The sequence below is a fragment of the Carcharhinus amblyrhynchos genome, chromosome 33 (assembly GCF_965287045.1).
Source record: "Carcharhinus amblyrhynchos chromosome 33, sCarAmb.v2.hapA, whole genome shotgun sequence".
NCBI lineage: Eukaryota > Metazoa > Chordata > Chondrichthyes > Carcharhiniformes > Carcharhinidae > Carcharhinus > Carcharhinus amblyrhynchos.
In genome coordinates, this window is record NC_137356.1 from 1,874,871 (window position 1) to 2,085,530 (window position 210,660).

The window sequence follows — 210,660 nt, forward strand, 5'->3', positions numbered from 1 at the left end:
GTTTCCATTCAGAAAGACCCAGCTGCTCCCCCTGGTTGCACCCTGTGTTTCTCCAGTGATTCCGAGGTTATTCTGGTGCTCTCCATCCGCAATCCCTCGGTTTCCAGTGGAATTCAGTGAAAGTGCCAAGTGCAGGGAGTTGAAATTGAACGGAACTGCCCAAACTCAAAAGCTGAGAGCACTCACACTCAGCTGAGAAAGGATCATTTCGCTGCCTGGACTAAATATAATCGATTGCTGAGGGAGCCATAGTGAACGGTGAGAGAGCAATTCTGGGATGAAGCAGTTTAAAGGGTCAACAGGGAGAGCAAGAGTGTGAACCTGAGAGAATCTGGGTGCAGAGTGTCAGAACATTTATAGCAGCAGCTCCCTGGGAGTAGCCTCAATCAGAGAACCAAGATAAGCAGGTGTGAGGGACGAGGATCAGTGAGGGAGGTTAAAAGGAAAGTAAGACCAATGCAAAGGGGAGCAGCCATTTGGTGAATGATTTCCCTTGTTCACAGCAGGACATGTGTTAATTTCTGGTGCATTTAGATAGTAAACTAATAGATACAGACTTAGCAGAGAACTCCAGTCCCATTGAATGTACATCCTGTTTCATGTGGGAACTCCAGGATGCTTCTCATATCCAGGGCAAACACACGCATGCTGTATGTTCCGCTCTGATCAGTATTCAGTTCTATCAGGGGTGATGATTCTATTGTGGACTATGCCTAGAGTCAAATCTTTGGCACCATGGATAGTTTGAGCTGCCCTTGCTGGAGGGTGGGGTAGGGTATCAGAGGATCAGAAAAGCAATCAGGATACAAAATCCATCAGTCAGGGGAACAGACAAGTGTTTCTGCAGCCATTCTTGTGATGCTAGGATGGCACATTGGCTGTTCTTATTGCACTATACATTGCGTATACCCCTGTACTACTGTACACACTGTCAGAATGAATACCCTGTAGTGTACCCACTGTCAGAATGGATAGACCCTTATACAGTACCCACTGTCAAAACAGATACACCATGCAATCTACATACTCCAGAATGGATAGACCCTGTACTGTACACACTGTCAGACGGGATTTTTATTGAAGATTAATTTGATTTTGCTGTGGCCTGGCTCTCTGGTTTCCGCTGCGTCACAGTGATAAAGATTAAAGACCAAGGTGATAAGAAACATCCTGAGACTTTCTGTGCCGAGTATGGCAATCTATTGAAGCATCTGAAACATTGCTTGCGGAAAACATGTCTGTGCTCACTGAAGGTTCTAATGCGGGCATTGCATCGTACTACACCACAGTCCAGATCTTTGCATTGTGCAGTGACAGGATCTATCAGGACTGAAATACATATGAATCACGCAGCTGTGCGTGCAGTACCTGTGCCCTTTATGTAATCTTGGTATTATGGAATAAGGGAGTTATATAACAGAGCAACAGCTAGTGACACGAGTCTATGCTGTGACTGTGGCTCAGCTGCGACTGGGTGAATGGCATTGGTGAATGAAGTACTGCAGATATAGTCACATGACATAGAATAGGCAGCACAGAAAGAGGCCATTTAGCCCAGCTGCTCCAAGCAGGGTGTTTCTGCTCCACACGAGCACACACTACATCAGTTTACCCATCAGCACAACCTCCTAGTGCTTTCCCCTCACAAACTCACTTCACTTTCTGTTCAATACATATTCACTTCACACACTCCCTGTGCTAATGAGTTCCACATTCACACCAAACTTTCTCTGGCTAAAGGAGTTCTGAATCTCTGATAAGTGAAGGATGATGGTTATACTCTGGCTTTACTCTGCACAATCCTAACTCCAAGGTCGATGTGTATGGCTCTTTCCCATTCTGTCAGTTATCACAAGTAAACATTTCCAAATCAGTTGCAACATGTCCGAAGGCCAGTACAGACTGTAATGCAAATAATCCACACACACTGACACCAAATACTGGCTTAACAGCAGAAACCCCAGCAGTGCCTGAGCTGCTGGCTTAACCCTATCACTGCTAGTATAACCCTAGCTCTGTCAGTTTAACCCTATATCTGCCAGTTTAACCCTATACCTATCAGTTTAACCCTATTTCTGTCAGTTTAATCCTATCTCTGCCAGTTTAACCCTATATCTGCCAATTTAACTCTATTCCTGTCAGTTTAACCCAACTCTGCCAGTTTAACCATATCTCTGTCAGTTTACACCTATCGTTGCCAGTTTAACTTCGCCTCTGCCAATTTAACCCTATTCCTGTCAGTTTAACCTTGTATCTGCCAGTTTAACCCTATTGCTGTCAGTTTAACCCTATCACTGAAGGTTTAACCTGATTTCTGTCAGTGTAACCCTATCTCTGCCAGTTTAACCCTATCTCTGTCTGTTTAATCCTATTCCTGCCAGTTTACCCCATCTCTATTAGTTTAACCCTATCTCTGCCAGTTTAACCCTATTCCTGTCAGTTTAACCCTATCTCTGTCACTTTAATCCTATTCCTATCAGTTTATATAAAGAAGAAGAGACTGGCTAGAGTGAATGTTGGACCCTTGGAGGACGAGAGGGGGGATTTAGTGGTGGGCGATGAGGAAATGGCTGAGGCTTTAAATAAGTTTTTTGTGTCGGTCTTCATGGAGAAGGACACAAATAGTTTGCCAGATATTAAAGATAGAAGGATGGTAGGAGATGAGGTCCTTAATGCGATTATTGTCACTAGAGAGGTAGTGCTTGATAGACTAAAGGGACTGAAGGTAGACAAGTCCCCTGGACTGGATGGAATGCATCCCAGGTTTCTGAGAGAAATGGCAGAGGTGATAGTGGATGCCTTAGTGATTATTTATCAAAATTCGCTGGAGTCCGGGGAAGTGCCGGAAGATTGGAAAACGCCTAATGTTACTCTGCTGTTTAAAAAAGGTAGCAGACAAAAGGCAGGGAATTATAGGCCGGTTAGTTTAACACCTGTAGTTGGAAAAATGCTAGAATCCGTCATCAAAGAAGAAATAGCGAGGCACCTAGAAAAGAACAGTTTGACAGAGCAGACGCAGCACGGATTTGTTAAGGGGAAGTCGTGTTTGATGAATTTATTGGATTTCTATGAGGATGTGACTAGTGTGGTAGACGGGAACCGGTGGATGTGGTGTTTTTAGGTTTCCAAAAGGCGTTTCATAAGGTGCCTCACAAAAGGTTGCTGCAAAAGGTTAGGGTGCACGGAGTTGGGGGTAAGGTGTTAGCGTGGATAGAGGATTGGTTGTCTAATAGGAAGCAGAGAGTTGGAATCAATGGGTGCTATTCTGGTTGGCAGCTGGTGACTAGTGGAGTGCCGCAGGGATCGGTGCTGGGGCCTCAGCTATTTACCATTTACATAGATGATCTGGAGGAGGGAGCTGAGTGTAGGGTTATGAAATTTGCTGATGACAAAAAGATGAGTGGAAAAGTAAATTGCACGGAGGGTGTGGAAAGTCTGCAGAGGGATCTGGATAGGCTGAGTGAGTGGGCGAGGATCTGGCAGATGGAGTATAATGTTAGCAAGTGTGAGGTTATCCACTTTGGTAGAAATAATAGTAGGAGGGATTATTATTTAAATGGCGAAAAGCTGCAGCATGCTACAGTGCAGAGGGACCTGGGGGTCCTTGTGCACGAGTCGCAAAAACCCAGTCTGCAGGTGCAGCAGGTGATCAAGAAGGCGAATGGGATGCTGGCCTTTATAGCGAGGGGGATAGAATATAAAAGTAGGGAAGTCTTGCTGCAACTGTACAGGGTACTGGTGAGGCTGCAACTGAAGTACTGTGTGCAGTTTTGGTCGCCGCACTTGCGCAAGGATATATTGGCCTTGGAGGGAGTGCAGAGAAGGTTCACTTGGCTGATACTGGAGATGAGAGGGTTAGCTTTTGAAGAGAGACTAAATAGACTGGGTCTGTACTCGTTGGAGTTTAGAAGGCAGAGGGGGGATCTTATAGAGACATATAAGATAATGAAGGGGATGGATAGGGTAGAGGTAGAGAGATTCTTCCCACTTAGAAAGGACAGCAGGACTAGAGGGCACAGCCTCAAGATAAGGGGCGGGGGCAGTTTAGGTTGGAGTTGAGGAGGAACTTCTTCACTCAAAGCGTGGTAAATCTCCGGAATTCTCTGCCCATTGAAGTGGTGGAGGCTACGTCGCTGAATATATTTAAGTCACGGGTAGATAGGTTTTTGATAGACAAGGGAATTAAGGATTATGGGGAGAAAGCGGGAAAGTGGAACTGATCCACTTCAGATCAGCCATGATCTTATTGAATGGCGGGGCAGGCTCGAGGGGCTAGGTGGCCTACTCCTGCTCCTATTTCTTATGTTCTTATGTTCTTACCCCTATTCCTGTCAGTTTAATCCTATATCTGTCAGTTTAATCACAAATCTGCCAGTTTAACCCTATTGCTGCCAGTTTAACCCTATCTCTGTTGGTTTAACCCTATTTCTGTCATTTACCCCGTTCTCTGTCAGTTTAACCTTATTCCTATCAGTTTAATCCTATCTCTGTCTGTTTAATCCTATCTCTGTCAGTTTAACGCCATCACTGCCAGTTTAACCCTATATCTGCCAGTTTAACCCTATCTCTGTCAGGTTAACCCTATATCTGCCAGTTTAACCCTATCTCAGCCAATTAACCCTATTCCTATCAGTTTAACCCTGTATCTGTCAGTTTAACCCTATCTCTGTCAGTTTAATCTATCTCTGTCAGTTTAACCTATCTCTGCCAGTTTAACCTATTTCTGTCAGTTTAACCCTATCCCTGCCAATTTAACTCAATCACTGCCAGTTTAACCCTATCTCTGTCCATTTAACCCTGTTACTGCCAGTTTACCCCTATATCTGTCAGTTTAATTCTATCTCTGTCAGTTTACCTCTATCTCTGCCGCTTTAACCCTATCTCTCTCAGTTTAATCCTATCTCTCTTGGTTTAACCTATATCTGCTAGTGTAACCCCATATCTGCCAGATTAACCCTATCTCTGTACGTTTAACCCAATTTCTGTCATTTTAACCCTATGTCTGCCAAATTTGAGAGCTTCAAGTATTTAGGTGTCCAGATTACCAACAACCTGTCCTGGTCCCCCCATGCTGACACTATAGTTAAGAAAGCACACCAAGCTTCTACTTTCTCAGAAGACGAAGGAAATTTGGCATGTCAGCTACGACTCTCACCAACTTTTACAGATGCACCATAGAAAGCATTCTTTCTGGTTGTATCACAGCTTGGTATGGGCTCCTGCTCTGCCCAAGACCGCAAGGAACTACAAAAGGTCGTGAATGCAACCCAATCCATCACACAAACCAGCCTCCCATCCATTGACTCTGTCTACACTTCCTGCTGTCTTGGCAAAGCAGCCAGCATAATTAAGGACCCCACACACCCTGGACATTCTCTCTTCCACCTTCTTCCTTCAGGAAAAAGATACAGAAGTCTGAGGTCACATACCAATCGACTCAAGAACTGTCTGCTGTCAGACTTTTGAATGGACTTACCTTGCATTAAGTTGATGTTTCTCTATACCTTACCTATGAATGTAACACTTCATTCTGCACTCTCTCCTTTCCTTCTCTATGAATGGTATGTTTTGTCTGTGTAGCACACAAGAAACAATACTTTTCACTGTATGTTAATACATGTGACAATAATAGATCAAATCAAAGATCTTACCCTTAACATCATGGTCACTTAACTTATTTAATAATGTCCAAATGCAACACCTTGTCAAAGGCTTTCTGGAAATCTAAACAAATCACGTCTACTCGTTCTCCTTTATCTAACTTCCTTGTTACCTCCTCAAAGAACTCTTAACAGATTTGTCAGACATGACCTTCTCTTGACAAAGCCGTGCTGACTCAGTCCTACTTTATCATGCACTTCCAAGTACTCTGCGATATCATCTTTAGTAATGAACTCTAAAATCTTGCCTATGACCAAAGTCAGGCTAACCGGTTTATAATTTCCCATCTGCTGCCTCCCTCCCTTCTTAAACAGTGGTGTTACATTAGCTACTTTCCAGTCCTCTAGGACCCTCCCTGCCTCCATTGATTCCTGAAAGATCACCACCAATGTTTCCGCAATTTCCTCAGCTACCTCTTTTAGGACCTTGGGGTATAGTCCATCCAGTCCGGGTGATTTATCCACTTTCAGACCTTTCAGTTTCCCCAGACCCTTCTCCTTAGCGATGGTCATTACACTCACCTATTCCCCCTGACTCTCCTGGAGCTCTGGCATCCCACTGGTGTCTTCCGCCGTGAAGATTGATGCAAAGTAACTATTCACTTCCTCTGCTGTTGCTCTGTTTCCTATTATTACTTTTCCAGCCTCGTTTTCTGCAGGTCCAAAGGCTATTTTTGTCTCTCTGTTACTTTTTATATGTTGGAAAAATCTCTTATCTTTTATATTACTAGCTAGCTTACACTCACATTTCATCTTGTCCCCCCCTTATTGCTTTTTTAGTTGTCCTCTGCTCGCTTTTAAAGACTTCCCAATCCTCTGGCTTGCCACAAATCCTCACCACTTTGTGTGCTTTTTTTGTTTGCTTTTATGCTGACATTGACTTCCCTCGTCAGCCATGGATGCCTCGTCCTCTCCTTAGCATGTTTCTTCCTCCTTGGGATGAATTTCTGTTGTGTTTCCTGAATAATTCTCAAAAACACTGTAACTGTACACTGCAATTGTACACTGTATGGTGAAATTGTACACTGTAAATTGTACACTGTACACTGCAATTGTATACTGTACACTGCAACTGTACACTGTAACTGTACTCTATACACTGCAATTGTATACTGTATGGTGAAATTCTACACTGTAAATTGTACATCGTACACTGCAACTGTACACTATACACTGCAGCTACACTATAAATTGTACATTGTATACTGCAATTGTACACTGCACACTGCAATTGTACACTCTACACTGTAATTGTACACTGTACACTGCAACTGTACATGATTCACTGTAATTGTATATTGTATACTGCAATTGTACACTGTACATTGCAACTGTACACTGAAGTGTAATTGTACACTGTATACTGCAATTGTGCACTGATCATTATACACTGCAATTGTATACAGTACTCTGTAATTGTACATGGTTCACTGTAACTGTACACTGTATACTGCAATTGTACACTGTATATGTAATTATATCGTACAATATAATTGTACATGATTCACTGTAATTGTATATTGTATACTGCAGTTGTACACTGTATGCTGCAGTTGTACACTGTGCATTGTAATTTTAAACGTACACTGTAATTGTAACTTTACACTGCAGTTGTACCATGTATGAGGTGCGGAGTGAGAGGGAGCAGAGTGAAGGCTGAAGGGCTTTGGCTCAACGGGCTTCGGTGTAAACAGGCAGAGGCAGGGTAGGTTCTGTTCTTCATTCTTCCAGTAATTTAAAGAAAGGGGTAATTATGAGTGAGAGGCCAGTTTGTTGCTTTTGGTGTCAGATGTGGGAGTTTGTGGAATCACCCACCCTCCCGAAAGTCCATATCTGTGCCAGGTGCGTCGAACTGCAGCTCCTGAGGGACCGTGTTAGGGAACTGGAGCTGCGGCTCGATGACCTTAGTCTAGTCAGGGAGAATAAGGAATTAATAGAGAGAAGTTACAGGCAGGTAGTCACACCAGGGCCACGGGAGGAAGACAGGTGGGTCACGGTTAGGAAGGGTAAAGGTCACGTACCAGAGAGTACCCTGGTGGCTCTCCCCCTTAACAGTGAGGGCTGGGTGACAGACGGGAGAGGGGAGGGGAGAGAGCAGGCAGTGAAGGGGTCCCTGTGGTTGTCCCCCTCCAAAATAAGTATACCGTTTTGGATACTGTGGGGAGGGATGACCCTCCAGGGGTAAGTCACGGTGACCAGGTCACTGCCATGGAGTCGGGCTCTGTGGCTCCAAAGGGAAAGAGGGGAACTAGGAGAGCAATAGTAGTGGGGGACGCAATAGTTAGAGGCACAGACAGGCGGTTCTGTGGGCGCGAACGAGACTCCAGGATGGTAGTCTGCCTCCCTGGTGCTGGGGTCCTGGATGTCTCTGAGCGGGTAGGAAGCATACTAAAAGGGGAGAGTAATCAGGCAGATGTCATTGTCCACATTGGTGCAAATGACATAGGCAGAAAGAGCAGGGAGGTCCTGCGACAGCAATTCAGGGAGTTGGGTAGTAGGCTAAAAAGCAGGGCCTCTAGGGTAGCAATCTCTGGACTACTCTCAGTGCCACATGCTAGTAAGGCTAGGAACAGGGAGATTGTACAACTGACACGTGGCTAAAGGACTGGTGCAGGAGGGAGGATTTCAGACTCAAGGATCACTGGGAAGTCTTCAAGAGAGGATGGTACCTGTACAAGAAGGACGGGTTACACCTAAACTGGAGGGATACGAATATCCCGGCCGGGAGTTTTGCTATTGTGGTTCGGATTAGTTTAAACTAATGTGGCGGGGAGTTGGGGATCTAAACAATAGGTCAAAAGCATAGAGAATGGGGATGAACTTGGGGCCAGGACAAGGCTATCGAAGAGGAAGAGCATTCTGGGGCAGGATGACCTCAGTGGGCCTGGAGGTCTGGAGTGCATCTGCTTCAATGCAAGGAGCGTAACGGACAAGACAGACAAACTTAGGGCCTTAATGCTTATGCGGAATTTGGATGTGGTTGCAGTGACAGAGACTTGGCTAAAAGGACAGGACTGCAGATGAATATTCCAGGGTATAAGTGTTTTAGGTGAGACAGAGGAGGGGCTAAAAGAGGTGGGGTAGTAGCAATACTGGTTAGGGAGCATATTACAGCGGTGCAGAGGGTGGATAATTTAGAGGGGTCATGTAACAAGTCACTGTAGGTGGAGCTCAGAAACAGGAAGGGCACAGTCACTATGCTGGGGGTATACTACAGTCCTCCCAACAGCCCACAGGAAGCTGAGGAACGGATACGTAAGGAGATTCTGGATAGGTGCAGAAAAAATAGGATTGTTGTAGTGGGAGACTTTAATTTTCCTGGTATAGACTGGAAATCGCTTAGGGCTGAGGGTCTGGATGGGGAGGAATTTGTAAAATGCGTACAGGAAGGTTCTTTGGTACAATATGTAGATAGCCCAACTAGAGAGGGGGCTATACTGGACCTAGTACTGCGAAATGAGCCCAGTCAGGTCGTCAAAGTTTCAGTAGGGGAACATGTGGCAAATAGTGACCACAATTCTGTTAACTTTAGGATAGTAATGGAAAAAGTGTTGTCCTGTGGGTAGGGTGCTGAATTGGGGGAAGGCTAACAACAGCTGGATTAGGCAGGAATTGGTGGCCGTTGATTGGGAGAGGCTGTTCGAGGGTAAATCCACATCAGGCATGTGGGAGTCTTTTAAGGAACAGTTGATAGGAGTGCAGGACAGGCATGTGCCTGTAAAGAGGAAGGACAGGAAAGGTAGGATTCAAGAGCAATGGATAACCAGAGAAATTGTGGGTCTAATCAAAAAGAAAAAAGAGGCATAAATAAGGTCCAGGCAGCTAAAATCAGATGGAGCACTGGAGGAATACAGAGAAAGTAGAAAAGAACTCAAAAAGGGAGTTAGAAGGGCAAAAAGGCGTCACGAAATGTCTTTGGCAGACAGGATTAAGGAGAATCCTAAGGCATTTTATACATAGGGTAGGAACAAAAGAGTTGTCAGGGAAAAAAAAAATCTGACCTCTTAGAGACAAAGGAGGTGAATTATGCTTAGAACCAAAGGAAGTAGGTGAGATCCTAAACAAATACTTTGCATCAGTATTCACAAAGGAGGGGGATGTGTTGACTGGGAGAACTCTCCATTCACCTGACAAAGGGGCTAACCCGAAAGCTGGTAAGCTTATTATCAAATAAATCGGTTGGACTGAAACCTGGTGTTGTCAGACTTTTGACTGGGAGTGTCTGAGGGATAGAACATAAGAACATAAGAAATAGGAGCAGGAGTAGGCCATCTAGCCCTTCGAGCCTGCCCCGCCATTCAATAAGATCATGGCTGATCTGTCGTGGCTCAGTTCCACTTTCCCGCTTTCTCCCCATAACCCTTAATCCCCTCACTTATCAAAAACCCATCAACCCGCTTCTTAAAAATATTTAGCGAGGCAGCCTCCACCACTTCAACGGGCAGAGAATTCCAGAGATTCACCACCCTTTGAGTGAAGAAGTTCCTCCTCAACTCCGTTCTAAACCGCACCCCCCTTTATCTTGAGGCTGTGCCCTCTAGTCCTACTGTCCTTTCTGAGCGGGAAGAGTCTCTCCACCTCTATCCTATCCATCCCATTCATCATCTTATATGTCTCAATGAGATCTCCCCTCATTCTTCTAAACTCTAACGAGTTGCCTTCTTCAACACCCTCTCCACCTGTGCTGCCACCTTTAAGGATCTGTGGACTTGCACACCCGGGTCCCTCAGTGTATCTATACTCCTCATGGTTCTGCCATTTATTGTTTAGCTCCCCCCTACATTAGATCTATCAAAATGCATCACTTTGCATTTATCTGGATTAAATTTTATCCACCATTTCTCCACCCAATTTTCCAGCCTATCGATATCCTGCTCTGTTCCTTCACTCGTCTGCTCCAGCAAACAATGGAAGGCTTCAGCGTGTGACCACCTGATAATTAAAGCCTGCTCCCCCACAACTCCTTGCTAAGCACTCCCTTAGAATTCTTAAAGCGGTAAATACAAAAAGCCCGCAAAAATGCTTTTAAATGATTTAAACAGAACTTACCTTGTAGAACTGTTTAAATCATTTAAAAGCATTTTTGCGGGCTTTTTGTATTCACCGCTTTAAGAATTCTAAGGGAGTGCTTAGCAAGGAGTTGTGGGGGAGCAGGCTTTAATTATCAGGTGGTCACATGCTGAAGCCTTCCATTGTTTGCTGGAGCAGACGAGTGAAGGAACAGAGCAGGATATCGATAGGCTGGAAAATTGGGTGGAGAAATGGTGGATAAAATTTAATCCAGATAAATGCAAAGTGATGCATTTTGATAGATCTAATGTAGGGGGGAGCTAAACAATAAATGGCAGAACCATGAGGAGTATAGATACACTGAGGGACCCGGGTGTGCAAGTCCACAGATCCTTAAAGGTGGCAGCACAGGTGGAGAGGGTGTTGAAGAAGGCAAATGGCAAGCTTGCCTTTACAGGATGGGGCATAGAGTATAAAAGTTGGATATGATGTTGCAGCTATATAGAGCGTTGGTTCGGCCACATTTGGAATACTGCGTCCAGTTCTGGTCACCACACTACCAGAAGGACGTGGAGGCTTTGTAGAGAGTACAGAAAAGGTTTACCAAGGTGTTGCCTGGTATGGAGAGTATTAGGTATGAGGAGAGGTTGGGTAGACTGGGGTTGTTCTCCCTGGAAAGACGGAGAATGAGGGGCGACCTAATAGAAGTTTATAAAATTATGAAGGGTATAGATAGGGTGAACAGTGGGAAGCTTTTTCCCAGGTCGGAGGTGACGAACACAAGGGGTCACAAGTTCAAGGTGACAGGGGCAAGGTTCAACACAGATATCAGAGGGACGTATTTTACACAGAGGGTAGTGGGGGCCTGGAATGCAAGCAAGGTGGTTGAGGCGGACACGCTGGGATCGTTTAAGACTTATCTAGATAGCCACATGAACAGACTGGGAATGGAGGGATACAAACAGATGATCTAGTTAGGAACGCATGATCGGTGCAGACTTGGAGGGCTGAAGGGCCTGTTCCTGTGCTGTATTATTCTTTGTTTGTTGCAAATGTACATGGTACACTGCAATTGTACACTACACATTTCAAATTGTACACAGTGCATTGTGCACTGTACATTTTAGATTGTACAATCTATGCTGTAATTGTATAGTGCACTGTACACTGTAAATTGTACACTGTAACTGTACTCAGTGCACTGTACATTGTACAGCTGTGCACTGACAGTAATGACACACTCGCTCACCAGAGGGAGCTTGAGCTACATCTCCAATCTCCTGCTGTTCCCTGAAACTATTTCAGATGAAAAGATGGGATTTGACAGGCAACATTTGTGCCCTTGTGTCTGAGTGAATGACATTCTCATATCAACAGGAAATATAAACATAAATAATATCAATGAACAATGGACCACAAGACTCAACAAACACCTCCCTAAATGGTAGATCCCCCTACTCCTCGTCCACACATACTCCTCAATTCCATGCATCCAGAGAACATCCAGTTGGATATATTTCATTGTATAGATTGTATGGTTGTATACATTTATATTGTCTACTTCAATATCCTTCCTCGGTAACTATTCAGTAAATGGATTATCATTAAGAGGAGGTATTATCGCTAGGCTATTAATCCAAAAACTCACAGTAATAAGTCTCACACAGGTTAAAGTCCAACTGGTTTACTTGGAATCATAAGCTTTTGGAGTGCTGTTCCTTGACTCATCCGATGAAGGAAAGCTTGTGATTCCAAATAAACCAGTTGGACTTTAACCTGGGGTTGTGAGACTACTTATTGTGCCCACCCCAGTCCAACGCCAGCATCTCCACATCCGGAAACTCAGCTAATGTTCTGGAGACCTGGATTCGAATCCTGCCATGGCAGACGGTGGAATTTAAATTCAGTAAAAAAATCTGGAAGAATCTATTGATGACCATGAAACCATTATCGATTGTCGGAAAAACCCATCTGGGCCACTAATGTCCCTATAGGGAAGGAAATCTGCCGTCCTTACCCGGTCTGGCCTACATGTGACTCCAGAGCCACAGCAATGTGGTTGAATCTAAACTGCCCTCCATAGCCCAACTAGGGATGGGGAATAAATGCTGACCAGCCAGCGACGCCCGTGTCCCACCAATGAATAAAAAAAGGAGGAAAAAACCTTAGCTGTGGTGAGATGGGATTCTTATAAATCGACCTTAAGTCTGGTCATAATATACCTACAATGCCCTTAAAAAAGGTACTGACAATCTACCCTCAACATTTACTGCTTGTAGATTTTGTGTGGGACGAAGGGTAAGCCCTGAAAACTTTAGCAGCTTAGAGCAACAATATAGCGTGCTTCACAGGAGTGTCAGAGAGTCAAGGCAGCTAAACACTTGAGGCCAGGCTCTGGGAAACATCACAGCTGAATTTTATCTTGTAATAAGCTGACATTTCAAAACCTGCATTTCCAACAGGGGTCAAGAGTGATCAGGCTGATGCTTCCCCCATCCTCTCAATTAATTAAGAAGCACAAATGCCTCCCCTGCCTTAAACTATTTGACACAGCTGAAACCAGAGGCTAACACTGTGAGATTTTAATAGGAGTGACTGCTGCATGGAGGTTGACACATAACGGAATAGAGAACCTTCCGAGGCAGCATGATTTATTTCTGGGAACTTCTCAGTTTTACAAAGTTCTTCATCAGTTTCATGAGGGTGATTAAAGTTCAGCATGGGCCTTGTTTACCAGCAGGAAAGAATTGGCACAATACCATGGTCAGCTTGGGACCTTTCATCGCAATTCAAAGCACATGATTTCCAGCAAATTAACCAGCAAGTCACAAAATCAAATTGCTAACAAATAAATCCAAAACAGCAGGGTAACAAAGGGCTGAGCAGTTAACATCAAACCTGAGTTCTTTCAGGGCCCACTACTAATGAAACCCACTTTCATTTGAAATTACCAGATTTATTTCTCCAAATTTATATTCCTAAAGCTGTCCTATGCTGTAGTAAAATCAAAAAACAGTACTTAGATATAGCTTCTCAATTGTTAATCCAGCGGCTATGTGAGGCTGTATTGTGTGTGTGTGTGTGTGTGTGTGTGTGTTTGTATGTGTGTGTGTGACAGGCTGTATTATATCAGTGTGTGTGTGTGAGGCTGTATTATATCAGTGTGTGTGTGTGAGGCTGTATTATATCCTAAGACACAGGGCTGGTGAGCCTGGTTTCAGAGTTGCTTTGGCAACGTTTTGCAAGGGATGCCTGGTGGTGCCTGCCGCTGTGCCTAATGCACACTGAGGACTCTTTCTCTTTAATTGGGATAAAGTCTTGCTGAGTTTTTGGGCCCAACTGTTTGATTAGCTGCAGTGCTCATCTCCTGGTCTGCATCTTAGCTGGTTTACCCAGCTCACCTTACTCAACTCCTCCCCCACACCATCGGAGCATTATCCTGGGTTACTCGATTATGATCCAAGTGATGCTATCACTGACCCCACTACCTCCCCATTTTGAGTAATATTAGAATTCCCCTAGTGCACTGAAAGGGCAGACTAATTTAGGTTGAATGAGAGTTTATCTTTAGCAAAGAGAGAAGCAACTATAAGCATGGGTATTTCCACTAACTGACCTGTTGTTTAATCATGGTCACTTACTCAGTGGTATCATGGGAGAAATTACTGACAAAGCAAAACTCCAGTTTTTCACAATCAGAGAATACATTCACAGCGTTGATCCAGTTGATGTGGAACACAGCTGGATTTTGTGCTGTACATGTTTGGACAAGCTGAATAGAATCATTTCTTTCTCAGATAAAACATTCCACTGAAATATTACAAACTGTGAAAACGTCGATCTGAGTAATCAGTTAGGGAGGAAATATTTGGCAATCCTAAGCTCTGACTTAAAGCAGTCAATCTTTTGGAATATTGCTGCTTAGTTGAAATTTTAATGAGAGTGTAATGCTGTTTTTCAAATCTCTGTGGCGAGGAGGTACTGCTTTTAACATAACAAAGACCACCAGGTGAGAGGGGGGGTGACTCTGTGACCTCTCCATGGCTGGCGCAGATCAGGCTGATGCCAGAAAGAAGCAAGCAGGCTGAAGAATTGGTTTCATATTCAGTGCCAAACAGATTGCAATCATTCCAAAACACAGAACAGACTACACCCAGAAAGGACACAAGGCCCACATGGGAGAGATTAGCTGAATTACAATCTCAATTTCAATGTACGAGTTCCGCACACAGATGACTCTCCTTCTGGAATGGTGCCCCCTTCCTGGCGGGAGATCACCTCTGAGCGAATCGCTACTGATCTCCATCAACACAGAGCCGGCATGATGGAGGCCACTGAAGACCCCAGGGGGAATGCTTATAGTTGCTTTTCTCTTTGCTAAAGATAAACTCTCATTCAACCTAAATTAGTCTGCCCTTTCAGTGCACTGGGGGAATTCTAATATTACTCAAAATGGGGAGGTAGTGGGGTCAGTGATAGCATCACTTGGATCATAATCGAGTAACCCAGGATAATACTCCGATGGTGTGGGGGAGGAGTTGAGTAAGGTGAGCTGGGTAAACCAGCTAAGATGCAGACCAGGAGATGAGCACTGCAGCTAATCAAACAGTTGGGCCCAAAAACTCAGCAAGACTTTATCCCAATCAAAAGGAAGGATTCCACAGGAAAGAGGTAAAATCCATGGTTAACAAAGGAGATCAAGGACAATGTTAAATTGAAAAGCTGGATATACAAAGTGGCAAGGGAGAGTGGGAGATCAGAGATTGGGAAGCTTTTAGAATGCAGCAGCAAAAGATTAAAAAACTCATAAAAGTGGAGAAAATGAACTTTCTGAATGTAAATGAAACAAAAATGTGTCAGCTGGTACAGGAGCTGAAACTTCTGACCAAGTTTCTACAAGCTAAAGTAAAATTTGGATAGATTTGTCAGTTTTCTCCAATATCAATACCTAATTTTACAAATACAACAGGAACAAAGTATCACAGACATTGTGACTTCAGACAGGAAATCGCTTTCATCATTTCACTGTTCAGTTGCTCAACTCTGCTTTAGCTCTGAGGGTTTTTAAAATGTCGGCTATGATATTAGGGGTTCTTAAGGAAAATTGTTCAAATACATCCTATTTTACAAAATGTTTCAGTGACAGCAGACAGTTGTCTCCACAGAGGATTGTTTTAAAAATTAGTGTAAAAAATATTTCATGGGATGCTGTATCTCTGGCTAGGGCAACATTTATTGTCCATCCTTATTTGCCCTTGAAAAGGTGATAGTGAGCTGCTTTCTTGAACTATTGTGTGGTGTAGGTACACCCATAGTGCTATTAGGGAGGGAGTTCCAGAAGTTTGACCCAGTGACAATGAAGTATATTTTCAAGTCAGGATGGTAAGTGGTTTGGAGAGGATCTTGCAAGTGGTGTTGTTATAAGAACATAAGAACATAAGAAATAGGAGCAGGAGTAGGCCATCTAGCCCTTCAAGCCTGCCCTGCCATTCAATAAGATCATGGCTGATCTGTCGTGGCTCAGTTCCACTTTCCCGCCCTCTCCCCATAACCCTTAATCCCCTCGCCTATCAAAAACCTATCAACCCGCGTCTTAAATATATTTAGCGAGGCAGCCTCCACCACTTCAACGGGCAGAGAATTCCAGAGATTCACCACCCTTTGAGTGAAGAAGTTCCTCTTCAACTCCGTTCTAAACCGCCCCCCCTTTATCTTGAGGCTGTGCCCTCTAGTCCTGCTGTCCTTTCTGAGCGGGAAGAGCCTCATGTTGTTCCCATGTATCTGCTGTTCTTGTCCTTCTGGATAGTACAGGTCGTGGGTTTGGAAGGTGCTGTTGAAGGAGCCTTGGTGAGTTACTGCAGTGCATCTTGCAGGTGGTACACACTGCTGCCACTGAGTGTCAGTGGTGGAGGGAGTGAATGTTTGTAGATGGGGTGTCAGTTGAGTAGGTTGCTTTGTCCTGAATGGTGTTGAGTTTCTTGAGTGTTGTTGGAACTACACTCATACAGGCAAGTGGAGAGTATCCCATCACAAACAGTCAGTTTTAAGATTCATGTGTTCTGCAGTTTGGCCGAGATGCTTCCCAGTTTCCTTTGCAGCTACTATCATTGTTAACTTAGTTTATTTCCACAGTCAAAGAGTGAGATACCTCAACAAAACCTTTGCAGGAATGCTGATGCACGCTGGCCTTTCTCCTCAGAGTCACACATATTCTAACACCTCCGACACTAGCTCATACACTCACACCTGGGCCAGCTTTTCAGCTGGTTTTTATCCTTGCCTTAGCACATTCAAGGCAAAATCCAAAAATCTGTCTAGGACATTATATACAAGATATTTCTTGTTGAGATGATACCTATCTTCCATTATCTCCTATTGTCTCCACCAGTGATGGCAATTAGTTCCGTCATCTCTCAGAGAATCTTCCAGCAGCAAACCAGCCAGTGCCTGACTTTCCATCCTTAACCATCTTTGGTTTGTGTATCCATTTTTTTAAAACTCATAAGAACATAAGAAATAGGAGCAGGAGTAGGCCATCCAGCCCTTCGAGCCTGCCCCGCCATTCAATAAGATCATGGCTGATCTGTCGTGTCTCAGTTCCACATTCCCGCCCTCTCCCCATAACCCTTAATCCCCTCTCTTATCAAAAACCCATCAACCCGTGTCTTAAAAATATTTAGCGAGGCAGCCTCCACCACCTCAATGGGCAGAGAATTCCAGAGATTCACCACCCTTTGAGTGAAGAAGTTCCTCCTCAACTCCGTTCTAAACCACACCCCCTTTATCTTGAGGCTGTGCCCCCTAGTCCTACTGTCCTTTCTGAGCGGGAAGAGCCTCTCCACCTCTATCCTATCCAAGTTCAATATGTCTGGGTATAATTCAGTGTTTTTCATTCATTATTATGACAGCTGAATGAAAGGATAGTGAAAGAGATTCAACATTAACGTCAGAACTCCCTCCCTAACAACTCTGTGGGTGTACCTACACCACATGGACTACAGTGGGTGAAGAACACCATATTCTCAGGGGCAATCAGAGATGGACAATACATGCTGGTCTAGACAGTGACACACACGTCCCTTGAATGAATGAAAAAAATGGAGATATACTTGAAGGGAAAAATATTCAGAATGTGGGACTAATTATGTCACTCTACCAGAGAACCAGCAGAGTAGTGAGCAGAAGGGCCTCCTTCTATGCTTTTGGAGACATATCTAAAAGTTCTCACTTCAAACCTATTCAGTATGTTAATTATAGGTGCCTAGTCAAAACAGTTGGATGTTTGATTTGCAATGAGTTATTCTGCAGTGATTTATGTTAATGCTGTCATTCATAAGACCATAAGACATAAGAATTAGACCACTCGGCCCACCGAGTCTGCTCCGCCATTCAATCATGGCTGATATTTTTCTCATCCTCATTGTCCTGCCTTTTCCCCATAATCCCCGGATTCCCTTATTAATCAAGAATCTATCTATCTCTGTCTTAAAGACACTCAATGACCTGGCCTCCACAGCCTTCTGCAGCGAAGAGTTCCACAGATTCACCACACTCTGGCTGAAGAAATTTCTCCTCATCTGTTTTAAAGGATTGTCCCTTTAGCCTGTGGTTGTGCCCTCTGGTTCTAGTTTTTCCTACTAGTGGAAACATCCTCTCTACGCCCACTCTATCCAGGCCTCGCAGTATCCTGTAAGTTTCAATAAGCACCGCCCCCCCCCGCATCCTTCTAAACTTCAATGAGTACAGACCCTGAGTCTTCAATGATCCTAATCTGACAAGTTCTTCATTCCAGGAATCATTCTTATGAACCTCCTCTGGACCCGTTCCAAGACCAGTACATTCTTCCTTAGATATGGTGTCCAAAACTGTTCACAATACTGCAAATGGGGTCTGACCAGAGCCTTATACAGGCTCAGAAGTACATCCCTGCTCTTGTATTCTAACCCTCTCTGCATGAATGCTAATATTACATTTGCTTTCCTAACTGCTGACTGAACCTGTTAACCTTAAGAGAATCTTGAACAAGGACTCCCAAGTCTTTTGTGTTTCTGATTTCCTAAGCATTTTCCCATTTAGAAAACAGTCTATCCTCCATTCCTCCTTCCAAAGTGTATAACCTCACACTTTTCCACATTGAATTCCATTTGCCACTTCTTTGCCCACTCTCCTAACCTGTCCAAGTCCTTCTGCAGCCCCCCTGCTCCCTCAATACTACCTGTACCTCTACCTATCTTTGTACCATCTGCAAACTTAGCAACAGTGCCTTCAGTTCCTTCCTCCAAATCGTTAATGTATATTGTGAAAAGCTGTGGTCCCGGCACTGACCCTGAAGCACACCATGAGTCACTAGCTGCCATCCTGAAAAAGACCCCTTCATCCCCACTCTCTCTGCCTTCTGCCAGTCAGGCAATCCTCTATCCATGCCAGGATCTTACCCTTAACACTGTAGGCACTTAACTTGATTAACAGTCTCCTATGCAGCATCATCATAGAATCATAAAAGCCCTACAGTACAGAAAGAGGCCACTTGGCCCATTGAGTCTGCACTGACCGCAGTCCCACCCTGGCCCTACCCTCATATTTACCCACTAATCCCTCTAATCTATGTATCTCAGGACACTAAGGGGCAATTTTAGCATGGCCAATCAACCCATCCCACACATCTTTGGATCGTGGGAGGAAACTGGAGCACCTGGAGGAAACCCACGCAGACACGAGGAGAATGTGCAAACTCCACACAGACAGTGACCCAACCAGGAATCGAACCCAATTTCCTGGAGCTGTGAAGCAGCAGTGCTAACCACTGTGCTACTGTGCCAGGCCTTTTGGAAATCTAAGTAAATCAAGTCCGCTGGTTCTCCTTTATCAACTTCCTTGTTATTTCCTCAAATAACTCTAACAGATTTGTCAGACACGACCTCCCTTGACAAAGCCATGCTGACTCAGTCCCACTTTGTCATGCACTTCCAAGTAGTCTGTGATCTCATCTTTAATAATGGACTCTAAAATCTTGCCAATGGCTGAAGTCAGGTTATAATTTCCCTTCTGCTGCCTCCTTTCCTTCTTGAACAGCAGTGTCACATTACCAGTCTCCAGTCCTCTGGGACCCTCCTTGCCTCCAGTAATAATACTACATCAGAAGTCAACAACATTATAGCATCCCTGGTCTGCTTTTCGATCACCCCTTCCAACAGTAAGCACTTTGAAGATGATAAGACCTTTAAACGGTTAAACAACTTTTAGAAGCCAGGAAATGATCAGATTATCTGAAATATATCCTGCACAAAATGCCAAGCAGGAACCTTGACCTGAACTGATACTGAAGATTGTGTCTGCTAATTGAGATAAGTGAATGATTTGGTACTCTCTGTTGTGTTCTGTCACTCAGGCAACTCAAGTTTGAACACTTCCTATAATGACCTTTATTGTTAGGAGGAAATTTTGTTTATTAGCAAGACAGGAAGGCACCATTTTTCAACACTTTACCCATAACGTTCCAATGGCTGCAAAGTGAATGTGTTTATTTGTCTAACAGTCCTCTCTCCTGAAGCTACGGGGTGGTAGGATCTAAAATAACATAAATGCTGATTCTTAGCTTCTATCCCCCATTCGGGGTTGTCTTTCTGAAGGGGCTAGGCTGCCTGCTCATTTGGAGCTGGTTGGGAGCCTTGTCAGCCTAATTAAAAGAGGCCAACCAGGATTTTTTTGCTGACTTCTAGGTTCCAGGAGGCAAAGCGAGCCAGTTTAGGAGCCTGGGTGTAGCCTTCCAGTATCAGACAAGGAGGTCCAGTTCTCTGAGCAGACCTAGAGCCTGTCCCTGCCTGTCTGAGTGCAGCAACAGTCATGCCGCACGGCAGAGGTGGTATGGCTCTCATTTCCTAGTTTTGTGTTTAATAAACTCTAAAGAGAAGGTATTTCAAATTAGAGACCCCCTCTCCCTTACTTACGTTCTACTGCCTACTGCTGCTCTTTAGCTAGAAAGTCTCTGAATAGTTCTGGGAGGTTTGAATTATAAGGAGAAGTTGGATAGGTTGGAACTGCCTGTCATCTTTCTATTGATGCCAATCAATGGAATGTCCCTGTGACATTCATGCTAAGTGGCTGCATCCACACTAGCTCCTGGGACACCTGGAAACTATCCCAATCCTGCCCTCAGAGAGAAGATTCATCCCACAATAACATTTGCTTCCAATATCATCTCCTATTCTTCATGTAGGAGCCTTGCTCTTCAGTACTGGTAATGCTGTTTTCATTTGATACCCAGTAGATGCAATTAGATAGTGACAAGGAATGGAATATCCTGTAGATTGCCCTCTCTCTAAATCAGCTGTATTGAAGCTTTGTAATATTCTTACTACTGGGAAATTGCTGGGCCTCCAACAGAAATCTTTGTTTCCTCGTTGGTCTCAGAGGATTGGAGCCAACTTTGTCCTGTTATTTAAGAAGGGTAGCAAGGATAATCCGGGTAATTCTAGGCCAATGAGCTTGCTGTCAGTGATAGTGAAACTTTTGGAGAAGATTCTTAGGGATAAGATTTGTACACATTTGGAACTGAATGGTCTTGTTAGTGACAGACAGCATGGTTTTATATGGGGGGAGGTCATGTCTCACTAATTTGATTGGAGTTTTTTGAGGAGGTGACAGAAATGATTGACGAGGGAAGGGTTGCGGATGTTATCTACAAGGACTTCAGTAAAGCATTTGACAAAGTCCCTCATGGCAGGCTGGTGCAAAAGATTAAATCACACATGATCAAGAGTGAACAAGCTAGATAAATTCAGAAGCAGTTTGGCCATAGAAGACAAGGCAGCGGTGGAAGGGTTCTGAATGGAGGTCTGTAACTATTGGTGTTCCACAGGAATCAGTGCTGGAACCTCTGCTGTTTGTAATTTATATAAATAACTTGGAAGAAAACATAGCTGGCCTGATTAGCAAGTTTGGGGATGATACAAAGATTGCTGGAGTTGTAGATAGCGATGATGATTGTCAGACAATACAACAGGATATAGATAGATTAGAAAATTGGGCAGAGAAATGGCAGATGGAATTTAATCCGGACAAATGTGAGGTGATGCATTTTGGTTGATCCAATTCAGGTGGGAGCTCTAAACTAAATGGCAGAACCATCAGATCTGGGAGTACAGGTCCACAGATCCTTAAAAGTGGCAACACAGGTGGAAAAGGTGGTGAAGAAGGCATACAATGCGCTTGTCTTCATCGGCCGGGGCATTGACTTCTTTGTTAATGATATCCAATTCTATACAGAGCAGAGACTGAAGCAAGGTCCTTCCTTAGCCTCTCATTCGATTCACTTTGAATCACTGATGAGATGATTACTCTTTTATTCCATTTGAATTTCTGCAGGCTATTAGGATCATCCCAGGACATCAATACAAGGACTCCTGGAGGTAATAGGCCCAACTGTCTTCTGCTGCTTTATCTTATTACCTGGTCTCCACCACAAGGTCAGAAGTTGGGAGGTGCACTGATGATTGCACAATGCGCTGCTTCATTCACAACCCCTCAATACCAAAACCATCTGTGACCAGAATGCATGTACCTGAACATCATTCAGGCTTGGGCTGATAAGTGGCAAGATGAGCCAAGCAATGACCATCTCCAATGAGAGACATTCCAACTTTGTTGACATTCTGTGGCATTGCTGAATCCTCCACTATCAGCATCCTGGGGGTTACCATTGACTAGAAACTGAACTGGAGCCATAGAAACACTGAGGCTACAGAAGCAGAGTAAGGAGTCTGACAACACCAGGTTAAACTCCAACAGGTTTATTTGGTAGCACAAGCCACCAAAGGAGTGTTGCCCCTTCATCAGGTGAGTAGGAGTTCTGTTCACAAAGAGGGCATGTAAAGACACAAATTCAATTTACAAAATAATGGTTGGAATGTGAGTTTTTACACGTACTCAAGTCTTATAGGTACAGACAATGTGAGTGGATAGAGGGTTAAGCACAGGTTAAAGAGATGTATATTGTCTCCAGCCAGGACAGTTAGTGAGATGTTGCAAGCCCAGGCAAGTCACGGGGGTTACAGATAGTGTGACATGAACCCAAGATCCCGGTTGAGGCCGTCCTCATGTGTGCAGAACTTGGCTATCAGTCTCTGGCTCAGCAACTCTGCGCTGTCATGTGTCATGAAGGCCGCCTTGGAGAACGTTTACCCGAAGATCAGAGGCCGAACACCCGTGACCACTGAAGTGTTCCCCAACAGGAAGAGAACACTCCTGCCTGGTGATTGTCGAGTGATGTTCGTTCATCCGTTCTTGTAGCGTCTGCATGGTCTTCCCAATGTACCATGCCTCAGGACATCCTTTCCTGCAGCGTACCAGATATGATGTGGATATGCCAGCGTTGGACTGGGGTAAACACAGTGAAAAGTCTTGACAACACCAGGTTTTAGTCCAACCGATTTTTTTGATAGTAAACTCACAAGCTTTCGAGGGGTTTCCCTCTTCTTCAGGTGAATGGAGAGTTCTGGCCTCAGACAGAGCATATAAAGCACAGACAGTTTACAGATTACTGATTAGAATGCGAATCTTTACACCTAACCATGGGAGACCATGCAGACGCTACGACAACGGATGAACATCTGAGCAGATCCTGTGTATACAGAGGGCTTGTCCGTAGGGGATGGCTTCTTAAACGTGTTTAGGGTGGAAGCTGGAGAAATGAAGCATTATGAAGTTATCTGTGGGCTTGCGGTACAATGAGGTGCTGAGGTGACCGTCCTTGATGGAGATGCGTGTGTCCAAGAATGCAACCAATTCTGGAGAATAGTCCATGATGAGTCTGATGGTGGGGTGGAACTTGTTAATGTGAAAGATGGCGACTGACGGGGGATCTAATAGAGGTATATAAGATTATGAAGGGAATAGATAGAGTAAACAGAGGTAAGATATTTCCTATGTTAGAGACACATAGAACGAGGGGCCACGGACTTAGGGTGAGGGGGGAGAGGTATAACACAGATATTAGAGGGAGGTTTTTCACAGAGGGTAGTGGGGGTATGGAATGCTCTGCCAAGTAAGGTGGTGGAGGCAGGCACGCTAGAGTTGTTTAAGAGTAACTTAGACAGGAACATGAGTGGGTTGGAGATGGGAGGATATAGGAGATTGTTTTAAATAAAGTTCATTAGCAGTGGGATGTCCCTGGTAATGTAAAAGGATATGGTATGATAATAATGTTTTTTCTCTTTTAATTCACAGGTTTTAAGTCGGTCCGCCTTGTTGTCCAACGAGGGGCATACACGCGATGGGTCATACTGGGGCTGCTCTTGAATGTTCGAGATTGGCCTAGTGCTTCATGTCGTTAGTGTGTGCTTAAACTGGGACCAGATGCTGGGCAACACGACAGCTCAGTGACTATCACTGTTTGCTGTGCAGACACATGGATTTGGGCCGGTGTCTGTGGGAGTTTGCGCATTCTCCCTGTGCTTGCGTGGGTTTTCTCCGGGTGCTCCAGTTTCCTCCCACACCCCAAAGATGTGCTATTAGGCTGATTGGAAGAAATAAATTGTCCCTAAATTAGTTTCCCTCAATGTGGATTGCCATAAAAACAATAGATAAGGGTCATGGGTGGAGGGGGGGACTGGTAATATTAATATGGCGGCGCTGGCTCGTTGGGCCGAAGGGCCTGTTTCCCAGGCTGTTTTTGTTCTTTTGTTCTTCTTTGTTCTATATAGTTGTTTCAGTGATTGTTCACCATGAGTCCAAAGGAGTCCAGAGTCGCTGAGCAGAGACTGATAGCCAAGTTCCGCACACAAGGACAGCCTCAACTGGGATCTTGGGTTCATGTCACACTATCTGTAACCCCTGTGACTTGCCTGGGCTTGCAAAATCTTGCTAACTGTCCTGGCTGGAGACAATACACATCTCTTTAACCTGTGCTTAACGCTCTCTCCACTCACATTGTCTATACCTTTGAGACTTGATTACCTGTAAAGACTCACATTCCAACCATTATTTTGTAAATTGAGTTTGTGTCTTTAGATGCCCTGTTTGTGAACGGAAATCCCACTCACCTGATGAAGGAGCAGGGCTCTGAAAGCTTGTGGCTTTTACCAAATAAACCTGTTGGACTTTAACTTGGTGTTGTGAGACTTCTTACTGTGTTTACTCCAGTCCAACGCCGGTATCTCCATATCATGGCTACAGAAGCAGGTCAGAGGTTGGGAATCCTGTGGTGAGTGACTCACCTCCTGACTCCACAAGTCAGGAATGTGATGGAATATTCTGCACTTGCCTGGATGGGTGCAGCTCCAACAACACTCAAGAAGCTCAACGTTATGCAAGATAAATAGCCGCTTCATTGCTTCCCACCCACACCTTCAACGTTCACTCCCTCCACCACCAACGTACAGTGGCTGTAATTTGCATATTACAGGAAGCACCACAGCAATCCACTAAGGCTCCTTCAACAGAACTTCCTAAATCAGTGACCACTAACAGCTAGAGGGCCAAGGAAACATCACCACCTGAAAGCTAAGCCACATAACATCCTGACTTGGAACTATATCATTGTTTCTTCACCCTCACTGAATCAAAATCCTGAAGTCCTTTCCTAAGAGCACCTTTACTACACGGACAGCAGTGGTTTCAGAAGGCAGTTCAACACCACTTTATCAAGGACAATTAGGGCTGAGTAATGCGTGCTGGCTTTGCTAGAATGAATACATTTGAAAAGATCTTGTGTTGTGTGTGCTCCGAGTAAATCACTTTTATTTGCACTTAGGGCTGAACTGTCTGTTAATTCTAATAGTTATGCTGGAATGTATCCACCACATGTACTGTATCCTAATTCCATATGCCAGTGCTGCCTCTATATCCTTTTATCCCCTTCTCCATCAATCGTCATCTATCTATTTGACTCTTTTAAATACTTCACAGTTATTCCATTTGAGACGGAAATCTTTAAAATCTGTCATTTAAACCTGTTGATCTTTAAAGAGCTACATCTCAACATGACTCTTGCAATTTAAACGTGTGAGGCAGAAGACAATTGAATTGTACAGTAGGTGAATATTTAATGATGTTCATTGGGGAGATGTTAATTAGGGAGTCACTTCTGCTCCTATTGAAAGGGAGAGCAGGGTTGAGTGCATTACCAACCCTGGGAATGAAACATTAATTTGACAAGTTTCCTTAAGGTTTTGGGTTTTATTATAGTGCCCTTTGAGGGCTGGCTCTTTAGTTAGTAAGATTATTTATTTGATTTCGCTGAAAGAGCAGATTGAGAGTCTAGTTGCTGCTTTCAGGGGTATATGTTTGTGATATCTATTGCTGTGCTTCCCTGCATGGCTTTCTGGGTCACACAAATTGGAGCGTGATTTACCTGTTTTTCAGACATAAGATAGCATTATGGGGGAAATGATCAGTTTTGCGGGATTATGTTCTGCACACTAATAGGTGGAACTGAGCCACGACAGATCAGCCATGATCTTATTGAATGGCGGGGCAGGCTCGAAGGGCTAGATGGCCTACTCCTGCTCCTATTTCTTATGTTAAGATCATTGGTGAAGCCAAAACCACAACATAGAGCTTTTCATTATTGAGAGTATATTAAGTTGTTCAGTCTCACAGCTCTCCTCTCACACAGCCCAGTGTCCCAGCTATCACCTATTTATAGGTGCTGAAAGACAAATAATGCCCATCATCCTGATTCTCTTAACCAGAACAATGCAATCGACCAATATTAATAATGTGATTGACAAGACATTCACAAAAGACACCTGAAATACATTCAACTCCATATTGGATTAGGAGATATTCAAGTTTCTGTGGAAAGCACACAAGCCATGTTTAGTTTCCTTAAGTTAATGAGGTACTTTTTTAGGGTTCCTAGTTCCTGAGGATAGTAGGCAGGAGCATGATCCCATGGAGAATTTCCTGGAATTGTCATGCCCTAGTCAGTAGTCAGCAGCAAATTTCATAGGGTTCCGCAGCACAACTGTGTGTCCCATAAGACCATAAGACACAGGAGCAGAATGAGGCCACTCGACCCATCGCGTCTGCTCCAACAATCAATTATGGCTGATATTTTTCTCGTCCCCATTCTCCTGCCTTTTCCCCATAACCCCTGATCCCCTAATTAATTAATAACCTATCTATCTCTGTCTTAAAGACCACTCAATGACCTGTCCCACCAGTGTTCTTCTCTTGTTTGCCCCACCCCAATTCCCACAAGGATTTACCTGAGGGTTACTGCCTCAAGAGATGTAACAGGCATCAGAAATATACTGATAAGTTCTGAGGCCCAATTTAAGGCTAGTGTTTTGAATGGAAGGTTTTGTGTTAGTATTCATAGATAGATCATAGAATCCCTACAGTGCAGATGGAGGTAACCCAGCCTATTGAGTCTCTGAAAGAGCATTCTACCCAGGCCTTCCCCTCAGCCCCATCCCCATAACCTCACACATTTACCATGGCTAATCCATTTAACCTGTACATCTTTGGAGTGCGGGGAGGAAACCAGAGCAGCCGGAGGAAACCCACACACAATGGGAGAAGGTGAAAACTCCACACTGTCACCCAAGGCCGGAATGGAACCAGGTCCCTGGTGCTGCGAGGAAGTAGTGCTAACCTCTGTGCCACCATCCTGCCCAATGTATTGTTTACATTGTCTTTCTTAACTGAAGGTAAAACACCAGGCCGTGAAAAAGCATGTGGCATGAAATCGCATTGGATTCTGCAGATGATTGTCATGGAGCAAATATCTGAGATCCAGAGTTAAGGAAATCCATATTGCACATCTGAACACAAAAAGAAAGACAGATGTTCTTGCTTTGTGAGAACTAGTGGACTCCCAGCTATCTGGACAGACAAACAGGGTGAGCAGCTGCATGGAAAATATGTTTGTTCTCTGACAGAATGAGGGTGGGAGTACATTCCGTGGTCAAAGAGGTGGAACCTGGGGAAATTTAAGGACATTGAAAGAATTTTCCTGGTGTGGCTGGGGAAGTAATCACCGGAGTGTCCTCTGGAAGCTGTTTTATGATTTCTCAGAAGTCTGAGTGAAAGAACTTGAGACAATCACCAGAAATTACAACTCAGCAAAATAGGAATATGACAGCTTGAGAAAAGCTGGGAGTAATTCCAAAGTGTTTCCTGTAAAGATTGCAGAGAGAATGCAGTAAAATTTAAATGTGGCATGGAATTTTCCACTAATAAGGGACATCTTTTCAGTATTAGGTGTCCACTAAGTAATGTTTGTCAAGGTGGATCTTAATTCACCCCTCACAGTAAAGGACTTAAAATTCGGAAATCTTGGGAGTGATTCCCCATCCCGACCCGCAACTTTTCTGGTGGGTTGGGCTGGGAGATGCGCGTTCAGGGCCTTGTTCTGGGATTTGATCACATGTCCGGGAATGCATCTCTCAGAGCTGGAGAAAAGTCAGAGACCAGACCATGCTGGAAACCGGTGTAAGCACAGGTAAGTAATTTGAAACTTTTTAAAAATGTATTTTAAACATGTTTAACATTTCATTATCGGGAACTTGCCGAGCCCGATTGAATCTCCCACCCCATCAGGAGTACTTCATTCCAGCGGGGTTCAGACTAGCTCCCCATGTTCAGGGAACTAGCGGGAGACCCCGCTGGAATGAAGTGGGGCAACTGGGGCTCTTCCAGGGGGTCAGGAGGCAGGGGGTGGTGCTCCTTGGGCATGGGCAGCCTGGCAGTGCCAGCCTGTGCCCCCTGGTCCTGCCCATGGGGCACCCTGACACTGCCCATCGGGGATCAGGCAGGGTCAAGGGGGTGAGGCCTACTGTGGGTGGGGCCTAAGGGGAGTCCCGCTGCCACTCTGCATGGTGATCAGTCTGGGATGGAGGGAGGGCAGTGATTGGGGCCTGCCTCCCAGATGGGGGAGGAGCTTGCCTCCCAGAGAGTGGGTTGTCTACCGGGGTGTAGAGGGTCTGACCATGAGTGGGGGGGGAGTCAGCAGAGTAGGTGTGCCTGCTGGGGTGAGGGTGGGGTGGAGGGAACGCTACTGTGGTGGGGGGGTGGAGTTAGCTGTACATCAGGGTGCTCTGGGACGGGAGGGATCAGGATCTCGATTTTCAGAAGGCGTTTGATAAGGTGCCGCACAAGAGGTTGTTACAGAAGGTTAGGGGACATGGAGTTGGGGGTAGGGTGTTAGCGTGGATAGAGGATTGGCTGTCAAATAGGAGGCAGAGAGTGGGGGTCAATGGGTGCTATTCGGATTGGCGGTTGGTGACTAGTGGAGTGCCCCAGGGGTCGGTGCTGGGGCCTCAGCTATTTACCATTTATATAGATGATCTGGAGGAGGGAACCGAGTGCAGGGTGTCGAAATTTGCTGATGACACCAAGATTGGTGGAACAGCAAATTGTGCGGAGGGTGTGGAGAGTCTGCAGAGGGATCTAGATAGGCTGAGCGAGTGGGCGAGGACCTGGCAGATGGAATACAATGTTATCAAGTGTGAGGTTGTCCACTTTGGTAGGAATAATGGTAGGAAGGACTACTACTTACATGGCGAAAAACTGCAGCAGGCGACGGTGCAGAGGGACCTGGGGGTCCTTGTGCATGAGTCGCAAAAACCCAGCTTGCAGGTGCAGCAGGTGGTCAGGAAGGCGAATGGGATGCTGACCTTCATAGCGAGGGGGATTGAATATAAAAGTAGGGAGGTCTTGCTGCAGCTGTATAGGGCATTGGTGAGGCCGCAGCTGGAGTACTGTGTGCAGTTTTGGTCGCCGCACTTACGCAAGGATATTTTGGCCTTGGAGGGAGTGCAGAGGAGGTTTACTAGGCTGATGCCGGAGTTGAGGGGGTTGAGCTATGAGGAGAGGCTGAATAAATTAGGCTTGTACTCGTTAGAGTTTAGAAGAATGAGGGGAGATCTCATTGAGACGTATAAGATGATGAATGGGATGGATAGGGTAGAGATGGAGAGGGTCTTCCCGCTCAGAAAGGACAGTAGGACTAGGGGGCACAGCCTCAAGATAAAGGGGGGGCGGTTTAGAACAGAGTTGAGGAGGAACTTCTTCACTCAAAGGGTGGTGAATCTCTGGAATTCTCTGCCCGTTGAAGTGGTGGAGGCTGCCTCGCTAAATATTTTTAAGACGCGGGTTGATGGGTTTTTGATAAGAGAGGGGATTAAGGGTTATGGGGAGAGGGCGGGAATGTGGAACTGAGCAGCGACAGATCAGCCATGATCTTATTGAATGGCGGGGCAGGCTCGAGGCACTAGATGGCCTACTCCTGCTCCCATTTCTTATGTTCTTATTAGGACTGGCCCTGGAATTTCCGTGGGGGCTGCAACCGGGCCATGGGAGGGCTGGAGGGTCAGCACTGCGGGGGTCCCCGCTGGCCAGCAGATGGGGAATCTGACAGGTTGGGGCCACTGCAGAATTCCAGAACTGTCAAACTCCGGTGCGAATAGGCTCTGTCCCCCTGGGGTTTTAATGAAATTCACAATTGGGACCTCTGCAGTGCACAGAGAGCGGAGATTAGAGCGAGGAGCTGAAACTGAGAAAACAGGTGGGATCTAGAATAGCTTTCCTACCAATTCAACACTTTTGGAAGGATCGGTATCCCTTTAAGTTGGTCAGTGGGAATTTAGAGTTTATTTTTAAACTCAGTAGATCTGCAGATGGAGGTTTTAATATTACTCACTCAAGCCTTTGAAGTGTTTCCCAGAATGCTGATTGTTCCATGTCTGAAAAGAAGCCTAATTGAGTTTCTGGGCCTGTGTTTGCATTGACGCAGTTTATCCTGTATTCTGATTCCCTACAAATCAAAAGCTTAATTGAATCCATATTACAAGCAAACAGAGGTCTTTAAATCCTGCCCCAAACACAGACATCATGATTTAAATTCTTGTTTGTCAGCCCATTCCCCTGTAGCCTATGACTGCCAAAGTTGCGCAATTAGAAAGCAACATTGATCAACCTTATAAGGAGAATCTGAGAAATAACAAGATTTCACTGAAGCTTTGCATCGTTCAAAATCTGTCAAAGCAATGTAGTCACTTCCTGTAATTTATTCCCTGATGCGCAATAAATATCCTACAAGTATAAACAAGCCCATTCAGAACATGAAAAACAGACAAATCTGTTTTGTGCTCCTGCTTTCCTCTTTCCAAGATGAATAGCCTACTCCCATCAATCCTATTCCTCTATTACCCCACTGGCTAAATCATTCACTATGCTAAGCTTCCCATCCAGCTTCCTTCTCATCTTCACTAATCTGCATTACCATTCACTACAATCACTATTTTAAACTGAACTCCCACTTGTTCCCCATTATTGTGAAAGTGGTGATGAGGTCGGAATTAAGAAATCTGGCCTCTGAACATACCAGCAATGGGGTTGGGTCACATTTCACACACAGACATTTTGCAGAGGCAGCCAATATAAAGCAGCAGCTACCTTCACTCATGTCTGAATTTGGTGACCTAGGTGTGTGAAACAGGATGGATGGGATTTTCCAGCCACATTCACCCCAAGGCCAGAAGATCTGCTCGAGGTCAGCAGACTTTGCATGGCCCGTGTCCCACCCGCTACGATTCCCGTGCAGGTAGGACTGAAAAATTTCACCTGATGTGTGTAAATTAAGGGGGCTGGCACGGTGGCACAGTGATTAGCACTGCTGTCTCACAGTGCCAGGGACCCAGGGTGGCACGGTGGCACAGTGATTCACACTGCTGTCTCACAGTGCCAGGGACCCAGGGCAGCACTGTGGCACAGTGATTAGCACTGCTGCCTCACAATGCCAGGGACCCAGGACAGCACAGTGGCACAGTGATTAGCAGTGCTGTCTCACAGTGCCAGGGACCCAGGGCAGCACGGTGGCACAGTGATAGCACTGCTGCCTCACAGTGCTGGGGACCTGGTTTCAATTCCCGGCATGAGTCACTGTCTGTGCTGAGTTTGCACATTCTCCTCGTGTCTGTACAGGTTTCCTTCAGATGCTCCGGTGTCCTCCCACAGTCTGAAAGACGTGCTGGTTAAGATGCACTGGCCATGCTAAATTCTCCCTCAGTGTCAGGCGTCAGAGTGTGGCAACTAGGGGATTTTCACAGTAATCTCATCGCAATGTTAATGTAAACCTCCTTATGACTAATAAACAACTTTAACTTTATTTTAACTGATCAGGTTCACAACAAGGCTAATTCAGTCCTTAGACATCTTGGTTTAAAGAAATTGAAAAACTATCTTCCTTTTTCAGCTAATTAAATCGTGTTGTTTACCCCACAAACGAAGATAATCTTTAATGTCAGTTTCAGGAGGTGTTTCTATTCATTTTAAGTGGAAATGAAAAGCAAATATTAACAAACAAAGCTAGATTTACATATAGCTTGTATTTTGTGGGGTAGGGTGCAGAATTCTTTTAAACTTCTCACCTACTTTAGTCAGGGTTTCACAGTTAAATTTAGCACTGTCACCACCCTGTCTTAATTGAGCGAGGGCCAATTACATCCAAATTAGACCAGAGCTGAGGAGTGTGGATGGGGGGGCGGCTATTTGAGGGCAAATCCACGTCAGGCACGTGGGAGACTTTTAAAGCCCAGTTGATTGAAGTGCAGGACAGACACGTTCCCCCAAAATCTGGGATAGAAATGGCAGGATTCAGGAACCATGGATGGCAAGAAAAATTGTAAGCTTAGTCAAATGGGAAAAGGAAGCATATGATAGGTCTCGGCATCTAAAAATGGACAAAGCTCTTGAGAAGTACAGTGAAAGTAGGAAGGAACTTAAATATGGAATTAAGAGAACTAAAAGGGGCCATGAAATATTTAGCAAACAGGGTCAAGGAGAATCCCAAGGCTTTTTATGCACACATTAGGAGCAAGAGGATATCGAGAGAAAGAGTTGACCCACTCAAGGACAATGAAGGGAAGTTATGCATGAAGCCACAGCAAGTAGGTGATATCCTTAATGAATACTTATATTGATATTCACCAAGAGAAGGACATGACGGATGTTGAAGTTAAGGATGGGTGTGTGAATGCTCTAGAAAATATCAATATATCAAAAGAGAATTGCATTAAGGTAGACAAATCCCCAGGGCCGGATAGGATTGATCCCAAGTTACTGCGGGAGGCAAGGGGAGAAGTAGCTGGGGCCTTAAGAGATATATTCATATCCTCTTTGACCACAGGTGAAGTTCCAGAGGACAGGAGAATAGCCAATGTTGTTCCCTGTAAAAGAAAGGAAGCAGGTATAATCCAGGAAATTATAGGCCGGTGAGCCTGATGTCAGTGGTGGGGAAGCTTTTGGAGAAGATATTGAGGGACAGGATATATGCACATTTGGAGGAAAATGGACTAGTTAGTGACAGGCAGCATGGTTTTGTACGAGGAAGGTTCACGTCTCACCAACTTGATTGAGTTTTTGAAGAGATGACGAAAATAATTGATAAGGGAAGGGCTGTGGATGTAGTTTATATGGACTTTACTAAGGGTTTGTCAAGGTCCCACATGGCAGACTGGTACAAAAACTAAAATCACATGGGATTCAGGGTGGCTGGTTAGATGGATACAGAACTAGCTTGGTTATAGAAGATAGAGTAGCAGTGGAAGGGTGTTTTTCAGAATGGAGATCTGTAGCTAGTGGAGTTCCACAGGGGTCAGTGCTGGGACCTCTGTTGTTTGTAATATATGTAAATGATTTGGAGGAAAAATTGGGTGGGCTAATTAGTTAGAGGATACAACCAGATATAGATGGATTAGAGACTTGGGCACAGAAATGGCAGATGGAGCTTACTCCGGACAAATGCAAGGTGATGCATTTTGGAGGATCAAGTTTAGGTATAAATTATACTGTAAACGGCAGAACCCTTAGGAACATTAACATACAGAGGGATCTGGGTGTGCAGGTTCACAGTTCCCCAAAAGTGGTAACAGGTGGCCAAGGTGATAGAAGGCATAGGGCATGCTTCCTTCATCGTCCGGGGCATTGAGTACAGGAGTTGGGAAATCATGTTGCAGCTTTATAAAAGCTTGGCTAGGCTGCATTTGAAATATTCCGTGCAGTTCTAGTCACCACACTATCAGAAAGATGTGGAAGCTTTGGAGAGAGCGCAAAGAAGGTTCACCAGGTTGCTGCCTGGTCTCGAGGGTGTTGACTGTGAGGAGAGGTTGAATAATCTAGGATTGTTTTCACTGAAAAGACAGAGGCTGAGGGGAGACCTGATAGAGGTCTACAAAATTATGAGGATCATAGACAGGTTTGATAGTCAGAGGCTTTTTCCCAGGGTGGATGTGTCAATTACAAGGGGGCACAGGTTCAAGGTGAGAGGGGGAAAGCTTAAGGGGGATGTGCAGGGAGAGGTTTTTCACATGGAGAGTGGTGGGTGCTTGAAGGTGCTGCCAAAGAAGGTGGTGGAAGCAGGCACATTAGCAAGATTTAAGAGGCATCTGGATGAGTACATGAACAGGGGGAGAATAGAGGGACATAGATGAGTAAGGGCAGAAGTTTTCTTTTTTATTCAGGGCAGCATGGTTGGTGCAGGCTTGGAGGGCCGAAGGGTCTAGTTCTTGTGCTATACTTTTCTTTGTTCTTTATCTTTGTTAACTTTTGAAAAAGCCGCAACACAGCACCTTTCAATTTTCTGCATTGAGAACAGATTCAGTTCTGTTAAACTAGACTCGTAACTCAATTTTTTGACTCCCAATGTGAGAATCCAAGAAAAAAGCACTTCTGTAAACAACAGATGTAAAATTTATTCAGGAAATGATGACTTTGAGACGGTTATATGCTTCCTACCCGCTTTACATGTTTCTGGGCTGACGGGAATGGACACCTCCCTCCAGAGTCCTTCTGTGTTCTCTGAAACCTGAACTGCAGTCCATAACATTTCTCAGGAAACCATGTGTTCCTGTGGAAACACAGTAAAAGGCTTTTCTGAGAAGCTTCTTTCTCATGAGGAGCAGCTTAAGTACATCAATCATTACTCCAGAATTCAAAGGAATTATGATAACCAGATGAATGCGTTGTCTCTGCTTTGTGTATATGTTGGCACAGGTGGCTGGAGTCATTGTGAAGTAATGTTTTCTTTGCTTTTTAGAATACGTCAGTATCACATCACAGCAGAATTATTCCAAAACTGAGACACTGGAGTCTCCAATAGTTAAAAACTGCTTTTCAATGATTTAAGATGGAGACTCGGGCAGAGAGATGGCAGATGGGGTTTAAACTGGACAAATGTGAGGTAATGCATTATGGAAGGTCTAATACAGATAGGAAATATACAGTAAATGGCAGAATCTTTAAGAGTATTGACAGGCAGAGGGATCTGGGTATACAGGTACACAGGTCACTGAAAGTGGCAATGCAGGTGGAGAAGGCGTACGGCATGCTTGCCTTCTTTGGGGTATTGAGTTTAAAAATTGGCAAGTCATGTTGCGGCTTTATAGAATCTTAGGCTGCACTTGGAAGATAATGTTCAATTCTGTTCGCCACACTACCAGAAGGATGTGGAGGCTTTGGAGAGGGTACAGAAAAGATTTACCAGGATGTTGCCTGGTATGGAGGGCATTAGCTATGAGGAGAGATTGGAGAAACTTGATTTGTTCTCACTAGAGTGACGGAGATTGAGAGAGACCTGATAGAAATCTACAAGATTATGAGAGGCATGGACAGAGTGGATAGTCAGAAGCTTTTTCCCACGGTGGAAGAATCAATTACTTGGGGGCACAGGTTTAAGGTGCGAAGGACAAGGTTTAAAGGAGATGTACGAGGCAGTTTTTTTACACAGAGAGCAGTGGGTGCCTGGAACTCGTTGCTGGAGGAAGTAGTGGAAGCGGATACAATAGTGACTTTTAAGGGGTGTTTTGACAAGTACATGAATAGGATGGGAATAGAGGGATACGGGCCCCGGAAGGGGAGGGGGTTTTAGTTAAGCCGGGCAGCATGGTCGGTGCAGGTGTGGAGGGCTGGAGGGCTTGTTCCTGTGCTGGAATTTTCTTTGTTCTTTGACACAACAGCATACATTTATACAAAGCCTTGAACATAATAATAACCTTTGGCACTGAGAGACATAAGCTGTTATTAGGGCAGGTGAATAAAAACATGATCAAAGAAGTAGATTTGAAGAAGTGTTTTAAAGGAGGAGAGGTAGAGAGAAGGCTGCCTCACAGTGCCAGGGATTGGGTTCAATTCCGCCCTCAGGTCACTGTTTGTACCGAGTCTGCATGTTTCCCCTGTGCCTGCTGTGGATTTCCTCTTGTTTGCTCCCATAATCCCAAGGTGTGTGGGTTAGGGGGATTAGCGGGGTAAATGTTGAGGGTACGGGGATAGGGCAGAAAGTGGGTCGGATAAGACTTTCTATCGGAGAGTCAGTGCAGATTCGATGGGCCGAACGGCACTGTAAGGACTTTATGATTTTATGCTGAGATGTTTAGGGAGTGAATTTCAGAGTTTAGGCCTCAGGCAGCTAAAGGGATGGTTACCAATGGGGGAGTGATGTTCAAGAGGTCATAATTGGAGGATATGTTGGAGGGCTGGAGCAGATAAATAGAAAGGGATTGGGACAAGAGTAATTTGAAAATCAAGATAATATTCTAAAAATCAAGACAGGAAGTGAAAGTAGGTCAGTGAGCACATGAATAATTAATTGATGGAACTTGGTGTCAGGCAATAAAATTTTGACTAAAGGTTTCAGCCACAAACAAGCTGAGACACGAGGGAAGGGAAGCAATCTTACAGAGCTGTAAACAGATGATCTTGGTGCTGCCACACATTAGCTGGAAGTCATTTCAAAGTTGCAAACATGTTGGGCTGGATTTTGCTATGGGTTTCGGAACGAGGCTCCCAACCCCACACGTCCCTGTAGTTCAGCAATCTTCTGGAAGCTAGCCTGTAATCACAGGGAGAACTGGGTGCTGCTTAGGCAGTCAGGGCAGTTCATATCCACAGGAGACACTCTAAGCAGGGTGCATTGCAATGCAGTAAAGGAGATCTAGGGCAGCAGAATGAGAAACTCTTTTTCAGGCTTGGCTGAGATTGGGGTCTTTCATGCTTACAGATCCATCAATGAGATACGGAACCATCAGATCCAGTGACCACTCATTCAGTCAATGAGAGCTGGAGACTCCGGCTCTAATGGTCACCCATTCTGCAGCAGAGAGGCCTCCTGTATTATGCAAAAATATCAACGTGGCTACAAATTCTCTGCTGATCAGAGATTTAAAGGAATCTGGTTCTGTGAAGCAGACAGCTGATCCGATTCATCCCAGGAATGAAAAAAACCCCATCTTGTTCTTAGGGAAGGGAGTTGGCCTTCCTTATCCATCCATAGAACCACAGAACAGTACCCTGTAAGATGGCTGAGCAAACCACTGCATACAAGTGGCTAACACGTGCAGGCTTTTCAAGCAAAACTCACGTGCCATGAATACACTTAAAAAAGGAAGAGGAATGGAGTTGAGTTTGCATGACTGGGAACTCCAGAATAAATGGTAAAGTGGCACCTCAATTTCTGGTTGCATTTTTGACCCATGCTCCTGATGTAGAGGGTGTGGGCTGGCTCGAGGACCTTTTGCTGCTGGGCCTGCCAAAGGTGGCCAACAGGCAGCGAGTGGATAGCTGAGGTGGTTATAGTTTTTATTCAGTCATGGGACATAGTCGTTTTTGCCCCTGAGAAGGTGGTGGTGAGTTGCCTTCTTGAATCGCTGCAGTCTGCATGCTTGCATGTTTGAAGCAAGGCTGTAATGAGGTCAGGAGCTGAGTGACCCTGGCAGAACCCAAACTGAGCGCCAGCGGGCAGGTGCTGCTTGGTAGCATTGTCGATGACCCCTTCCATCATTTTATTAATGCTCTGTCTGTCTGTCCTTTTTCCATGGGTACATTCGCACTCGATGTCCCTGGAGAAGGAGTACACTGTGTTGATGGAATGCTCAGAGGCCTTCAGCAAAAGTGAGCAGCACAGGAACTGCTGTGCAACATCCGCCCTGGAATTAATGGGCCCAATTCTCCCATCCACGAAACGCAACTTTTCTGGAGGGTCCGGTCAGGGGAATTGCGCCAGTCTTTTTCCAGGTTTGCGCGTGTGCTGGAAACCCATGCGTGTCTCCCAGAGCCAGAGAACAGTTGGAGTCCAGACCAGCCAGAAACCAGCGGAAAGCCAAGTAAGTCATTTGAATATTTTTTAATGTAGTTTAAATACATTTTGCATGTGATTATTGGGAGCTTGCCAGGCCCAATTGAATCTCCCAAGCTGCCAGGAGTATTCCATTCCGGCAGGGTTTAGAATAGCTCCCCACATTTGAGAAATTAAAGGGAGACCCCGTCAGAATGCAGGGGAGGGGGACAATCAGGCACCCCCAGGGGGGTCAGTTAGTGGGGGGGGTGGGAGAGTGGTGTTAGTGCCCTCTGGGCATGGGCACCCTAGCAATGCCAGCCTGTGGCCCTTGGCACTGCCCAAGGGGCAAAGTGCCCATGCTGAGGGGGCACCTTGGCACTGTCCATCAGGCATTGGGCAGTGCCAAGGATACAGGGCCTACTGTGGGTGAGGCCTACTGGGAATTGGTGGGAGTTAGGGGGTCTCATTGTCACTTTGTAGACAGGATCAGTCTGGGCTGGAGGAAGGCTGGGTAGAAATGGTCTGCTGGTGGGGGCCTGCCTCCCGGGGGGTGAGGGTGGGATTGACCCCCAGGGAGCCAGAGGAGGGAAGTCTGTTGGGATGAGGGGCTGAGAAGATCACCACTGCTAGGGGGTGGGCTGGACATCGGGGCACTCCAGGGCTTGACCTGGGAATTGTTGTGGGAGCTGTGATCAGGCCCTGAGGGAGGGCTGAAGGGGGCAGCACTGTGGGGGTCTTGGGCTGGCCAGCAGACGGGGTGTCTGACAGGTCGGGGAGTCACTGCGCATGTGCAGAGTTCCAGAACTGTCAAACTCCTGCATGAATAGGCTCTGCCTTCCCTGGGTTTTTAATGCGACTCACAACTGGGACCTGTGCAGTGCACAGAAAGCGGAGATTTGAGTGAGAAGTTGCATTGCAAAAACAATCATGATCTAGACCAGTTTTCCCACCAATTCAGCATTTCAACATTTCAATCCAATTCACTTTCCATTGGTCGTTTTGTTTTTAGTTACAGGGTTCCTTTAAGGGACTTCCAATGAGTGAATTTGTTCATTTGCAAGAGTATAAATGATGGAGTGAGCCAAGGAGGTGAAGGAAAAACAGCTACTAACTTAATTCAATCTTCTATAATAAACAGGGTGAATAGATTCTGGTGTAATTTCTATGTGTTTTCTATATTAAAATATAAAAATAGAAAATGCATCAGTGAGACAAAAAGTGCCCAGGAATTCCAGAGTATTATTGCAGTGTTGGGTGTGCGGCAGTATCAGACATCTACCCTCCTGTGCCCAACTGTCAAATCCTGACCCCGAAACAGAAAATCTCAGCAGGTCTGACAGCATCTGTGGAGAGAGAATATAATCCGGGAAGGGTCATCCAGACTCAAAAGCTTGGCTCTATCCTCTCTCCACAGATGCTGTCAGACTTGCTGAGATTTTCCAGCATTTTCTGTTTTTGTTTTAGATTCCAGCATCCACAGTATTTTGCTTTTGTCAAATCTTGATTTGATTTGGACAGAACTGGCCACCCATAGCAGAATCATGAGATATTCAAGATTAATGCAACCAGATTTTACTTCTTTACTCAACCCACTATCACACTCTTTAGCCTCAAATACTTATCTTTTTGTAATTTAATCACTCTGTCTCCCTGTCCATCCCACATCATAGAATCCTAGAATCCTACAGTAAAGAAGGAGGCCATTCAGCCCATCAAGCCTGGACTGACAACAATCATACCTTATCCTCATAACCTCACATATTTACCCTGCTATCCCCCCTGAAACTAGGGACAATTTGGCATGGCCAACCAACCTAACCCACACATTTTTGGCATGTGGGAAGAAACCAGGGCACTCGGAGGAAACCCACGCAGACACAGGGAGAACGTGCAAACTCCACACAGACAGTGACCCAAGCCGGGAATTGAACCTGGATCCCTGGTGCTATGAGAGAGCAGTGCTAATTACTGTGCCATGCCACCATGCTGCCCTTGGCAAGACTGGTAAGAGATCTTCTCTTCTATTCTCACCTTCCCACTTCCTCTCATTTGCTTTCAGAAAAGTTTCCAGTTCAGAAGGAAGATCAACAGGAAATGTGGTGTTGGTGTGGGAAGAAATTGACTGGCCCCAAATTGTACTGTCCACTGTTTCTGATTTACATTAAAATGATTTGGATTCTCAAACTCTGTGAGGAGTGGACAAATTTACAAATAATACCAAATGGAGAGAGACAATGAAAGCAGAGGAGGAAGTTCAGAAATTAGAGAATTTGTTGGATACAGTTTGTAAGGGAAGAAAATATAATACAATTTCAGACACATTTCAAATTGAAGAGAATATATGAAGTGAAAAAAAAGTGAAAATAGTTGAGAATTAAACTGAAAAAAACCTTGGCCCCTGAATAGAATTGAAGCTTAATTTTTGAAAGCAATAAAGAGTGATCAACAAGCTGCTTTGAAGCAGTATTTTATGGCTCAGAGGAAGTGGTGATCAAACTGAAAGAGCCCTGGTCAGATTACATTATGGATGATGAAGCACATTTCACAGACAGAGACTCACACACCTCAGCCACAGTATCAGAGCTCAGACACATGGAGAGAGATAAAACAGCCACATCTGATAGAAACTTTGAAAGGTTGCTCTTTGCTTATTCTTTCACAGGATGTGGGTGTCGCTGGCTGGGCCAGCATTTGTTGCCATTCCTAATTACCCTTGAACTGAGTGGCTTGCTTGGCCATTTCAGAGGGTCATTGAGTCATAGAGGGGCACAACACAGAAAGAGGCCCTTCGGCCCATCACATCTGTGTTGGTCAAAGATAAACCACCTAACTATACTAATCCCACTCCCCAGCACTTGGCCTATAGTCTTGCATGCCTTTGCATCACAAGTGCACATCTAAATACTTCTTAAATGTTATGAGGGTCTCTGCCTCCACCATCCTTTCAGACAGTGGGCCCAATTTTACCATTTTCATTCTAAGTGCTGAATCTGAGCGCAATTCAGATCCGACTTGGAAAACTGTTCTCAGGCGCCCCCAAACACACTCAGCCTGAAAAATAATCTCCAGTCTGAATCGCGCCGTGGGTGGGGCTTAGCGCACCCAAAACGATTGGAGCTCTGAACCTTGCATGCGCAGTCAGGAAACAAATTTGAAAATTACGACCCTGTCACATTGCTCCCGGGCCGCAAAAAGCAGATAAAGTGGCCAGGAGGCAATGCCCCCCCGCAGACATTGGCTCACCCCCACAACAAACCTGTCCCTCTTATCCACACACGCCCCCCTGCTACCCAGACTGATCGCGACCCTCTGCCCCCTTTCCCCACCACCGATCGCCTGCAGAATGGCAGCGGCTCCCCCCCCACCGACCTGAGATCCAGCTGGCCTCCTTCCCAGTATATTTCACATCCTCACAGCCGGGTACTTTGACAGTTTCACTCATTAAGTGCACATCCACTATTCTGGCTGTGGAATCCCTTCTCTCTCTGCTTCCTGTTCTTGCAAAATCCACCCAGGTACATATCCAGATCTGTATTGAAGCTGTGTAATGAAACATTTCGGTGCGTGTACAAATAAACATTGCTTGATTCAACAACCTTTAGAATTGTTTACAGCAGCAGCTGACTTGCAGTAAATCCTAACAGCTGCATTTCCAAATTTAGGAGATAATTTGGGATTTGGCAATGATAATTTCTGCTTCTTCTGAATAAAACAACATTTATGGCAAGTGAAATATAATCTAAGTAGCATTTATAACAAGGATGATCAGAATTAGAAATGTAATGGGATAGAATTAATATTCCCCCCCCCGACCAGAGAACGATCAGGCCTCCCTCCCCCCCCCCACCATCCCCCCCCACCCACCAGAGAACGATCAGGCCTCCCTCCTCCCCCCCACCATCCCCCCCCCAACCCACCAGAGAATGATCAGGCCTCCCTCCCCCCCCCCCCCCCACCATCCCCCCCCAACCCCCCCCCCCCACCAGAGAACGATCAGGCCTCCCTCCTCCCCCCCCAACCCCCCCCCCCCAACCCCCACCCACCAGAGAACGATCAGGCCTCCCTCCTCCCCCCCCATCATCCTCCCCAACCCCCCCCACCCACCAGAGAATGATCAGGCCTCCCTCCTCCCCGCCCCACCATCCCCCCCAACCCGCCCCCCCCCCCACCCACCAGAGAATAATTGGGTCTCCCCCTCCCCCCCAAACCAGACAATGATCAGACCCGCTCCCCCTCCCCCCACTAGAGAATGATCTGGCCTGCGCCCCCCCTGCCCCACACCACCACTGATCTGAGTCAGAGAGCTGTTGGAAGCTCTGAATTTACCTCTTCACAAGCTGGAGCTCCTGAAACAGAGCTTTTGCCGAATGTGGATGGGCAAACACAACCACAGCAGTAAAGGGGGAAATGCTAGTAAAGTTGAGCGGGCAGCCCATTAATTCAATTTAAATGCATGTGGCGTGGATCACGTTAATGGCCTTACACCCGACTTTACCAAGTTTTCACACCCGAACTCAGTGGTAAAATCAGGCCCAGTGAGTTCCAGACTCCCATCACCCTTTGGGTGAAAAACTTTATCCTCTAAATCTCCTGCCCCTTAAATCTATGTTCCTTATTCATTAACCCTTCCATCAAGGGGAAACATTCCTTCCTGTCCATTCTGTCAATGCCCCTCATAGTTTTATACATTTCAGTCATGTCATTTTCAGGTCACTTAAGAATCAACCACATTTCTGTGGATCTGGAGTCCCATGCGGACCAGAGCAGATAAGGATGGCAGATTTCATAGAAGCATAGAAACTAGGAGCAGGCCATTCGGCCCTTCGAGCCTGCTCTGCCATTCAATAAGACTATAGTTTATCTTAATCTCATATTCACATTTATTCCCCTTGATGTCATTAAAATCAAAGACAACATGTATCTCTTTCTGTTCAGTAACTTGGCTTGCACAGCTTTCTGTGGCAGAGAGTTCCACAGGTTCACTATCCTTGGAGTGAAGAATTTTTTCCGATCTCAGTCCTAAATGAGCTATCCTGTATCCTGAGACTGTATCCCCCCAGTTCTACATTCCCCAATCAGGAAAATCAGCCAGTCTGTCCAATCCTGTTAGAATTTTACTTTTCAATCTGATCTCCTCTCATTTTTCTAACCTCTAGTGAATGCAGGCCCAGACAAACTAATCTGTCCTCATAGGACAGTTCCACCAACCCTGATATCAGCCTAGTGACCCTCCACTGCACTCCCTCAATGGCAAGTATTCCTTTCTTTTGTAGGGAGTCCAAAACTACACACAATACTCCAGCAATATGGTCTAACCAAGGTGCTGAATTTGCTTGCCTAAAGGATGTTAGTGATCTAGATGGGTGGTTAGAATCATAGAATCCCTACAGTGCAGAAGGAGGCCATTTGGCCCATCGAGTCTGCATTGACTCTCTGACAGAGTATCTCACTCAAGTCCACCCTCTGCCTTATCCCTGTAACTGCGCACATTTACCCCACTAATCCTCCAATCCCACTAAATGTTATAAGAATGTAAATATATATATATACCTTTATATATGGATGTTTGTGTGCAATAAAGAATTTGTGTAAGAACTTTAATGTGTTTTCTTTACTAAATTGGCATTGGTGTGTGAAGTTTCAATACTTGAGTAAAATGCGTCCGTGATGATTATGAATTAGATTAAAGGAAAGTTTAATCAAACAATGGTTTGAGTTGAGATGTCAAAAATAACAACTGTAAAGATACAACTCGTTGAAACGAACCAGCCTTTGCATCACCTTCTTGCAGACTAGCAGGGAGATAACTTGCAGATAACAGACTGAGCTTTCAGGTTACTGAGTTCATCCTCTCTGCTTCAAACAGGTTTTTATTGTGTTTTTATTTAGAGGTAACCGCAAATATAACAACATTTTTAACAGCTTTATTCACTCTGCCCTTTCAGATTCCGTGTCACTGGCCTGGCAGGATTCACTCTGCCCTTTCAGATTCAGTGCCAAAGGACACAAAGAGGCATAGGTTTAATGGAGAGAAGCTATGTGCCACCATATCCTATAAGAGAGAGGACAGTGCGTCAGTGAGTGTGTGACAATCTATCTCACTGAGATGCCTGTCTTGCTGAAGAGCTGAATGTGTGAGCAAGCCTGTGAGATTTGTCTATGAGATTTACAACAGTGTTAGGTGGGATATGGAGAACCAAAGACCACTTTGTAGTAATAATGGGAAACTTCAATTATCCAAATTTCACCCGTGGTAGTAATGGTGTGTAGGACAGAAAGGCTTTCAGAAGTGTGCTTAGGAGAATTTTTATTATGTTTCAAGGCCAATGAGGAAGAAGGCACTTCTGGAACTGGTTCTGGGAAATTAGCTGGTCAAGTGGCTCAGTCGGGGTGTGCACTGCAGGAACTCACCAAGACTCCTTAGGTAGCACCTTCCAAATCCACGACCACTTCCGTCCACAAGGACAAGGGCAGCAGATACAAGAAAACACCACTTAAGTCACTCACCATCCTGACTGGCAATTATATTGACATTCCTTCACTGCCGCTGGGTCAAAACCAGGAACCCCCTCCCTAACAGCACAATGGATGTACCTACACCACGTGGACTGCAGCGGTTAAAGAAGGCAGCTCACCACCACCTTCTCAAGAGCAAATAGGGATGTGCAATGAATGCTGGTCTAACCAGCAAAGCCCACAACCCATGGAAGAATAAAATAAAAAATTGGCAGTCAGTGGTTATTGTATCAGAAGGTTCAGGTTATGTATGGAGAGGCACTAAGAGGAAACAAGAGGAAAAGTAATTAACTGGGGACGGCCAATTTCAGCAGTAGACAGTGGGTGAGAACAGGGAAATTAGAATCATTGGCACGACTCGATTGGAACAATGTGCTACTTTTAATGTGGAGAGAGTTCCCACAAAAGGAAGAGGTAGAGCAACCACGGCTAACCAAGGAAGTTAAAGAGAGTATTAAGTTGAAGAAAAAAGGCAAAGTCGGCGAAAGCCCCAAAAACTCTGATAAAATCAGATTACAGGAAAGGAGGACTAGAAAGATAATAAAGAGAGAGAAAATAAACGAGGAGGGAAAAGTAGCGAGGAATATAAAAACTGACAGTAAGAGCTTCTTTAAATAAATAAAAAGAAAAAAAGTCAAAGTGAACATAGGCCCCTTAGAAAGTGATTCTGGGGAGATAGTTATAATAAGAACATAAGAACATAAGAAATAGGAGCAGGAGTAGGCCATCTGGCCCTTCGAGCCTGCCCCGCCATTCAATAAGATCATGGCTGATCTGTTGTGGCTCAGTTCCACATTCCCACCCTCTCCCCATAACCCTTAATCCCCTCTCCTATCAAAAACCCATCAACCCGCGTCTTAAATATATTTAGCGAGGCAGCCTCCACCACTTCAACGGGCAGAGAATTCCAGAGATTCACCACCCTTTGAGTGAAGGGTTATAACAAAGAAGTTATATTTGATCCCTTTACAACTGATACAAACCCTTAAAAAAAACCTTGTTAAAAATGTTTAAATGATTACGTTTTAAAGAATTGCAAATTTTGCAACTGCCTTCAGGTCAAAGGTCATCACCTATGTGATTATAACAAATACTGATTTTGTTGCTGCATTACTACCATACAACTTGTACAGTCGCAACCTTACTTCAAGCAACATTGAATCTTAAAAGTAACACTTTGAATCAACACACTTGCAAATGAGATTCCAATTTGTCACCTCCCATATTAAGAAAATACATTTTTGAATGCATGAGCAAAAGTTCTATTTGAATTTTCCAATCCATATCACCCAGCCAATAAGTGAGCTTGCAATTTCTGGGTTGTACTCAGATCATGCTGGAGAAAGAAAAGAACAAAATCATACTGCTCAAAGTAACTAAAGTTTGAGAATTCTATTACAACAAGACGGTCACCCCCAAGCTGCTCCAGGTGTGAATAGCTCTTCGGCTGGAATTTCGTACATAAGATCTTAACTCTGGTTGAAATCCACACCAGCTCATGCATTGCTCAACATATAATCGAGGAGCCCAGAGGGAAATCTAAACTATTTACACAAGACTTCCTTTCCCATATCCCAGAATCAAATTTCAAGGTGGTTTCTTTAATTATATTTGCAGTTGTGTCGCACGGAATGTACAGTGCTTTGTCTTAAGGCTTATTACATTCCCATTATGGGGAACAAGGAAATGGCAGAGGAGCTAAACAGATATTTTGCATCAATCTTTTTGGCACAAGATCCTTGGAACATCCCATTAATACTAAAGAATACGGAGGAGGAATTAACTACTATCACCATCACTAGAGAAATCATATTAGACAAACCAACGGGGCTAAAGGCAGATAAATCCCCTGGCCCTGAGGGCTTGCATCCTAGGATCCTAAAAGAAGTAGATGCAGAGAGAGTGGATAGTTGATTGTCATTTCCCAAAAATCCTTCTCTGGGGAAATACCAGAGGATTGGAAAACTGCCAATGTGATTCTCCGATTCAGAAAGGGAAGGAGCAAAACACAGGTAATTATCGGCCAATTAGCCCAACATCTATTGTTGGAAAAATGTTGGAATTAATTATTAAGGAAATAATAGCCGTGCATTTGGAAATTCAGAATCTAATCGTGCAGCATGGCTTCATCATGTCTGACTGATTTATTAGAGTTTTTTGGGGAAGTCTCAACCAGAGTGGATAGAAAAAAACGCAGTGATGTGTTACATTTGGACTTCCAGAAGGTGTTCGACAAGGTACCTCACAAAAGGTTAAATCATAGGATGTATTATATTGGCATGGATAGAGAATTGGCTGATGGGCAGGAAACAATGTCTGGGGATAAGGGGTCCTTCTTCAGGTTGGTGACCTGTAACCAGTGGAGTTCCGCAGGGATCAGTGCTGGGACTGCAACTGTTTACAATAATATATTTCTGACTTGGAGAAAGGAAGTGAATGTATTGCAGCCAAATTTACAAACAATACAAAGCAGGTGGAAAGGCAAGGTATGAGAGTGATACAAACAGTTTACAAAGAGATATTGATAGGTTAAGTAAGTGAGTAAAATGATGGGAAATGGAATATAAGGGGGGAAAATGTGAAGTTGTTCATTTTGGAAGGGAGAACAAAAGAACAGAGTATTATTTAAATGGAGAAAAACTGCAGAAAGCTGCAACACAAAGGGATTCAAAAACAAAACACAGAAAGCTAGCACACAGGTACAGCAGGTAATCAGGAAGGCTAATGGAATGTTGGCCCTTATTCCAAGGGGATTGGAGTGTAAGAGTAGGGAAGTTTTGCTGCAACTGTACAAGGTACAGGTGAGACCACATCTGGAGCACTGTGAGCAGGTTTGATCCCCTTATTTAAGGAAAGATATTATTTCACTGCAGACAGTTCAGAGAAGGTTCACTAGAATGATCTGTGGTATGGAGGGATTGTCTAATAGGGAAAGATTAAACAGGTTGGGATTCTACTCATTGGGATTCAGAAGGATGAGAGGTGATCTCACTGAAACATATAGGGCTCTTCAGGGGCTTGACAGGGTAAATGCTGAGAGGATGTTTCCCCTCATGGGAAGGTCTAGAATCAGAGGGCAGAGTCTCAGAATAAAGAGGTGCCAATTTAAGATGGAGATGATGAGGAATTTCTTCTCTCAGAGAGTGGAGAGTCTTTGGAACTCCTCACCAGAGAGAGCTATGGGGGTACATTCTTTGTGTATATTTAAGGCAGAGATTGATTGATTTTTGATCAGTAAGGGGATCGAGGGTTACGGGGAACAGGCAGGAATGTGGACGTGAGGAATGCTGGATAAGCCAGGATCCTATTGAACGGCAGAGCAAGCTGGAGGGGCCAAATGGCTGGCTCCTGTTCCTATTCCTTATGGTCTTAACCAAATCCAGAACTTCCCAGATGATAACAAAGAAAGAAAAATAGATAAAGGATGACTATGATATGTCAGGTTGAGAATTCCAAATGAGAAACAGACAATATAAAAAACTCCAAGGGGAAGTGGACTAAGAAACATGAGGAGCAAAGAGAGTATGAGAAGAGCAGTAAAGGCAGGGGTGTGCCAATAAAGGGCCAAGAGGAGTTAGACAGCATGGCTGAGATCCAGATTAATATTTTAGATCTGCCAATGAAGGAGATGCTGGCAAAATCAGAATGAAGGAGAAGGTAGCTGAGATACTGGATTGATAAAGACGAGGTATTAGTGAGGTTGCTGGATGTAAAACTGATCATTCACCAAGTTGGAATGCATCAAAATACTGAAGGAAACAGGGTGAGAATTGCAAGTTACTGATCAATAACTTCAAACACTCCTTAGATACAGAGTTGGTGCCAGAGGACTGGAGAATTACAAACATCACAGCCTTTTTCAAAAAAGGAAGTAGGGGTAAGTCCAGCAATTACAGGCCAGTTTGTCCCTCAGAGGTGGGAATATTCTGATAATGGGAACAAAATTAATAATTACTTGAACAAATGTGAATTAATTATGGAAACCCAGCATGGTTTTAATCAACATAAACCAGATTCAACTAACATGATTTCATTTTTTCATGAGATAACAGGGAGAGTCAATGAAGGTAATACAGTTTATATGGTGTACATGGACTTTAAAAAGGCATTTGATAACAGGTTTGTCAGTAAAGTTAAAGGCCATGAAATAGGGAACAGTGGCATTTATACACAGAGCCAACTGAGTGAAGGAAAAACAGACGCATGCGCTGGGATTTTATAATCTCGCTCAGGCGAGGCTTATACAATCCCACCCAAAGCTAACAGAGAATTCTGTTTTGTGAGCCTCGCCTGCCCCGATGCCAGGGTGGTACAGCTGGTAAAATTCCAGCCATGGCAAACGGTTATTTTAAGGCTAACTTTTTATCTATTCGCACATGAAGCTTGTTTTTGATGTGGAATTTGGTGCACTAGCAGTGAGGCTAGTGGTGCAGTTGATGCAAAATGACATTTGAAGATACCATTCACTGCCCTTGACAGCCTGTATGAGGTCAATGAATTCATTTAGATATTCCATCCAGGATATAGGGGCTTCACTCTGCACAGCTGCCTGCTTCTTGGAGGGCCTCCTTGTCCCTGTGTATTGAGGAGCTCTTCCTTCCTGCACCTTCAGTGCTACATCAGAAAACCTTGGGTCCTGGGAGCTGCCATCTGCCGTTTCTGTGTCAAAGTGGTTCCTGGAATAGCTTCAAGCTCCTGTTCCAAAACGTCCTTCCTCCTTAAGAGATGCAAACTAAGTGGTGCAGTTTCACTTCGACAGTTGATCTCTGATGATTTTGCACCCCTTACTCAGACATTCAACACAAACTTTTCATGATGTTTGCATCAGAGCAATGTGCTGCGGGTAAATTGCATCTTGAGATTCCCATGTCCCATTCCTTAATTTTGTCCCTGAAAGGGGCAGCACAGTGGCGCTGTGGATAGCACCAGAGCATCAAAGGCCCAGGTTCAATTCCAGCCTTGGGCGACTGTCTGTGTGGAGTTTGCATGTTCTCCACATGTCTGTGTGGGTTTCCTCTGCATGCAGGTTAGGTGGATTGGCCAAGCTAAGTTGCCCCTTAGTGTTCTAAGATGTGTAGGTAATGGTGAGCATAGGATTAGGAGTAAATGCGTGTAGGAATTGGGTGGAGAAGTCAGCCTGGGCAAGATGCTCTGTCGGTGAGTTGGTGCAGGCTCAATGGGCTGAATGGCCTTGTTCTGCACTGTAGGAATTCTATGATCCTATAAATCTACACTGGATGTTCAATGAAAGAAGCTGCATATTGGCTTGACTGCACCGGTGGAAGACAGCCCTTTCAGGATAGGAACTCTGTAATGGGTATGACTCAAACCACACAAGGTCCTCTCCAGATATTAAGTATTTTTATCCTAAGCATGGATCATACCAAAAATAAAACTTCTATTGAGTTTTAACAGAATGGTTTCTGTCCACAGGAAACTGGGAACTGCCAATTTCCGTTCTCTAAGTGTTAAATGAAACATCAGAATTTTCCGTGAAATTCCATTAATGAAACCCTTATGAGTCACTACAATTCTATCTCAGTTCTAGATACTACACATTAGGAAAGATGTCAAAGGCCTGCTCACTGACTCTCCCATACCCGGAGGGATCTATCTCTCTGCTCACTGACTCTCCCCTAGCCTGGGAGATCTACCTCTCTGCTCACTGACTCTTCCACAGCCTGAGGGATCTATCTCTCCGCTCACTGACTCTCCCCTAGCCTGAGAGATCTACCTCTCTGCTCACTGACTCTCCCCTAGCCTGGGGGATCTATCTCTCTCTGTTCACTGACTCTCCCCTAGCCTCAGGGATCTACCTCTCCGCTCACTGACTCTCCCCTAGCCTGAGGGATCTACCTCTCTGCTCACTGACTCTCTCCTAGCCTGAGGGATCTACTGATCTCACTGATTCTCCCCTAGCCTGAGGGATCTACCTCTCTGCTCACTGACTCTCCCCTAGCCTGAGGGATCTATCTCTCTGCTCACTGACTCTCCCGTAGCCTGGGGGATCTACCTGTCTGCTCACTGACTCACCCCTAGCCTGAGGGATCTACTGATCTCACTGATTCTCCCCTAGCTTGAGGGATCTACCTCTCTGCTCACTGACTCTCCCCTAGCCTGAGGGATCTACCTCTCTGCTCACTGACTCTCCCCTAGCCTGGGAGATCTACCTCTCTGCTCACTGACTCTCCCCTAGCCTGAGGGATCTACCTCTCTGCTCACTGACTCTCCCCTAGCCTGAGGGATCTATCTCTCTGCTCACTGACTCTCCCCTAGCCTGAGGGATCTATCTCTCTGCTCACTGACTCTCCCCTAGCCTGGGGGATCTACCTCTCTGGTCACTGACTCTCCCCTAGCCTGAGGGATCTATCTCTCTGCTCACTGACTCTCCCCTAGCCTGGGGGATCTACCTCTCTGCTCACTGACTCTCCCCTAGCCTGGGGGATCTATCTCTCTCTCTCACTGACTCTCCCCTAGCCTGGGGGATCTACCTCTCACTGACTCTCCCCGAGCCCAGGAGATCCACCTCTCTGCTCACTGATTACATAAGAACATAAGAAATAGGAGCAGGAGTAGGCCATCTAGCCCTTCGAGCCTGCCCCGCCATTCAATAAGATCATGGCTGATCTGTCGTGGCTCAGTTCCACCTTCCCGCCCTCTCCCCATAACCCTTAATCCCCTCACTTATCAAAAACCCATCAACCCGCGTCTTAAAAATATTTAGCGAGGCAGCCTCCACCACTTCAACGGGCAGAGAATTCCAGAGATTCACCACCCTTTGAGTGAAGAAGCTCCTCCTCAACTCCGTTCTAAACTGCCCCCTAGTCCTACTGTCTTTTTTGAGCGGGAAGAGTCTCTCCACCTCTATCCTATCCATCCCATTCATCATCTTATACGTCTCAATGAGATCTCCCCTCATTCTTCTAAACTCTAACGAGTACAAGCCTAGTTTATTCAGCCTCTCCTCATAGCTCAACCCCCTCAACTCCGGTATCAGCCTAGTAAACCTCCTCTGCACTCCCTCCAAGGCCAAAATATCCTTGCATAAGTGCGGCGACCAAAACTGCACACAGTACTCCAGCTGCGGCCTCACCAATGCCCTATACAGCCGCAGCAAGACCTCCCTACTTTTATATTCAATCCCCCTCGCTATGAAGGCCAGCATCCCATTCGCCTTCCTGACCACCTGCTGCACCTGCAAGCTGGGTTTTTGCGACTCATGCACAAGGACCCCGAGGTCCCTCTGCACCGTCGCCTGCTGCAGTTTTTCGCCATGTTAGTAATAGTCCTTCCTACCATTATTCCTACCAAAGTGGACCACCTCGCACTTGCCAACATTAAATTCCATTTGCCATTTCCTGGCCCATTCGCCCAGCCTATCTAGATCCTTCTGCAGACTCTCCACACCCTCCGCGCAATTTGCCATTCCACCAATCTTGGTGTCATCAGCAAATTTCGACACCATACACTCGGTTCCCTCCTCCAGATCATCTATATAAATGGTAAAAAGCTGAGGCCCCAGCACCGATCCCTGGGGCACTCCACTAGTCACCATCCGCCAATCCGAATAGCACTCAATGACCCCCACTCTCTGCCTCCTATTTGACAGCCAATCTCCTATCCACGCTAACACCCTACCCCCAACTCCATGTCCCCTTACCTTCTGCAACTCTCTGCTCACTGACTCTCCCCTAGCCTGGGGGATCTATCTCTCTCTCTCACTGACTCTCCCCTAGCCTGGGGGATCTACCTCTCTCTCTCACTGACTCTCCCCTAGCCTGGGGGATCTGTCTCTCTGCTCACTGACTCTCCCCTAGCCTGAGGGATCTACCTCTCTGCTCACTGACTCTCCCCTAGCCTGGGGGATCTATCTCTCTCTCTCACTGACTCTCCCCTAGCCTGGGGGATCTGTCTCTCTGCTCACTGACTCTCCCCTAGCCTGAGGGATCTACCTCTCTGCTCACTGACTCTCCCCTAGCCTGGGGGATCTACCTCTCTGCTCACTGACTCTCCCCTAGCCTGGGGGATCTATCTCTCTGCTCACTGACTCTCCCCTAGCCTGGGGGATCTATCTCTCTCTCTCTCACTGACTCTCCCCTAGCCTGGGGGATCTATCTCTCTGCTCACTGACTCTCCCCTAGCCTGGGGGATCTACCTCTCTGCTCACTGACTCTCCCCTAGCCTGGGGGATCTATCTCTCTGCTTACTGACTCTCCCCTAGCCTGGGGGATCTATCTCTCTCTGTCACTGACTCTCCCCTAGCCTGGGGGATCTATCTCTCTGCTCACTGATTCTCCCCTAGCCGGGGGGATCTACCTCTCTGCTCACTGACTCTCCCCTAGCCTGGGGGATCTATCTCTCTCTCTCTCACTGACTCTCCCCTAGCCTGGGGGATCTACCTCTCTGCTCACTGACTCTCCCCTAGCCTGGGGGATCTACCTCTCTGCTTACTGACTCTCCCCTAGCCTGGGGGATCTATCTCTCTCTTTCACTGACTCTCCCCTAGCCTGGGGGATCTACCTCTCTGCTCACTGACTCTCCCCTAGCCTGAGGGATCTATCTCTCTGCTCACTGACTCTCCCCTAGCCTGGGGGATCTATCTCTCTCTTTCACTGACTCTCCCCTAGCCTGGGGGATCTATCTCTCTCTCTCACTGACTCTCCCCTAGCCTGGGGGATCTATCTCTCTCTCTCACTGACTCTCCCCTAGCCTGGGGGATCTATCTCTCTGCTCACTGACTCTCCCCTAGCCTGGGGGATCTACCTCTCTGCTCACTGACTCTCCCCTAGCCTGGGGGATCTATCTCTCTCTTTCACTGACTCTCCCCTAGCCTGGGGGATCTATCTCTCTCTCTCACTGACTCTCCCCTAGCCTGGGGGATCTATCTCTCTGCTCACTGACTCTCCCCTAGCCTGGGGGATCTACCTCTCTGCTCACTGACTCTCCCCTAGCCTGGGGGATCTACCTCTCTGCTCACTGACTCTCCCCTAGCCTGGGGGATCTATCTCTCTGCTCACTGACTCTCCCCTAGCCTGGGGGATCTACCTCTCTGCTCACTGACTCTCCCCTAGCCTGGGGGATCTATCTCTCTCTTTCACTGACTCTCCCCTAGCCTGGGGGATCTATCTCTCTCTCTCACTGACTCTCCCCTAGCCTGGGGGATCTATCTCTCTGCTCACTGACTCTCCCCTAGCCTGGGGGATCTACCTCTCTGCTCACTGACTCTCCCCTAGCCTGGGGGATCTACCTCTCTGCTCACTGACTCTCCCCTAGCCTGGGGGATCTATCTCTCTGCTCACTGACTCTCCCCTAGCCTGGGGGATCTATCTCTCTGCTCACTGACTCTCCCCTAGCCTGGGGGATCTACCTCTCTGCTCACTGACTCTCCCCTAGCCTGGGGGATCTACCTCTCTGCTCACTGACTCTCCCCTAGCCTGGGGGATCTATCTCTCTGCTCACTGACTCTCCCCTAGCCTGGGGGATCTACCTCTCTCTTTCACTGACTCTCCCCTAGCCTGGGGGATCTATCTCTCTCTCTCACTGACTCTCCCCTAGCCTGGGGGATCTACCTCTCTGCTCACTGACTCTCCCCTAGCCTGGGGGATCTATCTCTCTCTTTCACTGACTCTCCCCTAGCCTGGGGGATCTATCTCTCTCTCTCTCACTGACTCTCCCCTAGCCTGGGGGATCTATCTCTCTGCTCACTGACTCTCCCCTAGCCTGGGGGATCTATCTCTCTGCTCACTGACTCTCCTGTTGGAACATTATTTTCTCACGTAGCTCCCCCTTTCTCAGAACCCCCTGTCCAGTTTTAACCACATCATTCTCACTGTTACCTATGCGTTTGCCAATGATTTGTTTGTCACAGTGAGAAGCGGCAAGTGTGACAATTCCTACCACAATTCATTATCAAATACCAAGACAGTCAGAATAACTGTGAAATCCGTCCCTCTCACCTCCTTTACTGATCATCTAACTAAAAAATACATGAGTGAGGAATGTTAGAACATTGCTACTGGGAATGTAAATCATAAAGTGTAAAATAATAAGCTGAGTATTTTATAAATTTTACTCCAATATGTGTTCAATAACGCTTTACAATGATAAGTCTTTGCATAGGTAGAAAATAGAAACACATTTGCTGTATTTTCTATTTCAGGATCAGCGGGAGATTACCAAAAACCTGAATTTATTCACTAAGAAACTACATCATTTTGTGCAAAGCAAAATATGGAGCAGCATATTGGCACACTGGGTTAACTGTGCTGTCTCACAGCGCCAGGGACCCGGGTTCGATTCCCGGGGACACGGTGACACAGTGGGTTAACACTGCTGCCTCACAGCGCCAGGGACCCGGGTTCAATTCCCGGGGGAACGGTGACACACTGGGTTAACACTGCTGTCTCACAGTGCCAGGGACCCGGGTTCGATTCCCGGGGACACGGTGACACAGTGGGTTAACACTGCTGCCTCACAGCGCCAGGGACCCGGGTTCGATTCCCGGGGACACGGTGACACAGTGGGTTAACACTGCTGCCTCACAGCGCCAGGGACCCGGGTTCGATTCCCAGGGACACGGTGACACAGTGGGTTAACATCGCTGTCTCACAGCGCCAGGGACCCGGGTTCGATTCCCGGGGGGCATGGTGACACAGTGGGTTAACACTGCTGTCTCACAGAGCCAGGGACCCGGGTTCGATTCCTGGGGGCACGGTGACACACTGGGTTAACACTGCTGTCTCACAGCGCCAGGGACCCGGGTTCGATTCCCGGGGACACGGTGACACAGTGGGTTAACACCGCTGTCTCACAGCGCCAGGGACCCGGGTTCGATTCCCGGGGGGCACGGTGACACAGTGGGTTAACAGTGCTGTCTCACAGTGCCAGGGACCCGGGTTCGATTCCCGGGGACACGGTGATACAGTGGGTTAACACTGCTGTCTCACAGTGCCAGGGACCCGGGTTCGATTCCCGGGGACACGGTGATACAGTGGGTTAACACTGCTGTCTCACAGCCCCAGGGACCCGTGTTCGATTCCCGGGGACACGGTGACACAGTGGGTTAACACTGCTGTCTCACAGCCCCAGGGACCCGTGTTCGATTCCCGGGGACACGGTGATACAGTGGGTTAACACCGCTGCCTCACAGCGCCAGGGACCCGGGTTCGATTCCCGGGGGCACGGTGACACAGTGGGTTAGCACTGCTGTCTCACAGTGCCAGGGACCCAGGTTCGATTCCCGGGGGCACGGTGACACAGTGGGTTAACACTGCTGCCTCACAGCGCCAGGGACCCGGGTTTGATTCCCGGGGACACGGTGACACAGTGGGTTAACACTGCTGCCTCACAGCCCCAGGGACCCGGGTTCGATTCCCGGGGGGCACGGTGACACAGTGGGTTAACACTGCTGTCTCACAGCGCCAGGGACCCGGGTTCGATTCCCAGGGACACGGAAGACGCTGGTGGGTGTCGTCTATAGGCCCCCGAATAATGATCTGGAGGTGGGGCGGGCTGTTAACGTGCAAATAAGTGCGGCGTGCAGGAATGGGACGGCCGTAGTTATGGGAGATTTCAATCTGCATATTGATTGGTCGACCCATGTTGGACGTGGGGGGCTCGAGGAAGAGTTCTTGGAATGCTGCCGGGATAGTTTCCTGGAACAGTGTGTGTTGGAGCCGACGAGGGAGCGAGCTATCTTGGATCTGGTGCTATGTAATGAAGTGGGTAGAATTAGGGACCTTGTGGTGAAGGATCCTCTTGGGGAGAGTGATCATTGTATGGTGGAGTTTCTGGTGCAGATGGAGGAGGAGAAAGTGGGTTCCCAGACACACGTACTTTGTTTGAACAGAGGGGCGTACGGTAGGATGAGAGAAGAATTGGCGAATGTTGACTGGGGGAGCGCATTGGAGGGAGGGTCTGCTGAGGAGCAGTGGAGGATCTTTAAGGAGATCTTTCTTGGTGCTCAACGGAAATTTATTCCAATGGTCAAAAAGGATCGTAGGAGGAGAGGTAATAAGCCGTGGATAACGAAGGAGGTGAAGGAAAGTGTTAAACTAAAAGCGGAGGAATTTAGAGTAGCTAAGAGCAGTGGGCGAGAAGAGGATTGGGAGAGGTTTAAATGTCAACAAAGATTGACAAAGAAGTTGATAAGGAAGGGTAGGAGAAACTATGAAGCTGGGCTAGCGCTTAATATAAAAAAGGATAGCAAGAGTTTTTATAAATATATAAAAAGGAAGAGGCTGGCTAGGGTGAATGTTGGTCCTTTAGAGGATGAGAAAGGGGACCTAGTGGTAGGGGATGGGGAAATGGCTAAGGTATTGAATAACTTTTTTGTTTCTGTCTTCACGGAGGAGGACGTGAATAATTTGCCGGGTGTTAGCGATGGAAAGGTGGTAGGACTGGAGGGTCTCAATGACATTACTGTTACTAGAGAGGCGGTGCTCGACAGACTGGAGGGGCTGATTGTGGACAAGTCCCCAGGACCGGATGGAATGCATCCGAGGGTTCTGAAAGAAATGGCGGAGGTGATAGTGGATGCCTTGGTGGTTATTTTCCAGACGTCGCTGGATTCCGGGGAAGTGCCAGATGATTAGAAAACGGCTAATGTTACGCCGTTGTTTAAGAAGGGTGCCAGGCAAAAGGCGGGGAATTATAGGCCGGTTAGTTTAACGTCTGTGGTAGGTAAAATGTTAGAATCTGTCATTAAGGAGGAAATTGCGAGGCATCTTGAAGGGAATTGCTTGATAGAGCAGACGCAGCACGGTTTCATTAAAGGGAAGTCGTGTCTGACAAATTTACTGGAGTTCTATGAGGATGTGTCTAGGGCGGTGGATAGAGGAGAGCCGGTGGATGTGGTCTTTCTAGATTTTCAGAAGGCGTTTGACAAAGTGCCTCACAAGAGGTTATTGCAGAAGGTCAGGGGACATGGAGTTGGGGGTAGGGTGTTAGCGTGGATAGAGGATTGGTTGTCAAATAGGAGGCAGAGAGTGGGGGTCAACGGGTGCTATTCGGATTGGCGGATGGTGACTAGTGGAGTGCCCCAGGGGTCGGTGCTGGGGCCTCAGCTTTTTACCATTTATATAGATGATCTGGAGGAGGGAACCGAGTGTATGGTGTCGAAATTTGCTGATGACACCAAGATTGGGGGAACAGCAAATTGCGCGGAGGGTGTGGAGAGTCTGCAGAAGGATCTAGATAGGCTGGGCGAATGGGCCAGGAAATGGCAAATGGAATTTAATGTTGGCAAGTGTGAGGTGGTCCACTTTGGTAGGAAGAATGGTAGGAAGGACTATTACTTACGTGGAGAAAAACTGCAGCAGGCAACGGTTCAGAGGGACCTCGGGGTCCTTGTGCATGAGTCGCAAAAACCCAGCTTGCAGGTGCAGCAGGTGGTCAGGAAGGCGAATGGGATGCTGGCCTTCATAGCGAGGGGGATTGCATATAAAAGTAGGGAGGTCTTGCTGCAGCTGTATAGGGCATTGGTGAGGCCGCAGCTGGAGTACTGTGTGCAGTTTTGGGCGCCGCACCTGCGCAAAGATATTTTGGCCTTGGAGGGAGTGCAGAGGAGGTTTACTAGGCTGATACCGGAGTTGAGGGGGTTGAGCTATGAGGAGAGGCTGAATAAACTGGGCTTGTCCTCGTTAGAGTTTAGAAGAATGAGAGGAGATCTCATTGAGACGTATAAGATGATGAATGGGATGGATAGGATAGAGGTGGAAAGACTCTTCCCGCTCAAAAAAGACAATAGGACTAGGGGGCACAGCCTCAAGATAAAAGGGAGGCGGTTTAGAACAGAGTTGAGGAGGAACTTCTTCACTCAAAGGGTGATGAATCTCTGGAATTCTCTGCCCGTTGAAGTGGTGGAGGCTGCCTCGCTAAATATTTTTAAGACGCGGGTTGATGGGTTTTTGATAAGAGAGGGGATTAAGGGTTATGGGGAGAGGGCGGGAAAGTGGAACTGAGCAGCGACAGATCAGCCATGATCTTATTGAATGGCGGGGCAGGCTCGAAGGGCTGGATGGCCTACTCCTGCTCCTATTTCTTATGTTCTTATGTGACACAGTAGGTTAACACCGCTGTCTCACAGCCCCAGGGACCCGAGTTCGATTCCCGGGGACACGGTGACACAGTGGGTTAACACTGCTGTCTCACAGCCCCAGGGACCCGGGTTCGATTCCCGGGGACACGGTGACACAGTGGGTTAACACCGCTGTCTCACAGCGCCAGGGACCCGGGTTCGATTCCCGGGGACACGGTGACACAGTGGGTTAACACCGCTGCCTCACAGTGCCAGGGACCCGGGTTCGATTCCCAGGGGCACGGTGACACAGTGGGTTAACACTGCTGTCTCACAGCGCCAGGGACCCGGGTTCGATTTCCGGGGACACGGTGACACAGTGGGTTAACACTGCTGTCTCACAGCGCCAGGGACCCGGGTTTGATTCCCAGCCTCAGGTCACTGTCTGTGCAGAGTCTGCACATTCTTCCTGGAAACTGTGCTCTGGTTTCCTCCCACAGTCCAAAGGGTTAGGTGGATTGGCCATGCTAAATTGCCCCTTAGTGTGAGGAGGGCTAGCTAGCGTGGGTTACAGAAATAAGCACTGGGTGGGATTGTGGTCTGTGCAGATTCGATAGGCCGAATGGTCTCCTTCTACACTGTATGATTCTATGAGAAGGCCATTTGGCCCATTGAGTCTACACTGTCTCTCTGAAAGAGTATTCTACCTAATCCCACTCCCTTGCATTGTCAGATCTCCTTACAGCCTTGTTCTTTTCCATTTTCTTCATACTCTCTACTAGCACCAGGCTAACTGGGATAGATTTTAAACAGATGTAGCAACTCAAACCTGGGTATCCACAAGGCACTGTGAACCATCAGCAACAGCAGAACTCTATTCATCTACAATCCATAATCTCACAGTGCAGCAAACCCTCACTCTATTATTACCATCAAACTGAGGGAATCAAACCTGGTTCAGTACAGAATGCAGGAGGGCAGTCTGCACTCCTTTCCTTCTCTATGATCGGTATGCTTTGTCTGTATAGCGTGCGAGAAACAATATTTCTCACTGTACATTAATACATATGACAATAATAAATCAAAACAGAAGTAACTCACCTCCTGACTCCCAAAGCCTGTCCACCAGCTACAAGGCACAAGTCAGGAGTGTGATGGGATTTTCTCCACTTGTCTGGGTGGGTGCAGCTCCAACACCATCCAGGACAAAGCAACCCCCGCTAAATTGGCACCTCATTCACAAACCTTCAACATTCACTCTCTCAGTGGCAGCATGTGTAACACCTACAAGATGCCCTACAGCAATTTGTGAAAGAATTTTTAAAAAGGTTTTATCCGTTCACGATTTATAATGCCATTGATATTTGTATAAGATACTGTCCCTCCTTCCCTCCCAGGGAAAAAGAAATAGGCTCTTTGTGGGATGAGGATGACAAAGTGCCAGTGTGGGGAACATACTGCTTCATGTAACTGCAGCCAAAGTAAAAAGTCTTGACAACACCAGGTTTTAGTCCAACTGATTTATTTGATAGTAAACTCACTAGCTTTCGAGGGGTTTCCCTTTTCTTCAGGTGAATGGAGAGTTCTGACCTCAGACAGAGCATATAAAGTACAGACAGTTCAGAGATTACTGATTAGAATGCGAATCTTTACACCTAACCTGCTGTTCAAGACCTGAAGTGGCCGACAATGTGAGTGGAAGGAGCACTGAGCACAGGTTAAAGAGATGTGTATTGTCTCCAGACAGCAGAGTGAGTGAGGTTTTGCAAACCCAGGCAAGTCACGGGGGTTACAGATAGTGCGACATGAACCCAAGATCCCTGTTGAGACCATCCTCATGTGTGCGGAACTTGGCTATCAGTCTCTGTTCAGTGACTCTGCGCTGTCGTGTGTTGCGACGGCCGTCTTGGAGAATGCTTACCCGAAGGTCAGAGGCTGAATGCCCGTGACCACTAAAGTGTTCGCCAACAGGAAGGGAACAGTCTTGCCTGGTGATTGTTGAGCGATGTTCATTCATCCGTTGTTGTAGCATCTGCATGGTCTCCCCAATGTACCATGCTTCGGGACATTCTTTCTTGCAATGTATCAGGTAGACAATGTTGGCTGAGTTGCAAGAGTATTTACCATGTACCTGGTGGATGATGTTCTCACGTGTGATGATGGCATCCGTGTCAATGATCTGGCATGTCTTGCAGAGGTTGCTGTGGCAGGGTTGTGTGGTATTGTGGTCACTGTTCTCCTGAAGGCTGGGTAGTTTGCTGCGGACAATGGTCTGTTTGAGGTTGCGTGGTTGTCTGAAGGCAAGAAATGGGGGTGTGGGGATGGCCCTGGCGAGATGTTCGTCTTCATCAATGATATGTTGAAGACTCCGGAGAAGATGTCGTAGCTTCTCTGCTCCAGGGAAGTACTGGATGATGAAGGGTACTCTGTCCACTGTGTCCTGTGTTTGTCTTCTGAGGAGATCGGTGCGGTTTTTCGCTGTGGTGCATCGGAACAGTCGATCTATGAGTCGAGCGCCATACCCTGTTCTTATGAGGGCATCTTTCAGCGTCTGGAGGTGTCTGTCACTAACCTCCTCATCTGAGCAAATCCTGTGTATACGGAGGGCTTGTCCATAGGGGATGGCTTCTTTAACATGTTTAGGGTGGAAACTGGAGAAGTGGAGCATTGTGAGATTGTCTGTGGGCTTGCGGTACAGTGAGGTGCTGAGGTGACCGTCCTTGATGGAGATGCGTGTGTCCAAGAATGCAACTGATTCTGGGGAATAGTCCATGGTGATTCTGATGGCGGGGTGGAACTTGTTGATGTCATCATATAGTTGTTTCAGTGATTGTTCACCATGAGGCCAAAGGAAGAAAACATCATCGATGTATCTAGTGTATAGCATCGGTTGAAGATTCTGTGCAGTGAAGAAGTCTTGTTCGAACCTGTGCATGAAGATGTTGGCATATTGAGGTGCAAATTTGGTCCCCATGGCTGTTCCGTGTGTCTGGATGAAAAACTGGTTGTTGAAGGTGAAGACATTGTGGTTGAGGATAAAGCGGATGAGTTGTAAAATTGCATCTGGAAACTGGCAGTTGTCAGCATTGAGTACTGAGGCAGTCGCAGCAATGCCATCGTTGTGGGGGATGTTAATGGTAGGAAGGACAATTACTTACGGGGCGAAAAACTGCAGCAGGCGACGGTGCAGAGGGACCTCGGGGTCCTTGTGCATGAGTCGCAAAAACCCAGCCTGCAGGTGCAGCAGGTGGTCAGGAAGGCGAATGGGATGCTGGCCTTCATAGCGAGGGGGATTGAATATAAAAGTAGGGAGGTCTTGCTGCAGCTGTATAGGGCATTGGTGAGGCCGCAGCTGGAGTACTGTGTGCAGTTTTGGGCGCCGCACCTGCGCAAAGATATTTTGGCCTTGGAGGGAGTGCAGACGAGGTTTACTAGGCTGATACCGGAGTTGAGGGGGTTGAGCTATGAGGAGAGGCTGAATAAACTGGGCTTGTACTCGTTAGAGTTTAAAAGAATGAGGGGAGATCTCATTGAGACGTATAAGATGATGAATGGGATGGATAGGATAGAGGTGGAGAGACTCTTCCCGCTCAAAAAAGACAGTAGGACTAGGGGGCACAGCCTCAAGATAAAAGGGGGGCGGTTTAGAACGGAGTTGAGGAGGAACTTCTTCACTCAAAGGGTGGTGAATCTCTGGAATTCTCTGCCCGTTGAAGTGGTGCAGGCTGCCTCGCTAAATATTTTTAAGACGTGGGTTGATGGGTTTTTGATAAGAGAGGGGATTAAGGGTTATGGGGAGAAAGCGGGAAAGTGGAACTGAGCAGCGACAGATCAGCCATGATCTTATTGAATGGCGGGGCAGGCTCGAAGGGCTAGATGGCCTACTCCTGCTCCTATTTCTTATGTTCTTATGTTCTTATGGTGTAGAGCGCCGAGACATCCATTGTGACGAGGAGTGTCCCTGGTTCAACTGCTCCATGTGTGCTGAGTTTCTGTAGGAAGTCCATAGTGTCGCGACAAAAGCTGGGGGTTCTTTGTACAATGGGTTTCAGGATGCCCTCGACGTAGCCCCCACTTCTTGCCTTCAGACAACCACACAACCTCAAACAGACCATTGTTCACAACAAACTACCCAGCCTTCAGGAGAACAGTGACCACAATACCACACAACCCTGCCACAGCAACCTCTGCAAGACATGCCGGATCATCGACACGGATACCATCATCACACGTGAGAACACCATCCACCAGGTACATGGTAAATACTCTTGCAACTCGGCCAACATTGTCTACCTGATACATTGCAAGAAAGGATGTCCCGAAGCATGGTACATTGGGGAGACCATGCAGACGCTACGACAACGGACGAATGAACATCGCTCGACAATCACCAGGCAAGACTGTTCCCTTCCTGTTGGCGAACACTTCAGTGGTCACGGGCATTCAGCCTCTGACCTTCGGGTAAGCATTCTCCAAGGCGGCCTTCACGACACACGACAGCGCAGAGTCGCTGAGCAGAGACTGATAGCCAAGTTCCGCACACATGAGGACGGTCTCAACAGGGATCTTGGGTTCATGTCGCACTATCTGTAACCCCCGTGACTTGCCTGGGTTTGCAAAACCTCACTTACTGTACTGTCTGGAGACAATACACATCTCTTTAACCTGTGATCAGTGCTCCTTCCACTCACATTGTCAGCCACTTCAGGTCTTGAACAGCAGGTTAGGTGTAAGGATTCACATTCTAATCAGTAATCTGTAAACTGTCTGTGCTTTATATGCTCTGTCTGAGGCCAGAACTCTCCATTCACCTGAAGAAGAGGGTAACCTCAAAAGCTAGTGAATTTACTATAAAATAAATCGGTTGGACTAAAACCTGGTGTTGTCAGACTTTTTACTGTGTTTACCCCAGTCCAACACCGGTACATCCACATCATGACAGCAGCCAAAGCCAGATGAATCTGGTCCGCAGCACTTCAGTTAGCTGGAAATATTTTTAAGTAATTAACACCTTCCAGTGAGTTAACTTGTTCAATTTGCGGTGGAAACCGGAAATAACTAAACAATGACTGGCTCTCAGCTCTCATTTCTCCCAGCAGGCAGGGTCTGTCCCAGAATAAAAGGCGCAGTCCGCATAAATCCCCTGTTTGGGACTTTATTTAACGCTCATTGATTCCAGCCCAGTTCGGGGTTTAATATTTCTCTCAAGATTCTGCGCTTGTAACAATCTGACCATGGATTTCAGACTCGCTTCGCGGTTTGGAGATTTCTGCTTTTTTACTTTGCTTTTTACTGTCACAGGTAATTGCATTTTTATTCAGTGTTTATTCAGTCTGTGCTGTTGGGGTTGTTCGCGGTGATACAGCTGGTATAGCAATATCACTGACTGGCAGAGAGTCCTCGCACTGTCTGGGACTGGCCCCACTGAGGCTTGGCTAGTTTTTAAAACGTTTGGTTTTTTAAACTTGGATGGCATCCCTCACATTCCGACTGAAGGCAGGTGAGTTCTCCTCACCTCTTATCCAGTGTCTCATCAAAAATCTCAGCCTGCCGTGGTGTCGGTCCCCACGCTGCCGCTGTGCCGCTTTCCTTTGCTCCGGTTCACCCGGGGGAGTCTCCACACGTTGGGGCACATTTACTGCATGCTGGCTTCACAAGTCTGGTAAGAAGTCTCACAACACCAGGTTAAAGTCCAACAGGTTTATTTGGTAAAAGCCACTAACTTTCAGAGCGCTGCCCCTTCATCAGGTAAGTGGGATTTCTGTTCACAAACAGGGCATATGAAGACACAAACTCAATTTACAAAATAATGGTTGGAGTGTGAGTCTTTACAGGTAATCAAGTTTTAAAGGTACAGACAATGTGAATGGAGAGCGGGTTAAGCACAGGTTAAAGAGATGTGTTTTGACTCCAGACGGGACAGTTAGTGAGATTTTGCAAGCCCAGGCAAGTCGTGGGAGTTACAGACTTGTCCACAAGTCTGACCCATTCAGATTTGGAGTCAGCAGTTTTTAGTAGCGTCAGCCTGGTTGGTGCCATTAACTGTTCAGTCGAGCAAATAACTTCTAATTTTACTGAAATCAGTTGCAAATGAACTATTAAATAAACCAAATTGCCAAAACACCAGGGGAAACTTTTGTTTTAGACAGGAAGTTGTGATGTGGAGAGATCTAGAGATGATGTGGAGATGCCGGTGTTGGACTGGAATAACACAGCAACAAGTCTGACAACACCAGGTTTTAGTCCAACTGATTTATTTGATAGTAAACGCACAAGCTTTCGGGTTAGTCCCTTCGTCAGGTGAATGGAGAGTTCTGGCCTCAGACAGAGCATATAAAGCACAGACAATTCAGAGATTACTGATTAGAATGCGAATCCTTACACCTAACCTGCTGTTCAAGTCCTAAAGTGGCCGATAATGTGAGTGGAAGGAGCACTGATCACAGGTTACAGAGATGTGTATTGTCTCCAGACAGTACAGTAAGTGAGGTTTTGCAAACCCAGGCAAGTCACGGGGGTTACAGATAGTGCGACATGAACCCAAGATCCCTGTTGAGACCGTCCTCATGTGTGCGGAACTTGGCTATCAGTCTCTGGTCAGCGACTCTGTGCTGTCGTGTGTCGTGAAGGCCACCTTGGAGAATGCTTACCCAAAGATCAGAGGCTGAATGCCCGTGACCACTGAAGTGTTCGCCAACAGGAAGGGAACAGTCTTGCCCAGTGTTGTCGAGCGATGTTCATTCATCTGTTGTCATAGCATCTGCATGGTCTCCCCAATGTACCATGCTTTGGGACATCCTTTCTTGCAACGGATGTTCCGAGGCACGGTACATTGGGGAGACATAAGAACATAAGAAATAGGAGCAGGAATAGGCCATCTGGCCCTTGGAGCCTGCCCCGCCATTCAATAAGATCATGGCTGATCTGTCGTGGCTCAGTTCCACATTCCCGCCCTCTCCCCATAACCCTTAATCCCCTCTCTTATCAAAAACCCATCAACCCACGTCTTAAAAATATTTAGCAAGGCAGCCTCCACCACTTCAACGGGCAGAGAATTCCAGAGATTCACCATGCAGACACTACGACAACGGATGAATGAACATCGCTTGACAATCACCAGGCAAGACTGTTCCCTTCCTGTTGGCGAACACTTCAGTGGTCACGGGCATTCAGCCTCTGACCTTCGGGTAAGCGTTCTTCAAGGTGGCCTTCATGACACACGACAGTGCAGAGTCGCTGAGCAGAGACTGATAGCCAAGTTCCGCACACATGAGGACGGTCTCAACAGGGATCTTGGGTTCATGTCGCACTATCTGTAACCCCCGTGACTTGCCTGGGTTTGCAAAACCTCACTCACTGTGCTATCTGGAGACAATACACATCTCTTTAAACTGTGATCAGTGCTCCTTCCACTCATATTGTCGGCCACTTTAGGAATTGAACAGCAGGTTAGGTGTAAAGATTCGCATTCTAATCAGTAATCTGTGAACTGGCTGTGCTTTATATGCTCTGTCTGAGGCCAGAATGCTCCATTCACCTGACGAAGAGTTTAACCTCAAAAGCTTGTGAGTTTACTATCAAATAAATCGGTTGGACTTAAACCTGGTGTTGTCAGACTTCTTACGAGATCTAGAGACACATTCTGAAGGAACTTACCGAGAGAAACAGTGTGTAGTTGATATGCAGAAAGAGCTGGAACAAAGTGAATCTTCCATATTGTCAGCAGGGGGGGATAGCCTCCAGCTGTAAGATTAGGAATTTTTATCAATGTAAATATCTGATTATGTTCATTAGTAAGAAGTCTCACAACACCAGGTTAAAGCCCAACCAGTTTATTTGATAGTAAACTCACTAGCTTTCAGGGTTTGCCCCTTCGTCAGGTGAGTAGAGAGTGAGTGGAGAACTTTCCACTCATGTGACAAAGGTGCAAACCCTGAAAGGTAGTGAGTTTACTATCAAATAAACTGGTTGGACTTTAACCTGGTGTTGTGAGACTTCTTACTGTGTTTACCCCAGCTGGCATCTCCACGTCATGTTCATTAGAACATGAAATACAGGATGAAAGCTGAAAGCACTTGCTGCATTCTCTATGAATCAGACCAGGTTTGGAACCCAGCAGGAGATGCTGAAAGGCCTCTCATCAATTTACTTTTGCAATTTTAATTATCTCATGTATACTCGGTGATATACTGAAGGGGGGCTGCATTATCCAAGAAGCTGATATTAAACTGACACCCTGTCAGGGAAGCAAGACAAGGGAAATAGATATATTTGCCATGAATTTGGAAGAATATGATCAATAAGACACATACAAGAGCAGATCACAAATCTCTCCTGCAGATAATTTCGAGCTAATCCTGAATGATTCAAAGCATCAGACTGAAATGTGAGGTCAGAGTTGAGAAGAGAGTGATAAAATCATTAGCTGAATTTCAGGATCATTGTGCAGCGATGTGAGAAATTGCCTCTACATCTCTGAGAGACAGCAGAGAGTGATCATTGTCCGCTGGAGGAACTTTATCAGCAAAATCAGCATTGAGTTCTTCTTGACGTTTCAGAGTCACGGTGGCGCAGTGGTAGCACTGCTGCCCCACAGCGCCAGGGAACCGGGTTCAATTCCCATGTTGGGTGGAGTCTGCTTGTTCTCCCTGTGTCTGCGTGGGTTTCCTCCGGGTGCTCCGGATTCCTCCCACAGTCTGAAAGACGTGCTGGGTAGGATGCATTGGCCGTGCTAAATTCTGTCTCCATATACCCGAAGAGGCGCCAGAGTGTGGCAACTAGGGGATTTTCACAGTAACTTAATTGCAGTGTTAATATAAGCCTACGTGTGGCACTATCAAATACACTTAAAAAAAAATCTCACCCTGAAATACAAGCCAGGAAGAGAGATGTGATGCTAGAAGATACCGTATATCTGTTATTGCTACAGGAGACAACATAGACAGCTTCAGCAATCAGTCAGTGATATAAATTAGCAAAAACAACAGGACCCCAGCTACACCAGGAAGAACACAGACAACATTGCCTGTGCAGCATGCCAACCAATCACAGCAATGAATCCAAATGTACCAAGTGGAGCATTTTCTTTTGTTGTTTTATAGAGTGTGGGCATCACTCTAGAGGCAACATTTATTGCCAATTCCTAATTGCCCTTGAGAAGGTGTTGGTGAGCTGCCTTCTTGAACACATGGTGTAGGTACAGCCACAGTGCTGTTAGGAAGGGGGTTCCAGGATTTTGACCCAGTAACAGTGAAGGAACAGTCACAGTGGTGTGTAGCTTGGAAGCAAACTTCCAGATGGTGGTGTCCCCATGCATCTGCTGTCCTTGTCCTTCTGGATCATACAGTTCGAGTCAGGAAGGTGTGTTTGGAAGGTGCAGTCGAAGGAGAATTGGTGAATTGCTGCAGTGTATTCTGTAGATGGCACGCCCGGCTGCTATAGTGTGTCATGGTGAAAGGAGTGAATGTTGAAGGTGGTGGATAGGATGCCAATCAAGCAGAGCTGCTTTGTCCTGGATAGTGTTGAGCTTTGTGAGTGCTGTTGGAGCTGCATCCATCCATGAATGTGAAGAGTGTTGTGTCACATTCTTGACTTATGCCTTGTAGATGATGAACTGGCTCTGGGGAGTCAGGAGGTGAGTTACTTGCTACAGGAGTCCCAGCCTCTGACCTGCTCTTGTAGCCTTGGTATTTATATGCTGTCCAGTTCAGTTTCAGGTCCGTGTTGATAGTGGGGTGATTCAGTGAGGGTAATGCCTTTGAAAATGGGAGATGGATTTTGGTACTTGTGTGGTACAGTTGTTCCTTGCAACTTGTCAGCCCCACCTGGAATGTTGCCCAGGTCTTGGTCATGGATTCTAGTGGGAGCATTTCCCATTGACTGCAGTTTGGCTTGCTGATGACACGTCAGTCAAACGCTGCCTTGATGTCAATGGCAGTCACTCTCTCATCTCTTGAATTCAACTTTTTTGTCCATGTTCTCACCAAGAGTTTAATGAGGTCAGGAGTGGAATAGCCCTGTGGAACACAAACGGAGTATCTGTGAGCAGGTTATTATTGTTTAAGAGCTTTTTGACAGCACTGTTAATGACTCCATCACGTTACTGAAGTTCTAGAGTAGCACGATGACTAGACTAATCAAGACAACTTTCGTTAGTTGTTTAATTTTCCACCACCATTCATGACTGGATGTGGCAGGACTACAGAGCTTTGATCTGGTCCATTATTCGTGAGACTGCTGAGCTGTGTCTATCTCATGCTGATTCCTTTGTTTTACACACATGTAGTCCTGTGTTGCAGGTTCAGTAGGTTGACACCTATGCATTGTGCAGCTCCTGGCATGCCCTCCTACACTCTTCTTTGTCTTTTTCCCAGGGTCAAAGGGTCAATTACTCAGAGGCATAGGTTGAAAGTGAGAGCGGGAAAGTTTAAAAGAGACGTAAGAGGCAAGTTTTTCACATAGTGATGAATGCCTCGAACGCACTGCGGGAGGAGGTGGTGGTAGTAGAAGCAGATTCTATAAACAACATTCAAGAGGCATCTGGATAGATACATGAATATGGGTATGCCGGTGTTGGACTGGTGTAAACACACGACACACGACAGCGCAGAGTCGCTGAACAGAGACTGATAGCCAAGTTCCGCACACATGAGGACGGTCTCAACAGGGATCTTGGGTTCATGTCGCACTATCTGTAACCCCCGTGACTTGCCTGGGTTTGCAAAACCTCACTCACTGTGCTGTCTGGAGACAATACACATCTCTGTAACCTGTGCTCAGTGCTCCTTCCACTCACATTATCGGCCACTTCAGGTCTTGAACAGCAGGTTAGGTGTAAGGATTCGCATTCTAATCAGTAATCTCTAAACTGTCTGTGCTTTATATGCTCTGTCTGAGGCCAGAACTCTCCATTCACCTGATGAAGAGACTAACCCCGAAAGCTTGTGAGTTTACTATCAAATAAATCAGTTGGACTTTAACCTGGTGTTGTCAGACTTATTGATGTATGAGAGCAGCAGCCACATGGAGAGCTGTAAGAATTACATTCACTGAAGCTTGAGCATTCTGATTCAAATGTGTGATTATTTTGAACACCTGAGAATGAGAATGAGTGCTATAGAAATGCAAGTCTTTCTTTTAGGAATTTGCTTGTCAGTGTATAAAGACAAAACTCTGCTTGTATTTTTCACTCCATGGCTGTAGCACCCAGCAGCTACTTCTGTCACTGGATCAGTGGAGGAGTGAAGAGCCTCTAAACTTTGTTTCTTGATTTCACAATTCAGAGTTTAATTTTCAGGCCTTTCTCCACCTTGCTTCTTAACTTTGGCCTTCTCTAAATTATCATTTCCTCCTCCTTGTTCAGACCATCTGACTGATATAAAATTCCCACATTCAACAGATCTAAGAAAGCCCACCAATACCTTTACCATCTCAGGAGACTAAGGAAATTTGGCATGTTAGCGACAACTCTCTCCAACTTTTGCAATGCACCAGAGCAAGTGTTCTTTCTGGTTCTGTCGCACTTTGGTGCGGCTCCTGCTCTGCCCAAGACTGTAACGTGCTACAAAGGGTCCTGAAAGAAGCCCAGTCCTATCATTCAAAGCACCCTCTCATCCATTGCTCTGTCTACACTACCCGCTGCCTCGGCAAAGTAGCTAGCATAATTAAGGGTCCCACGCACCTCCGGACATTCTCTCTTCCATCTTCTTCTGTAGGGAAAAAGATACAAAGGTCTGAGGTCATGTTCCAACCGACTCAAGAACAGCTTCTTCCCTGCTACTGTCAGACTTTTGAATGGATCTACCTCATATTAACTTAATCTTTCTCTACACCCTAGCTATGACTGTAACACCACATTCTGCACTCTCTCATATCCTTCTCTGTGAACAGTATGTTTTGTCTGTATAGCGCACAAGAAACATACTTTTTACTGTATGTTAATACATGTGACAATAAGTCAAATCAAGGATCCCTATTCCACTCTCCGCCATTACTCTGGAGGAGGTGATAGAGCAGCACAGGTTTCAGGGCTGAGGAACTGGGCACCATGATGGGAGATATAGCTCAGCAGATATTAACCCTAACAGAGAATTTCAAAGCAGCACAAACCCTGGGAGGACCACAGAAGGGCTCTGTATCAGAAGAGTTCATTTCTCAAAAGGTTTTATTGGCCTTCTCTGTGAAACATTACATAAAGATCTCAAACCCGCTTTTGTTTGTGACACTCACTGTGGCTATAAAATTCACCACTAGCATGAAATTAATTATTTAGACTTTTTTCAAAAGCTACAGGAGAATCTATTATAGGATGGTGAGCAGTAGAGTATGTATTTACCCGGCCAATAAGCAGCACGGTGGCACAGTGGTTAGCACTGCTACCTCCCAGTGCCAGGGATCCGGGTTCGATTCCTGGCTTGGGTCACTGTCTGTGCAGAGACTGCACGTTCTCCCGTGTCTACGTGGGTTTCCTCCAGGTGCTCTGCTTCCTCCCACAGTCCGAAAGACATCTGGTTAGATATATTGGCCGTGCTAAATTCTCCCTCAATATACCTGAACAGGCGCTGGAGTGTGGCAGTAGGAGATTTTCACAGTAACTACATTGCATGGTTAATATAAGTCTACTTGTGACACTAACAAATAACCTTAACTTAAAAACAATACCCTGTAAAGAAAAGAAGACACTTCTTTAGCTTTGTTACATAACCAGACAGCAGAGAGAAAGGGATTCACTGCATTCAAGGGTCTATAGACCATCCTACCAGTGCACTGATGCATACTCTCATCCACAAAAACAGGAAGGAATTCCATGATAACATTTTACAGATGCTCTCTTTCAAATTACTCTCCAGACTAAAACAGGAAATATAAAGCGGCCTGTGCAGCTATCAGACTGATAAATGGAGGAATCGCTGAAATGCTGAAGGCTGGCTTTCAAAGTCTGGGAAACATCATCCCAGGAGTCTGCTCATTTTCTTTGGCTCAAGAAAGATCTGGAGGTTTGGATGAATGATGCTAGCATTCTTCTCCATGGTGCCATGCCTTCTTGCACTCTGGGCACAGATGTCACTTTAAGATAAGAACAAAACAAAGAACAACCCAGCACGGGAAACAGGCCCTTTGGCCCAACGAGCCCACGCCACCGCATCACCCTACACCTACCCCGCCCTGTGTGTATGTGAGTGGAACCCCTAATGTAGCCAGATTCAGGGGAGAATAGTGTCAATTTGTTACACCAATCAGCCTAAGAGCACATCTTTGGGGTGTGGGAGGAAACCGGAGCGCCCGGAGGAAACCCACGCAACCACAGGGAGAATGCGCAAACTCCCACAGACACAGGCCCAAATCCATGTATCTGCACAGCCAGCAGTGCTAGTCACCGAGCTGTTGTGGTGCCCATCTACCAGTCCAGGATCAAGCACACACCGACACGAAGTACTAGGCCACTCCCGGAACCTCCAAGAGCAGCCCACGCACGACCCACCGTGTGCATGCCCCTCGTCTGACAACGAGGTGGACTGACCCTGTGGAATAAAAAGACAAAACATTAACATATAAAACTACATTTCCGGTGTCGTCCCGAGGCTCTGACCCTATTTAATACCCTCTACTATAACCCTCCATCCTTGCTTCACTCATGTGTCTATCTAAGTAAACCTTAAACGAGTCCAACGTTCCTGCCTCCACCACCCTACTCGGTAGTGCGTTCCATACCCCCACGACCCTCTGCGTAAAAAACCTTCCTCTCACATCCAAATTATACCTCTCCCCCCTCACCCTTAGATCGTGACCTCTCGTAATTGTCCCCAATCTAGGGAGCAGCCTATCACTATTGACTCTGTCTATTCCCTTCAGTATTTTATATACTTCTATCATATCCCCCCTTAATCTCCGTCTTTCTAAGGAGAAGAGTCCCAGTTTCTCCAACCTTTCCTCGTAACCCAGCCCCTCCATGCCAGGCAACATCCTGGTAAACCTCCTCTGCACCCTCTCCAGAGTCTCCATGTCCGTCCGGTAGTAAGGTGACCAGAACTGGACGCAGTACTCCAAATGCAGTCTAACCAACGTTCTGTACAACTGAAGCATTAGACGGCAGCTCTTATACTCTATACCCCTTCCTATAAAGGCTAGCATTCCATAAGCTTTCTTCACAACCTTCTCTACCTGTGCCGACACCTTCAGAGAGTTGTGCACCTGCACTCCCAGGTCCCTCTGTATCCCTATACTCTTAATCGGTCTACCTTTTATCACATAACTCCTCCCTGCATTATTCCTTCCAAAATGCATCACCTCGCATTTGTCAGGATTAAATTCCATCTGCCCAATATACCAACCTATCTATATCCTGCTGTGTCACCTGACAGTCCTCCTCAGTATCTGCCAATCCTACCATCTTGGTGTCATCCGCAAATTTGCTGATCACACCACGTACACCCTCTTCCAAGTCGTTTATATATACTACAAAGAGGAGAGGTCCCAGTACTGAGCCCTGCGGCACACCACTGGTCACTGGCCTCCAGCCCGAAAAGGTACCCTCCACAACTACCCTCTGTCTCCTATTGCCCAGCCAGTTCTCAATCCACCTAGCTACCTGACCTCATATCCCATGTGCCTTAACCTTTTCTACCAGCCTACCGTGAGGGACTTTGTCAAACGCCTTACTGAAATCCATATAGATGACATCAACGGCTTGCCCATCGTCAACTGTTTTTGTCACCTCCTCGGAGAACTCCACCAGATTCATAAGGCAAGACCTCCCTCTAACAAAGCCATGTTGCGTATCCCCAATCAGATCGCAACGCTCCAAATGCTCATACATCCTATCCCTAAGAATTTTTTCCAATAATTTTCCTACCACCGATGTTAAACTCACTGGTCTATAATTACCAGGGTTATCCTTACTACCCTTTTTAAATAGCGGTACCACATTAGCTACCCTCCTGTCTTCTGGGACCTCACCTGTGTCCAAAGAAGAGACAAAGAGTCCCAGCAATTTCATCTTTCGCCTCCCTAAGCAGCCTGGGATAAATACCATCAGGCCCCGGAGCTTTATCCGTTTTTATGCTACCTAAAAACCTTAGCACGTCCTCCCTCGTAATGGATATTTCCTTCCACTGATCTACAGCTCCCTCCAAGACACTACACGACACCGATCCCCTCTCCTTCGTGAATACCGACGCAAAGTATTCATTCAGGATCTCACCCATTCCCTCAGTCTCGATACATAGCTCCCCTCCCTTGTCCCTAAGAGGACCAATTTTCCCTCTAACCACTCTCTTGCTCCTAATATAAGAGTAAAATGCCTTAATCCTATCGGTCAAGGCCATTTCATGCCCCCTTTTCGCCCTTCTAACTCCCCTTTTTAGCTCCCTCCTACTCTGTCTATATTCCTCCAGCGCACTCTCCGTTCCCAGTTGTTTCGACCTAACATACGCCTCCCTCTTCTTCCTGACCAAGTCTTCGATACCCCCCGTAATCCACGGCTCCCTAATCCTGCCTTTCCCATCCTTCCTCTTTGCCGGCACATGCCTTTCCTGCAACATTTTCATTTTGCCCTTAAAAACCTCTCACTTACCAACCGTGGACTTGCCAGCTAACAGTCCCTCCCAATCAGTGTCCTGCAGCTCCCTCCTAATCCGGCTATAGCTCGCCTTTCCCCAGTTCAGCACGTTCCCGTTCGGCCGGCACTCGTCCCTTTCCATTTTTATCCTAAAGTAGACGGACTTGTGGTCACTGTTAGCCACATGTTCGCCTACCTCTACCTCAACCACCTGCCCCGGCTCATTACCCAACACTAAATCCAGTATAGCCCCTCCCCTAGTCGGACTAATTACATACTGCTCTAGAGACCCTTCCAAAACACATTTCACAAACTCCTCTCCCTCCGTACCCCCGGCTCTAGGCCCCCCCCCCCAATTCACTCCAGGAAGATTAAAGTCACCCACTACAACCACCCTATTCTTCCTGCACCTATCCAAAATGCCCCTGCAAATGCCTTCCTCCACTGACCTCGGGCTGTTGGGTGGCCTATAGTATACCCCTAGCAACGTAATCTCTCCCTTTTTATTCCTCAACTCCACCCACAGTGACTCAATCCCTATCTCTTCTATATTGTCCTCCCTCTGCACTACTGTGATGTTTTCCTTGACTAACAGTGCCACCCCTCCACCTCTCTTCAACCCTCCTCTGTCACACCTAAAACACTTGTACCCAGGAACATTCAGCTGCCAGTCCTGCCCTTCCCTTAACCATGTCTCCGTTACAGCCACCACATCTAACTGCCTCACAAACATCAAGGCCCTAAGCTCATCCATCTTACCCGTCACACTCCTCACATTGAAACAGACACAGTTCAACCCACCAGTGTCCCTCGGAACCTCCTTCCCCCGGATAATTTTCCTTTCACCCAAACCTACCCTATCACCCAACTCTCTCCCGGCCCCAGTGTCTAATGAGCTATCAGTCACGTCCCCACCCTCCTCCCTATTAGTTTAAACCCTGCCTAAACACACCAGCTAACCTCCCTGCTAAGACATTTGTCCCCCTCCCATTCAAATTTTCCCCATCCCTCCTATACAGTTGCCCTTCTCTCACAAATACCTCCCAGTGGTCTACAAAGGTGAAGCCCTCTACCCTACACCAATCCCTCAACCATGCATTCAGCTGCATGATCTCTTATTCCCAGCCCTGCTGGTACTGGGCAGCAGCCCAGAGAGTGCCACCCTGGAGGTCCTGCTCTTCAGTTTGGACCGCAACTCCCTAAATTGCCTACGTACATCTACCCTACTCCTCCTTCCTACGTCCCTCTCCCCTGCGTGTATTATTACCTCTGCCTGGGTCCCCTCCCCTTTCAAAATTCCCTCTACCCTTTCCGTTATGTCCTGTACCCCTGCTCCAGGGAGGCAGACCACCATCCTGGAGTCATGCCTCTGCCCACAGAACCTCCTGTCGATTCCTTTGACCCTCCCATCCCCTACCACTATCACCTTGCCAGCCCCCTTCTGTCCCTCTAAGTCATTCTGGCCCCCCTGCCTATCCTTTTGTGCCCCTGTTGATGAACCTTGGGGAGCCACTGGGGAGGTCTGAGGACCATGACTATTCTTCTTCCTCTTGACAGTTGTCCACCCATCCTGCTCCTCAGCCCCTGGGACCTCCTTTTGCTCATGGTTCCTAGCCATTAACTCTTCATTTTCCCTGACCAGAAACGCATCCTCTAAACGCCCCTCTAGTTGCCTGACCCGGGCCCTTAACCGCTGCAACTCTAAACACTTAACACAGATGTGGACCCTCGGGAGACGTGACGCCTCGAAGAACTCCCACATGCGGCACCTAACACAGCTTATGTTCCTCCCCATAGCCCCTGCCATGTCCCAACCTCACCTGGGTTTGTGTGTGTCGAAACGCAACCCGGGAAAGATAGAAACTGCAACTCACCTTCTCTAAGCCTGTTCTCGCCTAAACCCAGTGAGCCAAAGCCCTTATAACTCTCACTCAGCTCCCCTCTCACTCAGCTCCCCTCTCACTCAGCTCCCCTCTCACTCAGCTCCCCTCTCACTCAGCTCCCCTCTCACTCAGCTCCCCTCTCACTCTGCTGCCCGCTGTCTATCACTGCCTTCTTTTTATACCCCCTGCTCCCCCTTCCCGACAATCCCCTCGCCAAACTTCCGGTACGGAAGTAAAATACACACACACACAAACCCTGCGAACCGGAAGTGCAGTCAGAAAGTGATTCCAAGTAAATTCAACACTCACCAAAGCCACCAGGTACACTGATCTTACTCGGATTCAGTTTTCTATCCCCACCATATCCCCAAGCCTGTCAAAAGGAGAATTTATTCACTATTGTCCTTGTTCTCAGTGAATTCCAAATTCCTATAATGAGTGTTTTGTTTTGTCGACAGACATTATTGCTGAATTTGAGATGCAGATCGAATCGAACCCCCCAGCTGTGGCATTTGGAGACCCTGTGGTGGTGAACTGCAGTACAACATGTCCTACAGCTACAATAATAACTGAAGGAATAAAAGGAAAGAAAGAATGTAGTGAAAAATGGTGTGCACTTTATTCCTCAAATGTCCAGTCGTGGTCTTTGAAAATGACGTGTGTTGTAAAATGCCAATCAGAGCGTTCCCAACAGGAGATGACTGTGACTGTATACGGTAAGTAACATACAAAAGAAATAGTGGTAAGTAATAAACTTAGGGTTGTACGGGAAGTGTTTGATTCAGGACATTTTAGTATTGCTGTGCTGATAATCTGCAGTGTATTACGAAATTGGATTACACAAAGTGAGGTACTAATCTCAGCTGGGATTATGAAGCACCATCAAATACAGGAGAATGGGTGAAACAGAAGATAGATAAATATCAGTTCATAATGGGGTTATTTATCAAGATGTAGAAATTGGTACCCAGTTGCACCTGTGACATTAAAATACTTCTCATGAATAAATGTTCCCCGTCTCAGTCCATTTCAACAGTTTGGCTTTCAATTTATTAATATTTAAAAGTTGCAAAAAATCATTGCAGCAAATTGAGGGAAAATGTCCACTGAGCAGACTGTGAGCAGAAATTCTTCCTGATGCTCCCACAGACTCTCAAACAAATGAGAAAATCAAAGCAAGTGGGTGTGGAGAGAAGAAATGGATCATCTCTTAGCATCCATCTTAACCTTCTCATGGTCTCAAAAAGGTCAAATAATTACTTACCGATCACTATTGGCATGTGGTGCAGAGTGAGAGTGGAGAAAATACTCGGACTTGGTTTAATGTTACCAGGTATCCAGTTGCTAGAAATCAGAGGGATGAGGTGATGAGGGAATATTTTCAAACAAGAGGGGTGATTCTCTCTCTCAAAATGCTGAATTGTTGGGAAAACTGTTCTAGATCATGACTTGTTTTTCAGTGCAACTTCACACTCGACTCTCTGCACTCTGTGCAATGCAGAGGTCCCAATTGTGAATCTCAGTAAAAATCTGGGGGGGGTGATGTGCTGGAGACTGACAGTTCTGGAAGTCTGTGCGTGCGCAGTGGCCCTGATCTATCAATCTGTCTGCTTGCTGGCCAGCCCGATCACTGGCCAGCCCGATCACTGGCCAGCCCGATCACTGGCCAGCCCGATCACTGGCCAGCCCGATCACTGACCAGCCCGATCACTGGCCAGCCCGATCACTGGCCAGCCCGGGACCCCTGCAGTGCTGCCCCTCTAGCTGCCCCCACAACAGTTCCAGGGCCAGCCCTGACACCCCACCCGCCCCCCCGTCCCAGAACACCCCGATGTCCAGCCCACTCACCTCTTTCTTTTTACCCTCCCCTCCTCCCCCTGCCAGCAGTGGCAATTACTCCCCCTCACCCCAGCAGACCATGATTTCCCCCCACCCCAATCACTGTTCCCCCTCCAGCCCAGAGCAATCCCCACGCAGAATGGCAGTGGGTCCCCTACCCCCAGCAATCGCTCCTAGGTCTCGCCCAGAATAGGCCCCAACTCTTTGGCACTGACTGAAGTGTCCTATGGGCAGTGCCAAGGTGCCCCCCTGGGTATGGGCACTTTGCCCCTTGGGCAGTGCCAGGATACCCATGCCCAGGGGGTACTACCACTGCCCAACCCCTGGGGGGGGGGGTCCAATTTGGCCCCCCCTTCACTGCAGTGTTTCCCACCAGTTCCCTGAATGTGGGGAGCTACTGTAAACCCCACCAGAATGAAGTACTCCTGGCGAGGTGGGAGATTCGATCAGGATCGATAAGTTCTATTCCGGGCTCAATAATCACATTTAAAATATATTAAAAACAGATTTAAATCACTTACCTCCCTTCCTGCAGTTTCCAGCGTGATCCTGACTGTGGCTGGTCCCTGCCTCTGGGAGATGCGCCTGCTTTGGGAACGCACGCGTGGATCCTGCAAAATAGCTGACACCCGATTCTCCCGATTGGACCTGCCAGGAAATTTGCGAGTCGCAGTGGGAGAATTGCCCCCAAAGTTTCTGCACCATTTCTCACTCTGCGACAACAGCTTTCTGCGATAGTGACAGAATTTTAAAATATTTGAACAATATTCTTCACGATCCAGTTTCAATTTGAATCTGAGATCAAATTAACACGAATCCACAATGGGCTCGCTCAACACGGAGGCTGTTTAGGAATTGATTCTCTATACAGTGAAGATGTGCATTGTGAACTGGCTCAGTAGGAAGTGTTTGATCTTAATGTACGCTTTCATTAATGTTATTGATGGTTATGGTGATTTCAGTATCACAATCGGAAGGCCAGGTTTCAGGACATGCTGACTGAACAGTCTCCAAATTAACTCCGTGAGCTGATCCTTAATGAGAGATAATGAACCACAAGGTGCAAGTGTGGTTGGGACAAATCTTTAGTTTGGTGCACACGTTTAGCAATTATCGAGGGATTTGGGCCAATTGGAACTAGCTAAGTTGTTTTAAAAAAAAGGGCGGCGTGGACAAGTTGGGCCGAAGGGCCTGTTTCCGTGCTGTAAACCTCTGTGACTCCATAGTGAGAGTGAATATTTTGGAAGGGATTCCATGGTGCTCAGTACAAAACTCCAGTGAATTCTGTTAACTGTGATTCTCTATTTACAGATCGCGAGATAAACATTACTTCACCTCCGGAAGTGCTGGAAGTTAACAGAACATATAGTCTGGAGTGCATTGGTCCGAGGGTCTATCCAAACAATAAACTCACACTCACATGGCTGAGGGGGAGTGAGATTGTTCAGAGTAATTCCGCAGGAGAAGAAGGTTTTCCAGATGAAGATAAAAGATTGAGGAATGTCTTCAGTTTCACTGCGAGTGTGTCAGATGATGGACAGGTGTACACCTGCTTGGCCGAAGTGGATTTGGGGTCTAACAACAGAAAACTAATCGCAAACTCCTCTGTAACTCTGCAAACTTACTGTAAGTTCCAGGTGAAGCATTTTTAGTTGCTCATATTCTATGTTATTGTTAGAGTGATGATGTGGAGATGCCAGCGTTGGACTGGGGTGGGTACAGTAAGAAATCTCTCAACAGCAGCTTAAAGTCCAACTGGTTTATTTGGAGTCATGAACTTTCAGAGCGTTGGTTCTTCATCAGGTGAGTCAAAAATGAAAAATGTGGGTGGCGTAGTTCCATTGTCTTGTCTGCTTGGCAGTGTCTTGCAGCTGGTCTGTTGAATCCTGAGTGCAAGTTGAGAATATGGACTCTATCTTGGTTTCCAGGTTGCAGCACCTGCTGTTGAGCTGGTGTATGAAATGGTTGAGGAGTGAGAGAGAGGTACGACGGAAGAGTCTTTCAGTGAAGTCTGTGTTGTGGGTCGCCTAGAGTGGATTCATCACCTGTAGTCCTTTTGGGATCTTGTCTGCTTTCTTGCATCTTTATAGAAACTTGATGTCTGTTGATATGCGCGATCTTCTGAGAGATCCTCTCCACTTTGAGCCGGCAGTTTACAATATCCAAGGTAGCCATGATGTGGAGATGCTGGCGTTGTTTGAATGATGAGGCTTTTGTCATTTTTTTTGGATTACACCATAATCATTTTTGAAAGAAATAAGTTAAGAATTAAAAATGAAAAATGTTGGAAATACTCAACTGATCAGAACAGTTGCTGAGTGAAATGTTAATTCTGTTTTTTCCCCTCCACAGATTCTGCCTTAGCTGCCGATCATTTCCAACATATTCAGTTTTCAATTCAGATTTCCAAGATCTGGCCTATTTTGTTTTTGTATCAAGCTATAACTTAACCCCATGGCAATAAGGAGATTGAGAATTTTTACTCGTATGCCATCGAAACAGTGTGGTATTAATTCATTAACTTTGAACTGCGTGTTGCACACAGCTAGGGCTAATAGCTGACTAACTGGTGCTGTGTGATGTGTTATGGAACAGTTGGAGTAAATTGCGTGAAAGTTAGCAGGATTAATTTATGGACAAGCTGAGGAAGAAGATGTACTGGTATCTCTTTATGAAAGTTACACTTGTAAGGCTCTGTTTTCGGTTCAGCTATACAGCCATAGTGTAAGAATGAAATACAGAAGTTGCATTTGTATAGAACCTTTCACATCCCAGCATATCTCAAAGCTCTTCATGGTTTGGTAACTTTTTAAATGTGGTAAACATGTAATATAACCAAATGTGCCAGGCAATTTGTACACAGCAAGTTTTCACAAATGGAAATGAGATGAAGGAATGTTCTGAATGTAACAATGAGTGTGAGACATGCAGAAAGAAAGATGAATAATTACAATGCTGAAAAACTAACATTTGAATACAACAAGCTAGTACAGGTAGCAGCAGCAACACAACCAATGAAATATCTAAATACTTCCTGAAATACAGTTTAACCAGCACCATCTTTCCTTGCTAAATTGAACTCTGGAAGAAGAAACATAACAAAAATATTCAAAACCTTCCCAAGTGGAAGATCATTGAGGAAGACCTTATCAAGAACCAAACACCAAGTAAAATAATATATTTCACAATGTACAATTGCATTTTGTGTATTTGAAATATCTCTAAGAAAGTCCCCATCTTTTGATTTGATTTATTATTGTCACATGTATTAACATACAGTGAAAAGTATTGTTCCTTGCGCACTATATAGACAAAGCATACCGTTCATAGAGAAGGAAAGGAGTGCAAAATGTAGTATTAGTCATAGCTAGGGTGTAGAGAAAGATCAACTTAATGCAAGATAAGTCCATTCAAAAGTCTGATGGCAGCAGGGAAGAAGCTGTTCTTGAGTCGGTTACTATGTGACCTCAGACTTTTGTATCTTTTTCCCGATGGAAGGAGGTGGAAGAGAGAATGAGGTCTTTAATTATGCTGACTGCTTTGCCGAGGCAGTGGGAAGTGTAGACAGAGTCAATGGATGGGAGGCTGGTTTGTGTGATGGACTGGGCTACATTCACAACGTTTTGTAGTTCCTTGCGGTCTTGGGCAGAGCAGGAGCCCAGACCAAGCTGTGATACATCCAGAAAAATGCTTTCTATGGGGCATCTGTAAAAGTTGGCTTTTATAGATTCTTTCAATTTTTCACCACATTCACTCCTCACATCCTAGCAAACCTTCGTGCAATAGCATTACCTTAATCTCATCAAAAGTAATGCCAAGATAGTCATATTTAGGAACATAGAAAATAGGGGCAGAATTAGGCCATTCAGCCCCTCGAACCTGCTCCACCAATCAACATGATCACGGCTGATCCTCTATCTGAATGCCATACTCCAGCACTGTCCCCATATCCCTTCATATCTTTAAAGTCTGGAAAGGTATTACAGTCAGTCTACTTCAGAGTACTTCTAAAAACTTGGAGATATTTATTTAAGATATTCTGAATGATCTAAATGTAGTCTTATTTCATTGATAATATCATTGTGCGTTTCTCCTGTTTGGCCGGATGCTCTGATACAGTTTCAAATTCTAGCAGACTTCAGCAATCTCTCATTTGGAAGATTTGATAGGGAGTTCCCTCTGGCTGTTCTTATACAATGGAAAAAATCTGGGCACAGAATCATTTCTGCGGAAACCTCATGCATCACATGAAATATTTCAATTAAAAGGAGACATTGCTCTTTAACAAAATCAAATAAAGGTAATTTTTCATTTAATTTTACAACATTCTCTTCTTTTACAGATAAGCCTATGGGAACAAACGTGTTAGCAAATAACCAAACAATCTCTGAATCCCCAGTCCACGTCAGTAAAGGAGACAGTATTATATTAACCTGTGACTCTCAAGGAAATCCACGGCCAAATCTGACATGGGAATATCCTAAAGAAAGCAATGTAGTGATGAACTCTTTCGGAGTCCTCCACATTTTAGATGCCACAACAAAAAACAATGGAATGTATAAATGTACAGCCGCGAATAAACTCGGAGCTGATAGGAAAACTGTGAACATTAGTGTGGAAGGTTAGTTGGCAATCTCAATGTTAATTGATTTAAAAATTTAAATTCAATGTAAGCCTGAAACCACAGTTGCAAAGAAAAAAGTTAAGCACTGACTTTTATTCTCTTTACCTTTGTTTCTGCGTCAAAGGATTGTAGCTGCAAAATCAGAGCTATCTTGCTCCCATACTTCGTTCTGACCACCAACACGTTCAACAGTAGTTAATCAGCTTCCTTTACATTTCAGGGAGTATTTTGCTCCACTCTACATATCCACCTGGGTGACCACATCAAGATTATAGTGTTCCAGTTCCGAAGAAGTCATTTGACTCAAAAAGTTAATCATTTCTCTCTCCGCAGACGCTGCCAGAGTTTTTCTGTTTTTATTCAGAATTGCAGTGCCAAAGCATTACAGGAACTCACTTGGCTATCCTTAATCTCGTGCAGTTTAAGAAACATTCTTTTTAATTTTATATTTTCATTCAGCTAGCTGCAAGTGATATTTATAATCAAAATGTTTTAGGACTCAGGTTTTTTCTACTAATCTAGAAGAAAAGCTCAGTTGGCGAAAGAACATTGGATAGAGAATAAATCTACACTTCTATTATTTGCATCCTAGTAACTGTATGAAGAATGGCAACAGTGCAGCAACACAAATGTTGAATCTGATGGATCAAGAGTATCTTCTCACAATAACTTCATCTCTAAAAGTTATAACAAAAAACATCTCAGTGTTCAGAGAAAGCAATGAACAGATGCAAGATTTAGTAGAAAAGTTATGACAAGTGACCACAAGCTTGATCAAAGAGATGGATTTTTGTAGACACTCAAGGATTTTGGACAGTTGGAGAGAGAGAGTGAAAGACAAAAAGAACAGATCATGATATTATTGGCTGATAAATGGTGTAAACATGAACAGCAACTGAATACTGATTAGACCAATTCTATTCAGGCTGACACTGCAGCCATGGTTAGTACTGCTGGTTAACACCTCCTGTCAGTCTCATTACACCAATCTGACCTCTGCTTCACTTGATCCATATTTAATGACTTAGATTTGGGTGTACAGTTACGAAGTTGGATGATGAAACAAAATGTGAAAGTATAGTGAATTGTGAGAACAGTGACAGATGCTGAGAGGACCCAGACAGATTGGTGAAATGGATGGACAGATAACATTTAACACCATGAAAAGCAAAAGATAACTTTGGTAAGAGGAAATAGAGAGTAGAATTCCAAACAAGTAGACCTCAGGTATACGTGCACAAATTGTTGAAGGTGACAGGGCTCTTGTTTGTTGTTCTGTTAGTTTTCAAATTAAATACCCGTTCAGTCGCAGAATTTTGGTCTGCGGATGTGTTTTGTGTGTGTGGTGTGGAGCTCAGTGGGGGAGTTCCACACGGCTGTCAATGGTAAAGTTATGGGCAGAGACACTGTGTGAAAGTCATTGAATGTTTCATTCTCTGCTAGAGAATTCCGGAACAGTTAATAGACTTTAGCTGCTAAACTTATGAAAATACTCTCTGCCAGTTGACCATATAATTGTCAGTGGCTTTAAAACATATAGCTCTGCTTGGACACATGGAGAAAAATGTGTATCTGGCATCAGCAGCTTAAAATCAGATTGTGTTATTTGAAGAATATACATGCAAACAAAGTTTAACAAATCATTTCATTCAACTTCCATTTCTCCCCACAGACAAAACAGCGATTGCAGCTGCAGTAAGTGTCTCAGTGGTGGCTGCACTTGCCCTTACAACAGGAGCCGTCATTTATTACTTGAAAAAGAAATAGAAAACTGGAAAATGCAAGCTACAGATGCGAAGCCTGACAAAAATTCATAAATTCCCAGTGGAAACTCCATATCAGGAATTAAAACCATAACCTGCAAAGGTTAAGATTGTGAAGCAAGATTGGAAATGTTGCTTTTAAATTGACAGCTGGTGTGGGGAAAGGGGTTGAGTTTGTGTGCTGGTTCTCCTGCTAATCCTCTGTGATAGCATCAGATGCACAAATTCAGCCCCAAATCCTCCGGAATGGCTTCTCCCCTCTAACTTCCAGCAGCTATAACTCTGAGATGCTTATGTTGGTCTAAGTCTGGCTTCTTACCATTAACCATTGCATTTCATTCCTTCAGTTCAAAGGAATAGAAAAACAGGAGTAAACCATTTAGCCCCTGGAGCCTGTTACACAATCCACTAGTTGAGATGCTCTGCTCAGAAAGGTACTATATTCAGGATCTAGGTTGATACTCAGGGTCATACTGAAGGAGGGCTGCGTTGTCTAACAAGTTGATGTTAAACTTGAAAGCATGACTAAGCAAATCACTGTAATAGTTGGGAATGTGGAAGAATATGATGAAATGAGACAAGCAGAGAACCAGATCACTAATCTGTCCTGCAGATAGTTTGGAGTTAATCTGAATGATTGCTATCAGACTGAAATGTGAGGTCAGAGTGAAAAAAAACTTAAGAATCCTCTAACTTAGCAAAAGTGTTAGAAAGTTTATCACACCAAAAGTGATAAACAGAATTTCTGGAGTGGGTAATTGAGACCAATGGGCTGAATGGCCTCCTTCAACCTCTATATTGCAACTGCTACATTGTCAGAATGTGTTTTTAGTTTCTTCTCTTTCTGTGGTGATTGAAGTGAGCAGTGTGCAAGACTTCCTGCATTGTTTAGGCTTATTCAATGGTCCTCAGAGCTAAAATTTAATTCCATGCTATTCCAATAATAGCAATAAAGCTCATTACCTCAATGTTAAAGATGATGGTGTTGATACTTTGTATTTTGGAAGAAATTGATCTGGTTTGTATTTGGTCTACCTCACTTTCACTTGAAACCACATGAATAGACATCATTAAATTATATTCCAGTCACATGGTACAAATCAAAGCAAAGATTTTTACTTAGGGTCACTTAGATTCAGATTTATGAGGTAGAATATATTGTATGTTTAATTACATCCTGTGATGGGCATTGACTGGGGATTTAAATGTGCTCATAAATCTAGGATTAATCTGAATCTGTAATAGTTGGTGTGGAGATCCATGATGTACGGTATTTTGTACATTTCTACATTACAACAATGTCTACAATTTTAAGAGACTTCATTGTCTGTAAAGAGCTTTTAAACAATCAATGGTGCTTCATGCAAGGCTTTCTTTCCAAATAAAAGCTTGTAAGTATATAAAGATAAGAGTCTGGTTCTATCCTACACTCCATGTCTATCTGAGTTGTAACTCACTGCTGTCTCTGCTGCTCACTGACTGAGGAAGTTGTGAGTTTTGAAGAGTCGGCAAACTTTGTTTATTGATTCCTGTAATTTGGAAACACTGGGGGCAATTCTTCCATCCCGACCCGCAACTTTCCTGGCGGATCGCAGTGGAAGGTGTGCGTCATTGGCCGTATTCTGGGATTTGCGCTTGTGCTGGGAATGCACGCACATCTCCCAGAGCCAGAGAACAGTCAGACCAGACCACACTGGAAACCCGCTGGATGGCAGGTAAGTTATTTAAATCTTTTTAATGCATTTTAAATGTCACTATTGGAACTTTTCAGGTCCCGATTTGAATCTCCCACCCTGCCAGGAATACTTCACTCCATCGGGGTTTAGAATAGTTCCCCACATTCAGGGAACTGGTGAGAGATCCCATTGGAATGAAGGGGGGGGCAATCGGGGCCCCCAAGGGGGTCATGCAGTGAGGGATAGTGCCCCATAGGCATGGGCACCCTAGCAATACCAGCCTGTGCCCTCCAGCACTGCCCAACGGGCAAAGTGCCCACTGCCCATTGGACAGTGCCAAGGGGTGGGGCCTATTGTGGGCAGGGCCTAGGGGTGATCGGTTGGGGTGGGGGATCCCACTGCCACTCTGCATGGCGATCGATCTGGGATGAAGGGAGGCTAGCTACGGGGAGGCGGGAGGTGGTCTGCCGGGGAGGGGTCTGACCCCTGGTGGGGGGGGGTGACAGTGAGGAGTTGGGGGGTGGAAAGGCTGCACATTGGGGTGCTCTAAGATGGGAGGGGGGGTCAGGACTGGCCTGGGAATTGTTGTGAGGCCACCATCTGGCCATGGGAAGGGCTGGAGGGTCAGCGCTGCGGGGGTCCTGGGCTAACCAGCAAACGGGGAGTCTGACAGGTCGGGGCCACTGCGCACGCGCAGAGTTCCAGAACTGTCAAACTCTGGTGCGAATGGGTCCTGCCTCCCCTGGGTTTTTAATAAGACTCACGATTGGGACCTCTGCAGTGCACAGAGAGCGGAGATTCAAGCGAGAAGTTGAACTGAGAAAACAGTCATGATCGAGAAGAGTTTTCCCACCAATTCAGCATTTTTGGGAGAATTGCCCCCATTCTTTCAAGCTTTTTTTTATGACTGAAAAAAAAGGTCATTCAGCGCTCAGTAAGAAATCACTGTCTCCCCTTTGGTTAGAGCTGCACACACACACATCCCAAACCTTCCCACAGAGAGTCTCCTCAGCTTTCCACTCTGCACCATTCTTATGGAGGAGATGGGGCAGTCTAGTCTACGGTCGCTAATGTGCGCAGGACAGATGTGATTGACATGAAACTTGATAGGATGAAAATTGACATAGCTTCCATACAAGGAACAAGATTTGGTGAGAGTGGATCACAGAAAGATAAACATTACCTGTTCATTAGCAGAAATGTATCAGCAGGGCTCAGCTGCTCCAGATGATAGAGCTTGTCCAAATCATTCAGAATGTGTTCTCTCTATCTACCTCTCAACTCATGCAGGACTCATTAACATCATGAGTGTCCAAGCTGTGATGCTGTCCTTCAGCATAGAGGCAAAAGAAGAACCTGACTCCACCATCAGTGGAATCCATAAGTCAGAATGTCTTTCCCTACTGGGGAATTTCAAAGCAAGTGTGGGAAAGGATCATGAAACATTACCCTACTGCCTTGGACTTCATAGCCTGGGAAATATAAATGAGGCAGACAGAGAATCCTTGAGTCTTTGTGTAATTAACACTTTCATTCAGAACAACCATGCCACAAGTTGTCCAAGATCAGTGCATAGGCACCATCTGGATCTAATCACTGTCAGACACGATTCCTGAACAGCATTCTCAACACACACAGCTTCCATAGTGTTCTCCCTGGTGTGTGCTGGAATGGAAATGCAACCCTTGATGCTTATACATTCAAAGCAGAAATACCAATGTCCTCATATCAATGTCAGCCATACTTTCTATCCAGAAAAGAAAGTACTTTCACAACTCAATTGACAAATGCTTTCCAGATTCACACAGAGTGCAGAAATGTGCTTGGAGACACCATCTACAATACCACACGCTCAACATATGGGAAATGAGCAGAAAAACCCTGACTGGTTAAAGGCCAGCGTCACTGCCATTGAAGCTGAGCGATCCATTCTCACTAATTACAAGAGAGTTCAGAGTGACAAGAATCTGAATATACTGAGAGCTGCTGAACAAAGATTGCAAGGTTGTGTGCCAATGGCTGTTTATTACAACTTGGCCAGAGTGTCCTGATGTCCTTCTGTAGGGAATACTGCAAAACAAAATGCTGTGTTGAAAATAAAAGAGGGGTGGGGATGGGAGAGTCATTACTAACTACAATAAACAGTTGTAGAGATGGGTGGGGAACACTACATTCAGTTATACTCCTGAGAGAACACTATTGCTCTAGACAGCGTAGAAAGTCTGCCTCTCAGGCTCTGATGCAGGGAACTCAAGCGGGAAATAACCAAAACTAATCAGAAACATTCAGTCCTTGCACCATTGGCACACAGTGGCAGCTTGTGTGTTATCTACAAGGTGCACTGCAAGAACTCACCAAGGTTCCTTAGGCAGCACCTTCCATCCCCACAATCATTGTGGGGTAATAGGAGACAGAGGGTAGTTGTGGAGGGGACTTTGTCCGGCTGGAGGCCAGTGACCAGTGGTGTGCCGCAGGGCTCAGTACTGGGACCTCTCCTCTTTGTAGTCTACATAAATGACTTGGAAGAGAGCGTAGGTGGTGTGATCAGCAAGTTTGCTGATGACACCAAGATGGCAGGGGTGGCGGGTACCGAAGTGGATTGTGAGGTGATACAACAGGATATAGATAGGTTGGTGCATTGGGCAGATAGGTGGCAGATGGAATTTAATCCTGACAAATGCGAGGTGATGCATTTTGGAAGGAATAATGTAGAGAGGAGCTATGAGATTAAAGGTAGACAAATTAGGAGTATAGAAACACAGAGGGACCTGGGAGTGCAGGTTCACAAATCCATGAAGGTTGCGACACAAGTGGAGAATGTTGTCAGGAAGGCTTATGGAATGCTAGCCTTTATAGGAAGGGGTATAGAGTTTAAAAGCTGCCGTCTAATGCTTCAGTTGTATAGAACGTTGGTTAGACCGCATTTGGAGTACTGCGTCCAGTTCTGGTCACCTTACTACCGGAAGGACGTGGAGTCTCTGGAAAGGGTGCAGAGGAGGTTTACCAGGATGTTGCCTGGCATGGAGGGGCTGGGTTACGAGGAAAGGTTGGAGAAACTGGGACTGTTCTCCTTGGAAAGACGGAGATTGAGGGGGGACATGATAGAGGTATATAAGATACTGAAGGGAATAGACAGAGTCAATAGTGAGAGACTGCTCCCTAGATTGGTTACAAATACAAGAGGACATGATTTAAGGGTGAGGGGGGAGAGGTATAATTTGGATATGAGAGGAAGGTTCTTTACGTAGAGAGTTGTGGGGGTATGGAACGCGCTACTGAGTAGGGTGGTGGAGGCGGGAACGTTGGACTCATTTAATGTTCAGTTAGATAGGCACATGAGTGAAACGAGGATGGAGGGTTATGGTAGGGGTTATTAAATAAGGGTTAGAACCTTGGGAGACACCGGAAAGGCAGGCTTGTGATTAACGTTTTTGTCTTTTTATTCCGCAGGTGGAGGTCCACCTCGTTGTCAGACGAGGGGCATGCACACGGTGGGTCGTGCGTGGGCTGCTCTTGGAGGTTCCGGGAGTGGCCTAGTACTTCGTGTCGGTGTGTGTGCTTGATCCTGGACCGGTAGACGGGCGTCGCAACAGCTCGGTGACTAGCACTGCTAGCTGTGCAGATACATGGATTTGGGCCTGTGTCTGTGGGAGTTTGTGCATTCTCCCTGTGGATGCGTGGGTTTCCTCCGGGCGCTCCGGTTTCCTCCCACACCCCAAAGATGTGCTCTTAGGCTGATTGGTTTTACCACATTGACACTATTCTCCCCTGAATCTGGCTAAGTCAGGGGTTCTATTCGTAGACACGCAGGGTAGAATAGGTGTAGGGTGATGCGGCGGCGCGGGCTCATTGGGCTGAAGGGCCTGTTTCCCGTGCTGGGTTGTTCTTTGTTCTTTGTAATCATTACCATCCACAAGGACAGAGTCGCCACCTGATTGTTCTCGTCCAAGTCATTCACCATTGTGAATTGGAAATATATCGTCATTCCTTCACTATCACCAGGTCAAAATCCTGGATCTCCAACCCAAATCACAGATGTGGGAGTGCCTACACCTCAGGGACTGCAGCATTCAAGAAGGCAGCTCATCACTGCCTTCTGAAGGGCAACTAGGTGTGGGTAACAACCGCTGGCCTAGTCAGAACTCCCACATCCTAAATGAATAAAAAACCCTGCACATCTGTCCAAGCTCCTGTCTCTGTTGGAGGGAGGAGGCAGTGTCCCAGAATGTGTAATGCAAAGGTTGTGAGTCTATCCAAGAACAACGGTGACGTCAGCAATTGCAGCAACTATCAAGAGATTTCCCTGCAGAGACTAGCGGGGAATGGATTTGCCTTTCTTAGACTGTGAGATCCTGGCCGTAGGCATTGACCCTGAGTCTCAGTGTGGTTTCAGAGTTGGCAGGTCTAGAATTGAGATGATCTTCTCAGTCTGGCTGCTGCAAGGGGAATGCTGTGAGGAAAGTAGGCCATTACATATTGCCTTCAGCTCTCTCAGCAAAGCATTTGGCCATGTGAGTGTAGACAGTCTATTTTAGCTGCTGGAGAAAACTGGCTACTTGCTGAAGCTGCTCGATGCGATCTCCTCTTTCCATGATAACATGATGGGTATCAGCCATGACGGGGCAACATTGGAACCTTTTGAGGTCCACACTGGGATCAAACAGGGCAGCATTTTGGCACATACTTTCTTTGCTATATTCTTCACTTTGCTGCTGTCATGTGTCTTCAGCTCATCTACTGAGGGCTTCTACGTACACATGGGAACCTACAGAAAGCGGTTCAGCCTTTGCTCGCCTGAGACCCAAAACAACGGTTCAATTCCCCTCAGAGATTTGCTTTGTGCTGAGGATGCCACACTAATATTCGGTACTGAGGAATACCTTCAGTGGCAAATGAACAGAATCCAACACATCTGTAAAGAGCTTGACCATCAACGTCAGGACAATAAATCTCATTTTGTACTTATTATTTGTTAAAGGAAGGTGGTGTGGCTTACTAAGCTAACACTTACTTTGACAGGAAAAATATATAATTTTAGAAAATTTATATTGATAAACATTAGAAATAAAAGATAGTTTCAGGTGGGTTTCATTTCATGTTTCAGTGCTTGGAAGGATAGAACCTATCGTTAATGTTGGACAAAGATGTCGGTATATGTGAGGTTAATTTAGTCCAACTGTGGTTCTATTGTGCTTAAAGAGGGCTATGGTGTGAAGTGTAATGAGGTCAGCAGAAATACGCTGGCATTGCTTCACAATTGGAGGCCCTTTTAAGGGAAAAAAAAGCTTTCTTGTTCTTAGTTTTAGCTGGATGTATTGCAGCTGGGGACAGGACACCAGGGAGTGAACATCTTTCTGCATGAAGAAAGAAGGGACAGGACAGGAGCTGCAAAGAGTTTGACTTCCTAGAGAACCAGGTCCAGATCAAATTAACACGAATCCACAATGGGCTCGCTCAACACGGAGGCTGTTTAGGAATTGATTCTCTATACAGTGAAGATGTGCATTGTGAACTGGCTCAGTAGGAAGTGTTTGATCTTAATGTACGCTTTCATTAATGTTATTGATGGTTATGGTGATTTCAGTATCACAATCGGAAGGCCAGGTTTCAGGACATGCTGACTGAACAGTCTCCAAATTAACTCCGTGAGCTGATCCTTAATGAGAGATAATGAACCACAAGGTGCAAGTGTGGTTGGGACAAATCTTTAGTTTGGTGCACACGTTTAGCAATTATCGAGGGATTTGGGCCAATTGGAACTAGCTTAGTTATTTTTAAAAAAAGGGCGGCGTGGACAAGTTGGGCCGAAGGGCCTGTTTCCGTGCTGTAAACCTCTGTGACTCCATAGTGAGAGTGAATATTTTGGAAGGGATTCCATGGTGCTCAGTACAAAACTCCAGTGAATTCTGTTAACTGTGATTCTCTATTTACAGATCGTGAGATAAACATTACTTCACCTCCGGAAGTGCTGGAAGTTAACAGAACATATAGTCTGGAGTGCATTGGTCCGAGAGTCTATCCAAACAATAAACTCACACTCACATGGCTGAGGGGGAGTGAGATTGTTCAGAGTAATTCCGCAGGAGAAGAAGGTTTTCCAGATGAAGATAAAAGATTGAGGAATGTCTTCAGTTTCACTGCGAGTGTGTCAGATGATGGACAGGTGTACACCTGCTTGGCCGAAGTGGATTTGGGCTCTAACAACAGAAAACTAATCGCAAACTCCTCTGTAACTCTGCAAACTTACTGTAAGTTCCAGGTGAACTGTATTTAGTTGTTCTACGTTATAGTTAGAGCGATAAGAGGCTTTTGTCAATAATTGTGTAGATTTCATGACTGTCCTGAAAGGAACAAGCTAAGAATTAAACTTTGAGAATGCTGGAATTCCTCCTCGGGTCATGCTGCTCAGTGAATAGAGGAACAGAGTTGGGCCGGGATTTTCCAGCTGTGATGCGTTGCCGGTGCTGCCAGCGAGGATGGAGAATTTGATGCTCTGTGAAATCTCAGCTCCCTGAAGTGGGAACAGAAACCCTGCTGGTGTGAACAGTGAGAAAATTGCACCCTTGATGTTTCAGATTGTGATGTTTCTTCAGAACAGTCACAAATCTGAAATGTTGGTCGTGATTCTCCCAAAAGATTCTAAATGCTGAATTTGTGAGAAAACTGGTGTAAATCATGGTTGTTTATTCAGTAGGTGTTCACACCAGGATCTCCCACACTCTGTGCAATGCAGAGGTTGTGAATATCATTGAAAGCTCGGGGGTTGGTGGGGCCTATTGACACAGTGGAGCCGAAATTTCAGCCAGCAGTTTGCTGGCCAGCTCGATCATTGGCCAGCCCGGGACCCTCACAGTGCTGCCCCTCCCAACACTCCCACAGCCTGATTGTGGCCCCTATCCATTCATAGGCCAGCCCCGACTTCCCCCCACCCGTCCCAGAGTGCACCCATCTCCAGCCCCTCCCCCACAGCAATGACGACTCCCCCCTCAATAGACACCCACCACTGCAGACCCCCCCTCCACACTGCTCCCCCAGCAGACCACCCCCACTGACCACCCCCCCAGCCCATTCCAATCACTGACCTCCCTATGCAGAGTGGCAGCAGGAACTCCACCCCCACCAGGCTCTGCAGGAAACTGAAAGTCAGCCATGGGTAGTTCTGGAAACATTTGTAGTTTGCTTTTATAGTGCAGGTCGCAATGTTGCTGGTTAAGTGTTTCATTTTAACCTGTATATAAGTTGGGCAGTTCCTAAACCCGAGACACCTGTAGTGTCCCCCACCCTTCCACCTCCTCTAACCTAAAGTGGGTGAGTGAATATCAGGTAAGCTCTTTCTTCTCCTTGTTTTCTCTGCAAGTTATCCAGAGGGGATGGCAGCGAAGGCAGTGCTATGTTCCTCCTGCAGAATGTTTGAGGTGAGGGATGCTCTCAGTGTCCCTGCGGATTTCACCTGTGGGAAGTGCACCCTCAAACACCAGCTCCTCAAACACCGCGTTAGGGAACTGGAGCTGGATGAACTTTGGATCATTCGGGAGGCAGAGGTGGTCATAGATAGAAGCTTCAAGGGATGTAGTTACTCCAAAGAATGTAGATAGATGGGTGATGGTGAGAGAGGCTGGGAAGAAGCAGTCAGTGTGGGGATCCCCTATGGTCGTTCCCCTCAGCAACAAGTAACCGCGTTGGATACTGTTGAGGGGGACGACCTACCAGGGGTAAACCAGAGTGACCGGACATGCAGCACTGAGTCCGTCTATGGCTCAGAAGGGAAGCAGGGAGAACAGGAGAGCAATAGTTATTGGGAACTCGATAGTTAGAGGGACAGATAGGAGGTTCTGCGGCAGCAAAAGAGACTCACGGATGGTATGTTGCCTCCCGGGTGCCAGGGTCTGTGATGTCTCGGCCCGTGTTTCAGGATGCTTAACGGGGAGGGGGGATCAGTCACAGGTCATGGTGCACACCGGTACCAGCGACATCGGTAGGAGAAGGGATGGGGATTTAAAACAGGAATTTAGAGAGCTAGGATGGAAGCTGAGAGCCAGGACAAAGCATATTGTCATCTCTGGATTATTGCCGGTGTCAATTGCGAGCAGTTGAGGAACAGGGAGAGAGAGTGCAGATTAACATGTGGCTGTAGGGATGGTGTGGGAGAGAGGGTTTCAGCGACATGGATAATTGGAGCACATTCTGGGGAAGGTGGGACTTGTACAAACAGGATGGTTTGCACCTGAATCAGGCGGGCACTAATATCCTGGGAGGGAAATTTGCTACGGCTGTTCGGGGGGGGGTTTAAACTAATTTTTCAGGGGGATGGGAAAATGAGCTGTAGTCCAGAAACCAGTGTTGAGGGTAGTGAGGTACTGAGGAAGGTATCAAGGTCACAGGTGGATTGGAGTGTGTCTACTTCAATGCAAGATGCATCTGGAATAAGGTCGGTGAACTTGGAGTGTGGATTGGTGATTGGGACTATGATGTTGTGGCCATTACGGAGACATGGTTAGAACAGGGACAGGAATGGCTGATGGCAGTTCCGGGCTATAGATGTTTCAGTAAGAGTGGGGAAGGAGGTAAAAGAGGTGGAGGAGCAGCATTGTTAATCAAGGATAGTTTAACAGCTGCTGAAAGGTATTTCGAAGGGGATCTGCCTACTGAGGTAATATGGGCTGAAGTTAGAAATAGGAAAGGATCGGTCACGTTGTTAGGAGTTTTCTACAGGCCCCCAAATAATAATAGAGATGTGGAGGAGGAAATGGCAAAGCAGATTATGGATAGGTGTGGATGTCACAGGGTAGTTATCATGGGTGACTTTAACTTTCCAAATGTTGATTGGAACCTTCATAGGTTGAATAGTTTGGATGGGACACTTTTTGTACAGTGTGTGCAGGAGAGTTTCCTGACACAATATGTGGATAAGCCGACAAGAGGTGGGGCCACATTGGACTTGGTACTGGGTAATGAACCGGGCCAAGTGTTAGATTTGTTTGTGGGAGAGCACTTTGGAGATAGTGACCACAATTCAGTGTCCTTCATTATTGCAATGGAGAGGGATAGGGTCACACGGCAGGGCAAGGTTTATAATTGGGGCAGGGGTAATTATGATGTGATTAGGCAAGAATTAGGGAGCATAAGATGGGAGCAGAAACTGTCAGGTATAAATGAAAATGGGACTTGTTCAAGGAACAAATACTTTGTGTTCTTGATAAATACATCCCTGTCAGGCAGGGAGGAAATGGCCGAGTGAGGGAAGCATGGTTCACAAAGGAGGTTGAATGTCTTGTCAAGAGGAAAAGAAAGCGTATGTAAGGATGAGAAAACAAGTTTCAGTTGGGTCGATTGAGGGTTACAAGGTAGCTAGGAATGAGTTAAAGAAAAGGAGAGCTAGAAGGGAGCATGAAAAGTCCTTGGTGGGTCAGATCAAGGAAAACCCCAAATCTTTTTACTCTTTTGTGAGAAATAAAAGAATGACCAGAGTGAGGTTAGAGCCAGTCAAGGATAGTAGTGGGAACTTGTGCATGGAGTCAGAAGAGATGGGAGAGGCGATGAATGAATACTTCAGTGTTCACTAAGGAGAAGGGCCATGTTTTTGAGGATGAGTGTGTGATACAGGCTGATAGGATGGAGGAGGTAGATGTTCTGAGGGAAGATGTATTAGCAATTTTGAAAAACCTGAGGGTCGATAAGTCCCCTGGGCCAGATGGGATACATCCTAGGATACTTTGGGAGGCAAGGGATGAGATTGTGGAGCCTTTCACTTTGATCTTTGGGTCCTCACTGTCCACAGGGATTGTGCCAGAGGACTGGAGAGTGGCGAATGTTGTTCCTGTCTTCAAGAAAGGAAATAGGAATGACCCTGGTAATTATAGGCCAGTTAGTCTTACTTTGGTGGTCTTTAAGTGAAGGGAAAGGGTCCTGAGGGATAGGATTTATGACCATTTGGAAAGATGCAGTTTAATCCGGGATAGTCAGCACGGTTTCGTGAGGGGTAAGTCCTGCCTCTCAAATTTGATTGAATTCTTTGAGGAGGTAACTAAGTGTGTAGATGAAGGTGGAGCAGTTGATTCGTATACATGGATTTTAGTAAGGCGTTTGATAAGGTTCCCCATGGTAGACTCATGAAGAAAGTAAGGAGGTGTGGGATAGAGGGAAATTAGGCCGATTGGATAAGTAACTGGTTGTCTCATAGACAGAGGGTGGTGGTGAATGTAAAATTTTCAGACTGGAGGCCAGTTACCAGCGGTGTACCACAGGGGATCAGTGCTGGGTCCTCTGCTATTTGTGATTTTTATCAATGACTTGGAGGAGGGGGCTGAAGGGTGGGTCAGTAAATTTGCTGATGACACCAAGATTGGAGGAGTAGTGGATGAGGTGAAGGGCTGTTGTAGGCTGCAAAGAGACATTGATAGGATGCAGAGCTGGGCCAAAAAGTGGCAGATGGAGTTTAACCCTGATAAGTGTGGGATGATTCATTTTGATAGAACAAACCTGAATGCGGATTACAGGGTCAACGGCAGGGTTCTGAGGAATGTGGAGGAACAGAGAGATCTTGGGGTTCGTATCCACAGATCTCTGAAGGTTGCCACTCAAGTGGATAGAGCCGTGAAGAAGGCTTTTAGTGTGTTAGCGTTTATTAACAGGGGGTTTGAGTTTAAGAGCCGTCGGGTTATGCTGCATCTATACAGGACCTTGGTGAGACCACATTTGGAATATTGTGTTCAGTTCTGGTCACCTCACTATAAGAAGGATGTGGAAGCATTGGAGAGAGTGCAGAGGAGATTTACCAGGATGCTGCCTGGTTTGGAGGGTAGATCTTATGAGGAAAGGTTGAGGGAGCTGGGGCTTTTCTCTTTGGAGCGGAGGAGGATGAGAGGTTTATAAGATGATGAGGGGGATAGATAGAGTGGACGTGCTGAGACTATTTCCTCAGGTGGATGTAGCTGTTACTCGGGGTTATAACTATAAGGTTCATGGAGGGAGATATAGGAGGGATGTCCGAGATAGATTCTTTACTCAGAGGGAGTGGTTGGGGTGTGGAATGCACTGCCTGCTGTGATAGTGGAGTCGGACACTTTAGGAACTTTCAAGCGGTTATTGGATGGGCACATGGAGCACACCAGAACGATAGGGAGTGGGATCGGTTCGTCTCGGTTTCGGATAAAGCTCAGCACAACATTGAGGGCCGAAGGGCCTGTACTGTGCTGTACTGTTCTATGTTCTATGTTTCCTTGGCACTTCCCATGCCTGGTGGGCAATGCCAAGGTGCCCCTTGGGTTTGGACACTTTGTCCTTTGGGCAGCGCCAGACAGCACAGGCTGGCACTGCCAGGATGTCCATGCCCAGGGAACACCATCCCTCCACCACCCAATCCTCTGGGGGTCCCTAACTGTCCTCCCTTCACACCAGCAGGGTTTTCCTGCTAGTTGCCCGAAAGTAGGTAATGAGTCTGAACCCAGCTGGAATGCAATATTCCTGATGGGGTGGGAGATGCTAGCAGGCCTGGAGAATTCAGTCCCTGGCACACTAATCACATAAAAAGGAGATGTAAAATATATTTAAATGACTTACCCTATGTACCTGCTGGTTTTTAGCGTGGTTCCTGATGGTGCTGGATATCTGTCACTGGGAGATGTGGGTGTGTCAGGAACAGTCGACACGCGATTCTCCCGGCCCAACCTGCTAAAGCAGCAGAATGGGAGAATCACCCCGTTTTCTATCTCCCTGATACTGGCCGGAATTTACCCTCCAAAAAACTGAGGCTGGAATTTTCTGGCTGTTTCCACCAGCTGCCACTGTGAGCACTGACGTCAATTTGACGCTCAGCAAATCTCCATTTGCTGGAGTGGGACCAGAAACCCCCACTGGCATGGATTCCAACCTCAGTAACGGAGAGAAAGCCAGTATGATCCGCGTCAAGCACGCCCGGACTGCATTTGCCCCTCACTTTGTCAGTTTTTGGGAGAGCAGTGAGTCGAACGTGGGGCCTAAAGCCATCAGTCAGCCCGGCTGCAAAGCACTCGGACACCGTTTGGTAAGAGTGCCCTGATCTCAGTGGGAGACCCTCTCCCTCCCAATTCACCCACATCAGCGAATCTTTCCCCACCCCCTCCCTGCCATAGTTGCGAGGAATATATTTCACTCAGCGGCAATTTTTCTTTTGGAAGAAGCAAGATTTGATAGGGAGTTCCCTCTGGCTGTTCTTATACAATGGAAAAATTCTGGGCACAGAATCATTTCTGCGGAAACCTCATGCATCACATGAAATATTTCAATTAAAAGGAGACATTGCTCTTTAACGAAATCAAATAAAGGTAATTTTTCATTTAATTTTACAACATTCTCTTCTTTTACAGATAAGCCTATGGGAACAAACGTGTTAGCAAATAACCAAACAATCTCTGAATCCCCAGTCCACGTCAGTAAAGGAGACAGTATTATATTAACCTGTGACTCTCAAGGGAATCCACGGCCAAATCTGACATGGGAATATCCTAAAGAAAGCAATGTAGTGATGAACTCTTTCGGAGTCCTCCACATTTTAGATGCCACAACAAAAAACAATGGAATGTATAAATGTACAGCCGCGAATAAACTCGGAGCTGATAGGAAAACTGTGAACATTAGTGTGGAAGGTTAGTTGGCAATCTCAATGTTAATTGATTTAAAAGATTTAAGTTTAATGTAAACCTGAAGTCACTACTTTAAAGGAAAATCATCAGCACTGTTGGTGGTTTCAAAATCAATAATTGTCATGTGACAATTATTTTGGAGTCTGAACCAATCTGCTACTTAATGTAGTAAACGCAACATGGTCAAAAGCCATTTTGTGTTGACACTGAGATAAGAAGCAATTTGAAGAATGAACACGGAGCATAGAAAAACTACAGCACAAACAGGCCCTTCGACCCACAAGTTGTGCCAATGATATCCCTACCTACTCAGCTCACCGATAACCCTCAATTCTATTAAGTCCCATGTACTCATCCAGAAGTCTCTCAAAAGTCTATCAAATTTGCCTCCAAAGTTATTAGTATTATATTATTATTAATATTTAAACCAGTTATTGCATCATTGGCAACCAGCCAATCAGTTACACAGAGAGCACTAATTGCGAGGCAATTAAATATTAAGGAATTAATCAATATATCTATTAGTAAGGCTGAAAATACTTGAAACACAATAAGATTATAATGTTTTATAATGATAAATGCTTAGAATGGAGACTAAGAGTACTTGTATTAAATGATGATTGTAAAATGCTATTTTCCCAGGCAGACTGGGAGGATAACATGAATTTTGTTTACTTTGATTGACTGGATGAATAGGGCTTTATTCAGGCTGAAGAGCTCTTCTGGTGCAGAAGGTAGCGTCCCTGCCTCTGAAGTTGAAGCTCCAGGCTTGGCTCCAACCCCAAAACTTGGCCAAGGAATGTGGCTAAACAGACTGAGTGTCAACCTGCAAAATCTTTCCAACACTCTAATTGTCTGGTGGTTAGAGTGGCAGAGACCCTGGTCAGGCACGCTTGATGTAGAGTGGCACCTCTCAAGCTATAAGCCTCTGGTGACCTGTTCCAGGAATTGCTAGTTATAGAAACAGACAAAGTATCTCTTAATGCACCACTAGGTGCAGGAAGAGGATTAGAATTAAAAATTATTCAGGCTGTCTAAATTATAAATTGACAGACAGTTATGTTAATCAATTATTGTACAACACAGAAACGATATCTCTTGAGTTGACCTGAGAGAAGCTATTGTATGTAATTAGCTAAAACCAATGGGATAGCTCTTATTTCATTACTGACAAATTATAGATCAGCAATTGGTTAAGACGGGCTCTTTAAAGTATAAACGAGAGGTCTCGCCAAGTCATCTTCATTAACATGTTATTCACTTTCACTTCATGTCTCAGTCTGACCAAGGGGAGGGTGGGGAAAAGTCTGTTTAATTGTTAAAGTAAAGTTTTCTCCTCATACTGTTAATTATTGCTAATTATTGTTCATTGACACTACTTCTTATCTTTCTATCCTGTTACCATTTAATGGTTAATAAGCTTTCTGAATTCGCTATTTAAACTGTTTATTCTTGTCAGATAGTTAAGTCTGTAGAACCTGATGTGATTTACAATGGGGTGATATTGCAAACAGCCTGAACCCAGCAATCTTCTTTAGAGAATTAGGTTTTATTCTGTTTACTTTTAGTTTCTGCTTTAACGGATTCTAGCTGCGAAATCAGACTTGCTCCTATGTCTCTTTCTGCTTCATTCTAACTACCATTCTAAACACGTTCAAAAGCATTCTTCCTCATGTGCAACAGAGCACTTTGTCTCCACACTACACATTTGCCTCAATGACTACATCAAAATTGTGGTACTCTATACTAGCAATCTAAAATATTATGGAGGTGACTGTACTATCCTTAGACTCCTGCAGTTTAACTTCATCATTCTTAACACTAGTAACGTACAACATGTTTGCATGTTAGTTGGATGGAAATGCTAGTTACTGCTGCAATTAGTTAAATCCTAGAAATCAGGATATGGCTACAACCATCATAATCTTAAAGAGCAGCTCAATAAGAGAAAGAACATTGGATAGAGAATGAATCTGCACCAATACTATTTGCATATTACTGGGTTTATTAAGAAGGACAAAGGGTTGAATTTGAAATGTGGGGGAAAAAGGGTGAAGCATCTACACACTCACAATAACTTCATTTATACACGGCTAACAAAAAAACATCAAAAAGCGTTTGAGAAAGAAATGAATGGATTAGTGCAAAGACTGGGACAGGCTGCATCAATGGATCTTGTAGATAGGCCAACAGGAATTTCAGCAAGTTGAACAGAACGTGAAGGAATTCATAGGCCAGATTCTTCCAGGCCTGCCTGCAACAGGGGGCTGGGGGAGGAATCCAATTAGAGGGAGGCCGAAAACCAGTTTCTCAACGTGGGTGAATGTTTCCATTTACACGCTCGAGGTTTTAATGGCTGATCAAGCTTCACAATCAAAAAAAAACCTTTCTTCACTTGTTTGCGTGTCCTGCATGCTAAAGTTAAGTTCTTCCTCTAAGCGAGCTTCCCACCAGCAGGAAATTTGTGCGTGTTCACATTTATGGCAGCGAGTCAGTGGCGGATACCTGGTGAGGCAGGTCTTCTTGCTAGACTTTGATGCCAGCAGACATTTCTTTGTCTTTCTTGGGAACCGGACAAAAACATCAGCCTCTTGGTAGAGATTAGGTTCCAGTGGTCTCAGCTGAGTGGGGTCTGCACAGGGAAGGGACTGAGGGAGGGACGGGGGAGGGAGGGTCAGTGGGGAAGGGCGGACTGAGGGAGGGAGGGTCAGTGGGGAAGGGCGGACTGGGGGAGGGACGGGGGAGGGAGGGTCAGTGGGGAAGGGCGGACTGAGGGAGGGACGGGGAGGGAGGGTCAGTGGGGAAGGGCGGACTGAGGGAGGGACGGGGAGGGAGGGTCAGTGGGGAAGGGCGGACTGAGGGAGGGACGGGGGAGGGAGGGTCAGTGGGGAAGGGTGGACTGAGGGAGGGACGGGGAGGGAGGGTCAGTGGGGAAGGGCGGACTGGGGGAGGGACGGGGGAGGGAGGGTCAGTGGGGAAGGGCGGACTGAGGGAGGGAGGGTCAGTGGGGAAGGGCGGACTGAGGGAGGGAGGGTCAGTGGGGAAGGGTGGACTGAGGGAGGGACGGGGAGGGAGGGTCAGTGGGGAAGGGCGGACTGAGGGAGGGAGGGTCAGTGGGGAAGGGCGGACTGAGGGAGGGAGGGTCAGTGGGGAAGGGCGGACTGAGGGAGGGAGGGTCAGTGGGGAAGGGCGGACTGAGGGAGGGACGGGGAGGGAGGGTCAGTGGGGAAGGGCGGACTGAGGGAGGGACGGGGAGGGAGGGTCAGTGGGGAAGGGCGGACTGGGGGAGGGACGGGGAGGGAGGGTCAGTGGGGAAGGGCGGACTGAGGGAGGGACGGAGGAGGGAGGGTCAGTGAGGAACAGAGAGGGAGGGTCAGTGGGGAAGGGCGGACTGAGGGAGGGACGGGGGAGGGAGGGTCAGTGGGGAAGGGCGGACTGAGGGAGGGACGGGGAGGGAGGGTCAGTGGGGAAGGGCGGACTGGGGGAGGGACGGAGGAGGGAGGGTCAGTGAGGAACAGGGAGGGAGGCTGTGCACGGCCACATGAGAAGGTGAGAGGGCATGGGATCCAAGGGCCTTTGGCCTTGTGGATTCAGAACTGGCTTGCCTGCAGAAGGCAGAGAGTGGTTGTGGATGGGGCTTTTTCTGAATGGAGGTCAGTCACCAGTGGAGTGCCTCAAGGATCTGTTCTGGGACCCTTGTTGTTTGTCATTTTCATAAATGACCTGGATGAGGAAGTGGAGGGATGGGTAAGTAAGTTCGCTGATGACACGAAGGTCGGTCGTGTTGTGGATGATCTGGAAGGATGTCAAAAGTTGCAGCAGGACATAAATAGGATGCAGGAATGGGCGGAGAAGTGGCAGATGGACTTCAACGCGGATAAATGTGTAGTCGTCCATTTTGGCAGAACCAACGGGATGAACGAGTACACTATCAAGGGCAGAAGTCTGAGTAGTGTTGAGGAGCAGAAGGATCTTGGGGTCCGGGTCCACAGGACTCTTAAATCGGCCTCGCAGGTGGAGGAGGTGGTCAAGAAGGCGTATGGTGTACTGGCCTTCATTAATCGAGGGATTGAGTTTAGGAGTCGGGAGGTAATGCTGGAACTTTATAAGACCCTTGTCAGGCCTCATTTAGAGTATTGTGCGCAGTTCTGGTCGCCTCACTATAGGAAAGATGTAGAAGCTATTGAGAGGGTGCAGAGGAGATTTACAAGGATGTTGCCTGGACTGGGAGGCATGCCTTATGAAGTTAGGTTGAGGGAGCTGGGTCTCTTTTCCCTGGAGAGACGAAGGTTGAGAGGCAACCTGATAGAAGTTTACAAAATGTTGAGAGGAATAGATAGGGTGGACTCTCAGAGGCTATTTCCCCGGTTTGAAATGGTCGCTACGAGAGGACACAGATTTAAGGTGCGGGGAGGGAGGTTCAGAAGTGATGTTAGGGGTAAGTTTTTCACTCAGAGGGTGGTGAGTGAATGGAATCGGCTGCCGTCAGTGGTGGTGGAGGCAAACTCGCTGGGGTCTTTTAAAAGACTTCTGGATGAGTATATGGGGTTTAATGAGATTGAGGGTTATAGATAGGTCTGTAGGTTGGTAGGTGATGTGATCGGCGCAACTCGTGGGCCGAAGGGCCTGTTTGTGCTGTAGTGTTCTATGTTCTATGTTCTATGTTCTATGTTCTATGTTATCTGTGCTGCGATGTTGGAATGGGTTTGGAATCCAATCCCCTGGCTGACTCTGAATGAATGGTTGTCCATGAGCACTTTAAATATGGTGCTAAGACGATTGGCCCGCTGAGGTGTGTAAGGGAATGGTGAACTCTGCCCACCTCCATTGCGAAAGTCGCCAAGTTCTTCACAATGGATTGATAATGAGCCAAACAGTCCGTGAATACACTTGGCCAGCTGTACACTTGGAAGTCACTGTCATTTCTGCTCCTGTCAATGCTGTCTAATAGAGGTCAGTTTAGCTCAGTTGGCTAGACAGCTGATCTGTGATGTGTAGGGATGCCAATGGCATGGGTTCAATTCCTGTACTGGCTGAGGTTATTCATAGAAACCCCATCTTCTCAACCTTGCCCCTGGCCTGAGGTGTGGTGATCGTCAAGTTAAAGCAACGCCAGTCACAGCCAATGGTCATCTGGGACAATGGCAACTTTACTTATTCATTCCAGAATCGAAGATGTTGTCCACAGACAAGAAAGAACAGATTAGGATTTAATGGCTGATAAGTGATGTAAGTCTGAGCAGCAACTGTCTTGTGACCAATTAGATTTCCTCTGACAGTGCAGCTATTGGTCTTCCTCTGTTAATTTCACTCTGAGCGTACAGGCCACAGTTTCAAATTTAGCAGAAGACACAAAATGTGAAAGTATAGTGAGTACTGTGAGAACATTGACAGCCTCCGAGGACCCAGGCAGATTGGTGAAATGGATAAAATTTAACACAGAGAAGAACAAAGTGATATATTTTGTTAAGCAGAATGAGGACAGACAATATACGATGCAGAGCACAATTCTAAACAGGGATGAAGGAACACTGAAACCTCCAGTATCTGTACACAACTTGTTGAAGGTGACAGGGCTCTTGTTTGTTGTTCTGTTAGTTTTCAAATTAAATACCCGTTCAGTCGCAGAATTTTGGTCTGCGGATGTGTTTTGTGTGTGTGGTGTGGAGCTCAGTGGGGGAGTTCCACACGGCTGTCAATGGTAAAGTTATGGGCAGAGACACTGTGTGGAAGTCATTGAATGTTTCATTCTCTGCTAGAGAATTCCGGAACAGTTAATAGACTTTAGCTGCTAAACTTATGAAAATACTCTCTGCCAGTTGACCATATAATTGTCAGTGGCTTTAAAACATATAGCTCTGCTTGGACACATGGAGAAAAATGTGTATCTGGCATCAGCAGCTTAAAATCAGATTGTGTTATTTGAAGAATATACATGCAAACAAAGTTTAACAAATCATTTCATTCAACTTCCATTTCTCCTCACAGACAAAACAGCGATTGCAGCTGCAGTAAGTGTCTCAGTGGTGGCTGCACTTGCCCTTACAACAGGAGCCGTCATTTATTACTTGTATAATTATGGTAAGAAAACTGGGAACTACAGACTACAAAACGCAAAGCCCAACAACAACCCACAAGTTCCCAGTGGAAACCCATATCAGGAGCTAAAACCATAAGCTGCAAAGGATAAGACTGTGAATCAAGATTCACCGATTTCAAAACACTATTTCCAACTGCTGTGGGAACAGATAATGGGGTTGAGTTTGTGTGGAGGTTCACCTATCCCTATCGTTCCATGAGCAGGAGAACGATGCACAAATTCACCCCTTTCTATATCTGTTACCTTCGCCAGCTGTAACTCTCAAAAATCCGTTCACGCCTGGCTCCTTGCGTGTACCGAATTTTAATCACTTCACCGTAGAGGTTTATTCCTTCTCTGCTAAGCCTCCAACGAATAGAGAGTAGACCATCTAGCCCTTGTAACCAGTTACCGTATTCACATCAGACAAAGACTAGAAAATGACTGAAGCCACGCCTGGCTGAGACTTTCAAGCGAAAGGCACTTTTTGGCAGTATTGGAGAAGCTGACACTTTGTTATCTCTGAAGAGACAGTAATGTCATGTGGACTGCAGAAACCAAATTCAAAGGGATTTATACAAATCCCTTTTCACATGTGAGGCTCGTCCACTAGAGTCAACTAGACTGCTCCATCAACCTTCCAAATTCTTCATGGTTGCATCATTACAGGAACAAAACCAAAGTGGGAGAGGTGGGAATCATGTGACATAGCCCCAAGTTGGGAGAAGAAGTTATATTGCCTTCTTATACTACAAAGCAGTCTGCCATCTCCTGTCTGTCAGGCACAGGAAAAGAGTTCTGTCCAGCTTCGAATGCTTGTCCCAATCAATATTATTCCGACTGGAACTTTGGAACTTGTGTACCAATCCCTAGAATACTAATTAATCCCTGGAGAGTCTCTCATCATGGAAATCAACTCTACTGGAAAAATAAATTATCCAGCATCAGTTTTCAGCCTGTCAAGTTCTGTGAAGGGAATACCCCATTGGACTTTGATTCTGGCCCCTGGACTCGTGGGAAACTATTTTTTTTATTCTGTTATCTTTGCCCTGTTAATGATTCTTGTTCCATCTGGTGTTCATTTCATAAATACACTGGGTCTAATTGATGACTTCCTTCCTGGGTGTTGTAAGAGCAAATAAAGAAACATTTTGAGTTCATCTTTTCTTGAATTTGCTATGCAGTAGAAACTGGATTGCACCAAAACTGAGGGGTTGGGAATGACACTTCCCCTTATTGATGGGGAAGTCAAAATGAAAACATCTGTCTGACGTGTGTGAGGATCCTTATCTGTGTGAAACTTGGATGCCGTACTGAAGCGAGGCTGCATTAACCAGGATGTTAAACTGTGGGCTTAATTTGCTCAACAAATAGCGGAATTTTCCTTCCTGTTCATGGCATGTTTCACAGCCACAGGAGATGGTGTGCCATTGGCTGGTTGCGTGACGTTATGGTCCCGCCATTTACAATGGGGTTCCCTGTTGAACACACCCCTCACTGTTGCGAAACCCATGGTGGGGATGTGCTGTGGACAGGACTGTAAAACCCTGCCGGTGTAACAGGCAGATTTTGCTGTCATTCATTTTGAGCGAGAGAGCCAGTGCGAATAGTGCCAGTGTGCCACCTCCAATCAGACTGCAATCTTCCAGCACTTCCTGCACTCACAGCAGCCCCACATGAACCCTCTGATTTGGGGTCCCCAGGTGAGTGACTCACCTGAACTGGCTCACAGCTACGCACTGTTAACAAGAGGGAGCTGCATTAAAAAGCTCCCTCTGCACTCACAGCCAGTCACACCAGGGGGACGGCAGCACAGAAAGCAGACCTCAGAAGGCTTCTGGACACCATGGGGGAGAGGTGGGCTGTCCTGTACCCCCAAAAGGGTAGAAGGCTCTGAAGCAGTGAGGCAAAAGTAGCCTGGCAGTCAGTGCCAGCAGCCCTACACCTGGGACTCGCTGTGAGAACTGAAAGACGGCATTCCCTGATGCCATGGGACTTGCGATGTGTGCCATCAATAACCCCTGCACCTGAGGCATGCCAGCAATGGTGGCAAAGCTTGCAGCCTGAGCATATAGTTTGTCCTTGTCCAGGATGCCTGGGCGTATACAGCATCTGTGGGCTCAGGATTGTGAGGTGCCACACAAGACCCCACCTGAGCCCTTGAATAATTCAGTGGCGAAATGTTTTCAGGGCTGTTGCGAGCTTCATGGCCGGCAGAAATGGGTGTCCCACTCCCCGAGGTGCCAGGTCTGTGAGAACGTGGGACAGGTGCCATCTCCTTATTTCGGTGGAGTCTTTGGCATCACATGGTGTCCGACAGTTCATTGTAGGAAATGCGGGCCCTGAACATCCAAGGTCTCCTTCTGCTCTTTCTTCCGTGCCCCCCCCCCCACTCCTCAGCTTACTGGGTGGTTGGCTCCTTGCCCTGACCAGCAACACCTTCTGTTGTCCTCATGTGACCTCCGGGCTGGGTTGGCCTTGCTGCAGGTGGCAACATCTGTCACTGCCACAGCATTCATTAGGATGATTGTCAGCTCAACTGCAAGGTTATCCATCCTGGGCCTCTCAATCCCTTCCAATATCCCTTGTCCTTGTGATCCTGGAGGCTGACAGCCCTACACTGTCTCCGGGACATCTGCCCCTCAGTTGGCTGCTGGCCATTAACACTTCATTGCCTCGACAGTCACAGGCTTTCCTTGTGTCATACAGTCATTGAGATTTCCAGCATGGAAACAGGCCCTTTGGCCTAACTTGTCCATGCCGTCCTTTCTTTCTTTTTAAAATCCTTAAGTTAATCCAAATTGCCCACATTTGGCTCATATCCCTTTACACCCATTGTACCCATGTAACTATCTAAATACTTTTTAAAAGATAAAATTGTACCCGCCTCTACTACTGCCTCTGGCAGCTTGTTCCAGACACTCACCACCCTCTGTGTGAAAAAACTGCTCCTCTGGACACTTTCGTCTCTCTCCCCTCTCACCTTAAACCTATGCCCTCTAGTTTTAGACTCCCCTACCTTTGGGAAAAGATATCGACTATCTACCTTGTCTATGCCCGTCATTATTTTATAGACCTCTACAGGGTCATCCCTCAGCCTCCTACGCTCCAGAGAAAAAGGTCCCAGTCTATCCAACCTCTCCATATAACTCAATCCATCAAGGCTCAGTAGCATCCTAGTAAATCTTTTCTGCACTCTTTCTAGTTTAATAATATCCTTTCTATAATACGGTGACCAGAATTGCACACAGTATTCCAAGTGTCCTACTCCCTGAGGTGCCAGGTCTGTGAGAATGTGGTACAGGTGGTATCAATATCTTGTACAACTTCAACAAGACGTCCCAACTCCTGTATTCAATGTTCTGACCGATGAAACCAAGCATGCTGAATGCCTTCTTCACCACTCTGTCCACCTGTGATTCTACTTTCAAGGAGCTATGAACCTGTACCCCTTGATCCCTTTGTTCTGTAACTCTCTCCATTGCTCTATCATTAACTAAGTAAGTCCTGCCCTGGTTCAATCTACCAATATGCATTACATCGCATTTGTCTAAATAAAACTCCATCTGCCATTCGTCAGCCCACTGATCAAGATCCTGTTCTTCACTACCCACTCTGCCACCAATCTTGGTGTCATCTGCAAACTTACTAACCATGCCTCCTATATTCTCATCCAAATCATTAATATAAATGACAGATAACTCTGGACCCAGCACTGATCCCTGAGGCACACGGCTGGTCACAGGCCTCCAGTTTGAAAAACAACTCTCTACAACCATCCTGTATCCATTTAGATACCTCACCCTGGATCCCGTGAGATTTAACTTTAGGCAACAACCTACCGTGTGGTACCTTGTCAAAGGCCTTGCTAAAGTCCACGTAGACAACATCAACTGCACTGCCCTCATTTACCTTCTTGGTTACTCCTTCAAATAACTCAATTAAATTTGTGAGACATGATTTTCCACTCACAAAGCCGTGCTGTCCCTAATCAGTCCTTGCATCTCTAAATGCCTCATCGTAGCCTTCTACCCAGATGTACCGTCCCATCACATGATAAGGCGTGTGCATCTTGCAGCCTCCTGTTCAGTTGGGTGATCGCTGGTGCAAGGCATAATCCGACATCTCTGGTGGCCCAGAGCCCACCGTTTAACCCTTGGCAATAAAGGATTGGACCCCTAACCCTGACTTGGAGAATGGTGAAGGTGCGATGATGATGGCCATTTGATTGGTTGAATATTACAGGATTGTGAGATGCACAAGCGCTCTCAGATGCAGGATAGGGCCAGGCCGACATGCACCATGGATACTTAGGCTTGGACATCTCACAATTACTGCTGTCATGTTATCATATTCAATGCACCTGAGCAGTCAGTGTATGAATAATGACTTATAATCCAACTGGGACTCATATATTATTCCCCCTCTGTCACCTTCAGGATGTCTGTCCCATCTTCTCTCTTTGAGTGACAAGGGACTGGCTGCTTTCAGTTGTGAGAGTCCCTCCTGACCATTAAGGACTCTGATACCCTGGGCCATTGGCAGTAAGACATGGCAGATTGTGTTCAGCTCTCTGGGGCTCATGTAGAGAATAAGAGTGGCTGTGAAAAGATCCCCATTGAGGAACACTTGCAGTATAATCTCTGAGTGGATGCATCCAGTTGTAAGGTGGAATCTACCTTCCAGGAATGGCCTGCAGTTCAGACAGGAGATGATAAAAAAGCCCTCCTAATCTTCACAACATTGGAGAAGCTCCTTCTGGGAAGCAGTTCAGAGTTTATGCAGTGTGAAGAGCTGTGTTCACATCTGACAAGCTCCTTTGGTTGGGCCACAGCTAGCAAGCCTGATGCATGTAATTGTTAGTGGGGCCTGGGATGGCAGGTCAACAATAAACCACAAAGCTTTTCAAGTAGACAGAGAGTAGAGTAACCAGCGCGACATTACTGGCCTTTGGCACTGACCTGAAATAAACTACCTCAAAGTCCTGTCAGCAGGCAGAGAAAGAACATGTGACCCCACCCCCATCCTGGCAGAGGACCCTGAGCTGAGGTCCAGCAGCCCATCCCAATCCGAGCCTTCCCAGGTAGCTGCACCCTTGGAGGCTGCCCACCCTGCACTATGGCAGTGGCTGACTTCCTCGTGTGCACTCTAAAGGTAAGTTCTGAGTGGAACTCACCTCCTCATTCAACCCGGAATCCATGGTCCACATTTTAAGGAACCAGGAGTTAATTGTGTCCACATAACCTCCCGCTGAAAGATGCAGAACATTCCAGGAGGGGGAGAGGATCACACGACAGACTCACACAAATAAGCTTTGAGTCTTATGACTGTATTCAAGGATGTGGGACCAGTGCAGGAAAATGGGATTAGCGTGCCTTTATTGTTATTGCCGGAGGGCCTTCTCTGCACTGTATGAATTTACAAGTCTCTGAGTTCTGGGTAAGATCTGGTCTGCACCAGCGGGAAGGGATTGGGCAGATCGCAAACTGTTTAATGCCCAGCGCAAATCCTATCTTTGGGTTGGCAGTAAATTTCCCCGACTTAGTAGGATTTGCAAAGGGCTGTCTTTGAGCTTAGGAAAGTGAGACAAAGAAAATAGATATATTGGCTGGGAACTTGGAAAAATTTGATCAATAAGACACATACAAGAGCAGATCACTAATCTGTCCTGCAGATAATTTTGAGCTAATCCTGAATGATTCAAAGTGTCAGACTGAAATGTGAGGTCAGAGTTGAGAAACTTGAGCCTTTCATCCTTGTGACTTTCCTGACTGGAAAACAATTTCCTAGATGTGGTCACCTTACCCTCATCGTGGTAATTATTTACTGGATTTGCTGGGTAGCATGGTGGCACAGTGGTTAGCACTGCTGCCTCATAATGCCAGCCTCACAGTTCTGGAAATGTAGGTAGTTGGGAACCACGAGATAGGGCCCTGTGTTACCATTTTGATTCTAAGTGCTGGGCGGACTTGAAACTGAGAGTGTTTCCGATCCGACTTTTAGACCTGTTCTCAGGCACCCCTATACACACTCTGCCTGAAAAAATATCAGTGAGTTTGAATCCCGCTGCACAAGCCTGTGGGTGGGGCTTAACGTGTCTGAAACCCTCCAGCTCCCATTGGTGTTTCCAACTGCGCGTGCGCAGAAAAATAATGATAGAATGCGGCTCCCCTACCGTACCCCTCCCAGGCCAGACAATGCCTTCCCCGGCCCCCACACACATTGGCCCGCACCCACAACATTACTGAGAGCCTTAATCCCCACCCTGTCCGTCACCCAGACTCATCGCAGCCCCCCCTCCCCCCACTGACCTCAGAGTAATCCTCCCCCCCTTACCCCCCCCCACTGATCTCAGACAGAGTAATCCTCCCCCCTCCTTACCCCCCCCCCACTGATCTCAGAGTAATCCTCCCCCCCCTTACCCCCCCCCCACTGATCTCAGAGTAATCCTCCCCCCCCTTACCCCCCCCCACTGATCTCAGAGTAATCCTCCCCCCCCTTACCCCCCCCACTGATCTCAGAGTAATCCTCCCCCCCCTTACCCCCCCCACTGATCTCAGAGTAATCCTCCCCCCCCTTACCCCCCCCACTGATCTCAGAGTAATCCTCCCCCCCCCTTACCCCCCCCCACTGATCTCAGAGTAATCCTCCCCCCCCCTTACCCCCCCCACTGATCTCAGAGTAATCCTCCCCCCCCTTACCCCCCCCACTGATCTCAGAGTAATCCTCCCCCCCCTTACCCCCCCCACTGATCTCAGAGTAATCCTCCCCCCCCTTACCCCCCCCCCACTGATCTCAGAGTAATCCTCCCCCCCCTTACCCCCCCCCACTGATCTCAGAGTAATCCTCCCCCCCCTTACCCCCCCCCACTGATCTCAGACAGAGTAATCCTCCCCCCCCTTACCCCCCCCCCCCACTGATCTCAGAGTAATCCTCCCCCCCCCCTTACCCCCCCCCACTGATCTCAGACAGAGTAATCCTCCCCCCTCCTTACCCCCCCCCACTGATCTCAGAGTAATCCTCCCCCCCCCTTACCCCCCCCCCACTGATCTCAGACAGAGTAATCCTCCCCCCTCCTTACCCCCCCCCCACTGATCTCAGAGTAATCCTCCCCCCTCCTTACCCCCCCCCACTGATCTCAGAGTAATCCTCCCCCCCCCTTACCCCCCCCCCACTGATCTCAGACAGAGTAATCCTCCCCCCCCCCACTGATCTCAGACAGAGTGGCAGTGGGCCCCCCCCGACCCCAATCTCAAGCAGAGAGCTGTCTGATGCTCGTCACTTACTTTCTCACTAACCCTCATTGACGGAGTGCCCAAATCAGACTTACGGATCATGTTTGTTTCCCGCTGATTCCGGGTGGGTGAACAGGGAGGTAAAGGGGGAAATGTGGGCAAAGTTGGGTATGCAGCCCATTAAGTCAATTTAAATGTGTGCACATGCGTTTAAATGGCTGTCATGCCCGTTTTGGACACAGTCCCAATCGTGGCCATTTTCAGGCCTTGGTAAAGTGGGAACCGGCGCAGAGGTGGGATCGGATCGCAGTATTTACCTCATGCTAGACCTTACCAAGGCTTTGCACCTGAAAATGGGCGTAATGCGATAGTAAAACTGGGTCCGTAGTTCCATGTAAAATTATACATGTATCATCATCAATATCCTTAAGTGTCACGGTGTTTCGTTAGAGTTTCTGTACTCGTTAGAGTTTAGAAGAATGAGGGGAGATCTCATTGAGACGTATAAGATGATGAATGGGATGAATAGGATAGAGGTGGAGAGACTCTTCCCGCTCAAAAAGACAGTAGGACTAGGGGGCACAGCCTCAAGATAAAGGGGGGGGCGGTTTAGAACGGAGTTGAGGAGGAACTTCTTCACTCAAAGGGTGGTGAATCTCTGGAATTCTCTGCCTGTTGAAGTGGTGGAGGCTGCCTCGCTAAATATTTTTAAGACGCGGGTTGATGGGTTTTTGATAAGAGAGGGGATTAAGGGTTATGGGGAGAGGGCGGGAATGTGGAACTGAGACACGACAGATCAGCCATGATCTTATTGAATGGCGGGGCAGGCTCGAAGGGCTAGATGGCCTACTCCTGCTCCTATTTCTTATGTTCTTATGTTTCTTGTTATGTGTGTTTTTTAAAAAACTATTCTTTATTAATTGTTCACACAATGACTGGGTTGTACTTCAACCTTCATATTATACCAAAAAAAGCACATACGCCACTGAGAACCAGTGTTCCAAGTTACTTGTCTGAGTTTTGGGAATCTCTCACATTTGAAATCAGTGTGGTTCACAGTATGCTAAGGTGGACCAAATGGTTATCACCAACTCCAGTATTCTCCAACTGCTGAATAGTCAGAGTGTGCGTTAAGTAATCCCTGAGGGGGTCCTTTCTCCTTTGCATGATAATTGAAGCTAGCAGTATGCAAGACTTCTGCATTTCGACAGCTACCTAACAGTATAAACTGTATAATTTATTTTGCACTGTTTCCTGTATTTTATTAGACAATTTCAAATCATATGAAATTGGGAGTTTCCTTTTCTTGTGAAGTAACAAAAAAAAATTGAGTTAATTCCAAGACAAAGAAAAATCTTTCACTGTTGCACTGAAGCTGGTCTGAAGAAGTTGTTTCAACCCTTGGCTGAGGCCAACAGTGAAACAGAGTAGAAACTGATTCAATGAAGCCCAGTTATTCTGGGTTCAGCAGCTGCCAATACTGACAGGCTCTAACCCCTGCAGCTGCAGTGGTGTAGAAGATGTCCAGCAGGATCCCTCCTAAACTTCAAACTTCTGCAATCAACACACCTTCCTCCTCTGTAGCCTCACCTCAGCTGCCACATGTGTTCTTAGTGAAATGGGTGAGATATCTGATAAAGAGTGATTAACTTCTCCACAAAACAGATAGAAACGGGGGTTGGAGTTCACAGGGATTTCACCCACATTGCAGAGAAGCCGCCTTTTTGGATGGAATTGCGTGTGGACCTAGTGTAGGACTAGCGGATAGCAAGCTGAAACCAAACAGTGTCATGGGCTGACAGATGCAAGTTGCTACAAGTCGAGCAGGTTGCACTGGGCAGATCATAGAAAGCAGCAAAGTGATTGTGAGAATGTGGGGGAAATGGGGGAAAGGAAGACAGGAGTGCAAATCTGAGTTCCCATCTAAAATCCATTTCAGCAGCACTTCAATACTATAAACACGGTGAAAATGGCAAGGAGCTTCATTACCTAGTCATGAGATTCCTGAAGAAGAGGCAAGTTGCACTGGAAACATTGGGTGGAATTCTCCCATGCTCCTGCCACATGTTTGATTTTGGCCACAGAGGAGGATGTATATAATACCACGGATATCTTAGGAAATAAAGGAGGGTATCAAACTGAAAGAAAATGCATACAAAGTGGCAAAGATTAGTGGGAACCCGGAAGATTGGGAAATCTTTAAAGGTGAGCAGAAAGCCACGAAGAAAGCTATAAAGAAAAGTAAGATGGATTATGAGAGTAAACTAGCTCAGAATATGAAAACAAACAGCAGAAATTTCTACAAATATATAAAACGAAAAAGAGTGGCCAAAGTAAACATTGGTCTTTTAGAGGATGAGAAGGGGAATGTAATAACTGGAAATGAGAAAATGGCTGAGGTGTTGAACAGGTATTTTGTGTCGGTCTTCACAGTGGAAGATACAAATGCCAAAAATTGATGACAGGAAGGCTATGGCAGGTGAGGACCCAGAAACGATCATTATCACAAAAGAGGTAGTGTTGGGCAAGTTAATGGGGCTAAAGGTAGACAAGTCTCCCGGTCCCGATAGAATGTATCCCAGGGTAATAAAAGAGATGACGGGAGAAATAGCAAACGCACTAATGGTAATTTACCAAAATTCGCTGGACTCTGGGGTGGTTCCCGCAGATTGGAAAACAGCAAATGTGACGCCACTGTTTAAAAAAGGAGGTAGACAAAAGGCAGGTAACTTTCGGCCAGTTAACTTAACTTCTATAGTAGGGAAAATGCTTGAATCTATCATCAAGGAAGAAATAGCGAGACATCTGGAGATAAATTGTCCCATTGGGAAGATGCAGCATGGGTTCATGAAGGGAAGGTCATGTTTGACTAATTTGGTGGAATTCTTTGAGAATATTACATGTGCAGTGGACAAAGAGGAACCTGAGGATGTGGCGTATCTGAATTTCCTGAAGGCATTTGACAAGGTGCCACATCAAAGGCTGCTACATAAGATAAAGGTGCACAGTGTTACGGGTAATGTATTAACATGGATAGAGAATTGGTGAACTAACAGAAAGCAAAGAGTGCGGGTAAATGGGTGTTTTTCTGGTTGGCGATCAGTGACTTGTGGTGTGCCTCAGGAATCAGTGTTGGGACCACAATTGTTTATAATTTACATAGATGATTTGGAGTTGGGGACCAAGTCTAGTGTGTCAAAATTTGCAGATGACACTAAGATGAGTAGCAGAGCAAAGTGTGCAGAGGACGCTGAAAGTCTGCAAAGGGATCTCGATAGTTTAAATGAGTGGACAAGGATCTGGCAGATGGAGTACAATGTTGGGAAATGGGAGATCATCCATTTTGGTAGAATAACAGCAAAATGGACTATTATTTAAATGGTAATAAATTGCAGCATGCTGCTGTGCAGACGGACCTGGGTGTCCTTGTGCAGGAATCGCAAGGAGTTGGTTTGTAGGTGCAGCAGGTAATGAAGAAGGCAAATGGAATTTTGTCCTTCATTGCTAGAGGAATGGAGTTTAAAAACAGTGAGGTTATATTGCAGCTGTATAAGGTGCTGGTGAGGCCAGACCTGGAGTACTGTGTACAGTTTTGGTCTCCTTACTTGAGAAAGGATATACTGGCACAGGAGGGGGTGAATAAAAAATTCAGTAGGTTGATTCAGAGTTGACTTATGAAGAGAGACTGAGTAGACTGGGCTATACTCATTGGAATTCAGAGTAGAAACATATAAAGAATAGATAAGATAGAAGCAGGGAAGTTATTTCCACTGGTGGGTGAAACTACAATTAGGGGGCATAACCTCAAAATAAGGGGGTACAGATTTCGGACTGAGTTGAGGAATAACTTCTTCACAGAGAGGGTTGTGAATCTGTGGAATTCCCTGCCCAGTGAAGCAGTTGAGGCTCCCTCATTGAATGTTTTTAAGACAAGGAGAGATAAATTGTTGAACAGTAAAGGTATTAAGGGTTATGGTGAGCGGGCGGGAAAGTGGATCTGAGTCCACAAAACGATCAGCCATGATCTTATTGAATGGTGGGGCAGGCTCGAGGGGCCAGATGGCCGACTCCTGCTCCTAGTTCTTATGTTCTTATGTTAATGTGGCAAGAGCGCAAAAATCCATTTCAGGCCGGTGTGAATTTAAGGCAGGATTTTCTGCTGTGTCCAACATGATGGTTCACTCTGGCCTATCAGAGGCTGGAATGAACCAGATTTACATCCTGGTAATGGGATGCAGATGGAGGCCTGAACGCTGCCCTTCCCAGTCCTCCCCCACTCCCCACACTGGATTATCCCTGAGGCTGAGCAGGAAAACACTTTGGCATGAAGGATATTCGAAACAACATGCTGTGTAGATATCAGGACCAATCTGAACAATGCCTGAGGAATTGGGGATAGAGGCTGCCCACAACTCTGGACTCTGGAATGCCAGAGCAGTGCGTCAGGGGTGAATCTGCAGGTGAAACACCTTCCAGGTGCGGTATCCAGGAAGGAGTCCATCTTCCAGCCTAGAATGATCCTAGAGATCCACCTTTGAACCTGGGAGCTCTATATTCCAGGCTTAGTGCTCCTGGAGATCTCTCTTCATTCTTTCTTCAATGGTGGGTTTGTAATGTTGGATGCTTTTTCAATATGACACCCAGACACAATGCTGGGCTAAGTGTTATCCAGGTCTACTCACCACCGAATACAGCACAAAACTCCCAGGCGCATCATTAATGAGGCCAGGTGTGGGAAATTTGGCATTTTTCCTTCCGGTTGTAGCAGGAATACGCCACATTCCTGACACTCACCACGGCACATTGGGCAGAATTTTCCCGGATATCGAGAAAGGCAGACAACAGCTATAGCAGCTTTCTCTGTCGTGTAGCTCAGGACTCAAGCTCACAAGCCTCAGGTAGGTGGGCGTGGGTCCCACAACATAACTCTGGATAGGCAGGCTCTGACTGAACCATCCCACCAGTAACTCTGGATAGGCAGGCTCTGACTGAACCATCCCACCAGTAACTCTGGATAGGCAGGCTCTGACTAAACCATCAAACCAGTAACTCTGGATAGGCAGGCTCTGACTGAACCATCAAACCAGTAACTCTGGATAGGCAGGCTCTGACTGAACCATCCCACCAGTAACTCTGGATAGGCAGGCTCTGACTAAACCATCAAACCAGTAACTCTGGATAGGCAGGCTCTGACTGAACCATCAAACCAGTAACTCTGGATAGGCAGGCTCTGACTGAACCATCCCACCAGTAACTCTGGATAGGCAGGCTCTGACTGAACCATCCCACCAGTAACTCTGGATAGGCAGGCTCTGACTAAACCATCAAACCAGTAACTCTGGATAGGCAGGCTCTGACTGAACCATCAAACCAGTAACTCTGGATAGGCAGGCTCTGACTGAACCATCAAACCAGTAACTCTGGATAGGCAGGCTCTGACTAAACCATCAAACCAGTAACTCTGGATAGGCAGGCTCTGACTGAACCATCCCACCAGTAATTTAGTTTTCTGAAGATTGGGGTGCCATTTTTAAATGCTGTCCCAGTGCACAATTCTGGTTTCACCAGAAACCCACCTCACTGCATCCATTTGCTCCCTGTGTTTATGCTGGTGTGAAACACAATTTGAATTTCCTGTAAGACTTTCTGCTCCCATTGCCAAACCCACCGGAGACAAACAGAAGCAGAAATTCCCAAACTTTGTCTGAAAATGGGAGAATTCCATCCATACTGTCTGTTTCTCTCTCCACAGAACCCACCAGATCCACTGAGCTTTTCCAGCATTTCCTGTTTTTATCTCAGATTTCTGCGGTATTTCGATTTTATTATGTGAGATTCCTGAAGTTATATCAGCTCTTTGGGCCAGACAGATCCATTTTCATGAGTTTCTGTATTAATTATGAATATTAATTTTGTTTAATTATATTCATGTGATGGGTGTTAACTGGAGTTAAGATATGTTCATAAACATCGGGAGAGCCTGAATCTGCGGTGATGAGTGTGAAAACCCATGATGGATGATGTCTTTGTACATTCCTACATTACAACAGTGTCGACAATTTAAAAGAGACTTGATTGGCTGATAAAGTGCTTCAAAACATCAATAGTGCTTTTGAATAAAACATTTAAATGGAACGAGCTGCCAGAGGCTGTAGTAGAGGTGGGTACAACTTTGTTTTTTAAAAAGCATTTAGACAGTTACATGGGTAAGAAGTGTGTCTCCCCCCTCCCCCTCCGATCACTGTTACAGAGAGCGCAGTGTCCCCCCCCGATCACTGTTACAGAGAGCGCAGTGTGTCCCCCCGATCACTGTTACAGAGAGCGCAGTGTCCCCCCCCGATCACTGTTACAGAGAGCGCAGTGTCCCCCCGATCACTGTTACAGAGAGCGCAGTGTCCCCCCCCGATCACTGTTACAGAGAGCGCAGTGTGTCCCCCCCGATCACTGTTACAGAGAGTGCAGTGTGTCCCCCCGATCACTGTTACAGAGAGTGCAGTGTCCCCCCCGATCACTGTTACAGAGAGCGCAGTGTCCCCCCCCGATCACTGTTACAGAGAGCGCAGTGTCCCCCCCCGATCACTGTTACAGAGAGTGCAGTGCGTCCCCCCCCCGATCACTGTTACAGAGAGCGCAGTGTCCCCCCCCGATCACTGTTACAGAGAGCGCAGTGTCCCCCCCCGATCACTGTTACAGAGAGCGCAGTGTCCCCCCCCGATCACTGTTACAGAGAGCGCAGTGTCCCCCCCCCGATCACTGTTACAGAGAATGCAGTGTGTCCCCCCCCCGATCACTGTTACAGAGAGCGCAGTGTCCCCCCGATCACTGTTACAGAGAGCGCAGTGTCCCCCCCCCGATCACTGTTACAGAGAGCGCAGTGTCCCCCCCCGATCACTGTTACAGAGAGCGCAGTGTCCCCCCCCCGATCACTGTTACAGAGAGCGCAGTGTCCCCCCCCCGATCACTGTTACAGAGAGCGCAGTGTCCCCCCCGATCACTGTTACAGAGAGCGCAGTGTCCCCCCCCGATCACTGTTACAGAGAGCGCAGTGTGACCCCCCCCGATCACTGTTACAGAGAGCGCAGTGTCCCCCCCCGATCACTGTTACAGAGAGCGCAGTGTGTCCCCCCCCCGATCACTGTTACAGAGAGCGCAGTGTGTCCCCCCCCGATCACTGTTACAGAGAGCGCAGTGTGTCCCCCCGATCACTGTTACAGAGAGCGCAGTGTCCCCCCCCCGATCACTGTTACAGAGAGCGCAGTGTGTCCCCCCCCGATCACTGTTACAGAGAGTGCAGTGTGTCCCCCCCCGAACACTGTTACAGAGAGCGCAGTGTGTCCCCCCCCGATCACTGTTACAGAGAGTGCAGTGTGTCCCCCCCCGATCACTGTTACAGAGAGCGCAGTGTGTCCCCCCCCGATCACTGTTACAGAGAGCGCAGTGTCCCCCCCCGATCACTGTTACAGAGAGCGCAGTGTCCCCCCCCGATCACTGTTACAGAGAGCGCAGTGTGACCCCCCCCGATCACTGTTACAGAGAGCGCAGTGTGTCCCCCCCCGATCACTGTTACAGAGAGCGCAGTGTGTCCCCCCCCGATCACTGTTACAGAGAGCGCAGTGTGTCCCCCCCCGATCACTGTTACAGAGAGTGCAGTGTGTCCCCCCCCGATCACTGTTACAGAGAGCGCAGTTTCCCCCCCGATCACTGTTACAGAGAGCGCAGTGTGTCCCCCCGATCACTGTTACAGAGAGCGCAGTGTGTCCCCCCCCGATCACTGTTACAGAGAGCGCAGTGTCCCCCCCCGATCACTGTTACAGAGAGCGCAGTGTCCCCCCCCGATCACTGTTACAGAGAGCGCAGTGTCCCCCCCGATCACTGTTACAGAGAGCGCAGTGTGTCCCCCCCCCGATCACTGTTACAGAGAGCGCAGTGTCCCCCCCCGATCACTGTTACAGAGAGCGCAGTGTCCCCCCCGATCACTGTTACAGAGAGCGCAGTGTCCCCCCCCGATCACTGTTACAGAGAGCGCAGTGTCCCCCCCCGATCACTGTTACAGAGAGTGCAGTGTGTCCCCCCCCGATCACTGTTACAGAGAGCGCAGTGTGTCCCCCCCCGATCACTGTTACAGAGAGCGCAGTGTCCCCCCCCGATCACTGTTACAGAGAGCGCAGTGTGTCCCCCCCCGATCACTGTTACAGAGAGCGCAGTGTGTCCCCCCCCGATCACTGTTACAGAGAGCGCAGTGTGTCCCCCCCCGATCACTGTTACAGAGAGTGCAGTGTGTCCCCCCCCGATCACTGTTACAGAGAGCGCAGTGTCCCCCCCCGATCACTGTTACAGAGAGCGCAGTGTGTCCCCCCGATCACTGTTACAGAGAGTGCAGTGTGTCCCCCCCCGATCACTGTTACAGAGAGCGCAGTGTCCCCCCCCGATCACTGTTACAGAGAGCGCAGTGTCCCCCCCCGATCACTGTTACAGAGAGCGCAGTGTCCCCCCCCGATCACTGTTACAGAGAGCGCAGTGTGTCCCCCCCCGATCACTGTTACAGAGAGCGCAGTGTCCCCCCCCGATCACTGTTACAGAGAGCGCAGTGTGTCCCCCCCCGATCACTGTTACAGAGAGCGCAGTGTCCCCCCCCGATCACTGTTACAGAGAGCGCAGTGTCCCCCCCGATCACTGTTACAGAGAGCGCAGTGTGTCCCCCCCCGATCACTGTTACAGAGAGCGCAGTGTCCCCCCCCCCGATCACTGTTACAGAGAGCGCAGTGTCCCCCCCCGATCACTGTTACAGAGAGCGCAGTGTCCCCCCCCGATCACTGTTACAGAGAGCGCAGTGTGTCCCCCCCCGATCACTGTTACAGAGAGCGCAGTGTGTCCCCCCCGATCACTGTTACAGAGAGTGCAGTGTCCCCCCCCGATCACTGTTACAGAGAGCGCAGTGTCCCCCCCCGATCACTGTTACAGAGAGTGCAGTGTCCCCCCCCGATCACTGTTACAGAGAGCGCAGTGTCCCCCCCCCGATCACTGTTACAGAGAGCGCAGTGTGTCCCCCCCGATCACTGTTACAGAGAGTGCAGTGTCCCCCCCGATCACTGTTACAGAGAGTGCAGTGTCCCCCCCCGATCACGAGAGTGCAGTGTGTCCCCCCCCCCGGATCACGAGAGTGCAGTGTGATCCCCCCGATCACGAGAGTGCAGTGTGGTCCCCCCCCGATCACGAGAGTGCAGTGTGTCCCCCCGATCACGAGAGTGCAGTGTGTCCCCCCCGATCACGAGAGTGCAGTGTGTCCCCCCCGATCACGAGAGTGCAGTGTGTCCCCCCCCGATCACGAGAGTGCAGTGTGTCCCCCCCCGATCACGAGAGTGCAGTGTGTCCCCCCCGATCACGAGAGTGCAGTGTGTCGCCCCCGATCACGAGAGTGCAGTGTGTCCCCCCTCCGATCACGAGAGTGCAGTGTGTCCCCCCCCGATCACGAGAGTGCAGTGTGTCCCCCCTCCGATCACGAGAGTGCAGTGTGTCCCCCCCGATCACGAGAGTGCAGTGTGTCCCCCCCCTCCCCGATCACGAGAGTGCAGTGTGTCCCCCCCCTCCCCGATCACGAGAGTGCAGTGTGTCCCCCCCCTCCCCGATCACGAGAATGCAGTGTGTCCCCCCCCGATCACGAGAGTGCAGTGTGATCCCCCCGATCACGAGAGTGCAGTGTGGTCCCCCCCCGATCACGAGAGTGCAGTGTGTCCCCCCCCCGATCACGAGAGTGCAGTGTGTCCCCCCCCTCCCCGATCACGAGAGTGCAGTGTGTCCCCCCCCGATCACGAGAGTGCAGTGTGTCCCCCCCCGATCACGAGAGTGCAGTGTGTCCCCCCCGATCACGAGAGTGCAGTGTGTCCCCCCCGATCACGAGAGTGCAGTGTGTCCCCCCCGATCACGAGAGTGCAGTGTGTCCCCCCCGATCACGAGAGTGCAGTGTGTCCCCCCCCGATCACGAGAGTGCAGTGTGTCCCCCCCGATCACGAGAGTGCAGTGTGTCCCCCCCCGATCACGAGAGTGCAGTGTGTCCCCCCCGATCACGAGAGTGCAGTGTGTCCCCCCCGATCACGAGAGTGCAGTGTGTCCCCCCTCCGATCACGAGAGTGCAGTGTGTCCCCCCTCCGATCACGAGAGTGCAGTGTGTCCCCCCCCGATCACGAGAGTGCAGTGTGACCCCCCCGATCACGAGAGTGCAGTGTGATCCCCCCGATCACGAGAGTGCAGTGTGATCCCCCCGATCACGAGAGTGCAGTGTGTCCCCCCCGATCACGAGAGTGCAGTGTGTCCCCCCCCGATCACGAGAGTGCAGTGTGATCCCCCCGATCACGAGAGTGCAGTGTGACCCCCCCCGGATCACGAGAATGCAGTGTGTCCCCCCCCCCGATCACGAGAGTGCAGTGTGACCCCCCCCGATCACGAGAGTGCAGTGTGTCCCCCCCCCCGATCACGAGAGTGCAGTGTGTCCCCCCCCTCCCCGATCACGAGAGTGCAGTGTGTCCCCCCCCGATCACGAGAGTGCAGTGTGTCCCCCCCCCGATCACGAGAGTCAGTGTGTCCCCCCGATCACGAGAGTGCAGTGTGACCCCCCCGATCACGAGAGTGCAGTGTGTCCCCCCCTCCCCGATCACGAGAGTGCAGTGTGTACCCCCCCGATCACGAGAGTGCAGTGTGTCCCCCCCCCGATCACGAGAGTGCAGTGTGACCCCCCCGATCACGAGAGTGCAGTGTGTCCCCCCCCGATCATGAGAGTGCAGTGTGTCCCCCCCCGATCACGAGAGTGCAGTGTGTCCCCCCCGGATCACGAGAGTGCAGTGTGTCCCCCTCCCGATCACGAGAGTGCAGTGTGTCCCCCCCCCCCGGATCACGAGAGTGCAGTGTGTGTGGGATTGCTGCTGTTTCCGGGCATTGAGCCTGTTTCCTCTCTGATTCGCCCTCTCCTCTCGGGTCCCATCCTGTTTGCACCTTCTGGTGGGCACCGTCCATGTACCAATCCAGCAGTGCCATGGGGCCCGGTGGGCACTGCCGCCATGTCAGGCTGGCAGTGCCAAATTGACACTGCCCAAGAGGCAGCCCCCTGTGCTCCTCCCCTCCTGGAAGAGACTCGATAGCCTCCAGTCTCTCTTTGATGGTGACCATATTTCATCCTTGCTGGAGAGAACATTCACCGGTGACACTGCGGAGGGCAGTGAGCTCAGATGTCTGTGGCCGGTGCTCTGTCATCATATTCAAATTCTACTTTGAATAGTAATTTAATGTTGAGATCATCTCCTGTCTTTTTCAGGAGTGAAACTTCTGTCTCCGGATGTCCGGGTCTGGTAAGACCGCAAAAGGCGAGAAATCTCTCGTGTTCTTGTTGGCTCACTACCCCCATCGGCCGCTGGGGTGAAATGGTAAGATCGCGGTCTCTGTATTAAACACCCTGAACTCTGCTTAGATAAATTCAGAACCAAACAACCCTTTCATTTGACTCTCTTGGTTTTTCTCCACGAGACTTTACACTAAGATTACCACAGGCATTCTCTGTTGCAACAGGGGAAGAATTTTACAGGCTTCTCCCTCTCTCACCCAATACTGGAAAAAGCAGTCCCATCAAAAACTTGCAGACACAACAATTGTCTTCTCCAAAAGTGGCTGCCAGTTGCTTTCTTCACAATTCTGTTCAATGCATATGCACCTTCCACACACCTGACGAAGGAACAGAGCTTCCAAAAGCTAGTGGGTCTACGATCAAATAATCTGGTTGGTCTTTAACCCGGTGTTGTGAGACTTCTTCCTGTGTTTACCCCAGTCTAACACCAGCGTCTCCACACCATGGGTGCACATGCTCCTCAGGATCTCATGGCCACTCCTACTCGTGATGCGGAGATGCCGGCGTTGGACTGGGGTAAACACAGTAAGAAGTCTCACAACACCAGGTTTAAATCCAACCAGTTTATTTGATAGTAATCCCACTCGCTTTTGGATGCACTGTTCCTTCAGCAGGTGAGTGGAGAGTTCTGCCTTTATATGCCCTGTTTGTGAATCAAATAAACTGGCTGGACTTTAACCTGGATTTGTTACACTCCTACTCATGTAGTCTTCAATTTGCAGTCTGTTTTCAATCTAATTCAATTAGTCACCCCCCCAACACACACACACACACTCACACACACACTGACACACACACACACACACACACACAGTCACTCACACTCACACACACATGCACACACTCACACACACACACCTACACTCACACACACACTCTCACACGCACACTCACACATACACACACACACACCTACACTCACACACACACTCACACACACACATACACACACTCACACACACTCTCTCACACACACACACACGCACTCACACACACACACTCACACACGCACAGTCGCTCACACTCGCACACACTCACACACACACACACCTACACTCACACACACACTCTCACACACATGCACACACACACATACGCACACTCACACACACACATACACACACTCACACACACACATCTACACTCACACGCACACTCACACACACACATACACACACTCACACACACACATCTACACTCACACGCACACTCACACACACACATACACACACTCACACACACTCTCACACACACACACACACACACACACACACACACGAGTCTGGCTCACAATATATCTCAGTGCTACTTGAAAGATATTGCAAAATATGATACTTTGTCCCATTTACATTGTGTCTGAATAGGCCAGGCCATGCAACCCGTATGTTGAGTTATAAAGAAATAATAATGGTTTTAACAAACTAGTCTTGAGTAGTTTACCCAGAGAAAACAGACAAACCCTAAAGAACCCCATTTTGACTCTGAACACACAATGAAAGTGAAACTGTGGAAGCACAGTTTTCTACGAGATGAACAGTATGAGTGTAGAAATCCCCTAGATTCTTGTCAGTTGACAGTTGACTCTACCGGAAGATGCTGTTTGAACTGACGCCACCCAACTCAAGCTCTCAATTGCTCCGTGAATAAATTGATGTTATTACCAGGGAAGGACTGTAGCTTTAGTCAAATACTCGAAAGGTTTGAGCTTTTAGGGTTATTGTGGATCCAGAGCACATCTCTTTTGAAATTCAACCATGATGGATTTTCGGCTAATTTCACCGGTTGAGTGTCTGTGGCTTTTCACATTTTCCATTGGAACAGGTGGGTGTGACTATGATTCTCTCAAGAGCTTTCAAATATAAGAAAATTTTATTTATTTTCATAGCCTCAAATAGTATGAAATGGTATTTGCATCCACACAGTTGAAATGATATTTGCTAGTTTTATTCTGCAATCAACTGTAACAGGTGGGGGAGTCCAAAACTAGGGGTCAGAGTTTGAGGATAAGGGGTAAATCTTTTAGAACGGAGGTGAGGAGACATTTTTTCACCCAGAGGGTGGTGAATGTATGGAATTCACTCCCACAGAAAGTAGCTGGTGACAAAACGTTGTCTGATTTCAAGAAGGAATTAGATATAACTCTGACAAGGGGTCTTATAGTTCTTGGGGTTAAAGGGATCAAGGGATACGGGGGGAAGGGGGGATCAGGATGTTGAATTTAATGAATGACGGAGCAGGTTCGAGGGGCTGAGTGGCCTACTCCTGATACCAGTTGTTTCAATGTACTGGGTTCCTGTCATACTGCAAGGTTTCAGTTTGATGACGGGAAATAGAAATTTAATTGATGGTGAAAAAAGTCAAAAAGAAATAAAAGCAGGCAACTATTCAAGATATTTGTGCATTCACAAGTGTTGGTAAAGATATAGCATTAGTTTGCCTTGTGCTCCATGTGTCTGTTTCACAATTATTGTGATCTCCTCCCATGTTTACTGTTTTGTGTGCTAGGAAAAGGAAGAGATTTTCTGGACTATACCTTGCTTCAGGGTATATTTTCATCTTTCAGCCAGCATATATAAGAGCCATTTGTAGATTAATCATCACTGATACAGCAGCTTTTCCTGTGTGACTTTAACCTCTATAAATAACAAACCATAGCAGTGTACGTTCCGTTCTGCTGCAACAATATTCAGTGCACACAAACCACCCCACTTTCGCTTCTGAATGTTCCATACTTGCATTTTCCTCACATGTGCTTAATGCTTTTAAAGTGCAAACTCCTCTGTGACCAGAGAGGTGGGTGGGTGCACACCTCCTGTTCTTGCATTTCTAATCCTGGGCAACCTGATGTCCTCTGAGGGAGAAAATTGAAGGCTATGTTGCTCTCCCGAGAGAGCCTTGGAAAGAAAGGAAAACCTGTGTTTATATATATCAGGGCCAGGTACATTGGAATGTGAGTAGCAGGTTGATATCCTCTTCCCTACATCAGGTAAAATGATATTCTCCACACCAATGAATGAAGGAAAACACTCAACCTGGACTTATTATCATGAGTAATTTCAAATGGTTCCACATGAAATGAAGGCGGAAGTTGATCACAGCTCATCAGCATGGATTTGTTCGTGGAAGATTGAATCTGACCAAGTTAATTGAATTTTTTAACAAAAGCGAGTGAGGGTAGAGTGTTTGATGAGGTCTACGTCCTCACACTGCAGCTTGGTCAAAAAAGTAAAAGCCAATGGGATTTAAGGAAAAATGGAAAACTGGGGCAGCACGGTGGCACAGTAGCACTGCTGCCTCACAGCACCAGGAACTCGGGCTCAATTCCAGCATTGGGTCACTGTCTGTGTGGGGTCTGCACATTCTCCCCATGTCTGCGTGGGCTTCCTCTGGTTATTCCAGTTTCTCCCACACTCCAACAATGTGTGGATTAGGTTGAGAGGCCACACTAAATTAACTCTAGTGTCAGGGGGATTAGCAGGGTAAATGTGTGAGGTTACAGGAATGGGGGCTGGGTGGGATTGTGGTCGGTGCAGAGTCGATGGACCGAATGGCCTCCTGCTGCTCTGTAGGGATTCTATGAAAGAAAATTCTCAAAAAATTTGGTCACTGGCAAGAAACAAAGAGTATCAGCCAGAGGGTGTTTTTGTGACAGGAAAGCAGTTTACAGTGAGATGCAAAGAACGTCAATGTTTTAGAATTAAATAGAGGGGAGATGATTACAATTTTACAGGTGATGAAAAATTGGCTGTGTGTTAGATAATAAGGAAGAAAGCTGTAGCCTGCAGGAAGAGATCAGTGGGCTGGTCAGGTGGGCAGAATTCAACCCAGAGAAGTGTGAGGTAATTCACTTAGGGGAGGATGAGTAAGACCAGAGGAGAGTAAAGAGTAACAACGTTTGGAGAGTTAGGAGTTAAAGGAGTGGAAACACTTGGACTACATGTCCATAAACACTGAAGGTAGCAGTTAGGTAGACAAGGTGACAAGGAGATATAAAAAATCCTTTCTCTTTTCAACCAAAGAATTGCTGATAAGAGCAGATATGCTACAAGTGTATAAAACACTGGCTATGATACAATTAAAGTATTGCACACAGTCCTGGTCATAGTGTTTTAAACAGGATGTGGAAACAACAGAGAGGGTATGAAAAGACTTCCAAGCACATTGTCCAGACAGGAGAACGATCCAGAAAGACCAGATAGGCTGAGATTGTTTCTTTGGAATAAAGCGGCTGAGGGAAGATTTAATTGAGGTGTGTAAAATTATGAGGGCCCTGGATAGAGTAACTCCAAAGGACTTATTTTCTCTTAGCAGAGAGATCAGTAGCCAGAGGCGTAGATTTGAAGCGATACGTAGAAGGATTAAAGAAGAATTGTGGTGGGATCTTTTCACAAAGTGGGCAGTGGTGGGGGCCTGGAACTCACTGCAGAAACCTCAACACATTGAAAAACCACTTGGGTATGCTCTTGGAATGCTGAAACTGCCCAGCAAGAGCCAGGAAGCAGGGTCAGGCTGGATAGCTCTATTTTAATGAGCACAGACATGATGGGCTGAATGGCCTCATTGTGTGCTGTACATTTCTATGATTCTATGAATTTCACATAATTAGTGCCTTGTTTTTGACAGAGAGGCCTGCTTAATCAGGTAGTTAGAAAATGTGCTTTTATCTTGAGGAGTTACTCTCAATAACATTGAATGGGATCAATATCCATGGATTTACTGTGATTTGTTTCCTTGGCAGCTATTGTAACTGGATTTGAGATCAGGATCAACACAAACCCCTCAGCTGTGGAATTTGGAGATTCTTTAGAGGTGAACTGTACTACCACATGTACAGACCCAATAATCAATGTGGAATATAAAGCGGGGATACTTCCTAACACAATAACTGGCAGTAATTGGTACAGAGACTATTTCCCGAGTATTGAGGCATGGGATTTTGCAGCACCATGCACTGTGATCTGTAAATCGGAGAATTCTCAGTCGAAGGAGGAGAAAAAGGTGGTCACGGTATACAGTAAGTGAAAACTCTTGTTCTATATGTGAATGGAAAATAGAAATTCAGGCAAAAGGCAATCTGAACATTTTTAGACTGTGAAAAGTATCCTAGAACATTGAACATTACAGCACAGTACAGGCCTTTCAGCCCTCAGTGTTGTGCTGAGCTATCCCACTCCCTATCATTCTGGTGTGCTCCATGTGCCTATCCAATAACCGCTTGAAAGTTCCTAAAGTGTCCAACTCCACTATCACAGCAGGCAGTGCATTCCACACCCCAACCACTCTCTGAGTAAAGAATCTACCTCGGACATCCCTCCTATATCTCCTGCTATGAACCTTATAGTTATACCCCCCCAGTAACAGCTACATCCACCTGAGGAAATAGTCTCTGCACGTCCACTCTATCTATCCCCCTCATTATCTTATAAACCTCTCATCCTCCTCCGCTCCAAAGAGAAAAGCCCCAGCTCCCTCAACCTTTCCTCATAAGACCTACCCTCCAAACCAGGCAGCATCCTGGTAAATCTCCTCTGCACTCTCTCCAATGCTTCCACATCCTTCTTATACTGAGGTGACCAGAACTGAACACAATATTCCAAATGTGGTCTCACCATGGTCCTGTATAGATGCAGCATAACCCCACAGCTCTTAAACTCAAACCCCCTGTTAATAAACGCTAACACACTATAAGTCTTCTTCACGGCTCTATCCACTTGAGTGGCAACCTTCAGAGATCTGTGGATATGAACCCCAAGATCTCTCTGTTCCTCCACATTCCTCAGAACCCTGCCGTTGATCCTGTAATCCGCATTCAGGTTTGTCCTATCAAAATGAATCATCTCACACTTATCAGGGTTAAACTCCATCTGCCACTTTTTGGCCCAGCTCTGCATCCTATCAATGTCTCTTTGCAGCCTACAACAGCCCTTCACCTCATCCACTACTCCTCCAATCTTGGTGTCATCAGCAAATTTACTAACCCACCCTTCAGTCCCCTCCTCCAAGTCATTGATAAAAATCACAAATAGCAGAGGACCCAGCACTGATCCCCTGTGGTACACCGCTGGTAACTGGCCTCCAGTCTGAAAATTTTCCCTCCACCACCACCCTCTCTATACGAGACAACCGGTTACTTATCCAATCAGCCTAATTTCCTTCTGTCCCACATATTCTTATCTTCTTCATGAGCCTACCATGGGGAACCTTATCAAACGCCTTACTAAAATCCATTTATACGACGTCAACTGCTCTACCTTCGTCTACACATTTAGTTACCTCCTCAAAGAATTCAATTTGTGAGGCAGGACTTACCCCTCACGAAACCGTGCTGACTATCCCAGATTAAACTGCATCTTTCCAAGTGGTCATAAATCCTATCCCTCAGGACCCTTTCCCTTAACTTACCGAGCACCAAAGTAAGACTGACTGGTCTATAATTACCAGGGTCATTCCTATTTCCTTTCTTGAAGAGAGGAACAACATTCGCCACTCTCCAGTCCTCTGGCATAATCCCCATGGACAGTGAGGACCCAAAGATCAAAGCCAAAGTCTCCACAATCTCATCCCTTGCCGCCCACAGTATCCTAGGATATATCCCATCTGGCCCAGGGGACTTATCCACCCTCAGGTTTTTCAAAATTGTTAATACATCTTCCCTCAGAACATCTACCTCCTCCATCCTATCAGCCTGTATCACACTCTCATCCTCAAAAACATGGCCCTTCTCCTTAGTGAAACCACATCCTGAACTATATCCTGAATTACATTGGTGGGAAATGGATGTTTCTAAGCATCTGCTGTCCTTTTCCTCCTAGGTGGAAATGTGATGGCCTCGCCTGTGGGACCAAAGGCCATTGAGGCCCCCTGGAGGTTGGACATTTGGGGGGGGGGGGGTCAGTGTTAACCTGGCACTGCCAACTTGGCACCCTGGCACTGCTAGCCTGACACTCCAAGCAGCGCCAAGAGCGCAGGGCCTTAGGTGTGGGGCCAGTCAGGGGTCGTCAGATGGGGGGACAGGTAGAAGGGAAGGGAAAGAGGGAAGTCTGTATCAGAGGTGGGAGGTACTGGTGAGGCCGACAATCATGGATCGGAACCAGCCATCAGACATTGGGGCTGGCCGTTGGATTGGGAGATTGATGCATGCCCAATGAATGGCCCCCGAGTATTGCTGCCTTCTTCTCCAGCAGGTTTAGACCCCGCCCACTACTGGCGTGAGTCACCTGACAGTCTCTCTATTGCTAACTAACCGAGACACAACTCACCCAAAAAGCAGGCGGGAAAACGGGAGGTCTTCCTGCCTGTTGAGCACTTTGATTTTTTTAGGGAAAATTGTTCCCCTTCCCATTGTAGAAGTCATGAATCTTCATTATTTGGCCATGGAATTAAGTGCCTCTTTCAAACTCTGCTCTCCAATAGAGAGAAATTATTGTGTTCAGATTCACGACTGCATATAGATAGTGTGCTACTGCTGAGGTCTTCTTCTTGGAGCTCGTGTGAATAATTGCTGCTTGTCCTTTTTGGAGAATGCACATAAATGTCAACATCTTGATTGAGATTGGGTGCCAGTAGGCCAAGCTACATAGAAGCTGGACAGGGGTGGCAAGGATATCCGGGGAAGAATGTCAGACTGTCTAGGGCATGTTAGGAGAGGTAAGCATGTCACAAAGGCCTTGGTCCAACTGTAGGGTGGTGGATGGGCTTTCTGGGCAGTGAGCGTTGTAGAGAGATGGGTGTAAAGGGTGTGATCAATGATGTCAAGACTTTGGGCTTAAGGAGTCGAATGAGGCAAACAGTAAATTGACAGTCAGGGGAGTTGGATCAATAGGGTGAACATCCTAGGCTCAAGGGGAGGTAGTGGATGGTCTTACTGAGGAAGTTGCGGAAAGTCAGGGTCTAGCTGGCCTTGAGAACAGGAGGGTTTAATATCAAGGGGGCATTTGTACATAGATGGGGGGAGAGTAGGGATGTCCACAAGGTCCAGGGTAAGAGGGGGAGTTTGAAAGCTTACAGGAGGGACAGGAATGACAGGTGTTGATTCTGTAGGGTGATGGATCCGCTTGGTGGGTATCAGAGGGAGGGTAGAAGATGCTTGATGCACTGGCAAACTTCAATCACACCATGGAACTGCCAAAGTTGTTGTTGGTTCATAAAATCTTTCCAGCGTTTGATGAAGGAGCGGTCTCCTTTCTGGTGGGACGTGTTAATGCTTCATTTTTGGGCCAAGTTAAAGAGCAGCCTATGAATTATTTGTTCACTCCATGGAGAGCAAAACCCAGCTGATTTCTCCTCTTGAGGTTCCACCGCCAATAAACCAGCTCTACTCCATGACTAATGGATCACATTCCAAGGTCTGGAACTGCAGGGTATTGTTTGTTGATTGATATTTGTTGTTGTTGGAGGTAGGAATGAAGGGAGTGATGGAGGGAGCAGGAGTGGATGCTTCCATGAGGTACAGGTGGTGGCACATGTAAAATCCTGAATCCAGTTCTTCATTCTCCTGGTAAATGATCACAGTTGACAAGGGCTTTTGTGGTCAGTCTTTCTGTGATGCCAAGGTAATTGTCTCAATATAGAATCACGAAGGCAAGCTGAATAGTGCTTAAGGGAAGGGTCTTGCAAATGGCTAGTATTACCCTGGTCAATCCCCAAGGACACTGAGGTATGAAAGAGAGGAAAACTAATCTGCAGTCCTCCAGAATGTCCTTCACCTTCTAGGTGTGGGGTGGGGAGACCCAAGTCTAGATGATGCCAAGAATAGGGCTTAGTATTGGCTTAAAGACTCAAAGCTGGAGGCAAATGCTGTGTAGGAGTATCATTGCAATTTGTTTACTCATCCACTCAGACAGAGATGATGCCAGTTCCAGACAAACCTGCTGTTCTACTCACTGTGGGGTCCAGATGAGGAGGAACATATAAATAGAATTCAGAACCATTCAGCTCCTTGAGCCTGCTGCAGCATTCAATAAAACCATGGCTGATCTGACTGTAACCACAATCTCACACACCCCACCTCGAATAACCTTTCACCCCCTTATTTATCAAGAATCTGTCTAAGCTCTGCCTTAACAATATTCAAAGGCTCTCTCCAAAGATTCATGGTCTCTGAGAGAAAAAAACATATCCTAATCTCTTCCTTAAAAGGGTGACCCATTATCTTTACACAGTGACTCTTAGTCCCAGGTTCCTCCACAGGAGGAAGTATGGTGTGGGATTTTCTGGGTGTGTGCCCCAAAACCAGAAAATCCTGCATGAGGTTAACAGACCTTTGCATAAAGACATAAGAACTCGGAGCAGGAGTGGGCCACTAGCCCTCGAGCCTGCTCCACCATTCAATAAGATCATGGCTGATGTTTTTGTGGACTCAGTTCCACTTATCCACCCACTCAGCATGACCCTTAGTTCCTTCACTGTTCAAAGATCTAGCTATCCTTTGCATGGTCCGGCCCCTGCTCGCTACAATCCGGTGGAGGGAGGGATGCGAAAATTCCCTCCATCATCTCCAAATCCACTCTGTCAAGACCCTTTGGGATCTTACATCTTTCAATCAGGTTGTCTCTTTCTCTTCTAAACTCCAGCTCAGGTTAGGACAGGTCCATTAACAGCAAGAGGTAGTGGAGCCAGAAGAAGATCAGGATACTGGTGCCCAGGTACCAGTGCCACAGCGATTACCCTGAATACGGGTATATCACACTACCAGCAGATGTGTGTGATGCCAGAGTCACTTTAGGATGTCTGGAATGTGGTTGTTTTGACCCCTGAGATAAGGAAGCAAACTGCGACTTCTTTCCTATCCCTGCAAGATTCACCAAACCACTTGCACATGTATATCTAATGACCTGATCAGCACAGGATCGCTGTTCCATCCTGAATAAAAATCTTTCTAATTTCAATGTCTGCCGCTCAACTTTAGATTGTTGCCTGTCATTTTATTCCATGATAGTTTCATTTTCCATCATTGTTAATTATAATCAAAGTCCAAGATCATTACTCAAGGCTTAGTACAAAGTGCAGAGAATTGTTGAAGCACAACTTGGACAGGGTTTGTGGACCAGAGGAATATTTTTGATCAGAATAGTCTCTATTGGACACATTGACTATTGACATACTTGGTGAAAATGGTGTGTGATGAGTGAAAGGAGGAGTGCAGAGAAACATTCAGATATACACTGTTTCCATAATTCCTGGTCATCTCCTTTAACAGATCGTGAGATAAACATTACTTCACCTCCGGAAGTGCTGGAAGTTAACAGAAGATATAGTCTGGAGTGCATTGGTCCGAGAGTCTATCCAAACAATAAACTCACACTCACATGGCTGAGGGGGAGTGAGATTGTTCAGAGTAATTCCGCAGGAGAAGAAGGTTTTCCAGATGAAGATAAAAGATTGAGGAATGTCTTCAGTTTCACTGCGAGTGTGTCAGATGATGGACAGGTGTACACCTGCTTGGCCGAAGTGGATTTGGGCTCTAACAACAGAAAACTAATCGCAAACTCCTCTGTAACTCTGCAAACTTACTGTAAGTTCCACTTGCGTGAGAAACACTCTCCTTTTTTTAAGAATGGGTTTAATATCTCTAATTTGAAGAGAATAAGTAATGGAAGGCCTTCAATAGCTCCTGGTTTATCCATTGCACAAAAAACATTGGATAAAAATTGTGCACCTTGAATCCAGGAGCAAATTTGCAATGTTCTTATTTTTCTAATGTGTAACTGGAAGTTTTAGTTTTTCAGTCAGGTGAGGAATGTGCCAAATTAGTTTGAAAGGATCAAGAATGATTTTGCAAGGCATAAGAACTTGAGGAATTGGACCAAGAATGGCCATGCAAACCCTTTAACTTGTTTTCTTTGTTCTTTAATGGGACATTGGTGCCACTGGCAAGACCAGCACTTGTTGGCCAGTTGACTGGCTCGCTGGGCCATTTTAGAGGATAATTAAAAGCCAGTCAACCACTTTGGAGCCACATTTAGGCCAGACCAGGTAAGGATGGCAGATTTCCTTCCCAAAAGGACATTAGTGAACCAGAATGGGTTTTTAGAAAAATCAGTGATAGTTTTGTGGGCAGCGTTACTGAGACTAGGGGCCCGATTCTCCCATCCCGACACACACATTTTTTGATGCATCAGGTTGGGGGAATCGCGTGTCGGCCATTTCGTGGGATTCGTGCACATGTTCCCAATGCATACACGTCTCCCACAGCCGGAGAACAGGCGCATTGGGACCGCACTGGAAACAGGCAGGAAGAGAGGTAAGTAACTTAAATCTTATTTTAAGTGTGACGATCGGTCCCAGCACGGAATTCACTGTGCCCGATAGCATCTCCCACCACGCCAGGAGTCTTTCACACTGGCGGGGTTCAGACTAGCTCCCCAGAATGTGGGGAAATGACAGGAGACACCGCCCGTGTGAAGGGGGCAATCCGGGCCCTTCCAAGGGGTCAGGTGGTGAGGGGCTGGTACCTCTGGGCATGGGCACACTGGAAGTGCCAACCTGTGCCCCATGGCACTGTCCAAGGGGCAAACTGCCCATGCTCAGGGCATGGGCACACTGGCAGTGCTGGCCTGTGCCCCAGACACTGCACACCAGGCATCAAAGAATGCCAAGTGGCGTGGCCAAAGAGGGCCAGGCCTATGGAGAGAAGGGACAGGGTCAAGGTGCCAGAGGGCAGGGCTGAGGGGGCTGGATGTAAGGGAAGGGGATGGGTCCAATGCTCCAACGGTGGTCAAGAGGGTGGGCCTAGGGGGCAAAGGGGGTGGGGTCAAGGAGGCAGGATGATAGCAAAGGGGCTGAGCCAAGGGGGCAAAGAGGGTGGGCCAAGGGGTGTGGCCTATTGTGGGAGGGGCCAATCAGCTGAATAAATTGTGGGTGGGGCCTAGGGGGCGATTGGGGCCTCCCGCTGTCACTCTGCATTGGGATCGGTAGGGGCTGGAGGGAAGCCAGCATTTGAGGTGCGTGGGGGTGGTGGTGGGGGCTGGAGGTGCGTGGGGGTGGTGGTGGGGAGTGGGGGGTGGGGGGGTGGTGGCGGCGGTGGGGGTTGTGTGCCGGGGTGGGGTGGGGTGGTGGTCCTGCCTCCCATGGCGGGGGAAGGGGTCTGCCAGAATCGGGGGGGGGTGTGAGATTGTCACTGCTGGGAGAGAGAGTGCTGGAGACCAGGACACTCTAGACGGGGGTTGGGTTTGAGGCTGGCCTGGGAATGCTTGTGGAGGCCATGATCGGGCTGCCATTAGGCTGTGGGATGGCGGGGGTGGGGTGGGGGCGGCTGCAGCAGTGCAAGTGTCCCGGGTTGGCCAGCGATCAAGCTGGCCATCAAACAGGGAGCCTGACAGATGCACAGAGACCTGGAACTGTCAGACTCCAGTGTGAATAGCTCCCCACCCCACCGAACTTTTAATGAGAGTCATGATTGTGACCTCTGCATTGAACAAAGTGTGAGAGGTTCGGGTTTGAAGTTTAACTGAATAAACTGTCATGATTTACACCAGTTTTCTCGGCAATTCAGCACTTTTGGGAGAATCGCCCCTAAGATTTCAATTCCAGAATTTATTAATTAAATTTCAATTCTACCTGCTGCTGTGGTGGGATTTAAACCCACGTCCCTGGAACATCCCACTCAATCGGTTATGGTCTTTGACCGTAACTCACCTTTCTGTTAGATCCCCATATCCTTCCATTCTCCGAGAATCCAAGGCCGCGTTTTTCTTATTGAGGTGGGTAACTTGAGTCTGAAAATTTCACAACTTGTTGGGCCACCTCCAGTGTTAAGAGTACCCAGTGCATGCAATTTTCTCTCTGTGCAGGCAGAGATAGGATAGATTTAAGCCCATTAACCCCAGAAGCAGAGCAAGATGGCTAGGGGGCAATGAGTGCTCAGGCCAGAGGGTTAGAAGGCCACTTCAGTTCTCTGGCGATTTGTTGTACAGTCATACAGTCATACAGGTTTACAGCATGGAAACAGGTCCATTGGCCCAACTTGTCCATGCCACCTTTTTTTTAACTCCTAAGCTAGTCCTAGTTGCCTGCATTTGGCCCTCTAGTTTTAGATTCCCCTACCTTTGGAAAAACATATGGACTATCTAGCTGATCAATGCCCCTCATTGTTTTATACAGCTCTATAAAATCACCCCCTCAGCCTTCTACGCTCCAGAGAAAAAAATCCCAGTCTATCCAGCCTCTCCTTATAACTCAAACCATCAAGGCATCCAGGCAAATCTCTTCTGCATTCTTTCTAGTTTAATAATATCATTTCTATAATAGTTAGGGTGACCAGAACTGTACACAATATTCCAAGTGTGGCTTTACCAATGTCTTGTACAACTTCAACAAGACGTCCCAACTCCTGTATTCAATGTTCTGACCAATGAAACCAAGCATGCTGAATGCCTTCTTCACCATTCTGTCCACCTGTGATTCCACTTTCAAGGAGCTATGAACCTGTACCCCTCGATCCCTTTGTTCTGTAACTCTCCCCAATGCCCTACCATTAACTGAGTAAGTCCTGCCCTGATTCAATCTACCAAATGCATCACCTCACATATATCTAAATTAAACTCCATCTGCCATTCGTCAGCTCACTGGCCCAACTGATCAAGATCCCAGATAATCTTCTTCACTACCCACTCTGCCATCAATCTTGGTGTCATCTGCAAACTTACTAGCCATGCCTCCTATATTCTCATCCAAATCATTAATATAAATGAGAAATGACAGCACCGATCCCTGAGGCACATCGCTGATCACAGGCCTCCAGTTTGAAAAGCAACCCTCTACCACAACTCTCTGGCTTCTGTCATCAGACCGATTTTGTATCCATTTAGCTACCTCACCCTGGATCTCATGAGATTTAACCTTTGCAATAACCGATCATGCGGTACCTTGTCAAAGGCCTTGCTAAAGTCCATGTAGACAACATCAACTGCATTGCCCTCATCTACCTTCTTGGTTACTCCTTCAAAAAACTAAAAGTTCTAGCCCTCACACTTCACCGTCTTGCCAACCTGCCATATCACTTTCATACCGATCTATTCCCCCATCAACCCCCAGCTCCTCTTACCCTTCATGCCAACACATTGTCAACTCTTGACAACTCCACCCATCCCCCATTGACCCTCATATCCTCCATGCCACCTTTATAGTCATCAATGCCCCCCTCACGAAGCCCCTATGTCCCCGTATCTTCTATGCAACCTCCAGAGCTACTCAACCAGTATTCATCATGGCCACACCTTAGAGATGGAGACTTCAAACAACTATTACACCTCTCACTCATACTTACTTAATAGTGGAAAATACTCCCATTCACAGAATCCAGAAAAGCTTTCAAATATCTTCAAGTTACTAATCTCCTGTAAAAACATTCAAACCTTTATTCAGACCCCATTTCAAACTCAGCTTTTTACAGGCTTTTTAAACTGCCAATCAAACTGCCAACTCAGAAGCCCCTGTTAGGATAATGATGGATTTTGAAAATTAATGATACGAGCGTATGAATATACAAATTAGGACAGCAGTAGGCTGTTTGCCCTTTGAACTAATCGCACAACGGCAAAGTAGTTAGCACTGCTGCCTCACAGCACCAGAGACACAGGTTTGATTCCCGGCTTGGGTCACTGTCTGTGTGGAGTTTCCATGTTCTCCCCGTGTCTGAATGGGTTTCCTCCGGGTGCTCCAGTTTCCTCCCACAGTCTGCAGGATGTGCTGGTTAGGGCACATTGGCCAAACTAAATTCTCCCTCAGTGTACCCAAACAAGCACTGGAGTGTAGTGACTTGGGGATTTTCATAGTAACTTCATTGCAGTGTTAGTTTAAGCCTACTTGTGACAAATAAGTAAATAAGTAATCCAACACCTTCAATAAGATCATGGCTGATTTGATTGTAACCTCAATGCCACTTTCCCTTTAATAGTCCCTGGGGAAATTACAAACAAATACTCACTATTCAAATTGCTTTCTCAAGCTAATGTATTTTCCTCACCTAAGTTAGATGGACGGTCAATCAAAGCAGTACAGCAAAGGTTTTTTTTTAACTCTCTGCCTGTGTTTTTAATGTTTAAATAGTAAGGAATTAAAAAATAAACTTCTGATCATGACACTGAAACAAATCTTATCCACTCTTCAAGAGTCTTTACGTCTATTCCATCGTTTCATGACTCCCACAGTTTAGTCATTTGCAACAGGCAGAATGGGCTTGGCTTAAATTGAGCACCAAGTTCAAATAGCCCTGCTGAGTTTGTGTTTCCCTCCTGAGTGAGTCACACCCCATCTTCTCCCCACTACCAAAGTTAGGTCTGTCAGAAATGGGGTTCAATTTCCACATCCAGGTCCCTCCTGCTTGCCTTTTTCAAAGGCCTGCAGAGTCTTCCCACCTCACAAAAAGCAAGGTGTAAAAGTCTCTATTGTAGCATTGAATGTACTCGATGACTGACATCCACAGTCCTCTGGGATGGAAGATTTATTTCCTTAAGTCTCAAATGACTGACCCTCTTGTCCGAAGACCAAAGTTTCTAGTTTTAGATTTACTAGCCAACGGTAAAAAGCTCACAGCATCGACCGTGTCAAACCTTCTCAGAATCTTATGCGTCAAATACGATTCTCTCTCATTCTTCTAAACTACAGTAAATACCAAACCTGACATGTTATTAATTGACTCCAAATTGTCGTCCAAGACCCCATCCTGATTCCTGGAATCAGAGAAAGGAAGGCTAAGGCCAGCCTCATGAAAGGAAATAAAATATTAACTGCTACATAGAATATTATTGTCGAATAAGAATATTACTAAACACTGTATCTTGTTTCAGGATATTCTTTCAGGCAATGCAGAGATACCAGACTCTGAGAGATAACCAGTATGTGAAACAAGTTTTAGGTCCAAATGAGTGTTCCCTCTGCTGATTAGAAGAAACAAATTGGTGAAAGTATGTTTGTTTCCAGAATGGCCCAGGTGCTGATATTACTATCACTCTCCTGCTTTCTTCACTGTCAGAGGTTTCCTCACAGAGACAGTAATGTCTAAAGGAAATCCATCTGGCTGCCTTACACATCTCAGTAGTCAGAGGAGGTGATGGTCATGGAGCAGATCAGCCAATCTCATCATGCAGGGAGAACAAAACAAACTGGCAAGGCTCACACCCAGAATCCCACACGCTAACATCCAAACTTCGATTGGGATGGCGTAGACAGATATAATTAAAGATCACAGTGGAGGGAAATTAGTGAGTATATCAGCCTGTTCTACTCATAGTGACTGGTGCAAAAGTAGTAGAGTTAGATACTCGGGCTGTCTGCAAAATAAATCTCAAAAATAAAGAATGTGACCTTCTGATGATGGTTCAAGTTTTCTCACAGTGAGAAGTGTGATGGATTCCTGCAATGTGTGTATTGGGCTGTGTGGATCAGTTTCTGCTCTGTCCATTAGGAATGCAAACACATCACAGCAAATCCAAATGAAGTGAATTTCTTCTCCGTGTTGCAGCTTTTATGGATTCGCCTAGAATCCTTGACAAAAGATCCATAGAAGTGAAGCGAGAAGCCACGTTAATATGTGAAGTCTCGAATGTCTATCCTGCTGAGAAAATGAGGATAAGTTGGTCTCGGGATGGTGAAGAACTGAATTCAACAACAACAAGGCCAAGTTCCAATACCGTCCGGGAAACTGCAGCGTGGACACCACAGGTGTCGGGTCTGACAGAAGTTGTCTGTACGGCTGATTTTGAGGCGTATCCATCAGTTCCACCAAAGAATAATACCATTTTCGTTATGGTGTACGGTAAGAATCCTGTTTATTGGTATCATTACGTTCAGATAACGTTCGGATAGTTCATGGTAGTTAATATTGCAGCATGTCTGATTTACATCATTTCAAACAATTCGATCCCTCCCATTGAGTTTGGAAGTTTATTGACACATTTACATATTCAGATAATGAGCCTGAGTGGGAAATAAGAGCTGGCTAATTGGGTGGGAGGGCCTGTTGCTGGGCTACATATCCTATGTAATCAAAGAGAAGCTGCTTCAGAGAATATTTGTGACACTTGCTATTACCTGATTTGCAGGAAATGTTGCTGACACTTGAGGATCATAAGAAAATGTTGAAAACAGTGACTGTGTAGTTTGGATTATAAACTCAGTGATCTGTTTCATTTTAACAAATATTGTTATGAATGAATATTTTATTCATTGTTTTAAGTAATTCCAGCATGTGTTCTGGATTACGAAAGAGCAGCTTGACTTAATATGATGGTCTGTGCACTCCCAGCACTATACTGGATCAGAGGTACCTGTTTTCCAACGTTGATCTTTTCGGCCTTCGTTTCTGGACAAACTGTGGAATGTGTCCCACACTGACACGGCTGGAATTGGGAACTCACTGACAATGGGGCTGAATTTGTGTCCCATCACTGCTGCCTCTCTAAACACCTTCTTTTTCATAATATTTCACATTTCTTTTCCAGATAAACCAGGAAACACAATCATTTCAGTAAATAACAAAACTGTGTCAGGAGTTCCAGTAAATGTCAATAAAGGTGATGAGGTTACACTGATCTGCAATTCCAATGGAAATCCCACACCTACATTAAAATGGGAAGATCCCAGTAATGGCAGCAATGTTGAGATTCATCCTGAAATCCTCCGTATTTCCCACGCAGCATCAGAACATCAAGGAATTTATAAATGTACAGCTACCAATCGCTATGGAACTGATGAGAAGGAAGTGGACATCAGGGTCACAGGTCAGTTTGTAATATTGTTCAAATTTCAAAGGATAAATAATTAATCTCTGGAGGATTGAAAAATCAGTTCAGTTCCTCCAATTAAATCCTGGGCGTCCATTCGTTTGTGAAATTCTATTATTTATTTTGTGTCATTTTCCCGTTCCACTCCATTGTTGCTGATGAAGGGTAGCAATCTGGCACAGTGGTTAGCACTGCTGCCTCATAAAGCCAAGGACCTGGCCTCCATTCTGGCCTTGCGTCACTCTCCATGTGGGATTTGCATGTTCACCCACTGTCTGTGTGGTTTTCCTCCGGGTTCCCCAAACTGTCAAAGGATGTGCAGATTAGGCGGAATGGGCACGCTAAACTGCCCCTTTGTGTCTAAAGAAGTGTAGGTTAGGTGGACTAGCCATGGTAAATGCATGGGGTTAAGATGATAGCACAGAGGGGAGGGCCTGGCAGGGATGCTCTTTTGGAGAGTTGGTGAAGACTCAATGGGCCGAATGGCCTCTTTCAGAACTGTGGGGATTCAATATCCCACACTGACACAGCTGGAATTGGGAACTCACTGACAATGGGGCTGAATTTGTGTCCCATCACTGCTGCCTCTCTAATCACCTTCTTTTTCATAATATTTCACATTTCTTTTCCAGATAAACCAGGAAACACAATCATTTCAGTAAATAACAAAACTGTGTCAGGATTTCCAGTAAATGTCAATAAAGGTGATGAGGTTACACTGATCTGCAATTCCAATGGAAATCCCACACCTACATTAAAATGGGAAGATCCCAGTAATGGCAGCAATGTTGAGATTCATCATCCTGAAATCCTCCGTATTTCCCACGCAACATCAGAACATCAAGGAATTTATAAATGTACAGCTACCAATTGCTATGGAACTGATGAGAAGGAAGTGGACATCAGGGTCACAGGTCAGTTTGTAATATTGTTCAAATTTCAAAGGATAAATAATTAATCTCTGGAGGATTGAAAAATCAGTTCAGTTCCTCCAATTAAATCCTGGGCGTCCATTCGTTTGTGAAATTCTATTATTTATTTTGTGTCATTTTCCCGTTCCACTCCATTGTTGCTGATGAAGGGTAGCAATCTGGCACAGTGGTTAGCACTGCTGCCTCATAAAGCCAAGGACCTGGCCTCCATTCTGGCCTTGCGTCACTCTCCATGTGGGATTTGCATGTTCACCCACTGTCTGTGTGGTTTTCCTCCGGGTTCCCCAAACTGTCAAAGGATGTGCAGATTAGGCGGAATGGGCACGCTAAACTGCCCCTTTGTGTCTAAAGAAGTGTAGGTTAGGTGGACTAGCCATGGTAAATGCATGGGGTTAAGATGATAGCACAGAGGGGAGGGCCTGGCAGAGATGCTGTTTTGGAGAGTTGGTGCAGACTCAATGGGCCGAATGGCGTCTTTCAGAACTGTGGGGATTCAATATCCCACACTGACACAGCTGGAATTGGGAACTCACTGACAATGGGGCTGAATTTGTGTCCCATCACTGCTGCCTCTCTAATCACCTTCTTTTTCATAATATTTCACATTTCTTTTCCAGATAAACCAGGAAACACAATCATTTCAGTAAATAATAAAACTGTGTCAGGATTTCCAGTAAATGTCAATAAAGGTGATGAGGTTACACTGATCTGCAATTCCAATGGAAATCCCACACCTACATTAAAATGGGAAGATCCCAGTAACGGCAGCAATGTTGAGATTCCTCATCCTGGAATCCTCCGTATTTCCCACGCAGCATCAGGACATCAAGGAATTTATAAATGTACAGCTACCAATCCATACGGAACTGATGAGAAGGAAGTGGACATCAGGGTCACAGGTCAGTTTGTAATATTGACCAGAATTCAAAGGATAAATAATTAATTTTTTGAGACAAAAGCAGAAATTGGTGGAAAATCTCAGCAGGTCTGGCAGCATCTGTAGAGAGTGAAATATAGTTAATGTATGGAATCTAAATAAGTTCTTCAGCTTTTGAGAATTAGAAAAGCATTTCAGTTCCTCCAACCCAATCCTGAGTGTCACATTGAATTAGGAACTTCTCTTATTTATTTATTGGCTGAGGTTTCACAGCCTTGTTCATCCTGAAACCATAAAATCCTGCCTGAGGATTCCATGCTCCACCCCTGGCCTGTTTCAATTCCCGTGGTAGATGGGATGGTAAAATTCCGGCCATCATGTTGAAGACTCCTGTTCCACTCCATCCTTGCTGATGAAGAGGCAAATGTATAAACTGCTCCCTAACTCTAACAATGTTACTCTGTGACTGGTCTCTGGGTCATTAGTACAAGTGGTCTTTCGTAAAATCAGATTCAAACTGGAGTGATAAGCAAAGAAGTAGGTTTCAAAGAAACTATGAGAGGAGGTCATTTCCTAACCATTGCCATTCCTTTTGCTGCAAAGTAAACTTTTTGCAATGATGCTGGAGCTTTTAAACATGACAGATTGGAGTAAATTCCAAGGATTCCAAATGTCATTCCTGATGCTGCTATTTTTGCTGGCAGAAAACAAGGAGAGGGAAGCATGACTGCATTGTGCACCCCCTCTGCCCCCCAACCTGGCCAAGTTTATTTCAGGGGTAGGTAAATCCTACCCCCCCCCCCGTGCCATCAACAAATTTAATGGAGTTGGGCCAACCTATCCATGAGCCCCCATGCTCCCCATGAGTCATCATAGTCCTCATAAAACTCCACGATCTCTTTTAGCCTCCATACTAACTCAATGCCAATTCATGACCCCACCCATACCCAATGGCTTTTCATACTCTTAGCTCATACCCTTTCCACACCCATTGTCCCGAGATACTCTAATTCATTCACACGAGCGCTGGCTCTCAGCCAAGCAGGCATAACAAAGGTCAACAAACAGTACAGCATAGGATCAGGCCCTTCAGCCCATCAAGCCTGTGCTGACATGTGGCATCTTTCTAAACCAAAGGCCTTTTCCCTCTACGCAGTCTGTTTCCCTCCATTCACTGCCTATTCACCTATATGACAAGATGCCTCTTAAATGTTGCTAATGAGGCCATCCACGTCTCCTAAGAATTCTTAAACCCTTCCTCATTAGGGTTGCTGCTTGAGATGCCAGTTGCATGAATGGAATTTTTCAGGAGGATTCTGTTTTGACATGTAGAGAAAATAGTCAACTTTGCTTGATTGGTATCTTTAAGTGATTATATTAAGTTGTTCTTCCTGTGATCTCTTTTGTCAATGTCTCAATATTTACTTGCAAAATCTTATGAAGCTTCTGTTAGTTATACTTTAAATACCAACAGTTTTATAGCATTGTAGGAACTGCAGTATTTTTCCTAAGAAGGTTGTATTCTTTTAAGTGGGCAGTTTTACATATGCCAGTTACAGTAGGGCCCATGGATTTTGTACAGAATGTATATTGAATTAATGATCATGGAAGACTCATAATTTAGCATGTAGGGGATAAGAGATCAAACTGGGATGGATGGCAAGCATGAACTGTCATTGAGTTGGTATGGGAGTCTAAGGGGCCATGGGGAGTGAGGGGTTTGAAAAGTAGGGATGAATGACTGAATAGGCTTTAATACAACAGGGGCAATATTCCAGAGAACCAATGTATGCCTTATAACCAGCCTTCAGCTACCTCTGTGGTCACTTCTAATCTGCTTCCAGGAGCAGTGGGCCTTATTTTATACCACAGACCACCCCCCCCCCTTCCCCCCAGCTCAACAGAAAATTGCACCATTCAGGGCCTTTCTACCAAAATCAGTCCAGCGACCTGGGAAATTTCCTGACCTGAGCTATCTGCCTGAGCAGCAAAAGTCCAGGCCCTGGAATCGTATTTCATGTGCTTTCAATCACATATCCACACCATTACCAAGATCAATATTTTCACTTTTGTAGGTTGATGGACTGTCTGAATTAGTTTGCTGCTAAAACCCCACTATTCCTTATGGCTGCCATTTTGCCTTCTACCATACATAAACTTGAGGTCGTCTGAAACTTATCCACACCAAATCCTGTTCACTCATTGTCAGAGATTGTGGAGGAGAATGGATCAAATAAATAAATGAACTAGATGCATCAGAGGGACAAGGGGTTTATGAGCAATCCAGAACTGTCCACATTGTGGGCTGGAATTAAGTAAGTTAAAGACTACAACTTGAAATACAGCCAATAGTTGAGAATATGCAGACTTGGGAATTCCATGAAATGTATTTATTTATTCTTTCACGGGATGTTTGTGTCTTTGGTCCAGCCAGCACATATTGCCCATCTCTTGAGAATGACCTTTGAGAAGGTGGTGCTGAACTGCATTTCTGAACCACTGCAGTTTACCTGCTAAATATTTTCATATTGTAAATGAACTATGGATCTTGGAAATTATCAGGAGTTTCAGAATATTTTGCTTTGAAATCAACTGATTTGTATTTTTATTCATGTTTTTACAGGCAGCTGGTGGATATATGCAATAATCATACTCATCATCATCATCATCATCATTTTTATCATCATGCTGTTCTGCTACATTCACATTGACAAAAGAAAAGGGTTGTATAACGTTACCAGAAATTCACCAGTGTGCAATGGAAATCAGAATACTATCCCTCTGAATAATATGAGTCAATAATACCATGGGATAACAACAAAAGGAAGAAAATTTAGCCAAAAAGACATTTGGTGATTGTTTAATCACAAAACTGAAACTACATTTTCCTTATTGAGGGCAATGACTGTAGGGTAGAATGTGTTAGGAAATAGAGTTAGGCTGGGGTTCTCCAATGTCGTATGCACCCTCATCGCTGTCAGTGAGAATGGAGAATTTGGCACCCAGCCATTTGCAGCTGAGGGACCGGACAATCCGAGCAACGGATGAGGCTGGAAAATCTGGGCTGTACGTTTAGGTTATTGGTTGGAATTTTCCATGCTCTGCACAGAGTGCTGGCTGAGTTTAAAAAACATACAGTGTGCAACTTTCTGGATGCACAGCCAACTGTTCTTGCCAGATAATCCAGCAGTCTGTGCAGAAACAAATCTGGATCATGCTGTAACACTGGCTGGGCAGCACTGTAAAGAACCAGCTGCTGGGAATCCTGAATAAATATAGAAACTGCACCCACCCCCACCCCTCCCACTTCAAATCGCACAGGGGAGACTCTCCCCATTGGAAATGGGGGAACTTCCCCTCCACCCCCACCCCTTGCTTCCCCACCCCACCTCCTCCATGGACACGGAAAAGCCTATTTCCACATGCACAAGGGAAATCCTTCCAGCCGATAAAGGGAATCCCACCTCCCCATTAGAGCTGTACGGCATTGCCAGTGCCAAGGGGCAGTGCTAGAATACTGCCCATTCATGCCCCTTTTCCCCCGGTGGGGTTTAAAGCTACTGATGCACCCCCCCCCACCCCGCCCCAGCGAGTTCCCTTCACATTGGTTCCCATTTTCATAAAAGCAGTTGTAAACCTCACCAATGTGACATCACATCAGCAAAGGGGAAGTTCCTAATGAGGGTGGAAGGCTTACGAATCATGTTTAAATATATTGAAATGAGGCTTCCAGTCTTCCTCCTTACATCCCAGCGGAGGAGGCACAGGGAGAATCAGGAAACAAGAGCTTGCTGGAAAAATTCTCGTTTTCTGGGTTTCACTTCTGCGCTCATGGTGAATGGCTATGCAAATTTGTGGCAACGATGTTTGTATTTGTATGTGTTGCATGTAAGCTGGAGCTTTAAGATAATGTGTTCCCTTCAAGTTTAAGCTTAGTTTATATTTCTGCAGTTGTGTTAAGGCAACTTGAGTTTTAAATTCACTGTAAAGGACTTTAAAGGAGATGTAAATTTTAATGAGGTTTTAATAACTTTTAGACTAAGGAAAACTACTTTTCTTAGTGTAAAGGGGTCAACAGAGACAGAAAAAAGTAGTTTTAATTCAGTTGGAGAAGGACCCAGAAGAAAACACCAGCTCATAGAAACTGCTGGCACAGGCAGGGTGTGCAGAGGGACAGAGAACATGCCCCAAACTAAAGAAGAAAGTTCCAGAAACCAGGGAGATAGAGAGAATAAAATCCCAAGACAACAGCTAAGTCAAGGACAAGTACAGGCATTGTGCACAGATCCTGTTGGGTGAAATGAAGAGTGAGGAGTAGAGGAAAAGGTCTCCAAGATAAAAGACATATAGGTTTTTGGTAGGCAAGGGGATTAAGGGTTATGGGGAGAAAGCGGGAAAGTGGAACTGAGCCACTTCAGATCAGCCATGATCTTATTGAATGGCGGGGCAGGCTCGAAGGGCTAGATGGCCTACTCCTGCTCCTATTTCTTATGTTCTTATGTTCAAAGTTGCAGAAAGCAAATAGAAAGCAGTATGGGCTTGTAAGAAGCAGGAGACGAGAGAGAGAGAGCTGAAGATCCATAACTTCTTTCTGTAGACCTGTGAAGCACTAGCGTTCTGTTGACATAATATCTGAGAGATTGCATGAAAGGCAAAGCTGGAACATGTGGTCATCCAGAGGAGAGGAACATCAGAAGGAGCTGTTGCAACCCTGGAGGTGCATCCTTGGCAAAGACATCCAAGAGAAAGTGTTACTTGGGAAAGAAGTCCAAAGCAAGTTCTTTAAGAGAAACGGTTGGAAACCCCTCAGGGAAAGACAGAGTTTCAGTGCAACCAATTGGCTCCTGGTATGACAAATATCTGGGGAAGTTGGTGAGAAAGCCACAGCATCTGCTTTGCTGCCATCTGTCACAGTTTGCCAGATGGTTTACATATACAGTGTACTCACCATGAACATTAGAGTATAAGCTAGATTGGAACCTTTTGTTATCCTTACAATTTTGTGTGCATATGATAAAGTTATAGTTGTGCACAAAGGAATAATGTAATACAGTACTTTCCTTGTTTAGTATGTGTTTTACTCTTTTGTTAAAATTCCATTAGCAATCTCTATAACTCTGGTCAGCAGCTGCCTTCTTTGTTTCTAAACGAAAATAAAATTTAGTATTGATCAAGCCAGGTGGCTCGTTGGCACAGTGGTTAACACTGCTACTTCACAGTGCCAGGGACCTGGGGTGGCACAGTGGTTAACACTGCTACTTCACAGTGCCAGGGACCTGGGGTGGCACAGTGGTTAACACTGCTACTTCACAGTGCCAGGGACCTGGGGTGGCACAGTGGTTAACACTGCTACTTCACAGTGCCAGGGACCTGGGGTGGCACAGTGGTTAACACTGCTACTTCACAGTGCCAGGGACCTGGGGCGGCACAGTGACACATGGTTAACATTGCTGCCTCACAGCGCCAGGGATCTGGGTTCAATTCTGGCCTTGCATCACATAAGAACATAAAAAATAGGAGCAGGAGTAGGCCATCTAGCCCCTCAAGCCTGCCCCGCCATTCAGTAAGATCATGGCTGATCTGAAGTGGCTCAGTTCCACTTTTCCGCCCTCTCCCCATAACCCTTAATTCCCTTGCCTACCAAAAACCCATCAACCCGCGTCTAAAATATATTTAGCGAGGCAGCCTCCACCACTTCAACAGGCAGAGAATTCCAGAGATTCACCACCCTTTGAGTGAAGAAGTTCCTCCTCAACACTGTTCTAAACTGTCCCCCCCCTTATCTTGAGGCTGTGCCCTCTAGTCCTGCTGTCCTTTCTGAGCGGGAAGAACCTCTCCACCTCTACCTTATCCATCCCTTTCATTATCTTATATGTCTCAGTGTGATCTCCCCTCATCCTTCTAAACTCTAACGAGTATAAGCCCAGTCTATTCAGCCTCTCCTCATAGCTCAACCCCCTCAACTCCGGTATCAGCCTAGTGAACCTCCTCTGCACTCCCTCCAAGGCCAAAATATCCTTGTGCAAGTGCGGCGACCAAAACTGCACACAGTACTCCAGCTGCAGCCTCACCAGTGCCCTGTACAGTTGCAGCAAGACCTCCCTACTTTTATATTCAATCCCCCTCGCTATGAAGGCCAGCATCCCATTTGCCTTCCTGACCACCTGCTGCACCTGCAAGCTGGGTTTTTGCGACTCATGCACAAGGACCCCCAGGTCCCTCTGCACCGTGGCATGCTGCAGCTTTTCGCCCTGTAAGCAGTAGTCCTTCCTACCATTATTCCTACCAAAGTGGATAACCTCACACTTGCCAACATTGTATTCCATCTGCCAGGTCCTCGCCCACTCGCTCAGCCTATCTCGATCCCTCTGCAGACTTTCCACACCCTCCGCACAATTTGCCGTTCCACTTATCTTTGTGTCATCAGCAAATTTCGACACCTTACACTCGGTTCCCTCCTCCAGATCATCTATATAAATGGTAAAAAGCTGAGGCCCCAGCACCGATCCCTGGGGCACTCCACTAGTCACCAACCGCCAATCCAAATAGCACCCATTGACACCCATTCTCTGCCTCCTATTTGACAGCCAATCCCCTATCCACGCTAACACCCTACCCCCAACTCCATGTCCCCTAACCTTCTGTAACAACCTTTTGTGCGGCACCTTATCAAAATGCCTTCTGAAAATCGAGGAACACCACATCCACCGGTTTTCCTCTATCCACTGCACTAGACACATCCTCATAGAACTCCAATAAATTCGTCAGACGCGACTTCCCCTTAACGAAACCGTGCTGCATCTGCTCTATCAAACAATTCTTCTCAAGATGCCTCGCTATTTCCTCTTTGATGACGGATTCAAGCATTTTTCCTACAACAGACATTAAACTAAATGGCCTATAATTCCCTGCCTTTTGCCTGCTACCCTTTTTAAACAGCAGCGTAACATTAGCCGTTTTCCAATCTTCCGGCACTTCCCTGGAATCCAGCGAGGTTTGGGAAATAATCACCAAGGCATCCACTATCACCTCCGCCATTTCTTTCAGAACCCTTGGATGCATTCCATCCGGTCCTGGGGACTTGTCCACCATCAGTCCCTTTAGTCTGTCGAGCACTGCCTCTCTAGTAACAATGATCTCATTCAGGCCCTCCACTCCTACCATCTTTCCATCGTTAACACCTGGCAAACTATTCGCGTCCTCTGTGAAGACCGAAGCAAAAAAGTTATTCAAGGCCTCAGCCATTTCCCCATTCCCTACCACTAAATCCCCCCTCTCATCCTCTAAGGGTCCAACGTTCACCCTAGCCAGCCTTCTCCTTTTTATATATTTATAAAAACTCTTACTATCCTTTTGTATATTTAGCGCTAGCCTAGATTCATAGTTTATCCTTCCTTTCTTTATCAACTTCTTTGTCAATCTTTGTTGATATTTAAACCTCTCCCAATCGTCTTCTCGCCCACTACTCTTAGCCACTCTAAATGCATCAGCTTTTAATTTAATACTCTCCTTTATCTCCTTCGTTATTCACGGCTGATTATCTCTTCTCCTACGATCCTTTTTTACCATCGGAATAAATTTCTGCTGAGCACCAAGAAAGATCACCTTAAAGATCCTCCACTGTTCCTCAGCAGACCTACCGACCAATCTGTGTCCCCAATCTACATTCGCCAATTCCTCTCTCATCCTACCGTACTCCCCTCTGTTCAAACAAAGGACACAGGTCTGGGATCCTACTTTCTCCTCCTCCATCTGCATCAGAAACTCCACCATACAATGATCACTCTTCCCAAGAGGACCCTTCACAACAAGGTCCCTAATTCTACCTGCCTCATTACATAACACCAGATCCAAGCTAGCTCGCTCCCTTGTTGGCTCCAACACACACTGTTCGAGGAAACTATCCCGGCAGCATTCCAAGAACTCCTCCTCAAGCCCACCGCGTCCAACATGGGTTGACCAATCAATATGTAGATTGAAATCCCCCATAATTATCGCTGTTCCATTCCTGCACGCCGCATTTATTTGCTTGTTTATAGCCCACCCCACCTCCAGATCATTATTTGGGGGCCTATAGATGACACCCACCAGTGTCTTCCTCCCTTTGCTGTTCCTAATCTCCACCCACAACGATTCCACATTCTGCTCTTTGGCGCCTATATCTTCCCTTACTACCATCCTGATCCTATCTTTAATCAGCAGAGCTACCCGCCCCCCTTTTTCCTCCCGTCTATCCTTCCTAAACACTTGATACCCCTGGACATTCAGCTCCCAGTCCCTGTCACCTTGCAGCCACGTCTTTGTAATGGCCACCAGATCATATCTATTTGTGCTGATGTGCGCCACCAGCTCATTCACTTTGTTCCGAACGCTTCGTGCATTCAGATAAAGTGTCTTCATCCCAGCCTTCAAGAGGACCCTATTTGAAGGAACACCACCAACCATACTCACGCCCCCTACTCCCTTTATTATTGGGATATCCTTGGCCTCCTCCCTTACCTGCACCCTCTCCTTTACTTTAGACCCCGTAATGTCACCTACCCTCGCACCCCCCCCTCCCCCCAATTAGTTTAAAGCCCTGTCTACAGTCCTATTTATACGATTCGCCAGGACTCTGGTCCCAGCACAGTTCAGACCAACACCATCCCACCTGAACAGGTCCCACCTACCCCAATACTGGTGCCAATGCCCCATAAATTCAAAACCATTCCTCCCACACCAATCCCTGAGCCACCCATTCATCTCTTTAATCCTATCTACCCTACGCCCATCTGCACACGGTTCAGGTAGTAATCCAGAGATAACCACCTTGTCAGTTCTGCTTTTTAATTCCATTCCCAGCTTTTCAAACTCCCTCTCCAGATCCTCAGTTCGCATTTTGCCTACGTCGTTGGCACCCACATGTACCACAACGACCGGATTCTCACCCTCCCACTCCAGGTTCCTCTGCAGCCCAGATGCGACATCCTGGACCTGAGCACCAGGCAGACAACACACCCTTCTGTGCACTTTATCATTGTGACAAAGGACAGTGTCAATACCCTTAACCACACTATCCCCAATTACTACTACATTCCTTTTTACCTTCTCTTTGTCTATGACCTGTGTCTGCATCACCGTACCGTGTGCAGTTTGCTCAACAACCTCACCGCCCTCGTTCTCATCCACACTGGAAGCAAGAACCTCAAACCTGTTATGCAGATTGAGAGGCTGAGGCATTTGGGTCCCACCCTCCTTCCTCCTCTCAGCAGCCCCCTCTTGTTCCTGACCCTTAGAGTGAGCCAGTCCAGGGGATGTGGATGTCTCTTGCACCCCATTGACAATGGCACCCTTTCTCCCCCTGATGAGCCTCAGCGTCCGTAGCTCAGAGGCCAGCTCGTTTACTTTGAGCTGGAGCTCCTCCAGCAACCTGCACTTACTGCAGACATGGTCACTGGGAAGGACCCTGGGGTCCACCAGCTCCCACATCATACAGAAACAGCACATCACATGCCCTTCCATTATTGCCCCTTAGTAATTGCTACACACAGTTTACAAGTCAAACTTACCTGGCCCTTTTCTGTCAAGCCCTTTGATCCTAAGCCCTTGCAGCTCACTCAGCTTCCCTCTCACTCCGCTGCCCGCTCCAACGCTGCCCGCTGTCTACAGCAGGCCTCCTTTTAAACCTAGCGCGGTTTAAAAAAAGTCCTTACCCACAAATCCCCGCGACCTACTTCTTCTGTAGTTTTAAAGCTGTAAACATTAATAAGCCCGCAAAAATGTTTTTAAAGGTAATCGCTTACCTTACTCAGTGCTCCTTCACTCTGCCCGCTCCACACACTGTCTGTGTGGAGTTTGCACGTTCTCCCTGTGTCTGTGTGGGTTTCCGCTGGGTGCTCCAGTTTCCTCCCACGGTCCAAAGCTGTGTGGATTAGGTGGATTGGCCATGCTAAATTAACCCTTAGTGTCAGGGGATTAGCAGGGTAATTATGTGGGGTTTTGGGATAGGGCCTGGGTAGGATTGTGGTTGATGCAGACTCAATGGGCCGAATGGCCTCCTTCTGCAGTGTGGGAATTCTAAGATTCTATCCTATTCTATGATGCCTGGGGTCTGATTTGTCAGTGGTAACATCAGCTGGGGCTATAATAAATACTACTTGCCAGAAGCCAGAAAGTTAAGAAGGCAATTGATGTACTTTATATGTAATATACTCTCAGTTTTTGGGAGTTTAATGAATCACTTGTTTTTATAAATTATCTTATTTTCACGTACTGGAGGATTATCTGAACTCAGAATCAATGATAGCACAGAGGTATAGTGACAGCGTTGGCCATTCAATGTCTTGGGCCTGTCTGCATTCATTTGGATCATGATTGATCGCTGCCTGAACTCCATGTATTTGCTTTTGTCCCAGTCTTGATATTTCTATCTTGATATTTTTTGAGTTGAGCCCCAATATCCTCAGCCTGTTGGGGTGGTGTTCCATACTTCCCCAACCTTTCTCTGGGAAAGTTACAGAAATTTTCTTTCCAGCTGACATGAGATTGATTCTATGCTGTCAGCAGAGAACTATTTACAGAGTGAGCGCTGATCAGTAACAGGGCTATAATACCGCCACCCAGTTCTTAGACACATGCTATTTAAGAGCCATTCCAGTCACTATATTACAGAATTATCCCTTAGGAGAGAAATTCATCTTTAACTAAAATAATTTTTATGTAACTAATGCATGATACTTAATGGTATACGTACAGTTTTATAAGGACATCTTGTGGCGCATTGGATAGTATCCCTGCCTCTGGGTTTGAGTCCCATCCCAGAACTTGAAAGTGTGTTTTTAACACTTTGAGTATTAATCTGCAAAATTCTTCCAACGCATGCCAATGTCAGGAGAGACTCCTGGTCAGCTCTGTTTGATGTGGAGTGATATCCCTCAGGCTATGATAATGTCCCACATGACCTTCAGCTGACGGTGGTGATTTTAACCTGAGAAGCACCACACCTCAGGCAAGGAGCAAGATTGAGAAGGCGGGACCTTCATGAATAACCTCAGCTGGTTCAGGAATTGAGCCCACGCTGTTGCTGTTGCTCTGCATCATAAATCAGGTGTCCAACCAACTGAGTTAATTGGCCTCCTCAACCTGTATGCCTCTGGTGACAGGCTAGCAAACTGTTCCGGGAAAATCTGGCTATGGGTCTTGTGCATATAGGTGTGGTGTAGGAAAAGCAACAACAAAGTCAATCATTTTGCTATTCATTAGTTGATTTCTTTTGCTTTCAGACAAAGTGGGATTATAGGGTGTTGGATATTTGGACAAAGGCGCACATTCCATTTAAAAGTCATGCCTTATTTTTTAAAAGTCATGTTGTGAATGTGTATGTCGCTGGCTGGGTCAGCATTTACTGCCCATTCCTAACTGCCCTCCATTTCAAAGGGTATTTGAGAATCAGCCACATTGCTTTGGCTCTGGAGTCATATGTAGGTCAGACCAGGTAAGCATGGTAGATTTCCTTCCCTAGAGGAGATGAGTGAGTGGGTTTTACTGACAATTAACAATGATTTCATGGTCATCATTAGACTTTTTAATTCCAGATATTTTTATTGAATTCAAATTTCACCATCTGCCATGGTGGGATTTGAACCCTGGTGCCCAGATCTTATTGTAGGTTACTAATCCAGTGACAATACCACTATGATGCTGCCTCCCCCAAAATGAGCTTGCTTCTGCATTGCTATTGCAAGAGTAGAAAAAATATTAATGCCTGGGGTAAATATTGGTATATGTACATCCATTGATGCTATACTAATTTACTGAGTAGGCAGATGGCACTTAATTTGACAGAATGGTTCCAGATTTGTACAGGTCATAGAATCATAGAGGTTTATAGCATGGAAACAGGACCTTTGGCCCAACTTGTCCATGCCGCCCTTTTCTAAAAAACCCCTAAGCTATTCCCAATTGTCCGCATTTGGCCCATATCCATCTATACCCATTGTACCCATGTAACTATCTAAATGCTTTTTAAAAGATAAAATTGTACCCATCCCTACTACTACCTCTGGCAGCTTGTTCCAGACACTCACCACCCTCTGTGTGAAAAAATTGCCCCTCTGGACACTTTGGTATCTCTTCCTTCACACCTTAAATCTATGCCTTCTAATTTTAGACTCCCCTACCTTTGGGAAAAGATATTGACTATCTGCCTTGTCTATGCCCCTCATTATTTTATAGACCTCTATAAGATCACCCCTCAGCCTTCTACGCTCCAGAGAAAAACAGTCCCAGCCTATCCAGCCTCTCCTTATAACTCAATCCATCAAGTCCCGGTAGCATTCTAGTAAATCTTTTCTGCACTCTTTCTAGTTTAATAATATCCTTTCTATAATAGGGTGACCAGAATTGTACACAGTATTCCAAGTGTGGCCTTCCCAACATCTTGTACAACTTCAACAAGACATTCCAACTCCCCTATTCAATGTTCTGACCAATGAAATCAAGCATGCCGAATGCCTTCTTCACCACTCTGTCCACCTGTGACTCCACTTTCAAGGAGCTATAAACATGTACCCCGAGATGTCTTTGTTCTGTAACTTTCTCCAACACCCTACCATTAACTGAGTAAGTCCTGCCCTTGTTCAATCTACCAAAATGCATCACCTCACATTTGTCTAAATTAAACTCCATCTGCCATTCGTCAGCCCACTGGCCCAATTGATCAAGATCCCGTTACAATTGGAGATAAGTTTCATCACTGTCCACTATGCCACCAATCTTGGTGTCACCTGCAAACTTACTAACCATGCCTCCTATATTCTCATCCAAATCATTAATATAAATGACAGATAACTCTGGGCCCAGTACTGATCCCTGAGACACACTGCTGGTCACAGGCCTCCAGTCTGAAAAACAACTCTCTACAACCACCCTCTGGCTTCTGTCAAGAAGCCAATTTTGTATCCATTTAGATACCTCATCCTGGATCCCGTGAGATTTAACCTGATGGAATAACCTACCATGCAGTGCCTTGTCAAAGGCCTTGCTAAAGTCCATGTAGACAACGTCAACTGCACAGCCCTCATCTACCTTCTTGGTTATCCCTTCAAAAAACTCAATTAAATTTGTGAGACATGGGGCCCGATTTTACCAACAATTTGCGCCCGTTTTCGGGTGCAAAATCGCTGCAAATTTGGGCGTTGGGCCTTTAACGCGATCTGCACCCGAATCCAAGCAACTCGCAACTTTACCAACACCGGATTTGGGCTTGGGTCTGGTCTGTGCCCAAATCAGGCAGTCCAATGATTTAAATATATTAGCATGCATTTAAATCGACTCAATGAACCGCGCGCACAACTCTACTGTTAAATCCCATTTTACCTTCTTCTGGTCTGTTCCAGATCCTAAGTGGATTTCTATTCCGAAGGGGAACCTCCGAAGCTCTGTCTGCCCCTGTGAAGTCAGTCTGCGGCCATTATCCTTCTCAACCATTTTTCTCAGAGTGCCCCGGTATCCAACCCACGCTCCCCCAGCAGTGGCAATCCCTCCACCCCTCTCACCCTGGCAGGCGCTACCCCCCCCCGCCCCCTGCTAATCACCCTGACAGACCAACCGCCCTCCCATGGAGGCAGATCACCCCAACAGGAGACAGGCACCCCCGGCAGAGGACCCCATCCCCTGCTGAACCCCGCCCCCCCCCCCCCCCCCAACTGGGATCAGAGCCCCCTGGGAGGCAAGCCCCCTCAGTAGACCACACCCCCAACCTGCCTTGATCGTTGGTCTCCCTCTAGTGGGGGGGGAGGGGGGGTGTGGTGGACGGGGGGGGGCTCAGATGGATGTTTGGTTGGCGGAGGTTGGTCTGCCAAGCGGGACCTGCCTCCCAGGGGGCTCTGTATTATTAAACTGGCCAAAAAGTAGGTGTCCTGGGTCATGTGACCTTGTTTCTCCACAGAAAACTTCAGAAGGGATATTTATCTAATGACTGGAATGGGGGAGCTCAGATGGATATTTATCTAATGACTGGAATGGGGGGGGCTCAGATGGATGTTTATCTAATGACTGGAATGGGGGGGGCTCAGATGGATATTTATCTAATGACTGGAATGGGGGGGGCTCAGATGGATATTTATCTAATGACTGGAATGGGGGGGCTCAGATGGATATTTATCTAATGACTGGAATGGGGGGGGCTCAGATGGATATTTATCTAATGACTGGAATGGGGGGGCTCAGATGGATATTTATCTAATGACTGGAATGGGGGGGGCTCAGATGGATATTTATCTAATGACTGGAATGGGGGGTGCTCAGATGGATATTTATCTAATGACTGGAATGGGGGGTGCTCAGATGGATATTTATCTAATGACTGGAATGGGGGGGGCTCAGATGGATATTTATCTAATGACTGGAATGGGGGGGGCTCAGATGGATATTTATCTAATGACTGGAATGGGGGGGCTCAGATGGATATTTATCTAATGACTGGAATGGGGGGGGCTCAGATGGATATTTATCTAATGACTGGAATGGGGGGGCTCAGATGGATATTTATCTAATGACTGGAATGGGGGGGCTCAGATGGATATTTATCTAATGACTGGAATGGGGGGTGCTCAGATGGATGTTTATCTAATGACTGGAATGGGGGGGCTCAGATGGATATTTATCTAATGACTGGAATGGGGGGGGCTCAGATGGATGTTTATCTAATGACTGGAATGGGGGGGCTCAGATGGATATTTATCTAATGACTGGAATGGGGGAGCTCAGATGGATATTTATCTAATGACTGGAATGGGGGGGCTCAGATGGATGTTTAGCTAATGACTGGAATGGGGGGGGCTCAGATGGATATTTATCTAATGACTGGAATGGGGGGGCTCAGATGGATATTTATCTAATGACTGGAATGGGGGGGCTCAGATGGATATTTATCTAATGACTGGAATGGGGGGGCTCAGATGGATATTTATCTAATGACTGGAATGGGGGGGCTCAGATGGATGTTTAGCTAATGACTGGAATGGGGGGGGCTCAGATGGATATTTATCTAATGACTGGAATGGGGGGGCTCAGATGGATATTTATCTAATGACTGGAATGGGGGGGCTCAGATGGATGTTTATCTAATGACTGGAACGGGGGGGCTCAGATGGATATTTATCTAATGACTGGAATGGGGGGGCTCAGATGGATATTTATCTAATGACTGGAATGGGGGGGGCTCAGATGGATGTTTATCTAATGACTGGAATGGGGGGGGCTCAGATGGATGTTTAGCTAATGACTGGAATGGGGGGGGCTCAGATGGATATTTATCTAATGACTGGAATGGGGGGGGCTCAGATGGATATTTATTTAATAGAACATAGAACATAGAACACTACAGCACAAACAGGTCCTTCGGCCCACGAGTTGCGCCGATCACATCAACACCTATCTATAACCCCCAATCCCATAAAACCCCATATACTCATCCAGAAGTCTTTTAAAAGACCCCAGCGAGTTCGCCTCCACCACCACTGACGGCAGCCGATTCCATTCACTCACCACCCTCTGAGTGAAAAACTTACCCCTAACATCACTTCTGTACTTTCCTCCCCGCACCTTAAACCTGCATAACTGCAAAGACTGAACACACATATATCACTGTGTGAAAAGCCAGCATTCTTTTAGATGAAATATACAGTCACCATAGACTGTTCTTCAATTGCAGTAATGACTGAAGTGGCCAACATAGGACCAGTTGGAAGAGAGTTGACAATCTCCAGTGTAAAGTGCAGCAAGACATTTCAGAGTCCGGTGAATGATGAGATTTTTATTTCAGCATCAATGGCAAAAAAGATAATTTATTGACCAAATTCAGTTGTTCCACGTGAGACTCGATGATTTTCAGGCAGCTGGACAGAGATATTGGTACAGGATGGACCAGTGGGAGCACTGACTGACTGACTATTCTATGGAAATCTTTTGGCACCTACTCATTATCTATGTTTAACAACACAGATTTGTGACATCATAGAAATATTAAAAGTTACTTCTGATCAGCAAGAATGATGCAAATTGCAAATGTAGTTAAATACATGCATGTGTTTATTGCTTCTGGGTGGCTTGCACAGGGACAGGTTATATTTTTAAACAAACAAATAATTGTCATTCTGAGTGAGAAATTTACTCATAGGTATGATTTTAAGTCAAGGCATCATTTCTACTCCTCAGATCTACAATCTGACACGGACACACTTTTCCAGATTTCTTTTGAACTGTGCATGAGCAGTTCAGAGCTCTGATCATTCCGGCAGCCCTAAGCCCCACCCACAGTGAGGATCGGACTGGAGCCGGCAAAAAGCGTATGGGCGCGCTGCAAAGAGGATTCCAGGCTCGGATCTATATTATGCTCAGATCAGGCCCTTAGATTCCAAATGGTAAAATCGGGCCCACGGTTTTCCACTCACAAAGCCATGCTGACTGTCCCTAATCAGTCCTTGCATCTCTCAATGCCTGTAGATCTGCCTCTCAAAATACCTTCCAACAATTTACCCACCACAGATGTGAGGCTCACTGGCCTGTAGTTCCCAGGCTTTTCCCTGCAGCCCTTTTTAAACAAAGGTGCAATAGGATTGTAAAAGTAAACAAGATTGTAAATGGTGATAAAAAGCAATGTGATTATCCCTTGGGATTTTGTTTAAAGGTGTTTGATTTTGTCAATAATAAAGAAAGATCAATTGGAAATATTAGATGAAGTAACTTTTCAAAATTTTACTTTCAAAAGTAAGGTTAACATTGTCTCATATTATTCCATTTTTCTGTAGAAGCCACCATTTATTGATGGTTGGACAGTTAGCTCAGGGCTGGCAATGTGAATCTGCATCTAGAAAGTGAGCATTTTGTTTTACTTCCTTTCATTGTATTGGAGAAAAGTAAAGATATTCTTCAGTGTAAAATCTAAATTCTCTGAATTTCTATATATTATGTGCAATATGTCAGTTTGTTTTACATTTGTATCTTGGCCCACTGGACTGTTTTTCAGTCTGTCTTCTGTAAGGAAATAAGAACATAAGAAATAGGAGCAGGAGTAGGCCATCTAGCCCTTCGAGCCTGCCCCGCCATTCCATAAGATCATGGCTGATCTGAAGTGGATCAGTTCCACTTTCCCGCTTTCTCCCCATAACCCTTAATTCCCTTGTCTATCAGAAATCTATCTACCCGTGACTTAAATATATTTAACAAGGCAGCCTCCACCACTTCAATAGCCACAGAATTCCAGAGACTCACCACCCTTTGAGTGAAGAAGTTCCTCCTCAATTCCGATCTAAACTGCTCCCCCCTTATTTTGAGGCTGTGCCCTCTAGTCCTGCTATCCTTTCTAAGCAGAAAGAATCTCTCTACCTCTACCCTATCTAGCCTCTTCATTATCTTATACGTCTCTATAAGATCCCCCCTCAGCCTTCTAAACTCTAACGAGCACAGACCCAGTCTATTCAATCTCTCAATGTTAGATTCAATCTCTTATGTTCTATTCAATTCTAAACAATCTCTTATATTCTTAAGTGTGAACAAAGACCACCAGGCCGGATATTCTTCCTTTCTGCTAATTACATATTTGGCTTCAGCCTATAGCATCATTAGCAAGAATACTGTGATATTGCTGCTTTTACAGGTGCGTTTGTGGGGAGGTGGTGGTATTGTCACTGGACCCAGAGTAAATGCACTGAGGACCTGGGTTTGAATCCAACCATAGCAGATGGTGAATTCTGAATTCAATAATAATCTGTAATTAAACCATTGTCAATTGTTGTAAAAACCCATATGGTCACTAATGTCCTTTAGGAAAGGAAATTTGTCTGGTGTGACCGACATGTGATTCCAGATTCACAGCAATGTGGTTGACTCTGAAATGCCTCTCAGTTCAATAAAGGCTGCCCAAAAAATGCTGGCCTAGCCAGTGATACCCAATCCCACGATTGAATACAATAAATTTAAATGTTAAAAATAAGCAAAATATATTGGAGATGAAATGAAAAAGTTTAATGTTCCAGCCATGTGGGATAGCCCACTATTGAACTGCATTATATTAATGCACATCTTATAAGAAATCTTAGTTAAAGTCAAAATAAGTTCTTGTCTCCATTGGTGTCTGTTTTTGGAGCACTCTGGCTATAGACAATAAACATAGAACATAGAAAAACTACAGCACAAACAGGCCCTTCGGCCCACAAGTTGCGCTGAACATGTCCCTACTAAGCTTACCTATAAATCTCTAGCTTACTAAGTCCCATGTACTTATCCAAAAGCCTCTTAAAAGACCCTATCAAATCCGCCTCCGCCACCACTGCTGGCAGACAATCCACGCACCCACCACCCTCTGAGTGAAAAACTTATCCCTGACATCTCCTCTGTACCTACTCCCCAGCACCTTAAACCTGTGTCCTCTCATAGCGACCATTTCAGCCCTGGGAAATAGCCTCTGACTATCCACTCGATCAATACCTCTCAACATCTTATACACTTCTGTCAGGTCACCTCTCAGCCTTCGTCTCTCTAAGGAGAAAAGACCGAGCTCTCTCAACCTATCCTCATAAGGCATGCCACCCAATCCAGGTAACATCCTTGTAAATCTCCTCTGCACCCGTTCAATGGCTTCCATATCCTTCCTGTAATGAGGCGACCAGAACTGAGCACAGTACTCCAAGTGGGGTCTGACCAGGGTCTTATACAGCTGCAGCATTATCTCCCGACTCCTAAAATTGATGAAGGCCAGTACACCATACGCCTTCTTAACCACATCCTCTACCTGCGAAGCTGATTTGAGCGTCCTGTGAACTCGGACCCCAAGATCCTTCTGATCTTCTACACTGCCAAGAGCCTTACCCTTAATATTATATTCCATCATCCTATTTGGCCTGCCAAAATGAATCACCACACATTTATCCGGGTTGAAGTCCATCTGCCACTTCTCCGCCCAGTCTTGCATCCTATCAATGTCACGCTGCAACTTCTGACATCCCTCCAGACCATCCATGGAGTAAACCATGGAGTCAATTTTTATTAGGACAGAGGAGCTCAGGGATGATTTGATGGAAGTGTTTAAAAAAACAATGGAGTTGTGTAGATAGAAACAGACTGTTCCCAGTGCTTGAAAGGATTTCTAACTAGTAAATAAGATGAGTAATTAAGATTAAATGTAGGAGATTTAGGACATAGATCAGGAAAATGTCTTTACACAGGAGACTGTGAGGTTATGGAATAGAGTTAATAATTGAAGCAACAAAGTGAGAGGTGATAAAAGTGTCAGGGGAACTTGGGTGGGCAGTTTATCAGAACCGCTGCTTAGGGGAGGATAAATGCTAACACAAACTGAATGGATCAAACAACCTTATTCTGCCATGCTCTCTATTCTGTTGTCAGAACACAGATAGGGAATAAAGCCAGAGTTCAGTTTATAAAAATAAAGATGGACAAAGAAGTCTGACACATTTTATCTCTTCTATCGAGGTAAAAATTAATAAAGCTTCCTTTCTCATCATTGCACCTTCAATGTATTTTGTCCCCACTATCCTTACCATTGCTGAATCTCCCACCATCATCATCATCATCATCATCATCATCATCCCTGGGATTATTATTCATCAGAAACTAACATCCAGGTAATGTGTAATGACTATTGCCTTCTTAGCAAAACTGAGCCCAACAGGCATAAAGGAAAAAAATCTTCTGTGACTGAGGCACAGCTGACACAGATGTTCAGGACTGTGATTATTGAAAGCCAATCCTTGTATTCCAATAACAACCCATCTTCCCTTGTTGTAAAACTAAATTAGCGACCATAAATTCAAAATGAGACAATATTCTGTTCATTCACAACTGCTCCAAGAATGAAGTAGGCCATGCTAAACTACAGAAGGACTGGAACACCCATCCAATGGTACGAGAACAGTACTAATGCTACTTGAGTTCCAGGCAATCATCAAAAAAAGACCCCAACATCTTCTGCTTGAGATTGAGGTGCACCCACATCACTGGATTCCTCACCATCAAGCACCCAGAAGTCACAATTTAACCGAGACTTGTGGACCAGGCATATTAAAAACAAAGTTACAACAGCTAGCTGAATTCTGTGGTAAGTGGACTGCTCACCTCCTCAGCTTTGAAAGCCTCAGCTATAAGGGTTAAGTTAGGATTGTGTCCCTAACGTTTCAACACCTGTTAAACACCAAAATCACTGTCATCTCTGATCAATTTTTCTGTGCATGCTTCCATGTGTGTGTGTCTGTTTATATGCATCTATGTTTGTATGTCTGTGTGAATCTGTGCAGTGCGGGTGCATGTACATGTGTGTCTGCTGAATCTGTGTATGTGTGTGTGTGTGTGCGTGTGTTCATATATGTGTGCACATGTGTGTTTGTGTATGTTTGTGTGAGTATGTGTTGTGTGTGTGTACTGTGTGTGCTGTCTGAGTGTTGTGTCTATGTGTATTGTGTGTGCGTGTGTTTGTGTGTGTCTGTGTGTGTATTTTCTTAATGTGGAAATGCTGGCATTGGACTGGGGTAAACACAGTAAGAAGTCTCACAACACCAGGTTAAAGTCCAGCAGGTTTATTTGGCAGCAAACGCCACTAGCTTTTGGGGCTTTGCCCCTTCGTCAGGTGAATGGGGAGTTTTACACTAAGCTAGTCCCAATTGCCCGTGCTTGGCCCATATCCTTCTGTACCCATCTTACCCATGTAACTCTAAATGCTTTTCAAAAGACAAAATTGTACCCGCCTCTACTACTGCCTCCAGACACTGAGTGAAAAAATTGCCTCTCTGGGCCCTTTGTATCTCTCCCCTCTCAAATAAACCTGCTGGACTTTAACCTGTTGTTGTGAGACTTCTTACTGTGTATTTTCTTACTCGTGGATTGAGAAACTCAATTTTAAAAAATAGCACAGCCACAATGCCTTGTTGCTTAAAAATGAAAAACAAAGAAACTAGAGGCTGTACTAGGCCATTTGGCCCTTCCCGCCTGCTCTGCCATTCGTTTTGATCATGGCTGATCGTCGAATTCAATATCGAACCTTCCCCCAAGATCCCTTGATCTATTTAGCTCCCAGGGCTATATCTAACTTCTCCTTGAAATCAGAGAACGTTTTGGCCTCAACTACTTTCTGTGGGACTGAATTCCATACATTCACCACCCTCTGGGTGAAGAAATTTCTCCTCACCTCAGTTGTAAAGTTATAGAGGTTTACAGCATGGAAACCTCTTTGGCCCTACCATGCCTCTTAGCTTTTATACTAAACTAGTCTGAATTGCCCGTGCTTGGCCCATATTCCTCTGTACCCATCTTACCCATGTAACTCTAAATGCTTTTCAAAAGACAAAATTGTACCTGCCTCTACTACTGCCTCTGGCAGCTCATTCCAGACACTGAGTGAAAAAAATGCCTTTTTGTATCTCTCCCCTCTCACCTTAGACCTATGCTTTCTAGTTTTAGACTCTCCTACTTTTGGGAAAAGATGCTGTCTATCTACCTTATCTATGCTCCTCATTATTTTATAGATCTCTACAAGATCACCCCTAAGCCTCCAATGCTCCAGGAGAAAAAAGTCCCAGTCTATCCAGTCTCTCCTTATATCTCAAACCATCAAGACCCGGTAGCATCCTGGTAAATCTTTTCTGCAATCTTTCTAGTTTAATAAATCTTTTCTATAATAGGGTGACCGGAACTGTACACAGTATTCCAAGTGTGGCCTTACCAATGTACTGTACAGCTTCAACAAGACATCTCAACTCCTGTATTCAATGCTCTGCCCAATGAAACTAAGCATGCCGAATGCCTTCTTCACCACCCTGTCCATCTATGACTCCACTTTTAAAGAGCTATGAACCTGTGCTCCTAGATCTCTTTGTTCTCTAAGTCTCATCAACATCCTACCATTAATTAAGTCCTCACATTTATCTAAATTAAACTCTATCTGCCATTTGTCAGCCCACTGACCCAATTGATCAAGATCCCATTGCAATTTGAGATAACTTTCTTCACTGTCCACTATGCCACCAATCTTGGTGACATTTGCAAACTTACTACCATGCCTCCTAAATTCTCATCTAAATTATTAATATAAATGACAAATAACAGTGGCCCTAGCACCGATCCCTGAGGCACACCGCAGGTCACAGGCCTCCAGTTTGAAAAACAAAACAACCCTCTCCAACCCTCTCTGGCTTCAAATAAACTGGTTGAACTCTAACCTGGTGTTGTGAAACTTTTTACTGTGTTTACCCCAGTACAATGCCGGCATCTCTACATTCTGTCAAGAAGCCAATTTTGTATCCATTTAGCTACCTCACCCTGGATCCCATGAGATTTAACCTTATGCAACAACCTACCATGTGGTACCTTGTCAAAGGCCCTGCTAAAGTCCATGTAGACAATGTCAATTGCACTGCCCTCATCTACCTTCTTTGTTATTCCTTCAAAAAACTCAATCAAATTTGTAAGGCATGATTTTCCACTCACAAAGCATTTGTTTCTAATCAGTCCTTGCCTCTCTGAATGCCTGCAGATACTGTCTCTCAGAATACCTTCTAACGACTTACACTACAGATGTGAGGCTCGCCAGCCTGTAGTTCTCAGGCTTTTCCCTACAAGGCCTTCATGAACAAAGGCACAACATTTGCCACCCTCCAACCTTCAGGCATCTCACCTGTGACTATCGATGATTCAAATTAAAGGGGACCTGCAATTTCCTCCCTAGCCTCCCACAACGTCCTGGGATACACTTCATCAGGTCCTGGGGATTTATCTACCTTGATGCGCTTTAAGACTTCCAGCACTTCCTTCTCTGTAATATGTACACTCCTCAAGACATCACGTTTTATTTCCCCAAGTTCCCTAACATCCATGCCTTTCTCAACTGTAAATACTGATGAGAAACATTCATTTATGATAAATCCTCAAACTATGACCCCCTAATCCTCAAACTATGACCTCCTAATTCTCAAACTATGACCTCCTAATCCTCAAACTATGACCTCCTAATTCTCAAACTATGACCTCCTAATTCTCAAACTATGACCTCCTAATTCTCAAACTATGACCTCCTAATTCTCAAACTATGACCTCCTAATTCTCAAACTATGACCTCCTAATTCTCAAACTATGACCCCCTAATCCTCAAACTATGACCCCCTAATTCTCAAACTATGACCTCCTAATTCTCAAACTATGACCCCCTAATCCTCAAACTATGACCCCCTAATTCTCAAACTATGACCTCCTAATTCTCAAACTATGACCCCCTAATTCTCAAACTATGACCCCCTAATCCTCAAACTATGACCCCCTAATTCTCAAACTATGACCTCCTAATTCTCAAACTATGACCCCCTAATTCTCAAACTATGACCCCCTAATCCTCAAACTATGACCCCCTAATCCTCAAACTATGACCTCCTAATCCTCAAACTACAACCCCCTAATTCTCAAACTACGACCCCCTAATCCTCAAACTATGACCCCCTAATCCTCAAACTATGACCCCCTAATCCTCAAACTACAACCCCTTAATTCTCAAACTATGACCCCCTAATCCTCAAACTACAACCCCCTAATCCTCAAACTATGACCCCCTAATCCTCAAACTATGACCCCCTAATCCTCAAACTATGACCCCCTAATCCTCAAACTATGACCCCCTAATCCTCAAACTACAACCCCCTAATCCTCAAACTATGACCCCCTAATCCTCAAACTATGACCCCCTAATCCTCAAACTATGACCCCCTAATCCTCAAACTATGACCCCCTAATCCTCAAACTATGACCTCCTAATTCTCAAACTATGACCCCCTAATTCTCAAACTATGACCCCCTAATTCTCAAACTATGACCCCCTAATTCTGGACTCCCCCATCATTGGGAACATTCTTTCTGAATCTACCCTGTCTAACGTGGTTAGAATTTGATCAGTTTCTATGACTTTCCAGAGACTGCTTTCACAGGTGGTTTAGTGGATAGAATCAGTCTGTAGAGAAGGTTGTTTGCTTCTTAGGTTCTACATGTATAGCACTTTCAAGCTGTCCAGTAGAACGGAAATCCCAGAGATTTATCCATTATTTGCCTCATGATTTTCCTCATTACCCACTTGTCCCTTTATTCTCATTTTACACAGTGAAGACTAATACAAATTGTTTACTCATGTCCTGATTTTCAAGGCTGTTTTTGCTATCGCCAGATAAACTGCTCCCTCCAGTGTTATTGACCATGTAACTACAGTCTTCTTCTCCCAGGCAATCCCTCGGGATTGAAGATATTTGTTTCCACATTGGGTTTTGAATAGCTGATAAGTTCTGTGCATAGTCTGCAGACTCTGTCACATGTGAGGCAGGTGCTGCTTCAAGAGTTGGGTAGATAGATAACTTTGACGGTTGTGCACTTCCTCTGACACCTGGCCTTCCCTCTGCATTTTCCCAATGAAAGTTTGTCTTAATGTGTTCAGTGCCTTCCTGAATGAGCTTTCTCCATATTGGTTGGTCACATTTATCAGCAGGAATGTCTGACCTCTTCAAGGATGACTTCCCTAAAGCATTTCCAATGTCCTCCTGGGGGGTCTCTTGCTGTAACTAAGATTCAAATAGACCAGCTGCTTCAGGACTGGCATCAGGCACACAAGTGGCATAACCTACCTAACAGAGCTGCATTTGCGAGCTCAGTGCCCCACTGCTAGGCATGTTGGCTTGGAAGAAGGTGCTATGTTGGACCCTCTTACTTGCTACCAGATTTGGAGGATCTTGCAGAGGCCCCACTGGTACATCTCAGGTGCTTGGAGGTGCCTGTTATCAGATGTCCAAGTCTGCAAAGCACTGCCACGTGCTAAACCATGACCTTAGTTTAGGTTTTTGAGACAGATTAACAAACGCTGGTATGAATGAATCTGGAGTTTTAATATTGACAATGGCCGGAGCAGCTTTTTTTCAAGCCTTAACAGGGAGATAGGATAATGTGGGATAGAAGGAACCAGCAACCAGGTGTGAGGAGGCACCAGGAAAGAATAATTGGGAATGAGGAGGGAACCTCAACAAGTGACTCGGAATGAGGAGGGAGCCTCAATGAGTGACTCAGAATGAGAGAACCTCAGTGAGTGACTCGGAATGAGGAGGGAGCCTCAATGAGTGACTCAGAATGAGGGAACCTCAATGAGTGACTCAGAATGAGGGAGCCTCAGTGAGTGACTCAGAATGAGGGAACCTCAATGAGTGACTCAGAATGAGGGAGCCTCAATGAGTGACTCAGAATGAGGGAGCCTCAGTGAGTGACTCAGAATGAGGGAACCTCAATGAGTGACTCAGAATGAGGGAACCTCAATGAGTGACTCAGAATGAGGAAGCCTCAGTGAGTGACTCAGAATGAGGAAGCCTCAATGAGTGACTCAGAATGAGGGAACCTCAATGAGTGACTCAGAATGAGGAAGCCTCAATGAGTGACTCAGAATGAGGGAACCTCAATGAGTGACTCAGAATGAGGAGGGAGCTCATTGAGTGATTCGGAATAAGGGAACTTCAATGAGTGACTCAGAATGAGAGAACCTCAGTGAGTGACTCAGAATGAGGAGAGAGCCTCAATGAGTGACTCAGAATGAGGGAACCTCAATGAGTGACTCAGAATGAGGGAACCTCAATGAGTGACTCAGAATGAGGAGGGAGCTCATTGAGTGATTCGGAATAAGGGAACTTCAATGAGTGACTCAGAATGAGAGAACCTCAGTGAGTGACTCAGAATGAGGAGGGAGCCTCAATGAGTGACTCAGAATGAGGAAACCTCAATGAGTGACTCAGAATGAGGGAACCTCAATGAGTGACTCAGAATGAGGAAGCCTCAGTGAGTGACTCAGAATGAGGAAACCTCAGTGAGTGACTCGGAATGAGGAAACCTCAATGAGTGACACTGAGTGAGGAGGGAGCCTCAATGAGTGACTCGGAATGAGAGAACCTCAATGAGTGACTCGGAATGAGGGAACCTCAATGAGTGGCTCGGAATGAGGGAACCTCAATGAGTGGCACTGAGTGAGGAGGGAGCCTCAATGAGTGACTCGGAATGAGAGAACCTCAATGAGTGACTCGGAATGAGGGAACCTCAATGAGTGACTCGGAATGAGGAAACCTCAATGAGTGACACTGAGTGAGGAGGGAGCCTCAATGAGTGACTCGGAATGAGAGAACCTCAATGAGTGACTCGGAATGAGGGAACCTCAATGAGTGGCTCGGAATGAGGGAACCTCAATGAGTGGCACTGAGTGAGGAGGGAGCCTCAATGAGTGACTCGGAATGAGAGAACCTCAATGAGTGACTCGGAATGAGGGAACCTCAATGAGTGACTCGGAATGAGAGAACCTCAGTGAGTGACTCGGAATGAGGAGGGAGCCTCAATGAGTGACTCGGAATGAGAGAACCTCAATGAGTGACTCGGAATGAGGGAACCTCAATGAGTGGCACTGAGTGAGGAGGGAGCCTCAATGAGTGACTCGGAATGAGGGAACCTCAATGAGTGACTCGGAATGAGGGAACCTCAATGAGTGACTCGGAATGAGAGAACCTCAATGAGTGACTCGGAATGAGGGAACCTCAATGAGTGACTCGGAATGAGGAAGGAACCTCAATGAGGATGTTTATGGAGTAAGTGGGTATCGCAGCATTTTCTTCCTCTCGATAGGAATAACCAGAATCAGAACTCTTCTCCATTTCATGCAGAGATTCTATTTGTGCAGTGTGTTTCTGCTTTTAATATCTAACCGCCTGTGTAGATTGCAATAGCCTTTCGCTTGCAGTTTGCCAGTATGTAAACTCTGGAATTCTCCGCACTGGGATTGCTATCGTTTCCGGGACAGGATTTTTGTTACCATTGAAGTGAGTTTCCGACAGCATTGTGTCCTGTCTCAAAGTCAGAATCATGGGTTTCAGCATCACTTCAGCTGATGGTCCCAGTGGCTTCTTCACCGCTTTGATCTTTACTGTGACAGGTAGGTAAAAGAAACACTATTTAAAATATTGGTATTATTTCCTGGGTAAATTTGTACTGTATCGACAACGTTTGTAGTTAGGATAATTCAGCGCCTTTGTTTTGTAATCCATTAACTTCCCTGCCATGGAATTAGTTCTTCATTATCATCTGGAATAAGAATATTGAGCACGTTTCTGCAATGTTCTCAAAGAAGCCAAGAGAATGATTTATTTAAGTTCAGGTTTGAAATGTTGTCTTGTAATAAAAGAGTATCGCATTAACTAACCCCCTCCCCCCATGTTTCTTGTGTTTTGTAGTAATACACTTATGATAGATTATAAATTGTTTCCCACTGACGGGCAACTTCTGCTCACGTTAGTCCGAGCGAATGAAGCAGTTACTCCGGGAAGTGAGGGATTCATTGGTCACACTGAGATTCCAGTGAAAAAGAGGTCTCTGCAGCACAGATAATTGGTGTGTCAGCGTTAGGAAAGTAGCAGTATACAGACACATTAGCGTTAACTCTGCATTCCTCTGTACACGAAGGCATCAACCATCCAGCTCCAATTTCAGTAAACGGTACTCCACAACTTATCTACAGAGTTTGTCTTGCTTTCTCTCTCTGAGAGAACCAGTGCAAACTCGATGGGCCGATTCTGTGATTACATAAAACCCAACATGCAACGAGTTGCAGCAGAGAGGGAGCTGTAATGGGTACGGGGAATGGGGATCTAGTTTAACGGCGTCTGCACAGTAAAAAGTCTCACAACACCAGGTTAAAGTCCAACAGGTTTATTTGCTAGCAAAAGCCACTAGCTTTCGGAACGCTCGTTGCCCCTTTGGACTTAGGTTGGACTATGAAGAGAGACGAAATAGACTGGATCTGTATTCGTTGGAGTTTAGAAGGATGAGGGGGGATCTTATAGAGACGTATAACATAATGAAGGGGATGGATAGGGTAGAGGTAGAGAGATTCTTCCCGCTCAGAAAGGACAGCAGGACTAGATGGCACAGCCTCAAGGTTGGGGGGGGGGCAGTTTAGATCGGAGTTGAGGAGGAACTTCTTCACTCAAAGGGTGGTGAATCTCTGGAATTCTCTGCCCGTTGAAGTGGTGGAGGCTACCTCGCTAAATATATTTAAGTCACGGGTAGATAGGTTTTTGATAAACAAGGGAATTAAAGGTTATGGGGAGAAAGTGGGAAAGTGGAACTGATCCACTTCAGATCAGCCATGATCTTATTGAATGGCGGGGCAGGCTCGAAGGGCTAGATGGCCTACTCCTGCTCCTATTTCTTATGTTCTTATGTTTCTTATTATGTTCTTTGGATGAAAGAGCAGCCAGCGTTCCGAAAGCTAGTGGCTTTTGCTTCCAAATAAACCTGTTGGACTTTAACCTGGTGTAGTGAGACGTCTTACTGTGTTTACCCCAGTCCAACGCCGGCATCTCCACATCTTAACAGCATCTATACAGCTTTGGGACTGACACCAAAGGAAGCTAAAGTCGCTCTTCAGTAAAAGTGAGCTGGGAGGTTGCCAGGCTTGTTATCCAGATTCTTGTAGCTGATTTGTAAATGAGTGAGTGATTGTGCGGTATATGGGCGATTGTGTACACAGACGTCCCTTCAGTATTCAGTGCTCCAGTAGATCAGTATCGATGAGCGATCCTTTAGGTTCTACACGGGTGGGCAGTTTGTCTTTACCCTGGTTTTGTGGATGAAGTTTGCCTCTGACTGCAGAGAAAACCGCCCATTAAAATGTGGCAATGAATTTCCCTTTTCGTGATGTCAAGCCCTGGGAGTTTCCAAGTACTCAGTAATGATGATATCATGCAGCCAATCCTCCAAATATTCAAACTGCAAACCAGAAAGTCAAAGGCACCATCAAGTTTGTACTTTAAAAACTTCCACTGAGCAACATCATTGATTGGGACATACACATTGGATTGTGAATGTTATATGAACTTTAATGAAATCAAAAATATAAATATTTTATCATCATGGAGAAATGTGATATTCTACCTATAAATGAGTGAGGCTGTTCAGTAGTGATTAGCAAGTTAGTACTCCCTTAGAACCCCAGTTATACCTCAGGAGATTCAAAAGGAGGTTTGATGAGGCCAATGAGGTTGATATGCTGTATATGGATTTACAAAATACGTTTTGTACATTGCCATACAACAAACTTGTGGGCAAAATTATAGCTCATGGAATAAAAGGAGCAGGTGGCAAAATGGATATAGATTTGGATGAGTGACAGGAAACAAAATGGTTAATGGATGTTTTTAAAAAGGAGGAAGATTTAGAATGAGTTGATTGGTATTGGGATCCTTGTTCTTCCTTATGTATAGAAATGACCTATTTTGGTGTACAGGATGCAATTTCAAAATTTGCAGGTGGTACAAAACCTGGTAGCATTGTGACTGGTGAGGAGGATAATATAGAACTTGGACACGTTGGTGGAATAAGCAGGTTAAGTTTAATGCAGAGAAACTGTTCTTACTGATGGAAGGATGAAGAATCAGAAGGCATAGATTTGAGGTAATTAGCAAAAGAAGCAATGGAGATATGAGAAGAAACTGTCTTATGCAGCATACGGCTGAGATCTGGGATAGACTGCCTGGCATTATAGTGGTGGTAAGTTCAATCAAGGCAGTCAAGGGAATTGGATTATTATCTGAAAAGGAAGAATGTGCATGGTTATACAGAGAGGAGGTGGAAGAATAGTATTGAAGACTTGTGCTCCAGAACACCTGCACAAGCCAAGCTGTTCCAGTACAGCCATAACACTGGCATCTACCCATCAATGTGGAGAATTGCCCAGGAATGTCCTGTACACAAAAATGGAACAAATCCAACCTTGTCAATTATCACCCCATCAGACTACTCCTGATGATCAGGGAAATGATAGAAGGGATCATCCACAGTGCTATCAAGTGGCACTTACTCAGCATTAACTTATTCATTGACCCTCAGTTTGGGTTCAGCCAGGGCCACTCAGCTCTTGATGTCACTACAGCCTTTAAAGTCCAAACATGGACAAAAGAGCTGAGCTGAAGAGGTGAGATGATAGCGACTGCCATTGACATCAAGGTAACATTTCACTGAGGGTGGCAAAACTGCAATCAATGACAATCCACTTGTTGAAGTCATACTTGGCACAAAAGAAGATGGTTGTAGTTGTTGTAGGTCAGTTATCTCAGCTTCAGAACACCACTGCATATGTTCCTCAGGATAATGTTCTCGGGCCAACCATCTCCAGCTGCCTCATCAATGACCTTCTCTCCAAAATAAAGTCAGAAGTGGGGACATTTGCTGATAATCGCATCATTTTCAGTACCATTCATGATTCCTTAGATACTGAAGTAATTTGTACCCATATACAGGAAAAACTGGACAATATCCAGGCTTGGGCTGACAAGTGGCAAGTAACATTCAAGCCAAACATGTGCCATATAATGAACATCTCCAACAAGAGAGAATCTCCCCTTGACATCCAGTGACATTACCATCATTGAATCCCCCACTATTAACATCCTGAGGGTTACTAATGACCAAAAACTGGACGGATAAACCATATAAATATTGTGGTACATAAGCAGGTCAGAGACTGGGCATTCTGTGGAGAGTAAGTCATCTTCTGACTTCCCAAATCTGGTCTTGCATCTACAGGCACAAGTCAGGAGGGTGATGAATACTCTCCACTCGCCCGGATGAATGATGAGAGCAACACAACACTCAAGAAGTTTAGCACCATACAGGACAAAGCTTGTTTGACACCTAATCAGTCACTTGAACCATTCACTCCCTCCACCTCTGGTGTACAGTGGTAGAAGTGAGTAGCAACTACAAAATGCACTGGAGGAAGTCATCATGTCTCCTTAGACAGCACTTCCCAAACCCATGACTGTTCTCATCTAGAAAGACAAGGGGCATAATTTTCAGTTATTTGCATGGTGTTCTGAATGAGGCAAGAAAACTGACATGCAGCTTACAGGCTGCATAGCTAAATTTTCTCACAGTAGTCTGCAGCACTGTGTGCAGAGGAGATCAGCTAGCTGTGCCCACAATGTCACACTCAGCGGGTGGGGCTGAATAGAGCCGGCAACACAGACTCTGCAGACACTGGGACACCATTTTAAAAGGCAATCCAAAGTGCAATAATAAAAATACATCCCGTACCATAGATAAGAGGACTTAACACTTAACTGCCACTCAATATGTTGAAGTGCAACCGTCACCCTATGGATAAGAAGAACCTCCCCCAGTGTGGGCAAAGGAAACCCCTCCCCCATTCAGGTATGGGCAACCCCCATCATACAAGGCCACCTCCCCCCTCCTCTCCTGTCATGAAGACCTTCCTCTCCACTTTCCTAGTTGCCAGACCAGCCTGCCTGGCTCCACTTCTTCAGAGAATCATACATGTCTTTGAGGCCAAGCATTGAGGGTGACAATTCCCTGGAGTGGCTTTTTGTCAGCAGCTTTTGAGGGGGGCCTGATAATCGGTCCCCATTGGCAAAATGCAACCCCAGATCCTGCTGCCCTGACCAGGGCAGGGATGTGGGGTGGGGGTAGAGATGGGATGATTGGTTTCCACCTTTGGTCCCTGTGGTGGGACTTCAGTCTTCACCTAAAATTTCAGCCAATTAGTCTGAATCAACAGTATAAGTATATTTATTTTAACGTCAAATCAGTGTAGAATTCAAATCAAGGAAATGAAAGACGGGACAAAGGTAATAGAGTAAGAAAAAGTTCTAAAAAAAATTAGTTTTCAAAACCAATTAAAATCTGAAAGAATGAAACTCCAAACTTGCAAAAGCCAACACTACAAGACGAGTCCTTTTGCATGAATTAAGACTAATAGAAATCCACTGGAATGGATAATCGCTAGTGAATTAATACCTCAACTTTACAATCTTCATATCTTTAATTGGCTGAAGAGTAGGACAACTTGGACATCAATTTCCTGATTTCTGCATTGACCTGCATTTGTGTAGACTCTGGAAATTGCTGTCTGACTTCTTATTAAAATTAACTTGATAATGTTAGGTTTTGAGAGTCTCCAAATTACTTCAGGTCAATATGTTCTATTTTGAAGAGAGGCTTGTTTTTTGTTTTACCTCTGCAAGTTACTCAGAATACATCTGACATTGAATGGCTTCCATGTCCCTGTATTTACTTTGTTTTTCCTTTGGCAGCAAACGTGGTTGGCTTTGAGGTTTTGATTGACACAAACCCCCCAGTTCTGGAATTTGGAGACTCGTTGAAGATAAACTGCAGCACAACATGTGCATTGCCTAAGCCATTAATTATGGTGGAGTATAAATCAGGGATAGAACCTACCAGAGAATCCAGTGATAGTTGGATAGCTGACTTTTTCCCAAGTGTCAGAGCATGGGATATCTCTGTACCATGTTATGTGAGCTGCAAAGAAGTGAAGACTGCAAACAAAGTGGTCACTGTTTACAGTAAGTGAAAACTCTTCTAATAAAAAAATGCAGGTTGAATATCTCTGTACTGTTGGTGACTGAAATGCTGTGATGTTGCAATAGATTATGATAAGTTACATTCTTTACCTCAGAATTTTAAGCCCAGCCTTAAGATGCAGCATACTGATCCACCAAGACCAGCCCCCAAATCTCTGAATTTCTCCTTCCTCCTGCCATGTCTCCATCGTTAGTCCTTCCTTCCTGTTTGTTTCTGTGAGGAAACATTAGTTTCACAGTTCATTACCTCACCAGTACACGGCTGGGTGGTTTAAAACAAACATTCAGAACTCTCCATGATGCCACCTCTCTCCTTGGAAACTCTTCCAGCTCGACAGCCCTGCCTGATTGCTGTCTTGCTTCAATTCTGCATCTGACTTTAACTCTACAGGTCACAACTGTGGCTTCAATGATTGAGGTTCTGGGGTTTGGAATCACTTCCTACATCTCTCTGTCGCTCTTGCACTCTGTCTCTTTCTATCTCTTTAGCTATCTATCTTCCTTCTCCAAAAAATCTGCCCTTTTGTTCAAACTTTGGGACGTCTGTGCTCGTACCTGCTTCCTAGGCTTGGTGTTAAAGTTTTTTGGTAATGTTTCAGTGTTGGACTTTGGGATTTTTATACATTAAAGGCTCTATGTTAATGCCAACTGCTGTTGTTTAAAATTAATGATTTAATTATTCCTGATGTTGGTAATTTAGAATGAAGAGGGCTCAATATACTAATTCTTAATGGGGGAGATTAAATATTTGTTGTTGGAACAAATCCTTTTCACACATTACACTAGCCATGCATGGAATTTTATGAAAATAATTCAAAGTGTGTGAAATTGGGACAGTTGTGGATCTGTTGTTTCAGTTAGTTTTTACACCCAATCCTGTGCACATAGTGCATGAAAAAATGGGCTAGACCATTTCTCGCTGCCACAGGCAGTGGGCAGAACTTAATTTATTAGCTAGCAGCAGAGGGAGCTACTGCGCATGCGCAGACCTCTGTATCTGCACATGCACAATCGTAACAGTAGTGGGAGCTCTTGCACACGTGTAGACCTCTGATGCTGCACAATAGCAGAGAGAGAGAGCTATCAGGCCCCTGCTGTTGCAGCCAGCTTCAACCAATTCACCCTTTCCACCTGCAATTGCAATGGCTCGTGACAAATCGTGAGTCCCACACCACCCGGAAATGTAGCCCCACTGCACCCCCACCACCCAGACCTATCACATTCCTCTCCCCCCACCAATTGCCCCAATGCCTGATGGCATTGCTGAGGTGCCAGGCTGCCAATGCCGAGGTGCCAGGCTGACATTGTCAGGTTGACACTGTCCAAGGGGCACACTTTCCTTTTGGCCTCAATGGCCTCCAGTTCTACCGACAAGGACAACGCAACTGTTCCCCATTCATGGGGAGCAGGTGTTTTCCTTGCCAAAGAGAACCTCTCCCATAAAGGCAAGTGAACCAGGACAACTGAGTGCCGGGCTTGCTAATCACGTGCTGATGACATTTATTATATATTTAAATAATTTATTCTCCCTCTTGACAGAAATAGGCAAGTGGCTGACCTTGACGGAAATCCGATTTTGGTAAGATCACGAGAGCTGAGAAATTGGGTGTGGTCCTGATTTCACAGCCCTCGCATGATTCTATTGGCTCGCTCTGCCCATCGATGCGCAGGGCAAGCCAGTAAAATTCCACCCAGTGTGTGAGGAGCTGGAACAGAGAGTGCTCAGGGGGATTATTTCAGTGAATTCTGTTAACTGTGATTCTCTATTTACAGATCGCGAGATAAACATTACTTCACCTCCGCAAGTGCTGGAAGTTAACAGAACATATAGTCTGGAGTGCATTGGTCCGAGGGTCTATCCAAACAATAAACTCACACTCACATGGCTGAGGGGGAGTGAGATTGTTCAGAGTAATTCCGCAGGAGAAGAAGGTTTTCCAGATGAAGATAAAAGATTGAGGAATGTCTTCAGTTTCACTGCGAGTGTGTCAGATGATGGACAGGTGTACACCTGCTTGGCCGAAGTGGATTTGGGCTCTAACAACAGAAAACTAATCGCAAACTCCTCTGTAACTCTGCAAACTTACTGTAAGTTCCACTTGCATGAGAAACAATCACTTCATTTTAAGAATGAGTTTAATATCTCTAATTTGTAGAGGACAAATAAGGGGAAATAATATAGTAATGCAGTTCTCATTATGTTATTTCCACACAACAAAATTTGATGGATAAATTTACTCATCTTGGATCATGCAGCTTTCTAATTTGTTCAATGTCATAGAAGAAGAATCATAGAAACCCCACAGTACAGAAAGAGGCCATTCGGCCCATCGGGTCTGTACTGATCACAGTCCCACCCAGGCCCTAGTGTCTGTATAGAGAGCGCTGTACTGGAGGGTCCAGTGTTTGTATAGATAGTGCAGTACTGGGGACGCCAGTGTCTGTAAAGACAGCACTGTTCTAGGGGCTCCAAAAGTAGGGGAGTCTAAAACTTGAGGACATAGGTTTAAGCTGAGAGGGGAGAGATACAAAAGTGTCCAGAGGGGCAATTTTTTCACACAGAGGGTGGTGAGTGTCTGGAACAGGCTGCCAGCAGTAGTAGTGGAGATGGGTACAATTTTATCTCTTAAAAAGCATTTAGATAGTTACATGGGTACAATAGATATAGAGGGATATAGGGTCAAATGTGGGCAATTGGGATCAGCTTAGGGGTTTTAAAAAAAAGGGCGGCATGGACATGTTGGGCCTAAGGGCCGGTTTCCATGCTGTAAATCTCTATAACTCTATATCCCTACATATTTACCCATTAATCCCTCTTGCCTACGGAGCTCAGGACACTAAGGGCAATTTTTAGCATGCCCAATCAACTTAACCCGCACATCTTTAGACTGTGGGAGAAAACCGGAGCACCCGGAGGAAACCCACACAGACATGAGGAGAACATGCAAACTCCACACAGACAGTGACCCAAGCTGGGAATCGAACCCAGGTCCCTGGAGCTGTGAAGCAGCAGTGCTAACCACTATGCTACCGTATTGTGTACCTGTAAATTATCCACATATGTTTCAATGGGTCAGGGAGCATTTGAAACTTAGTTTAAAAGCTAGGATCAACAAGCATTTCACAACATCTGTTACGCCAATCTGAGTGTTATTAAAAATTGACTCCAAAAGGACATCCAAGGGCCAGCCATGTTGAGGGGCTTGATCCCCAATCTGGGAATGGCAACTTGACATCTGGATCATTCCTGAATCCCAACCACACGCCCGGTATGCTTTCCTCAAATGCAGCTTCTGTCTGGGCCTGTGGTGAGTTTGGCACTGGCTCAGTGGCATTAAGTCCTTCCAAAGGTGGGAACTGATTCCTGAGTACAAATCCCACGGATTTCCAGTTGCATTATAAAACAGAAAAGGCAGCAGAAACATGGTGAGACAAGTAGTAAACCAGCTAACAAGAAGGTACTACACTCATGCTGACATAAAAACCCTATAAGGGAAAAAGGGTTTGGCCATTAGCGTGAAGTGATGGCTTTGCACATTGCAACTGACAGCTACTGTGCACTAACTTGCAGCAGACTGTTGCGGCCTTCCCCAGCTCCTCATGGAGCTTTATGGGCAGTTAATTTAAGGTGAATGGGCTCCTGGCTTCTCCACCTTTCTCACAGCACACACCCTTAAACATTGAGCTGTTGTGGGGAAATTAAAGAAATGGTTACCTGACACACTAAATGGTTACCTAGGAAGGGACATGAAACAGGCACTGGCTTTGAGCACAGACAGTTATTTAAAGTTAAAACATGCAGGAACTGAAATGCTGCAAGAAGCTAGTTAGAGCTTGAGCCACTTTAAGATAAGGCCAGACCCAGAACAATATGTCTGATAATAAGGTCAGTCACAGATGGGAACATAAATACATAAACGCAACAACATCAGCCATTGAATGAATAGATCGAAACCAGTCATTGACAGAGGAAATGTGACCATTTGATGAACAATGCTATGTTAACTGCCCATGTCTGTACCTGTCTGCTTGTAATGATGTGTTAACTACTGATGTCCGTAATCTGCCTACTCAATTTATAACCACGTGTTAAACGGCTAATATCCGTATTACCTATTGTCTAAAAGGTATAAAAATGATCAACTGCTATCATATAATTGAGAAGGTAGGTATGGAGTACCAGTGCTTTCTTCCAAAGCTTTGTGTCTGAAATAAAACTGTCTTATTGAATATCCAAGTCTGACTCTGGTGGTAAATTTCCCACAACAGAATGTAGCAAAGAATCCCAGAAGTGTACATGCCATTATTTTCATAGCACACCTTCACCAATCTCGACAACCACAACCCCTTCCATACATATTCCCTGGGTTGCTGAAATAAACCAAACTCTACAGCGTAGTGAGAGAGAGGAACACTAAAGCCAGCCCTATGATAGAGAAGAAGATAATAGTAAGTATATTTTACTAAGAATATTCTTTCAGGCAAAGCAGAGATACTAGGCTCTGAGAGATAACCAACAAGTGAAATAAGTTTTAGGTCCAAATGACTTTTCCTTCAGCTGATTAGAACCAGAGGGCACAACCTCAGGCTAAAGGGACGATCCTTTAAAACACAGATGAGAAGAAATTTCTTCAGCCTGAGACTGGTGAATCTGTGGAACTCTTTGCTGCGGAAGGTTGTGAAGTGTCTTTGAGGCAGAGATAGATAGGTTCTTGATTAATAAGGGGGTCAGAGGTTGTGGGGAAAAGGCAGGAGAATGGGGATGAGAAAAATATTAGCCATGATTGAATGGCGGAGCAGACTCGATGGGCGAGTGCCTAATTATACTCCTATGTCTTATGGTCTTACAATTACAACAAACAAATGACAGTATGTTTGTTTCGAGAATGGCCCAGGTGCTGATATTACTATCACTCTCCTGCTTTCTTCACTGTCAGAGGTTTCCTCACAGAGACAGTAATGTCTAAAGGAAATCCATCTGGCTGCCTTACACATCTCAGTAGTCAGAGGAGGTGATGGTCATGGAGCAGATCAGCCAATCTCATCATGCAGGGAGAACAAAACAAACTGGCAAGGCTCACACCCAGAATCCCACACGCTAACATCCAAACTTCGATTGGGATGGCGTAGACAGATATAATTAAAGATCACAGTGGAGGGAAATTAGTGAGTATATCAGCCTGTTCTACTCATAGTGACTGGTGCAAAAGTAGTAGAGTTAGATACTCGGGCTGTCTGCAAAATAAATCTCAAAAATAAAGAATGTGACCTTCTGATGATGGTTCGGGTTTTCTCACAGTGAGAAGTGTGATGGATTCCTGCAATGTGTGTATTGGGCTGTGTGGATCAGTTTCTGCTCTGTCCATTAGGAATGCAAACACATCACAGCAAATCCAAATGAAGTGAATTTCTTCTCCGTGTTGCAGCTTTTATGGATTCGCCTAGAATCCTTGACAAAAGATCCATAGAAGTGAAGCGAGAAGCCACGTTAACATGTGAAGTCTCGAATGTCTATCCTGCTGAGAAAATGAGGATAAGTTGGTCTCAGGATGGTGAAGAACTGAATTCAACAACAACAAGGCCAAGTTCCAATACCGTCCGGGAAACTGCAGCGTGGACACCACAGGTGTCGGGTCTGACAGAAGTTGTCTGTACGGCTGATTTTGAGGCGTATCCATCAGTTCCACCAAAGAATAATACCATTTTCGTTATGGTGTACGGTAAGAATCCTGTTTATTGGTATCATTACGTTCAGATAACGTTCGGATAGTTCATGGTAGTTAATATTGCAGCATGTCTGATTTACATCATTTCAAACAATTCGATCCCTCCCATTGAGTTTGGAAGTTTATTGACACATTTACATATTCAGATAATGAGCCTGAGTGGGACATAAGAGCTGGCTAATTGGGTGGGAGGGCCTGTTGCTGGGCTACATATCCTATGTAATCAAAGAGAAGCTGCTTCAGAGAATATTTGTGACACTTGCTATTACCTGATTTGCAGGAAATGTTGCTGACACTTGAGGATCATAAGAAAATGTTGAAAACAGTGACTGTGTAGTTTGGATTATAAACACAGTGATCTGTTTCATCTTAACAAAGAAAACAGTACTTAACAAGAGAAAAGAGTTATGTTCAGTGATGAAGATTATATATTTGGTAAGGATAGAATGACAATTTAATTAATTGCACTAAAAATAATCATCTATCAGATAGTCCTAGAGGTCTACAGCACTAAAAAAGGCCCTTTGGACCATTGCATCCATGCCAGTCAAAGGCAAACCACCCAACTATTCCAATCCATTTTCCAGCATGTAGTCCATGGCCTTGTGTGCCTTGGCACTGCAAGTACGCATCTAAATACTTTTTCAATGTTGTGAGGGTCTCTGTCTCCACTATCCCTTCAGACAGTGAGTTCCAGTCTCTCACCACCCTTTAGGTGAAAAAAGATTTTCTTCACATCCGCTCTAAACCTCCTGCCCCTTAACTTAAATCTATAGTCCCTGGTCATTAATCCCTCCACCAGAGGAAAAAGTTTCTTCCTGTCTACTCTATCCATGCCCCTCATAATTCTACACCCTTCAATCATGTTCCCCCTCAGTCTTCTCTGTTCCAATGAAAACAACCCCAGTCTATCCAATCTTTTTTCAAAACTCCAGCCCAGGCAACACCGTGGTAAATCCCTACACCCTCTCCAGTGCTAACACATTCCTCCTATACTGTGGATCCCAGAATTGCACACAATATTCTAGCTCTGGTCTAACAACATTTTACTTAGTCCCAGCATAACTCCCCCAATCTTAAACTCTATGTCTCTGCTAATAAAGTCCAGAATACCATATGCCTTCTTAACCACTTTATTCACCTGTCCTACCTGAAGGGACTGGTGTACATGAACACCAAGATCCCTCTGGTCCTCCACGTTTTCTAAGGTCCTGCCATTTATCATGTATTTCCTTGCATTGTTTGTCCTGCCCAAGTGCATCGCCTCACACTGATCATAGTATCATAGAATCGCTTCAGTGCAAAAGGAGGTCATTCAGCCCATCAAGCCTGCACCAACTCTCCAACAGAGCATCTTACTCTGGCCCACCCCCACCCTATCCCTGTAAACCCCTCCTGCTGGTATTTCCTGGCCTGATGTGCTAATCGAGCACCACAGCAGCCCAGGAAAATCGTATCCTGATGTTTTTTGAGAATGTAACTAGTAGAATAGATAAGGGAGAGCCAGTGGATGTGGTATATCTGGACTTTCAGAAGGCTTCTGATAAAGTCTCTCACATGAGGTCAGTGGGCCAAATTAAAGTACATGGGAAAAGAGATAATATATTGACATGGATCGAGAATTGGTTGACAGACAGGAAACAGAGAGTGGGAAAAAATAGGTCTTTTTCCCAGTGGCAGGCAGTGGCTAGTGGGTACCACAGGGATTAGTGTTTGGGTCCCAACTGTTCACAAAATATAAAAATGATCTGGATGAGGGAACCAAATATAAAATTTCCAAATTCCTTGTCAACACAAAATTGTAGATGTGAGGAGGATGCAAGGAAGTTTCAAGGTGATTCAGACAAATTGATTGAATGGGCAAACACATGACAGATACAATACAATGTGGCTAAATGTGAAGTTATACACTTTGATATGAAAAACAGAAATGAAGAGTATGATTTAAATGGTGATATATTGGGAAGTGTGGATGGACAAAGGGATCTGGGTGTCCTTGTACACCAGTTAATGAAAATGGAGAGGAAGGTTCAGCAAACAATTAGAAAGACAAATGTTATGTTGTTCTTCATTGTAAGAGGATTTGAATTCAGAAATAAGGGATGTCTTACTGCGGTTATACAGAGCCTTGGTGAGACCACACCTGGAGTACTGCGTGCAGTTTTGGTCTCCCTACTGAAGAAAGGATATCCTTGCCATAGACAGAGTGCAGCAGAGGGTCACTAGGCTGATATCGGGGTTGGTGGAACTGTCCTATGAGGACAGATTAGTTTGTCTGGGCCTGCATTCACTAGAGGTTAGAAAAATGAGAGGAGATCAGATTGAAAAGTAAAATTCTAACAGGATTGGACAGACTGGATGAAAGGAGGATGTTTTCCCTGGATGGGGAATCTAGAATCAGGGAACACAGATTCACGATGAAGTGGTGAACCATTTAAGACTGAGATGAGGAAACATTTGTTCACTCAGAGGGTGGTGAACCTGTGGAATTCGCTACCCCAGAAAGCTGTAGAGGCGAAGTCACTGAATATATTCAAGAAAGAGATAGATCTCTTTTAGATTTTAATGGCATCAAGGATTATGGAGAGAAAGTGAGAATATCGAATTATTCTGAGGGTCCGCCATGATCATACTGAATAGCAGAGCAGGCTTGAAGGGACAAATGGCCTCCTCCTGCTCCTAGTTTCTATATTTCTATCCTGGGGGTTGTGGAGTTTTAGTCATTAAGTAAGTTCAAGATAGAGGTCCATAGGTTTCTAGATATTAAAGATATAAAGAGATGTGGGGAAAATGGAGTTGAGGTAGAAGGTTAACCTTGATCTATCTGAATAGCAGAGAAAACTCAAAGGGCCATTTGGTCACTCCTGCTCCTACTTCCTATGTCCCTGCGAAAGATGCCATGAGGCCTGAGACATCTATCCGATACATCAGTGAGTTGGACAGTGAGCAGTAAGCAATGAGCATACCCTCCTTTGTCTCGATATTATTGTCGCAATGAGGGGCAGCAAGATAAACTTTGGGAATATTTCTAATCATGTATTTCTATTATTTTTACAGTTTTCTCTGAACCTGAAATCCAAGTACCAGTGAGCCTTGAAGGAAACCGGGTTAATATTACATGCAGTGTGTTTAATGTCTCAGGACAGCTTCAACTCAGACTGAAGAATGGAAGTGAGGTGTTAGTGAATGAATTGAGCAATACTGGCCTCACTATCTATCATACTCTGGATGTACAAGCACAGCTGGATAAACAGCAGTACATCTGTGAAGCTGAAATGAAACTTCAAGTTCAGCCAATGACAAGCCCTATTATTAAAAAACAGGTTGCTACCCTCTGCGTCTTGTGTAAGTAGCATCATTTTCTGAATAGAGACCAATGAAAGTCTCATGACGATTTTTCTCCCAGGCCTAAACAAATTTAATTGATCTCTTGGAAGTTCAGAGAAGGTTTACCAGACCAATGGCTGGAATGGGAGAGTTGTCTTATGAGGGAAGTTTGGTCAGGAAATGCTTGTATCTACTGGAGTTTGGAAGATTAAGAAGCAATTTGGTTAAAACATATAAATCCTGAGGATCTTGATGCGATGGATGTGGAAAGGTTGTTTCATCTTGAGGGAGAATCTAGAGCTGAGGACACTGTTTAAAAGTAAGTGGTGACCAATTTAGGATAGAAGTGAAGAGAATTCATTTCTCTGAGGGTTCTGAGACTCTGGAAGTCTGTTCCTCAAAAGGCAGAGGAAGCAGAATCTTTAAATATTTTTAAGGCAGAGCTAGATAGATTCTTGATAAACAAGGGGATGAAAGATGGGAATGTGGAGTTAAGGCTACAATCAGATCAGCTACAAAATCATTGAAAGGGGGAAGTAGCTCAAAGGGCCAAGCGACCTATTCCTGCTCCTAATTCAAATGTTCTACACACAGCCTGCTTTCCAGTGGTTCTTTTTGGTGGAAGAGAAACAAAAGCTACAGGATAGGCTAAGTGGAAACATTGGCTGGAACTCCCGGTCTTGCACATTCTGCTACTGCTGCCAGCGAGAATGGAGAATTTGGTGCTCAGCCAATAGCAAAACTGGAGAATCTCAGCTGTGGGTGAGGTGGGAAAACTATGCCAGTGCATTGTGCCACAAAGCACAATCACCCCGACATAACAAGGTGCATGTCCTGGGTAGACCATTGGGAAACATACTAAGTGAAGACAAGACACATCCACATGGAAAGGAATGGGGAAAACTGAGTCATAGTGGGCTGCTGTAATATAAAGGATAATAATAGAACCTATTTAATGAGGGATGGGGAATGTTAGAATAGTATTTTCAATGGCAGTAATTATATACGGCTGTGAAGAATGAATAGCTGATGTTTAGCTTATGAGCACTGCTGAAGGACAGATCTAATTACCCAAACCTTGTGGAGAAAGATTGTACTGAAGATTGGGTGTTTTCAGAATGTGGAGGTGATGCCAGAAAGAAATCAGCCACAATGTTATTGAATGGTGGGGCTGAATGGCCTACCCCTGCTCCTGATTTATGTGTGTGTATGTAGCTCAAGTAATTACCTCACTCGCTTTTGAAAGTCACTATTGAATCTGCATCTACTGTCATTATAGGCGATGCATTCCAGATCACAACAAATTGTTGTTTGAGAAAGCAGTTTCCATATCTCACCTCTGGTTCTCTTTCTTATCACTTTAAATCTGGGTCTCTGGTCAACGATCTGCTACTGAAAACTGCTTCTCCTTATTTCTCTACTAAATTGGTTCATCATTTTGAACATTTTGATCAGATCTCCTCTTGGTTTTCACTATACTAAGAGGTACAATCCCAACTTTTCCAGGCTTTCCACATATCCCTCATCCCTTGTACCATTCTACAACTCTCTTGCATCCTCTCCAAGGCATTCTAAAAGTGTTGTTTCCAGAATTGAATATAGTCCTCCTATTGAGGCCTGGCTAGTGATTTATAAGGTTATATTCATTTAACAAACCTACCTTGCTTTTGTTCTCTATGCCTCTATTAATAAAGCCAAAGATTCCATTACATTTTCTCATAATCTTCAGAACTGATCCAATTGCTGTCAAAGATTTCTGTATAAACACCCACAGCTCACCATTTCTTCATCTCTTTTATATTTGTGCCATCTAATTCATATTACACTTCAGTAAGAAGAATATAGAAAGCTATCACTTTACACTTCTCTGCATTAAATTTTATCTACCATGGATCTGTCCATCTCACTAGTTTATGTCCTACAAAGAAAGGCCTGTTAATGTTCTCCTCATTCTTTACTATTTTTTCCAAGTTTTGTGTCATCTGCAAAAGTTGTGTCTTGTTTGCCCAGGTTGAGGTTATTAATGTACAGTATATACAAAAAAGCAGCAATCCTAATATTGAGCCCTGGGCAACACCATTGTTCACCATTCATCTCTTTTCTATCCTGACTTAATTGTTTTATTGCACTACCAACTGGTCTCCCACATTCTACCCTCTGAAAACTTAAAGTTATTCAAAACTCTACTACCTGTGTCTTAACATGCAGCAATAAATCCTATTCATTTCGTGCCCTAATGCTCACTGACCCTTAATGACTCCAGGCCAACAAAGTCTTGACTTTGCTATTCTCAGCCTTGTTAACAAATACCCATTATCATGATTGGCTATTCTGATTGCTGTTCCCTACATGCTACCCGGTAGAAAAAGCATTTGCCACTGACCCCTGTTCCTCAGAGCTAGATATAGTACTGCTCCCTTCCTTGTTAGGATGGAGAAGCACTAATCAGGAAACTTGTATACATTTCAGAAGCCTTAACCTTTGCACTGTTTACTCTGCTACAATCCCAATCCAAACTAGTAAAATTGATGTCCTCCATTATCATTATTGTGTAGTTCTTGCATCTTGTAATTTGTCTGAAAATTCGACCTTCTATCTCCTTGCCACTATTTGGAAGCCTATACTGTCCAATCAGGAGCACAATATCTCTTCAATTGATCCTTAATTCTGAACAGACAGATTCTGTCGACCCTCAACCACCTTGTGACATGATGTAGTATGGGGGTAGTGGCCCCACCACTGGCTGGAAAGTCAGGCTAAAGCTGCCACTCTGGCCGTGGAAGCCATGAAGCCATTTGGTGTTGGTCAGGAAATTATTTGCTTTAGGTTGTGGCTGATGTCATGCCTTCAACAGCTTCAGCCAATCAGTGGACCAACAGCTCTTGCACTGGGAGTGGTGGCCACAGAGCTAGTCCTGGACCAGAAAGAGTGAAGCTGGGCAGTGAAGCAGCTAGATAGTGCAGATTGGCAGGGCCAGTCAGGAAAGCCTTGATGTGGGATGGGAATTGGGGTTGAGAGGTCAGGTGAGGGTGTAATCAAGATGTGACTCCTTTCCACTGGGTGGGTATCCTCCTTTGGACACAGGGCAATAGCAGCAAGTGGAACCCTGCTGCCGTAACTGTCTTGCAATCCCACAATCATGTGGCCTCCTCACTATCTCCGGCTGTGCCTGGAAGAGGCTCTTACTTGGACATTTGCTCAAAGGTGAGTGGGTATGCCACCCAACACCTACCCTGCCACTGCTAAAACACTAATGGAGGCAGGTATGTGGTGGGCACGGTGTGAACCCCCAGCCTGGGAATTATAGACTGGTGAGCCTTACTTCTGTTGTGGGCAAAGTTTTGGAAAGGATTATAAGAGATGGGATTTATAATCATCTCAAGAGAAATAATTCGATTAGGGATAGTCAGCACAGTTTCGTGAAGGGTAGGTCGTGCCTCACAAACCTTATTGAGTTCTTTGAGAAGATGACCAAAGAGCCAGATAAGGGTAAAGCAGTTGGTGTGGTGTATATGGATTTCAGTGAAGTGTTTGATAAGGTTCCCCATGGTAAGCTACTGCAGAAAATATGGATGCATGGGATTGAGGGTGATTTAGCAGTTTGGATCAGGAATTGGCTAGCTGATAGTGGTGGCTGATGGGAAATATTCAACCTGGAGTGGTGTACCTCAAGGATCTGTTTTGGGGCCACTGCTGTTTGTCATTTTTATAAATGACCTAGATGAGGGTGTAGAAGGATGGGTTAGTAAATTTGCGGATGACACTAAAGTCGGAGGAGTTGTAGACAGTGCGGATGGATGTTACAGTTTGCAGAGGGACATAGATAAGCTGCAGAGCTGGGCTGAGAGGTGGCAAATGGAGTTTAATGCGGAAAAGTGATCCACTTTGGAAAGAGTAACAGGATTACAGAGTATTGGGCTAATGGAAAGACTCTTGGTAGTGTGGATGAGCAGAGGGATCTTGGTGTACATGTGCATAGATCCCTGAAAGTTGGCACCCAGGTTGATAAGGTTGTTAAGAAGGCGTACAGTGTGTTAGCTTTTATTGGTAGAGGGATTGAGTTTCAGAGCCGTGAGATCATGTTACAACTGTACAAAACTCTGGTGTGGCCGCACTTGGAGTATTGCGTACAGTTCTGGTCGCTGCATTATAAGAAAGATGTGGAGGCATTGGAAAGGGTGCAGAGGAGGTTTACCAGGATGTTGCCTGGTATGGTGGGAAGGTCTTATGAGGAAAGGCTGAGGGACTTGAGGTTGTTTTCGTTAGAGAGAAGAAGGTTAAGAGGTGACTTAATTGAGGCATACAAGATGATCAGAGGATTAGACAGGGTGGACAGTGAGAGCCTTTTTCCTCAGATGGTGATGACTAACACGAGGGAACATAGCTTTAAATTGAGGGGTGATAAATATAGGATGGATGTCAGAGGTAGGTTCTTTACTCAGAGGGTAGTAAGGGCGTGGAATGCCCTGCCTGCAGCAGTTGTGGACTCGCCAACTTTAAGGGCGTTCAAATGATCAGTGGATAGGCATATGGATAACATTGGAATAGTTTAGGTTAGAGGGTCATTAGATTGGTCCCACTGGTTGGCGCAACATCGAGGGCCGAAGGGCCTGTACTGCGCTGTAATGTTCTATGTTCTATGCATCTGACCTGACTTTTTTTACATTCCCCTGCCCACACCCGGGAAATGTAAAATTCCAGCACCATCATTCTCCAATGCTATTATGTTTCTTTCATCACGGCTTCATTTTTCTTTTCCTTTCCTTCCTGAATGTCTTAAAGTTAAAGTTTATTTAATAGTCACAAGTAGGCTTACATTAACCCTGCAACTGTAACCAGGACTAATAGAACCATAGAAAATTACAGCTCAGAAACAGGCCTTTTGGCCCTTCTTGTCTGTGCTGAACCATTTTTTGCCTAGTCCCACTGATCCGTACTTGGACCATATCCCTCCACACCCCTCTCATCCATGAACCCGTTCAAGATTTTCTTAAATGTTAAAAGTGACCCCGCATTTACCACTTTATCCGGCAGCTCATTCCACACTCCCACCACTCTCTGCGTGAAGAATTCCCCCCCCAGTATTCCCTTTAAACTTTTCTCCTTTCACCCTTAACCCATCCCTCTGGTTTTTTTCTCCTCCAGCCTCAGTGGAAATCATCTGTCACCCTGACTTGGGTAGCATCTGCTTCCAGATGAGTGATTTCCCTGAATTCTTACTGATTTCAGTTTTTTGCTATGGCTCACCGATGCCACATTCAGTCAAATACTTCCTCAATGTCAAAATCTGTGGGTGGGGCTTTCTGACTGTGTTTGCTCCAAAACTAAAAACTCCCGCCTCAGGACAACAGACCTTTGCGTGGTCTGCCCCTAGACACTCACCACCCTCTGTGTGAAAAAATTGCCCCTCTGGACACTTTTGTATCTCTCCCCTCTCACCTTAAACCTATGCCCTCTAGTTTTAGATTCCTCTACCTTTGGGAAAAGATCTAGCTGATCAATGCCCCTCATTATTTTATAGACCCCTATAAAATCATCCCTCAGCCTCCTACACCCCAGAGAAAAAATTCCCAGTCTATCCAGCCTCTCCTTATAACCCAAACCAGCAAATCCTGGTAGCATCTTAGTAAATCTTTTCTGCACTCTTTCTAGTTTAATAATATCCTTTCTATAATCGGGTGACCAGAATTGCACACAGTATTCCAAGCGTGGCCTTACCAATGTCTTGTACAACTTCAACAAGACATTCCAACTCCTGTATTCAACGTTCTGACCATGAGGTGGTGTATATTCCTGAGTTCAGTGTGGAGGATAGAGTTGGGGAAATATGAAGTGAATGGAATCTATGCCTGGTACGCTCTTGGTTCCCATTTTTCGTTGTGCTGCTATTAAAGATGCAATATTTGCGGGGCCCACCATTTTGTTCAGGTGGGGTCCAGTCTTTGGGGAAATAGAAGTTTAAAATGGCCATTTTCTGAATTGCAGTGAGAGACCTTGTTGGAAATTTATTGGACAATGCCACCCAGTGGTTCTGTAATGGAGCTACTGGCTGATACAAGGCTGACCTCAAAAACAGAAATACAATTCCACAGTTTGGCTGGCACTAACAGATCTGTATAACAGATCTTTCAGTGTCATAAATATCAAACAATGGCAACTCCAGGTGTGAGTGCTACTGCAGGTAACTGTTATGCATAGAAATGCACATAGAAACTAGAAGCAGGAGGAGGCCACTCAGCCCTTTGAGTCTGATCTGCCATTCATTATCATGACTGATTATCAAGTTCAATACCTGGATCCCACCTTCCCCCCATATCTCTTGATCCCTTTAACCCCAAGAGCTATATCTAATTTCCTCTTGAAACCAGACAGCATTTTGTCCTCAATTAAAGGTAAAGTTTATTTATTAGTCACAACTAGGTTTATATTAACATTGCGTTGAGGCCACTGTGAAAATCCCCCAGTCGCCATATTCCGGCACTTGTTTAGTGAATTCCACACATTCACCATCCTCTAAGTGAAGAAATTTCTCCTCACCTCAGTTCTAAAAGGTTTACCCCTTATCCTCAAACTATGACTCCTAGTTCTGGACTCCCCCACCGTCAGGAACGTTCTTTCTGAATCTACCCTGTCTAACCCTGTTAGAATTTTATAAGTTTCTATGAGATCCCCTCTCACTCCTCTAAACTCCAATGAATACAATCCTAACGAATGTAGTCTCTCCTCATATGACAGACTTGCCTTCCCAGGAATCAGCCTGGTAAACCTTCGCTGCACTCCCTCTGTCACGAGGATAGTCTTCTTCAGACCCAAACTGCACACAAAACTCCAGGGGCCTGATTTTGCCATTGCGTTGTACCTGTTTTTGGGCATGAAAATTTGGTAAAGTCAGGCGTGAGATGAGTAGCATGATCCGCACCCGCCTCTGTGTCAGTTCACCCTTTACCAAGGCCTGAAAATGGCTGCCATTGGGACCATTCCCAAAACGTTTGCCTTCACTTAAATTGACTTAATGAGCTGCATGCCCAACCTTACTGGCACTTCCCCCTTTACCTCCACGTTCAACCATGCAGAATTAGTGCTCCACAAAGGTCCGATTCGGATGTCTAGTTAGTGAGGAGGTAAGTGCCGAGTGCCTGACGGCTCTCTGTTTGGGATCGGTGGGGGAGATGGGGAAGGGGGCGGGGGGGGGGGGGGTAGTGCCTGCTGTCACTCTGCCTGAGATCAGTGGAGAGGAAGGGGGAAAGGGCCACAATCGGTCTAGGTGGCGGAGGAGGTGGGGGGATAAGGGGGTCAATAATGTTGTGGAGGTGGGGCAATGTATGTGAAGGCCAAGAGGAGACATCATCCAGCCCCAGAGGGATGTGGTAAGGGAGCCGCATTCCATCATTTTTTTCTGAGGATGTGTGGTTGGAGGTTCCGATCAGAGCTGCAGGATTTCAGCCTGTGCTGATATTTTTTCAGGCAGAGTGCACATGGGGTGCCTGAGAATGGGTCTAAAAGTCGGATCTGAAACACTCCCAGTTTCAATCCGCCCAGCACTTAGAATCAAAATCGTAAAGTAGGGCCTCAGATGTGGCCTTACCAATGCCCTGAGCAATTGCAGCAAAACATCCCTATCCCTATACTCAACTGCATGGTTGAATGCCATAAAGGCCAACCTACCACTTTCCTAATTACTGCTTGCTGTACCTGAAGCTTATTTTCAGAGACTGATGCACGAGGACACCCAGGTCTCACTAAGTATCCAGCTCTTTCAATTTACACCCATCCAGATAATAAACTTCTTCCAATTTTTGCTACTGAAGTGGAAAACTTCACATTTATTCACATCATAATGCATCTGCCATGCATACGTCCACTCACTCAACCTGTCCAAATCACCCTGAAGCATCTCTGCAACCTCCTCACAGCTCACCCTCCCTCCCAACTTTGTATCATCTGCAAATCTGGAGACAATACATTTAATTCCCTTGTCCAAGTCGTTAATATATAATGTGAACTGTTGGGATCCTAGCATAGATCCCTGCGGAACCCCACTAGTCACTGCCTGCCAGTTGGAAATAGATCCATTTATTCCAACTCTTTGCTTCCTATCTGCTAACCATCCCAAGACACTAGCCATAATCCCATGTGCTTTAATTTTACATAGTAATTTTCTATGTGAGACCATGTTGAAAGCTTTCTAAAAAGCTAAATAAACCATATCCACCAGTTCTCCTGGTCAACTCTACTAGTTAAATCCTCAAAGATTTCGAGTAGATTTGTCAAGCATGAGTTTCCTTTCACAAATACATGCTGACTTTGTCTGGTTATACCACTGCTTTCCAGATGCTGTGCTATGGAAACCTTGATAATGGACTGCAGCAATTTCCCTACTACCGAGGGTAGGCTCACTAATCTATAGTTCCCTGTTTTCCCTCTGTCTCCCTTTTTGATTAGCAGGATACATCTGTTCCAATCTGTAGGAACCATTCCAAAGTCCAAAGAATTTTGGAGAATGACCATCAATGGATTTACCATTACTTAGGCCATTTTCTTAAGTACTCCGAGATGAATGTTATCAGACCCTGGAGATTTATCCACCTTCAATCCCATTACCTTCCCCAAAACCATTTCTCTACAAATACTTTCAACTCCTCACTAAAACTTGTGTTTCTCAGAATTTCCAGTACATTGTTCATGTCTTCCTTTGTGAAAACAGAAACAAAGTACAAATTTAGTTCCTCAGCCATTTCTTTGTTCCTCATTATGAATGTCCCTGTTTCTGACTGCATGGGGCCTACTTTTGCTTTTGTCAATCTTTTCCACTTTACAAATTTTTACAGTCAGGTTTTAACTTACTTTCATACTCTATTTTTCCCGTCTTAAAACGCTTAGTCTGCCTTTGCTGAATATTAAACTGCTCCCGGTGCTCAGGTCTATTGATTTTTTTTTGCAATTTGTGTGCTTCTTCTTTGAATCTAGTACTATCACTAATTTCCCTTGTAAGCCATGGTTTGACCACAGTTAACTTACCATTCTTGCGCCAAACAGGAATAAACAATTTCTGGAGTTCACCTATTTGTTCTTTAAATGCTTGCCATTGCCTGTCCAGTGTTTTTTCTTTCAGTAATGTTTCCCAGTCCATCATGGCCAATTCATGCCTCATATCATCATAGTTCCCTTTACTGAGATTCAGGACCCTAGTCTTAGAATCAACTGCATCATTATTCACCTTGATAAAGAATTCTACCATATTCTGGTCACTCGTCCCCAAGGGTTCTCTCACAACTAGATTGCTGACTATTCGTTTCTCATGGCACAACACCCAGTCCAAGATGGCCAGCTCCCTTGTTGGTTCCTCAACGTATTGCTCCAGAAAACCATCCTGTATGCACTCCAGAAATTCCTCCTCTATTGTACTGTGACTAATTTGACTCTCCCAATCTATTTGCAGATTAAAGACACCCATAACCACAGATGTTCCTTTAACACATGCTTCTCTGATTTCCTGTCTAGTGCTTTTCCCAACATTACCACGACAGTTTGGTGAGCTGTATATCACCCCCACCGATGTTTTTTGCCCCTTGTCGTTTCTTAACTTGACCTATACAGATCCCACATCATCAATGCGAATATCATTCCTCAAAATCATATCAATGTCATCTTTGATCAACGATGTAACTCCACCACCTTTTCCTTTCTGTCTGACTGAATAGCCCTCAATGTTTAGTTCCCATCCTTACTCACCTTGAAGTCATGTTTCTGTCATGTCAACAATATCATACCTCTTTACATATATCTGTGCAACTAATTCGTCCATTTTGTTTTGAATGCTCCAAGCATTCAGATACAAACCCTGAAGGTGGGCACTTTTAACATTTCTTTTCCCCTCCCTACTACTTTTTGCTCGGTCCTTATCTGACTCTGGCCCTTGATTTCTCTGCCAGTCACTTTATTCTCCTTACTGTTTTTCCCTCTTGTTCTTAATTCCCCTTCTTGCAAAGGTTTCTATGACACAATGGTAAGAGGGAGGGCAGGATGTAAGGAGAATATAAATAGTTAACAGAGATATTGATAGGTTAAATAAATGGCAGAAAATCTAGAGCACAAGGTGTCCTTGTCCTTGGGTGCGTCCTTGTTCATGAAACCCAGAAAGCTAGCCTACAGGTGCAGAAGGTAAGAAGGAAGGCAAATGAATGCTGTCTTTTATTTCAAGGGGGCTGGAGTATAAAAATACGGAGGTGTTGCTGCAACTGTGCAAGGTACCATTGAGGCCACATTTGGCGGTTGGTGACTAGTGGAGTGCCCCAGGGGTCGGTGCTGGGGCCTCAGCTATTTACCATTTATATAGATGATCTGGAGGAGGGAACCGAGTGTATGGTGTCGAAATTTGCTGATGACACCAAGATTGGTGGAACGGCAAATTGTGCGGAGGGTGAGGAAAGTCTGCAGAAGGATCTAGATAGGCTGGGCGAATGGGCCAGGAACTGGCAAAAAGAATTTAATGTTGGCAAGTGTGAAGTTGTCCACTTTGGTAGGAATAATGGTAGGAAGGACTATTACTTACATGGCGAAAAACTGCAGCATGCGACGGTGCAGAGGGACCTCGGGGTCCTTGTGCATGAGTCGCAAAAACCCAGCTTGCAGGTGCAGCAGGTGGTCAGGAAGGCTAATGGGATGCTGGCCTTCATAGCGAGGGGGATTGAATATAAAAGTAGGGAGGTCTTGCTGCAACTGTACAGGGCACTGGTGAGGCCGCAGCTGGAGTACTGTGTGCAGTTTTGGTCGCCGCACTTACGCAAGGATATTTTGGCCTTGGAGGGAGTGCAGAAGAGGTTTACTAGGCTAATGCCGGAGTTGAGGGGGTTGAACTATGAGGAGAGGCTGAATAAACTAGGCTGGTACTCGTTAAAGTTTAGAAGAATGAGGGGAGATCTCATTGAGACATATAAGATGATGAATGGCATGGATAGGATAGAGGTGGAGAGGCTCTTCCCGCTCAGAAAGGACAGTAGGACTAGAGGGCACAGCCTCAAGATAAAGGGGGGGCGGTTTAGAACAGAGTTGAGGAGGAACTTCTTCACTCAAAGGGTGGTGAATCTCTGGAATTCTCTGCCCGTTGAAGTGGTGGAGGCTGCCTCGCTAAATATATTTAAGACGTGGGTTGATGGGTTTTTGATAAGAGAGGGGATTAAGGGTTACGGGGAGAGGGCGGGAATGTGGAACTGAGCCACGACGGATCAGCCATGATCTTATTGAATGGCGGGGCAGGCTCGAAGGGCTAGATGGCCTACTCCTGCTCCTATTTCTTATGTTCTTATGGAATCCAGGATGGGATTTTCCCAGGCCCAGAAATCAGTTTCATGCTGGCATGAATTCCCTAGAGTATCTTTTACTAGAGTTCACTATGGTGGGCTCAGACTTGCTCATGGCCAGCGTGAAACTGATTTTATCCAGATAATGGGTGCAGTCAAAGGCCCAAATAGAATTCTCCCCCATGCTTGATTCTCTGTGACATCAGTGGGAAAGCACGCTAGTCCAGATCATGTCTGGAACAATGTGGCGTACCGAAGTTTAAACTTACCTGAAGAATGCCTGGGGCTGCCTCCAGAATTAACAGAAAGTCCGTCAATGACCCTAAACCCTGGAGCAACTCAGCATTGGATGGGGACAGCATCTATTAGGTGGATCATCCATCTTCAGTGTCATTGAGGAATTCCATTGTCCAACCTCAGTGTATTCCTGGAGATCCACCTTCTTTCTTCAATGGTGGGTCAGTGATGTTGACTGCCTTTTCAAAAGGGCACCCAGATGTGAAGGTGGGATGCGTGTAAACAAGCCTGCCCCACCACAGAACATGGCGCTAAAGCCCTAGATTCATAACAAACAAGGTTGGGGGATCTAAGGCATGGTATGGTCTCCCATGATTCCCCACAGTGGGAAACACATCCGTCGCCGCCATGGGATTTAGTCCAGATGGGAGATTTCTGCCTCCAGTTCCCCAGACGTTCTGGACCAAAGATGGAAAGACTGTCAACAGAGAGATACTCCACATCCCATTAGTATCAATGCAGCAGGGTGGTCTGTGCAAGTGTACAGTCACCAATGAATATAGAAGAAAGCATTCATTTACTGTAAGTGCAGTCATTTAATGTGAGGAACATATTGCAGGAAATGTAACATTTGAATCTTCCTATATTCTGAGCATTGTGAAGTTTTTAAGCATTCAGATTTTCAGTGAATCCCCATGGCCTGTTTTCCAGTGGCAGAGGTGGCTTGTCATTGGCTAGTGGCGGGATCTTCTGTTCTGCCGATGGGAGCCAGAAGGTTCAGCCGGCAGGAAGGACTGGAAGATTTGGCCCAGTGGCTGCAATGTTGATTTTGTATTTACTGTAACGATTTTAACCAGGAAATTGTGGCTGACCTGGTTGAATATGAACTCCCTGATTAAGACTCCCAAATTGATGAACTCCCAAATTGATGATCCAATCAGGAAGCCCCACGCTCTGTATTTAAAAAAGAGTGTCAGTTCCTCTGGCACTCCAGATGCAGACTGCACTCTGGGAGCATTCTGTGCAGTGTTGTTGGATCTTGTACATTAAGAAATTTTGGTGAAGGGACTTCTACTTCTGAAGGGACTTCTATATACAAAGAACAAAGAACAAAATCAGCCCGGGAAACAGGCCCTTCAGCCCAACGAGCCCGCGCCGCCATCTCAACACCACCAGTCTCCCTCTCCACCCACGACCCCTGTCTACTGTTTTATGGCCATCCAGATTGAGGGAATCTGATTTCGGGACAATTTATTCTTGCCAATCAGCCTAACAGCACATCTTTGGGGTGTGGGAGGAAACCGGAGCACCCAGAGAAAACCCATGCAAGCACGGGGAGAATGCGCAAACTCCCACAGACACCGGCCCAAATCCATGTGTCTGCACAGCAATCAGTGATAGTCACTGAGCTGTCGTCTTGCCCAGTATCTGGTCCAGTTTAGGCACACACTAACGACATGAAGCACTACGCCAATCTTGAACAACCAAGCGCAGCCCCAGTACGACCCATCGTGTGTATGCCCCTCGTTGGACATGAGGCAGACCGACTTAAAACCTGTCACTGAAAAGAGAAACAACATTATTATCATACTATACCCATTTACATTACCAGGGACGCCCCAATGCTAATGACCCTTATTTAAAACAATCTCCTATATCCACCCATCTCCAACCCAGTCATGTGCCTGTCTAAGTTACTCTTAAACAACTCTAGCGTGCCTGCCTCTACCACCTTACTTGGCAGAGCATTCCATACCCCCACTACCCTCTGTGTGAAAAACCTCCCTCTAATATCTGCGTTGTACCTCTCGCCCGTCACCTTAAGTCCATGGCCCCTTGTCCTACGTGTCTCTAGTCAACACTATTTGACTATATAGAATAACTGAAGCCAAGGAATCATTTCCAGGCAGTGACAGGACTAAAAGCTGCAACTGAAACATTTAGCATCTTTGAAATGGTTCTTAGAAGATGAATATGTGGTTAAGTTTGGGTACTCAACCAGTCTAAAACTGCATCATTCACTCTGCGGGTGTGACTGGGTATTTTAATCTTTTTATTTTATTTCCAGATAAACCAGGAAACACAACCATTTCATTAAATAACAAAACTGTGTCAGGATTTCCAGTAAATGTCAATAAAGGTGATGAGGTTACACTGATCTGCCATTCCAATGGAAATCCCACACCTACATTAAAATGGGAAGATCCCAGTAACGGCAGAAATGTTGAGATTCCTCATCCTGGAATCCTCCGTATTTCCCACGCAACATCAGGACATCAAGGAATTTATAAATGTACAGCTACCAATCGCTATGGAACTGATGAGAAGGAAGTGGACATCAGGGTCACAGGTCAGTTTGTAATATTGATCAGAATTCAAAGGATAAATAATTAATCTCTGGAGGATTGAAAAATCAGTTCAGTTCCTCCAATTAAATCCTGGGCGTCCATTCGTTTGTGAAATTCTATTATTTATTTTGTGTAATTTTCCCGTTCCACTCTATCGTTGCTGATGAAGGGTAGCAATCTGGCACAGTGGTTAGCACTGCTGCCTCATAAAGCCAAGGACCTGGCCTCCATTCTGGCCTTGCGTCACTCTCCATGTGGGATTTGCATGTTCACCCACTGTCTGTGTGGTTTTCCTCCGGGTTCCCCAAACTGTCAAAGGATGTGCAGATTAGGCGGAATGGGCACGCTAAACTGCCCCTTTGTGTCTAAAGAAGTGTAGGTTAGGTGGACTAGCCATGGTAAATGCATGGGGTTAAGATGATAGCACAGAGGGGAGGGCCTGGCAGAGATGCTGTTTTGGAGAGTTGGTGCAGACTCAATGTTGTGGGCCGAATGGCCTCTTTCAGAACTGTGGGGATTCAATATCCCACACTGACACAGCTGGAATTGGGAACTCACTGACAATGGGGCTGAATTTGTGTCCCATCACTGCTGCCTCTCTAATCACCTTCTTTTTCATAATATTTCACATTTCTTTTCCAGATAAACCAGGAAACACAATCATTTCAGTAAATAACAAAACTGTGTCAGGATTTCCAGTAAATGTCAATAAAGGTGATGAGGTTACACTGATCTGCAATTCCAATGGAAATCCCACACCTACATTAAAATGGGAAGATCCCAGTAATGGCAGCAATGTTGAGATTCCTCATCCTGGAATCCTCCGTATTTCCCACGCAACATCAGGACATCAAGGAATTTATAAATGTACAGCTACCAATCCATACGGAACTGATGAGAAGGAAGTGGACATCAGGGTCACAGGTCAGTTTGTAATATTGACCAGAATTCAAAGGATAAATAATTAATCTTTTGAGACAAAAGCAGAAATTGGTGGAAAATCTCAGCAGGTCTGGCAGCATCTGTAGAGAGTGAAATATAGTTAATGTATGGAATCTAAATAAGTTCTTCAGCTTTTGAGAATTGGAAAAGCATTTCAGTTCCTCCAACCCAATCCTGAGTGTCACATTGAATTAGGAACTTCTCTTATTTATTTATTGGCTGAGGTTTCACAGCCTCGTTCATCCTGAAACCATAAAATCCTGCCTGAGGTTTACGGACCTTCCCATGCTCCACCCCTGGCCTGTTTCAATTCCCGTGGTAGATGGGATGGTAAAATTCCGGCCATCATGTTGAAGACTCCTGCTCCACTCCATCCTTGCTGATGAAGAGGCAAATGTATAAACTGCTCCCTAACTCTAACAATGTTACTCTGTGACTGGTCTCTGGGTCATTAGTCCAAGTGGTTCAGAGTGACACTCCCTTCCAACTGTTCCTTTTTGTGAAGAAGCACCTTACTCCGGCTCTGTATTTACCCAAACTGCCCGGGCAGTAACACCGTAGGAGAGAAGGTACAACTGTGAACCCACACGCTGCCAGTCCATGCTGCACAGTGTTGGTAGCTCAGTGAGCTGTGGTACACGGTGCAGAGTGTTGGTAGCTCAGTGAGCTGTGGCACATGGGGCAGGGTGTTGGGCGCTCAGTGAGCTGTGGTACACGGTGCAGAGTGTTGGTAGCTCAGTGAGCTGTGGCACATGGGGCAGGGTGTTGGGCACTCAGTGAGCTGTGGTACATGGGGCAGGGTGTTGGTAGCTCAGTGAGCTGTGGTACACGGTGCAGGGTGTTGGTAGCTCAGTGAGCTGTGGTACACGGTGCAGGGTGTTGGTAGCTCAGTGAGCTGTGGTACACGGGGCAGGGTGTTGGGCACTCAGTGAGCTGTGGTACATGGGGCAGGGTGTTGGTAGCTCAGTGAGCTGTGGTACACGGGGCAGGGTGTTGGTAGCTCAGTGAGCTGTGGTACATGGGGCAGGGTGTTGGGCGCTCAGTGAGCTGTGGTACACGGTGCAGGGTGTTGGTAGCTCAGTGAGCTGTGGTACACGGGGCAGGGTGTTGGGCGCTCAGTGAGCTGTGGCACACGGTGCAGGGTGTTGGGCACTCAGTGAGCTGTGGTACACGATGCAGGGTGTTGGGCGCTCAGTGAGCTGTGGTACACGGGGCAGGGCGTTGGTAGCTCAGTGAGCTGTGGTACACGGGGCAGGGTGTTGGGCGCTCAGTGAGCTGTGGTACACGGTGCAGGGTGTTGGGCGCTCAGTGAGCTGTGGTACACGGAGCAGGGTGTTGGGCGCTCAGTGAGCTGTGGTACACGGTGCAGGGTGTTGGTAGCTCAGTGAGCTGTGGTACACGGTGCAGTGTGTTCGTAGCTCAGTGAGCTGTGGTACACGGTGCAGGGTGTTGGTAGCTCAGTGAGCTGTGGTACACGGTGCAGGGTGTTGGTAGCTCAGTGAGCTGTGGTACACGGTGCAGGGTGTTGGTAGCTCAGTGAGCTGTGGTACACGGTGCAGGGTGTTGGTAGCTCAGTGAGCTGTGGTACACGGTGCAGTGTGTTCGTAGCTCAGTGAGCTGTGGTACACGGTGCAGGGTGTTGGTAGCTCAGTGAGCTGTGGTACACGGTGCAGGGTGTTGGTAGCTCAGTGAGCTGTGGTACACGGTGCAGGGTGTTGGGCACTCAGTGAGCTGTGGTACACGGTGCAGTGTGTTCGTAGCTCAGTGAGCTGTGGTACACGGTGCAGGGTGTTGGTAGCTCAGTGAGCTGTGGTACATGGTGCAGTGTGTTCGTAGCTCAGTGAGCTGTGGTACACAGTGCAGTGTGTTCGTAGCTCAGTGAGCTGTGGTACACGGTGCAGTGTGTTCGTAGCTCAGTGAGCTGTGGTACACGGGGCAGGGTGTTGGGCGCTCAGTAAGCTGTGGTACACGGTGCAGGGTGTTGGTAGCTCAGTGAGCTGTGGTACACGGTGCAGGGTGTTGGTACCTCAGTGAGCTGCATTGCATTGCTGGTCTTAAGTTCTCACAGTGAGAGGAGAGGTGATTGAAATCAATGAAAAATGAAACCAGAGATACTTGGGGGGAGTCTTCCCATCTTGCCCTCCACAGTGACCACAGCGGGCTGGGGGCAGACCATGCAACAGTCTGTTGCCCTCAGAAAGGAGTTTTTAGTTTTGGAGCAAACACAGTCAGAAAGCCCCACCCTCAGATTTTTACATTGAGGAAGTGTTTGACTGAATGTGGCATCGGTGAGCCACGGCGAATACTGAAATCAGTGAGAATTCAGGGAAATCACTCATCTGGAAGCAGATGCTACCCAAGTCAGGGTGACAGATGATGAAATTCTCTCACCGGGAACATTCTAAATTGATAAGGCACCAGGACTGATGAGAGGGAAAGTTGTGGGTCATTGGGGTCAAATTTTGCTGTAATCTCTCGATTCGTGGCAAGTGCCAGAGGACTGATGAATTACTGATGTTATGCTCTTGTTCAAAAATGCTTGTAAGAATAAGCTCAACGATTAGAGGCCAGGGAGTTGACCTTTTTTGGTGGGAAAGCTTCTAGAAACAATTATTTGGGCTCGAATAAGACCATTAGACCATAAGAGCATGAGCTGGCCATTTGGCCCCTCCAGCTTGCTCTGCCGTTCAATAGGATCCTGGCTTATCCAGCATTCCTTACGTCCACGTTCCTGCCCGTTCCCCGTAACCCTCAATCCCCTTACTGATCAAAAATCAATCAATCTCTGCCTTTAATATACACAAAGAATGTACCCCCATAGCTCTCTCTGGTGAGGAGTTCCAAAGACTCTCCACTCTCTGAGAGAAGAAATTCCTCATCATCTCCATCTTAAATTGACACCTCTTTATTCTGAGACTCTGCCCTCTGATTCTAGACCTTCCCATGAGGGGAAACATCCTCTCAGCATTTACCCTGTCAAGCCCCTGAAGAGCCCTATATGTTTCAGTGAGATCACCTCTCATCCTTCTGAATCCCAATGAGTAGAATCCCAACCTGTTTAACCTTTCCCTATTAGACAATCCCTCCATACCACAGATCATTCTAGTGAACCTTCTCTGAACTGTCTGCAATGAAATAATATCTTTCCTTAAATAAGGGGATCAAACCTGCTCACAGTGCTCCAGATGTGGTCTCACCTGTACCTTGTACAGTTGCAGCAAGACTTCCCTACTCTTACACTCCAATCCCCATGGAATAAGGGCCAACATTCCATTAGTCTTCCTGATTACCTGCTGTACCTGTGTGCTAGCTTTCTGTGTTTTGTTTTTGAATCCCTCTGTGTTGCAGCTTTCTGCAGCTTTTCTCCATTTAAATAATACTCTGTTCTTTTGTTCTCCCTTCCAAAATGAACAACTTCACATTTTCCCCCATTATATTCCATTTCCCATCATTTTACTCACTTACTTAACCTATCAATATCTCTTTGTAAACTGTTTGTATCACTCTTATAACTTGCCTTGTCACCATTTTATATGTATAAAATATGAAAGTTTAAGCAGTCCCAGCACTGATCCCGGTGGAACTCCACTGGTTACGGGTCACCAACCTGAAAAACAACCCCTTATCTCCACTTGCTATTTACTGCCCATTAGCCAATTCCCTATCTGTGGCAATATACAGCCTGTAATACCATAGGCTCTTACCCTGTCACTTAAACTTTTCCAAGGACGTCTCTGGTTGAGACGTCCTTGGAAAAACTCTGACAAACTGATCAGATGTGATTTCCCTTTCATGAAGCCATGCTAGGTCTGCTTGATTAGATTATGATTTCCAAACCATTAAGAACATAAGAACATAAGAAATAGGAGCAGGAGTAGGCCATCTGGCCCTTCGAGCCTGCCCCACCATTCAATAACATCATGGCTGATCTGTCATGGCTCAGTCCCACATTCCCGCCCTCTCCCCATAGCCCTTAATCCCCTCTGTTATCAGAAACCCATCAACCCGCGTCTTAAAAATATTTAGCGAGGTAGCCTCCACCACTTGAACGGGCAGAGAATTCCAGAGATTCACCACCCTTTGAGTGAAGGAGTTCTTCCTCAACTCCATTCTAAACCGCCCCCCCTTTATCTTGAGGCTGTGCCCCCTAGTCCTACTGTCCTTTCTGAGCGGGAAGAGTCTTTCCATCTCTGTCCTATCCATCCCATTCATCATCTTATACGTCTCAATGAGATCTCCCCTCATTCTTCTAAACTCTAACAAGTACAAGCCTAGTTTATTCAGCCTCTCCTCATAGCTCAACCCCCTCAACTCCGGCATCAGCCTAGTAAACCTCCTCTGCACTCCCTCCAAGGCCAAAATATCCTTGCGTAAGCATGGCGCCCAAAACTTCACACAGTACTCCAGCTGCGGTCTCACCAATGCCCTATATAGCCACAGCAAGACCTCCCTACTTTTATATTCAATCCCCCTCGCTATGAAGGCCAGCATCCCATTTGCCTTCCTAACCACCTGCTGCACCTACAAGCTGGGTTTTTGCGACTCCTGCACAAGGACCCCGAGGTCCCTCTGCACCGTCGCCTGCTGCAGTTTTTCTCCACGTAAGTAATAATCCTTCCTACCATTATTCCTACCAAAGTGGACCACCTCGCACTTGCCAACATTAAATTCCATTTGCCACTTCTTGGCCCATTTGCCCAGCCTATCTAGATCCTTCTGCAGACTCTCCACACCCTCCGCACAATTTGCCGTTCCTCCAATCTTGGTGTCATCAGCAAATTTCGACACCATACACTCGGTTCCCTCCTCCAGATCATCTATATAAATGGTAATTACTTTCCTAAGAATTCATTCCAACATTTTTCTAATGATAGATGTTAAGTTAGTCAGACTATGGTTACTCGCTTTTTGCCTCCCTCCCTTCTTGAATAAGGGTGTCACATTGATAGTTTTTCAATCCTCTTGTACTTCGCCGGATTCCAGGATTTTTGGAAAGTTATAACCAATGCATCCGCTGAGCGCCAAACTCTCCATTCTTGCTGGCAGTGACAGTGGGGCATGAACTCCGGCCTATGTATTGCTTCTTTAAATGTTACCCATTGCCTGTGTGCCATTGTGCTTTGAAAAATAGTTTCCCAATCTCCCATGGCCGATATGTCCAGCATACATTCATACTTTCCTTTCTTTAGACTTAAGACCTGAGTCTCTGATTGAACTGCTTCACTCTAAAACTTAATGTAAAATTCTATCCTATTATGGTCACTCTTTCCTAAAGGCCTCTTTACAACAACATTATTAATCAACCCTTTTTCATTGCACAATACTCCATCTAAAATAGCATTCCCTAGTTGGTTCCCCACCACACAGCTCTAGGAAACCATCTTGCCTACATACATGGGAACTAAAGTATGAGTTGATAATGTGACAAATTGGAAGAGATTAAAAATTTGAACCCCTGTGAATCAGGTTTGTGATTGAAATAGAAAAGCCTGAACAAAAACTTCCAAAAAGAGAGGGGGAAAAAGCCAATAATATGGCTACCAACACCTCTTAGCACTTCCCTCATCCCACCCCTCACCTTTTCACATTATTCTGTGTTCTAAATTTAAACTCATATCCCCTATGGGGGCAATATTGGCATCACTAAGGTTGAAGCTTTACAGAGAGAAATTGATCTGCATCACTGATAGATAATTCCTTTGGATGTGTAGAGACCTAGAACTGTCCTCCATAAAAATTAGACGTGCCCTGTGAACATAGAACATAGAAAAACTAAAGCACAAACAGGCCCTTCGGCCCACAAGTTGCACCGATGATATCCCTACCTACTAAGCTTACCTATAACCTCAATTCTATTAAATCCCATGTACTCATCCAGAAGTCTCTTAAAAGACCCTATCGAATTTGACTCTACCACCACCGACGGCAGCCGATTCCACTCACCCACCACCCTCTGAGTGAAAAACTTACCCCTGATATCTCCTCTGCACCTACTCCCCAGCACCTTAAATCTGTGTCCTGTCGTAGTAACCATTCCAGCCTTGGGAAAAAGCATCTGAGAATCCACCCGATCTATACCTCTCAAATATGGGATATGGGAAATTTAAAAGGAGCTGAAGTTGAAGAATGGGGAAGAGTAAATATAGCACAATAGACATTCTATAAAAAACCTATTGTTTGTAACAGATTTTGCTTTGCTTTGTCATTATATATATTGCCCTGGGAGTGTCAAAGATTTGATTAACTGTGTTTTTGAATATTTTCATAGGTGAAACACTTATACCATGTCTGGTGATGGCGGGAATATTACCATTCATCATAATCATTGCCTTTATATTGTACTGGAAATACACAGGCCATAAAAGAGGAATATATCAAGTATACAAAGCAAAACCCAACAACAATCCACAGATCCCCAATGGAAATGAACATCTTGAACTTGATCCATATCCTGATGGGAAAACTACAAATGGATTTTACAAATAAAATTATCACATTCCCTTTTCTTTGAGAAATTCCAAAGATCTTGTTGTTAATATTGTTACTGAAGGAAACTGCTCATTGCAGTGTTAAAGATTATTCATAGTAATTAATGTACTAACTGTAAAGACAGCTCATTACTGACAATCCTTTGTATGTTGGTCTATTTTTGAATTATTATGGTGAAAATTTTATTTTAATTTCCACAAACATTGGATAGTCTCCTGGACTGTGGTATCCAGATGAGGTCGGCACTGGTAACAAAAGGGCTCTGTGAAACCACCTGGCTTTTTTGCTAGCTGACATGAAGCCTAATCTATACCTGTTGTGACTGAACTAATGACGTAATGTGTGCCATGTGCAATGCGATGCCCATATCCTTTGAAAGAATTACAATCAATTGCACAAACAGATGAAATCAAGACTAGACACAAATTTTAAAATTGTCATCCTTGTATTTAGTTGTCTCTGAGACTTCGACCTTCACTATCTTTAACCTTGTGATACAATCTGGAAGTACAGGGCACAGCGTTAGACTGAGGAATTGCTCATATAAGATGGCAATGAGACAAATTACTTCATGGAGGGTTGTGAATGTTTGAAATTTTGAATCACTGCATGAGATATTTGAGATAGAAACATTTTAGGAGAGTTAGGGATTATGGAGAACAGGCAGGAAAGTGGAGTTATGGAGCCAGTGTAACTCCCCTGTGTTATGTATGTTGAGGTATAGCTCCTTTAAAAAAATGGGTCATATGGCCTAGGATGTGGGTGAGCTGGTTGGGAGTGGACACTCAACATTTGGGCCTAGTTCGGGGACGGGGAAACCTGGCCATCGGCAAAGAGAATTTGGTTCAGTCGGATCATTTGATGAAGAAGCTGAGTTGTGGCCCACATCGAACAGTTCAGTATTGTTGTCACTGTGAATAGGGTGGTGGATGGACTTTTTGAGCACCATGATAAGAAAACTTCTTGTGTCCTGAGAAATCTTATGCAGCCAGAAACAGAGAAATCTTTTTAAGAATTATGTATGGTATTGGAGGGGCGTCTCACTGCTGGTTGCAGAACCTTTCAGTTTTGCAAGCAGGACCAGATAGAGGGCGAGAGCATTTCTAAATTTGTGGCTTCCCTGAAGATATTCACAGAGCACTGTGACTTTGGGGTTTTCTTGCAGAACGTGTTATGGGACTGGCTTGTACATGCTCCCCAGTATGAAGCAATTCAATGGAGACTTTTGGCGGTACCGCAACTGGAGTTTAAGAAGACATTGAAGATTACAGTCTCCATGGAACAGGCTGGTAGGGAGGAGGCAACACATTTAGGCATTCGTGCAAGGGTGCACAAGGTGGCAGAGATGCTGAAGAGTCAGTCATGGACTGAGGAATGCCGCCTTTGTGGCTGACGGGGTCACACAGAGTCCAGTTGTTGGACAAAGCGAGCTAAGTGCTGCAACTGTCAGAAGACGGCCACATTGTCCAAAACTGCAAAGCACTGGCTTTGCAACAGAGTGTGAAACTGAAGCGATCAGCGTCCAGACCCAGGAGGAAATCACAGGTAGCCAGGTGGATGAGGACAAGGAGTTTGTGGGGACTGTGGTGGAACAGAGTAAACTGAGAAGGCACAATTGAAGTTAAACATCCTGTCAGTGTGAGGCAGACAGATTCTGGGCAATACTCAAAGTCTAAGGGAAACTAGTAAAGATGGAAGTGGACAAGGGGGCGGCAGCTTCATTGATTCCAGAGTCAATTTACAAAACTAAGTTGAATCATCTTCCACTGAAGCCTGCAAAAACCATCCTGAGGACATATATGGAACAGTTGGTTCCTCTGAAAGACTATGTCTTGGCCAAGGTGTAGCTGAGGGACCAGTGTGCGCAGCTGTCTTTGTATGTCGTGAAGGTGATTATCCCGCATTGTTTGGACAATCTTGGCTGAAACAATAGAAATTAAACTGGGAAGTGGTGAATTGACTCATGGAGTTTTGGAAAAATATAAGAAGGTGTTTAATGGAACCATTGGAGAGAAGAAAGGAGTTAGAGTGAATCTACAAATGAAACCAGATGCATGCCTGAAGAGCATGAAGGCACGTCCAGAGCCAGATGCAATTAGACCCAAGGTGAAGGCCAGGCTCGACCGATTAGCATGTTTGGGGGTATTGGAACCAGTGGCCAAGAGTGAGTGGGCACACCCACCATTCCTATCATGAAGACTGATGGATGAGTGAAGCTCTGTGGGGACTTTAAAGGCAGTGTGACCTCTGACTTATGTGCAGATCAATATCCATCTTTCCTTATTGAAGAATTATTTCATGGCCTTGCTGCTGGTCAGAAGTTTACCAAAATAGATCTCTCATGAGTGTCTTTGCAGGTGAGGGTGGCCAAAAGCTCTCAGCCACCATCAACCATCATCACCCAAAAGGATTATACCTTATTAAACGAAGAGCAATGGATCAGATTTTGAATGGTCTCTCAGGAGTCCAGTGTTCCAGTGACATCCTGGTGATGGGTCCCACAGACAAAGAACATTTGCGGAACTTAGAAGAGGTGGTGAAGAGATTGCAGGAACATGGACTACAGATTAGGAAAGACAAGTGTAAGATTTTTAAGGATGTAGTCCAGTACTTAAGCCATGTTATTAATGGTGAAGCGTTGCATATAGCATCAAAGCAGTTAGCAGTCATAATGGAGATGCCGAGACTGGAAAGTGAGTCCCAGCTGAGGTATATCCAGGGACTCAAATTATTGTGGCAAATTTGTGTCTCTGCACTGGTTTTTGATGAAGGGGAAGGTATGGCAGTGGGCACCCAGAGTGTGAAAAGGCTTACCAAGCAATGAAAAAGTATTGAAGGAGTCCAGTGGCTTAGCCCATTTCAACCACAAATTACCTCTATATCTGGCCTGTGATACATCACTGTATGGCGTAGGAGAGGTGATATCCCATGGTATGTCACTCTCAAAAGCAGAAGAAAACTATGTGCAAATAGAGGAGGCATTGGGCATCAAGTTCCACCACTACCTGTACGGCAGGAAGTTTGTCTTGCTGATGGACCACAGACCTCAGACCAAGATTTTGGGACCTCCATCTATTGCCACAGCTCCGTTGAAGTGATGGGCGTTTATATTGTCGGACCATTCAAATGACATCCACTACTGACAGTCAGAGCAACATCAAATGCAGATGCCTTATCCAGACAGCTGTTGCCATGTCAAAAAAAGATCCAGGATGAGGTTATCCAGATCATGTACTTTGCACACAATGATAAGGCACCAATTACAGCTGCTAAAGTGAAACAAGTAACAAGAAACAATCCCATACTGAGTCAAATAGTCAATCCGGTCCACAAGGGGTGGACAAGTCAACTGAAGGATCCAGAACTGAGACCATATTTAAGTCAACAGTGGGAATTGTCAGTGCAGGATGATTGTTTATTGTGGGACATGCGGATCGTCATTCCCCAGTCCTTGAGGAGAAAAGTGTTGAAGCAATTGCACCAAAGGCACCCAGGGGTGGTGCGGATGAAAGAGGTGGTGCACAGTTATGTGCAATGGCCAAAGGCTGATGGCTGCACTGAGGAGAAAGCAGTCATGTGCCAAGATACAGAAGGCAGCACTTGCGTGACATTGGGAGTGAGTCCACATAGGTTTTGCAGGGCCAGTAGCAGTGGCTGCTAGTGGCCGTCAACGCACATTCGAAGTGGCCAGAAGTGATATGAATGAAATCAACAACCAGAGAGCTTGATGACACGTTTGCTAGGTTAATATCCGGATGAGGTGGTAAATGACAAAGGGCACAGTTTGTGTCAGGGGTCTTTGAGGAGTACATGGAGCTGCATGACATTTGCCATCTAAAGTCTGTGCCATACTACCCAGAGACGAATGGGCTAGCGGAACATTTTGTACAGTCTGTTAACACTCATTTGATGATGTGGAGATGCCGACATTGGACTGGGTGGGCACAGTAAGAAGTCCCACAACACCGGGTTAAAGTCCAACTAGTTTATTTGGTAGCAAGAGCCTTTGGAGTACTTCATCAGGCTCACCTGATGAAGGACCAGCACTCTGAAAGCTCATGATAAGAACATAAGAACATAAGAACATAAGAAATAGGAGCAGGAGTAGGCCATCTAGCCCTTCGAGCCTGCCCCGCCATTCAATAAGATCATGGCTGATCTGTCGTGGCTCAGTTCCACTTTCCCGCCCTCTCCCCATAACCCTTAATCCCCTCTTTTATCAAGAACCCATCAACCCGCTTCTTAAAAATATTTAGCGAGGCAGCCTCCACCACTTCAACGGGCAGAGAATTCCAGAGATTCACCACCCTTTGAGTGAAGAAGTTCCTCCTCAACTCCGTTCTAAACCGCCTCCCCTTTATCTTGAGGCTGTGCCCCCTAGTCCTACTGTCTTTTTTGAGCGGGAAGAGTCTCTCCACCTCTATCCTATCCATCCCATTCATCATCTTATACGTCTCAATGAGATCTCCCCTCATTCTTCTAAACTCTAACGAGTACAAGCCTAGTTTATTCAGCCTCTCCTCATAGCTCAACCCCCTCAACTCCGGTATCAGCCTAGTAAACCTCCTCTGCACTCCCTCCAGGGCCAAAATATCCTTGCGCAGGTGCGGCGCCCAAAACTGCACACAGTACTCCAGCTGCGGCCTCACCAATGCCCTATACAGCTGCAGCAAGACCTCCCTACTTTTATATTCAATCCCCCTCGCTATGAAGGCCAGCATGCCATTCGCCTTCCTGACCACCTGCTGCACCTGCAAGCTGGGTTTTTGCGACTCATGCACAAGGACCCCGAGGTCCCTCTGCACCGTCGCCTGCTGCAGTTTTTCGCCACGTAAGTAATAGTCCTTCCTACCATTCTTCCTACCAAAGTGGACCACCTCACACTTGATACCAAATAAACCTGTTGGACTTTAACCCCTGGTGTCGTGAGACTCCTTCCTGTGAACGTTCATTGGAGGCTTCATGGGGGAGAGTCATTGATGCAAAGATTAATCCAGTTCTTGAGTGTGTATAGGAACACCTCCCTGTGCAACACCGAAATGCTGCCAGTGACATTGATGTTTCAGTGGTGTTTGTGGGAGCTTGTTGTACACAAACCGGCTGCTGTATTTCCACAGTAAAACAATGAGAAAACTTCAAAAAACACTAGCTGAAAGTGCTTTGGAATGTCATGTGGATATTAAAAGACATTACATCAAAGCAATTCTTACTCTTTCTGTCCTAATATCTGCTAATGTGACTCAGTGATACATTTTGTTTGAAGGAGTGATGGGTATCCTTGAGATTTAGAGCAATTCTGGCAAGATAGGTTTTAGGTGAGGAGAGTGACTCAATGATGAATTTAATATGGGTGAGCTGATCTAGTGCTGACAAAGTGGGTAATGCTGGGGACA

General features: G+C 45.8%; 1 protein-coding gene across 1 annotated transcript; it reads left to right on the top strand.

Annotated features, from left to right (window-relative positions):
- The first annotated feature begins 63,312 nt into the window (after positions 1-63,312).
- Positions 63,313-205,405, top strand: LOC145360878 (vascular cell adhesion protein 1-like). Its single transcript, XM_080216379.1, has 14 exons — positions 63,313-63,559; positions 76,156-76,413; positions 78,848-79,162; positions 81,879-82,157; positions 91,533-91,847; positions 97,944-98,222; positions 104,208-104,393; positions 127,664-127,939; positions 133,124-133,438; positions 174,611-174,880; positions 176,672-176,986; positions 197,557-197,838; positions 198,479-198,760; positions 205,047-205,405. Exons 1-14 carry the CDS (start codon positions 63,493-63,495, stop codon positions 205,262-205,264), a joined length of 3,657 nt encoding a protein of 1,218 aa, XP_080072505.1. The 5' UTR covers positions 63,313-63,492; the 3' UTR covers positions 205,265-205,405.
- The last annotated feature ends 5,255 nt before the right edge of the window (positions 205,406-210,660 follow it).

Excerpts from the sequence above, each read along its gene's own strand:
- LOC145360878 (XM_080216379.1), top strand. The coding sequence starts at position 63,493 with ATGGATTTCAGACTCGCTTCGCGGTTTGGAGATTTCTGCTTTTTTACT. Across the intron at positions 63,560-76,155 it reads TTTGCTTTTTACTGTCACAG|ACATTATTGCTGAATTTGAG; the intron begins GTAATTGCATTT and ends TTTTGTCGACAG. Across the intron at positions 104,394-127,663 it reads ATATCAGGAGCTAAAACCAT|CTATTGTAACTGGATTTGAG; the intron begins AAGCTGCAAAGG and ends TTTCCTTGGCAG.